General features: G+C 41.2%; 2 protein-coding genes and 7 long non-coding RNA genes across 13 annotated transcripts; 7 read left to right on the top strand and 2 right to left on the bottom strand.

The window, feature by feature from the left end:
• Positions 1-3,079: 3,079 nt before the first annotated feature.
• mdga2a (MAM domain containing glycosylphosphatidylinositol anchor 2a) lies at positions 3,080-229,968 on the bottom strand. 4 transcript variants are annotated; one of them, XM_023952708.2, is made up of 18 exons: positions 227,369-229,968; positions 151,772-151,911; positions 138,050-138,224; positions 100,063-100,259; positions 94,115-94,247; positions 93,765-94,034; positions 85,266-85,357; positions 84,409-84,646; positions 70,153-70,446; positions 47,138-47,410; positions 42,775-42,923; positions 34,832-35,009; positions 21,348-21,368; positions 18,610-18,765; positions 16,219-16,380; positions 7,971-8,101; positions 6,732-6,828; positions 3,080-5,700 (listed from the first exon to the last, which is right to left on the bottom strand). In XM_023952708.2, exons 1-18 carry the CDS (start codon positions 227,439-227,441, stop codon positions 5,612-5,614), a joined length of 2,868 nt encoding a protein of 955 aa, XP_023808476.1. In that variant the 5' UTR covers positions 227,442-229,968; the 3' UTR covers positions 3,080-5,611. The 4 variants fall into 4 exon arrangements, with proteins under 4 accessions (XP_023808476.1, XP_023808474.1, XP_023808475.1 ...); XM_023952706.2 differs by having other exon boundaries at positions 70,153-70,473; XM_023952707.2 differs by having other exon boundaries at positions 94,115-94,250.
• LOC110017752 (uncharacterized) lies at positions 5,586-11,519 on the top strand. Its single transcript, XR_002293251.2, has 5 exons — positions 5,586-5,725; positions 6,077-6,177; positions 6,673-6,850; positions 7,120-11,330; positions 11,392-11,519. It is a non-coding gene; the product is annotated as an uncharacterized LOC110017752 (long non-coding RNA).
• Positions 78,762-98,480, top strand: LOC144990078 (uncharacterized). 2 transcript variants are annotated; one of them, XR_013654013.1, is made up of 4 exons: positions 78,762-80,396; positions 81,761-81,879; positions 83,002-83,084; positions 97,340-98,480. It is a non-coding gene; the product is annotated as an uncharacterized LOC144990078 (long non-coding RNA). The 2 variants fall into 2 exon arrangements; XR_013654012.1 differs by lacking the exon at positions 97,340-98,480 and having other exon boundaries at positions 83,002-83,954.
• On the top strand, positions 93,494-95,715 carry LOC144990077 (uncharacterized). The gene is made up of 2 exons (XR_013654011.1): positions 93,494-93,603; positions 95,273-95,715. It is a non-coding gene; the product is annotated as an uncharacterized LOC144990077 (long non-coding RNA).
• Positions 122,717-124,747, top strand: LOC144990075 (uncharacterized). The gene is made up of 4 exons (XR_013654006.1): positions 122,717-122,803; positions 123,527-123,716; positions 123,796-123,925; positions 124,057-124,747. It is a non-coding gene; the product is annotated as an uncharacterized LOC144990075 (long non-coding RNA).
• On the top strand, positions 124,989-128,649 carry LOC144990079 (uncharacterized). Its single transcript, XR_013654014.1, has 2 exons — positions 124,989-125,775; positions 125,863-128,649. It is a non-coding gene; the product is annotated as an uncharacterized LOC144990079 (long non-coding RNA).
• Positions 172,798-176,133, top strand: lce (protease; the record flags this gene model as incomplete). The annotated part of the gene is given in 8 exon segments (NM_001104822.1): positions 172,798-172,902; positions 173,036-173,054; positions 173,144-173,215; positions 173,293-173,439; positions 173,529-173,646; positions 174,784-174,962; positions 175,780-175,861; positions 175,936-176,133. Coding segments are annotated over 8 exon segments (816 nt in total). The 5' UTR covers positions 172,798-172,830.
• Positions 223,210-228,136, top strand: LOC110017753 (uncharacterized). Its single transcript, XR_002293252.3, has 2 exons — positions 223,210-226,805; positions 226,892-228,136. It is a non-coding gene; the product is annotated as an uncharacterized LOC110017753 (long non-coding RNA).
• Positions 229,969-232,832: 2,864 nt separating the features above from the next.
• LOC144990076 (uncharacterized) lies at positions 232,833-236,360 on the bottom strand. Its single transcript, XR_013654010.1, has 3 exons — positions 236,156-236,360; positions 234,260-234,346; positions 232,833-233,132 (listed from the first exon to the last, which is right to left on the bottom strand). It is a non-coding gene; the product is annotated as an uncharacterized LOC144990076 (long non-coding RNA).
• Positions 236,361-288,358: the final 51,998 nt, after the last annotated feature.

Below are 288,358 nucleotides of genomic sequence, written 5' to 3' on the forward strand. Positions count from 1 at the left end.
ACTTCTTTTCCACTAATTTACAAAATAAAATTGCAGATCTGTAAAATTTATTTAGGTGGGAGATCTTGCACAATTGGTGGCTGACTGAATAGTTTTGCTCCACTAAATTGCAACTAAAGGGTAACATGACCACACCTTGTGTGAGTTTTACATTTTTTTTCAAGAGGATTTGATGGTAGTGAAACAGCAAACTCCAGCTGTGTTTCAGAACTTCGTGGGAGTATTTTGGGATGCCCTTTCTTTGACCACTAGACATTGCTGCAAAATCTTGTGTCAGTCATTCAAAACGCACGTACTTCAAGATAAATACTTTACCTCTACTGGAAGTAGTTTCCTGTCATTGATACATACTCTGACGTATAAATATTTCCTTCCCAACAACAGGATGTGTTTTCATGTGAAAATAAGAATAAAAAACAGGATGCTGCTCTCTGAATCAGTTAATGGCCTTGTCATCTGAACTTGTATGGGGTTGACCTGAACAGGTCCTGCAGGTTTTTGGGTTGTCCGGGCCCATGAAGGGTCAGGAGGGCAAGTGTGTTTTGCAGTTCTCATGAGGCTTTTGAGACCACCTTAAGGGAAGTCATGAAGATGGAACGTATCATTTTTGTGTGTGTGGTACGTTTATCGTCAAGTATTCAAAAGTCTAATATTAGATATACACACTCATGACATACAGATGATGCTGTCATACAATGCCCTTTACACAGCACTCCAATCGTTAGAAGGGTGCGCGCACCGGCTCCTTAATGACCATGCACAGAGGCCACACGCATGGGGTGTTCGCCCACACAAACTACACTCGGATTGTCAAATGTTCTGGCTGCCAAACAGCCAGGCTGGAAGCAAGGGATGGACAACGGGTGTGCAGGAGCGCACACCTATCACCTGAAGGAGCACTAACGGGCCCCTTGCCTAGCCTAGGGTTTGAAAAAAGGAAAAATCCATACGACACACCTGTTTTCCCCCTTATGTGTTTTAAAAGTGGTCACTACGACCAGTTGCTCGCAGTGTGCCAATAGAAAAAAATGTGTATGAACATTTTCGCTCTGTGGGCTCACCGAGCAGGCTATTTTGTTTGGGCCGCCTGCGTACCCTGTCCAGGTTTGCCTATTTTTCACCCACAGACAGTCTGTATCCACCCGTAAGGACAGTTATGACTAAGACATCAGATTTGATAACAAATTAGAGCTGAAATTGATTTGATTTTAACAGCTCAAGTCAATTCCAGAAGTCGACACTTTATTGACCAGACGATGCATTATCTAAAACATACTTTGGTCCTTTAAATAGGACAAGGCTCCTCAACTATTGTCCTCAAAATCTACCGCCCTGCTTGTAAAAAAGTATGATGGAAGAGCTGGAGGGTAAGGGCTGGCAAGTCCTAGTGTTGGATGTACTTGCAGTTGATAATCCAAATTCCCTTCCAGTATGTTTGATCCCTAAATGTTAGTTGGTTTGGGTAGTGCTACATTCCATGCTAGACCATAGTTTAGTCCAGTGTTTTTCAACCTTTTTTGAGCCAAGGCACACTTCACCCTTGACAAAAATCCTGTGGCACACCAGCATCCAAAAATCAATAAAAGGAGAAACTCTATAGTCTGTATTGATGTACAGTCCCTCCGCAATCTAACGTGTATTTTTGTGGTAATTGTGGCAGAAAAAGCTGGAAGTTGCAGCGTTTTTTTCTAAAAGTTGTAATAAAAGGTAAGTTAGTTTTCAGTAATAATTTTCAACTAAATTATTAAAAATTTTACCCTGGTAGTTGTTTTTTCCTCCAGTTTATTAACATGCGATTTTATGTAACCTCACAAAAAACCACTATATTCTTTTTAAATAGTGATATATTCTTTAAATATTTTTTAAAATGTTTGTGCAAAGGTAACTGAAATATTTCAACAATTATATGATCACAATATGTTTGATCAATTTTACACAAAAAAAAACTTTCTGTAGCTACACAAAAAGTGAACATGTTGAAGTTTTATTAGTTTTTCTTTTGTCTTAATCAAAAATGAAGTCTTTGAAAACTTTAACAAAAATGTTTTATTTCTTTTTAGATGATTACATTTTTTCAATTTAGTTTAATTGTGTCTGTTGGCCACTTCACCTTAATCCTGTTTTTTTAACATGTTGTTTTTACTTCTATATAGGCTTAACTTTTCATTTTTCAAAAGTGACTGAAGTGAATTTGTCCTTCAATTCAGACGTTATTAGAAAAGTGTTTCAGTTAGAAAGATGACTTGGACCAAACTCTGGGATGTTTTGCTGTTAATAAACACAAACCTTGAAGGAGAACTAAACTGTTGACCTCTGATTTCATCAAGAAGATGTAAAAACTGTTTAAATGTATGTTTGTTGTGGTTTCAAGATGTTTAACAGGTAAGACTCATAGTAACGCAGAGATGCTGTCACTTTAACCCAATGCATCATGGGAGATGTAGTGAAAAAGTGACGCCTGTGCCAGAGAGACTTGTGTCTCTGAGATTTATTATTTTGCTCACTTGTTCCAAGGTCTGACACCGGATTCTGCGTAAAGCTACACCGCTGAAGACGAGCTTTAGCTGTTATTTTTGTTGGGACTGAGAGACTTTACGAGCTAAATCTGAACAAGGAAGTGAAGACTTTAACCCCTTCTGATTGGTCAGACTGTTGACATGTGATTAAGCCTCCAAGAATGATTGGTGGAGACAGCTGAAGGGGTGGGACCTTTCCGAAAACAGAGCTAAAGCTGCGGCTAAATCGCGGTATTAAAATGTCTTTAATAGAATCAAAAAACACAAAGAAAAAAGTATTTTACGATCTTTCATATTCCTAACTACTCAGTGTTTTATCAGGGCCTGTTTGGATGAACACAGAGCTGGTTTCCTGGAGATGGTCAATGTTTTTAGATCAGTGAAAATGGGTAATTTCCCACGGCACACCTGACCATATCTCACGGCACCACGGTTGAAAAACACTGGTTTAGTAAACATCACCCATAGTGGCTTGAGTTAGTGGGTCTAAGCTGTTTTTGGCAACTTCACCATTGTGGAAACTTGGACCAACATTTTCTTTGACATCAGCTTTGGACAACAAAAAAGGCTAAAAACTGAACTTTTTAATTTAAGACAAACTGTAGATGATAACAGAAAATATAAGTTTCAAATTTAAGATGTTTTCTCCACAAAAGTTGCATCCTAGAAGGGATTAGAACCCATATTTTCACATTTATTGGAAAATGACCCAATAAAAATGGTTATAGTACCACCTAGTAAACTGGAGGAGGTAATTCAGAGACCCAAGTCTTTGAGCTGCGCCATGACCCAAATAAACATGCATAAAACAGTTGTAGCTTTTAAACAACTGATTTGCTTGTACCTGTTAGAAATCAACACTCTGTGGACACCGGAGCACCTTTTCTTAGCAGTATAATTATCAGTTAACTTAAATTTTGTCTAAACTTTAGTCAATTTGGTCAAAATTCGGTCCGAGAACCAGACAAAGGTGATCTCATTAACGTGCGCACGAAACCCCTTTCATCTTCAAAAGCACACAGGAAACAGATGATTTGGTAAAACATTACACCTAGTAAGACTTTAAGAGCAAGAACTTCTTTTACATTCAGCATGATATGAGAGTTGAAATCATAATAAACAGATAAAAAAATAGAACCAAAAGAGAAGCGGACATAAGATATGTGATGAGGATATCTTCATAGCACGCAGACCAAAACAGAACTGCAAGAATGCCCTGAAATGCTCATCAATCTGCTCTGGGTGTTTTTTTTTTTATATCTTTACATTTTCTGACCACACATATTGTACACAGTTTTATGTCCCCACATGAATACAACCCCCTCAGACTAATCCAGGCTTTAGGTGAAGAAGCTACAGTGCTGAGCCGCGCCCGTCAGGAGGACTTCCGACGTGGGCGGCGGCACTCCGACCCGGATTATCAGCGCTTCGACGTGAAGCCGGAAAGTCTGAATCTGTAGGAGCAGGTCGCACATGTGCAGAGAAATATATATTTAAAAAAAAAAGAATTTTGTATACGTCGAGACCTTAAATTGTATGTTGTGCTTCCTGGACTCCGAACATAAAACATTGATCATAAACCTTTTAACAGAGCGTCTTTAACATTTACAAGTTATACATTTACCAAACTGGTTTACTTCTTATGCTTCCATCGGCTTTGATATTTTAGCGATGCAGAGGGAGACGACGGAAAGAGAAAAAAAGTCATCTTTGAAAGAAAAAGAAAGACACAAGTCCTAAAACATTGTCAAAAACCAACAATGAACAGAATTATTCATATTCTTTTGATCTCTTTTGTTCTTTTGTACAATACATTTTTTTTTAAAAACCGCGCCGGTTAACGTCTCTAGATCCCACAGTCTTTACAGTTCGTGTAAAAGCAGAGAAACATTCTCGCTAGAGTAATAAAATATTAGGACTATTGTTATGAGCTTTTTTGTCAGAGTTGTTCCATATAAATGGGGGTTTTGGTGAGGGGCTCCACCCAGAAGAGGAGTTCCTCGACAGCGTTTGGAAACGCTTGCCTGCAGGCCAGAGATGACAGAAGAGGGCGTTTGTTCTGTGAAGTTTGCCTGTTAGTCCTCTTTAGTGAAAGCAAAAGAGCCCCCAGCCTCTAGTTTTCCTTTTTTCTGTTTTGTTAATGCTTCCCGACCTAGCTAAGGGTCCAGCAGCACCTCCTGCCCAACACTTCTTCCTCCTTCTGATAGATCGCTTTCCCATCAGCACTTGTGGGGAGGAAAAAATCAAATAAAATCAAATAAAAGGTAGAAAATAGCCCATTGGAGGAAACATGAAAAGCAATGTGTTGGATGTTGGTCCACAGCCCGGCTCACGGTTATCTTTGAAGGCACTTTGTTTCATGGCAGAAAGTAAAGTGGCTTCTGCTCCACAGGCAGAACGGTGACCCGATGTTTGAGTCAGGCTCCACTAATTTGCTAAGAAGACCTTCCTGTGCTCCTCTCCCCATCCTTTCCACTTTCTGCCACCATGCCGTCCCTGGCCACGTGGACTCGTGAGCACAGTGTTCAAAAATAGGCAGCTACAGGGGGCGGGGGGTAAGCAGAGGGAACTAAACGCTTCCGCAGTCCGTGTTTATCTACAGAACAGCACCAAGCAGACAAAGTAATGCCGAGATGAGAGGTGAGGCTGAGCTGAAGGGAAAAACAGGTGAGATCTGGTGAAACGAAATGAAAAAAGACGGACTGAGGAGGGGACCTTTATTCCTAAAATTTGACTGTGGTCCACCGCCATCCGTAGGACGTTTCCACAGCTTCACAGGTGATTCTTGTGCTTTACAAAATCCTCCAGAGGTCCAGGCTCCTTCTCAGCCCCTGGTCTTTGTGCTCCTTAACTCATCTCAAGTCCTGCACGGAGGGGCTTCGTTCTTCCAGAAGAGAAAAAAAAAAAGTCAATTATCTTGTTTATTACTTTTCTGTTGTCCTTTAGAAAGTCCCTCCATCTCGTCTCCGTGGTCTGCGATCCATCAGGGACCCTGCTGCTTTCAGGATGCATGAATCTTTGGTGATTGGATGCCGAGGGTGGAGCTCACAGACAGCGGGTCCGAACATTCGCCTCTGAGATTGCCAGGAGCCGCGTCACCTCTGACCCGGGAGGAGGCTCAGCGCCAGGGCGACCCACAGCAGCCATATATGGATGGAGGGGGACTGCGCCTTGGCACTGATGTCTGAAACAACAAAGGACACGAACACGTAAGAACATTTGGAAATAAGCAGAAAAATAACTTCTACTGCCCCTAGTGGAATGATGATGAAATACATTAACATGAACCAAGTTGTTTTTTTTAAGGAAAGTTCAGATTGTGCAAATGATAGGAGTCTCGGAAATGTGTGTATCAAACAGTGCATCTCTGTTATTTGCTTTGTAGATGTTATACATGAAGTAAAACATTGCAAAGTTTATATATATATATATAGATGTGATAAAATATATGTATAATAACATCTATATTATATTTATATGAATTTCACAGGCTAAATAGACACATGTTAAGATTTTCAACAATGCTGCTGTTCTGCCTTTTGTGTTCCTCTTTTTAAAAGAAAAGAGTGGTAATGGCAGCGTGGGCTGTGAAGTTGAGTGACTCTTTTTCTGCCAGAGGAACATCGTCAATGAGGAGTCACCTCTGATAAGGCCAGATGAGGTATTTCTTAATTTTCCTCTTAGCCAAAGTCATGTAAGATTCATCAAGTGAGATTGAGTTGCATAATTCATACTGCCCTGTCCTCAGCCGGCATGACCACTCCTTTTACTCCAAATGTATTCATGTTGTGGCTTTCAATCTTCAAAGTGCAGAAATGGAAAGGATTCGTCTCGCAGGTTCACTATCTGTGATTTTTTCTGGGTAATCTCCAAGCTCTGACATAAATAATTAAAATAGAAAACTCTGACTTGTTTTGTTTTTTTTTCCTGAGGAGAAGGCACACCTACGACTGGGAATGACCTTTCGGCACATTATTAGGAGCAGATGCCCACGTCAGAGACGTCTATTTGTTCCTAAAGCACTATTACCGTCCTGCGCTCAGCCAGCCGCATGCCTCCCGTTTATGCAATTACAGCCTAGTTGTCATGGCAACATCGGTTTTGGTAATGGGAGCTGCTAGCAGTTGTACATTTTTTTTTTGCTTTGGTTCACCAGAAGGAGAGGCTGAAAACAGGTGTCAAAGTGGAAAGAGGGAGCACTGGGGAAAAACTCACTGGGTGGAGGGTCTCGACACCCTCCTTCCTCAAGGGTGACGTCGTCTATGGCTATGTCTCCCTCGATTCCTGGACCACGGATCCCTTCCAGAATGACCTGCAAAGAGCAAAACAAGCCGGTAATTCATTTATGTAGTTGACCTTAAAGATGTAAAAGTTTTATTAAAAAAATTGGAACTGAAAAAAAATCAAAGAACATTAAAATGTTGTTTTTTAAGGAGAGCACAGGTGTTTATTGCTGACCCTTTAAACAACCACCTCAAGGGGTGTTGTTGAAAATGGAACATAGGATTGTTGTGGGTGTAGTAAGTGTTTCGTGAATACTAAATATGTTCTCTAAATTGATTCTTATTTTTATTTTTTCCCTGCTTGGACTAATGCGGGACAGCAAGTCGTCAAACTGGGTCACAGAGAGACGGATGTGGCGTCACTCAGATGCAGTGCCTACAGTAGATGGTGAACCTCTCCGTACTGGCAGACATAGAGTCCTGATTACCAATGTTTTAGTTGAGCACTTAATAAATCTGATCTCTAAAAATCATGCTAGTGTTCCGTGAATTGTAACTGAGACATACAATCAGTGCCTCCATGTAGCGATCAGGCTAAAATCTGTTGATGGAGCAATTTTTTACACAATTTTGGAAAAGCGTCTTGTAGTGAATTTGACGGGTGTCAAAAAAGAGGCGTCCAATGCAAATTTGATGCCCAAATGCGTTTGGTGTGAACGCACCATAATGCACGAAGCACGAGCCTCTTTGCACAAAACTTAGTTTTAGCAATTGACAAAATATTTAGAATAATCTTTTACAAGCTTGTTTTTCCTTTGCTTTTTGGATTTGGGGGCAAACAAGACAGATGCATTGGTGTTCACATTAAATTTCCGTCTGCACCAGAATGAGCTCTCTCTGAAAAAACTCAACTGAACTCTGATAACAACTCACTTTGGCAACAATGCTATTAGCAAAAGTCCCAATAGGATTTTTTCCTACAGCAAAATTAATTAAAACAGTGATTTTATTAAATATTATTACAATTATTAAAGCATAGTTTAATGCTAAAACACATTACAGCTAAATTCTATGTAAATTATTTTGGTGGTAACTAATTACAGCAATTCTGTAACGGAAACGCTGCCGCTCTTTTGTGACCAACATTCCCCTTTTGGATGTGCTGAGTCAGGGTGCAGACTCAAAGGAGGTGAACACCTCATAAACACAGACAGATGAGATGCCTCTTTACCTGGAAAGATGATGTTGGATGGATGCTCACTTTGGCCTGCCTCCACCGGTCGCCTTGGTTACCAGTCAGTGACCACACAGGAGCCTCGGAGGCCGTTAGTCCCTTCTGCTTGAGGAACGCATTCAGTGTTCCTGGAGGAAACCCAAGGAAGGTTTGAGATCACACACAAACCGATGTTTGCTGCTCCTCTGACGAGTCTATGTAAACAAATATTTTTGATTTCTTTGTTCAAATTTGTCGTTCACGTTTTTAAGTCTGTTTTAAGGCTCTACATACAAAAGTTCAACCAGTTGAACTTTGACCAATCAGGGACCCGGATTTGGTAGTAATTACTGGGTAGAGTCCTTTTCAAAACACGGAAGTACCAACTTGGAGACAATCGATCACGATGGAGAAATTAATATTTGCTGTTTGTATGGAATTTAATGACAACAAGTCTTTAATAAATCGGAATTAAGCTGTGAAAGAAAAAGCCTGGAGCACGATTCAAAAGATTTGCACCAAGCTTCAACATTTCGCACAAAGCCTCTTCTAACTGTGAGTACATATGCAAGCCTCGGGTAGTAACAGACCTGTGGAAACACAGCGTGCTAAATGCGTTTTCAAAAACACCTTCAGAGAGTTTCTGAAGAAACATGCCCCGTGTGTACGTGGCATAAGAATATATGTTTTGAGAAGTTTTCCAGTGAAGCATGTTTTTAGGGGGAAGACGGAAGAAAACACACACACAAGAACGTGCACACAGAAAGACCCCAGCTAGGAGTTGAGCAAGGCCCTACTCACTGTGAAGAGTGGTAACCACTACACCACCCTACCGTGCAGCCTGTAATTCATTCCACTTGGTCTTAGATTTTTCAGATTAGGAGATTGGCTGGGTACAGATGTGGTGGGGGCCCCACCTCACTGTGATCTGGAGGGATCCTGGGGGGAGGCCCTTTGTGGTCATGTGGACAGATGTGTACAGTATTGTGGGGAGACACATAGGTCTCTCTTACTTGTCTTCACGAAAATGAAGATGTACTTAGATCTATTTGTCTGCAAGTGGATGGGCAGAGCTTGTGACCCGCCCAACGCATTTACTACGTCACAAATAATCTCTTTTTTAAACTGCATTTTATTGTCCTGATTTACTACAATTTGATTAAAGAAATACTCAGTAATGTAATTTTAAAGTTATTTTTCTCATCCTCCATGATGAGAACCGGTTAAAAATGCCAAAAACAATTTTTATTAGAGTGGGTTTTTAATATATTTACATAAATGTGGATTTTAGCCTGCATCTCTTGTTAGGAATTAACAATATTTGAAATATATTTAGCTAACAGACAAAAAAGTGTTTGATTAGACCCCAGACCCAGATCCCAAGGTGATGTGGCAGATCAAAACTTACTTTTTGTAAAGCAAAGACGATAGAGAGACATTCGACTGAAGAGAATTTCAAAGGCTTACAGTGGCTGCCAGAGCTGCTGTGGATCAAACCAACAGAGCAAAGCCCTCCAAACTACACAGCTTCAGAACCTTTTAGAACGAGTGTTTCATTAGCACCTCTTCAGTCACTATCTTTATGGGAGCGGCGCTGACAGGAACCGTAGATAAGAAAATTCTTTATCAAAGCTCAGCCGGAACTCTTCGAGGGGCTCAGCAGGCGACGGTCAGAACTAATGAACGTTCGGAACATTGTTCTGTCTGTTAATCGGCCTTCATCTAAATTAAAACTGAAGAGGAATAAACTGCTTCTCTCTTCATCAGGCAGTTCTGCTCCCAGATGCCACTCCCTCTGAAAGACTTGAGGTGAGGTGAGAAGTCAGCTCCATTTGCCACATTTCATATTTAGATATTCAGCAGAGTCGAGCTGAGGCAAAGGTCGCACTCGCGAACCTAAACCAATCCATTTATTAATCTGAGGCTTCATGAGGCTTCATGAATTATTCCAGGGATCATGATAATCCGAATTAATAACGTGTAATGGCCAATTTAAATTTTGATTGAATGCTAAAATGTTCTTCTTTACATTTCTGCTGAATTTCAACGAGAGGAGCATCGCAGCTTAATCCGTCTTTTTTTTAAAAGAATTCATTCGAAGAACGCAGAAGCAACAGCTCCGATTGCTGCGGCTCCATAGTGACTGCCCCCGGACATGCCGCCGGGCGCGTTTGTGAAGCTGTGAGATGATGACACTGACTGAAACCTCATTGTTCCTTCTCCTTATTCTCTTCTGCCATCCAGACTGTTAGATATCTGTCCGCAGGAACGGCGAATCTCAGCTGCCGTAAAAAGTCACGAGGATTTCAAACGCTGCTCTAAGCTATCCATGTGAGGAGGAGACGGAAGCCCCGTTCAGATCCTCTCCTCAGCTTTGTGTGTTTTTTTATTACCATCTCCTTGAAGCGATGAGCTGCTACTCACAGCACGATCTACAGCCTCAGCTTTCCTGCTGAGCTAGCCTGCCTCCACCCTCCTTGAACTCCCTGTGAAAGTAGGTGGTTGTTTACAATTTGTGTGAAGACGGATGGCTCTTCAGAGTGTTTCACACAAAACCACCTAAAATGGCAGGAATCAGAAGCTGTTTCTGAGTCTTAAAAAAAGTTTTTGAATCTTTTTTTCTATTTTGGAATTAAAAAACATATGTACAGGAAGGGATTAGGAACAGCTAAGTTAGCGTATACACCAGCAAGACAAAACAAGTCCAATATGTCCGGATTTTCGAGCAAAAGCCGTTCGGAGTGTCTAAATGAGGCCAGAGACTCAACAAATAGAAGTCTAAAGCTGTGGTCACACTGAATATGGTTTTGGGTAAGGGCCGTCTTGTTTCAATGTTAGGTCCAAGGTAATGTCATCTGAGGTCTTGTGCACCCTTTTGAGCATCAGGCAGGGTGGTCTAGCGGTAGTGCATTTCGGGCAGCGTGACAACACGCAATGACAGAAATTCTGATCCCCATGCAGTGAATATTTAGGAACAATGCATAATGTTTCCAGAGTTCAGATGTTTCAATTTCAACAAAGGAAATGCGTCACCCAATCTGGAATTCCGCTTTGTCCCATGACGTGTTGACGTGATCAGTGCATCCAAAACAAACATGGAGGAGAATCTGATCGTTTTTCTGAACTCTGTGATATTTTTCACATTTGCATCTAGACAATTTTTTAAGTCTTTATTTTAAAAAATTTTTTTCTTCCCTCTTTGGACTAACGCAGGACAGCAAGTCGTCAAACTGGGTCACAGAGATGAAAGTACTGCTGAAAGCGCCGTTACTCAGACGCAGCTCCTGCAGTACATGATGAACCTCACCGTACTGCAGCTTTCTCAAATAGTGATGCGATGCCAGGGGAGATGCGCAGTAGTAGCGGTTTCAGACACAGGTAATACGGGCAATTGCTCGGGGAGAAACATTTTCTTCTCATTATCTTTTCTTTTTCCTAGGGGGGGCCTTGCAAAAAATAATTGAGAAGCACTGCTGTACTGAGAGAGTCTCTAAATGATGTCATGAAACCGGACATGGAGACATGATCACTGATGCTTTTGTAGAGCTATTCTTAATAATAAAACGCAATCTCTCAACATCATCTGTGTCTTCCATGCATTGACTGTATATGAGATATAAACACATGTCAAAGCTTCCAAGTAGTGATGAAACTTTGGACAGTAACTCCTCCCACATGAGTCAGAACCATCATGTTTATGAACACTTTTTTAGAAACGTGTCGAGCAGCAAATTTGATGCAGAATCGTGTTCGTTTGGAATATAGGATTAACATTTTTTGTCAGTAGAGTAAGGAGAACAGCTTTAACATATGTTCAGTCTTTAAATAGGACAAATATAGATCACAAAATATTCCTGCTGCTACTCAAAGATCCACCTATACTGGAGCCTCTGGGTGTACTTTGGTGGAGATAGTTCTATAAACAGACACTGGTTGGTTAACGTGCAGCGTCTCCAGTGACTTCCCCGCCCCCAAACTCTGGAGGAGGTTCATTTTTTGTTTTTCTTTGGGTTTGTTCTCTGGGTTCTGGAACAATGAGGCTTTAAAAGAAGAAAACTAGAGCTGGATTTAAAGTTTTGGGCTATGTCCCGATTCCCTTGCTACTCCCTAACCCCTAAAATGTATACAGTATCCTGGAGTTTTAAATGGTTTGGACACATGCTCACTAGTCTGACATCACCCATTTGCCCAAGTTAAACCTCATAAATATGAAAATTCATGATGACTATTTATAATTCCACTATTATGGAGAAAACTTGGAGGATTTCTAAAATACAAATTTAAAAACATTCTTTTCAAATGATGACTCATGAAGAGACGCAATGCATTGTGGTCTATATTTGGAGGGACTTGGGTTGTCTATTGATTTTATGTTGAACTTTTTCAATTACCGATACAAAGCCCATCAAGACGACTGTTGTTGTGAATTTGGGCTATACAAATACAATTTAATTGACTTCCATCCATCCATCCATCTTCCTCCGCTTATCCGGGACCGGGTCGCGGGGGCAGCAGACTGAGCAGAGATGCCCAGACTTCCCTCACCCCAGCCACTTCCTCCAGCTCCTCTGGGGGGACCCCGAGACGTTCCCAGGCCAGCCGAGAGACGTAGTCTCTCCAGCGTGTCCTGGGTCTTCCCCGGGGCCTCCGCCCAGTGGGACATGCCCGGAACACCTCTCCAGGGAGGCGTCCAGGAGGCATCCGAACTAGATGCCCGAGCCACCTCAACTGGCTCCTTTCGATGTGGAGGAGAAGCGGTTCTACTCCGAGCTCTCCGCGGGTGACCGAGCTTCTCACCCTATCTCTAAGGGAGCGCCCAGCCACCCTGCGGAGGAAGCTCATTTCAGCCGCTTGTATTCGGGACCTTGTTCTTTCGGTCATGACCCATAGCTCATGACCATAGGTGAGTACTGGAACGTAGATCGACCGGTAAATTGAGAGCTTTGCTTTTCAGCTCAGCTCTCTCTTCACCATGACGGACCGATAGAGCGACCGCATAACTACGGACGCTGCTCCGATCCGCCTGTCAATCTCACGCTCCGATCTTCCCTCACTCGTGAACAAGACCCCAAGGTATTTAAACTCCTCCACCTGGGGCAGGGACACTCCACCGACCGAGAGATGGCAAACTACCTTTCTCCGGTCAAGGACCATGGCCTCAGATTTAGCGGTGCTGACCCTCATCCCAGCCGCTTCACACTCGGCCGCAAACCGCCCCAATGCCCACTTGAGCTCCCGGTTCGATGAAGCCAACAGGACAACATCATCTGCAAAAAGCAGAGAGGAAATCCTGTGGTCCCCAAACCAGATCCCTTCCGGCCCCTGGCTGCGCCTAGAAATTCTGTCCATAAAAACTATGAACAGAACCGGTGATAGAGGGCAGCCCTGCCGGAGTCCAACGTGGACCGGGAACAGGTCTGACTTACTGCCGGGTATGCGGACCAAGCTCCTACTCCGGTCATACAGAGACCGGACAGCCCTCAGTAAGGCTCCCCGGACCCCATACTCCCAGAGCACCCCCCACAGGATGCCACGGGGGACGCGGTCGAACGCCTTCTCCAAATCCACAAAACACATATGGACTGGATGAGCGAACTCCCACAAACCCTCCAGCACCCTAGATAGGGTGTAGAGCTGGTCCACTGTTCCACGACCAGGACGGAAACCGCACTGTTGTTCCTGAATCCGAGGTTCGAATTGAATGAATTGACTTGAAATTGAATATATTTGCCAAACTAGTGAGCACACAAGTTTTTTTACAGAGACTTCTAGGAGATTTCCAGGTCACAGGATTTTGGAATTGTCAATTCAGATACCCCTAATTAGTGCACTAAGTAGTGAGCAGTAAAGAAATTTGGACACAACGTTGGACATTTTGCCAAACTTGTTCAGGGTGTGTCCAAACAGTGGCTGGGATAGGCTCCAGCAACCCTGCAACCTTGAGAGGGATTAAAGCCATCAAGAAGATGGATGGATGGATGAATGGTTGGATGGATGGAGGGATGGATGTGGCAACCCCGTGTGACATTCCAGCCATGAAGCGGTCCTCCCTTGAACATAGCAACAACAAAAAACCAACCAGCACTGGAGGGTGTAGATAACAGATTTTGCTGTGATAACTCCAAACCTCACCAGAGTTCTGCCAGATGCTGACTGTACACGGCTCATCTCATCAGGGAGACTACTTGCTGCTTTGGTGCCAAATGCTGTGATCTTTCTGTTTTTATTTTATTTTTTTATGTTGTGACCCCGCAAGAAAGCTCTGCTCACGACTCCAAAATGCCCAAACCCCAACAAAGAGCACGCTCTCAAACACCCAGCTGAAGGAGGACACCACAGAGAGCTGCTCTGCTTTCTTCACACGAGCCAGGAGGCAGTGATCAGCGCAAAAGTTTAAGATATGTGTGTATTTGAGAGGCTCTGTTGACAAAAAGCGATATGCTTTGCTTGAGAGTGTCAGCCGGGTAATTTTACAATCAAAGAATACATCTGCAGGCTGCAAACGGTGGAACTGTGGAAAATGACTGACATGTCTGCTGCTTTCAGGGGAAAAGTGCTGCTCTTTCTGCATTGTATTTCCTCGAGAATAACAAAAAAACCTCTTTAGTTGAACATGAATGACGTAAACACAAGTTTTGTGATTTCTCATTCTTGGAAAAGCACTCAAAAAAGTGGCAAAAAATTCATATTTTTTACTTTATTTCTTTTTTCAAGTCAGACTTCAAAGTAAAAGTTTGAGATTTCTCAGAAAAAAGTATTTTTCCCTAAAAACCTCTATTTTTTTCTTTAAAAAAAATCGAGCACTTATCCCTTTGAAAATTCAGGAATTCAGAGTCTTTAAAACCGGAAAAAGAAACACAGTCAAGAAAGGTTCTGAACGAAAAAAAAGACAGATAACTACAATAATGTTTTATTTCACTGCAGTATTTGAACGAGTTCTTAGATTGATGGCTTTATTACTCTAATAAAATTTAAAATCAGATTTAATGCATAGAATTCACGTTAGCTTTTTTATAACTCAATTATTGATCTCAAAGTGTTTATTTTGCAGAAATTTAAATTTATTTCCAAAACATTAGAACAGTCAAGCATGAGAAATAAAAATTATAACTTTACTTTTGGATTGAAAAAAAAAAAAAAGACTTAATTTTTGTTTTTGGAATTTCAAATGTTAGTTAGATGATTTATTTCTATTTCTTATATTTATTTTATAGAGATTTTAGACTTTTATTTCAAAAATCAAACAATAATCCAAACATTTTAATGTTATTTTTTGGATAGTGTTGACCTTTTTGTTTAATCTAGTCAAAAAAAAGTCAGACGTTAGATAATTAAGTTGAAATTCCAAACTTTAGAAATTGAATTTAAATAAGTCAGAGTTGTTAGATTATTTTCAAAATTCCCATTTCACTTTTGGAATTTTTTTTTTTGCAAAAATAGTTTAAGGTCAAATTTTTCTATAGTTTTTAAACATTTTTTTGCAGATCAAGATAAATAATTTTTATCAATGTCAGGCATCACATTTCACGTAAAACTGTTTTCATCAAAGTTTAGTTTTGCTCATTTCAAATGGGTCAAATTTCTGAACAACAGCAGGTGTTTCGTTAATGTACTGTTTATGAGAACTGGACTGATTAAACTGACCAATCAGATTTCTCAAAGTATGCCGTCCCACACTGAACGTTCCAAATGTTTGATTGACAGATTCTCCGGAGCCCACTTTCAAGAGGTAGGGGCGTGGACTTCCAACAAGCTTACTCCTGATTGGCGAGATTTGTTGCCGTAGAAATAACGACTCGGACCACTCATGCTTACTAACGACTTCTGGCTCAGACATGGGAGCGTTTGTATTAGTGGAGTTGGTTATTGTGTGCATATAATCATGAAATAATCGTGCATTTTGTGGTACAAGAACCAAATTTTACATGGATGTATGTTAGGTTCCCCTCTTTCAGAAAATCAAAGGAAAATCCAAAATGTAAAAATATAAATAAAATATACATATTATAGTATTCTGTAGATACTCCTCAAGTTTAAAGACTGCAACTGAAAGAGTTGGTCCTAAGGTGCAACCATACCAAATTTGGTGCTCGTACCAAAAAGTGCACCACAAAATACCAACCTAACCATCTCTGCTATATTTAAAAAAATGGCGAATGTTTTGATGTCAGTTCATTGGAGCCAGAAGTGTGGTCTCTCGGTCCAGGTCTCTCATACAGTCAATGATCAGGACAAGAATGTGCTGAGTGAGGGGGCCGAGTCTCACCTATGTGTTTTCCATACATGTGGTAGAAGAAGCTGAAGCAGTAGGCAGGCGGGTTGGTGATGCCGTAAGGGTTTTTGGGAGCTACATTAAAGAAAGGACTGATGAGGCGCGCCTGGTCCCCCTCTTTACGTGGCCGCGATGTCTCGATGTACATGTAGAAGCCTAAACCAAAACAACACAACATATGAGGACAGCTGAAAAATTAGCATGTTCAGATAAAACTAGACGACTGCCTCACTGTTTATCTAACATTTTTTAGGATCTGAAGTTACAAAATGGACTTTTTATGGGACTTGGAGAAAAGATTGAAAGCTCTCAGGTTAGATATGTTTTGTTTTGACACTTGAGACGAGAAATTCAGCTAAAAATGGAAGAAAAAAATGATGAATTTAGAGTTTGAGGCTACATTTCTTCTTGGGGTAAACACTAAGATAGGGTGATATAAATGAAAGCTTCCATATCAGAGACACAGATCGAGGATTTTTCTTCAGCTGCCCTTTCAGGAACAGCCAGAGGCAAATTAGATTGATAAGACGGGGGTGGGGGTGGGGGTATGTGTTTCAATTTCTGCTTTCCCGGCTCGAAAGCGATGCTGCTGCAGATGTAAAGACGGTCCTCTGGAGCCGAGGCAGGTTCTGTGATCTCCAGCAGCTGCCCCCCCCCCCCCCCCCCGTATCATTAGTCACATGACAAAGGCCCCTCCCTTATCAGATCGTTGTATGCGGGGAGGAACAGGCTGGTAATGACATGCGGGACGTTTTGCAACCATTAGGTGATTAAAATCGATGCATTATTTACCGTTTCAGAAGCTGCTGACGCCACGGACGCATTTATATTCCATGACTTCGAAGTCCCATCACAGAAATATAGAGATGGGCTTGATAGAGTCGCTCATAGCTTATGACATTTTTCTTTAAATAATGACAAAGACCACAAAATGTGACTGAATCCAGAAGTTTGAAAAAAGTCAATAAAAAAATATCTAAAGAGAACAGTTTTTTTGAAGGCGCACACAGACTCAAATCAGACAGAACTTTTCAAAATAAAGGTTTTTGATCACTACAAAGCTGTGACTACAAAATTCCTAAAACTTTGGCTTCAATAAAATCCCTTTCTTCATATTTTTTAACTGCATCAAAGTGCAGGTTTTTGAGTTTGGTTGATTTTTACTTCTCTTTTACTTAAAGTTCTTAACCGGCATCCCTAAGAATTTTAACTAAAGTTTATTTACACAGTACTTTAACGAGAAATAATCAAAAAATGCTACCACACGGGTCAAAACTACTTAAAAATCAGGAGAAGGCACAAAAAAATGTATATTAAACATAAAAACATAAAAGCCAGCAAATCTAAAAGGACTTCTGGTATTTTTTATGGAGTTTAGTTTGCAGTTTACCACTGTTGGCCTGGTAATGACATATAATTATTAAAGGGTGTTTTCACACTAGAACGGTTTTGGGACCTTTGTTTAAATCTGTGAGATTTGCTTCAAAGACCCACTCCAATGAAAATGGTGGTTTGTGTTGTTTTTAACATGTTATTGTAACTATTTTCTCATGTTGGAGTAAATTAAATAAGGAACATTTCTGATCAGGAGAAAATTGGAAAAAATGCTGTTTGAAAAAACACAGATGCTACAATCATCGGGCCTCAAGCTCCAGCTTCGCTCCATTCCCATTTATCCACTGGCAGACAAATAGATCCATGTACGTCTCTGTTTTCCTCGTCTGAGCTGACATCTGGGAGAAAACTGTATGGCTACGATATTGCTCGCCATTTTTGTTGCACCGTTAATGTTAGGTTGGGAGTTTTAGGGACTGTAAGCTAGTGGGAGAGTGTGTAAAACATGGATAATGGGAAATGGGGATGGGGGTTACTCTGTGCCAACAGATTCGCCCATTACTTAGAGGCAAGCGGATGCATTGGAATAGAGAGGAGCAGGGAGCTTGTGTGGTTTGTACGAAACATCTTTTTCAACCAGAATTGCTTAATCTGCTCCTGATTTACCACAATTTGAATAAAGAAAGAATCTTCTTTTTATTTATATGTCTTCCATCATCAGAAAAATGCTACAAGAACATATTAAAATCACCAAAAACATTTTTTTTCTGTGTGGGTCATTAAAAAATTTGGCACAAACATTGTGTCTGAAGTGAGTTGCGTTTTTTCACATTCTCACAATAATATAAATGTTCCATTTTGCTCGTGTTCACAGCTGGAATTCAGCTTTCATTACTTTCACATAGACTGAAAAAGAGATGCTAAAGTAAAGTGAAGCTTGTAAAAAAAGCCTTTTGTGATGCAAATCAGTAGAGCATGATGGGAAAGTAAACTGCTTATTCACTCAGAAGAGAGCCTGCTTTTTTCTGAGGCCGGTCCCGCTACACTCACCCTGCTTGGAGCCGGTGCGGTCGGCGCTGGGGCCGGTGTTGGGCGTGTACTTGGTGTCGCGCGTGGCGGCGCTGTGTTGCGTCCAGTCAAAGTCGTCGTTCTTGTCCTGGATGAACATGCAGATGGCCTCCTCCTCAAAGCTGCAGTGGAACTCCCCTGGAGAGGAGCAGAGGAGAAAGCTGGCTCGATCTTTCAGAGCATCCCCAAACAGCAGGAAAGGGTAAAAAAAAAGAAAAAAGCCAGGAAGCTGTTGTTCGTAGAAGCGTGTGTGTGTCTCAGGGGTTTACACAACTTACTATTTCCTATTTACATCACACAATCTGCTGTAAACAATTTTAAATGAATGTGACCTCCTGCTGACTGTACTAAAGGATGCTGCTAAGTTCTTTTTCTCCTGACGATGACACTTTCAGGTGAGTGCCTGTCATTGTGTGTGTTTTTTATTTTTCTGTGAATAAAAAACGGAACTTGTGTCTGAAAGCATTTAAGGTTTTGGAGGTGATCCGTGAGCCGATCGTGACTTTGAGCGCCTCCTCTTGATCTGGACCAGCTGATTGTCCTTGGATGCTGTAGAAAAGCATCGCTTGTAGTTCTTAGTGTAATCAGTGTGTAAAATTGACACCGCGTCCCTCCTCCTGCATCACCTCCACCCCCCCTGCTCTTCACATCGCAGCAAGTTTTTTATAAAATGCAGAGACAATCAGGAGGGAACGTCTAACAGAGAACGCCGCAGAAACGCCGAAGTGTTCAAGGAGGTTTGGCTTCGAAAACCTCAATTTAATAATCCATGAAACCAACAGATCTCCTCGTCGGACGCGCTCCTTCGCTCCCCGAGCTACATTCACATTGCAGAATGTGTGCTGATAAATATACACTGATTTATTAAAACATAGCTGGGAGCGGTTTGGCAGCGGCGACCTTGGGAAGAACGGCCTCTGCAGGTAATGGAGGTAACTCGCACTGAAGGTGGAGAGTGGGTGGATGGAGATGGAGAGGGAGCAGCAACTCTTACAGCCCTCCCCCACCCCTTTACGTTTCACAGTCACACCGGCGTTGGACATTAACGCCTCCATCCATTGTGAGCTAAACCAAATATTTGTGCCTTCTGCGCGATGAGCATTTGGAGGATTGATGAAGACGAGGAGGCGTGGAGATGCGATCCTCTCCCTGCAGGGATTTAGATAATGATGCTGGTGATTATGATGTTTGTTATGATGTTTGCAATGTTTACGCCGGCAAAAAACCCCAAAACAAGACAAACTAGAATTCAGGTGTCTGAGCAGATGTGTGCAGCAGATCTGCAGAACATAATTGATGATGGATTTTGTTGCTACAATGAAAACCCTCATGGATGAGGCGATGAAGACTTCACGAAGACTGAGGTGCATGCATGGGCAACACTTCCAGGTGGAATCATGTGAGCGTACACCAGAGATTGCATCACTAGAGACTCAGCCTTGTAGGAAATGTTGCAACCATTTGACAAACTTTAGAAACTGGACTAAATTGGAGACCTACTTTGATGAAAATGCTGGTTTTGGTGGGGGTTTTTTCTGATGATGTAGGACATATATAAAGAAAATTAAGCTTTAAAGTGCATGTCTGAGTATTTCCCTACCTCAATCATTGTGAATCAGGAGCAGACAAAAAAATGCGTTCGAAAAAAGAAATTATTTGTGACGTAGAAAATATGTTGGGCGGGTCCGAAATTTCCTGTTCTGCTCCATTCTGATAAATCCACTTACAGACAAATGGATCCACCTACATCTTTGTTTTCCTCGTCCGAGCTGGAATGTGGATCAAAACTGCACGGCTGCATGGCTCCAATATTGTTTTTTGTTGCACCGATAATGTTAGGTTGGGGTGTGAGTGGCTGTAAGCTAGTGGTAGAGGTTGTAAACTATTAGTTTTGGGCGACGGAAAGAGGGATCGGGGTTGATCTGTGTCAACAGTCCTGGCCACCAGTCACAGGGAAATTCTACTGCCGGTCTGCAAAAGCTATGCTCTAGAAATTGACTGTTTTTGTAAATTTAGTATAACAAAAAGACATAATCATAATAAAAAATACTTTTATATGTCCTCTATCATCAATGAAGTGCCACAAGAAGTTGTTAAAAAAAACAAAATCACTATTTTCATAATTGTGGGTCTTTAAGATACGAAAGTCTTATTTTAAAAAGACAGATGAGCAAAAATCAAACTTTTGCCTTATTCAGGACATTTTATTCTTGACATTAGCAGTAGAGGACATAGTCTAGATTTGATCTGTCTCGTCCCTCAAAAAGTTTGGGCTTGCCTTTTGCATTCAGGAGCTACTTCAAACCCCTTGGTAAACACAGACTATAGCTTATCTCAGCATGAGCAGACTTTTACCAGCATGTTTGATGGAGGACCTATGAATGGTGAGTTCATGTGTGTGAGAGTGAATTCGTATTTGCAGTGTAGGCAGTGTGGGCCTGGTCTGCGTGGACGTGTGAATGTACGGAGGAGCTCAATAAGCCTTGTGGAGCTTTTGGGTCTTTTCTCTGACTCAGGTCTCGTCAGCCATGAGCATCTCTGGTGTACAGACACACTATGGCTCGCCTCCTCCTGTCCCCGCTCTGTCCCACCTGCATTTTACCTCCAACTGTCACAACAAAACAAACACAGACTGCAGTGGCGGGGCAGAAGGCGTGTTTGGAACGGGGCGGAGCCTCTCTGCAGAGTCTCCGGCAGAATTTGATGTGCGTGCAACTTACTCAGGTGAGGGTTGATGGGAGCTGTGAAAGAGAAAGAGTAGAGACAGAGGTTAGTGGAGTAAAACCAAAGAAAGCAGCAGAAACCATGCACAGAGACCGTCCATCCCAATGTCCTTTCATTTTGCTGTCATTTAGCAGACAATAACGCCCAACAAAACATGGAAAACATGTACATTTGTGTCAGCCGAGCAACAATTACCAATGGCGGGAAGAAGAGGCGCAGTCCTCTTCAGCCTGTTACCTCACAACAGTTTTAGAAAAACCCTCCTGATCGCATTAACCAGCTCTGCCTATCATTACTGCCATTTAACCGCCACTGGTTATGTTCCCATTCAAAGCAAAAGCAAAAAGACGTTTTTGCTCATTTTCCAGATAACAGCTTTAGACTTCAAAAGACCTCGTTCGCATTCTTTGGGTTCATTTCCTGCCGTATTGACGGTTTCCAGAGGATGCGGCCAGCCCCTAAAGGTCAAGGGTATCGTGCAGAGTTACAAAGCGACAGTTAGCGCCGGCCCCTCGCTTTTGGCGGAGTAAATAGCATTTAACCTGCCAAGAAGATTCATGAGCGTTTTCATGATCGATTGCTGGCCAACTGAATGGATTAGATGCAACGAACCCACCTAACTGCATGATTTATGAAACCTTCCTGGTTGGTGGGGGGAGAGGGAATTTTAATGCAGTCAATTAAAGGCAGCAAGATCGTTCCCGTAAAGGAAAACAAGCCCTGATGCTGCTGATGGAATTGGTCTTTTAAAAAGCGGAAGCTCAGGAGTTATTCTTTGCCGTTGTGCTGACGAGGGGAAACGTAGGAGACACACCTTAGAAAGGAAGAAAAAAAGCCACAAGCGGCGTTGCAGGTGCAACCTGCTTCTGCCCTCGCATTCGCTTTCAGCTCACCCTGACTGGCTGAGAGGCCTTTCTGATGGTTTTATCTTTGGGTCGTCTGGGGGTTTATGTAGAAGAAGAACTGGCAAAAGTACATTTTTGTATTTTCTTGGCAACTGAGATGTCTCTGTTAACCACGCCCACATTCCTAATATGTTAATATTGTGTGTGTTTCATTCAACTTGAGCCAAGAGCTTATGTGTTCCACTTTTACAATATTCCTGTAATAAATGTGCGAGAAACAGGAAAACACCACTTGCGCTATAGCCCATGACACGTTGCTGCCCTCCTTTTACATCTAACTGGATGGCATGCAGCGGCAAAAAACCGCAGCGAAGCAGGAAATCATCCCGCCTTCTGCAGCCAAAATGCTTCAAATGATAACTTCCAGCCTGGAGCTTCAGAAAAGAAAACTTTTTCCTCCGCTGGTCTGTTTTCTGTCTCATTCTTCATTTTCTTTTTTCTCTTCTCTCTCCAGCAGCTCTCCTCATCCTTCCTCCTCTTCCCTTTTCTGCTCTCCTTCCTCCAAGCCTGCAATCATGAATGCACACTTTGTTGTTATATTTCTTACCTGCAGCTTCTCCCGGCTGACTCACCCAACCCTAATCCAGATGAATGTGTCTGCCTGAGCCATAGCTCCCCTCTCCCCGCCTCGAGGATGGGATCTGAGCCCTGCTCTGCTCCTGAGTGAACGCAGACATGCAGGGGCAGATGAATACACCTGCAGTATGGATGAAGAGATGGACTGACCCGCGGCCTCCATTCACCATCTCCCTCTGCTCAGTTTTCCAGGAGTTAATGATGCAGCAATTTGTAATAAACTCACCAAAATGTCCAGAAAAAAGATGACTGCCCGTCTGTTCAAACTAAATCCACTCAATCTGTTTTTGTTTCACCTGACCTTAAAGCAGTTTGCATTAAAAAGATAGAAAAACTTATCAAAAAGTGCTGGATTATTGTTGTTTTACTAAAAAAAGACTACTTTTACCTTGTAATCCCATCAACTCTGCTACTTCATTAAATTATCTACTAACCTGACTTAAAAAAGTTTAGTTTTTGACTTATTTTTGTTATTTTTTACTCACATTATGCAAATATTCGTGCAGATTGTTGTAAACTCATGAGATGAGCAGTATGAAAAGGATTTTGGGATAAAAAAAACTAAGGATTTTCACCTTAAGCCTCTTCCAGGGCGAATATCTTCTGATCAGGCTTGTGAAAAGCGGAACGCCTTTGTTCTGCTGAAGAAACCACACGGAAACATTTCCCCACAGCAATAAGCTCGAGTCTTTGCAACTCCCATTAAAGGGTGTAACTCTGAATTCAATCCAACGTTGGCTCACAGGTGTTGGTGTGTGGAGGCTGTTCAAGGTAAAAGCTCCGTCTTTATCCCGCCAGGAATCAATGCTCATTGACTTCACAGCGACGAGGCAGTGCCGTCTCACATGCAGCAAAAGCCTGACCCCGTTCTTTCACTGACCTCATGTGATCTATGGAAATCAGCCAACTGACAGGTAAAGCAGGTCCAGATCGGTGCCTTTCAACCCATCAGATGGAATAACGAGAGCATGCGAGAATGTAATTCCAAAAAGCTGCCTGTGTACGTGAGTGGAATAAGAAGAGCCAGAGCCTCCTCTTGTCCTTCAGTGAAGGGGTGCTGTGGAGATACAGTACGCTGCACGGAGCCTGCAGTCAGTCACACACAGATGGACACGCCACGCTTAGGCCAGGCAGCCAGTCTGCCTGTTTTTTTGCTCTTACATCAGCCGGAAAGAGACGGACTGATGCAAACTCAGAGGCTCCTAATGGACTCCACAGAACACACGGCAGGATTACTTCAAAGAAGCTGTGTCATGTTTTTTAGATGCCATAGAATTGTAATCATGTTTTTATTTAGAAAACATTATTTATACAATTATTTTAATTATGAAAATTATTTTTCTACATCAAAATATTAGGGCTACCATAAAAGAAGAAAAATAGACAAATAGATGAGAATAAAGTTGTAAAATAATGAGAAGAAAGTCAAAATTGTGCAAGAATTAAATTCTAAAGTTATAAGAAAAGTGGACATTTTTACAAAAATAATGAGAAAGAATTGTGAAATTTTATAAGAATAAAAAACTGAAATTTATTTCTGAAAAAGTTGTAGTTTTATGTGTTAAGTCAGGCTTTTAAAAAAAAGAATAAAAAAAGTTAGATGTAGCTTTTAAAATCCCATAATAATTTCTAAATTTCCTTTGGACATCCCCAACATGCGTGTTTTGAAATTTTTGTTTGTGGCCCAAAGGAAATATTTTGAAAATTTTACAAAAATACTCCTTAAATTATGAGAAAAATTCAAAATTTTACAACAATAAAGTTGTAAAAGTACGGTATTAGAAAAAAGCTGTAATTTTACAAAATTTAAAATCTTGTTTTGTGTTTTGTAGTTTTTTTTGTAAAATAAAAGGTTTCATTTAGCTTTTGAAATGTTTTAACAAAAGTAACTGAACAGAACCTGCTTGATTTATAATTTCGAATGATGTAGAGAAATTGCATGGACATCACACTGCTCCAGAATCTCGTTAAATATGCTTTAGAACTTTTTTTTCATTAAATTGCAACTTTATTTATAGTAAAAGCAAGACTTTTTTCCTGTAAAACTACAATTTCTGTAGGTTTTTTCTAAAAGTGGGTGTATGTTAATAAATAATCGTTTTTTTCCTCTAATTAATATGTCTTCTTGACTAGCAAGAAGGTTTTTTTATTGTTATTATTATTGTTTTGTTTTTTTTAAGGGGAAAATCAAACATGTTCTTCATACAAATAAACACGAGCTTTAGGCAGAAACTGTTTGACTTCAGTCTAATGCTAGGTTCATGTGTGTTCAAGCATCCACTTTCAATGAAAAGTCCAAGTAAACATTTATGCACGTTTCGGGCTTCCAAGTTCAAAACTCTCACGTTCAAGCATCACTACATATGTTTTTAAGTCCGTTTTCGGGTTCTATGCCACTAGGTATCGTCCTTTTCAAAACACACGTGCCTACAGTTTGAAAATCGATCTTGAAGGAAAAATGAATAATTGCGGTTTGTGCCCGACCGAAATTATGTGACACCAAGTCTTAAATATACTGTAGCTGTGAAAGAAAAAGCCTGGAGGAAGATACTCAAGATTTGCACTGCTTCAACATTTCTCACCAAGCCTCTTCACGCACTAGTGCACGCACTAGGATCAGGTAGCGACAGTCCAGTGTGAAACCCATAAAAGCGCGTTCAAATCCCACTTTTATTGAACATGCCACACATGCCCGGTGTGAACATAGCAAGCATCACTGCAGAACAGTAATATAAACTGAAGCCCATTGAGCTTTCAACACACAAAGAACTTAGTTAGCTCTGTTTGCCTCAAACGCAGACGAAGATTCAAGGCTTTTTCAGCAGTCCTCGTGAAAACACCACCTGATTTAAGAAAAATTAAGACTTCCATAAATTTCAACAAACAAAATCTTCATTTTTCTGTCCGGGAAAAACCAACTGCATCCAATGCCAGCAGGGATAAATTCACTGTGGGAACAGGTGACAACCCTTTCCCAAGCAGCACAGCAGACATGTTTTAGTTTCCCCGGGAGAATGCTGACATAATAAACTCTGCTGCATATTGCAACCCCCCCCCCCCCCCCCCACCCACCTGCCAAGGCCAGATTGGTTTATTGGTTTGAAAGTAGGAGCAAAACTAAGAACTTAACCTTTACATTTCAAATGTTACAGCAGGATAATGTAGGTGTTCTTTCAAGAACAAACTAGGCCACCAAAAAAAGTAATGAAAATGTCACCTGAGATGTATGTTCTTGTTAGTTCTCTGGGAGATTCTTCTCCACTAATGTCTAGCAGAAACGCACAGATGTGTGATTTGATAAAAGTGGCGCTGATGCAATAGGACAGAGAACGGCACTGAGGTGCAGTCTGGGAGTTCTGTTCACGTTAGCATGAAGAAACCGGGAGGCGGAGGTGCATGAATTAGCAGCAGAAAATGACCACTAATTACCACCATGATTCAGGGCGACAAAGAAATATTTGCAAATTGTCCCAACAAAAAAGATAAGAAAGGCCAGTAATGTCCATCATACACTACAAATATAGTGATTCTTTATCGAACTACTACAAGTACTAAAAATGCTACTTTTCTGACATTTTATGACAAAATTCCTTTGTTTATCGTGGGAGTTGCATTATAAAAATAACTTGTGGTAGGTGAAATCCACAAAGTAAGATTAATGTGTTTTTTTAAGGCTCTAAATCTCCACACTACACTCCTCGTACACTTTTCTTAGAGAATGAAAACAAAGATCTAAACAGGATTTATGTAAATGTCGCAAACTGAAGCATTCTGTACAGGAGAAAAGTAAAAGAGGAAATTGATTGACAAGGTCAACAGCCAATCAGAACGCAGAACACATCCGCTGTTGAAACAGGTGCAGAACAAGTGCATCTAAAAAAAAATCAAAAAAAAAAAAAAAAAACGGAAAAATTACATTGAAAAATGTTCACAAAACAGTGAGACCATAAAAAGTGAACCGGGGATATAGCGAGGGACCACTGTATGAGACAGCTAGATTTCCTCCCCCCCATATTTACTTAATCTTTATAATGTTTAGTTTGGGAATTTGTAAAATAGTAAACAAAATTTTGGCTTGTGTAACTGTACCCTTTCACTCAAACCGTTTTCTTATAAATTATACAAAATGTTGATTTATTTTTTACTTTATGAATCTCTTAAGCAGCTTTTATCCTTCTCAAACCCAAAATGTTTTATCTTCTTAATAAATCCAACACTTTAAATATTTCAAAATGCTAGTATAAAAATAAATAAAATCAATTACAGTTAATGAATAAAAGAAATTTGGGACTTTGATGGTAATCAGTCTTAAATTTGTCAAAGAATACCAAAAAAGTGGACTTGATTGCATTAGTTATTTTCATGCAGCACTTTACGCTGTTCCTAGCTAAAGAGGGCCCAATAATGGATGTTTAAACCACATTTTTGATCTGACTTTCACTTTTATCTAAAACCGCAGTCTGAAGGCCCGAACTTCACCTAAATAATAGAAATCTTTGTCATTCCTGCTATGATTTACCACCATCAATGTCACGGTTCCTCCGGCTGCTACTCCTCCCCTCCCTGCTCCTTCATTGGAACCAGCTGACCTGCATCATCTCATCACCTGGCAGACCTTCTTAAGGAGATCCATCCCAGCATACTACGCCAGTCCGTTATACTCACTCCGGTGATCACGCCTGGCCTCAAGTTAAGTTACTCTCGCTTTAGTAATCCTAGCTTGTACTTACCGTCTGTCTCACGTCTTCAGGTCTTCACTCCATTGGTCACGCTGGTTCCTCGCTCCACGCTGATTACATCATCCTCGACGTCCTCGCCTTGCCTCAAGCTGGTTACGCTGTCCTCAGCGTTCACGCCTCGCCTCAAGCTGATTACGCTGTCCTCAGCGTCCACGTCTCGCCTCAAGCCGGTCACGCCGCCCTCGGCGCTCCACCACGTCACGGACTGTGAACGCCGTCCTCGGCGCTCCACCTCGCCACAGCAGTTTCCTGCATCCACGACGTCCCCTGACTTCTATAATTAAAACATCCTGTTAAATACAACGCCTTCCTGAGTTTCTTCCGGGTTCCAGCATCTGGGTCTCCCTAGTAGTCCGATCATGACAGAACGGACTGGCCATTACCCAGACCCAGCTGACCCGGAGGGACTCCGCTTGGCCGTCACTCACCAAGGCATCGCTCTGGGACGGCAAGCTGAATCCCTCAACCAGATGGCCGCCGCCCAGCAGGATCTTTTCCGTCGCTTGGACGGTATTTCTCTGGCTCTGACGGATTTAACCTCCCGAGGACCTACTAACGCCTCAGCCAGCAACACGGGTTCCGCCACCGGAAGCCCGGGCCCCGCTACAGACAAAGCAGCTCACGAAAACATCCGGCTCCTTCCTGAGCCTTTCCTGGGTGACGTAGGAGCCTGCGGGGGATTCCTCCTGCAATGTCGTTTGATCTTCCAGCAGGCACCTCGGCACTATCATGCAGACCACAGCAAAATCACCCTTATAGTGAACTCTCTCCGGGGTAAAGCGCTTCAATGGGCTCAGGCTTACCTGACCGCTAATCCCATCTCTCAAGTTCCTTTCGAACGCTTTTTAGGCGAGTTCCGGCTGGTTTTCGACCAACCCCGCAAGGAGGAGGAGGCCACCCGCCGACTGCTAGCCCTCAAACAACGCCACAGATCCGTGAGTGACCATCTAATAGACTTTCGGATTCTAGCTGTGGAGGCGGGTTGGCCGGATATAGCCCTTAAAGGGGTGTTCTACCAATCCCTTAATGACTCGATCAAAGACCATTTATGTTCGCAACCCGAGGCTAGCTCTTTTGAAGAGCTCGTCACCGCGGCCTTGCGGTCCGACGTGCGTCTCCGTGAACGTCATGCTGAGCGCCCCCGTCAAGACAAGAGACTCCTTACCAGTGCTTCTCCTCCATTCCCTGCTGCTAACTATGTTCATGTTATGTCTCACGATTCTGTCGGACTCTCCACAGAGGAACCGATGCAGATTGGACATTCTAAACTCACCCCTGAGGAGCGGCAGAAACGAAGAGATGAGGGGGCGTGTTTCTATTGCGGCCAGACCGGTCACCTCGTTCATCAATGTAAGCTTCGTTTAAACTCCCGAACCCCCCGTTAGAAGGCAGGCCACGGGCGGGTCAATCTTCTCTCTCTACCGAGAGACCTTTTCTTTATTTACCTGTCAAGTTAAGTTTTTCTTCTAGTGTTTTTGAAGGTAGAGCCCTTATCGACTCTGGAGCTGAGCAGAGTTTCATTGATGACTGTCTTGTTTCTGAGCTTAACATTCCCACAGAACCTTTGGATATCCCTGTCAGGGCGGCCGGATTGGGTGGTCAGGTCCTCACTCACATAACCCACCGTACTAAGGCCGTTCGTCTCATCACGTCTGGTAATCATCACGAACTCATTCAGTTTTACATTACCAAGACCCCCCAGTCTCCCATCATTCTAGGGTTCCCCTGGCTTCGCGCTCACAACCCCCAGTTCGATTGGGTTAATCTCCACGTTACCAACTGGAGCACTACCTGCATGGCTAATTGTCTTCGTTCCGCCATACCCTCGGTTTCTCCTCGTTGTGATCCAGATCCTGAGGAGATCGATCTTTCTAGGGTTCCTCCGTGCTACCACGATCTTGGGGCTGTTTTCAGTAAGACCAGGGCTGGTTCCCTTCCTCCCCACAGGCCGTACGACTGTTCCATCGAACTAGTTAAAGGCGCTACGCTGCCTAAGAGGAGGCTATTTAATTTATCTGGCCCTGAGAAACTGTCAATGGAAAAATATATCCAGGAAGCCCTCTCGGCTGGTCATATTCGCCCCTCATCTTCTCCGGTCGGTGCGGGGTTCTTCTTCGTCCAGAAGAAGGACAGAACTTTGCGCCCATGCATTGATTACCGCGACCTCAATCAAATTACTGTTAAAAATAAATATTCCCTTCCGCTTATTGACTCTGCTCTACATTCTGTTCAGGACGCTCGAGTCTTTTCCAAGTTGGACCTCCGTAACGCTTATTATTTGGTTCGCATGAGGGAGGGGGACGAGTGGAAGACCGCCTTTAACACCCCACTCGGTCATTTCGAGTATTTGGTGATGCCTTTTGGGCTCACCAACGCTCCTGCTACCTTCCAGAATCTCGTTAACGATGTTCTTCGTGATTTTTTGAACCGCTTCGTCTTTGTTTACCTTGACGACATCCTTATTTATTCACGCGATCTGGATGAACACACCCACCATGTCCGCCAGGTTCTCTCACGGCTTTTAGAGAACCGACTATATGTTAAAGCCGAAAAGTGCGAGTTTCATGTACCCACCATTTCATTTCTGGGTTTCATCATTGACTCTGGTAACATTCGCCCCGATCCGGCCAAGATCGCGGCCGTCACCAGCTGGGAACCTCCCACTTCCCGTAAACAACTTCAGAGGTTCCTCGGCTTCGCAAATTTCTACCGTCGCTTCATAAGGAACTATAGCAGCATTGCCGCTCCGTTGACTCAACTCACCTCCGTTACTAAACCGTTTCTCTGGACCCCCGAAGCTCAATCCGCATTCACTAGACTTAAGCACCTCTTTACTTCCGCTCCCATTCTAACACAGCCTGATCCTCTCCGACAGTTCGTTGTCGAGGTCGACGCTTCCGATTCTGGTGTGGGAGCGATTCTTTCCCAACGGGAGGTTGGCTCGGGGAAACTGAAACCATGTGCGTTCTTCTCTAGGAAGCTTTCTACGGCGGAGAGAAATTATGACGTCGGTAACCGCGAACTCCTCGCCATTAAACTCGCTCTGGAGGAATGGCGTCACTGGCTCGAGGGGGCTGAACATCCGTTCATCGTTTGGACGGATCATAAAAATCTCGCCTACCTACGTACAGCTAAACGCCTTAATTCACGTCAGGCCCGTTGGTGCCTTTTTTTTGACAGGTTTGATTTCACTATCACCTACCGGCCGGGTAGCAGGAACATTAAACCAGACGCCCTCTCACGTTTATTTTGTTCAGGGGATGACCAGGACAGCTCTCCCATTATTCCCCCCACATGTATTGTGGGTAATTTGACATGGGACATTGAGAGCAGGGTCATCCAAGCTCAGGGAGAGGAACCTGACCATCCTCCGGCCCCCCCTGGAACTCTTTACGTCCCCTCCTCCCTCCGCTCGGATGTCCTGGTTTGGGGGCACACGTCGCGTATTGCTTGCCATGGCGGCATTCATAGAACCCTGAGGCTCGTGCAACGTAGATTTTTCTGGCCTTCCATGGCTCGGGACGTGAGGGAATTCGTTGCGGCTTGCGACGTCTGCGCCCGCTCTAAGTCTTCCAACTCGCCGCCTGCTGGTCTCCTCCAGCCTTTACCTGTTCCGCAGCGGCCCTGGTCCCATCTCGCCATGGACTTCATCACTGGGTTGCCGGCCTCTCAGGATAACACCGTCATTCTTACAGTTGTCGACCGTTTTTCCAAGGCTGCCCATTTCATTCCCCTTCCCAAGCTGCCCACGGCCACCGAGATGGCTGACGTCTTGGTTCGAGAGGTATTCAGGCATCACGGCATCCCCAGTGATATTGTCTCCGACCGCGGGCCCCAGTTCATATCCCAGGTCTGGCGGGCTTTCTGTTCTGCTCTGGGTGCCACGGTTAGCCTCACATCCGGTCATCATCCCCAGTCAAATGGGCAAGCGGAGCGTGCAAACCAGGAGCTCGAGGCCGCCCTCCGTTGTGTGGCCGCCCAAAACCCCTCCAACTGGTCTTCATTCCTGGCATGGATCGAGTACGCCCACAACAGCCATCCGTCTGCTGCTACCGGTATGTCCCCGTTTGAAGCGTCCCTCGGATACTCTCCACCCTTGTTCCCCTCCCAGGAGCTGGACTTGGCGGTCCCGTCGGTTCAGCATCACCTGCGACGCGCCCAGCGTATATGGACTCAGGCCAGGGCCGCTCTCCTGCGCACTAGAGAGAGGAACTGCAGGATCGCTAATCGCCACAGGGTGGAGAGCCCCGCCTACCAACCGGGACAGAGGGTTTGGCTGTCTTCACGGGACATACCGCTCCAGGCCACCTCCCGTAAACTGGCTCCACGCTACATTGGACCTTACCCCGTCGAGAGGGTCATAAACCCCTCCTGTGTGCGGCTGCGGCTCCCGGCGGCGCTTAAGGTGCACCCCACGTTTCATGTCTCGCAGCTTAAGCCTGTCCAGGAGAGTCCTTTGTGCCCGCCGTCCGCTTCCCCACCGCCCGCCCGGGTCATCGACGGCGCTCCTGCCTACACCGCCAGCAAGGTGTTGGACGTCCGCCGCCGGGGGCGCGGTTTCCAGTTTCTGGTGGACTGGGAGGGTTACGGTCCGGAGGAGCGCTCATGGATCTCCCGCTCCCTCATTCTGGACCGTACCCTCATTGACGATTTCTTTCGGGACCACCCTGATCGTCGTCCGGGACCGCCTGGGGGCGGTCGTTGAGGGGGGGGTACTGTCACGGTTCCTCCGGCTGCTACTCCTCCCCTCCCTGCTCCTTCATTGGAACCAGCTGACCTGCATCATCTCATCACCTGGCAGACCTTCTTAAGGAGATCCATCCCAGCATACTACGCCAGTCCGTTATACTCACTCCGGTGATCACGCCTGGCCTCAAGTTAAGTTACTCTCGCTTTAGTAATCCTAGCTTGTACTTACCGTCTGTCTCACGTCTTCAGGTCTTCACTCCATTGGTCACGCTGGTTCCTCGCTCCACGCTGATTACATCATCCTCGACGTCCTCGCCTTGCCTCAAGCTGGTTACGCTGTCCTCAGCGTTCACGCCTCGCCTCAAGCTGATTACGCTGTCCTCAGCGTCCACGTCTCGCCTCAAGCCGGTCACGCCGCCCTCGGCGCTCCACCACGTCACGGACTGTGAACGCCGTCCTCGGCGCTCCACCTCGCCACAGCAGTTTCCTGCATCCACGACGTCCCCTGACTTCTATAATTAAAACATCCTGTTAAATACAACGCCTTCCTGAGTTTCTTCCGGGTTCCAGCATCTGGGTCTCCCTAGTAGTCCGATCATGACAATCAACCTAATTTCTAGTCCTGTTTAACTGAGATGTGTGAATCCCGTGTCAAAGGAGTAAAAATAAAGGCTTCACTCATGGAACAAAGATGGCTTGTTAGCAAGATGAGTGCTCACTCCTCCCCAAAAGCACAACCAAGAAGATGGAGTCATGGAACCAACGTTCAGGAAAGTGTGGAGCATCTTTATTTGAAAACTATCTTTATTGTTGTTGTTCACCTTTCGGCACATCCTACTTGGGGTTGCCACGGCAAATCAGCTTTCACTGAATCGCACAGGTAGTTTGGCAGAGATGTTACTCCGGATGCCCTTCCTGACACAACCCTGTACTTTATCCGGGCTGGTGACGCTCCAGCCTGAAGCAGAAGTGGATAATCGCTCCACGTTATCCATTAATTTCTAAAAATAAACATCTTGTCAGACATTTTCCTTTACTTAAACTACGACACACATTCTTGGACTATGGAAGGAAACTGGAATGCCCAGAAGGGACACTGCCAGGAATCCAACCAGGGCCTATTCACAAGGGGCCCTACATCACCCTCACTTCACCCATCTTTGACCCCTATAGCACTGCAGTTTTTCTCTCCTCTTGGTAAATTTCAGTTGGTCCATAAATCAGCAGCTTGTTTGCTCACCAGAACCCCTTCCATTTATCACTTCACTCCGGTTCTCCAGCAGCTCTACTGCCTAAACACCAGTTCAAATTCAAAATTCTCTCCTAACTTTTAAAACCATTCACCAACTCGCTCCTCAATCAATATCTGAATCTCCTCTGCTCTACTTCCTCCTGTTCCCTTTGATTATCTTCCTTCAGTCACTCGGGGTCGGACTCTGGAAGTCACTTCCCTCTGAGCTCAGATATATAACTTTTCTGACTCTTTTCACGTCATTCAACATTCATCTGTTTAAACTTTACTTTCAATCCACCAACACAATAACAAAGTCTCATTTTAACCTCTGTCATATTGTTTTAAACTTGTATTTCATAAATCTATGTTATTTATTTTTGAATAAATAATGAAGTTGTAAGTTCTTATGATGTCTGTTTGTGCTCAGTGAGGAAATCTTTTTACAAAAAATGGTTTTGACTCTTAGAAACTTATATTGTAAAACCTAGCTTTTTTCTGAATAAACATTTAGAATCTGTTAGATTTCTTATTCTTTTGTCTTTAGTCAATCATTTGTGGATTTGAACCCTTGATATTGCAGTCAGGGTGGACACTAACCCCCAGGACCACTGAGATATGCTTCTCATCGCCCTTTAAAGATGGTTGTGGTCCTGTTGGAACTGTGTAATCTGGTTGAGCTTAACATCTGTCCAACCATTTGAACCAAGTCTGTGCTTGCGTGAAAGCGCCATAATCAAAACGATTTTTTAATTTAGAGAAACTTTTTTAGAGTTAGCTCTTGTGTTCTCATAAAATACGTTAAAAGTCAAAGCAGATGCATTCGAGACAATAAATTCAGGTTGTATTTATTCTCCAGGGGAGTTCTAGATCAAACGCTTCTGTCTAAAGAGCAGTTGATTGCAAAAATGTCAAGCGCTGTCTCCTTTATCCTGAGATGTAAATGACTTTAGTGAGTCATGTGACCCTTTAAACTCATTGTAACAGAGAAAGCACCGACAGCCGGCCTCGCCTGCAGTCCAGGATGCGACTGCTTTCATGGGAAAGGTCAGCGGAAAGGTCAAGACTGTTGATGTGCAATAATGTGGCTCCAAGAGTCGGAGTGTGCCGATTCCTGCTTGCACGGGATGACTCGGGGGGGGGGTTTGACAAGATCACGAGGGATTATGATGAATTCTGCTTTCGCTGGTTCATTCTCACACACATATTCAAGCGTCACCATCAATCCCATCATTCCTGGGATCACCACAGGTCAAACAGGGAACTCTCTGTCAAACAGTATGGGATAACAGAAGGGGGACTGGCCTCTGTGCATGGGAGGGCGGCGGCTCAGCACTTACGGCTGTAGGTGATGATCCGTATGGCTGAGTCGCCCTCTCCGAAGCGCGTGATGGGCGTGAGGCGGACTTCATACGATTCAGGTTTGATGAGCTCGGTCAGGTTGTGAGTCATCAACTCTCCTTTGTTGGGGGTTGCGTTCACTGGGATTTCAGTTTCCCACCAGCGCTGCTGCCCCATCTGGAGAAGAAAGACAAAAGCACTAGTTTATTAAATGGTTTCAATCCAAACCTGATGAAAGTACAGATTTGACAGACTATCAAATCCCTAATTTTTATAATCTTCCACACATGTTTTATACTGAATAATAATTTATTTGTGAACCTAAAACTTTATAAATAACACATTTTTAAAAACAGTTTTAAATGTCATAAACTCCTTTCTTTTGGCTTCTCTGATTCATTTTTTGGGGTTAATACGTTACTGCAATATTTTAGTGATAATAGAAATATGTAAAAATGATCATTTTGGACACCACTAATTTGAACTTGTTTAAATTTTGACACATCCATCCATCGTTCCATCCATCCATCCATCCATCCATCCATCCATCCATCCATCCATCCATCCATCCATCCATCCATCCATCCATCCATCAATTTTGGGGTCACTAGGTTGCTGGAGCCTATCCCAGACACTGTCTGTACATGGTGTACCCTTGATGGTTCGCCAGACCATCCCAAATTAGACGTCTTCCTTTAGTGAACATGTGGTGTCAGTAAACCTCTAAAGGTGGTATGCCAAGATGGCCAAGCAGTCTGTTTGAAAAAAGAAAGTCCTTTTTCATTTCTAAAAGATATTCTGACCAGGAAGCAGTGGATGCAGTTTACTTTTTCTGGATAGAAACCCATTTGTGAAAGTTTTGTTTGTATACTTTTTCTCAGTGACTTTAGTAAATGTTTAGATGGTTGCTTTTTACTTGATAAAATTATATTTTGAGAACAATTTTTGGCTTCTTTATCTTTGTCTGATTATTAAAAAAAATGTAAAAATCTGTCCTTTGAGTAGCATGTACTAGACTCACAATGACACGCTAAAACATGGAAGAACTGGGGGGTATTTGGGTCATTATTTAAAATCTTTGGTGGAAACGTGCACCATATATTTCAACAGTTCGCAACCAAACATCAGCCAAATGTAATCAAGCTCCAAAATGACAGCAATTTCAAAATGTTTGTCTCTTTAATTTTTGTCATTTTAAGTTTTAGTTTTAGAAATATCCTCTTCTGCCCTTTTTCTTTCGGAGAAACGAAAGCAACCAAATAATTGCCTTTCTGTGATTTGAGGTGTTGTTTTTTGATAATAAGCCTTTGATTATTATAAGAAATCCAACAAAGTAATGATGATTGTGGATGAAAAGTGTGAAATATAATTTGATTTATCATGGAAGAGGGAAAAAACAGACTGTAACAGCATTGATATTTTAGATTTTTTCTCTCCAATTTTTACGAGTTTTTGTGATTTTCTTTATCTCATCCTTTCTGTATTTGGGGGATCTTTCTGTGTTTGCTTCAATCTGGTTAAGTATATTGTTTCAGCAATGTAACTTTTATTTTTCAAACCCAATGTAAAGGAGTGTTCTGTGCAAGGCTAGAAAATAAATAAAAGCCCATATTTGCAGCTGCAGGTTATGCATTTTCTGAACACAAAAACTGTTTTATAACAAACATAAATCAATGGGCAGGTAATGAAGCAACTTTTCCTTGCCCAGAGCGCCAGCCATGCTGCGGCTCGACGATCCTCCGGGGTCTAATGACGCAAACTGTTTCTTTTTGGGCCCAGATGAGAAATGCAAATGACTTCTGGTGGCTCCAACAAAAATATTATCTGACAACCTGAATAAACAAACCACAGGCATACATTTACAGGCAGACAAAAGAAAACCCTTTCAGACGTGTAGCAGTTTTGATCAATAAGCAAGAGCATGTGGGTTGAAAAGAGTTTGTTCCATCTGTATTTGGAAGTTCTGTGGAGCGTTTTTACCATCGATAAATACATTTACCTATTCTGCACTTCTTTTTTTGCCACTGATTTCTATTTTTTGTTATTTACTGCTGCTTCTGGTAATCTTCTCGATCAGTCAAGTCTCACGTCTCCATGAATCACAGAGGCATACCTGAAGATCTTTCTTCATCAGGTAAAAAGCTTTTCCACTTTTTAATGCCAACAGTTCATGAATCTGGAGGAGGTTTCTACTCAAAAGAGTTTCTTTCAGTATGTAGCCATGTTTTTTCTTAGTCAAATCCTTTGTATATGCAACCATACTGGGTCAACAAAGCCGATACTAAAGTCTCGAGTTATTTAGTCTCAAGTGAAGTTGAGTCTTAAGTCTCTGCATGGTAGATTTAAATGTGACTCAAGTCCGTTTTTCCAGTCGGGGTCCTTAACTTTGCCTGCTGACAACTATTGTGTCACTCACTGGATCGGGTGAGGATGCTGCAGCACTTTGCATCTCACAATCCAAACTCCTACAGACAAAAACCCTGGGACGTCTTTTCCACCTGTTCTTAGATTCCCTTTGAGTTTCATATCCAGCGCCTTTCATCCGTGTGGTTTCATTTCATCTGACTGCAGCTCTGGTTCCAACTAAAAGTCTGATCGATCAGAGCAGCGGGAGCCGAAAGAAGAGCAGGCATCCTGCAACTGAAGGCATTGTGTTAGGTTGGAGCTGATCTGCTGCGGAATGCAGACAAAAAAAGGCTTTGATGGATCTGCTCATAAAGAAGCTTTTATGATCGCGATGGAGCATGGCGTCCCCCCCATCCTCAACCTTTTCTTTAAAAGTGTTGTGTGCCATACAAGTCACTTCCTGTCCAGCATGGTCATCTATATTTTATTTTTGGTAAACATGAATCCTTTCGGCTATTACATTTTGTAACTGAAAAAAATCTAATAGCACTTTTCTGCCATTCTTACAGGTGCAAAGCACTTCACAGTCCCAGTCCCATTCATCCATACACACACATTCACACACTGATGGCAGCTCGGCTGCCGAACACTGGTGCCAACTTATAAACATCAGGAGCAATGTGGGGTTTGGCGTCATGCCCAAGGACACTTCAACACACGGGCAGGCAAGGCGTGAACCGAGCCTGCAATTTCCTGATCAGAGGTCGACCAATCTAGCTCTGCTACATATTTAAATGAAGTGATAAAAAGTAAATAAAAGTCTGATATCTCATCTTTCAGGGCCTTTTCTGCAACATTTCCCATCTTTAAACATAGAAAAATTTAAATAAAAAGGAAGAAACTGAAAGAAAGCGGATTTGAATGATCAAATAGTGGATTGGGTTACAAACCTAGTCTGAGTCATCAGCAGTGACTCAGGAACATGGAGATTTATCAGGTACACACTCCAACGTGAAGTTTTATCAACACAAACAGGGGGCAACATGAGTTCAGAGCTAGACGGTAATTTTGAAATGAAAGCATCTGCATATTATGGGATGTGGAAGGGGTTGCTGGCAGCACCTTTAAATGTAAAGAGTGTTGAGTTTCAGACACGAGTCACCTCGTTCATTTATTAACTCTTTGTAGGACAAAAACAACAGCAGTACAACTGACACTGACACCTAATGGTGAAATTACAGTATTACAACAAAGAGTTTGTTCACTGAGAACAAACAATCCATTATCAAGACTGTTACACATTCATACACATGCATTGATAAGAGATGCACATGTGATCACTGGGTATATATTCAACTGAGCTCTTGGGGTCAAATGGCTTGCTTGAACCAGTGAAAGAGCGTCTGGACTCTGGTGCAGATTTAATTTGTTTTGCTAATCCTCTTTTTTTGTGATAATCTTTCTGTGTTGCAAGTTACATAAGTTATAAACTGACCATCCATTCAAACCAAGTCCACCAGAGTGTGAAAGCAGCCTTAAACCTGCTGGTCTTAGGAATTGAACTAGCGACTCCCCAGAAGGTCTATACCTCTTATGAGCCTCCAATGCTGAACGTGTAGAGAAGGAAGAACATGATGTCCTGTGTAAAGTCTCTAAATAAAACCAAAACACCAGTTCAAACCAAGACAATTTTTATTTTTGAAAGTTGAATCATGTCTGAGTCATCTGTTAGTTTGCGTCTCCACATGCAGTTGGAGAAGGCTTGGTATGAAATGTTGCTCCAGGCTTTTTCCAATATATGAAAGACTTGGTGTCATTTAATTCTGGTCAGGCACAGACCACAATTATCAATTTCTCCTTCATGATCAATTTTTAGATGGTTGGCACTTCCGTGAATTAAAAGGGACACCTTCCATTTATCACTACCAAACCAGAGTCCCTGATTGGACAAAGTTCAATCTGGTTTAACTTTCAGCGCGCGTTCAGTGGCCGTGTGTTTTAGAGCTTAGATCCCAAAAATTATTGTAGTAACCTGTGTAGAGACTCATAAATGTGAGAATTTTGAATGCAGAGGCACAAAACAGGCATTTATGTACGTTTGAATAGACTATGTTGGAAGTGGTCGCTTAAACGCGCGTGGCTAAGGGCGGTGTGAACGTATCTTAAAAAGTGCTGCACAAACATAGCAGTCTTGCTTTTGAAAGAGACCAGTTCTGACGGAATCAGGGGGGAGTTTCTGTCACTGAAGAAGACGTCAGGGTGACCAGGGCAGTGCAGACTGGTAACCATGTTCCCAGAGTGGTGCTATAAGCAGGGCTGAGCGGCAAAAAGAGGAGCAGCCGTCGTGTCTTCTTACCGCTGATTTGTTGTTTTGTGCTGGTTGGCTGGAGCCTTTAAAGCACAGCTTCATTCCAGCTTCCCTGCTTTCAGACGGCATTTCGCGAAGGCATCGAGCGGGAGCACAAAGCCCGCCAGCAGAGGCACCGGGTCTGCCAGTTTCCTGTGTTAAAGCCAGAGAGGAGGGAGGAGCTGCCCGGGGAAAAGTGTAAGGAGCTGCTCCTGGAACTATTAATAGATGAATCTCTTTGGCACTGCAGTCTTTCTCTGTCAGTCAACGCCGTCTCTGCATTCTTCATTTCCAAAAGAAGCCCCCCTCCTTAATGGCATTTGCTCTTTTTGTTCTCACGTCTCTGATTCTTACTCTCCTGACACTTCAGTCTCTCCTTCATGCAGCTTTTACTCATCTTAAGACGTGAATGAAAAATGTTATTGTCAATTCTTTTTTACATTATGCAAGATTTCGTATTTAGACTCACAACCATCGACTGTAAATGAGAACTGGACTGAGCGAGTGTGACATCAGCCATAGAAAATTACTTAATTACTTCTGGCTCCAATGAAATAAAATCAATTCAGTAACAATTTATTAATTTTGTTTTAATTTCTTCATTTCTTTTTAGAAATGGCAACATTGGAACCCAGAATTGTCAGTAAGCAGTGATTGGTCTTAGTCGGTCCGAGTCATCGTTTCTATAACCACTAGCTTCTTGGATCGAGCGGGTACCGGTACTTCGGATTTAGACATTAGGGGGGAGGAGTCACTCAGGCATCATGACTGATTAAGACTTATACAGTCATGATGCTTAAACATTTTCCACTGGGGTCAATGTGAGGTGGAGGCTTTGCCCAAGGGCACAAAAACTATAAGGTCTAGGCTTTTAACCCCTGTATGATGCATTCATTCACTGGCCATGGGGGAAAACATAAATACTGTCCACAACTGAGGAGAAGACACAGTGGGATTGGCTCTGAAAGCCTTACAAACCAACAGTCTCCAAGGAAAAAAAAAAGCAAAGAAATGAATTTAACAGCAAAGAAAACGTTTTCTTTCACAAAAAAAGAGAGACGGGATTAGAATGTCACCTTCTTTCTTAATTAAAGCTAATCCAAACTAGGCACAAAAAAAACAAAAGAATCCAAAGAGAAAATGTGTATTCCTAACAGGTTTAAAGAAAATTCTACAAGCAAACATGCTTTGTGAGTGACTTAAGAGCTTCAACACACCAGTCATCTTTGATTTATATTCACCCCCCCCCCCCCATGTTTGCATGTCTTCTTTTTCTTTGTTTCTGCTGCTTCTGTTAATCTTCTGGATCAGCAACGTCTTCCACAGACATCTGCGAAAGATTCATTTCTCTGAGGCACGGCATCCGTGCATCACTGAAACACACCTGAACGAGGAGGACGAAGATCTCTGCTCGTCTCAGGGTTTTAACGGAGATACTTCGTAAAGCTGGAAATGGTTTTTGTTCCGAAGGAGAGTCACGTTCATGTCAGATATGGATCTGTGTTTGTTGCGCATGCTCTCAAATGCTCTAAGCTTCCTGTTTGCTCAAGCTTTTCTGTATTTTGAATAAAATCCAAAGAGAAAACAAGAATTCCCAACAGACACACATGTTTTTCTTAAGTCTGTGGTCGACCACAGAAAAGTCACGTAAAAAGCTTTACCCTCTTTCTCCTGTATGGTGTTCTTGTTTTTTTTATTTTTTAATTATTACTCAAACGTTGAAGCTCTGAGCAGACATAGAAAATCAGCCGCACTATAAGGGGCCATTAAAAAACCTTAAAATAAAAAAAAGAAACCTTATAATCAGGAGTGCCTTATATATAGATTAATTCTGATTATGTTATTGATGTTAAAGTGATTTTGAGAGGTAAACGGCGCTCTGTCAAAATGTTTGTTTGGGTGTTTTTGTGAAAATGTTAAAGGGGCTAACGTGTATTTGTTTTAGACTGTGTTTTTTACATGAACTTATCTCTGAGTCTTTTGCTTCATTTAAAGCACCCTACTGTATAGTTCAGTGACATATGAGATAAGTTTATTGACAGTGCAGACAATAAGGTATTTCTTTATTCAAATCAATGTGAATCAAAAGCAGACAGAAAATGTCATGTGAAAAAAGTATAATATTTGATACGTAAAACATACAGGGGAGAAGGAAAGCATAAACAGAAAAAAAGGGGAAATTTGGTAGAGTACTCCACGTAAACGGTCCTGCCCATAACCCAGAGGCGAATTTCCAATGAACTCATGCCCCTCTGCAGAAACTATGTCCTAGAAATGATTGTGTTTTGTTTTTTTTAGCAAAAAATGGCGTTATGATAGTTTACAATAGATCAAAAGATGATCGGAGTGGGACTTTAAATTAAAATGTGAAGGATATTAACATCCAAAGTGGAATGGGTGGCAGCCGACGGGCGAAGCCTTAACCGTGTAATGAGACAACATACAAAGCTAAACACGAGATGACAAAACCCCAACAGGAACTGTTTTGAGTTTGTGAATTCCTCAGTCTGCAGTGGAATTTGGAGTCTTATTAGCCACATCCACATTTCTGTAGCTCAGAAACTCCTTTTTTCTCCAGACTTTGATCTGTAAATGCATCAAAGCAAAAACATTTCTCTTCATCTTTCTTCTTCTACATCCATCAAGAAAGCAGCACAAGCAAAACCAGCACATTTTTTTGTTGAAAAATGGTCAGTGTAAAACAGTTTATTTAGCGCCTGACTGCCTTCTTAGAGGTCCAAAGAGCTTTATAGTCACAGTCTCATTTACACATTCACACACTGATGGTGGCCCCGCTGCTGAACAATGGCACCAACCTATAACCACCAGTCTTCAGTGTCTTGGTAAATGGTAAATGGCATATACTTATATAGCGCCTTTCTTCCTACAAGGACAAAGCGCTTTACAGTCACGGACCCATTCACTCACTCACACACACATTCACACACTGGTGGCCGCTCCGCTGCCAAACACAGGCGCCCGCCAACCACCAGAGGCAAGGTGGGGTTCAGTGTCTTGCCCAAGAAAACTTTGACACATGGGTGGGAAGGACGGGAACTGAACCTGCAATCGTCCAATCAGAAGTCAACTGCCCTACCTCTGCATTACAGCCAAAAAGTTGGCTTTTTTAAATTTGGGAGTCAAAAATTAATTGCTTCCTTTTTAACCAGTCCCTAGTGGTCTTTTGAAGAACTGCAACACTTCTTGGAAAACGTTATTTTGGAGAGAAGGTGTTGGCTTGGATCCTACCTGTCTTATTCCCAGTCTGTAGGCGATGATGCGGTCCACGGCGCTGGGGTTCATCTGCGTCCACTGCAACTTGAAGCCGTAGACTCTGGGCCGGTTCTGCCACAGAGGACTGTAGGTGTCATAGTAGAACTCTGGAGGGTAGGCTTTACCTGGGGAAGGAACCATGACAACTATTTGTACCAAAATTGCTCCCTTCAAAACGTTTCAAACACTTTTTTAGAGCAATATGTGCTTTAGACTGAGTACTGGCAGGCGTTTAGCACAAATGCTATTTTAACTTTTAATAAAAATAATCTTTTCAGGTACAGTTTAGCTTGAAAATACCAAGAAATTGTCCCTCCAGGACATTGCAAAAAAAATTGCAATAAAATATACAATATATATTTTCAATCAGAACTTTCAACAAAGGGCTGCCCCCCCCGTCTATTCAAATAAGTGTGTGAACCCCACAAGAAAAGCCCCAAAATTAAACCATTACATAATAGTGGTATGCCTAAATATTTTCTACAAAGTAACCAAGACTTCTATTTAAAAAATATTTCACCTCAATGGGAAAAGTTTGCACACTGATGTTTTCTTATTTCTTGTGTTTAAATCAAAACAAGGACTGGAGTTTAGTTTAGTTGTAGTTTAATGTGGCTTTTAGACTTAATTCTGTATCTTTTATTTTGTTATAACAAATATTTAATCTTAAATTTTGTTTTCCATTGTAGATTTGGTGCTGCTGTTTACATTTTATTTTCATAAGGATTCCTTTCTAGTTGATTCGGCGTCAGCCGTCACAGGGAGGAGGGTACACTAAAATTGGGATGCCAGGGCACATCTGCTTTGACTGGAATCGGTTTGTGGAACTTGTTTAAAAACTCTCTTCAGCTCTAATGCGACGTACACAATAGACATGTGTGGCGCATTCAAGAACGTGCTGAACGTGGGTTCTTGAAAGCCTGAAGCAAGATTTCTTGAGATTTGCACCAAGCCTCTTCCAACTGTCGGTACATGCTCTAGTATCGTGTAGAGACAGACCAGTGTGAACGCCACATGCTAAAATTGTGATCAAGAATGCTCAATTAGTGAGTTTTTTAATGTGGCACTCACGTCCTGTGAGTAGCATCATGCCTACATGTAAGCTTGTCTGTTCACAGCCCAGCAGCAGCACTGCTCAAGCAGTCTGTCTTCAGTGACGCCTTTCCAACACGACGCTTCGCTCATGTCACTTGATGCTAATTACCCAGCATGCACTAGAGCCAGCTGTGTTAATGGCACTCTTGTTACGAAGGCCTGCTCAGGAGTTGGAGACAGACCCGTTGGTGGCGTCTACAACGGCAAAGCAGAGGACTTGGAGGTGCAGCAAGAAGCGCCGGTGAAAAAGGCAGGAAAGGTTAATTAAACAAACCCAGATTTCCACACAGACTCCACTCCAGGCGAGAGAAATGATGCATTCCAGCGCCGTGCAAGTGTGCAGGTTTTTAATAGAAAGTTATAGTCTAACCTTTCATATCAGCTGATAAGATATTTTAGAGGATGTCTTTGAGCAAACAGAAAAAGAGCCCTCTACTTTGATATTCCCTCCACTATAAAGACTAATAAGAAATGGAGGAATTTTTTTTAATTCAATGTTATGTGTGGTGAAGCACATTACCTAACCCCTTTATAACGTTTGAAATGGATAACTCTGGGTGGGAGACATCAAACACACAGCAAAGGAGGCTTAATTGATTTCTTTAAAATCCTGTTTATAAGAGCATAACCAATGCAATGATTCATAAGAGCTCAGTGGAAGCCTGGAGGCGATAGGATGACCTTATTTTTCTTTTTTTTTTATCCTTTCAGGGGTTTACAAATACGTTTTCATCTTCTTGGAAGCACTCTTCTCCTTCATTACTGCCTGGTGACAGAGAATCTGTAGCTTTAGGAGGCTTTTAAGACAACCATCGACAATCTTACAAAATAAGAGCACCTGTAGAGGCGACGCACGAGGTAATTACCAGGATCTGTTTATTGTGGCGGGAAACAGCTTGAGACTTAAGAGTCGTTCTGTCAGTTTAAGTACTTGCAGATTAATACAATTGTCACTAGTTTACATCATTTCTTTGGGGGGGGGGTTTAGTATATTGGCACAATGCCCAGCTAATAGGATCTTCAGACATTTAACCAATTTCTTGTTATATGTACAGAAAAGCACAAAACTGGTTGAAAGTTTATGTTTTTTTAATCTGTTGGTGGAACAAAATATTTTTTTTGTGCTTACACAATCGGGCCATTCAAGATCTATTCAACCCTTTACCATGGATCTTTAACTCCAGTGTTGACATTCTTATGATCATTACTCTTCAACGCAACTATCGTAACTCCAGTTGATTCTAAAGCACTAAAAATCAGCTTTGCGCCATTATGCAAGATGTTGCGACAACATATGAAATGCAGACATGTTGTATTTGAACACCAAACCAAGTTATTGGCAGGCAGGTCCTCAGCCCACTGATCCAAAGCAGCTACGATTGTTGGTGAATCTTTATGTAGTGAATAAAGACCACCTTTCGACGGAAGTTACTGTAAGTAATGTGAACATTAAAATATAAAAGTTTGCAGCCCCGGTTTTAAGGCCCACTCTGACTTACTCAAGTGCAGCAGTTCTCCAAGCAGTCCCAGTTCATGAGATCTCCCAGGTCAGATAGTAATTTTGCTGAGTTTGCGCAATCTCCTCCAATAGTCGAAATCAGTCAGACATAGACACGCTGATATCATCCCTATTGAGTTTCAGGAGAAGTTGGGAAAACTTAGAGACTAAGAGCTGTATCGAGGGAACACTGTACTGCAGATTTCACAGATAAGTGAAAAACCAAAGTGGATTTTCTGCACTAGAATTTCACTCCAGGCGGGGTTTTAGAGGAGCCTCCACGCCTTTGGGTGGATAAAGGAAGTGGTCGGGTGGTGGGCTGTGTGTTGGGAGGTATATTATAAAAGCAAAGAAAAGCAAGTGGAAGTGACAAAGAGCAATAACAGGCTGAACCCTGAGCCCAGATGGGGGAAAAAAATGATGCCAAAGGCACCTATCGGTCTCTGTCTCCTCCAACAGTTTCACCAAGAAAAAAAACTGATTTATGACACATACAGAGGGTTGTCCACTTCTGCCTCCACAACAGATAAGAGTTCTGAAAATGAGCAGGATGACGAATGAGCCAAGGAAAACAGGTTCTCAGAGGGGGAGAGGTAAAAAAAAGAAATCAAGTGGTGAAAAGCTGACATAAGAGAGTGCAGAGACGAGCGCAGGAGAGCGACCTGAGAGGCAAAGGATCAAAGAGACAAATTCTCCCCAATGCAACCCTGCAGCTTCTGCCTCTAATCAGATGTCTGAGAGATTGAAGCTGAGGACAAAGTTCTTGTGGGCACTTGAGGTGGCGTTTGGTGCTGTTATAAATGACAACCAGGTGATGACCATGTGGTGCAGTAGATTAGGGAGAAAAGAAAACCACAGTCCTAAAGGGTGAAAAAAAAATTGGGTTATACTTTTGCACCGACTTTTAGTGTTGAAGTTCGTATCCAAGTCAGACCAGGTAAAGAGTAATAAAAACCCAATGTTTGGAAAAAAAATGAAGTTGATGGAAAAAAAAATCTCAAGATGTTCATTTTTGATGTCAGGATCTATCCAGTATGGTATAAAGCACCTGTGAGTGAAAAGCATGTACCAGTGTATCCGAATGAAAGGAAAGAAAAAAGGGCCAGCTTGCTGATTACATGAAACAAAACCTCCTGTTTGACGGCACTCCTCCACACTCTTATGCTTTCCCCCACAGCCTTTAGAAATGCTTAAAAAGAGAGTACATGACTCACTGCACTTCTATGTTAAAGTCACGAACCGCTGCAGAAAATTCCCATACAGCATTAAGCAACATTCACATTGTTGCTTAACACAGCGTTTTGGGCTTCTGCATTCAAAACTCTTGTTCACATGTTGCTACAAAGGTTTTTAAGACCATTGTTGGACTCACTCGCTGAAAGTTAAACCAGTTGAACTTTGACCAATCAGGAACTCGGATTTGGTAGTGACGGATGAATGGTGTTGACTTTCATTCACAAAAGTGCCAAACCAAAATTGATCATGGAGGAGAAATTAATAATTGCAGTTTGTGCCTGGCTGGAATTAAATGAATTAAATGGAATGAAATTGGCATCTGATTTTTTAGCCTCCATTTTAAGGGAAAAGTTAATGGTAAATTGTGTTGCACGTTAATATGGGTTCTACCTGAAATATAATGTAAAAAGGAATTGTTTGAATCTGTAGATATTTAAAAAAAGATACAAATTCAAGCGAAGTAGACTAGCATTTCCATGAATTTTACGACACAGAAAAGACTCTACACACCTGTGACCTGGAAGGTGCATTTTCCTGCTCCAGCCTCATTGATTATGTTACAGGTGTACTCGCCCCAGCCCTCTTTGTTCAGGCTCCGAATAGTGTACTCCGTCTCATCTTTTTGGGCATCGAAGGCTCCAGCATGCAGTAGCCGGTTCGAGAGAAGCCATTCGAAGCGCAGCACTCGGGATGGGTGAGCTCGCAGGACCCTGCAGGTCATCACAACCGGCCGGCCCAGGCCCTGACGCATCTCCATGAAAACTGGTTCCACCGTCGGAGGGTCTGAGAGGGAGAAAGACAGATTCTAAATCTCAAAGATGTCACTAAAATTAAGTATCACAAGATCTATTTTACATGGGGTCACACTACAACTATTTTTAAAACTGCTCTTTCCATTTTTATCAAGCGGTGATGTAACATTTGCAATGTATGCTGATGATTCAACTGTATACACGTGTCGAAAAGCAAAAAGGTTTAAGAAAAATGTGATGCAAGGAAGGAAGAAATAAACAACCATCTTGCTAGATTACTCTACACTGACTGTCTTGCAGTTCTACAAAGTAGTTTCTTAGGACCACTACAATTCCAATTTCTGTACATAATGTATCAGAAAATAGAATCATACAGATGATACACAAATGATGCACATATAAGCAAATAAATCTAGACATTGTCTGTTCAACTGGAAAACAAACAAACAAACAAACAAAAACAAAGTGCATTTGAACATAGAACAACCTTAAAGGCCTTTGTCTGAAAGTTTTTGCTGTAACACACCACCCTTCTTTATAACCCTTGGGCTATCCTATGGGGTCCAGATGACCCCACCCTTATATTGACGTGTTCTCCCTACCATTACAAAAGTGGATAAAGGAGAAGAGGATTTCATGTAATCCATGGACACCAGTGAAAATCCCAAATCATTGAAGAAAAAAGGTTCAGCGCACTGTCTAATGGGGTCTAGATGACCCCACTTCCAATTTGTGTATTAAATAATACACAAAGTTGTTAATAAGGTTTATTATTCAGGTAAATGTAAGCTAAAATATCATCTAAAATGGTCAGGTCATGATGCAAAGATAAACATTTCTGAACATTATTTCATTGCTTGTTTAGATACTGAGAAGAGTTTAATTTGGCCCCTTACGAAAAAATGTAAAACAAAACATTTCATTATCCTAATAAGAATATGTTATTTGACATTCTTTTGGAGGGGAAGAGCCATGAGCACATCTATACATCACTCTGACAACTTTTTGTGACATGTTATTAAACTACTTTCAACAGTTGGTTGAGAGACAAAAACAGAAAGTTGGCGTTTCTGCATTCCTAACCCCGCATAAAAAGAGCTTTTAATTTTTAGACATGACAACATTGACCTGCAGATAAAAAATAAGATTAAACAAATGCATATTTTTCCAAGTCAAAGATCTCAAGTCAAGTTTCAAATTCTTGTGGTCGGGTCAGCCAGAAATCCTTGAGTATGATTCTCAAATTACGTCCTGAGTCAAGTCAAATCTCAAATTCTTAAGGTTGAGTCTCAGTTGCTTAGGTTCAAGTCTCAAGTCAAAGCTCAAGTCCTTGAGTTTGAGTCTCAACATTTTACATATCATTGTACATTGTACGTCAAGTCTTTAATTGAGTCTCAAGTCAACGCTTAAGACATTGAAGTCAAGTCTCAAGTCCATGAGGTCAAGTCTCAAGTCATTGAGGTCCAGTCTGAAGAGTCTGCATATGAGATTCAAGTGCAACATAAGTACGTCTACACAACGGCCAGCTGAGTAAGTTCTTACTGGAAAAAATGTTAGACAAAAAGGTAACGTCTAAAAATATACTAATGAGAATATTTTTTATAGTGGCATCAGAAGAGAAAGTGTTGAGCAGCCTGCTCAAGCCTCTTAAGGACCACAGAAAAAGAAAATAAAGGTTTGCTGAGAGTCTTCACCCATTTCAAAGGATAGAAACGCAGGTCACAGCAGTTCAATGAAGCAAGAGGATTGCATAAAGGTGAAGATTAAAGTCATTTTAAGCAAACCCTGAAGTCTCAGTGCGGCACAGGGAGCACATTTTGGACATAAATGAAAAATAGAAATGTTCAGCCTTTAAAGGATCAGTTTAGCAGAACAGCCAAAGCGTTGTTCGGGACAAAAAATCAGTAACACTTTACACAAAAGCGACGGCGGGATGATGGAGTGAGCCTTTCTAAATGGAAATGAAAACTCCTAAGTGTCTGACAGCCGTCACCTCTCTGCAATGCTCAGAGGTGAGTCGTTCCACCAATTTAATGGGGGTGGAAACTAACTTCTGCTCTTGAAAAGTAAAAAAGAAAAAGTATTGCATTCATATTTTAGCATGTCTAATGTATCTTGGATTGAACCGACTGGGAATGTAGATTTCTGTGCTGTTACAATACCCCCCCCGTTTCGCCCCAGCATCCCTCGTGATGATGGGCTCATGCACGCTTGTTCAGGGAACAACAGCAAACATGGAGCAGAGGAAGCAAAACCGACACCAAGCCCCTTAATTATGGGAAATTTGCATAATTCCAAATCGAGAAAAAGGAGAGTTGGATGCTTGTGCAGGGATGATGGGAGGGCTGGGTTATTATTTGCAAAATGTAATCTGTTACAGATCACTGATTACCTGATTGAAATTCTAATCTGTGACATAATCTACATTATTCTCTCTAAATACTAGAAGGTAATTACTGAGATTTCACTGGATATCCATCTTAAAGAGAAATGTGTTGCATGAAAGCAGTTCATTTGGCAGGGGTAAAAATGTCGTTATCTCCGAATCTAAATGCACCGGTTTTAAAACCATGGTTAGACAGTATTTCCTTAAATATACTTATTTATAGATTTATCTATTCCCCGACTTAATTGTTTGTTTTAGTTTTAAAAGCTCATTCCTGTTCGCTTTTGTTGGCAATAAAATACTTTTGAATTATATTTCAGCGGTTTAACTGTGCCGACATCTCAGGTATTTTAGGACACTGCTAGCTTACCAAAGCTAAGAATGAGGGTGCTTTGTCCCCCTATGTGTAGACAATTGTCCCCCTGTACTGAAGTAGGTTAAATAAAGAAATCAAATCAAATCTATGTGATGGCAAATTTTGCATCAATAAAGGAAAGGATTGCATCTAATTTGAGTATCTCTTTCAGGTCTAATTGTTACTCTTGGTTTTAGGAGTTTCCCAAAAATACTGGCCAAATTTGAGATTCTCTCACCTGTGGAGAGATCCAGGCAGGTTGGAACTATCTAAGATTAGGCATGAAAAAAATAAACAAAATAGCAGAGTACACAAATATTGCATTTTTCATTCATTTCCAGTCTGCTTCCTAATTGGCTGACCAAAGCTACATTTTTATTAATTAGCCTTCTAATACCGGACAACATGTAAATAACACACACTCTTAAACAAATTGCATATCTTTGACTGTTCACTCAATCGTTTTAGTTTAGTTTAGTTTACTTTCTCACAATGTGTCACAAACAACAAATCACCTAACAATACAAACGTGGAAAAAATGGACACCCCTGAAGCAGATTCGTCTTATCAGGGATCCAACATTTTAGCCAAACATAAAAGAATGAAAATGATTGGTGGAAAAGAAAAATATAATAATATAACAAAAAAAATTGAAATAAAAGTATTTGATGGTAATACTAGTGCAAGGTGGTAGTATATAAGTCAATAAACTCAAACAATATAAAGATGCGTATCCATGTATGCATCACAAACAGGGAGAAATAACAGACAGTGATACGTGGTTTCGGCCGCGACAAAATAAAAAACATAAGTTGGCAATAATTGCAATTTCAGTTTCTTTTTAAATATGTATATTGTAGCAGACTGTTTAACATTATTGTCTAGATGATTCCAAATTTGTGGACCTCTAGCGCAGACAGAAAAGCTGATACAATGTAGCTTCCTATTTTTCCCTTTTAGCATATGCTTTCCCCTGGTGTCATGGTGATGAGAGGGGGAAAAAAGTGGCATGAGGTCACACAAACGACTGTTTAATTTGTTAACAACTCTGTACACTGTGCATGTATTATGATATGTGTTGAGTTCCGGTATCTCAAGGAGGCTGCATCTGTGGAAGAGAGGATCTGTTAGAGGATTTGACATGAACCGGGTCATTGCTCTTTTGGCTTTCTTTTGTGTAGTCTGAAGTTTTGCAGTGTAGGTTATTCCATATAATATTATCTATAAAATGTAAGCAGTGCGTCTGATGGGAGCATGTGTCGACTCTTATAACATAAACCAACAAAAAAAGGAATCAGCTCATGCTGACCCAGAGAAATACGGCTATCGGTACAACGCTTTTCTCCACAACAGAATCAGTGGAATCATGCTCTGAATGCGTGGAACCAAATTTCTTGCGTCAGTTGATTTTTGGATCTGCCATGATCAATGCTGAAATTTACGCACACTGTCATAGATGATCCCCCACCTCATCTGAAGAGTCACTCCCCAATTTAAAAGCATGGCTTTGATTGCAAATCGTAACCCACGCCGACATTTCTTTCAAAAGCTGTCCTCCATGACATAGGATGTTCACAAAAAAAACTGCATCCACTGCTGCCACGTAAAACTATCCTCACGGACATGTCTTACAGGTCTTTAGTGTTTTTGACATATCAAAGAACGTGTGATGGAAACAGCACAGTACACATTTCATACAAAGAATGCTGGGAAAACCAATTATGTGTAGTGTACTGCCCCATGTGGTGCCCTTTAATTACCACAGTCTGAGATTATCCAACAGAAATTTCCAACAGACGAAACGTAGAAATTGGAATCAAAATTAAAATCTTTGCAAAAGCTGTGAGAAAGAAAAACTACTGTGATTTCCAATCCAAGATCCTGTCTCAGTTTAACAAGATTTCAGCATAAAACAGAAATACTTTGTCTTCATGTAAGCTTTTATTTTTTTTTACTAATGAATTAACTCTGGCCCAGAGGCTTCTGGCAGGACCGAATGGACAAGGCCACAAAGATAACTGAGCTAGTAACATGTTACTGAATCACTGACACACAGAACAGTCAAGTCTCTAAAGTGACTTAACGTCTTTGCCTTCAGCACTAATTATCACACAACATGCAACACGCCAGAGTTCCTTGAGGAGCCACTACAGTTAATCAAATTCCAGTGGGTTGGATGAATTCTGGCTGTTATCTGAGAAAAAAGAAAACCAGAACAGCAGGGGGTTCAGGAAAAAAGAAACGTGTCTTTGAAGAGGTTTCCCAGTAAAGGTAAAACGCAGAGAGTGCTTCTGATACCTATTATAGTTTCTTCCTCTGTGTCTTATGTCTAAAAGCTCAATTCACTTCATGTACGCGGATGACAGTGTACACAGAAGCATGAAACACGTAATTTTCAGGCTTCATGAAAACATTGGTTCATGAAAACACTGGTTTTGAAGCAGTTAAAAGGCCCGTTTCCATGGTAGGAGATTTGAAAATCGACAAATCCTGGCCAACTAATCTGACAGCTACTGGTACACAACCAGGTTTGGTGCAACTGAGATGGAAAACAAAGATATGGTTCAATTTAGAGATGCTTACAAGTCTTGCTTTGAAAGTCCAAGTCCAAAGTCTTTGCTGACAAATTTGGGCCAGGTCTCAAGTCTTAAGCTCTAAATTCAATTCCAGTCTCAAGTCTTAAACCTCACAGTTGAGAAAAATACTTTATTATTATGAACTGAGTTTAAACTACTTGTCAGGACAAAATCAGGAAGTTGGTGCTTCTGCATTCCTAGTTCTAAAGCTTCATAAAGAGAGCTGTAGTTTTTAGACCTGACAGCCAAAACCTGCAGATAAAAAACAGGAATAAACAAATGAAAATGGTACTAAATGATACCATTGGTCAAGTCAATCCTAAAGTCTAAAGTCTTTGAGGTCAAGTCTATACTCAAGTCTTAAAGACCCACTTAAATGAAACTTAGGGTTTTACCATGATCTTGCGTCATTTTTCTGATGATGGAGGACATATATAAAGAAAATGAAACTTAAAATTTTGTTTCTAAGTATTTCTTTATACAAATTGTGAATCAGGAGCAGACGAAAAAAAAAAAGCAGTTTAAAAAAGCATGTAGTGGTGACATAGAAGCTACAATAGGCTGGTCACAAGCTCCCTGCTCCGTTCCCACTTACAGACACATTTATCCATGTATGTTTTCATTTTCCTCGTCTAAACTGGCATCTGGCTCAAAGCTACACGGCTGGTTAGCTCCAATATTGTTGGCCATTTTTGTTGCACCAGTAATGTTAAGTTGGGGTTGGAAGGAGCTGTAAGCTAACATAAAAGAGTGTAAACAGATGGATGATAGGAAATGGAGAAAGCCTTACTCCACACCAACAGTCTCGCCCTCAACTCAAAGGCAAATTTCGAGTCAAGTCCCAAGCATGTGAGACCTAAAAATAATTCAATTCAGATTATCAAGTCTAAGTCTCCATCTCTGAATATATACCAATGATTGAGTCTCCATTTTTTAATTTCAAGTACCATTTTAAAGGAATGGAGACGTGGTATGAATAGAAGGTAACTTGTGAGCCTCTTTGCTGACATGTTGACCTAATCTCATCACAGAAGCAATTGAGCTATTTCAACAAGACTGTAAAACTGTTTTACATCAAATTGGAGCAAAGCTGCACTGTGGTGTAGTGGTTGGCACTCATGCTACACAGTAATGGACTGTCAGCCCTACCAGGGTGTTCCCCACCTTAGCTCAACAGTGACTGGGATAGGCTCCAGCAACCCTGTCAGCTCGAAACTGAGTTTAAACTACTTGTCAGGACAAAATCAGGTAGTTGGTGCTTCTGCATTCCTAGTTTTAAAGCTAGAACTTTGGAGGATTTGGAGGATGGATGAATTCTAAATTGGAGTCAATTTAGACTGTCTTCTTTGTGTAACAAATATCCCAGTGTTTATGCAATGAACTGACCTCGCCTCGGACAATTATTAAAATGTTTTTCCAAAACATAAAAATGTTTCGAATGTAAAATGAGATTGTCAAAATAAAGTTGTTAAATTGAGTTTTCCTTCATATTTGATCAAATCTCAGTGAAGACCTTTTTTCAAAACAATTAAAATGGGAAAAATGGGGATTTAGAGCATGTTTATGTAACAGAAACATGCTTTAAACATGGGTTCATGCTTCGCCTCTCTCCTTTGCCTCCGGAGTGAACCAGCTGCCCAGTGAGCAGAAACGAGCAGAAAAGATCCGGCGTGATGTTTCCTGAACAGAGCTGGTTGGACTGAGAGCTGCAGCCTCGGGCTCAGGGACAAGCTCTGCCTCGGGCGAAAACCTCGATCCATCTTCAGCCACTGGTGGATAGCTTGACACTTAAAAAAAACAAATTTAGGCAGTACGGTGACTGTTGTCCCATGGTTAATGGACTGACATTTACAGTAAAGAGGCCAAATTCATCTGCGGACGCACTCCAGGAACTCAGACTCTAAAATCAACTGCAGCAACGTTCACCTCTGAGTTGCAGCTGAAGAACATCCATGCCAAACTGTGCAGACTGTAAAAGTGAAGTGTGTCTGCTGTCCTCCTTCATGATTAGAGGAGTGTCAAACACGGCTTTGTTTGATCCTCCTTGTTTGTCTTTCATCCTTCTTGCTCAGAACCTTTTTCCTTCAGGGATCGCTGCGCAGCGGCGATGGAAGGAGGACTGAATACAAATATTTGATTTCAAGTAAAAATCTTCTTTTCCGAATCCACGGCCAAAGCCTCACAGGGGTTTATCCAGCGATTGGGTACTCTAAACAATGAAAAATAAGCTTGTTCGGTTCGGAGCGCCGCCTGCCTGACCCGTGTGACCTCTGCTGTGTTATTCATCTAAAGTCCTATTTAAAGGTTTGCATTTGTGAAATGAGTCAAACCAACAGTGATCACACAAACAAAATCTGACTGCAAAGAGTAAACAAAGTGCGCGGAGCAGAAAGAGCTTTGATCGTCTGTAATCAGAGCGGGTTTGGTACCATGGGGCAGTTTGACCTCAAAGTATTTACATAAACGTATCAAAATGAACGCATGGAATAAAAGACATCCTCCCATTTTAGGAAAACCTTGTCCTCCTTTCTGACTGCTTTATATTTTAAAACGTGTTACATATTTGTCAATTAAAACTCATTGTTGCATTGTTAGCAAATCATAATAGTAATAATAATAGTGATAATGTTAGCATTATCACATATAACAGCACGAGTACTTATCAAAAATACAATTTTCACTTATAAAACACTAAAATGAAATGAACACATTTCTTGCTGTCATCTCACGTCACATGTTCCTGATGGAAATATTAGAACTCAGCGTTTTAAGCCTCTGACATTTAGTTTGGTGTGCGTTCAACTGCTGAGAATGAAAGCGATGTCCTTCAGAAAGAACATTGTCGCAGCTTATGACTCAGATAAGAGTCTTGAGAAACATTTCAAAGGAATTGGAAACCAGCTATTCGGCTATCATGAAAACTGGAGAGGTGGAGGACATTCAGAGGCAACTGGCAATATGCCCGGGTCTGGCTCCCAGAGCAAAAGTACATCTCAGAAGCAGTTTGCAGATGTTAAAACGATCGTGTGAGAGTATGTGTCGTTTAACTTTGGCAACTTTTGCTCTTTAGTGAAAACATTAAAACAAAATTACAGTTTAAGACAACTGAGAAAGAACTCATAGAACATTGCTCTTTCCAAAAATTTCAATATACTATACATGGATACCAGAGCATAAGACATGTTTTGGGGATGCAGATCACTATCATAAATCCAACAAAAAAGCCTGGAAATCTTTTTAATGGTATACTTATGTAGGGCTTACCTTCTGAAAAGGCCCAAAGTGCTTTAGAGCAATACCCACACACACATTCACACACTGATGGCGGCTCCACTACCAAACACTGCCACTACCATCAGGAGCAATGTCGGGTTCAGTGTTTCCTAACTTTGACACATGGTTAGTAACAGTAACAGAACCTGAGATCTTCTAGTCAGAGGTCAACAGCTCTACCTCTGCACCACGGCCCCCCTTAACCCTTGTGCTATCCTAGGCACTTTAACATTGGGAGTTGGGTCATCTAGACCCACTAGACAGTGCGCTGAAACTTTTTTCTTCAATGATTTCTGATCTTCACTGGTGTCCATGGATTACATGAAATCTTTCCACCTTTGTCATGGTAAGGAGAACACGTCAATGTAAGGGTGGGGTCATCTAAGATAGCACAAGGGTTAATAAGAAATGAAAATGCAAAAGAATAAAAAAAAATAGAAATGGACTGTTCCTCAAAAGACCAAGAAAACCACAGAGGACAAACAGAAATTCAGGCTTGAAGTTTACTCTGCCCACCTCTATATAGTATCAAAATAGGGATTTGGGCGAAGCAAAGCTAAATTTAAGCCCAAATAAAATAAAAACAGCAAATAAAAAAATACCTACCCTCCCAGTTGTCATGAATATAAAATAAAGAAATATAAATCAAATTGAGATTTAACAGCAGGATACATATCTGTTTAGTTGGGTGTAAAATAATAATAAAAGTAATACAAAAATTCTCTTTTAACCATGGAAATCAATGGGAATTTTCCCATTTGTGCAACCGACCTCCACTAGTCGTTGAAGGAACTGCAACCATTTGTACTTCTGATTTGATTGTGAGACTTTGAATGCAATTTAGCGGTTTGCAAGAAACTAAAAATTAGGAAGTCCAGGAAGCCCATTGAAAGACTGCAGGTTGTTGCACATGCAAGAAGCTGGTGGTGAAAATGTTCCTCAAACACATGTCAAAGACTGGCAGATGGCTGCAAGAAGCACTGCACTCCAACTGAACAAGGTTCAGTGAAGCGTGTTCCAGATTTTAAGTTAGAATTACATTTTTTGTTGACATTCTTTAGTTGATGAACCCTGGGTTTTGGTCCTGCATGATAAGCTGCAGAATACCCAAATTAGACATGTCCGACTAACCAAAGCCAAGAATCACCAGATCCAGAACAGATGGAGAAACAGAGGGATGGTGGATCACAAAGACCAGGGTTGGGTACCCATTGCAATGGCCGAATTACTACAGCAAAACATTTTTATTTTGTCTGTTTTATTTACCTATGACAACTCACCTACATTAGTAGGATGTAAAAAAAAAACCCACAGACACCACTACATGGTTGGCTGCGTTAGCATATTTAAATTAACACCCAACCTTCTTTAGAACACGTAAATAAACAGACTGATACCTCTAAAACAATTGTTTTATTATCGTACAATAAAGTTTTATGACAGTTATGTAAAAGGAACAATAAAATAAATAAGATCCCTGTGTTTGACAACCTATTGTCATTGGATCAAAGCAAACAGCTCTCAGTTGGATGTGTGTGGCTGTGGTTTGGTTCGTCCCTTTGACTGGTGTGGCTTTTTATGTGACGCCTCTTTCCCAGGCTTTAACATTTGGACTGTGTGTGGGAGGATTAAAGAAGATCTGCGCGTTTGAATGGAAGCGGAAGCTTTTTAAAACATCTACAGCACAACATCGCTCAGCATTTTGATGTATGAAAAACAACCTGCATCGAGATGTCGAGCAGACGTCCAGGGAACATGAAATGATGACTGTGATTCATGTGTTTTATATATGCGGCCTTTGAGCTGAATAATGGATGGGAAGATTCCTCCGCATCAGCGCTCCTCCATCCCCTGTGCTGCTGTCAATGCAGTCCAGACGTAAAGCAATTACCATCTGCAGAACCCTGACGTTACGGAAACCTCAGTTTGAGGTTGCAGGTTTGACTGCAGTGAAGATGGGTTTCTTTGTCTCTCTAGACTCGTCACTTATCTTTGTTAATTCTTTGATTAATGCCCAAGTCGGCTGAAAATGCTTGAACACAACTAATTCAATTATATAGCAGATGCTTCTTCTAAGGATAATGGCAGCGACCCGTCTGGTGCTGCTGGTAACCTATGGAGTTGCATCACAGTTGTGAACAGCTTTTCCTCATCACATTCCATAAATAACCTATAACAGACGAAATCCGCAAAGTAACCAGCTCTATTTTTGACAATTATTATAAATGCTTTTATCCACTTTTCTCAGACAGATATTAACATTTTTTTCTCTTTTATCTCTTGTTGAAACTCTTGACGCTAAAAACTTTGTAGAAAAAAAAGTCCACTATCATAGAATGAAAACAAAGATCTGATTCCAGTTGAAGATTTATGTAGAATTGGCAAACTAAATACATTCTGTACAGGAGTCACGCAACAGAGGAAATTGATTGACAATGGTCTATAGCAGGGCTGCTCATTCCTGGTCCGCGAGATCTACCATCCTGCCTTGTTGTCCAGCTCTCCCTGCAGTGCTTGCTGCTGATAACCTAGACCAGGTGTGTTCAGTCAATCCGAATGTGGAGACATCTGATTGAGCTAATCAGCAGCTAGCAGGACTTGGAGGCCTGGAAAACAGTCAGGGTGGTAGATCTCGAGGACCAGGAATGAGCAGGCCTGGTCTACAGCCAATAAGGATGCAGAGCACAATGCAATCAACGAAACATCAAGATCGCGAAATGTGAACTGAGTTGTAGCTATTGACTGTATATAAGAACTGGACTAAGTGCGTGTGAAGTCACACAGAAAAATTACTTCTGTCAATTCAGTCTCCATTTTCAGAAATATGAATGTTGCCTTGTTGGATCCTAAAATCACCAGTGAGCGGTCATTGGTCAGAGTCAGTCTGAGTCAACATTTCTATGGCAACCACTCTCGCCAATCAGAAGTGAATTTGTTGGAAGGCCACGTCCTCATTACTTGAAAGTGGACTTGGGAGAATCTGTTAAGACTTTTATTGATGCATCTGATTGGTAAGTTTATAACTTGAATAACTTACTTTACAAAATATATGATTAGGAAAAACATGTTTAAAAAAGGAACAGCCTACAATGTTCTGGGCATAAACCACTCTTGATTGAAATTAGATTTAAAAAAAAGTAACTTAGGAAAAAACAGATCCACAACTCCCCTTGCCATGGACCAAAACTTGTCCCTTGGTTCACAAAGGAAAAAGGATATAACTTCCATTATTTCTTTTTTATTTATTATCCGATTCTAAAGGGAGTTTTATTTTGTAAAAGTAATAGACTCTCCAACACACCGGCTATGACTTATTTGTGAGTCTTGTCAAATCGTTCGTCTCAGTCATGTGTTTTAAAGACGTTTGTTACCTTCCTACAATAGCTGCACCAAGTTAAAAAGAATCTTTGGAAAGTTTCTTTCTGCAGAAAAAAGTCACTGAGGAAACAGAAGGAGAAAAAAAATCGGCATTTAACAGACAAAATCAGGAGTCTATACTAGAAATATGGATTTGTTGTGAAAGGTGTTTCCCACCTAAAGAGAAACCAGATGCTAAAAGAAAAGGGATTTCCACTTTGTATGGGCTGATCTGTGAAAATATTGTCTGACATTAAACAGGCTCAAAAAAGGGTTGGAGACTGCTGCCTTTGGAGCTAAGGTGCCTTGGTGAAGTGTTTTAGAAAGAAGGCCTTAGACCTCCTGAAGAGTCACAATCCGAATTACGTGCAAGGCACAAGGTACTTGTAAAACAGCATTTGCTGTACTGTATATCACTACAAACTTGCAATCGCTAATGTATTCTTCTGATTCAAGTTGTTTATTAGGACAACGCACATTTTGTGTCAGATTTAGGTTTCAAATATTTATCAAGTGGAATTCTATCTATCCTTTCAACACATTTTTGGAGGGGTGGTCCGTTTTTGTAAAAATGTCTTCCGGCAAGAACCCCTCACTGCTCCAGGTGGCTATCAACTTGCAACATCAGTGTGTGTGTAAATGTGTAAAGCGAGTGTGATCTGTAATGTCTGCTGGTTCTTTCAAGAAGGTAGAAAGCTGCCCAAAATATTTCATCCCCCTGGCAAATGTTGACACAAACTTACTTTTATTTAACCAGCAAGTTTCTCCATGGTTGGGAAGCACTCAGGCATTTCCCAGAAGATAATAAAATGATGCATAAGAGGCATTGTGGGAGAAAAAAAAACATATTTTATTTACATTTAGCCTAAAAGTAACGTGTCCAAAATTTGCCTGAATAATGGATGATTTATTTTGATAGGTTGGAACACACTGAAGTCAGTCTATTCTTGCCTGAATACAAATTTTTATCAAGACCTGCACATGGCAGGACTGTGATTGACCTGAAAAATACAATGAGGCAAGAATAAGTGTTGGGTATTGACTTTTCAATTTTGACTACAAAGGCACAAAAATTTGTAGTCTGGTCAGATTTATCAGAAGGTTGTGTGTATTTTGTCATTAAAGATGTCCTTTCGCTGGAAGTAGAAGGTTCTGTATTCAGTCACAACTGATGGTTTAAAGCCTTAGTCATTCGCTCCGGTACGGGGGGTTGACCTGTTCAGCTACCTCAGTGGACATCATGAAAATGGAAGGTACGATTTTCGGGTATGTGGTAAGTATTTTGAAAGGTTGATGTAAGCTTCACACACTTATGAGGTATGGGTGATGCTGTCTAGCGGTGCCTTATCTTTTTGAGCTCAGTATCTGGGGCTCTAGAAGGGCCATACTAGACGCGTTAAACAATATTTTTTCATTTCATTTTTTTCACATTTTCCATTTTGGTGTTGACAGGTCCTTCCAAGACACCGAACACACCAAAGCAGAAAAACTGGCCCCAACGTGGTCCAGTAAATACCCAGAGGTGCTGTCACTGCATTTTTATACATAATTTTGTATTCATTGGGTGGAGGCAGTGCTCTGAGTCACTTGGAGACATTGGGTGCTCATCTACTGTTTTTGTTTATGGGTCTAAAAAAGGCACAATTACAATCTGGGAACTAAAAGAACATTAAGCTTTTCTAAAAGAAGGAATTTCACATTTTTTGTCAGTAAATATCTACTTTTATTTTTATTTTTCTAATCTGGCTGTGCATTATTTTTCTTCCCTTAAATATTTTGCTATTGTATTGTGGTCTCTGTCATGGTTTCTTCTCTAAAGGACCTTTTGGGCTTGTTTATTTGCTAAAAACAAACACTAAACATATGATAATCAAATTGTTATTCAAGCACAGGGATAATTTATGAGCTCAAAAACTGGTACTAATGATAATCAATGTGGTTTCTTGGGTGCGAGGAGGCCTGCTGATCTGCTAACAGTTTCCCTGACAGTTTCCACTGACCATGCCATTAATTATCCAGGCTTCGGTGGGAAGGCTCGTAACCTTTTCAGTTGTGAGTGTGATCAATTCAACATGGTTCTACTATAAAAACTTCATTAACATTTCATCCCCACATTGTGTATGAGCTGTGCTGTAATGCGGGTGAAATAATTGTTGGCATTAGTTTGGCGTTGAGGTAATGTCAAATGCGGCTGGAGCAGAGACGGTTTTCAGAACGGTCTTTTTTGATGGGCGCCGTCACCCACGCAGTTGACTTGTTATTTGGATGACAGGAAGCCGGGTGATTGCATCAAGAAGATGTTGGAAGGTCTGAAAGGTGAAGTCAGAACTTCTTACCAGATTGGCAAAGAGTCGTACTTGATTTCTCCCGTCTTTGCATTTCTAGGACAGGAGACCTTGCTCTGTCGCTTCCTTACCCCATTTCCCTTTTTGTGCCTTCCTTCCCCTCTCACAAGCCTAAAGATGGTGCCAAGTCACTTTGACTAAGAACATTACAGTTTCACAGCTTGGGATTTGGCTTTTGCAATTCTATTAGAATGACGAATCTAAAGGCAGACGCCTTGCATTCCCTCCTCTACCTCTCCCTCCTGGCATCACCGCTGCCAGCCAACAGATGCAGGTTTTTACATATCAAAGCTGTTGACTTGCCAGGGTAATTTCTTCACGCTTCTAATGCTCTTTGCTTCAGAGGACGCCACCTCGCTCCCCTTGATCAAGTTACTAAACGCGGCTTTGCACATGGCTCACCACCAAAGGCGGCGTCTCATGCTGGGACCTGGAAATCCAGGCGAGAAAAGCATCTCAGGGGGATTGGCTTGTGCTAACACACCACAAGACAGGCCAAGAAAGTGAGGCTGCTTCAGGGTAATACCGGCAGGCTTTTGGAGGAAACAACAAAAGGAGGCCAGCTCATGTCAATAAAGTGAATTCTCTAGCTGGGAAGAACAGAGCTCTCTAATGTCCAGCAAACACTGATTCCAAACGGTGCTGACATGTTACAGTTGGTTTCAATTATATGAAACTGTAAGAAATATGGAGAAAAAAAAAGAAACAAATGAGGACAAAGCAGCTAATCAGACATTTTTTACTAGCTTAAAATGAAACCCAAATTAACATTTCAAAGCAAAAAAATGGTAAATAAAACCATTTTTTCTGTCACACTATGGTACTGAAAACACGTTTAGTGAATGTGTGTGGTTTTATGTAAACAAAGTCCCTTACACAGAGCAAATCAGCTGCAACCTATGCTGAGTCAAGCTACAGCCAAGTAGCTCTTTGCTAATTGCTAATCATACTATACACTTTAGCCTGAATAGAACAAAAAAAAAACTCAGGGTGTTTTCAGACTGAAAAAGCCCATTAGTCCGGACCAAGTTTGCTTAATTTGGTCCAGATCGAGTCCTGAACCTTACATTGGGTCTGCCTCTAAGTGGACTAGTATATATTCCAAAGCAAAGCTTGTGAACAAAACCATGTGACTAAAGATCTCTTCAGTCATTGACCACAAATTACAGGGGTGGGGCAAAGCAATGAGAGAAAGGATAATGGAAGTCCTGCGCTTTGCAATTATTATAATTATTTTTTTTTTATTAAACTCGTCCTGTCCACACACACACATACTCAAGTGTTACAATCATACCTGTTGACTACAAAAATCTTCACATACAATTAAGTCAACATTTACTTACACAACTACAGTTCACACACACATGTGCATACAAACCAACACAAAAAGAGAGCCAGTGCCCAGTCGTCCCCACACCAAGACCCCTGCCAAGCGGCAGCGGTAGCCAAGACCCCCTGACACCGGTATGGTATGCAGATTGAAGGGAATCCGCCCCCCGGGTAGTCCAGGCAGGCACCCGGACCAGGGTGAGCAGGACCGCCCCACGGCCCTCCAACGCCAAGGAGCAGGGAGGCGCAGGAGCACGGAGAGCACAGCACCCCCAACCCAAGCCGCCCGCTGACTCTCCTCTATCTTAGCTAAGGGGGATGAACTGTGACCATCTTCAGGGACAAGGAACGTGACGCATGGCCCTGGTGACCTTTCTTCAGGAACAGCCAAATGAAGAGGAGCGTCCCGACAACCCTCCACAGGAACAGTTTTGTTGGACATGAAATAGCATGATTTGAATATAACTGTAGGGAAACCCATCTTCCACTTCAGCAAAAATGTTCTCGGTCCTATAGGTGGTCAGGTCATCCGGTAACAAATTGATGGTGTAGGACCCAAAATGCAGGAGACCAGACTTGGTGGGAGACACTATAAGACCAAATAAATAAACTTAAACATGACAAAAATCCAAGGAGAAACAAAAGGTAACGAAACAGATGATAAACTACAAAATAACCCTTAAAGAGGCTGAGGATAATAACCAGAAATAAAAACAGCTGTGGATCAAAAAATGACCAAAAACACCCACTTTAAAACCAAATCAAAAAACGAAACCGTCGAATCCTCGTAAGCCATCACGTCCAAAAAACAGTCTCAACTGGTTTCAAACTCTGGCTGTAAAGTCGGCCATTGACAGAAAAAAACAAGACAAGCCGAAGCGTAACATTGCTGGATGATTGATTTATCAAACCCAAAGCCTCTTAGAACTGTGCTCACTGTTGTTTCTGGAAGTGGGGAGAGATAAAAGTGCAAGAGTGCAAGGCAAATGCTTCATTAAAATAATACTTCAAGATAAGAAGTAATTGCGCTCCTAGAATGGATTGTATTGAGTGGAAGAGACAGTTATTGTGTGTAAGGGGGGAGGAACATTGTACTGTTAGTCTATCTTTTTTTATTTTTGCTGCTTTAGCCTCTTATCCTGAGGCTCTTCTTTTTTTTATTTGAGCATCACAAACACACTATATTGTATTATTTTGAAATTATTTGACCTAAAGATATAACTTAGACGTATGCATATCTCTGCAATGTAATGGACATTTAAAAAATGCTTCTTTGGAACTTAAAATCTTTCTTTTACCTAATCTAAATATTTCCTTCTCTTAATTCATCTAAATATGATTTATTTTTCTCTTTGAAAGACTAAACATACTTACTGAGATAAAAAAAACTTTCCCCCTCTTACAAAGTAAGAAAACAGTTAAAGTAATAAAGACAACTGTAATGACTACACAACTGTATTGGATATTTCTTACATTTTTAAAGGAACTGCAGAAAAGTAAATGTGATTTTTGTGCGAAAAATTTGTTTTGTTGCTGCCAGTTTGAGTCACATGACTTGCAAGTCTTAAAGGCAGAAAAATGGAGCGTTCTTTGTAAAAGTCTCAACAGCATTGCGAAGGTTGCTCCTCCACTCTGCATAAAAACCAGACGTAGGCGCACGTCCGGACCTGTAAACAACCTATATTAGTATGGAGGCATGCAGGTCAGAGCCATCAATCTTTTCCCATTTCTCTCCATATTCATGGAATTTCTTCACTTTCTTGAAGGCTGGCAGTGTTTTTCAAATTGGCTGATGCCTGTTGTGTGTCCTGACGTCAGTTAAGGATTATTTGTTCTGCCTATCTCCCATTGTTTCTCAATGATTATGAAGACCATGTTGTTTTGCCAGTTATTGACAAAAAAATGAATCTCTTAAAAACACTTTACTGAGGTGAATTTTAGGACTAAACACAATAAAGTTTGCGGAAAAAATGCACTTGGGACTTTCCTCTTGAATAACATGGAGATCCATCACTAAAGGTGCTTTACCATGAGTGGGTATTCAACATTTCCAAATGGTGGACAGTAGAAGATCTGTGCATCTTCTTGTTGATGGTGCCCCCTACCATGTTTTGTGTCAAACCAAGTGTTTTGATTCCCTTCTGAGAGGCTAATTGACACTTAATTAATGTTGAAGCCTATAAACTCCCCAAGCACTGTGAACAGTTGTGGGTGGGGACGTTCGGTATCTGAAGGGACCATTCGCCTCTTTAGCACCAAAAAGCTTTTCAGGCTGAAATACTAACAGAGAAAACAAACCTTATTTCAGTCAGACAACTCATGCAGTAAAAAACATTTATTTTCACATTCTTTAAGTTGGCATTCACATTCTTTTCATTTGGCATAAGGCTCCATACAATTCCATGAGACAAGATTTCCATAAAACATTTGGGTAATAACTACCCCCAACACCAAAGATCATCAAGGAAGAAGAAAATGTAAATGTATAATCAATGTGTAATAAGATTAGGTGTGTTTCGGCGGCATTCCATATTCAGATTTACAAGTATGACTGCTATGTGTGACCCGGCACCTTTGACAGAAACATTCAGAAGAACAGGAACAAGGACTGAACTACCCAGAACAAGAAAACAAGATGAACGGATGACCGTGGGGCAGGGGTGGGCAATTCCAGGCCTCGAGGGCCGGTGTGTCTGCATGATTTCCAGATAGTCTTGCCCTACTCATGGCTGATTACCTGGTTCAGGTGTGTCCAGCCAATTAGAACATGCCAGAGCAGGGTATGCTGGAAAACATGCAGGAATGCGGCCCTCAGTGCCCACCTCTGCCGTGGGGAATAATGCACATAGCAAAATCCAGGTGGCCCAACAGCGACAAAATCTTATTTATACAACAAAAGATTGAATAAACGATGTGCTGCACAAACGCGAGGGATGACATAGTGGCAGAGAGGCATGCATCAATAAACCAGAGATCCACAGCAGAAAATAAATCCAGATGGGCGGAGGACCATTTGTCTTACTTAGATAAAGCGGAAACCTAGATTCGAAAACGAGTCGCGACCACGGAGGTCGCAAAAGACCGGTGACAAGGCACCGACTGTTCTCACTGACTCGAAAACAGAAAAATGGGGCCCTGGAAATAGCCCATCACATAGCCCCCACAAACCAGCCAGAAACCCCCAAACCAACCAGAGAGAGAGAACAACAAAATATCTGTTAGGTTGCGAAGACGAGGTCACGTACAAAGCTGACACATTCACAAGGGTGGCTGATATTAGTTCCCCGAAGGCTAGGGCTCTCTGGGGAACACAGAGCGGGGTGGCTGTCCACACACCAGCTGGCCCCAACGGAGGAAGGGTGGAGCAGAACCAGACGCTGAGCATGCGGTGGTGACGACACGAGGATCGCTGTTTCTGGACCAGCGAATCAAAATGAGAAACGGAGCCATAGATGCAGCATAAAGAGACCAGTGACAAGTAAAATGTCCAAAGATGAGAGAAAGGTCTGACGAAGGACCAATCCAAACACTGGTTAAACTATCGAATGTACACAGCAGCTTAAAAAGAAAAGAAACAGAGTCCGAAAAAGAACGGGGGGAAGACACATGACACTGAAAAAAAAGCAAGAAGGAGAACATCGAGCAAGGAGAACCGCGACGAACGCAGCGCTTGCGGTAAAGAAAGTGAATGAACAACTGCACACCTGGACTTAAATAGGACACTGAACAGGTGAGTTGATTAACTGATCCGCCCTAGGGGAGTAACCGAGTTAAACACTGCTAGAGTCTGCCTGAAAGGTCGCTCATTTCCTGGACTATGGAGATTTTAAAAGCAATTCAGACACCATTACCACTAATTTTTATTTTTGAAACGGGGAATATGATGTTCTTATTTTTAAATGGAGCATTTATACATCCATTTATATTAGTGATCACAATGTTTGGACATGTTTTGGACCAAACTGAAATGAATCAGTTTTTGAGTTAAGTTGACTATAAAGCTCATTTATTGAGTTATAATTGGTCCCTGCTGTGATTGTGCAGAGACAAACTTTGGTCAGAGTGCCCCCTTACTGCTCTCCAAATGGATTTAGGGTCACTGTGACCCAGTACCATGGAAAATCTCTGAGAACAAGTGAACAAATTTACTGAAAGGATTTTAGGATTATTTCTTTTTAAAAACAAGCTATGAATTTGTTTATTACGAGTAGTTTGTTCAGCAGATCCACTGAGAACAAGTCCTTATTGGAGGGAGTCTAAATCCCTGTTTGCCTTTCGTGTCGGCAAAGCCTGGAAACTTTGATCCGAGCTGCCATCGCTACACGATCATCATCAAATTAACCAAAATTCAACAAGGTCCTCATCAAATAAAGTCAAAACTTCATTAATTCCGTCAGCGGATCTGTGGGGCAGCAGCTGAGCCGAAACACCGATGTCAAAGCAAAGAACACTTTACTGCTCTTGAGAACACGGAGGGTGAATTATGTGCAAATCCTCATAGATGAAAACAGGACCAAAGTGCTTTTGTTCCTCTTCAATCACAGCTTTTATATTGGCTATGTCAAGTTGATCTTCAATCAAAACAGACAGCCTCTTCAAATTGCAACATTTTGGGGATTGTTTTGTGTGTGTTTATGATGATAAAAACAAAAGCTGTCAGACAAAGGGGAGCACTTGGAGTGAATACTTTACAGTTCTGAAGACTGACCTGCTGCAGCACGTTCTCTTCAATCAGGAAAGTAAAGTTGAAAAGAAGGAGCTCATGGATTAGCTGCTGTAAGTAGGCCACAAGGAAACAATGCAAGCTCTAGTTCCTATAATCACTTGCCAGAGAATGGTAAGCACTCTACATGAATCACTTTCAGTTCTTCCCAACCTAACTTTCCTGCAGACTTTGACACTGAAAAACACTCCAGAGCTTTCAAATGTGTCTTTCAAATGTGCACCAGTGAGTGACCACAAGTGTAGACTAAATGGAACAAACTGATAACCGATTATCTTCTAAGTTAGCTTTTGATAGAAAACACTGAAATGGAGCCACGATATAATCAGGCCTTAAAAATAAAGGTCATAGGCAATCCACGGCATATGAGAGATGGACAAAGCTTGTGGTCACATGAGCATGGTTGGATTTTGCTGGTTTTCAGCTATTTTATCAAATATGTGGTGACATTTTTACCAGATAAGACGTCAACGACAAACTTGAACCTAAAAAAATAGAGACATTTACAAAAAACGACATAACTACGGACCACAAAGGCCAATTCCTGACAGCAATTTAAACAAAGGAAATGAAGAACAAGTTAAACCTGACAAGTTACAACCACTGAAAATAACACCAGAAATATGGGTTTTGTAGCCACAAATTACTTGTTGCCCCTGTCTATTACATAATACATTTTACAGGTAAATTTTGTGGTGACAAGCACTGATAATTTTACTCACCTTTGCATTTGAAGGAGTCTCATTATTTTTAGATTAAAACTCCTAATTTAAGAAAAAAAAACAGTCCTTAGAGACATGCAGCTGAGGTTTCCGGTGTCTGCTCTCCTCAAAGCCTATATCATGCCCCCTACAAAGGCCGGTTCTGTTTAAACTTTCTTTACAATTGATGGAGCCGCTCCTCCATATTCTCACACTTCCATGTTTAGTTTGAGGGAGCAGAACAAAAATGCCTTGACACTGTCAGTTTTTAATTTATTGTATGTAAGATAGGGGTTAAAAAAAGGTGTAGCAATTTGTTTTTTTTTAAAGCATGTATGAGATAAAGGGAATGTTTACAATCCTGAAAGATTTGACTTTTCTGCTCTGATGTTTTCCTTGCATTCATGGGATGGGGCTTTGATATGGCCTTGCATCTGAATTGGCGCTTTATAAATAAACTGAGATGAAACTGGAATTTGAAAAAAAGGAATTTTTATGTTTAGCATTACCAGCCCTGAGATAAATGTTCTATATTGTCTTTAAACATTTAAATTTAGAACAGAGTGCTGTCTCCTTAACTTTTTACGAGTTGTTCCATAAACTGTGAGGGCTACGAGACACTGCCTGTAGTTGCGTTATGTAGCATCTGTAAAGCTGCTTTGGCTTTTCTAAGTCCCTCTTAGTATGTTGGGGCAGCACAGAAGCTTTGACCAGTATGCACATATTTTTGCTTGAAAATAAAGCGGATTCCCTCTGGATCAGTGTCTTTAGCTGTTCTTTCTCCCTCACTCTTCCCGTTTGTTCGATCCTGTTTATGTAAACCTATGAAGTTTCGGTGCAGCAGTGCAACAGCGTAGACCCCATGTCTATCTTGTTGCTGCTGCCTCACAGTCTTTTTAGAGAGTGACTTATTTAACCATTTCGTTCCATAAAGAGAGAGACATCAAATGTTGTGTTTTACTTTGCTGTGTTTGGTACCATCCATCCATCCAACTTCAGAACTTGCTGAATCCCTTTTGGGGTCATGGGGTTGCTGGAGTCAATCTAGCTAGTGCTGGGGAAATGTAGGACATACCCTGAACAAGTTGTCCGTCTGCCCCATCCAAGGTTTCCCATTTTTGCCTGCAGGCAGCCCGTATCCACCCATAAGTGCAGTCGTGACTAAAACATTTCCTATGTATCATGTAGAAACCCCACACAAGTTTTGGTAAATGTGAATGGCACAGAGCCAGAAGACAAGGTTCATATTTTTGTTTTTACACAGTGAGAGATTCACCACATAGGTGAGCCTCCAGTGTGAAAATACAGAAAGAGGCCTTCATTTTGATGGGTGAATCTTTTTGGTGCAATTGAACAGAAACGTTTGGACAGATCGTCACAATAAACATTCATTAAAAGCAGTAAATGCATCTAGACAAACTTGCTTTAAGAAAGCTTTCAGAGCTCAGAGCTTTGTTGAGGTTGGTCTCATCTGCGTCTTCGCACACTGTAGAGAAAGTTGTCCCCCCTGTATGAGAGATGAAGAGCTGAGGACCATAGGAGGGGGCACACATTGGTGCCTTCAAGAGGATGTTGGAAAAGTGTAAAATGGAATATATTTCTCTGGAGGTTTGAAGTCATACAGATTTATTTTGATGCACAGAAAATAAACGCAAGATATGAAAAGTAGGGCAACGTGCCTCTAAGTACGCGTGTTACAGTTTAAAAAGCGTATGCTGGCATACTCACACTGCACGATCAGCTCCACCATGGCCTCCCGAGGCTTCACGTTGAAGCCATTGTACTGGCTGGTCTGGCAGCGGTACGAGCCTGTCATATCCCTGGACACATTCACGATCCGCAGCACGCCGTCCAAGCTCTCCATCTGCATGCTGCCGTCCGGCATGGGCGCCTCCTTGTCCGCTCGGGACCACAGGATGATGGGCTTGGGCTTCCCTGAAACAAGGCACTCCAGCTCCACAGTGTCACCCTCGCGGGCCACCAGGGGGGACTTGCCCCGGGGGACCGTCAAGTTTGGGGGAACTAAGAAAGAGAAAAACAGAGGAGGGACTGATATGGGGCTCTAGAAAGTCAGCAGGCGTGGTAAAGACATGTGGTAGATTTGGGAAGAGTCAGAGGGTTGCATATGAGAGGTGAGTGGATGAGCTTTCTAGTAGCAATGAGAATGAAGCAGACTGTCAATAACATACCCATGGTTGAAGGAGCCATGCAGATCGTAGCAGCAGTCATGGCTAACAGCTGGAAGGACATGTAAAACGTTTGTGAAAGCTGGTGAAACGCTTCAGAACAACCAACAGAGGCGAATGATGCAGAGAACCCGCCTGAACCCTGACAGATGAAGCTTCTAAACCAGGTTCAGGTTTGGAATTCAAAGGGACATTTGCACCTGTCAGCACCTTTTGTACAACAGTAAAGTTTGGTGCAATTAGACTTTACAAGCAAGGGAGCAATCGACTTTGTTCTCACGGGTGCAGAAAATGAATCCAAACCACACAGTCGGCAAACAAAAGGCAAAAACTGAGAAAACTGTACCCTCATTAGCCCTTTAAGGCTGGAGCTGTGATCAGTGAGGGCAAAATAACATATGCTCATTTAATTTCCATAAACTCTATATATACACGTTATTCACACCAGGCATATGACCTGCGTTCATGAAAATGTTGAGTGCACATTTAGCCCATTGTGTTCTGCTGATGCTTGATATTAGTATTAATAGAGTGAAGCAGAGGAAGCTTCCTAGTCCAGTTTTTTGTAAGTCAAAGTCAAGTCCCAAGTCTTTGGTTGTCAATTAAAATCAAGTTTTAGCTCTAAAGTCTCAGTTGTAAAGAGTTTTATTGTCATTCTGATTCTTTGAAACAACCAACGGAACCCCAATAAAATGCATTGGGAGACTTTGAGCTACAAAGGAGTGAAACACACAACAGAAGCATCATAGAAAGACAACAACAAACGTGAAACCTGTAAAAGTCATTTACAGGTCCCAAACGGGGCATATCAGCTTGGGTCTCAAGTCTCTGCCTGTCAGACTGAAGTCCAAATCTCCATCTTTGGGATGACCCACTGATTTCTGTTAGGCCAGTTTAGAGCAAAGCCTTTCCCAAAATGTGCAAAAAAGGTGGGACGTACACCACATGACACACCTGACAGCAGGTAGTTACACATTGTAAACCCATACTAGATTCCAGTCGCATGCTAATCAAGATCGAGTCCTTGTTTGAGCACACAGCTAAGTTCATGGATAATTGCAGATGATTAATAAATTATGACCCTAGGTCATGCTGGTTCTGGAGGTTTAAGTTTATGCCTGTGATCAGTGAAACATTTGAGGTTCATCAAGACTGACAAACCCAGCAAAATAAAACAAATAAATGAAACACCAGGTTTAAAAATATACCTGGCGTTTTATATTATAATTTTACTCGATTTGTAGTTTTATTGACAGATGATCAGTGAATCCTCTAGAAAAGTTCTAGTGCTCCAACAACTGCCAGTGGTGGCTATCTTAATGGTCAGGGTTTGGTGACCAGATCAGGAAGAATCAGACGAATCCATTCAACTTAAAAGAAGCCATCTAAAAAAAAAAAAAGAAGTAAAAAGTGGTTGACATCAAACTTCTTTTATCCATTTAAATCTTTATATAGTCTGATTCTTAGTCCAAAGAAAGCTTTCATGTGAGCATTTTCACTCAAAGTTGTACCCTCAAATGGTGTGGGGTGTAGACCGATAGCTTTGCGTCATACGACTAAGGCAACTGTCAACAACGACAATAGATGGCAAGAATTGTTTGTATTTCCAGTGCCGACCAGACCTTGCTGTTTGCTGCAGCTAACTTTTGGTGATACACTTTGACTGAAAGACAACAGTTGAATGTTTGGAAACGTTGGAGCTGATTTGGCGTTTTTCTATTGTTGTAATGACCTTCCGCCGATCAACGCGTTTCATCGTGTGATGACTCATCGGTGCGTTCCATTTTTTTTACGAACCTACAACCAACGGGTGTCCAGAAATGACTTAAGGTTGCCATTTTATAATGGAAATGCTCAAAATAACAGACGATAACGGACCGTACTGTGCCGCTCAGTGGAAACAAGTCTTTTTTGTCCCACGTTAGTTAATACACAGTACCATACATTAATTTATACATACAAAACTGTTACTTTAAGTATTTGAAGTTTGAAATAAGGGATAGTTTGATGTTTTTAAATAGTTCCTGCTTTTTTTTCTGTTCAGTTTGGAACGCAGAGAACCTCACAGGTTGGATCCGTCAGTGTGGTTTCTCATGGAGCCCGCCTGCCAAATAAATTTGTTTAATTAGTAAACCTGGCAGATTGCTGCAGCTCCTGGAGAGATCTGTATGTGTTTGTGGCTTTTTGTGCGAGTCCAAACCATTAGCACACTCCGAGAGTGTCTCGCACTAAAAAAAAAAAAAAGCGATCTGAGCCAGAAGTTGGGACTGATAATCTGTTCAGCAATGATGAAACCCAGTTGAGCTTCCTTGAATGGCTGCCACTCTGTCCCAACAATGCTGCGGCTAGAATGGAATCAGGCCGCAGTGAAGTTTTACGGTGATGAAACCATGCTGCAATCTCAAGAAAAAAACACACACAAACAGACAGTCCAGCCATCTGCTGGAGCTGTTTTTGTTTCAGAGAGAATTCTGCAGTCGCTCCCAATCACCAACTGTCTTTTGTCCAAGAAGAGCTCAGTTCAGCCATTGTTTATTGAGACAGAAAAAAAGGCTTAAAGTGAAGCAGAATTGTTCAAAAGTAGGTCTAAACCATTTAATTTAGACTCCTAAAATCAGCCCAAAGGTTCAGAGTGACGCTTAAAGTTTTCTGTCCAGAGTACAAGAGGCAAACACCAATCTCTCCATTTAAAGGTCAAATGCATCAGGAAACACGCAGAAGTTGATCTGGACAGCACAAAGGAAAATTTGCCTTATCCTGTCACTGAGGCTTGTGTCAAAAATGACCAACCAAGCAAAGACAAACACTGTCAAAGCTGGGGATTCAGCATTTTCTTCAACATTTATCCATTAACCCTTTAACATTGGAGATGCTGCTGGTAACACTAAAATGAATCAGCTGCAAGCTGAAAAGCGCAAGGCTGCTTTTCAGCTTCAGAACCCGCTGGATTTATGCTAATTGGGTCAAACAGTTGAAGAGTTACGGTAGCCGAAAGAATGTAAAAGGGTTAATTTAGTTAACCAAGAGACAAATGACGAGTAAAAATAGTTTGGTTAAAAAACTTTTTTTTTTCATCAACAGTTTTGAGCTCTTTAACTTAAACTTTATATCTTCTGACAATCAGTCAACCAAACTGCTAACCGCAGTTGGGTCTTCAGCTCTCAGGTTTTATTTTTTTAAACACTTTATGTCCACAGCTGATTAATTCTGCTCAGTTAAAGATCATTTGTTCAATGTTTTGGACAAAACATCCAAACTCTGCTTTGTCTAATGCAAAGGGTCATTTGCAAGTGAAATCCTGATGCGGTTAAGCAAACAATTTAGCAAAACAAAAATTGCAAGTGAAACAGGATAAAAGATGTAAGAGTCGTGTTTTAAGAAACAAAAAAGAAAGCAGAAAAGCTCAAGCTTTATCAAGTGTGTAAATCATGATAAAATCCAGGTGATTAATCTGATTTAGGGAAGTAAAGGCACTTAAAAATATATCAGATTGTTTTAGGTTCACCTCCCCCTAAATGCTACTATATTAATAGAGCCACAAGCCACTCTGGCTTAAAAGATGCATTAGACAAACCAAAGCAGTCATTTTATTTGACTAAATTACCAAACTACCCAAAATGCCTTGATGGATCAAGAAGCAGCTGATTGGTCAGAGGATTTGGTGGGAACATTTTCTAGTGAACAATGTTGTTCTTCATGTCCTCTTCATTTATCTACAGCCTTTGCAGAGTTGAACACAACAGATAAGTCACATTTTATTGACAATAACTCAACATTGTTCAGCTGTAACAAATAAAACAGGATATGTCAATGCCTGACTACAGTACCCATAATGCTCCAACAATCCATAAAGCAGTGTGGGTTTGTAGTTCACTAAAGTTGTACTAAAACATTTAGACAGATAAACTACTTCAAGGTCAGTAAGAACAACGAAAACTCACATTTTTGACTGTTGATTTTTGAGGAAATGTAAGGACTAAGTATGCCTAATGGTTAACATTTCACATGTATTTGTTTGTAGGATAAGCCCCTTGAGATGTGTTCTCATTTTCAAGGGGGTCCTGAACATATAACAAATGATATGAAGTTTTCAGGCAGTTTGGTTCACTAAAGGTCAGTGGAAAACCAAAATGAAAATCCAACCAAACCAAGTTTATTATACTATAGTAGTGTGACAACACCTATAGTTAGGCTGTTTTATTCCATGTGTGAACGTGGTTTGAGGAGTCTAGGAATGAATGGCTGGTTTGGTGGACTTTAGCAAATATCAACGTAACCCTTGACCCAGAGGTGCCCAAACTATTGGCAAAGAGGGCCAGAATTGGTGAGGTAAAAATGTACAAAGCTAGCCATTCAGCCTGCACTTTTTGAACTTTATAACAACATTAAACGCAAAAGAACTATGTAGTCAACATTGTGTCGCAATAGGATACTTTATTTCTTCACATAGATCTAAATTATGTTCATATTTAAAGACCAGAAATAAAATATAGAAAATAGTTGCAAGGAATTTTTTTTTTAAATCATAAAATCAGGGTTAACCCTTGTGCTACCTTAGATGACCCCACCCTTACATTGACGTGTTCTCCCTACCATGACAAATGGCGTATGCTAAATGGTAAATGACGTATACTTGTATAGCGCCTTTCTTCCTACAAGGACAAAGCGCTTTACAGTCACAGACCCATTCACCCAGTCACTCACACATTCACACACACATTCACACACTGGTGGCGGCTCCGCTGCCAAACACAGGCGCCCGCCTACCACCAGAGGCAAGGTGGGGTTCAGTGTCTTGCCCAAGGACACTTCGACTCATGGGTGTGCAAGGCGGGAATCGAACCTGCAATCTTATGATCATGGGTCGACCGCCCTACCGCTGCACCACGGCCGCCCCGACAAAGGTGGATAAAGGTGGAAAGATTTCATGTAATCTATGGACACCAATGAAGATCACAAATCATTGAAGAAAAAAGATTCAGCGTACTGTCTAGTGGGTCTAGATGACCCAACTCCCAACGTTCAAGTGCGGTGGATAGCACAACGGTTAATAAACAATGTAACATATTATTTACTATTAAGTGCTAACTGTAAACTTCTAAATTTAAATGTGTGAACAGGAAAATAACAAAATAGTTTAGATTGATCACAGACAAAAAAACCTGTTCCTCTCATTCTGAGGTCAAGTAGCCACAGGTTTACGAAAGCTAAAAACGTAATTTAGATATAAAAACAAAACATTCACACACACAGTTGTAAGAAAGTGCTGGGGCCACATATTATTAATTTCATGACAGAGCCAGTGGGTTTTTGGAATGTGCCACATTTGGCCCACAGGCCGGACTTTGGACACGTCCACCTTAATCTTATATACATATCATATATCATATAACTAATACACACTCTTTGACGTACTACAACTCTGACCATTTACGAGATGAACGTGAATCCACTTATTCTGACTGCAACATTTGTTCAGAAGCGTTGCACTTTTCTCCCAAAACTGCGACAAATTTCTTCTTTATTAGGAGTTCTTTGGCTGCAACTTATTCTCCGAAAATAGCAACTCCAGGGATCAAAGGAAAGGTAACCTTTTCTTCTGTTATTTGTTGGTAAAGAATAAACTAACCAATTACTTTTGGAAATGGGTTGCATAAGTGTTTAGTCCAAAACCACTGAGCCCACCCAAACACTTGACGCACTTCTTCTTGTTGCTGCTACCAGGTGTCAGCTGTTGGCCCATTTCCTTCAAGCTGCTGTGGTCGTCTCCTCCGAGCGGCATCTGAGAGAGGTGTGCTCATCCAGCTGTCATCATTACACCCCTCCGCTGGCCTTATTAGCCGCTCACAGTCCTCTCCCTGCTGCCTTCGGCTGCACAGATAGCGGTTATCAGCTGTCCCTGTCTGTCACCTTGCAAAGATGGAGAAGCACACGGCGTGCAGACTCTTCCTCACTCCCCTTCGTTCTCCTCCCCGCTGTGCTGTCTTCTAAAGCGACCACCCTGCCTCTGCATGCGATGATGGCTGCTCTGCTGTGAATGCGAGTCGCACTCGAGTCTCTGCGTGATGAGCATGTGAGCTTTCCGTTTCGGCCTCTAGGAGGCAGCATGCTGTTACGCAGCCTCACTGGCTCTGAGGAAGCTCTGCTGTGTCGCCCATGTTCAAATAAGGCTCGTCTGTGACTGTGTGAACTTTGAAAACCCAGATGGAGGCAGGTCCTCGTAGTCTGCTCAGCGGGAACGGTTCTCTGCGTCTAGAGGCTGCAAGCTGGAGCCTTCAGCGGGGAAACATCTGCTAATGAGCATCTTCTTACAGCCAGAGAGTTGTGCGCACGGGCGTCTTTGAGAGTCAACATTTCCACTGCTGCCTCCTCTCTCTCTGACATCACTCCCCGTCGCCATGGCAACTTCCTCGGGCACCTGCAGGCCCTGCAAGGCCGGGAACGTGTGAGAGCGCGCCTTTCAGATAACTGAAAGCTAACGAGATGGTCAGAGGGCAGCAGGACTTTCTGTTCTAGTGAGGCCACGCGTCAGGGGACAGGGGCTCTCCAGAGGGTGGCACGTTTGCAACACAGCGTGTGTGTGTGTGTGCACGCACATGTGTCCGGCGAATGGGGACGCTGCATCTGCACTCAGAATAAATGAAGTGTAAGCAACATCCACAGCTGTGTTAAAATTGGCTCAGTGCTGACAGCAGCTACACACTTGTCTGTGCTACAGTGTATGTGAGTGTGTGTCCTCCCCACACGAGTTTGTGTACCTTGTCTTGATACCCGTATGAATTTGTACAGCTCAGATTGCAGAACAGCCGGCTCTCCTCTCCTGGGGTGCAGCCTGATTTGTTGCCGCTACAACATCCAAGGCTCTGGTGTTGCGTGGCGCCCCCTCAGATGGAGCTACTCCCCCTATGGCGTCTAGCACCCAACATCCACCCCCTTCTTTTCCCAGCTGCAGTTATTTCCCTAATTCTGTAAAGTGCAACAGCAGGGGGAGCAGCTGAGTCCGTGGGCAGAAATTTTCGGGTTGCATTGTCTTATTAACATGATTTATGAAGCGAGGCAGCAGCAGTGCTGCTGCACTTCCACCAACGCTGTCAACCTTGAATCAGCACAGGTGTTCGGGTGACACGCACGATTCCAGTTGCGTCAACCGCTCCCATGTTAGGGATGTTTCAGGACAGCCGCCCAGCTGTTCTGCTCCTTCATTCCCACCCACAGCCTGATGTTAAAGCCTCTTCTGGCTCACCGCAAAGCTCAGAGACGCTCATCACTTCACACCTTGAGCCGTTTCATTTTGAAAGCAGATGCATGCTGAAGAATGTGCTCCGTCCCCACGGGGGCACTCGGTAGCATCTCAGGAAAACGGGCCAAAAAAGATGCCGGGTGGAGTGAAGAGTGATCCACATCCAAAACGATGGTTGGGCACCCCTGACATACTTAACCCTTAAACTATCATTAAGTGTTGCATAAAGGCACAAAGCTGCTTTTCTCTGTTGGAATGATGATGTCTAAACCGTCAAAGAGTTATGGTAGTCTGCAGTCCGTGTGTGTGTTATTAGCTGTTACTAGTGACAGTCCCAATTCGATCATCTTTTCTAAAAGTGTTTCAAATGGGTTTTTAACTATGATTATGCTGTTTTAGCCCCCCCCCCCCCCCCCCAAAAAAAAAAAAATGTAGGACATAGTTTATGAGCAGCAGTAGTTCATTAGACATTTGCCTCTGAGTTGTGGGTTCTCATTAACCCTTTTGCTCTCTCCCACTAGCTCACAGCCCCTCACAACCCTAACTTAACATTAATGGTGCCACAAAAATGGAGACCAGTATCGGAGCTATTTGTCTGCAAGGGGATGCATTGGAATGGAGTGGAGCAGGGAGCTCGTGGCCTGCTGATTGTCGATTTTGCAAATACTCACAAGTGCATTTTTAATCGTAATTTCCTTATACATGTCCATCATGGGCAAAATAGTACTAGAAAACAAAACAGATCTTTAATTGAAGTGGGTCTTAAGGTTTAGATCCCTGGAAAATAATGAAATTTAAAGTCTGTACTTTTCGTTCAGTTCCGCTCTTGTATTCTGCATCTTAACAGATGTTCCATTGTTTTCATGTTTGTCTCTTTTCTGTCCTCTAAGACCTCAACCAGCAGGTGATCGCCCTCACTGAGACCCGTTGGAGCTTTCTTTCTACTCTTTTTTTTCGGAAGGAACTTTTTTCTCCACTGTCGCCCACTGCTTGCTCAGAGATAAGTGCATCTGTCAGTCAGGGTCTTTTAACTGGGTTCTAAGTAACTCTAGAATTTGTTTGTGACACACTACATGTTGACAGTGTTAGCATATCAGCAATACTTGTAACTCCCAACCTTGTTGGCAACACATAGGCTAACCTTGTTAGGAACAAGTAAAAAAAACGCAATTTGACACTGCTACAGGTTAGCTGCATTAGAAGTATTGCTTGAAGTACCTTGCTTTTATTGGAGCAACTTGCTTCAATGAAAATACTAATAATCTAAAAAATCATGTAATTTCCTTCGGGTATTATTCTTGAGAAATATGGTTTTACATTTCTGAGTAAACCCTACACAATGTGGGCCCCAAATGGGTTTGTCCACAGTTTCCATTGTGGCCCCACCGGTGTTAGCCCACGTTGGCTTAAGTGGACACTGAGTGTCCCCAGCTCGATGGAAAGTGACTAAAAGAGCCCCATTTGGGGCCCCTTTTTAAACCATATGTGGCCCACTTGGCTTTCTAGTTATTACTTTGACTATTATTGACGGAGCATCAGCAGAGATGGGAAGCAATTTGGTTTAGCAACCATTTCAGATGGGAAAAATATTTGTAGATTAGCAAAGCAGATAAAAAAAAACATACGTTGTAACATCTTTCTTTTTTAAGGTAGATCTAGAGAAAACTGGTGTGAAACTTCAACCTGCACTAAAAGCTGCCAGTCAGTTTCTGTGCAGTTTAACCGTTTTACCCTGGAGGTCATTCAGGATGGTGAACAGGTCTGTTCTCTCTAAGGTCACTGAGAGGAGCACAAAAGAGCGGCCAGTGCTGCCGGTCACGCTGTCCGTCAAAAGTCACATGTCGTATCGTCACCGGGGTGACGGCAGCTCGCAGCGGATGATCGTCAAAGTTACGGCCGTCGGGGTAGCCGTCGGCTTCAGATCTCCTTCAGAGCAGAAGTGCGTTCTATCAAAGACGCTGGTCTTTCAATCATTAGAGCGGCTAATTGATTGGCTCCAGTAATGAAGTGGAACTGCAGAAAACACCGGGAAGAGCCAAGTATTGATGTTTGGAGCCGGAGGCGAATGGAAGCTTTCACGGAGGAAGCCGCTACATCTGAAAACAGAACAGACTTATCTCGCTGCAGACGTTTACAGGATTAATATGATTCACGCTGCACTCCTAAACCCATTATGATAAGTGCAAGAAGAGGCAAGCGGCTTATCGGCAAAGAGTGCACTAAAAGCTGACAAACATTCAGCTGTTATGATTCCAAATTTACACTTTATGGATATCAATTAGCTCCAACTGTCCAGATTTGATCCACTCATTGAAAATGGATGCAGTTTCTCTATCTGTTGATGTTCAGATGTGTTTTTTTGGTTATTATTATCTCCTTCCCAGTCCTGTAACATCTTCAAGCTTTGTCAAAAAGGAGAAGCACAGTGATGACATGGAAGTCCCTGAGGTTGATATAAGCTCCGGTTTGGAAAGCATTGTTCAGCGTTGCATCCTCCCATGTTTACCAGCTGCCTCGCCGGCATCCTGCTCGACCAGACCTGCCTGGTAATCTGCTCTAATCTCCTTCATTAAAACCTTTAATTGCGGTTTTAGCTTTCCGCCTTCAGGACAGCAGGCAGGAAAAACAAAAACCAGGCGGATTCAGTTCATGAGAGGCGACAGGCTTACAGCACTAGGTGCTGAGGAACCTCATGTAGAGTAGATTTTTTACACAAGAAGAAACATTTTTGCCCCCTGTCAAGCTTCATGGGTATTCTTTTTTTTAATTCCATTTTTGAACTATTTAACAAAAAATCCAACAATTGACAGCAAAAACTACGGTGGCCCTAAAGTGCAAAATCACATCAATAAATGCAAAAACACATTAAAGATCACAAGGCCAATCAAAAAAGCAAAAGAAATAATAAAAAAACAACGTTACATTTTACAAAACAAAATTCAAGAAACCAACATAGAGAGAAAAAACAATTCAGAAAAACAAAAGTACTTCAACAAAAGTAAATCAATCAAAAACGTTAGAGATAAGGGGAAGTCATTGATTGGATGATGACATTTGATGATGATGTTTTGCCTGAACTGTGGTAAAGACTCCATTGAGCAATCACCAAACTTTTGGAGTGGGTGTGGCCAAAAGTTTAAAAAAATATTGGCAGATAATTGTCGAGTAACAATTTATTTTAACAACAATTCAATTCATATCACATGTGTTTCATCATTTTATTAAACCAGCAGTGAAGAACAGATCTCTATCAAACTTGGTGTCATCCTCTCCCATCCTCTCTGTTCACTTTCTGTCACTAGCTGCACTTTCCTCTGCGGAAGGTTTACGTACCAACAAACTCAGGAAATCTTTTGTTCCATAAGCCATTGGGCTGTTTAACTGCTCCTTCAAGAGAAGGCGAGGGAGTGTAAATTGATTATTTATCAGTCTTTTATTTATTTATTTACTGCAGTGTGTGAGAGGAGCCGGAACACCAAAATAAACTCCCTTTTGGAAGACTATTCTTGCAATGCATTCTGCAATCTGTCAATGTCAATTTCTGTTCTGCAATTCGTAGATCTGAACACCTGTTTTTGTAAACTGACAGTAGGAAGTTTCGATGTACACCTTTGTCTGCTGCAGAACCTGAGTTCAGTGAACGGGCTCCCGGATCATCAGCAGCTGCAGCACGCTCCACATTTGATCTGCGACATCAATCTGACTGACAGGAGTGCTGCAGCAAACGCTTGCCTCGCATCCACGCCAAAGCGCTTTAGACTGCGTTGGCACAGTTCCCCAGTACCTGCCCTGTAAAGCTGCGAGCTGAAGAAGCGAGCTTCCGATCAAACCTTGCATTGCTTTTAGCTACGACACACTGCAGCATGCTGTTATGATCCTCCTCATTAATACTTTTTTTTTTCTCCTTTAGATGTTAAAGGATCCGCGCTGAAGCGCTGGCAAGGCTCTCCAGAAGGAGAGACTCCTTAAAAGATAATGATGAAACAATCTTGGCTGATCACTGTTTTGGAGCGGAGGAATTATCAAAAAGTAATTACACATCCGGGTTTGCCTCCCTGCTTTCATGTTCTTGCAGTGAGTGGCAGCAGGTCGAAAGAAAAAAAAAATACAAGAACAACAGCCGGAGTGTGTCTGTGTGTGTGGATGAAGCACGGTGTTGCACAACGTTACCACCCCCCCTCCACACACACACACACAATACAAACCACAAGTCACTTATCAGTTTCAAGCAGGCACCAGTCAACTAAAAGCAGCAGCAGATATGGAGAACGCCTGCAGAACTTTGGGAATCCTTCATTCTGGAACACAAGGATCAGTTTGGATCACAGAGCTTCATGCAGGGGAAATGCAGCTCAAACTCATACCACGGAATGTAAACCAAGAAAACAGTCTGTCTTCAGACAGGTTTTTTCTCTAACCTACTTCATTATTATGTCCTGGTAGATGTTCTTCATGTTGTTCATCTGGAGTCTGATGCTGCATTCACACCGGGCTTGGAAAACACACGTTCAATTGGCCACTTCCAATGAAAAGTGCATGGAAGCACGCTTGTATGCCCGTCTTGGGCTTCCGGGTTCAAAAGTATTGCTTTCACGCATTGCTATGCCTCTTTTCAGTCTGCTTTCAGGCTCTACATCCAAAATTTCAACCGGTTGAACTTTGATCAAGGTTGTAATGGCGTCCTGGTCAAAAAAAAGGAAGTGCCAACCTTTTGAAAATTGATCATGAAGGAGAAATTAATGATTGCGGTCTGTGCTCGTGTCCTGTTTTTTTTAAATCGGAATAGAGCTGTGAAAGAAAAAGCCCGGAGCAAGAGTCGTAAGATTTGCATAGCTTCAACATTTCACACAAAGCGTCTTCCAACTGTCAGTACATGTGCTAGTATCAGATAGCGACAGACCTGTGTGCATGCCATATTCTGAAAGGGCGTACAAAAGCCGACATTTGGAGTGTTCCTGAATGTGCTACACATGCCCGGTGTGTTTGTAGTTTAAGGTTTTCTTCAGCTTCGGCTTTCTAATCAAAATAGGCAGAGTAATGCTGAAATCCAGCCAAAGGAGAACACAATGCTCGACAAAACCTTCAATCTGTGATCAGGAAGCTGTCTCTTTGTGATTTAACACCATGCTTCTCCCTCCTCTCTCTGTCCAGCGTTTCCTTCAGGTCAGCACCAGAAGCCATGACTGAAACTACGGAGATGAAGGTGAAGACGGCGAGGTGGTCTGATGCGAAGTGTGAGTGCTGGTCACATTGTGGGAAAATATTAGTTGGAGCAGAGGTGGAGGTGGCTGCTTTGATGGAGCGATGGTGGATGGTTTTGGCCTATACCAATGAACATTTGGTCTTCTCTCATTTTTTTGGCCTAACGAAGCTTGTCTAAATCATATCAGGAGGAAAAGAGCACGTAATAAACTCAAAAACAACTCAGTGACAGATTGATAAACTCAAATTACAGACAAAAAAAAAAAACTTGACGACATGGTTGTGAGGGACTTTTTGTTTTTTCCCTTAGACTTTTTGTAAGGATCAAGTAGGCCTGCGCTGACTGAAATCTTCGGGGGGGGGAAAAAAAATCATTTTTTTAAGTTCTTTATTTTTCACAATATAAGAAGCACTTAAAAGTCCTATTTTCTTTCCAAAAATGGGCGCCTCATAATTCGGAGCACCTTATAAGTTGATTCCTTTTGGTTGTGCTTGCTGATGTTGAAGAGATTTTGAGAGTTACACGGCTCTCTCTCAAAATGTTCTGTTGCAAACAAGGTTGGCGGTTATTGCAATACGCTAATGTAGCTAACGTGTAGTGGTCTATGACTTTTTCTTTTTTGGACTAAATAGGAGATGAACTACACTTGCTTACGGAAATTGGCAGTAATTTCCTGCTCAGGTATTCATAACAATAAAGAACTAAATTTAGTTAAAAGGAAGTCTAACTGCAGCTGGAATTGGCTGCTATGGAAGGTCTGATATGTGATGTTTCAAAATAGTTTAACCCTTTGACACCACAGATGTCACTGGTGACACCTAAATCACATGCCTTTTGATATACCATAACTATGTATAGTTAGATAGCAGAAGTGCTTCACTACTATAAAGTGTTGCTTATCGGCGCAAAGCGGCTTTTTTCTCCGCTTCAGAATCTGCAGGAAATATGGTATTTGCGTAAACTGTTGAAGAATTACAGTAGTCCAAAGAACATCAACACTGGAGGTAGCGCCCTGGTGCTTGGATGCAGTAACACGGTTTTACCACGTGGGAGAGTACCGTAAAAAACTGAGGAAAAAGCGGGTGTCATGGCTGAACAATAGCCACACTTGAACCCTTGCAAGATGTCAAATAAACAGAACCATAAAATTGCAATTTGTGTTGACGTTGGTCCTTTGTTCAAGTTTCTTGAGCAATATTGTGAAATTGCTAAATCTATCCTAATAGCTGCTAAGCTCTTAACACTTTGCAGTTACATTTCCGGACTTCTGCGGTAATAGCAGTAATGCGGCTGTGATGCAGGGTGGGGGTGGGGGGTGTTAATGGCTATATGACGTAGGGGGTTGTGAGGCTCACCTGTTGTGGAGGAGATGTTGACGTCAATGCTAAAATCGGGAATGCCGCCCCCCTTCAGCGCCGCCACGCACGTGTACGTGCCGAAGTCTGTGAACTTGAGGTCGATGATGTCCAGGTTGGTGGTTCCGGGAGAAATATCGGGGTCCGTCTGGGTGATAACCATTCGCTCGGAGCTCCGCAGGGCGCGGCCGTTCTTCAACCAGCTGAATGTCAGCTCCTCGGGTGGCGTCGCCTCCACCTGGAACACACAGCTCGTTCTTTATCTGGACCTTTGAAGGTGACTGTGTTCCAAAAGAGTTACATTTGTGACAAATCTTTTAAGGAAAAACATGTTGTATTTCAAGCCCTTTGGTTGTTTCTGTTGCGGTCCTCTGCTCCTTCATTTGCAAATTCTGTTCTATTTTAGCCCAAAGTGATATTAATAGATGTATGTGATGGATCCTACCATCGCATAATAACGTTTTATTTATGTGGGGAGTTGTATGTGTGTTGAATTCTTTCGACTCTTTAACCCTTTACACAATTAATGTAGTTCTGGAGTGGAGAAAAGCAGCTTTGTGCTGAAATGTGATATTTTATGTTTTTAATGTGCTGCATATCACATCAAAGCTTTTCTCTATATCAGAACCAGTGAATTCCTGTTGGCTGCGTAAACAGTCAAAGATTTACAGCATGTCAAAGAGCATGCATTATTTAGGTGTCACTGGCAACATCTCCAGTATAAAAGGTTTAAACGCTGAAATGAATCTGTACAATGTGTCCATCCGATGTGGGGGGAGTTTGGGGTTTGAAAAGATTTGCCACAAATGGAGCTCTACATGTGTCTGCTGCCGGCCGGCGGCGTCACGTCTTCCCACCTGGCACGATATCTTGACCTCACGGCCAATCTGAATGTTGTCGTCGTTGTGGTAGGGATCAGGAGTGATCCAAAACCGACCTCTATTTAGAGCTGCAGAGAGAGAAAAAAAGAAAATATTTGTTAAAGACAAAATCGGCCCAAAAGACTGAGTGCTCTGAGATTTATTTAAATAACTGAATCATTTTTTTAAGTGTTTTCGACTCCACACTGAGTTTGTACCTCAGCTTTAGTTCTTTGTTCTGTCATACTAAAAGTACTTTAGGAGTCTTATCTGCACGGCGTTTGCTGTAGAATTTGCATTCCAAACAGCAAATCTAAGCAGGATGACATCAATTCTTGTCAAATTATGCCATTTTTGAGGATGATGGGTAAATTAAAATAAAAATAAACCCTTACACTAATGGTAAATCTCTTCAAAAGAATAAAGCAAACTTTGTTGAAGATTGAAGAATTGCGGAGAGCAGTGCTAAACCAAAAAAAAAAAAACAATTTGAAATAAAAAATTTGTACACACTTTTCTTTCAAACAGAGATTCCGGCCTTAAAAAATTTCATTATGATGCATGCTGCACCGGCTCCAACAAACACATCTGAGTTCAATTCATCTCTGCAGCAGAAAGAGCTGACGGAAATCCTTTCATCCGGCAATTCCCCGCTGACACCGACACATTCGGTTCGGTGAAGGGAGAGCGAAAAACAAAAACCCTGCGTGTCAGATTTAAACACAGGGAATTGAATGTGCAAAAGGCTGTGCGATGCCTGCCAAGCTGCACGCGGGGAGGTGACGCGCGCCTTTGACACCATCTCACTGCTTACGTTTGAAGAAAAATCCTATTTTTAACGCCAGACATCAAAAATTTCCAGACCTGTCCCAAACACCTTTGTGTGTTCACAAATGACTCTGTCTCCCATAAGCCCTTGCACTTGGCGTTGGGATTGTGTGGTGACATCTACAGTTAAATTCCATTTAGCAGTGACATTTGTTATGTTAGGAAGCATCGCATGAAAGTGACTTTTATGGATGCAAAATATAATCTTTTATTAACAAGTCCTTCTTTTCCTGTTGTACCAACAAAAATATGAAAACATCAGACAGATTACCCTTAAAGGAAAATATTAAGAAAAACTCTCCGATTGTCATTTTTACGAAAAAAAACAAAACAAAAAAGAAAGCTGCAAGTGATGTTTTCCACCCCTGCTCTTAAGACCCCCTCCTTACTGGCTGGGCAATTGCTGCATGCCCCTTACTCCACCCTTTCTACCCTTGCCACCCTGGTCAATGTTGTGACTGATAAATTCATAACCAATCACTTTTTTCAAACTAGATTTTCTGTTGATTTATTTCTATAGCAACCATTTTATTATTTGGTCACCTGGAGGTGACAAACATAGCTAGGTCATTTTTAGAAGTATTGGCAAAAGTAAACTTTTGGGTTTCCTTGGCAACGGAGGTTGCTGACATTCCTAATATAAACGTATTGTATGTCAGATTGTTTTGTTTAGCTTGAGCCAACGTTTCATGTTTTTAATTTTCATAGTATTCCGGGGGAACTCCACTTCCGCAAGCTTGCCACGTCAACGCCGTTGAAAATCTACAAACTTTATTTCCAACATATATAGCATCCGTACAGGGGGTTGACCCATACAGGTGCAGTGTATTTTAGGGTTGTCCTGGCCCGCGGAGGGTCAAAGACAAAAACGGCTGCCTTTTATGGACACCTTAAGGGACGTCAATAATGCAAGGTATCATTTTTTTGCGTGTGGTAATTGTATCAAAGTATTTAAGGATAACTTGCTCACACTTATGACGCATGAGTGATGCTGTTGGCTGATGGTTCCCTTACACCACACTAGTCATTAGTAAGCTGTGACCACGAGCTACCGAGTTACCGGCAAAGTTGATGAGAGGTCAGAAAGACTTATTTCTCAGTGACAACCCAAGAGAAATTTGTGGCTACTTTTTATCTCAACCCACAGACACAGACTTGCCAGCACACTTCCTAACATCAGCGAGAGTCAGCGTGCTGTCACAGGTGTCAAAGAGTAAACATTACGATTAGGTGCTAACCTCTTTTACGTTCCTGCAGCTCAAGTGCCGTCTCTCAGTTGAAGAGCGGCTGACACAATGAGGCCTGTAACGTTCATAAATCCCGCTCTGCTTCCCCGTCAGCACTGGCTGCAGCTCTCTGTTTGCGAACACATCTCTGCCAGAGACATGAGGATTTCTGTCTGTGCCGTACATTTTCTGATCTCCTGACAACGGGGACAGTGCTGGAAGTCGCATATCGATGTTCAACTCTCACTCTGCGAATGCTAAAAGGTATTTATCGGTTTCCTGAAAGGCGTCTACTCACACAATGCTATATGTACCTCATGACAGACAGATATCTGTTGAACTCGTCAATTAATCTAAAAAAAGATAAAGCTGTAATTCAAAAAACAAATCAGTTCAGTTTTGAACTTTTTAAAGTTTTGTTGTGAAGTTGGACCTGGGGAAAAAAAAACAAAGGTGGCACCACCTAAATTCAGTATAAGCCCCCTGCAAAGTAGGAACATCTTGGTTGTCAGTGACAAAATGTAAGAAATGGTTTGTAATAAAACAAAGACACTGTTTTTTTTATCTGCACCACAGGTGGATCTTTGTAGGTTTGGCAGACCTGGTCGAGTTAATTGATAAATGAGAAAATACAATCTGTGCTGGGCCCCCCTAGCATGGTGGGGGGGGTTATTCCTCTGGCTGGGCTGGAGCTTGCACTCTCTCTTCTCCTATGTCTCCCTGCTGTCTGGCGTTGGCGGCCCCTTTGGCGGTCCTGCTGGCCCTGGTCTGGATGCCAGACATGATTGGATGGATGGATTTGTAGATGGGCAGATGAATGGTTGGAGAAATATGGATGAATTTATGAATGGATAGATGGATTTGTACCCCAGTTCGATCTGGATGAAGTCCATCTGATACACTATTCAAACCTGTAGTTGAAGAGTTGGATAGGCTAATTCTTCTATCAAAGTTCAATTCAAATAAATTTTATTTATATAGCCCAAAATCACAACAACAGTCTTCTCAATGGGCTTCGTATCGGTAATTGTAAACAAAACCATAAGGATCATGAATACTTAGAATTCAATAGGAAAATTCTAAACTTAACTAACTAAACAGACTTAACTAAACTGGGCATCCCTGCCCTTAGACCCTCCTTTGCGAGTTCTGGTACATCGCCTGTCCATCCTAGGGAGGATCTCTCTTTCATGTGGGCATCCCTGAGGTTTTTTCTTTTTCCCCAGGAATCAATTCTTTTTCATGAATCATTTCTTACCAAGAAGGAGGGTCTGAGGGCAGCGATGCCTTGTTTAGCTTAGTCTGTTAAGTTTATTTTAGCAATCACTTATTTTATGTTATAACTAATTTTATGTATTGTACAATTAGTGAAGCCCGTTGAGACAACTTTGTTGTAATATTGGCCTATATAAATACAACTGCATTGAATTGAATTTATGGATCAAAAGATTTATGGATTTATGTATGATAGGTTGATTGATGACTTGATAAATGAATGAAAAAATGCTAATTAATTTGTGAATGGATGGATGGCTGGATGGGGATATTGATGAATGGATTGATAGATGGTTGGAAGGATTGATTTATAGATGGTCAGATGGATTTATGGATATGTAGATGGATGGGATATGGTTGGATCTCTTTGGAGAACCTTTTTGGTCAAAGAAGCAGACATGTCCATCTGAGCATTCCTGCAGATCAACCCCTGTCAGTAAACAATCCATAGGAAATCTGAAGCGTTCAACTTTCCCACATTGGTTATAGATGGACTCCGATATTTGGACTTCAACCCCATTTCACAGACATACTTTCCAGGAGTTCAGAGGCATTCATAAGCTTGATGCTCCGATGGCGTTTTGTCCCGTTCCTCTAGATCTCCCTAAATGTTGCTGAGAATTAAAGAAACTACCAACCTGTGCTTTGTTAGAGTTACAAAACTCTGAGAACAAACAACAAACCCACTCTGCTGTATTCCTGAGTACAAATGCCTGGTTGTACTGGAAGAGAGCTGACCGGAGCAGAGCACGGCTACGGTCATTATTTCCACGTCTGCCCGGGAGCCCATCTCATTTTTCACCTGGAGCTGTCTGCGTATCTCTAAGCAGGTGTCAGACAGCTCTTTCCATGCATCCTCGTGCAGAAGATCAGCTTGTGAAGCAGCGGTTGTCTGTTGGAGGCAGACAGATGTCTCAAAATTTACTGTTCTCCTCTTGTCATGTTCAAGGTCACGTAGACAGGACCAAAAAAACCCACAGAGCTTTCAGTCCCATTCTGCTGCCCCCCCCCCGTTCTTCATCTTTGTCCTTTCCTCACATTAGCCTCCAGACTTTCTGTGAACATCAGCACCTTTGCTGAATCTCCACCACCCATACATGATTGTTGTTTTGTGGGACGGACACAAAGAAGTGGCAACGGCTTTCAACTTTCAGGCGGTTCAGATGACGAGAGGGGCACAGAAAAACGTAAAAACACCTCCCAGTTGCCCCGGCGCACAATTCTATCGGGCAAAAGAGACGGACGCCGCTTTACTGCTGGACGTTTATAAAAACGAATTCGATATTCATGAATGCTAATTTATGCCGCTTCTGGGCCGGAATTTATTCAAGAGCTAATTTGATAAACGCCATTCACGTGTCGTTTTTTTTTTGGTGTGCTGACACAAAGGTGTTCAGAAAAAAACTTTTATTTTCCCAACAAAGTGTTTTAATACAAAACTGCTAAACACATCTGCTGGTTTGACAGAAAGCCTCTCATGGGCGGAACAAAAGGCGGCAGGCGTTGTTTGGTGAAGATAAGCGGCGCTCGCCTAAGCAGGTTTGGCTTCCATTGATTTGAGGCTCTTATATCAGCGTACCTGGATCTGTTAGGAACTCCTGAGGGTTTTGTGTTACAAAAAAATCGGATGCTTTGCATCGTGATTTCACAGCAGGAGAGTGGTTCCCTTCTGTCTTGATCCCACTGAGAGACAATGCACCACTTTGCAGGGGAATGAAGAGAAGAAATGGGAACACAGAAGTGCCAGGTTGCACTTCTCAACACATAGTCTCACATCACCAAGTCTTTATGCTTTTTACCAACAAGTAATTCACAAAGGGGAGTAATGTTCAGGGGAAGACCTGATCTATATTGGTACAATGTTGAAGGGATCCTGTCTTTTGGGAGATGTGGAAACCGTAAGGGGTCTGTTGGCAACAAAAGATTTCTGGTGGTTTAGTCTAAAGCGGATGTGCAGCTTTACTGAGCAGCGAGAAGTCATGAAAAGGTGACTGAAGCAGAAAGACGAGTGGCTGAATAAACAACGGCGAGGTCACAGGATGACCCTGCAGAAAGCAGCAAGACGGAATAACTAAACAGCCGTGATCGTTTTTCCATTGACCTTTGACATCCTCCGCTCTCCTATCAGCATCATGAGCCATTTTCATCTCAACTATTGACTGTATATGAGAACTCAGCTGAATGACTCCTCCCCCACGTGCTTTAAACAAGTATTTGCTGGTTCCAAGAAGTCAAAATTCTATAGACTTCTATAGCGAAATAAAGAACCATCCCCATTCTTGTTCTGCTTCCATTTTTTTAACATGTTCTTGATAAACTAGGGTTGGGCGATGTCCCTTAAATTGGCAGTTGACGATGTTTAAAGTAAAACATCGGGATGGACGATGATATCGTCGTGGGGGGGGGGGGGGGGGGGGGGGGCTATTTTTAATTTTTCATTATTATATAATTATTATTTGTTATTTTACTTGATTACTTATTTATTATTTATCTTATTTCCCAACTAATGACTCATCCCCGATGAAAAAATAATGTCCAGTATAAACTGAGGGAAGTGACTTTAACAAAAAAAAAAAAAAAAATAGAAAAGAAGTAGTCCGCTCTTGCACTTGATTAGTCAAGTGGACCGGTGGACCGAAGGACCGTGTCTCTGAGCAGAGCAGCCGGACTTACAGCTTTGTGTGGAGGGGAAGGGAAGATGCTTTTTTAAGTGTGCGCTATGTGTGGGAGACTTCGGTCTCAGTTTGTTTACAGCGGAACTAATTTCCTCTTCCGGTATTTGAAACACTACTGCGCATGCCTAAATGATTTGTTCCGACCGAAAGTGTGACCCATGTGAACATTTGTTTTAATCGGAAAACGTATTTCTGGGCCCATGTACACGGTTGAATTCTAATCCGACCATTGATCCGATCAAGATATTTTGTACATGTAAACGCGGCTCATGGTGTCGACTCGCAGCGTGGCGGGGGCGTGGCATCACGATGGTGTCTCTCCATCGTGATGTAAGTCAACCATCATGATGATATCGTCCATCGGCACAACCCTATGATAAACCTCATTTTTTCATGACATTTGTTCTGCAGTGCAAGTTTTTCAAGTTGTAAACTGACCAATCCGATGCCTCAATAAAAGTATGTGGTTTCACGCTGACCAGTTGATTGACAGACTCTCGCAAGCCGAGGTTCAAGTGGTAGGCATGCGGACTTTCATAAGGGGTAGAGTTTGGAGTGTCAAAGTTCTTCAAGCCTCGAAAATGTATAAAAAACCATGTTATCATCATATTCGTCCATCTATCCATATATCTATCTTCTCCTTTAATCTGTTTGATAAGTCTGTTAAGACTTTGGTTGGATGATCTTCCTAACACAACCCTTTCTATTTACCAGGCTCCGGAGGGGCACATGCAGGACACTGGTTGGTGCCCTGTTGAGGCTGCATTTATCTTTTTATTTTATGTCAGTCTATTTGTCCGTCCATCCTTCTGTGTTTTTGTCTTTTATTTTATTTATCCAAAGTATTTAAGTTTTTTTTGTCAGTTTTTCTTATAATAATTTTTATTTCTTTACTCAATTGTGCATTTTTGTGGGCCAACCCCCCCCGTCCATGCCTACATGTGTTTATAACTAACAGTTATTTTTTTCATCCATTTCATTAATACATTTACAGTTCATAAGAATAATAGAAATTAATTACAGAAACTCCTGCTATTATGGGTGATAGTTGCAGTCAACAGGTTTTTATTTTTTTAAACTGTTGTTTAGTTCATCCCAAAGTTGCACTTTTATCAGGTTGTTTTCATTTGCTTTTATCTCCTCACTGACATCCACGCGCCTAGAGGAACTCATTGGATACAAATCAGATTTACTTTACTTCTTCAGTTTTCAAAATAAAAGTCTGTGTTTTTCTTCTTCAAGTGAAACCACACAATTGCAGCCTGAACAATGAAAGCGTCTGAGCTGCCTGACAGCAGATCACAGCGCCTCATGGAAGCAACATTTCTCTCCAGGCTGGGGAGTCTCACAAACATCAGAGAGTTTTCGTTGCAGTGCTGGTTATTGATCGGACGGCGGTGACGCTTCTCTGCACCTCCTTAGACAGGGGAGTGATGGAGATGTTGGCACGTCAACATCCAGTCTCCAAACGCAACCTGAGGAGACGCAGAATGCATCCGGAGTTTTTCCTTTAGTGGGTTCCAGACAGTCATCACTCTCAGAAGTTATCCGGACATTTGAACCCTAACCCAACTAACACTGTTAGAGGTGTAGTTGAAAACAATGCTTTAAAATATCTTTCCACTTAAACCACAGGTGAAACGAAAACCTTTCTTCCCTTTAGGGGTTATGCTTGCAAAAGAACAGGCAAAACGCAGCTTCTTCATTATCAAGTTCATGTCTTCTCATTGGTATTTTTAATGGAAATGCTTTAATTAGAAGCAGATTTTAGTCTCAACTGAAGCACATTTTTATGTTTAAGTTGACTAAGGAGTTCATTCCTTTGGTTTGAAGTTCATTTTACTGGAAAACTCCAACTGTTCCAAACAAATTTTATTTTGAAAAAAGTTATGTTCACATATAAAGAAAGAACAAAAGAATAATAAAATGAATTACTAAACAGTTTTTTTTAAAAACTTTTTGTCATATTTGCTAATATCATTACATAAATGATTATGAAAATAAAATACTATGTAAATACATAAATAAATAAAGAAAATTGTTGTAGCCAACTAGTATTTATGGTTTTAAATACAGGTGACATCTTTTAAACACATTTTTTTGTCTCTCTCATAAACAGTCTTGCGTCAAATGTTTGAGGCATTCTCCTGAGCCTGTTTTCCAGCGGTGGGAGAGTGGCCTTCCAACAAGCTCACTCAGATTGATGACAGTGGTTGCCATAGAAACAATAACTCAGACCAACTGCTTAGTCGCAAGATCTGGGTCCAACATGGCGGCATCCATATCATGAAAACACGGCAACTAAACTGAATTTATTTAATTGGGCCAGAAGTAAGTCGTATGGATGGTATGACACTCGTCCAATTCTCATGTTTAATTATCTTTTTTTCCCTGGAAGGTTTTATGCAAATAATATGCAAATTATGTGGTGGTCATCATCATGTAGCAACTTTTAGATCAGCCAATGCTGTTGCCCGCGCGCCTCTCCTCACCTCTCACCACGATGGTGGTCGATTTTTTGGCCGGGTTTCCCACGTTGTTGCTGGCCACGCAGCTGTAGATGCCAGCCTCGTCAGAGGTGATGGAGGGCAGCGTGAGCGTGCCACCGTTCACCACGCTTCTCTGGGGCAGGCTGTCGTTGGTGCTCACCCAGGTGAGGATGGGTGGCGGCTCACCTCCCGTGTTGATGCACACCAAGGAGACCGTTTGACCCGGATTCACCACGATGGGGTCTTCCACCAGCAGCTTAATGGACGGCGAGGCTACAAAGGACGAAAGGCACCATGTATGGTTTTTCATTTTGCGGTAGCAACGTTTTTTGAAGGACTGAGCATCCTTGTACCTGTTTTGTTGGTGAGCTTGAAGACGACACTGCGGTCGGGGATCCCGCACACGTTCCTGACAGAAGCGATGCAGCTGTAGTTGGCATAGTCTTGAGGACGCAGGTTCTTCAGCTTCAGGATCTTCGTTTCCCCCTGCAGCTCAGAGCAAAACAACACTGATATGCAAATGTGTGCAGGAACACCACTTGAACCCACGTACTGTATGCCCGACACAAAACGGGTTTCAATTGCTGATGAGCTAAAAACCTCAAACCTGCAGAATCTGCAGACTGCAAAGTAGATGCTGAACTCTGAAAATAAAGATACTTAACAAAGGTGGAGATCTTTTCCTAAAAAACAGCAAATGAACCTGTAACATTCAAGTTTCTACATCTGCTAGCATGCTTAAAAACATTGATGTTATCCAAGCTGATACCTTCATTTACTGAAAATATTTTTTTTTTTTTAGATTTAAAAGACATCATGTTGTAACAAGTGAAATAAAATGGAACTCAGGTTTTAATAGCTCTACTAAACTTAAAGCATAAAATCTAAATGAATAAAAGCACATTTTACATTGTAAGGAATGAGAGACACTAAAGCCTTTTGTATTAATGTTTTAAGGTTGTTTCATTTTGAAAAGGCTTTTCATGGTTGAAGAATCACAGCAGATGTCAAGACTTTCAGGTTGAGAATTTATAGTTTTTAAAGGAAACTCCACCTCCAAAGCTGTAAGAAAGAAGTTAGATTGAAATCTGTTATTGAATAAAAAATATCTGTTTCAAGGACAACATTCTTTAACGGCTGTAGATCAAAGTTCATGTGTAGCTCTATCTTTCTAAGTCCAATGAACTGAAAATCTCCCCAAAGGTTTTAAAAATGTAAAAAGGCAAAGAAAAAGATTTTTTTTTCTTCTAAAATCTAATATTTGTGGAACCAAATTCAATAAAGCCGGAATATAATGGCTTTTTAAACACACAAAGGAAGCAGATGAGGTTGTTGGAGCAGGAAACAAATGAAAACAATTGTGTCAGCAGACTGGTGGAGGGAGGAGTTAATGCATGGGAGAAGGCGACCTGTGGCATTTCCCCCGCTGAGCTGCGGGGGCATGCACGTGCTCTGCGGGGAAGATCTCCACAGAAATGGTCGTCTAATTGAGAGTTTGTGTTTGATTCCAGCTGGGCCCGTCAGCTACAGGGGCCTCACCCAGAAAGGTTGCTGGGAGGATGCGACCCTTTGATCTGTCTGACTCCTGCGAGCGCGTGCAGAGCAGACAGGCGGATCCAAGCGCCAGTCCTCAGACACGTGCGGGCCTGAAGCGCACGCCAGCCTTTGATGTCTTTAAAGGCTCTCACATCCACAAGGCTCAGAGATAACTTGATTGTGTTAAGTGCAGACCCCACATCCCACCTTATTTCTCTTTTCCTGCCACTTGCTCTCTTTGAAGCGGAAATCTGGCAGGAATTCGGGGCACGAACAGGAAGGAAAATCTGAGGGAGCGACTGCAGCTTAGGCAAAAACCTGAAAATGTACTTGTTTTCGAATGGAAACTAAATGTTTTTGAATAAATCAATCTGCAATATTGGTCCATTCCTCTGGATCCAAAGCTGCTTTCACACTGTACCGTTTGGTCAGGTTGTTTTTCTTGTTATTTTTTTTTTGGTTGGCCATTTCCCCCCCCAAAAGTTTTGCCGACCACCGTGGGTCCTGGATATAAATGCTGCTGTTACTGGACTGCATGGGTCTTTCGTTTTGGGCGCTGGGGCTCTTTCTTATGTGTGCCGCTTTATTTATGCCCCTGGGCAACTGGCAGCCGGTGGCAGTTGATATGGGCAGCTGCCGTCCGAAGACATTTACACTTCGTCCAATCAGAGTGGCTTTCACCGCCCAGCTGTCACCCGATTTCATAATTACGACATCCCTGCCTGACTCCGGGACAACGGACTGCTGCTGTCTACATTCATTACCACAACGATTTTTAAAAAATCAGGCGGTGGCGTGAAACCCTGTAGATTCTGCCAATGCCTCCCCCTCATGTGGTGGCAGTCGATGTTTTACTTTTTTTCCAGACTAAAATGTTTAAAAAATAAATAACAAAAGTCCTCAAATATTAAAATTGAGATAAGAATACACTGAGGTGACAGCATCCAATTGGAGCACCTGCTGATAAGGGAGAGGCGGGAGATCCAAAGAGATCCAATCAGATCACAGAGTCTTGAGCTGCTATACTAGGTTACCTGGGAAAATGCTGGAAACGCTTTTTTATATTTTTTTATTTGCTATTTATGAGCTATTTATGAGAAAAAAACAGCTTGAGGTTTGTTTGGAAGGTTCTGGATATTTTGTTTTTTGACCCACAGCAGTCCTGGACTGCAAGAACCAGATTGGTTTTAGTAATTCTTGTTTTTTACTAAACGTTTGAGCAAAAATGTTGCTTCTGCCAAATCCTCAAAAACGCACCTAAAAACTGGTGAAAATGAATAAACATTATAAATCTATCCTAGGATTAGAAAAAACCTAATCTTAATTTCTAAGTTTGGGATTGGTGCTCTTACTTTAAGACCCAATTAAAGCATTCATGAGAAGGGGGAAGGGGGGAGGCTGCAGAAGAAAACCAGAAAAAGTATTTAACTTGCTGAATTTCATATTAACTTAAAGCCTTCATTTTATCCAAAGATGGAAGTCTACCTAAAAGAATTATTTGATACAGGAATCTTTCATAAAACCATCTAAAAACTACAATTTTCATGTAAAAGATTTAACAGTTCTTTTTCCAAACACAAAGAAAATCTGTTTCTATTTTCAAAAAAGCTGAGATCCCACATGAACTGTGAAACCAGGTTAGAAGAACCTGCTGCTACTCAGCTGTACATCTTTATTGTCCCTTTGTGAGAGCATGAGATGGGGGTTCAAAAACAAAGGATCTTGTTGTTAAAAGGCCAAATAAAAAAGAACCATTTCAAGGAATTTGTCGCACCACAGTGTCTATTGTTCTTAGGTTTGTAACAAATATCCATGATGATTCGTTTGCTGCTAATTATAGAGCATGGAAACACAAAGGGACCGAAGAAAAACACACAGTGGTTTTCAGGTCCTGCTAAAAAGCCTCTCAGAGACTGGAGTTCATTTATTTATAAGCTCATATCTTTTTATTTTTAGAATGTATTTGTTTAATACACCTGTTATCACCTTTGAGCCATGCAATTCTGGGTTTTATTTGTGCTTGTTTGTCTTTTTCTTTGCAGGAGCTGCCACATCCCAGAGCTGTGTGGATCCACTAGAGAAGTTTTCAAGACATAAACTGCTGGCAGAGGCGCAAGGGTGTAGTTAATGCATCCATACCTTGTTTCCTGCTACATGCGTAAACATTTCACACTTCTGTGCTGTTTATGGAACTGTTGATAGTAGTACGTTTTTGTAAGTCAACATCTCCTCTTTTATTCTGTTGTTCTCGGTTGTTTCGTCCTTCATTTCCCTTCATTTTTTAGTTTGTTACAGAACAGACAGAGGTGTGGGGCGTAACAGCACCTATTTCGATATTTACACACATATTTATGATATTTAAAGGTAAAAAACAACCCAAACTTTACTTTTCAACTTATACAGACACTTACTGGCCACTTTTTAGACACACCTGTCCAAGTGCTCGTTATTACAAATTTCTAATCAGCCAATCAGATGGCAGCACATGGTCAAGGCCATATGCTGCAGTTCAAACTGAGCATCAGCACGGGGAAGAAAGAGTGATTGAAGTGATTCTGCATGTGGCATGGTTGTTGGTGCCAGACAGGCTGGTCTGAGTATTTCGGAAACTACTGATCTACTGGGATTTTCACCACTCCTGTCAGCTAAGAACAGAAAACTGAGGCTACAATTCACACAGGCTCACCAAAACTAAACAATTAAAGACTGGAAAAAATGTTCTCTGGTCTAATGAGTCTATTTCTGCTGCGACGTTCAGATGGTAGGCTCAGAATTTTGCGTCAACAACATGAAAGCATGGATCCATCCTGCCTTGTGTCAACAGTTCAGGCTGGTGGTGATGATATCATGGTGTGGGGGATATTTTCTAAGCACAATTTGGGTCCCTTAGAACCAATCAAGCATTGTTAAAACACAGCCTACCAAGTATTGTTGCTGACCATGCCCAACCCTTTATGACAGGGGATGACGGGGGACTCAGATAGCCTCCACAGTCACCAGATCTTAACCCAATAGATCCCCTTTGGGATGTGGTGGAACAGGAGATCAGCATCATGGATGTGCAGCCGACAAATCTTCAGCAAATGCGTGATGCTGTAATGTCAATATGGACCAAACTGTCTGAGGACTGTTTCCAGTACCTTGTTGAATCTATGCCACGAGGATTAAGTATGGTGGCCGAGAGGTGCAAGACACGTTTACAACAACAACATACCCAGTACAAATGAACAAATACTGAAACACAACAGCAAATCACGAAACACAACAGCGAATAAAAGAACACATTTTTCCGTCACTTCCGGTATTAAGGGTTTTCCCTTTCCGTTAGCAGCTGCTCGCTTTCATTAATTTTTTCTGCTTCTTCTCCTGTCATGTTTTTCAATTGTCCACCAGCTACTTAATGGAGAGGGAATACCCTTAAAACCCGAAATAAGGCAAAAACGTTATCGTGCTAAACATTGTTGTAATTTTTATTGAAGTAATGCAAATAAAAAAGCTTTCTGACTGTTTCATGTTTTTAAAATGTCCACACAATGAAAACAGGAATACATAACTTTAAAGAATCATAAAAGATTAGTTTTGTATTACGTCTCTTTCTTTTGGAAGCCGGATCTCCGCTTTTATTGTTGTGTTTCTGGATTTGGTAATTTGCACCTGGATTTGTCGTTGTGTTTTAGAACTCTGTAATTTGTTCTGCGATTCGCTGTTGTGTTTCATTAATTTGCGGTTGTGTTTCAGGACTTGGTAATTTGTTCTCTGATTTGCTGTTGTGCTTTAGTATTTGTTCATTTGTACTGGGATTTGTTCTTGTTGTATCTTAAATGTAAAAGTGTCTTACACCTATCAGCTACCGTAATTAGGCCAGTTCTGAAGACAAAAGGGGCCAACGAGGAACCAACAAGATGTACCTGATAAAGTGGCAGGTGAATGTGCATATAAATATATATGTTTGAATACACCTTCCCATCCGTTTGAATGAGAAGTTGTGTCCAGACTTTTGGTCTGTACTGTATATGAAAGGTTCCTTGTAGGAGAACTGACTCCCTTTAAAATACCTGGAAAAAGAAAATGACTAAGCTACTAGGAAGTCAGTCTTTGTTCATTCTTGTTTGAAGCACTAATTAAAATACTTAACAGTCAAGTTTGGGTGACTCATAATTCCCTCAGTGGTAAAGTTATTCTTTTCAAAATACAGATAGGTTTTTAAAAGGTTTATGCTTTGAAGTTCTGCATTTGGTTTGGACCCTAATAAAGAACAATATGTGTATGTGCCAAACATGCATCCATTAATCTTCTGAACCCATTTTGTCCCTTTCAGGGTCACGGGGCTGCTCATGGGCGAAGGTAGGGTACACCCTGGACAGGTCGCTAGTCTGTTGCAGGGTCAAAAATAAAAAGACCAAATAAAGTACTAACAATAACAAAGTCAAACATTTGCTGGTTTTAGATCCTTACAGAATGAAAAGAAATATTAAGGTTTTCAAATGTTTATTATTCTATAAAAAATATGGAAATAGGAAGCTTGCTCTTTTGTTCCAAACATAAACAAGACAGATCTGACGGGTATTGGTATTTCTCCAAAAGCATCTACAATGGTGTTCATAAACGCTCATTGGTTTAAGAACTCTCACATATTATAGATAGAATTAATAATCAGCATTTATGTGCAGAACATATTTTGTGTAAGCGTTGATGGGCTAAAGATGGACAAAAGGAAATGCTTACGCTGTCTTCTGAGCCCCACGGCGTGCCTGCTGTGTCTTACCTGTGTGAAAAACGGCTCGTAGATTTCCACTCCTTTATCCGAGCCTTGGGTCAGGACCTCGCGTCCGCGGTGCCAGCTGTAGCGGACGGGCGGGTTGGAGTTCGCCACGCATCGCAGGAATACAGTCCTTTCGTAGTAGAACTGCTCCTTGGCCTCTCCGATGCTCTGATGTACCGTCACCACTGGGTCGTCGAGATCTGTGGGGAGATCACGGGGAGAGACTGTCAGAGACGACTTTCCCTCCAACAACATATCGACCGCTCGGTATCGATTAATGACAGTGTCCCCGTTCTGTAGATTAATCTTGATTTACAGGTGGATATCAATTTTTTGTTCATGTGAGTAAACACAAACACAATTTCTGAAAATCTGCAGAGGCTGATTGGGGTTAAAGGTTATTTGGAAAGACTGGTGTTATCGTCTTAGGAGAGCCAGCTATCACCAGGATCAAAAGTGGGAGAGCCACTTCTTGAGGTGCTAAAGTCAATAGGATGCAGCTCAAGGGCACTACAACTCCCCAGACGACTGGAACTGCAGTCCGAGCTGCACTCCAGTGAGAGCATCCAACAAGACAGTCTGCACCCAAAAGCACGTTTGATGTCCGTCCCATCACGGATCCAGTTTGCCGGGCCTCCACTGTAATTTCTGCCCATCCATCCGTCCCCAGAAGATCTGAGGGATGTCTCATCTGAGAGGAGACACTTGGTCATTTGAAAGAGGCGCTTGTGCTTGATTAAACGGATTCAAAGTTAATCATCTTACTCGGCTATCGCATTAAGCCCCAGCAAATGGTGTTCATCATAGCCATGGTGTCTTTTAGCATGCTAATGCGCGCCTCGTAGATTATGTCCAGTCGCACGCTTGGAGAACACAGCACTTGCTGTTTCCCTTTCATCTCCATCACAGATGCAATCAGTTTTTATCAGGAGCAGAGAGGCAATTTAAGGGGGGGTAGAAAAACTAATGCAATTTATCCTGCACGCTAAAACTCTGGCCGATAACAGCTGACCTTTTGCATATGAGGAGGAAGGTGATTGAGTGGATGAATGAGTGATTTTGTGTATCAGTTAGGGAGAAGCAAGGTGGGTAATTGAGGTGTTGGAGACCACAAGAGGAGCTAACACTGAATGGATTTCCTAATCTCTATATGAAACCTGGGAATTTTAAAAGCTAAAACATTAATGTCATGTTTTGTTTTTAAGTTCCTTTCTAAGAACATTCTGATCCCATTATATCAGGAAGTCTCAGATTATAAGAAGCACGTCAGTACCCTCGAAGTTTAAGGTGCAATTTCTTAGTGAAATTCCTAAGTGTGTCTGTTCTGCTAATAACTATTTGTACTCAGAAAGAAATCAGACGGGTTGTTGCAGCAACGAAACAGCCAACATTATTGTAGCTTGAAATGGACGTTTATCCTGAGTCCTTTTCATAACAGAAAACAATTAAAATAAAAGTTTGATTATTTTTTAAATAGAACTAAAAAGAAAAAAAAAAGATTTTTCATCCTCTTTTGTAAGTCTTCTTTAAAAAGCAAACTTGAAAATTTTTTTTTTTTACAAATTCTTCTAGATATATATTAAAATAAGTAAAAACAAATAAATAAATTGAAATAAAAAAATAGTGCATTTTTTATTGCTGGAAATAAGACGTGTTTTCTTTAAATTGCAGCACCGTACAAACAGTAATAAGTGCTTCTGTCATTTGTAAAACCCACTCAGACCTTTCTTACAACAATCCATCCAAACACTAACGATGAGCGATGAGAGTTAGTTACCTAGGTTGAGGGTGGTTCCCATAGTTATGAGCATTTGCAGTCCAGACAAATTGAGTAAATATATTTTGTTTTGAATTCTTGCATTTTCCTGACAAAGTGTACTGAAAAAATAACTTTTTTGAAAATCAGATAAATTGGGTTATTTTCATTTTTTTATTTTATCTTTTTAAGAAATTTTGAAATATCAAAAAGTATACAGATTATTCTGGTTTTACTATGATCAAAAATGCACAGGGACATCATTGATTTCCAAAAGGTAATTACACCAGGTAGCAGTAAATGTAGTTTAGTTTTTCTGCAGGGGAATTTTTGACCTCTCAGACCCCAAATTTGCGATGCTGCCATGAAAAATGACAAGAAGATTGAAGGTAATGCTTTATATAAATATATATAATTATATTTGCAACGGATGCAGTTTATTTTTGTGGTTTACTTTGATCAATGGCAGAGGTTAGACTTTTACAATCAAAACTCAGGGTCAGGAAGTGTTTTAACAACCCAGGAGAGCGATGAAACAAAAATAAAAAATCATATATATCTGTGTGTTTTGTATTTGGTGCTTATGAAAAACAACAGAGAATAGAATAGATCAGTCAGTATGGAGATACCAGTAAGTAGAGCTGCACCATGTGGTTGAAAAGTTGAATCCACAATGTTTAGAAACATCATTTAAACTTTATTTTTTTTTGGAACAAAGTGCAAACTAAACCTGTCTAGTTGTGTCTTCTTTATAAATAAAATATTGCAACAGTATTTTTATTCCAAATTGGACAAACTCTTTATGCCGGAATCTATTTCTCACATGAAAAATATTCTTCTATGTTTTTTTGTTTAAGGTTATGCTAATTTAAGTGAAATCCGGATTTCAATGGTACTTTAGCAACATTTGGTGTAAAGAGGTATATAAATATAAAACATTCATCTATTTAAGTTGTGGACATGGATGTGACTTTAGTAATGAAGTGTTAAATCCTTCCAGTTTGGTCGTTTTTGTCTTGAGTCTCTGTAGTTTTCGAATCTGTCTGGAATGTGGAACCCCTGGCCAATTTACAGTTGGACCGCAGAACCATATTACTGTATTTTGAGCACAAGCAACCCAACAGAAACTATCGTGACGTCAATGATTGGCAAAGAGAGAAAATGAGACAATTGGAATGTAAACAAACAACTTCCGAATGTGATGACAAAGCAGTCTGCAAACTACTACTTCAAATCTTCTTTCTCTTTCGGCTTTTCCCATCAGGGGTCGCCACAGCGAATCATCCTTTTCCACCTCACTCTATCATGGACATCTTCTACCCTAACGTTAGCCAACTTCATGTCCTCTGTTAAGACATCCATGTATCTCCTCTTTGGCCGTCCTCTTGCCCTCCGGCCAGGCAGCTCCATCTCCAACATCCTTCTACCAATATATCCACTATCCCTCCTCTGAACATGTCCAAACCATCTCAGTCTGGCTTCTCTGACTTTGTCGCTAACACAGACAACATGAGCCGTCCCTCTGATGTACTCGTTCCTTATCCTGTCTAACCTGGTCACTCCTAAGGAGAACCTCAACATCTTCATCTCCGCTACCTCCATCTCAGCCTCTTGTCTCTGTCTCACTGCTACCGTCTCTAACCCATAGAGCAGAGCTGGTCTCACCACTGTCTTGTACACCTTTCCTTTGAGTCTTGCTGGCACTCTTCTGTCACACAACACTCCTGACACTTTCCTCCAACCGCTCCAACCTGCCTGCACTCGCCTCTTCACCTCTTTTCCACAATCCCCATCACACTGAACTGTTGACCCCAAGTACTTAAACTCCTGCACCTTCTTCACCTCAGCCCCCTGTAACCTAACGCTTCTACCTTGATCCCTCTCGTTCAGACACATGTATTCTGTCTTACTACGACTGACCTTCATGCCTCTTCTTTCCAGAGCAAACCTCCACCTCTCTAGCTGTTCCTCCACCTGCTCTCTACTCTCACTGCAAATTACAATGTCATCCGCAAACATCATTGTCCAGGGAGATTCCTGTCTTACCTCGTCTGTCAGCCTGTCCATCAGCATAGCAAACAAAAAAGGACTCAAAGCTGATCCTTGGTGTAGTCCCACCTCCACCTTGAACTCCTCTGTCTGACCTACAGCACATCTCACCACCGTCATACTTCTCTCATACATGTCCTGAACTACTCTGACATACTTCTCTGCCACTCCAGACGACCTCATACAGTACCACAGCTCCTCCCTCGGCACCCTGTCATACGCCTTCTCTAAATCTACGGACACACAATGCAGCTCCTTCTGACCTTCTCTGTACTTTTCCATCAACATTCTCAAAGCAAAAATGGCCTCAGTGGTGCTCTTACGGGGCATGAAACCATACTGCTGCTCACAAATCTCCACCTTCTTCCTAAGCCTGGCTTCCACTACTCTTTCCCACAGCTTCATTGTGTGGCTCATCAACTTTATTCCTCTATAGTTGCTGCAGTTCTGCGTGTCACCCTTGTTCTTAAAGATCGGAACCAGAACGCTTCTCCTCCATTCCTCAGGCATCTTCTCACTCTCTAGAATCCTATTGAACAACTTCGTTAGAAATTCCACTGCTGTCTCTCCTAAGCACTTCCATACCTCCACAGGAACGTCATCAGGACCAACGGCCTTTCCGCTCTTCATCCTTTTCAGAGCCTTCCTAACCTCATCCTTTCCAATCTCTGCTACTTCCTGCTCCACAACAACCACATCTTCCTCCCTTCTTTCCCTGTCATTTTCCTCGTTCATCAGCTCCTCAAAATACTCCTTCCATCTTTTCTGTACACTCTCCTGGGTTGTTAGCACCTTTCCATCTCTGTCCTTAATCACCCTTATCTGTTGCACGTCCTTCCCATCTCTGTCTCTCTGTCTGGCTAGCCTGTACAAGTCCTTCTCTCCTTCCTTTGTGTCTAACCTGTCATATAGCTCATCGTAAGCTTTCTGTTTGGCCTTTGCCACCTCTCTCTTCACTTTACGCTGCGCTTCCTTGTACTCCTGTCTACCTTCCTCAGTCCTTTCTACATCCCACTTCCTTTTAGCCAACCTCTTCCTCTGGACGCATTCCTGTACTTCCTCATTCCACCACCAAGTCTCTTTACCGTCTTTCCTCTTTCCAGATGACACACCTAGCACCTTCCTACCTGTTTCCCTGATAATCTCTGCTGTAGTTTCCCAGTCATCTGGAAGCTCATCCTGACCACCCAGACCCTGTCTCAACTTCTGCCTAAATTCCTCACAAGTTTCTTCATTCTGTAGCTTCCACCACTTGGTCTTCTTTTCTGTTTTCCCTCTCTTCTTCTTCCTGACCTCCAGAGTCATCTTACACACCACCATGCGGTGCTGTCTGGCTACACTCTCTCCTACCACCACTTTGCAGTCATTAACCTCTCTCAAATGACCTCGTCTGCATAGGAAGTAGTCCACCTGGGTACTCCTACCTCCACTTCTGTATGTCACTCTATGTTCCTCTCTCTTCTGGAAGTAAGTGTTGACTACAGCCATTTCCATCCTCTTCGCAAAGTCCACCACCATCTGTCCCTCCAGATTCCTTTCCTTCACACCAAACCTGCCCATCACCTCCTCATCACCTCTATTGCCCTCACCAACATGCCCATTAAAGTCTGCTCCAATAACAACTCTCTCTCCTCTGGGGAGACTCTGTATGACCTCATCCAACTCACTCCAGAATCTCTCCTTCACTTCTAACTCACAGCCAACCTGTGGCGCATACCCACTGACTACATTCACCATCACCCCTTCGATTTCTAACTTTAAGCTCATCATCCTGTCTGAGACTCTTTTCACCTCTAGAACACTGTTTACAAACTCCCCCTTCAGAATCACTCCTACCCCGTTTCTCTTCCTATCAACACCATGATAGAACAGTTTGTATCCTCCTCCAATACTACGTGCCTTGCTGCCCTTCCACCTTGTCTCCTGCACACACAGTACATCTACCTTCCTTCTCTCCATCATGTCTGCCAGCTCTCTGCCTTTCCCTGTCATTGTGCCAACGTTAAGAGTCCCTATTCTCAAACCTATGTTCCTGCCTTTTCCCTTCTCTCTCTGGCCACGGGCCCTTCTGCCTCCCCTCTTTCTTCGACCAACAGTAGTCAAATTTCCACCGACACCCTGTAGGTTAACAGCATCGGTGGCGGTCGTTGTTAACCCGGGCCTCGACCGATCCGGTATGTCTAAAGTGTTGTGGATGATTCGCATGGTACTACTTCAAATGAAATGAGTAAATCAACAAATGAGTCCCACTTCTGAACAGAACACCATAGGGATACCACAGCACACTGGGTGAGGTTTGTATTGTGGTTCCATCCAATCAGAAGCACCCTAGCCTAAATGTGGGACAGCCTTGACTTCAACTTGCTCTTATTGCACATGATCAAAACAGAGTAGCAGACAGGATCAGATCAAAAGCTTTTTATGCCAAATAAAAAATAAAAAATAAGACAAACCGACCAAAACCAGCAATTTTCATAGTGTGAAAATGTGTTGATTCTATATACAAGAGTCTGTTCTGATTGGTTAACCGTGGACCGCAAAGCACGGCGTCTCGGCTGAGAATGCTGATTCCTCTTTTTCATTAAAGACGTGTTCTCCCCTGCAGCCCCTTAATCAAAATCTAGCAGTGGTCAATACTTCATCTAGGATCTATTACAGTGTCTCAGGTAAGAGCAATTACCTTTGGGAGGGGGACAAAGGCGGGGGGGAGGGACTACACTGCAGATGAGACAGAGCAACTGCAGAGCTATCTTAAAGGAGGCATTTGCTTTGAGAAGAACATATACATCACTGAGGGGAGTTTGAATCACTCGGCTTTAGTTTCATCTATTTCCTGCTTTAAACAGCTAATTTACCGTCTGTGGTAGAATGGAGGGAATCGCTGACAGGCCTTTCTACCACAATTACACATGTCTTCGGAGGCCTGACCAGAGAGGACCTGTGTGTTTTTCTGCAAGTGTAATTTTTATACGGCGTCATTTGAGCTATTAATAGGTCTGAAATGTGAGCAGAGCAGAAGTGGGTGCTAGGAGGCAGGAGATAAATATGGAAATGCGCACTCTGGATTAAAATTTTATGAATTTCAAACCAAATTCCACCTCCACCATCAGTCTTTCTCCTGTAAGCATATTGTACGTGTGTGCATGTGTGTGTGTGTATATGTCGCTCTTGTGTAATTAGCTTCTTAAGTCACGCTTGACTGATTGTGAGGCTTTAAATCCCAGAGCCCAGAGGAAAACTTTGCTGTGCCGGCTGCCTCTGCCAGTGCTGTTAGGGTTTGTAATTGCAGGTTCGTAGTGCCGCAGACCGGTAAATCTCCGTGTTGGGCTAAACGCCATAGTGAAGCGGCCACGCCGGTCCCTCCCAGCACATCAACGCATCTCTCATCCCCACAGTCCTCCGATAGCAGAACATGGGGGGGGGGTGACACAGTCATGTGAACACTAGCGGCAACCCATTCGTGCAAGACAGCTCTGTTCCTGTTTATCACCAATATCTTCACGGCTCGACGTGGCGATACTCTCACCTGACCAGTAGATATCAACCTTTGAAGGCCCTCTAAAACATTCAACGGGTGGTTTCAAGAAAGTAAAGATAAAGACCGAAGAATGAGCTTCATTAACACATCAAACCTGTACTCTGTGCTTCCTTGTTCCAAAACAGTCTTTTTAAAGGACAGACAGATGTGTGTAAACATGGATTTCTCCACATGCGTGCACTCCGCTCCAGATCCTCATTCGGTGTCACTGTGTCTACTTTGGCTTTAATGTCTTTACCCCGATTTGGACCTGATTTGTTAAATTAAGTAGTGAGGAGAATACCTATAAACCATTGGCCATGATGGGTTTCTTGATCGTCTTGTCTGCATGTAATCAATTTGAGCCGATGGGGAATGACTCACTGCTTCCGTCTTGTCTCCTCTTGCCTCCTGCAGAAGAGGGTGCTCTGTATTTACAAGCCACTGACTGAAGACCATCACAGTGCCTCAGTGTACCGTCTTCTAAAATCATTTGCAGAGACATTGCCATGGTAACTTGTTTTTTCAGAGCAGGAGGGAGGGGAGTGATGCAAAGTGAGGCAGGTCATTATGTTACAGTGTTAGCCATTAGTGGTCATGTCCCTGAATTCTGAAAGAAAAACCACTTATAGACATTTCTATAGTTGGCGCTATGCAGGCACATACATACTTTTGTGAGGATGGCGTCAAAGAAGCACAGAAAGGTTTAATGTCTGCAAACTGCAAAGGTAAAGATAGCAAACAGAATGAGGGGATGTTGTGTTAAGATTGTTGGGTTTCCACATTCCGCAGTCTATTGGGAAAACCAACAGACCCGAAATCTGTACTGAAACCCATCAGGTTTGACATTATGACCATTGATGCAATGGAGGTCGATTCAACTTCTTAAGTCTTAGTTGATTGGATATATTAGACAGTGCGTAAGTGCCGTGCCCCCAGAGTTTACAGGTTAGCATTGCCATATTTTCTGCACTATATCGAACACTTAATGAATGGTCCGTTTTCAAAATTATGTCATAGATAAGGCAGGCTGAACTATGAGATGCATTGAGCAAGACAAAAGACTCAACAGCTATATCTTCCAAAATGTAAAAAATAACAGAGTGCTGCCACAAAAATAGACATTGCTGTAAATATGCTAACTCCCAACCTTATTAGGAACACACAAAAAAATACTTAGTCTGAAACTCTACATGTTGGCCGAGTTACTGTATTTTCAATACTTATAACCCAACACTAATAGTAAAATGTAAAAAAAACAAGAACAGAATGATACAGCTAAAACAAACATTACCGTGACTAAGCCAACTCCCAACCTTGATAGTTACCTTAAAAAAAAGAAACACAGTCAGACACTGCTGCACGTTAGCCATGTTAACAGATTCACAATGACATGCAACCAAACATTTCGCCAGAGCGCCGTCTATCTCTCAAATTCACATCAACATCAATAACACCCACCAGAATGAATCTGTATATATAAGGCACTCTGAATAAGGTGCACTGTTGTTTTTTTTAGGAAGAAAATAAGGATTTTAAGTGTGCCTTATATTACAAAAAAAAGTACCATGAAAAGACAAATGGAAAGCTTTGATTGGTCAATTCTAGTTTGGCTTTATTGGACGCTCAACAACTAATGATGTTGAAGGAATACGCTTTTTGGTCATTTTCTGTGATATGGGAGTTCATTACATCATATTTTGCCAAAATGGTACCAAATTAGCCCAATTAAAACTATTTGTGACCACAGGATCCTGCCTCCAAGGCCTCTGATTCTCAACTGGAAAAAGGCGGTTTGCCTTGTCAGGGTAGGTAGAGAGCTTCGGCCCCAAGAAATGAAAAATCAATGATTTTTTTTTTTTTATTGCTTGGGTGAGTAATTCCCTCAATCAATGCTTTTACAAATGTGTTTTCAAAATGTGCTCTACCATTTGGATAAGCAGGCAGTTAAAGGGTAAAGTATGTTGTGGCCTTGTGAAAGAAAGATGGAGCATGAGGTTGACAGACAGAGAGGTGCAGTAAAACATTTGCTGTTCCAATCAGTAGTGTAGAGGGTGTTGAACTGAAAGACATTGTTCTCAGTTTACTAGTCAATCTATGACAAACACCCATGGTCATAAACTTTTGGTCGTGACCAAAAGGAGAAGATCCCAGAAGTTAAATGGAATGAGTTTCCTCTGCAGTTTGGCTGGGTTCTCCCTTGTACAGAGTGAGTAGAGAAGAGACACTGCTCCACCACAGCGGGAGAAGCCAGCTGACATGGGTCTAGTATCTTTTTTGGATATATTTTCCTGGAAGTTCCAGGCTCCAGGCATATCACACTAGGAGGAGTATCTGGGGAAGATCTAGGACTTGCTGGAGGGGACATTTCTTCTTTGCTGGCCTGGGTGGTCCTAGAAATTCCCTCTGTAAAACTGTGGAAAGTCTGTGGAGATGGAGATCTGTGCTTCTTTGCTTAGATTGGTGCCATCATGACCGGGCCCAGAGAAGTGGTAAAAGATGGATGGATGGATGGATGGATGATCACAGGGTTCATCAACCTCCTCTTATCTTTGAATTGAAAAGACTCAATATAAAAAATCACAGACAATCATGGATTGGGAAGGCTTATTGATACAAAAGGGGACTGAAGTCTGGCCAATCAATCCAAAAATTATTCTGCAGTAGTTTACATTCTAAAGACATTAAACCAAAAGGATTTTATTTTGTACAAGACTCAAAACAAGCCAGGTTTCCGCGTTCTCTGACTTTGTTGTCTCTATTCCACCGCTAAAGTGCCAAAAACAACAATCTGTAATTTGAATAGTCATTTTGTTCTGATCAGATGTGTATATTGTACTGTATGTTGTTTACAATGGAACTCATGGCACCCAGAGGAATTATGGGACAAATTCTGGCCAATGGAGGTAGTGTGGAGCTTGAGGCGTATTTCTGCCTGGAAACTGTCGGCTCAGTCTTCCAACCTGACTAACATAAACTTGCTACTTTGAGACATACAACAACCCAAAGACAACAGCAAAAACCCATACTGGTTTAGGAATGGTTAGAGATAGATCTACACTGTTCAAAATGTCAATCTAGACCCTGCAACGGACTGACGAACTGTCCAGGGCGTACTTGCCTTCACTCAAGAGTAGCAGGTCTTGTTAACTGATGTCAAAGCAGTTCTGAGAGGTACATGATGCTCTGTTTTTTTGCAAGTTGCAAACAAGTTCGGGGGTTTTTGTGAATATGCTAACATGACTAATATGTAGCTGAGTCCAACTGTGTTTTTTTTCCATCTGACTAACAAGGTTGAGAGCAAGCGCACAGTAATAATTTTTCAGCGGCAGGTATTGTAAATATGCTACTGTGGCTAACATGTACCGCAGAGGTGGGCACTGACGGCCGCATTCCTGTATGTCTTCCAACATACCCTGCTCTGGCATGTTCTGATTGGCTGGACACACCTGAACCAGGTTGTCAGGGATCGAGCAGCCATAGAGGACAACAGAAGTTTATCAAAAAAAAATGAAAGTTTTAATTTTTCTCAAAAAATGTAAAAGGTTGAACAAACTGGGCTCAACAGAAACATAATCACCTCAGGCAACAAACCTCACTTTAACTTAAGCAACTGAACAGACCAAGTAACAGAAACAAACTGACCTAACCAAAGATACAACAGGGGAACATATATAGTGGCTGATCAGACCACTTGAGAAACATGGGGGGAAAACTAACATGACTACACAATCATTTAACAAAGACTATAAAGACAAGACTAAACACAAAACTTGGTCTCTTAGTGGAAAAGACAAAAACATCAAAAGTAAAACAAAATGAATAATGACCAACAGAAGCAAAGCAAATAAACAATAAATAAGTCAATTGGTTTCTTCTCTTGGAGGCTTCTGTAGATGGCACCTGTCCAATTGTCTGACTGTAGTATGTAACCCTTGTGCTATCCTAGGCATTTTAACATTGGGAGTTGGGTCATCTAGACCCACTAGACAATGCGCTGAACCTTTTTTCTTCAATGATTTGTGATCTTCACTGGTGTCCTTGGATTATATGAAATCTTTCCACCTTTATCCACCTTTGTCATGGTAGGGAGAACACGTCAATGTAAGGATGGGGTCATCTATAGCACAAGGGTTGAAGGCTGTGAAGACTTGAGCTCCTCTTTTTTTCAGTCCTCACAGCACAGCTCCAGTAACAGAATCTCAGCCACACCCATAGGGACCAGTTGCACTCTCAGCAATGTCAACTTAAAAACAGGTGAGATTAATTAAACAAACCCAAAATTAGTTAACTAAACATATGTACTTGTATTTGTTACAAATAAACACTGAAAACAGAATAAATGTGTGTTTTAACTCAAAAAAAATGTGTGCATTTATTTAAGAATAAAGAATCTGAAATAATACAATTAAAAAGAAAGTGTGCAATGCTGGGAGGAGGTTACCGCCATTTTGTTTGTTGGTGTGGCAGGGTATGCTGCCATCACACAGCCATGAGTAGGGCAAGACTATCTGGAAATCATGCATACACACCGGCCCTCGAGGCCTGGAATTGCCCACCCCTGATGTACCGTGTTACAAACACGTTCTGTGAATGCAATTAATACCATCTGACTGACTGAGACTTATTTCTGACTCTTTTGTTTCGGCTAATGCGTCTTACAGTTCAGTGCATCTTATACACGACAAAAGTTCAAAAACAGACTATTCATTGGTGGTGTGGTCTACGATCCGGTGTGCCCTATTCTGCGAAAAATACGATAATGTAAATGAGAAAAAAGAAGATGACATGACTCAACATGCGCATTTGTTTTGTGCAGGTCTATAGGTAATAACCTGTGTCAGTAACATCTGCGTGAGAGAGAGCTCTCTGATGGAGTGTGAGCAGCGAACGTGTCGTTTACTCTCCGCACAGTTTGCCTTTTCTTCAATTCACCTCCTCCTGCACAGAGTTCGCTTTGAGACGGTAGCCTGTGCAGCGCAGATATGTGGGGGAAATGAGTATGATCCTCTGAGCCGTGAGGCATGCGATAAGAGCACCGGCAGCCTTTCGCACCGCTCTCCGGCTCCCTGACACCAAAATGCCGCAACGACAAATCCTCTCACTCTGTCACTCTGCAGACTGGAGGAGTAATTGCACACAGTGGACAATGTCTCTGATTATGTAGAACAATGGTATCATTGGCAATAAAGCTTTGAGAATCCTTTTACACCGCTTGAACACTTTTTTTACCATCTTGAACTTAGTCTGAAATGTTCCAGGCATTTTATGAATTATTACAGCAGCTAAAACCTTGATGTTCTGAAAATGTCTTCAGAAAACTGAGAGCAGATTTTTCTGAATGTAAAGCTTCTAAATGTTTTTTTGTTTCTTTTTAGAATTAATTAACTTGGCTGGCAGCGTTATCCATCCAAATTAGAAAGATAAATAATTCATGAAGACTTTGATATCTGTTGGTCTGAAGTGTGGAGTCATGGTCGTATCAGTGGATGGAGGTCAAAACTCCTGACTTAATGAACTCAGAGAGGTCACGCCTCCGTGGTCAGGGCTTTGCTGACAGCCTCTGTCTGTTCTTCTTCTGTCACCATTAACCCAGCTTGGCCGGTTGCTTTCAAGCTCCAGTAGGACAACAACGCCACGCTACTGTTTGGCATGTGCCTCTGCTCTTTAGTGACGAGTGCTGAATTATTCACAGGGCACTTCCAGAATGCAGCATTTACCTGTAGTTAAATTCCACTGGGTAGGAAAGCGCGCTGGCTTCTTCTGTCTTTAATGCGACTGGCCCTGAGCCTAATGGAAGGTTCCTCCTTCCTAACTTTATCCAGATCTAACAATGCTTTTACATTAACTATGAAGAAGTAATGACTTTCCCAATAAGACCACAGTCTGCGGGTGTAGTTAGTTGTAATTACTGCCGGTGAAAGGAGATGTGGGAAAACTGAGTTAACTGGGCCGTTCTAAACGTGTAGATCTGGGAGGATTGTGTCCCTACATTTAGTGATCTCTTATGGATTTAAGTCATGTTTTTTTTTGGTTCCCGTGATGTTTTCAGGTTTTTAGGTTTGCCCTCACAGCTCCCCCTGGTTTCACATGGTGTTCACACTGGACTGTCGCCAACCAATACTACTAGCGCATGTACCGGTACTCACAATTGGAACAGACTTGGTGCGAAATGTTAAAGTGGTGCAAATCAACGATTTAAAGCTACCAGATGTAGTTACCACTCTGATCAATTTCACAATGAATAAAACTCTCTCCAAAATATACAAACTTTTATGTAATTTAGATAATAATATTTCACTTCCGACAACAAAATGGGATGCGGATTTGAGCATCAGCACAGATGAAAGCTTTTGGTCAGAACTTTGTCTAAACACCTTTAAACTGACAAAAAGTCCAAATCTGCAGCTAATCCATTTCAAAACTCTTCACAGAATTTACTACACTGGACAGAGGATGTTCAAGATGGGTCTCAGTAACTCAGACATTTGTCAGCACTGTGACAGTAATCTACCCGACAATTACATGCATGCACTGTGGTTCTGCACGCCTGTCCAGGCTCTCTGGCAGCAGGTATGTGCCGATCTATCAGTCTGGCTTAAGGTTTCAATCACAGCTTCACCGTCACTTTGTGTGCTTGGTGACATGAGTGCCATCGATGTAGAAGGAGGATTAGGCTCTATCATTTTCATAACTCTTTGCATTGCTAAAAAAACTATTTTAATAAATTGGAAAAGCAAGAAAAATATAAATATAAGTCAACACAGAAATCTGCTGCTTGATCATATCAGCTTGGAAAAAATGTCAGCCCAAGGTTCAAGTAACTTTGAAAGAACTCAGTCTCTCTGGTCTCCCATAGCTAACTCCGTGACTTAGGGGGTGGGGGGGGCCTGGTCGACGCTGCTCCTTGCCCTTCTGCCGTGGGCTGGGGTGGGGGTCGGGGCCTCCGGTGCCTGGCGGGGGGTGGTGGGGGCTCCGTTGGTCGGGGGGTCGGGTCCGGCGCCTGGGTTGGGCGGGCTGGGGCGCTGCGTGGTCCTCTGGGCTTGGGTGTGGGGGTGCGTGGTGGGGGGGTGGGGTGGTGGTCTGGCTTGGCTTGGGGGGGTGGTCCCTTTGCCTGTGCTGGGGGGGGTTGGCGGGGGGCGCTGCTCGGGGGGGGGCCCAGCGGCGCTGGATGGGCTTCCCACCTACACCTGGGGCTGGGATCGGCCCTTCCCTGGCTCTGGGGCGGGACGGGACAACCCTCTTGGGGCCCCCGGTCGCTCTGGGTGTCATCCGCTTTGGCTGCGGGGTCTGGGGGGTGGTGGGGTGGGGGGTCTTGTCGGCCCTGCCTTGTGGGGGGGCATTCTGGGGGAGGGGGGGGGGGGGCACTATTGGTACGGGGCAGGGGGGGTTGACGGGTCGGGGTCTCCGCTGAGGCCATCGGCGGTTTCCCCGGCCGGTCGGCTGCCTCGGTCCCGTCGAGGCCTGACCAGAGCTCTTCCAGGGCCGGCGTTTGGGGGTGGGGGCCTGGGCTTGCTCCTGGGGGGGGCCGACGCTTTCTGGCTCCTCTCCCTCTGTGTGGGGGGGGGTGGTGCTGGGCCTGGGGTGTCGGCGCCTCCGGGGGTGGGGCCCCTGGGCTGGGTGGGCCTGGCCCCCTTGCTGGGGGGGGGGGGGGGGGGGGGGAGCAGCTGTCTAACCACCGGGGGACAGTCTACCAGCTGTCCCCAACTTACCCCCTTCCTCATATAACCTCATAATAGGGTGAGGGGGTGGGGGGCTTAGCCTGCGATGAGCCTTGGGGGGGGGGTTTACTAGGCAGTGGCCCCCCTCCCATGGTTGCCGTATGGAGTGGGCCCCCCCTCTTTCGGTTTTATTTGCACCTTAGACATGTAGGGCCCTTGGTAGGGGGGGTGCTTGGACATCACTGCCAGCAAGCAGCGGATGTCCTCCTGGCACCCTACCCGCCAATTTTAACCACACCTTAGACATTTAGGGTCCCTTGGTGGGGAGGGTGAGGGGACGTCACTGTGAGTAATCAGGAGATGTCCCCTCAGTGCCCTACCCGCCAATTTTAACTGCACCCCCCTTAGCACACACACCCCTCCCCCCTCAATATATACATTCCAACATAAACACACACACATGCACACACACACCCTCTCAAACACACATACACGCACACACATTTTGCAAGGAAGGTGGGACCTAGGACCATCTGTCCCCTGCCTCTTCCCTGGTGGGGGGTACGGGCCCCTTTGCAACGGCGGCCGTGTCCCCGGGGTGCCGGCTTCCTGGGCCCGGCGGTGCTCTCTCCGCGCGGCGGGGGGGTTCACATTACATCTGAGCCGGGAGTGTTCGTGTCCCTGGGGGTAGGGTTCTGGTCCTTGCTCCTGGGCGCTGGGCCCCGCCATATTTCCAACTGTGGCCGAGCCTGGTCGGGCCATATTTACAACACCCCTTGTGGGCCCTCTTTTTTTCCCCGGGGTTCCCCCCCTCTTGGGCGGGGGCGGCGGGCCCCTGCCCCGCTCCTCCCTGGACCAGCCGCGGGCCGGGCGGATGGCTGCCTGGAGCGCGGAGCGGGTCTCCCTTGGGGGGTCCTGGCTCGTACCTGGGGTTGGGGCGGGGGGATGCCCGGAACTCCTGGGTGGTGGTGGGGTGCTCGTCTGGGGCTGTGGGCGTCCGTCTCCGGTGGGGCCCTGCGTTGGGTTCTCCCGGCGCGGCGGGGGGGCTGCTCTCCTGGTTGGGCTGGGGCGGCGCTCTCTCTCCCTCCGTGCTTCCCTGCTCTCTGGCTCTGGGGGCCTTGCGGCGGTCCTGCTGGCCCTGGCCTGGGTGGCGGGCTTGGTCGCCCGGGCGGCGGTTGTTCCCTGCCGGTTCCCGTTTGGCGTTGGGGGGATTCCGGCTGCCGCTGCTGCTGCGGTGGGGGTCTTGGGGTGGGGATGGCTGGGCACTCTCCCTCCTTCTTTCCACGTTCCACCATCCATTTTAGAAGAACATAAACACTCACCTGAGCACAGGTGTTAGCTCACCTTTGCACTTACAGTTTGCATGACTGAATGACTGAAATATTTCACACTAGTTGGTTTTAAGGCATAAGTATGCGTGTGAACACTATCTGTTTTGTATATATGTCGACAGGTGGACATTTTTTGCAGCTAGCAGGTGTGTTTATAACATTTGAGTGTGTGTGTGGACAGGCTCCGCCCTTATTGTACTACATTTGAACGTTACCATAATGATTAACAACCAGTAAACTTGTTGCTTTATGCTGCTTCATGGTCTTATCCCCCTTCCCCTCCTATTATCACCCCCTACCCCCCCTCTCTCTATCGTCCCTCTCTCTTCTTCCCCTCTTTCCTTTTCCGTCCGGTCCAACACCAAAGATTTTCAGACATGATTGAAATTAATAAAGTTTGGCCTCAATTACAAAAGGGGTTTATCCAGACATACCTTTGGTTTGTCTGAAGATTAATAACCCCTCTTGTTAAAGTAAAATCTGTCCAACACAAGAGGCCCTCAGCTCTCATCTGTCTGCCCAGCTGTTGGACAAGACAAGTTTAAAAAAAAAAAAAAAAAAAAAAAAAAAAAAAAAAGTGGTGCAAATCTCACAAATCTTGCTCCAGGCATATATAGAATTCCAGCTGTGCACAAAGCCTAATTATTCATTTTTCTTTATAATCACTGTGACCATGTCCTCTTGTTCCGGACCGGTCCATGAACAAGTGGACATTGTAAGTTGTTTAAAAATAAATTACACTTCAGCAGCCCTAATGAAGAAACTGCAGCATCTTCCTCTTGGTTATGGTAATGAAAAAAAGCATGATCCTTTTTTTTCTGTTTGTTTGCCTCTTTGAGGTGGAGGATTAATGAATCTCTTCCTCCCTCCTCTTCATCCTTCGCCTCAGAAAGCACCGCCTGCCTCTGCCCATCTCCTCTCTAATTCATCTCCCCAGAAAACAAGCGGGTCACAGATCAGTGATCTCAGCTAGGCACCTAGGAAAACCATTCAGGTTGGAGGAAAAGAAAAGGTGACATGAAAGCTTTAACCTAAAGACCTTCTCCATGATGTGGTCAGATAACAAGCTCCTAAAGATTCAGAACAATTCACTGATGATCAATACTCAACATGTCAAATCCATCAATATTTGTGATGTATTTAAAATCTGTAATTATCTTAAAAGTTCAAATCGATGCATTTTACAGGATAAGCTGGAATAACTTATTGAAAAAAATACCAAGGAAAAAATAAATGGAGTCCAATTTCTTTTTTTGTTTTTCTTAACATTAACAAACTGTGTTGGAAAGAACCAAGAGACCAAATGGTGCCAGAGGCTATATAGCTGTGGACAATAGTCAATTTCAGGCTCTCTTTTTCAATATTAGTTCCATTAGCAATGCAATACCAACTGTGTGAAAGTATATAATAAAAAAAGAGGCAACAATGGTTGCCAAGTATAGTCTCATCCAATCACAGGATGAATGAAGTGGGTGCGTCTACAGTTCTTTATCCTCAATAGCTTAGAAGGTCATGGTAAACATGGGATTGGGTTTTTGTGAGCCCATTCTGTTAAGAATGGACCAGTATTAGATGAGCACTAGGGGGAGGGGGTTATTGTGGGGGAGAGGTAGAGTGGTTGACCTCCGACTGGACGCTTGCAAATTCGGTTTGGATTCTATCTTACTTGCCCTTGTGTCGAAGTGTCCTTGGGCAAGACACTGAATGCATTATTTCTCCTTTTGGCTACAGCTTTGTGTGAATGTGTGTGTGCACGGGTGAATGGGACTGTGACTGTAAAGCAGCTAAGGTCTTAATCAAGGTAGAATAGTGCTATGTAAGTTTACACTATTGACCATTTATTCTAAATGAGCCAGCAAGTGAAGATATTTTGTCCATAGGTTCGCTCCAAGCGTAGATGATTGGTCGATACTCGATGTTCCTGAAAAAAACCCACCCATGCTCATGGAGAACATGTAAACTCCATAAATTATTTAAGGGGCGACTTACTGTTAGGTCACTGTGCTAACCTTCTAGAACTAAAAGTAATACAAAGCTAAAATGTTCCATCATTAATGTACACCAGAGGTCTCCACCTTGCTTCTTGGGGTCTACCATGCTCCTCATCTTCAAGCTATTCCTCTCAAACACATCACTGATAATCTGGATCAACTGATTCAAGATTTTGATTGAACAAACACGCCTGCTCTGAAACTCTGTGCCAAAATGGTACCAGTACAGACGTAAATGATAGTAGCGGAACTGTTTAAAAATATGGAATTCTGTGTTTCATTTTGCTACTTAATTATTGACATTTCAATCACTTGCAAATGTGGGCAGACTCGTACAAGAATGGCTTAAGATGGGTGGAGCTGCAGTCAAAATACAGAAGTTAAGTGAGCAAACGTTTGACCATACTTCACATCAAAAGATTCTAATTTAGCGACCTGAGGGTTAAGAGTTAGATGTACAATGCTCAGAGAAAAGATCGTCATTGTGGCAATGAGTCATGAAATGTGTGTCTACTGCCAGCGTGTGTAATAACATAGATGCTGTGCTGCAGTGCAGAATGTCAGGAATGTATAAAATAAAGGATCTTAGGTACATGTAAGCACTCTCCTTCACCCTGTGATGCAGCTTCATCACACTTAGATGTGGAAAAATGAGTGTTTTTCTGTTTTTTTTTTTTTAACAGGTTACCAAAACCTTACATTTGTAGATTGAAAAACACTGGTTCATGCACTGTTTAGGAAATGGAACCATTTCCAAAGCACTGGCACAGAATAAAATCAAAATTGTACCCATTCCTAATTAGCATTATGTAGGACGTGGATGGGGGAACAAGTTCAATTCCAAGGACCAAGGTTAAGAACCACCGATATACATCATCATGTCTAATCTGAATTTGTTTATCTGTTTGTTTTTAAACTACATGACCTGGAAATATTTCTGTTCCTGCATCAGGCATGAAGTTCTGTGTTTACCAGTATAATCTGGAGTCAAATGTCAGGCCATCTGTCTCACAGCTAACACGGCTAAAAGTGGGTCGTGTGATATTACAATGATCCTTCAACCGCAGCAAATATACAACCGGAGCTACAAACACAAACGAAAATCAAGGAATGAAAGGACAGTTAAAAGCTCAAACTTTAAAATGATAAATGACATATAATTACATAGCACTTTACTACCTTTATTAGAAGACCCAAAGCCCATTCCATGAACAGTCCCATTCTCCCATTCACACACTGATGGTGACTCCTCTGCCAAAAAATGATGACAATTTATAACAACCAAGAACAATATTGGGTTCGGTGTCTTGCCCGAGGACGCGTGGGCAAGCAGCTCTGCATTTTTCTTATGATGGAGGACTAATACGAAAAAATTTAAGCCTAAACCTCCATTGCTGAGTATTTTCTTTATTCAAATTGTGCTGAATCAGGAGCAGATTAAAAAATTCCATTTGACAAACGAATAGGTTTCTGACGTAAGAGCAGACTGTTGTACATTGGCATAACCGGAGACTTTTTGAATAATGCCCAGCAACATACTCTTTCAGTCAAAAGTCTCTTGCTATTTTAAAGGTCACGTCCCCATTTGAGTTTTATTATGATCCTAAATGATGATAATATTAAATATAGAATTCTGTAAATCTCAACACCCATATAGCTTTCTTGGCAAATAAATCTAACCTCAGAAGTAAAAAAAAAGTAAAATCACAAGTTAATTCATGGTTGTTTCTGACGTAGACGTGAACTATTATGCATTGGCAAAACCAGGGTCTTTTTAACTAAAACCTCCAAGTAGGTCATTGGCAAACTGTGCTGGTTTCAGCTACCATGACTTTTAAAAAATGTTGCTCTTTGAGAGAGTTTCGTTGACTGTTTAGCATGTTTTTTATGGTTATCTGTATAATTGTTCATAATGTTGCACTAATCTACTAGATTCCTCCGATGTTTCACCCTGCTAAATATGCATCCATGTGTTCCGGTAGTAAAGAAACAACTGTTGAGTCTATTATTATCCATCATGTTAATATGATTTGCCATTCAAGATGAAATGTCCATTCCTTGTCCTATATTTTCTAAAATAAATTTCTCTTAAAGTGAGACTTATTGTTTTTTCTTCTTTATTATTCATTTTTTGGCTGCTGTGACAAAATGTAAAAAAAACTAACACTACAATTTTAGTTTGGGCCTCAGTCTTTTCTGCGGTTGCGTGGTCTGCTTTTGCCCTGGATAAACACACAGACCATGCAGCTTGTGAACTGGACACCTCACATGATAAGAAGTGTTGGCCATACTGACCAACCGGCTCAGGCAAAGCTAGCAGATCTTCAAAACAAACAGCATCAGCTGCAGTTCTGAGCTCCTTCCTGAACTCCATAGAGGTCGGACAAACAAAACCAGACGCGCGTCCAAGTGTCCCTGTCCTCGGCTGCACTGCTCAGGAAATCTCCTCCCGGATGAGCCAAGATGTTTGTGTGCGAGTCAGGACCTCGCCGTTGAAGCTTGCATGCTCAGCCGTGCACTCGAACCTGACGGGCAGCCTTGACGTTTGTTTCCCCCGCGACACGCACGAGCAAACAAAAAAACAAAGACGCACGCGCATGCAGATGTTGCAAATCCAGACAGGCACTTCAACTGCCAAAAAGGAAATGAAAAGAAAAAGCATGGAGGCCGAAACAGGAGAACATGCGCTAAAAAATTCACACACTCGCAATGGCCTCATTAAAATTCTCGCTGTGGAGTAAAGGCTCTCTGCACTGATAACACAAAAAAAAGCAAGCTATTGTCTTTTTTAATCCCTCTGAAAGACGGCAGAAAGAAAGATAACGGAAAAGTGAGCTGAGCGAAACCATATCTGCCACCCGGTGGGTTGGTTTGAATAGTGCAGTGCACAAGGCCTGGTGTTGATTCGCACAAAATCAGCACAAGTTTCATTTTTTATTTCATTGACTTTGGTCAGTCAAGTTCCTTAATGCAGTAGTCACAACTGCGTTTATGGGTGAAAGTTCTGGCTCTCTGGTGAAAAATAGTCAAGTCAAAGCACGGAGGTGGTCCGCAAGAAATATAAGGATCATAGACCACTCAGTGAGCCCATTGTGCAAAATTGTTCATGCACACTTTTTCCTACAAAAATGCTGCGAGCAACAGGTTGTAGCAACACTTAATCAACACGTAAGGCTGAAGTCGATTTTTTCTACATTTTTTTCAATCCCCCTGAAACCTGCACACTGCGCAAGGGGTCTGCAGACCTTAATAATGACTAGTGAGGACATTGTGCAATATCTTCACCTGCATGTCATAAGTGTGTGCAACTTCAATTTGCCTTACAAATATTTCATAATACACTCACGACAATGGTACGTTCCATTTTCATGACGTTTCTTGACACAAAGCAATCCAGACATTTTTAAATGAAAGTGTGGGAAACCACAGCCCAAAGAGGACCACAGAACACATTTCAAAGGGTTTTTGTTACACTGATAATAATAACTAAAATAGATATTATGTCTTTAAAAGAGCTTTCAAAGAGTCCAGGGTCTGTGACGTTCTGAGATGAATAGGATGTCACCATGCTTACTCCATTTTTTTCAAAGCCATTTTTTCTTAAAAATAAAATTATGTGTATTTTATCACAAACCAAGTGGACCACAAAACCCCTTTCTAATATTTTTCTGCATCCTTTTAAGATGCAGCCGCTCATCTGTACAGTACAGCCCTCCATGGGCCCAGACGACCCAAAAACGTGCAACACCCATGCTTGTCAACCCCTGTACGGGTGCATGTGATGAAGGTTTAACCCTTTCAACACCGGCTCCAGTGTTTACGTTCTTTTACCTACCATCTATGAGGTGCCGTGTAGGACATAATTCAGAATTAGCATTCACAAACACATATGAAATCTCTCACACACACTAGTGAAATCTCTCACATACACATGTGAAATCTCTCACACACACTAGTGAAATCTCTCACATACACATGTGAAATCTCTCACATACACATGTGAAAATGCTCTCACATACACATGTGAAAATGCTCTTACACACACTACTGAAAATGCTCTCACATACACATGTGAAAATGCTCTCACATACACATGTGAAAATGCTCTCACATACACATGTGAAAATCCTCTCACATACACTATCGAAAACGCTCTCACATACACATGTGAAAATGCTCTTACACACACTACTGAAAATGCTCTCACATACACTAGTGAAAATCCTCTCACATACACATGTGAAAATCCTCTCACATACACATGTGAAAATGCTCTCACATACATATGTGAAAATGCTCTCACATACACTACTGAAATTTTCGACAGAAACGGAAGGCATTTCAGTAGAAACGGAAGTTGGCTGATTATCGCAAGATAATCATTCGTCTGAATCATTCGAAAATGGCAGCCGGTTGCGCAAGGAAAACCACCGAAACGTGTAAGTATATTAAAAAATATCCAGTATCTGTTGTAAAATATATTTGTAAATACTTAAGATGATGTGTTTAATATGTTATATTCCTCAATCAACAACCTAGATTGTTTTGTAGCTCATCAATTTCAGTAATGCTAAAGCTAACGCTAACGCGAATTAGCGTCGAAGGCTGAAAACAAACGCTAGATATTACATCAAAAAGCAATGACTTCTAACCGTAGTCACAAGTTATTAACACATGTTTTAAATGTGTTCATATATGTAGGGACAGACGAGGATGAGGAAAATCCGATCCATTTGCGGATGGAGAAAGATAGCCTGTTTGTTTTCAAGCTAGCTCGTGCCAGATGGGTAGAGACATATGATCAGATTTGACTTCATTTTAATAAACGGTTAATCGTTGTCGTACTGGGTTAAAGGTTTATGTTAAAGACCCAGAAGAGAGAGGAGGAAAGGGCTAGAAGGGAGGAACAGCGACAGGAGAGTTTGTTAAGTTTACTTGAGTTGAAATTATTGTTCTAAAATGTAATGCAGCCATTGTTTTTCCAATTTGTTTAATAAATGTATGAACAAAAATGAATAATTTACATGTATTATTTAAATCTGAGCTATTTTTAACAATCTTAAAAGGATTTTCATATAAATATCAGATGTACATATTTAGAATTTCGTTTTATATGTTAACATTTATTTTTATACATGTTAACAATAATCCTGGTCTTCTAGAGTCATGTGTGTCACAGTTGGAGCTGAAAGGAAAGCAAAGATTTGTCCTTGCAGACGGACGTGACTCTGCTCGTCCTGCATGTTCCTGGTGTTGTCCTGCTGTGGCTCAACATCTGTGGCTAAGCAGTCGCCTTTGCTGATGCACAGAATGTGCAGAATTGAACTGCAGGCAATGATTTTCATTGCAAAGGTTGGTTTTACTTCCAGTGCCCTCAGAAATATTGCTCTCCTCCTCATCTTTATCATGCCAAATGCTCTCTTCACAACAGAGCGTGTTCTGGAGTGGTTCTGGTTGTAACTGCCTCAATGGCATTCCTCATGGGTTCCCTGTAGGGTGTCAGCAGCATGATGGGATGTGCAATGCAGGGATACCCACCATCACCCAAAAGGATCCTTCAGGTGGGTTTGTTTGATTTACATAAATTGGGCTTTTACGTAGAACCCGTGAATCATGGATTGATCCTGGATTCCCAACAAAAATATCTATAAATTTGGCATTAGAGTCACATACAGCATGCATTTTCTTTTAGGGCCTTTATTCTTATGTGGCAGCCATCAATGCTCCTTGTGACCCTTTGGAAGGAGAAAGACCAAGCGAGCTGCTAAAATCCAGAGGCGACTTATGGTAGTTCATTCCCACTGGGAAGCTGGGTGACCCTGCTCATCAGCTGGAGGATGCGGTCTGCCGTCCTGTGGACAACATCGCTCACGGTGGACCGTGTCATGTCAAAGACTCTGGCTACCACACTGTAAGATGTGCCACACGCCAGCCAGAAAAGAAACACCAGGACGTCAGTCTCCTGTGACCCCCCAGAGTGTGAGGAACCCGAAGCTGATGCTTCAGGACCATCGACCCAGATGCTCGATGGTCCTGCGGGTCAACCGAAAATCCAGTCTTGTGTCGGACTGACCGTCAGCGTAAAGGGCCAGGACAGACACCTTTGTGTTGGTAAAGCAGTAGAGACGTGGAAGACCCTGGAAAATGCAACATTAATTATTTCATTGAGGAAATTAAATCACATTTTTTTAATGTTTCTATTTATTTTGATGTCTTACATTTTAGATTATGAAGTATTTATTAATTCTGGAAAATCTCGTGGTTTTTATTTGGCTGGGTTTTTGGATTTTCATTTAAACTTTTAAAAATGAAAGTTTTTGTTTTGTTTTTGTTTAAAACAAGTGATATGGTTTGACTCTGAATAAAAAATTCTAAACTTTGAACTCACAAGTGTTTCATGTAATTGGACTACACAACTCACTTGAAAAAGAATGTTAAACTCTTACCCAGCAGACTGTGTAACCTTGAGCATGATTAGTAACAAAGTTTAAGTTAAAGTTTAAGTTTAACTAAAAAAAAAGCTTTAAGTTTAACTCACAAGTTATTCTGTCTGGTCAGGGCATCCAGAGGAAATCTTCTGAGATGTCTGCTTGTCCTTGCCGTCCTGTGATGCTGCATGTGACGAAGTAGCGTCACAGGTTGCAGGACAGAGCCTGAACATGAGCCTTAGTTTGTTTGTTTGTTTTTTTTTTCTCCCAGCCCAGTAACAGTTTATAGTTTTGTGGGACAAATCATTCACATTTCATGTTTTGTTTAATTCTAAGGGTGCACACTTGGTTTTAAACAGAATATCACTCACCATCAAAGTTTTCCGACACCAAACAGCCAAACCAGAGCAATGGACACATCAGCATTTATATCCACAGGAAACAGGAAGTGACTTCACATGTCAGAATTGTTTTTTTTTGCATTGTTCCCCTTCTTGTCTAATTAATATTGTTTCAAAACTATTTTTGTATTTCAACTGTTGTTGCTTTTTCTGTTACATATCTGTGAGTTTGGAATGCTGTTGATGAATCTTCTAATAAGTTGTTTTAAGGAATTGTTTGGATAATTGGCCTGTGGGAGGGGCTAAGCCTTTATAAGGGGTGAACTTTTCTCAGTTGGGAAGAGCAGTCTTGGTTGCAGTGGTGGCAACAAGCTCTCCCAGAGTCAGCTGAATTCTTTGTATGATTATTTTTGTTTTGGGGATCAATAAAATCCCATTTTTTGAAATTTTGAGTCTGCTGGCTTGGCCATCTTATTTCCGAGTTATTTATTTTCTGCTGCTGAGAAGAACCCCGTCACATATGGTGTCAGAAGTGGGATAAGATGGCCAGCCGTGGAGGTAAACGCTCTGCAAAGCGGAGGAGTGGACTTCGTTCTCAGGAAAAACTGGAGGAAGGAGATCCTCAAGCCACTTCAGACCAGGGTGAGACCTCTGAATCAGTGCCGCCTAATTCATCTTCTTCATCGTCGGAGGGAGAGGGGCGCCCAAAGCCCAAATCTGTCTCATCAGGCGCTGCAGATGGGGAGCTGATGAACCTGCTTAGAGACATTCTGAAAGCGCAGCAGCAAAGAGAGGAGGGGGTTCTGGAGGAACTGCGACACCTGAGGATGTCCCTTCAGCCTCAACCAGATGCTCCATCAACATCGCAACAAGTGGGGGGTGTCACTCCAAGTCCAGTGAGTACTAGCAGTGTAAGAAGATTGCTACCAACCCCAGCCACACAGCGATCCCGGAGGTCAGTTCAGGACTCACCTCAGTCTTCAGACAATGAATACAGGGGATCAGACAGACGATTTCACACTGATCCCAAAATACTGCCTTTTCAAGCAGGTGAAGATATTGAGAACTATTTACTGCGCTTTGAGCGCATTGCAAAAACTTGGAGGTGGCCAGAGGTTGAGTGGGCCTGCAGACTCATCCCACTGCTGTCAGGAAAGGCATTGGAGGCCTACACAGCTATGGATGAGGAAAAAGCAGACTCATATACTGACCTCAAAGCTGCTTTGTTGGAAAAATTTGACATTTCACCTGAAACCCACAGGCACCAGTTCCGAGCGGTTTCCCTGCCAGCAGGTGAAACGCCTACAGAGACATACCACCGTCTCAAAGGACTTGATCGTCGATGGATACGACCGGAGCAGCATTCAAAGGAGGAAATTGGTGAGAAAATCATCCTGGAGCAGCTTCTGCGAGTGTTCCCTCCTGATGTCCGGACCTGGGTGAAGGAGCATGAGCCAACGGATGGGCTGACGGCTGCCAAGCTTGCTCTTCAGTACCTGAATGCACGAAAAGGATCTCTGCCTCCTCGAGGGACCAGCAGTGCACCTCGTTCAGGACAACCAGCATCACTTGTTCGTTTGACAAGGGGAGGAAGCCAGCCGGAACGGCCAGGTACCACAGTCAGTAGCCGAGACCAGCAGGACTCTGGTAAGACTTTTACTTGCTATTACTGTCAGCAGCCGGGCCACAAGGCTTCAGTGTGTCCCCTACGCAAGACTAAGGTAACTGGTTCCTGCTACGCTCCACGTGATGAAGATGAACATTTAAAAAAAGAACTGCAACAGAAAACTCACAAAACTGTGGCGGTGAATGGACAGAAAGTGACTGCTTTATTAGACACTGGTAGTTTCACATCTCTTGTAAAGAAAAGTGTTGTTCCTATCAGTAGTGTGGACTTTAATAACAAAACGGACATTCTGTGTGTTCATGGTGACAAACATACATATCCAAATGCAGAGCTAACAGTTGTTATTGATGATCAACCCTATTTAATAACTGTTGGAGTAGTTGATCATTTACCAGTTGACATTCTTTTGGGTAGAGATTTTCCTATGTTAATGGGTTTGCTACAAAGTGAAGAGTATATTCATGAAACTGATGTTTCAGCTCCAGTAATTACACGATCTAAAGCGAAAATGGGGGTTCAACCACTGCCAGACTTGGACAGTAGTCTGTGTCTGAATGCTACCCAGAAGTTCAAAAAAACAAAAAGTCAACGTCGTTTTGAGAAGCATTCCAATATCACAGGTTCAGATACTGATGACTTGTTGATTAACAAAATATGGGAAGTGCCAGCCAACATTGGTGAGTTGCAAAAAAATGATGAGACACTGAAAAATCTGTTTTCGAAGGTTACAGATGAGACAAATGCATTTCAAAGGGGAAAAGAGTACTTTATTGTTGACAATAATATGCTCTATGTTCTCTGTGATGGGAAAAGACGAATTGTAATTCCGAAAAACTGCAGACCACTGATAATGCATTTGGCACACACCATTCCTTGGGCTGGACACCTTGGTCGACACAAAACCTACATGCGTGTTAGTTCTAGATTCTATTGGCCTAGTATGTACTCTGATGTACAACAGTTCTGTGCTACCTGTCCCATCTGTCAAAAAACTGCTATCTCTCGTAAGTCTGACAGGGCTCTCCTGCAACCACTCCCCATTATACCAACTCCATTCCGAAGGTTGGCGATGGACATCGTTGGACCACTGGTGAAGAGCAGCCAAGGACACCAATACATCCTGGTCGTCTGCGATTATGCAACACGCTTCCCTGAGGCTTTTCCCCTACGCAATATCACCACATCATCTGTAATGCAATGTTTGGTCCAATTGTTCTCTAGAACAGGGATTCCTGATTCAATTTCAATTTTTCAATTTTTTATTTGTATAGCCCAAAATCACAACAACAGTCGTCTCGATGGGCTTCGAAGTAAAACATGAAATCAAAAGGATCACGAATACAAAGAGTTCAATAGAAAAATACTAAAATGAACTAACAAACTGACTAAGCTATACTGGCATCCCTGCCCTTAGACCCCCCTTCGCGGTAAGGAAAAACTCCCAAAAAAACCGGATTCCGGAAAAAACGAAGAAACCTCAGGGGTGCCCACATGAAGGAGGGATCCTCCCCCAGGACGGACAGGCGATTTACCAGAAATCTTAGAGAAGAATTAACTTATCTAAATCTACAACTACATATATAAAAGTCCAGCAGACGAGCTTCATCCAGCCGTGGTTGTGGGGACAGTCAAAGGCGCGAGTCGAGCCGGAGACAGGAACCACAGCCAGGTGTAGGAGCAGGAGCAGAGACGAGGTAAACGGTCAGGTACAGAGCAGAGACGAGCCAGAGATGAGCCAGAGGCAGGATCCACAGCCAGGTGTAGGAGCAGGAGCAAAGGCGAGGTAAACGGTCAGGAACTGGAGCACGGATGAGCCAACTGGAGTCTGGAAGCACTCCCACTCCCCAGGAGGGGAGAGGAAAAGAGGGACAATACATGAATCGCACTGTACCAAACAGAGGCATGGAGAACTAAAAGAATCAAGAATAGAGGAGAGGAAGCGTAGAAGTAAAAACAGGAAAGAGGACAGAACCCCAGTGCACCATAGTTACCCCAGCTTCAACTTCTAGCAGCCTTTTAAAAGAAATAGTTATTAAGTTTAATTTAAACAAACTAACATTAAGTTAAATAATCTCTGAATACTAGCCAGTCTGACAATAAGCCTGTCCAAAGAGGAATGTTTTCAGTCTAGCTTTGAATGTAGAAACTGTAGAAATCCTAACTGAACAAGGGACAAATTTCACATCGAGGTTAATGCAGCTCTTCCACAAACAGCTGGGCATCACCTCAATCAAAACCACACCATACCATCCACAAACTGACGGTCTTGTTGAAAGATTTAATCAGACATTGAAAAGAATGCTACAAAAATTTGTTGATGATACTGGCAGAGACTGGCATCGTTGGTTACCTTTCCTTCTTTTTGCATATCGGGAGGTTCCACAAGCTTCTACCGGATTCTCACCTTTCGAGCTGCTGTATGGGTGGGACGTCCAAGGACCACTCGACTTGCTTCAAAAGTCTTGGGAGGACTCTGCTATCAAAACCAAGGAAGAAGGAAGGAGTGTCGTGCAGTACATACTGGAGATGAGGGAGCGACTGCAAAACTACAGAGACGAAGCTGAGCTGCATTTGCAGAAAGCTCAGAAAATGCAGAAAACCTGGTATGACCAACATGCACGCCATCGTGAGTACCAACCAGGTCAGAAAGTTCTTCTTCTGTTACCCTCCTCTACCAGTAAAATACTAACCAAATGGCAAGGACCATACATGGTGACCAGAAAAATAAGTCCAGTCACATATGAAATAGAACATCCTGAAAGGAAGAAGAAAAAGCAAATTTATCATGTGAACCTTCTTAAAGAATGGAAAGAGCAAGTCACTCAGCCAGTGAAAGCTACACTTGTAGTAGGACAACCAGAGAAGGAGGCTGTAAATGAGGAAGTGCTGAAAGAAACTTTGACACTGGGATTAGAACATCTTACTCGTGAGCAAATCACACAACTCTCCCAGGTTTTCCAGGAGGTGTCTTCCCTGTTCAGCAACAACCCAGGAAGAACAACGCTCGCAGAGCACACTATCAGGCTGAAGGAGGCAAAACCTGTTCGCCAGCAGCCTTACAGAGTTCCTCAGCAGCTGATTGGAAAACTTCATGAAGAGGTGGACGCCATGTTATCTTCAGGGGTGATTGAACCATCTAACTCAGAGTGGTGCAGCCCAGTGGTAATCGTTACAAAGAAAGATGGCTCATTGAGGATCTGCATTGACTTCCGCAAACTCAATTCTGTTTCAGAGTTTGACGCTTACCCTATGCCAAGGATTGATGATTTGTTGGAGAATATCGGGTCTGCTGCATACATTACGACACTGGACATGTGCAAGGGATACTGGCAGGTACCATTAGCAGCATCCAGTAGACCTTACACTGCTTTTCAAACACCCTCAGGTCTCTTCCAGTTCACGGTGGATGGAGCACCTGCAACATTCCAAAGACTCATGAATAAGGTACTCCAGGGGTGTGAGGAGTTCAGTGCAGCATACCTGGATGATGTTGTGATCTTCAGTAGTACCTGGGAGGAACATCTCCAACACCTGAAGAGGGTCCTGGGGAAACTCAAAGACTCAGGGCTGTCCCTCAACATCTCTAAATGTGAGTGGGCAAAGCAAGAAACCCAGTACCTGGGATACCAGCTTGGAAAAGGTGAGGTGCGACCACAGTTGGATAAGGTGGAAGCTGTCCGAAATTGCCCTCGGCCTAAAACCAAGAAGGAGATCCGGTATTTTCTTGGGCTAGCTGGTTGGTACCGTCGGTTTGTGCCAGATTTTGCTACAATTGCAGCACCACTGACTGCATTAACAGCTAAAGGCCAGAAAAATCCACTTTGTTGGACTGAGGAATGTGAGAGAGCCTTCAATGCATTAAAAGCCTGTTTATGCTCTACTCCAGTCCTCAGAAGCCCAGACTTCAACAAGCGATTCCTGGTTCAGGTGGATGCCTCTGCAGTGGGTCTTGGAGCTGTCTTGGTACAAGGGGATCCAGGTCAAGAACATCCTGTCCTGTACCTAAGTCGGAAACTGCTTCCAAGGGAAACAAGGTATTCTGTAGTGGAGAAAGAAGCCCTTGCTATCAGGTGGGCATTGGAACGTCTGCGGTATTACCTTGTAGGAAGAGAGTTTGACCTAGAGACTGATCACAGAGCCCTGACATGGATCAACTCTATGAAGGACCGCAACAGTCGAATCACCCGTTGGTACCTGTCCCTGCAACCATTTAGGTTCAATGTTCGTCATCGATCCGGCAAGATGAACCTGGTGGCTGATTATCTTTCCAGGTTGCCATACAGCGCCAACCTTGGAGAGGAGGGGGATGATGTGACGAAGTAGCGTCACAGGTTGCAGGACAGAGCCTGAACATGAGCCTTAGTTTGTTTGTTTGTTTTTTTTTTCTCCCAGCCCAGTAACAGTTTATAGTTTTGTGGGACAAATCATTCACATTTCATGTTTTGTTTAATTCTAAGGGTGCACACTTGGTTTTAAACAGAATATCACTCACCATCAAAGTTTTCCGACACCAAACAGCCAAACCAGAGCAATGGACACATCAGCATTTATATCCACAGGAAACAGGAAGTGACTTCACATGTCAGAATTGTTTTTTTTTGCATTGTTCCCCTTCTTGTCTAATTAATATTGTTTCAAAACTATTTTTGTATTTCAACTGTTGTTGCTTTTTCTGTTACATATCTGTGAGTTTGGAATGCTGTTGATGAATCTTCTAATAAGTTGTTTTAAGGAATTGTTTGGATAATTGGCCTGTGGGAGGGGCTAAGCCTTTATAAGGGGTGAACTTTTCTCAGTTGGGAAGAGCAGTCTTGGTTGCAGTGGTGGCAACAAGCTCTCCCAGAGTCAGCTGAATTCTTTGTATGATTATTTTTGTTTTGGGGATCAATAAAATCCCATTTTTTGAAATTTTGAGTCTGCTGGCTTGGCCATCTTATTTCCGAGTTATTTATTTTCTGCTGCTGAGAAGAACCCCGTCACACTGCATATCTGCTCGTTTTCAGTTTGATCTCACGAAAAACGGTTGAATTATTGCCAGGAACACGGACAGATTCATTTTCAAAGCCATTTTCAGTAAGGTGTAAGAAAACTACAGAAAAAAAAGCCTCCTTGCAAGAGCCCGTTAATCGTTCAGCGGCACAAAAACAAAATAAATATTGGCATGAAAAAATAACTTGGGGGTTTATTTATGAACAAATACATTAAATCAACACCAAAGTGTTTGTAATTTAATTATTTATAAATCAGTCACGTTTTCCATGATCAGAACACAGCAGATTCATAAATAGTCTTTGTAAAATGTTCATATTTATTATGTTTTTACTCTGACAAATAAGTGTCATTCTCCGCGTTAAATAGGAGTAGTTCACCTCCAGACCAGGTGGTGGCGGTAATGCGCCACTTTGTTTCCGTGTCAAGCGCGTTATGAACAACACCCAAAAGAAAAAAGTACTGAGCACGGGTGTCTGAATTGCTTTTAAATTCAGAGAACTATATATAGTTCTGCACTATATAGGGTTTTAGTAGTTAGGGATCAGGGCAGGAATTCGGACACAGGTTCATTTCCACTGAAATGCCTTCAGTCGACCAACTTCGTTTCTAACAATAAAGTAAAAAAAAAAACGTTTCTACTGAAATGCCCTCCGTTTCTATTGAAATTTTCACATGTGTATGTGAGAGCATTTTGGATAGTGTGTGTGAGAGCATTTTCACATGTGTATGTGAGAGCATTTTCAGTAGTGTGTGTGAGAGCATTTTCAGTAGTGTGTGTGAGAGCATTTCACATGTGTATGTGAGAGGATTTTCACATGTGTATGTGAGAGCATTTTGGATAGTGTGTGTGAGAGCATTTTCACATGTGTATGTGAGAGGATTTTCACATGTGTATGTGAGAGCATTTTGGATAGTGTGTGTGAGAGCATTTTCACATGTGTATGTGAGAGCATTTTCAGTAGTGTGTGTAAGAGCATTTTCACATGTGTATGTGAGAGCATTTTCACATGTGTATGTGAGAGATTTCACATGTGTATGTGAGAGATTTCACATGTGTATGTGAATGAATACATTTTCAGCTGTATGTATACAAGCATTTCACTAGTGTGTGTGAGAGATTTCACATGTGTTTATGAATGCTAATTCTGAATAATGTCCTACACGGCACCTCATAACCATCACTCTTCAACCGTTTACACACTTAACGGTTTATGCTGATATGCCACACTTCACAGTAGTGAAGTGCTTACACTATCAACTAAATCGACAGATTCTGTGATGAAGAAGGGCGGCTTTCCACATCAGAACCAGCTGATTCACTGTGGTTGCGTGAATGTCATAGAGTGTCATAGAGTGTGTGGTATGTAGGTGCCGGCGGTGACATGTCCGGTGTTACAGGGTTAAAAAAGAAGGACCCAGTAAACAAACATGGATTCCTTAGGCTCTTAAATCATCAGTTTGGTTTGCGTCAATCCCTTCCTTGAAAAGCTTCTCCTCTGGTCAACATGTGCTGAGTTGGCGGTCTTTTTGAACTGCAGTGAGTGGACCCTGCAGAACACTTAAGACCTTCTCAATCATTTGTTCAAAGAATTATTAAAAGTTAAAATTACATGAGAAAACTAAAAAAGAATTCTCCGCTGGGAAAAAAAACAAAAAGAGCTTCTAAAGCTTAAAATCGATTAGAGTGAGAGTCAGACAGGACTCCTTTATTAACTTTGCTGAAGACTTTCCCCGCAGACCCGACGGTGGATGAGCACAACTGAAGTGTCAGCAGTTTGAAAATGCCTTAAAAGGACTTTTGGGTTTTGTAAAGGACTTGACTTAAATTTTCAATTCCTGACATAAGCTAAATGTGGCGGAACAGGTACGTTTTTTAATGATCCTTTTATTTAACTTTGAAAAAACTTTGCACTTTTTATGCACACAGATGGAATATTATAATCCATCTTCATAAGAGCGGTTGCCAGCTCAGCTTGAAGACGAAATGTTTTAAAGCCATTTTAATTCTTTAGTAATATCTTTGCTTCAAAATCATTTTTGTTAAAAATAAATACTCACTTGGTACCAAGTCCTTTAGATCCTTCTGCAACTTCTCATACCAATCAATATGGGGGTGGGGGTGTGTTGGCCCATGTTTAGAATAGCTCTTCTCTTGGGATTCAACCACACTGTGCTATCTTAGATGGCCCCACCCTTACATTGACGTGTTCTCCCTACCATGACAAAGGTGGATAAAGGTGGAAAGATTTCATGTAATCCATGGACACCAGTGAAGATCACAAATCATTGAAGAAAAAAGGTTCAGAGCACTGTCTAGTGGGTCTAGATGACCCAACTCCCAATGTTAAAGTGCCTAAGATAGCAGAAGGGTTATTACCTTGTTTTTATTATACACAAAACTATTCATGCACTTGTACAAATACAGGTAAAATGGAAGCCTACTAAGCAGTTTTTTCAGCAAGCTCTTGCTGAAGTAAACCATACCCTGATGAAACAAACTCTGTGTTAAATCCAGCTTCATCCAAATTTTTTTTATGAAAGTGTCCTCCATGAAGTACTCCAAGTGTTCATCATAAAACCTCCATAACTGAACTTTTGTATGGGAAAAATAAACTGCATCCACTGTTGTCTGCAAATATATATCAGAAAAAGAAGGACTCTTTTGTCTTGAGTTCAAAAGAAGGAGAAAATGACATAAAATCAAGCATGTTTCTGAACTTACATTACCCGTTTTGGGATCACAGGGTTGCTGGAGCCTATCCCAGCAAGTGGTGGACAATGGCGGGGTATACCCTGGACAGGATGCCATTTGTTGCATGGTCACACAACCACACACACACCTAGGCACAATTTGCTGTCACCAATTAACCTACTAAGCATGTTTTTGGATCATGGGAGGAAACCATAGTGCCTGCAGAAAACCCATCCATGAAACAGTTTCAATCTCAATATTTTCATTTTAATTTAGTGGGTCTTTAACACATAATTGCCTTTTAACACATTGTAAATTGAATTTTATCATGAATTTTAGAACCAAAAATCAAATGATTTTCATATTTTTGCAGTAAATATCAAGCCTACTTCAAAGGAGTTACTTCTTAGCAGAACTGACACACACACACAAATTATGCTATGTGAAAAAAAATCATCCTTTAACAAATCAGGACATTTTAGACCTTTATGAGTCATACTGGAAATACATCAAATGGATTTTTGTCTGAAACCTTTTTTGCTTTATATTTAAACAATATAAGATCAGAACTTAAAACAAAAATCCCTCTTTTTTGGTGATGATAAAACACAATTTTAGCTATAATGAAGACGAACAAAAAGGGAACAAGAAAATTAAAGCCACGGCTGAAAGGCTGCTACATGACTTTTACTTTGCCCCTGCCACCCTGGTCAGAGCTGCATGTGACAAATTCATTAAAAAAGACAAAACAACAACAAAAACAACACATTTTCAAAATGGCAGCTTTGTGTTTGTCTTATTCCCATAGCTGCCATTTTATTTTTTGGTCACCCTAGGGGTACGGACAGGTTTTATGTATATTTTAGAAGAATCTGCAAAGGTACATTTTTTGATTTCCTTGGCAACAGACATTTTTTTGTGAACCACGCCTACTTTCCTAATGTGTTTATATTACTTCTCATAGTGTTTTATTCATTCCGATCCAACAAGTTATATATTAAATTATCACAATATTCTTTGGAAAACTTTACGAGCAATGGAGGAACGCAACTTTTGTAAGCTCGCTTCTAATTCCAACATTTTTTCCCAAGTAGCTTCCTAATGATGCTCAAAAAGGCTCAAATGCACAGCAATTAGGAAGAATTGCGTAAACAATGTGGTCCATGCAGTCCATGACTGCTGTGGGGCTTCACAAGTGTATAAACTAGCTCTTCCCTTCACCTGCTGGGCTAATTTACAGAAACAAAAAAAGAACACAAAGCAAATTCATGCACAATAAAGATAAAAAGAGAAGGAAAACAGAATTCCAAATGTTTTTGGAACCAGGTCCTAAGCAGGTTTTGAAATGAAAGTTTAAAGCCGTGAACATAGCAGAAGCTGCAGAGGTCCATCAATTCAAGTCGCCCTCAGGGGACGGAAGCAACATTGCTCTGCAGGAATAATGTGCTTTCTCAGGTTGTGCAACAGAACACAAGGTTTGTGAAGCACGTACATGCACACATATTATGTTTGGAGACCAAGGACATGGGGGGGAGGGATTTTAAACGCAGCGCTTATTAACTTCCAACATATAGTAGTTTCCTTTCAGACCCATTTGCATGTACAGACCCAAACAAATTAACACTCTGAATTGAAGCTTTTATGTCCGCATGTGATACTACAGTCGTTATTTATCCAAATGATTGGAGCATTGCAGTATAAAAGCAATATTCTCCACATCTGAAATGTCTAAATTACACAGCTGTGCATTATTTTGCAAAGCGTTTTCATATTAAATGTAATGGAATGACAATAAAATCTGCTCATAGAGCACATAAAGAGCACTGGCATTCACCGTCAGACCATTCATTTACCAGAATATTAAAAGCCAGATGAGGGAGCTTTGGCATTACTGTGCAAGTTCAGCCTGCAATTCATCGTCTGGCTTACTTCCGTGTTAAGGGCAATTTTCTAGTGTGATGTTACATCCAATGGGGTCAGGGCTTGCATTAGGAGCCAGAGGGGAGCTGGTGTCTGGAACTTTATATGAAAGCTTTGTGTGTTTGTCGCCAACATATAGCACACAGATCAGTCTGGTATCAACTCCAATGGTGTTGGGAGTCCTATTTAGTCCAGAAAGATGATCTCTAAAGGATTTTGCCATTTGAGGCACATTTTAATAAAATCCCCAAATCAGGTAATGAAGTACAAACTCAACAGCAAATTTTTCTTCATGCCAATCTAACATTCTCGGCTTTTCCTCCTGCGCGGTAAATCCATGTTTAATCTTCTTCTACTGTCATGTTCACAATACATCCTTCCATTTTCTAAACCCTGGTCATGAGGTTGCTGGAGCCTCTCCCAGTCACTGTTGATATTTCGCCAATGCATTGCAGGACCACACAGAGCTACATCACACACACTCACATCCACACATGGGAACAATACAGAATCACATCTGTTTTGCATATTTTTGGACTGCTGGAGGTTGCCGGAGCGTCCAGGGCCAGTCGGGATTCTAACCCAGTGAGAGTGCTAACCACTACACCACCATAAAGCCCTATGTTCACTATGAAGATCAAGTAATTCTAGTGATGTTTGCATAGAAATTTTCAAACGGAGTAGATGGATAGGTGGGTGGTTGAGTCAGACGGGGAGCTAACGAGTTGGTGGGTGGCTGGACAGACAGATTTATGGATGATAACAGCCGTGGTGCAAAAGTAGAGCGATCGACCTCTGATCAAGTAACTGCGGGTTCTGTTCCCACGCTGCCCGCCCATGCACCAGTGTCCTTGGACACTGAATCCTAAATTTCACCTGGTTGTAACAGGTTGGCACCTCGTATGGAAGTAAAGTCGGCATCGGTGTGTGAATGCCTCTGCAGGGGTGAATGGGCCTCTGACTGTAAAGCGCTTTATTAAAAGGTACGGCAGTATACAAAACAGTATAAAACAGCTGTAATTTAGTTCTAAAAAGGTGACAACAAAACGACTAGAATTTCATTGGGCTTTCCTGATAGCATGACATGTGAGTACATAAAAAAGAAACAACATATAAATAACATGTTGCACTTTGGCATGTTGGCCGCTTTTAATTTGGTCATGCTCCTTAAATGATGACAATAAAGCATTTGATTCCATGTGAGGTTAAACTACACCCATAATGCACTGTTTTTGGTTTAAATTTTATTTCTGATATAAGATATCCAGTCAGGATTGCACAGCGTGTGCAATCACAACGGCAAAAAGGTCAGCAGGACGTTTCTGAGAGGAGGTCACCACTCTCACGTCTCTACCGTTGAGCCAAAGAATGCCAAATCAATAAAGCAATATGAATAAATTGCTGTTTTCTTTGACAAATGTCAAACTGTTTGTGGTTCAGGAGTAGACCAGATAGGCTGCAGCTTCAACAGAAAGGCAGATCAGTTTCAGGCAAAAAAAAGGGATATTTTTGTGTCTGTGATCTTATTTGTTGTCCATTTATTTGTGTTGATAGTTAAATGGCTCTTAACTGATAAAACAGGAGAAATCTCCTCATTTAAGGTTTATGAATGATATAAATTAAAAGAAAGGAAGCAGTTCAAACAAAACTGGACTATAGAAAGGTTGATGTGTGGATCTACTTACAGTAGACGTCCACCCGGATGGACTTGATGGCAGGAGAACCGAGGCCGTTCTCCGCCTTGCAATAGTAGCGCCCCCCTTGGGTCCTCTGGATTTTTTGGATGTGTAGTGTCTCATTAAACACGCTGGAGTCCTGGAAGCGGTCCGACACACTGCCTGCTGTTTTTGTCCACCGGATCTGTGGAGGGAGGAAAGGAGCCATCACTTAACCAAGCAAAGCCCATTGATAGAACAACAGTGCAACCCTAAGCTAACGCCTGTTTGGGTTTGCATTGCAGTGGTCTGAGGCAATACTGTGACAATACTGAGATGTTCTTAGGTCAGATATAACTTCTCCAGCATGTCCTTGGTCTCCTGCAAGGCCTACCATAGGTTTTTCGTAATGCTTTAAAACAGGCCCCCTCGGCCTGTCAGGAACTGGTGAAAGCCAAAATGAAGGAGACCAGGCTCGGTGGTAGAAACTTAAACCTTTCATAAATGAACTCGAACATGACAAAACCTTGGGAGGAAGACATAAAGGGATAAAACTCAGCGGAAAAAAATGAAAATCAGACATTTACATCTGTTGAGGACAATTATAAAAAAAAAGGAAAAAATACGTAGATGTATAACTCGACCCTTGTGGGACTGTGAGAGGGGGACAACTCAGAAACTCAACAACATCACCAAAACCAAGGAATATTACTTAAAAAACCTCAAGTGCACAATCCTCATAGTACCCCTCCCCAAACAAGGGCAGATTCCAGATGCCCTAACAGAGTTCAACACTATAGGGGGCAACAGAACAAAAACAAATCTAGAAAACAGTTTGAGTTCCTGCAGCCAAATGGAGATGAGGGGTATCATGGTCAACCCGGCTCCAGAAATAGGCAGAATGAGGATCAGTTTGGACAACTTTTCTCAGGGACAAGAAACATGAAGGCGAGCAGTCCCTCCTTAAGACAAAGGTCATGGGGGAGGACTGGTGGCTATTTACAGAAATAGGACACATGAAGGTGACCCCCCTCAGGGACAGGACACATGCAGAGGAGCGGCCCTGACAACCCTCCTCCGGGTGCAGGAACACGATGTCGCCTGGCGATCCCTGCTCAGAACAGGCAAAAGCATGGGTGATGTTGGGTGGCCTGAAAACAGCTGGAGGAAAACCTTCATCTGACATGTTGTTGGATGAAGTGGACTGCAGTGGCACCCACAGATGTCTAAACCACCTCAACTGGATTCCTGGAGCTCTACTCCAAATTTCTTCCATTTGATCTTGATTAGAATCTCTTCCATCCCAGTGCTGGAATTCCATCTCTGCCACCTGCTTCCATGATCTTTCCCATCTCCTCACGACCTGCAGCTCCTGGCTGAAGTTACAGACTAACTGATAAACAGAGTACCGTCTTTCAACTTAACTCCCTTGACATAACAATACAAAGTTTGGATTTGTGCATGAAAACAACAAAGAAAGCAGATTTTTACATTTTGTCTTTGTTTTTGTTCTATACTTAAATATTCTATGAAGTTTCACACTTTTCTTTTAAGTCACATCTCTTCCTTACGCCGTTTCCTGCCTCACATCAAAAACAGCGGTCCAACGTGTTGAAGGTTGAGCGTAACTTCTTGGTATTCGAAGGCAAAATTGTCAGCAGCCTTGTCTCAGCATGAGAACCTTAAACGAACTGATCAGGCCCCGTTAGCCCGTAGCATAAGGTGTGATGAAAGGTGAAGCGGTGTTACCCTCCAACGCCAAGCTGTAATTGACTCTCCATCATCTCCTTTTCCTGTCTTCATTAAAGCATACAGCATGAGCAGCTTCTGTGATCACTCCAGCCTCAGGGCTCTGCAACCAGAACCAGCAAGCATACAGATTGGTGCTGTTTATGGACAAGCTCCACCTGTCAAGTCTTCCTCTTTCCAGGCGGAGAAGATGCACTTCAGGATGCTACGGTGATAGCATCATATCATGTGCTGATCCTTTTGTGTTTTGAAGCGACAGCATCAGGAGAAGCAAGGTATCATTACACAGAGAGATTGGGGGGGGGGGCTCTGCTGTTCTGACTGACAGGTTTAAAGATTTAAGTATTTTTTCTAATCAGATGGTAAAGAGGAAATTAAGGGGCGGAATAATCTAAAGTATACGATTCAAGATAGGAATAACGATTACAAATCCACCAATATTTTTTATTGAATCTTCCGCCTCTGTAGAATATGTAAAGAAAATCTCAAACTGTCTGCTGTCTGTGTAGATTTAACATTTTACCCATTTCCCCTTAACCTTTCCCTTAAATACCAAATCAACAACTTCAGCCTTGTCAACAACTCCTCCCCTAGTCATTACTGGGGCAGCTCTAGTGCCGAAATAGAGAAGTCGACGTCTGATTGGAAGATCGCGGGTTTGGTTTCCACCTTGTCCACCCTTGTGTGGAAGTTTCCTTGGGCAAGACACTGAACCCCTCATTGCTCCTGGTGGTGACAGGTTGGTGCCAGTGTTCGACAGTGGAGCTCCCACCAGTGTGGCGCTGTGGGCCTTCTAAGGTGCTGTATAAATATACACCATTTACATGTTGTTGTTTTTTTTGCATCTGTTACAAATAATGAATGGATTCCAAAGTTTTAAGGCTTTTAGTCTGTGTCTAACAGGACCGTCAGAGTTTATCTGTTCGTACTGCACCTGCACCGGCTATCAGGGTCTCATGGCGTGCTCTGAGTGAGTTTAACTTAAAGGGATCATTTTGTCCACATCCACATTCAAGGCTGAAATTCAGACTATTTTGGGTATAATTGTTGAACATAGTTAATAATTAGGACCTACAATTAAAAAATGATTTCACTTTATATCTGCCAGCATCCTAACAACTTTAGCTCTAGTTTATAGAGTTTGCAATGTAAAAAATTAGCACAACAACTAGCATGAATTTTATTAAAAATAAAGTTAAACTCTTGTCCTAAATATTTCAGTTACTGCATTAGATTACAGATTACAGATTAGATTACAGAAATAAAGCAGATTTAGCCACCATTTACTCACTGTCCTTAACAGTGAAAAACAGTTAGGATGGCAACAATATTGGCTAAAAACATTGGCAATCAAGCTGGACACAGATGCCACCTCTTTACCCACTACAGTCCATTTGGAATATGTATTCACAATTCATTAAACAGCGAATATGCCTCACATTTTTGTTTTGTTTGCAACATTGCGCCAGTCCTGCAGCACATGCTATAACAATCAGTCCAGTTTAATTGAGCTTAGAGGCAGAAACTGTGTATTTCATTGGCTGATATGACGTAAAGCCTCTGCTTTCATTGGCTGATTTTATTGTAAAATAAAACATAAGGATGCATCCAAACATTTTTGAGATTTTTTGCAATAAATACTTTTTTCAAGATATTGTTTAGGACAGTGTTTTTCAACCAGTGTGCCGCGGCACACTAGTGTGCCGTGGGAGATGGTCAAGTGTGCCGTGGAAAATTGCCCTCATTAACTGATCTAAAAACATTTCCCATCTCCAGGATTTCAGCTCTGTGTTCATCCAAACAGGCCCTGATAAAACACTGAGGAGTTAGGAATATAAAAGATCGTAAAATACTTTTTCTTTGCGTTTATTTTATTTTATTAAAGACATTTTGATAAGAATGACCGTACCGCGATTCAGCTGCAGCTCCGGCTGTATTTGGGAAAAGTCCCGTCCCTTTGACTGTCTCCACCAATCATTCTTGAGGGGCTTAATCACATGTCATCAGTCTGACCAATCAGAAGTGGTTAAAGTCTTCACTTCCTTGTCCCGATTTAGCTCGTAAAGTCGCTCAGTTCTAACAAAAATACCAGCTAAAGCTCGTCTTTTGCGCTGTAGCTTTCCACAGAATCCGGTATCAGACCGTGGAACAAGTGAACAAAACAATGAAGCTCCGAAAACCGATCTCCGGCCGTTTTATGCACTACATCTCCCATGTTGCATTGGGTTTTGAGAGTGACAGGGCACAAGGAGATCTGTCGTTAGACGTCTTGAAACCAACGAACACACATCAAACTATTTTTAAATCGTCTAACTTAACTTTTATTGAATCTTTTAGAAAAAAACAGCTGCAGTTTACAGCTTTTTCTGCAACAATTATCTCAAAAATGCATGTGAGATTGTGGAGGGGCTGTAGATCAATACAGACTATGAGTTTATCCTTCTTTTTTTTAATTTTTGGATGCTGGTGTGCCGCGGGATTTTTTTTAAGGTTAAAGTGTGCCGTGGCTCAGAAAAGGTTGAAAAACACTGGTTTAGGACAACATTAGGATCAACATGGGCCTGCTTTGTAGCACTTTAATTAGAAGGTATATTGGAAGTTGCTAACAACTTGAAACTTGTTTACATTGTAATTTTGTTGTTTGGTGGGCATTTTCTACATGCCACTTAGAGTTACAGCCAAGAACTTGATCTTAGGAGAATTCTTGCCCTTAGTGAAGGCTCATGCAAAAAAGTAGTCCCTGGAAAAGTCCGAGCTCAGCTTCCCTTCAATGCTAAAGCAGTTGGACCTCCAGGGTTGTCTTGCAGCAGCTAAGGACACCACCAGTTTAGCTTCCAGAATACTAAATGTTAGTTTCTGAAACGTGTCACTTTTCCCATTCAATGGCACCAAGTGACCTCAGCAAAACAGAGTGTTCCCGCTGCTTTTTCTTCCTCCCCTGCAGTCGTTTCCTTTTATGTGAAGGTTTCTCAGCTTTAGGAAAACAGTGAACACAGTCAGGTTTTCCAACAGCCCTATTCTGAGGCAGAGAGCCTTTGTTTGTTCACAGAGCAGGAGAGCACATGATTGTGAGCTTTCAGCTTTCCTGCACCCTGAGGCGGTTTTCATACCTCCACTTGTTTGACTTTGTACATCTAAGAACATTGGCGCACAGAGGGAGTCCTGGAGAACACCTGGTGAGAACACTTTGACCTCCTTCACTCTCCTTTGTGCAATGCAAATAATTCCTGACCTGAGAGGTGTTAACAGATTTAATTCCCTCTCTTGACTTTGACAGCTCTGTTGGCCGTTTTTTTGGGACTGACTCGTGCAGGAGCTCTTCAGACAGCAGCAAGCATCCACTAAAACACTTAGTTCCCCATTTTTGTCTTCGTTTGGCAAAACAAAGGACAGTACGTCACACGTCCTAAATGCAGGATCAGCAACAGAACCTAAAGGCTCGTTTACATCCATCTATAAACTCGAGCGCGACGGACTCCGCGCACACTGAGATGCTGTGGCAAGCTCTAATTATGCACACTTGACGTCTGTTGTTGTGTAGGGATCATATGCCGGAGCACACTTCTTCCGGGAATCTGCTGTGATGCCTGCTGTGGTGTTTCCCGCTCTCTAATTGCTTCCATCTTTTCGTTTGGGCGCCAATGGTGGTGTGTGGTAATTGCTGCTGAGAATAAACAATCCAAAGATCAGGGAAAACAACAAAAATTCAGAATTCTTTGGGCATATTTTTGTTTTACTTATTAAACAAAACAGTCATCGCAACAGTGGTTATTATGACAAGCAGCATCAAAACATGCAAAGAAAACCTGGAAAAATTGTTTATTGTCCAATGTAGTCAAAGTGTTAAAATCCTCTCTAAGGAAAATTGTTTTTTTGGTGTTTGCACATCTTCTTGTGGCATTTTTCTAATGATGGAGGAAAAATATAAAGAAAGTTAAGTGGAAAATTGCATTTTTATTGCATTTTTGAGTGTTTCTTTATTGAGAACAAAGTAAATTATGTCAGATGAAAAAAAAAATGTTTGAAAAAGATCATATGTGTGATGTCGAAAATATGCTGGGTGGGCCACAAGCTTTCTGCTCCGCTCAATTCTGATGCATCCACTTGCATACAAACGGGTACCTAGATATCTTTGTTTTCCTGGTCCGAGCCAGCATCTACATGAAACTGCAAGGCTGAATAGCTCCAAAATTGCTCAGCATTTAGGTTGAGGGGCTGTAGGCTAGCAAGAGAGCCTGTAAACAGATGGATAATAGGAAGTGGGGGTGGGCTTACTCTGCGCCCACAGTTCCACCCACAACTCAGAGTTGAATTTCTTATAAGCTACACTGCTGCTCTGCACAAACTATGTCCTAGTTAGATTTTTGCTAAAACTGGCATAATCAGAATTAAAAGGCCACTGGGAACCCACTCAAAAGGACTGGAGTGGCACCATAAGTACTGAGGGATTATTTGACGTTAAAACCTCATGGCACCCTAAAAATAGAAAGTAAAAAGACCCCAAAAGGGCACCATCTGCTGGAGACAGCTGCAGCGTGGGACAGCTATCACAGGAGCATCCAGATCATATCACGGATTCTGAACGGGTCTTCAGAAAACAGCAAGTCCGCGACCCTGAGCTTAGCTGTTTGCTTTGTCTGACCTGTGGAGCTGAGAGTTGAATCTGCCAGACTGATAACTGAACCGCACCACAAAAAAAAAGGGTGTTTGCAGTGTGGTGTCGCTGGCACCAGGAGCCCCGCTTCTCAAATATTGTAGTGTGGACATAATGGATGGAGGCCAGGGCAGAGGAGACGAGCAGATGGCTTCATCCTCGGGGCTTCTTTGATGTCTGTTCTGAGCTTCAAAGACAATGAATAAATGTGGAGAGCAGAAATAATGAAAGCCTGCACACAAGAAGCTGTATATATTTGGTTTATTAATACGCAGAGGAACCAGACCAAAAAAGAAAACATGAATCTTCATGTTGTTAGAGAGAGGGACTGAACCTTTTGTGAACTTTCCCCAGAATTACTGATAAACGACTTACCGTACTTTTTAGCCTTGATTGCAATTGTAAGGTCAAAATAAAGGTCATTAGATAAAAATAATACAATTCCAGTAGCCTTCACCAGTAGCTATCACATAATTTTTTAAGGTTATTTTAAAGTAATTATCAGGAAATTAATAAAACTGGTTGGATAAAAATGTATATTTTTGTTAAAGGTTTGAAATGCTTTGGGCTATTGTTTTATTTGGCTACATTTATTAATATTTAGGAAGGACTGAATTAGCATGAATTAGCTGTTTTTTTTTTAAATAAATGCCTTTTGCAAATATGAAATGCACCCTTCCTCCTTCAGTTCCGGGGTTGCCATCCAACAAATCCGTAGAAGACATTTTATGGTACCACAGTGGTAGCCGGATGAGGAAATGGGGTGGCTCCTTGCTGGAATACTTCTGTCTCCCTCTGACATCACCAGTCATATGGAGTTAGTCTATGAATACAACTCAGGTTCACTCCAAACATTACAACAGCTGTCAGGGCTCTCACAGGCAGCAAATACCTATCGGGAGCTTAAAGAAAGAAGCAAAGGCAACAGCAATAGCAGAGAAAACTCAGCAAATTGTTTATCTTTGCTGGTCATCTCAACAATTGATAAATTAACAAACTGAAATTGTGAAGTTCATTGTGACGTATTTGTTAATGAAATGCTCTTGTGTCATAGTGGTGATGCTATCGTTCACCCCACACTCCAGTTATTCATAAATCATGAGTCACAACTGCCCTTTTGGCTTAATTAACATGCATCTGTCTTACCTATTTCACCCCTAATTTACCGTTGCGTGTTCCATGAGTGTCTTCTTCAACCTGTTGCTTATAGCATGTCTGTAGAGGAAAACGTGCATAAACATATTTGCCCCGCAAGATCACCGAGCCATCTACAACCTTGCTATTTTGTCCAGGCCACTGGCGTGCCCTGTACGGTTTGCCCATTTTTTGCCCGGAGACAGCTGTAGAGACAGTTGTGACTAATGCTTAATTTCCCAAAGTCCCTCAAAAGATGTCTGAGGATCAAAATGAGACTGCATGAAAACAAGAGTGTTATGGATGAGGAAATCCATCTCTATCCTGCAACTGCATTTCTTCTGATCAAGCAGACTTTAGTTGAATGAAGGCTATCTCAGATGAAAACCAGTACCAGTACAAGGATGTTAAAGGAAGCACAGTTTCTGCTTACCTGTCTCATAAACATCGTAAGTTAATGAAGAGGTGAAACTCTACAAGTGTTAACAGCAAATTTCTGCCACTCAAATGAAACAGGGCCTAATGCAAAAGTTGGGAGACTGTTCATCAGTTGCTGTGCATTACATGTAGCGTGTGGAGAACTGCTTGACGACATGGTGCGTCCTGGATTGCATAACATTACTGAGCATCATGCATCTCCAGTCGAAACGAGGACACTGCAGTACACGAAGGAGAGAACTCTCGAAAGAAAATGGGGCTCAGTTAACAATATGATGCTAAAAGAAGCGATTTGTTTGAATAATAACAAAAATAAAAGCAGTCACAAAGTTTTCCTTGCCTTCCCAATCCTGTAATATGATATGATCTTCTTGTCTTCTCGAGCACCCTCTCCACAAAAAGATCCAAGAAAACAAGCAAACATACATCAAAGAAAGTCATTCCATCATAAAAGCAAGTGCAGAAAAAACACAGCATAAGTCAACAGCTGGGAATCTATAAAAATATCTATTTTTTCTGTGACTGGTCCTTGGTAGAAGAACCAAACAAGCCCTTTTGATCCTGGCTCCTCTGTTATGATCTCAAAAAGTCTGATTCTGAATATGACTACAATTTAAAAGCACGCTCGATTATTTCATCCAGAATAAGGTCATATTACGAATGAGTCATAACCAGGATGAGACATGGTCAGAATATTTTAGTTTGTAGACACCCAGTGTGGAATAGCAATAGTATTGGAAAATGTTATGAGTGAACTTTTAAAATTATTTTAATGCTGAGTTTTAAACAGAGTCAATTATCAATATTGTACCTAGTATTTAGTTCAATTTGGATGTGAACTGCGGGCCTCGGAGAACAGAGGAGCAAAATGCTGCATGCAAAACTCCAATAACGTCAAACACTTGGTTATCATGAAGAACCACATAGAAACATTTAAAATAAGAGCCAAATTATTGCAAATTTCCATTTTGCAATTACAGCCTGGAACAGCCTGCCTGAGGACGGGGGCATCATCCACTGTTGAGGTTTTAAGTAAAAAACTTAAAACTTTTTTTTTTGCAAAGCCTTGACACAGTTTTCACTTGTCCACATGTTTCCATTTGATTTTAGAAATTTTATTAAAACAATTAATTCAATTTATTTTGATTGTACTTGTGGGATGTGTTTTTTTTTTTTTTTAATGTTTTTATCTTTTTACTATGCCTGCTATTTTAACTACTATTTTACAGTATATCTTACTATTGTGTGTTTTGTTATGGAAAGCACTTTGAGATGCATTGTAGCAGGAATGGTGCTATACAAACAAAGTGAATTTTGAATTTACAGTTGTCAAATTAGATTTAGACTCTTTCATTTCTTAGTAGACACAAGTTTTTTTTTTTTTTAGTAGAGGCTGTGTTGCACAATAATTTCCAATTGGGGGCATTTTGGGCTAATTCCACCCTTACATCTTGAACTGTCAATACATTATAAATTGCCTTGTTTCAAGTGTTTCGAGAATTTTGATCATAACAGCTGTAATTTGTTGCTCATAGTTACAGTTTGATCAGCCGACAGTTTGACTTAAACTTCTGGGTTTCTGCTATATTTTACATAACATTCTGTTGAAATGTCCTTGGGCAAGACACTGAACTCCACGTTGCTCCTGGTGATTATAGGTTGCTGCCAGTGTTCAGCAGTGGAACCGCCTTCAGTATGTAAACGTGTGTGTGCATGGGTGAATATTGTGACTATAAAGCGCTTTGGGCCTTATAAGAAGGTAGTAAGACGTAAGATAAGTACCATATTTTCAGCATTATAAGCTCCGGATTATAAGTCGCAGACGCAAAAAAAATGCATACTTAAGAAGACAAATCGTAATGGTTAATTGTGTATACTAATATAGCGCCTTACTACCTTCTTAGAAAGCTATAAGCCTTGGACTCCATTTAACTTTGAATCCCCTTTAAAGGAAAAAAACACTAATGAGTATCTTTACAATTTCATATATTGGAAATAAATTCAGGCAGGAAGGGATGTTAAATGTATTGTGCCGATGATATGATCCTTTACTGTTGCTCCTCTTCAGTTACAGACGTAATTCAGTTCTTGGAGCCTTTTCAGTTCAGTCTTGTTTACACTCACTAAAATCGACATTAAGCACCAAGAAAAACTGAAGTTTTCACATAAATACAAAGTACAGGAGGAAATTTAGATAGCGCAACTTGTTCAACGTAAATCCATTGGATGGAGTTTCAAGCTATAAGCCCTGGGGAGTTTTGTTTGTTTGTCTTTTTCAGGCACATATAGCAAATTTGATCTGTGAATTGAGGGTGCTTCTATTACTGAACTAAATCCTGCTTTTCCCTCAGAGCTCGTAAACCCCTGGTCTCTGCAACCTTTTTATCTTTGTTGGATTATGTTTTGTATTTGAATGCCTCAATTAAATTCTGTCAGTCTCTCTATAAAAATGGGTCTACTGTGGATTTAGCTCAACATCTCAGGTTTCTGAATGTACTTTGATCAGGTTAGTCATTTCATGTATTTTCCAGATTGGGTTGAACAGACATCCGTGTTTCTTATCAGTCAGGATTATTCATTTAAATAAAAATGGTTGAACAAAAATATAAGCACACAGATCAATGATGGTGGAAGAGAGAAGGGTCTACATCCAAAGTCTACCAAAGCATTATGGGAAACGCCACCCTCTGCCCCTGTAGGTGTGTAGATCAGCCTCAGCTGAGGTCAGTGTGGGGGTGCAGATGGACAAATCTGAGCTTTCAGATATTCCTTTGTGGGTTTGGGAGTGATAAGCATAGACGTTCCATTACGTTTAGAGAATTCACACATACCATGTGTCCTAAGAAAGAGCGACAGTGTACAGGCTCAATAACAAACAAACAAGAGTGACAATCATGAAAGCAATCAGTCAGATAACACCTATGCTGCCCCCCCCCCCCCCCCCCCCCCAGCAGACCACAGATAAGAACAGAGTGCTGGCCACAACAGACTGGTAGAAAATTTCAAGCATCTTGCGGCACACATTGAATGACTTAAGATTCCTCATGAAATAGTCTACTCGGGCCTTCTTTTTATACAGCTGTGCTGTTGGTCTTCCAGCTCAGCCTGTTGTCAGTGGTTACTCCCTCCTACTTGCACTCCTCTACCTCTGCCACATCTCTGCCCAAGATGCAGAGAAGTTGTTTGTTACTTTCTGAAGTCAATCACCATTTCTTTGGTCTTTTCCAAATTGAGGAGTAAGGGATTTACTCCAGCCCACCTCACAAATTCATTCCCTGTATTCCTCCTCCAGCCCATCATTTATACAGCTGACAATCGCAGAGTAGTCAGAGAACTTCTTGAGATGACATGACTCTGAATTGTACTGGAAGTCACTGGTGTATGATGTGAACAGGAAAAGAGAGACCACAGTGCCCTGTGGGGCTCCCTTACACACCACTCATCACCACATCAGACAGGACACTGCCCAACCGGACAAACTGTAGCCTATTCGACAAGTGATCAGTGATGCAGGAGACCAAGGACCCGTCGATACCCATCAGCTGCAGCTTCTAATCCAGTAACTAGTACTGGATGGTGTTGAACGCACTTGAGAAATCAAAGAATTTGACTCTCACATTGTCTCTCTCGTCCACATCCAGGTGGGAATGAGCACGCTGGAGCAAATAAATGACAGCATCCTCCACCCCCATGCGCAGCTGGTAGGCAAACATAAGCTGGTCGAGAGATGGTTTCACCAGAGGTCTCAGGTTGGCCAACAAAATCCTCTCCAGCACCTATGTGATGTGAAGGCAACAGGATGGTAATCACTTGACCCAGAGGGAAAAGTGTTCTTGGGGACAGGAACCAGACAAGCGGTTTTCTAGGCGACCGACACCCTTTTCAGACTGAGGCTCATATATAAAGACACTAGAAAACTGTGGATAACTGGGCGGTGCAGGACTTCAGTATCCTGGGGCTGATGCCATCCGGGGCGAGGAGCCTTTCGTTGGTCAATTCTTTCCAACTGTCTCCTCACTTGACAGGTCTTCACAGTCAATGAGGGGGGCGGGGTAGGAGCAAGGTGGGGGATAGTTACATTTTGGGTCCAGTGGGCACAAGGAAGATGAGAAGACGAGCCACTCCCCCAACCTGAAGGCCCTCTTTTTCTTGTTCAGCAGGGCCTTTAGGTCACTGGTAATCCACTGCTTGTTGTTGGAGTAACAGTAGACGGTCCTCGAGGGCATAATGGTGTCTTCACAGAATTTCATGTATTCAGTGACACAATCAGTCATGCTGATTATGTCCTCACCGTGGGGCAGACAGAGAGCATCCCAGTCTGTGCACTCAAAGCAGTCCTGCAGGGTCTCCTCAACCTCTTGAGTCCATCCTCACCTTTTCTTTTGGACAGAGGCATTTTCCTTACCATAGGAACTTACTTAGGAGATGGCAGAACAAGGTTCTGGTCTGACCTCCCAAGAGGGGGAAGGGATGTTGTGCTTTATGCTCTCTGTCCATTAGCATACAGCAGATCAAGGGTTTTGTTTTCACAGGTGGGGCAGTCTATATACTGTGTATATTCAAAAAGAGTCCCGGCCAAGTCAACGCGGCTAAAGTCCCCAGTGATTATTATAAATGCATTTGTTTGATGTTCTTGTAGTCGGGAAATTGTCTTGCTGATGACGTCTGCATTAGCTGATGGGGGACTGTAAACAGTAACCACGATGGCGGATGTAAACTCCCGGGGCAGATACATCAGTCCGACCACCTAGAGTTCAACGTTTGGGCTACAGAGGCGCTCTTTGACACAAACATGTCCTGGATTGCACCATCGCATGTTCAGGTACATTATTATTCCCCCTCCTTTCTTCTTACCAGAGGCAGTGAAGTCTCTGTCCGCCCACACGGTCACACGGCCGTGTAAAGCCAAACTTTAGGCCAAAGTATGTGGATCAAGCCGCGTCTCTATGAAACACAGTAAACTGCTCTCACGGGTTTCTCACTGCTTGTTGATCGTTGCTGCCAGCTCATCCGTCTGATAAGCCAGAGAGTGTACATTCCCTGTGATAATCACAGGAACAGCAGGCTTATTTTTCCACTTCTTTGCCTTGACCCAGGCTCCGGCCCGGCGTCCCAGTCCAGTTCTCTTATACAGTAAATGCTTGTCGTATTTGTTACCTACTCATTCTGTGGTGCTGAGAAAAACCTCTGGTTGTCCTTTAACTTGCAATAGTGCTAAAGGGCATAGCTTCATAGCAAAATTATCTGAAAAACCTGTTAATCAGAGTTGTTTGTATGGCAATAATTTGCAGCACAAAAACTTTAATGTTAAATCTTCATTTTGACTAAATTTTTTTTGTCAACATGACTAATAATGTCAGCAAATCTTTGCCTTGTTTATGAGATGTTCTTCAGATATAGCGTTGAAAGAGAATAGTAAACATACAAACAAACAGAAAAACCCAATTTCTGTCTTATTAAACTCTGGAAGAGTATATTTATTCAGATGAGACGAGTAGAAACGAGAGCGAGAACTGCTTTCATCACACCTCCCATGAGCCTCGGCGTGACCCAGTCTTTGTGCTGTGGCCTGTTTCTCTCTCATTATGCTCTGTTTTGGCAGATGTTTCCTTTCTTTTGTGGCTGAATCCTTATTAGATCTTGATCATTAACATTCAGGTGCACAGTGCAAACTTAAACCGTCAATAATTAAAGGCTGGTTTGGTGTAGATCTGACCCAACAGGAGAAACCGTAGATGAGGGGGACATCGAGCAGCGGGCTGGGTAGACTCTCTCACCTGTGGTCGAGGGTGGCCCGTCACCAAACAGGTGAGCTCCAGGGTCTCTCCTTCCCTGATGGTGTACACTCTCTCTGTGTGCCTCTCTTCCTCCACGTTACAGGCGTTTCCTGAGTGGATGATGCGCACAGTTGGAGGCGCTGTGGAAGACAAAGCAGTGTTAGCAGCTATAGAGACGCAAAGAAGTATTTTAGAAACGGTTTCGATCTCAAGTTTGCTCAAAAATGGATTTCTCTGCAAACAGTAATTTTGCTACAGCTCAGTAATGGTGAGGCGTTCACACACAAACCAAATAAAAAGCAATCAAGATCCATTTCTACACTATTCCTTCAGGGATAACTTTGAAAAAAAAAAAAGAAATAAGACTTTGTTTTGTAATCAATATCAATATGTTCAAGTATTTTTTCATAAAGACCTAATTTAGCTCGTGATGTCAATAAAACCCATACTCTTTTTTTTTTTTTTGGTTTATTAAAAAGTTTGAAAAGAAAAAAGGTAATAAATAGCATGAACTTTCTAAATAATGCACTTTCCACTTTTTTACTAATATAAGTTCACATAAAATTGAAGCCAGTTTGTTGATACCATTGAATTATACTTAATCCGACTGTCTTCTCTTTAGTCAAACATAGATGAAGCAGATTTTTCACAAACAAGATTAGAGAAATTTATGCAAGATCGATGAAGCATGTTGGTAATAATGGTTTTTAGGAATGCATTTTTGAGTTTTAATTTTCCTTTTACTAAACTACACTGACAAACGCTTACGAGGGTTTTCTTTTGAAAATATTTCAGTGAAAGACGGCTGCTATGCTGTCAACACCCACTACAACAAAAATGGTATATTTGGTGTTTTTAACATGTTTTTGTGGCATTTTTCTAATAAGGGAGGGCATATAAAGGAAATTTAGCTCAAAATTGCATTTCTTAGTATTTACTTATTTATACCATTTTCAAAAAGATTGTATTTGTAATGTAGAAAAAACATGATGAGTGGGCCACATGTTCCTCTACTCCACTCAGTAATGGTGCATCAACTTGCAGACAAATAGATCAATGTACGTCGTTGTCCAAGCTGGCATCTGGCTCAAAACTGTATGGCTGGATAGCTCCAATATTGGTCGAAACTTTTGTTGCACCGATAATGTTACCTTTGGGGTGCAAGGAACTGTAAGCTAAAGCTAACAGGACAACAAGAAATCAGAGAGCTCTCAACAATGGGCGGGGGAAGTGGAGGCAGGGTTGCTCCACGCCAACGACCTCACCTACATGTCAGAAGCAAAATGAGCTCCGCAGAAACTTTAACTTGGAGAACTTTTTTTTTTTTATTTCGGCTAAAAATGACATAATTATAACTACAAGATCAAAATTGATAAAAAGATGATCAGAGTTGGTCTTTAAAAGTTGTGGATTTTTTGGGGGTTATTTTCTTAAAATTAACCTTCAATTTTGTGTCAATGTCAACATTTGATGTTTCTCATCTTTCATATCTATAAAGCTACGTTCACATAAGACATTTGACGCCTGTTTACTCCATGGTGCTCACACTAGACATGTAGGGAGGGACGGCTTTAGCTCTTTCTACTTTTTATCAGCACGTCACCACCTACACTTGGAGGAGGCTTGGTGCAAAATAGAAATAGTTCGGTTTATTGCCAGTGTCCTTGCAATGGCAGACATGAATTACCATCATATGAGGAGAGAGACCTTGGTTTATACTTTTTGGAAAACAAATGTGGAAATTATCAGACTGCTCGTCGACGAGTCTGGGTTTACCAAATGAACCAGCTAAGCTCTAAGTTTGGTGAGTTTACCTTTTTTCTGACTGGTCAAAGTTCGACTTGGTCTAACTGGCACCGTGCATTCAAATGCCACACGTTTTGTACGTAGAGCCTGAAAATGAGTGTAAAAACTTGCGAAGCCACTTGTGAATACAAGAGTTTTGAAACATACCTTTATTTGTATTTACATAGACTTTACATAAGTGGCCGCTTGAATGGGAATGGCGAGGGCGATGTGTATGTAGCTTGGTTGACCACTGATAACATCTGTCAGATATTTAATAAAGAAAAGGGAGTTTTAGCTTGGTGTGTAAACCCCCAACCTGGAAGAAAAGCCGTCATGCTACAGAGCTCAGCTCCTGGTGTTTGTCTCATCAGCTCATAACCTGGATGCTCGGTCATGCTTCTCTCCCACAGACAGATGCCAACATAGGAGCTGATCGTCATGCCCCACTGAGCCATTCAAGCTCCTCAGTTTTATATATTTGTTTTCCATTTTCCATTTTGGAGTTGGAGACTCGGGGCCCCGAGCCCAGCTAAGCCCCAATGCCATTTATCCTGATGAGCCAGCATGTCTGCAGTCCTGGAGGAGAGCAACACCCACCCGTAATTAAGGATCCTTATCTGCATCACAGCTACACACAAACATGCACTTATTCTTGGTGCAGACAACACCGAGCTTATAGCCACAAAGGCATACAACACTCTCTTGAGCACACATAATGAGAACACTTTGGTTTTAATAGTGGCGCATTTTCTTTTCCCTGGCTCTTTCATATCACTTGGCCCAAAGCAGGAACCAAAACTGCATTAATTACTATGTAATCCTCTGTTTGTTTAGCTTTCAGTTCTGTTAATAATCCCATTTCATACTGGAAGTAGAAGGAGGGACAGAGAAATGGTCAAGGTGGAGTGTTGATGGATGGACAATCATAAACTAAGACGTACTTTAGATTCTTCCTCATTGCTCCTCTAGCACCGCCACATGTCCAGTACTAGCAGTCGTAGGCCTTGTCCAAGTTGGGGACTGATTGGTAAGACAACTACAACCATACCTACTTCTAGCGTTTTTATTGGCTTATTTAATCATTTTCATCATTCATTCAACATTTTCATCATTTTCATTGGCTCCAACTTTCATTGGCTTGGCCATGCCAGTTGGGATTTGTACATACATAGACTGGGATTTAACCACAAATAATAGAAATAACACACACACAGATTTTCAGTTGAGTCCTGGCCAGCTAAAACCCTTTAGATTAAGAAAACATCTTTATTGAAAATCAGACTTTAAAAAAAAAAATTACATAAATAGAACAAACCATAAACTTCACAGCTGGTGTTAAAACAGTAAACTGCATCCTCTGCTGAGAGTGGTATCTGGGAAGAACAAACTACTTCTTCATGTGCTACAATCTAAAAAAGAAAAAAACACTTTGGGGATTGTCACATTTTTTTTCTTTTGTTTCTAAACACCAGAGCAGACACATTATTACTTTTCTGAGCTAATACTTGGACAAGCAACCTAACTGAATACTGTAACACATACTGTAATGCAAAACAATATGATTTGTGTAAAATTGACGTGGAGTTTAAGTTCCTTTCAATTATATAATTATCTTCTTGAAAAAAACATAAAACAAAATTACACTTTAAAATGATGCCTTGGGATTATAAAAACAATTAATTGTATCTATGCTGCATGGTAAAATCTGGAAAGACGAAACTACTTTGTCAAATGCTACGGCTTTGAAACACACCTTAGGGGCTTTTGGTGACAGTTTTTTATATTTTAAACAATTGAAGAGAGTTTTTCCGACTGAAGACTTGGACAAAAAAACCTCACAGCATAGTATAGAACGCTTTGTCACATGCATGTTTTTATATTTTTTATTTATTTATTTATTTTTACAGCTGAAATAATCTCAAAAACCATAAAGATAATGGGGGTAAAAAGCCCCAAATTGTTTGACATAATCCAGCAATTTATCTTAGTTTGCAAGTTGCTATGAATAACAAATGATGCATAACTGTAGAAGTGATGTAAAATCGGTGTGGATTTGAGGAGTAATTATGTTGATCGTGCATTATGTAATCTGTAAAAATAAACAAAAATCTATTTAATTTGTTTTTAAAATAAAATAAAATAAAAAGTCCCTCCACTGTTGCTCAAAAGAATTGTGAGGAAAACAAATAAAAATATACTTATCATTTCTTTTTTTAACTCTAAAAACCATAGCAGGAACCTTATTTGATTTTCCAGAGAATACTCGCACAGCCAGCCTTACTGCGTTGTATAGCACTGCAGTTCAATTTAACTCAAACAACAAGAATATATTAGGTGGACAGAAATTTTGACATAATCTACCTAATTAGTTTACTTTTTTAGTTGTTATAAATAATGAATGATGCAATACTGTAAAAATAGTTTTAACATTGTCCTGGATTTCAGGAGTTAACATTCATATTTTGTTATATTATTACTTGTTTGTATCAATAAATAATACAAGGATTTAAGAAAATAAACTGCATCCACTGCCAAATGGTAAAAGTATGACATTCGAAGAACCACAAAGAACATACTTATTATGCTTGATGGTGTACCTTTGTAGTAAACACCAGAGCAAAACACTATTTTTTCCAAACCTAACCCATTTGAACATTAACTTTACTTCAAAGTATACCACCACTTTGTGACATGCACAAATTCTCACAGTTTAACTTAATTTAACAATAGAAATTTAGTTAAAATGACATAATTTCTAACATTATCGGTCAAAGTTATTCTCTTTGTTAGCGGTGATAAAAAAAAGAGGCAACACTGTTGTAAATTTCAGTTTGTCTTTCATGATCTCTTCACTTGTGAGCATGTTAACGGGTGGAAAATGTTGGGTAAACAGGAACTTTTAGGTTAAGGTCTGGAATTGCACACATCAGCATGTCAGCCTGCAGCATAAATGAAACTCACTTCCCCCTCCACTGACCATCTGCAGGCAAACACAGCCAAATCTCATTCACAGCTTCCTGACAGAAGATAAAAAAGAAAATCAAGGAGCTGGAGGCCAGAAGCAGGAGTCTCAGATGAGCCTGCTTTTATTTGACTTTTTTTTATATATTTCATCATCTCCTTCACTGAAACCACTGTCTTATTGAAAAATGAGTGCTTGACACACACAAAAAAACAGCCCAGACTGTAGTGATAAATGCCTAGAACATGCGTGTGCGTGCTGGTTTGTATGTGAGTGTGCCATTCCTGAGAAGCTGCCTTCCCTGGCTCAGCTGCAGGAAATGGACACACTATCAACCACCAGCAGAGCAGATTAAGCTGGATTTGGCTAAAAGCAGCAGAGCTGGAGAACTGGTATGGCAAAGGAGTTCCTTGATAATAACCATGAATTTGACCAAAAAATGAAATAAATAAATGGAAATGAATGGCAACAGTTAGTGGTTTGGGTTCTTGCCGTTGGTTTTATGCCTCAAGATGAACCCCAGAGGACCACTAGCAATATCCCACTAGGTCTCTGGCTCCATAATCACCATCTTTGCTAACAGGAAAAGAGAGGAGCAAAACATTAAAGGATGCAGATTTAAAAAAAAAGGCAGTTGGAAATTCAGTTGCTCTCAGTTATAAAAGGACTGAGTCGGTCGAAGCCACATTACACAGCGTGACAGCCAAAAAAAGGATGCTAGCAGCAATTATTTAAAAGTAAAACCAACTAAGATGGAATATAAGCTTTTTCTGGGATCCAGTGTTTTGTAAGCTTTTAATCATTAACTGTGTGTGAGAAATGGACTGGGTGATCCCTCCCCCTGGCATTCCAAACAGGAAGTACTCGATGGCTGCAAGAAGCCAAAATCCCATAGACTTGTATAAAGAATTAAACAGCTGTTACTCAGTAATTCTATTTGTTAGACTAGTTATTTCTGCTCTGCAACCTTTTTTTATTATGTTCTTGATAATCCGATTTTCTTGTATAATATTTTTTCTGTTGCGCAAGTTATTCAAATTATAAACTGGCCAATCAGATGCTTTCTATAAGAGTATGCGGTCTCATGTTTGACTTGTTCTCTTGAGCCCGCTTTTAAGTGGTAGAGGTGTGGACTTCCAACAAGCTCATCCTGATTGGTAAGGGTGGTTGCCAGAGAAACATTGAAATTTGGGGTTTGAATCCAGCATGTCGGCATAAAACTACATGTCAAATTACTGTTGGGTTGAAGTTGAGGCTGTAAGCTAGTGGGATCGAGTGTAAAGAAAGGGATCAGGGGAAGTCAGGACAGGCTTACCCCCATCCTGCCAACAACTCAGAGGCAAATTTTGTAATTAACTTCTGCATCTCTTTAGAAATGATGTCCTAGAAATTGACTCTTTTTTTTTTTTTTGGCAAAAAAAAAATCATAAAAAAAAAAAATGCAATTGGAGCGCTTTTAGAATAGATCAAAAGATGATTGGTGTTGGTAAGCAGCTGAAAGTTGCATTTAATCACTAACTTTGTCCACCAACTCAAGAACGTGACTTTTACATTTGCAAAAAGTGACAGAAATGTGCCCGACAAATGCTTTTCAATGTATTATTCCTTCAACCATGAGTTTTCTAAAGATGCTGGAAACTCTCCCTGCTGTCTTTGGATAATAACCATCCCAAAATCACACCTTTACACTTTCTTTCATCTCTGCCTGTGGAGATAATGCCTGGATCACAAAGTAATTTCTTTTCATGCTTTGTCTGTACAACTCGTGAGCAACTTTTCCTAAACTAAAACGCCTTTGGAACAGCACGATGTTTTAAAGAATAAACCCTAACAGAGCCACAAAGATTCAGAGAACAAAGACATCAAAGGAGCAGCTGAAAAACAAAGAAGAGAAAAAAAGTGTGTACCCATAGGTGTGTTTGAACTGGGTTTTAAGAGTCTGTCACTTTTTTTTTTTTTAATGGGATTGTGGACTCACAACAAGGTGATGTTAACGTCTAGAACCCCTAAAGTCTGTCCTGCTGTTAGCTTTGATGTTTGAGGCTCACATCATGAGTCATGGAATCAGAAATTGTTCAGATCATCGCTAAGCAGACGACACGGGTGTTTCTAGTGCATTAGGCAGATGTAATTGGCAAATGGAAGAAAAAAAAAAGCCTCATTTCCAGTTACATCCTCCTTGATTCCTCAGTGGGGACATTCGTCTACAAGGACAAGAGAAATCCACCTTTTGGGGCAATGTGTTGAATCGACATAGATGAGAAGGTCTTGTTAACAATTTGACTCTCACCTTTAGCAACAGTCAAGCTTACCCCTAAAGAGAAATTGGGAATTCCAAAAATAATCTATTGAGCAGCCTTTTGGACTCTTATGCTACGCTGACACCAACTGCGTCGAATTTGTGTCCAATCGCCTTTATTTTGACGCACGTCAAATTTGACGCTGGACGCTTGTCCAGACATGTTTTCATAAATGTTTATAGCCTAATTGCCTCTTTGAAGCATTGAATACATATCTCATTTACAAGGAGGACACGGATGTCTTTGAGAGATCAGGTTCATTTTTTTAAGGGCTCTACATAAGCATCAGTGATCCATTTCTGGGTTCATGACATCATCTAGAGACTCTACCAATACAGCAAAGTTCCCCATGTACTGCAGGAGCTGCGTCTGAATGACGGCCGCTTCCGTCTCTCTGTGACAAATTGCTGTCCCACATTAGTCTGACCAAGGAAAACAAATAGATTAAGAATAAAATTAGAGGATCTTTTCTTTAATGTCTCAATTTAAATAAAAATAATATCGTCAAGTTCAGGAGGAGAATGATCAGATTCTCCTCCGTGTTGGCTTTGGACCACACACTGATCACATCATTAACTCGTCACATACCAAATCTGAGTTTCTGATTGGTTGACATGACTTGTCTTCTTCAGCAAAGTTCAGATATTTGAACTCTGAAAACATTACGCTGCATTGCATGAAAAGCACTGCTGCCAGACGACCACGCCCGACTCTCAAAACGTCCTGCAGGACCTTGTCTGTGCATTGACTTAACATTTGCTGTGAACGCAGCTATAGAGGAAGTCAGAGTAAAATAAAATAACCTAGATGGTAAAAAGGAAAGGCCAAGTTAAAGTAAAAACGTGGTCCTTGTTGCTTCAAGGCGTATAATCATTGTTCATGCACACTGTGTTTAGGCTTCTTAATAATAGACTGGATAACAAGTTGAAGAATTTTGCAATCCATTCAAGGACTTAAAGGAGAGTTATTAAACCCTTGTGCTCAATCCAACAACCTTCTGGTAACTCAGATGACCAGAACACCACTTTGCTACCGTAGAACAAAAATAATCCCCAGTTAATGAAGTGTAAAACCAGAAACGGAATTCAGAATGGGGTCTTGTGCTTTCTTTGAATTCAGATTTCTTTTTCAGCAGCCCTCTTGGTTTTGGGGCGTAGGAAAAGGCAAACAGCTAAGTGTTGACACAAGCCTTCACTGGGAGAGGTCTCTCTTGCCTTCTGGCAAATATTTACTTCAAAGTTCATTCTTGTGCCTTTTAGCAGTTAAACCCTGCAGTTCAATCAACCATCTATCACGCTGCTTACTGTTGGATAGTTACTGTTCGTCATTTTCAGAGTGCAATTTTTCTTCTCTCCATGGAAAACAATGGTTTGTTGTCACAAAAGCAGAGACTCAGCCAATCTTTAGCAGACAAAAAATATCAGAGTGGAAAAGAACTCATTTCTATAAACCAGAGGTGTCTAAACTTTTTACAAAGACAAGATTTGATGAGGTAGCTTAAATGTTACCATTAATTTGGTGTATTTATACTTGGTATTAAATGAATTTCATAGTGAAGGCAACGATCAAAATAAACTCCAAAGAAACCAACCCGTAGTTTTAATCCATTTGAATTGTAAATTATGGCAAAAATATTTGACAAAGTTTAAATTCAAAACAAATAACGTAAATATCAAACCCTCAAAGTTAAACACCTGTGGAATTTTAAAAACCTCCACACCAAAGGATGTGACACCAAAAGCTGCTTGTTTAACAATATCAGCGTCTGAGATATGCAAAAGGAAGCCATACAGCGATAAAGAAAATGTTTGTGCTTCTGAAATGAAAATCTAATTTTAAGTTTGGACTCGGGTGGAATGAGCGCCAATTGGAACGGGTGAGCTGGGGATGTACACCTTTTGTTGATCACTAACACTTTGATAACAATAATGCTATGACAAGATGACATCATGCCGCTTTGCTACGACAGAAACAGAAGGTTTTGTACTTTGAATAACATTTGAAAGAAAAGTGATTTATTTTAAAGCAAAAACGTACAATAACAAAAAAAATTTGCTTTAAAAACATCAGTCATGTCAAATTCAATATAAGTTTGATTGCATCTGGGATCTCCTGCAATATCAGAGAATGTGAGGCAATACCAAAGCAGTCTTCCCTGCTGTGTCATTGAGAAGCTCATCCGTGAAGTCATTCTTCTCTGGATGGCCTTCAAATAGTTTTCCCTGCAGCTTCATACATATTATTACACCAGGAGTTGTCTGTGTGTATTGATTAGACTTTGTGATGTGCTGGCGTGTTCTCCTCAGCCTCTGCTGCTGTTGTAAACGAGTTTCTGCATCGACCCTTCTGCTCCCAATCATCACGCTTAATCCATCAAGCGCAATGTATCGAGTCTTGACAAAGACAAGCATTTAAGGGTGCGTGGAGATGGTGACATCACAGAAAATGCATGTTTGTTCATGTTTATTGGACAGCTTCTTTACTTGTAATCAAAGGGAACTGACTGACTAGGACAGATGAAGGTATTTAGCAGAAATGGTTGCCTGTTTATTCAATTGAAATGAAGTCAGTAGCTTTTGGGCATTTTTACACAGGGACGCCATTCAGAGGGGTTTACAGAAACACACACACAAATAAAAAGGACCGCCTTAACAGAGTGTACAGAGAAAAAGTCTGGAAAGCTTTAAGCCTCAGACAATGTAGCTTTCTTTTGTTCAGCAGCCGAGTCTGCGCTGTCCATGGTGCTGAAACATCAGCTACTGAAAGTGGAGCGCAGGAAGAGCCGGCGCAATCACTGCTGCTGCTGCTGCCCACACGCAGCCAGGAGGAGTTACATAAGCAGTTGTTTTATTCAGAGTTTCAGCACACAGTCAGACCATCCTCTCCGCTGCTGACTTCAGCTGTATGTAAAATCAGCACTTCAGATGAACTTCAGCTGCAGACAGCTGGACAGTCTGCAGCTGTGTTCTGCATCTTCATGTTTCCATAATTGAAGGTTTTGGTGACTAGTTTTGAAGTATTAATGTTTCAATTTTAATTGATATCACTGTTAAACATCTGGTTTTGTGAAAATATATGAAGGACAACAGCTATGGATGGTAAACAGGAAGAATTCTGAAGCTAATTACAATATATTTTTTAATATAAATCAGATTTATTTGCATCATTTCGCAGGGGTGTGACTTATAGTGCACAACATATGATGTGTGAATATTAGTGCATAACTTCCTATTTATAGTAAATCCAACATAAAACTGAAAAAACCCTCAAGATATCAAATTTGGAACCAGAAATGTTGGATTTAGTTGGAAAATCCATGTGTGTACTCTAACTGAGGCTCAAATACACCTAAAGACAAATCAATGCTATAAAATCTGAACCAATTTGTTATCAAGTCAAATTAGCTAAACACATTACATATGGTTGGGGAAAGTATGAACTTCAGAAGTGGCCAACTGAAATTACTGAGGCTAAATTATAAGTAAGTTCAATATTAGTTGGAGAAAATAATAGTGAACTGGGACTAAAAATGCCATAATAGCTGTTTATAAATGCTATTATTAACAATAGCAAACTTGCTGTGGAAATTATTTTTTTACCAGACATCTATAAAAGTATATATATATTATACAAAATACTCTTTAATCATAAAAATGTGCAAATAATTTATAAAAGAGCAGGGAAACCAAACAAAACTTACTGTGGGCTAACAAGGTACATAGGCAAACAAGGCAGAAGACGGTCAGGGAAATGACAGTATGGACCAGCACAGAGGAAGGCAGAGACATGTCTTATATACAGACAGGACTGACAAGACAAAGGTGAAAAAAAGATCAGGGGAAATTGGAACCAGGGAAGTAAAACTTAAAAGCATGACATATGGGAAACTTTCAAAATAAAACTGGAAGCAGAACTCAAATGATGACAGGAAAAAATGGAAGCAAAACTAAGGCAAAAAACCCAAACCATGTCAAAGTCATTCTTTTTCATTATTTCATTTTTAACAGTAAATAATATATTTAATATAATCAGTTAAATCATATTAATCAAATTTGCACGTTTGCTTACTTTACATCTCGAAATATCTTTAAAAAAACTAAATTTAGGCCCAAAATATGGTCAAACTGTTAAGCGGGTTTTAATTTTCAAACTTGTCTTTTATTTTATAAAGGAATATTTTTTCAAAGATAAAAGATTAGAACAAACATTCTGACTGAACAAAATCCTAGGATTAACAGAAAAACTTAATTAGATAACAAAAATAATATTTTTCTCTGTGTATAAAAATAAAAGCCCTCAGACATCTGAATACATAATCTTGGAACACTTTTTACCATTTCGGTATCATAAGATAAATTTTTTTTATTAAGAAAATTCACCTCCCACAGCAGCATATTCATAATTTTTAAGACAAGAAAGAGTAGGTATTAAAATTAAAATTATTTTTTTTCTAAATAGATAGAACTGCCCAAACAACAAGCCCCCAGAAATAAGACAAAAATTGTTAAAATTTGAGCAATTTGCTTTAATTCCTTATAAAAAATAAAATCTGTCTGTGGGGTAAGAAAAAATGGTCTTACCAAGAATTTTTATTTGAAGTAAAACCTTTAACCCACGTAGACATGTTTTCTTAAACTTATATATTTTTCTCTATTGAAAATTTTAAAGATTTTATTTCTTTTTTCAGTTCTTAAGATTCAGTTTCAACAAGACTTATATTTGGGGTTTATTTTTAACATTTCAACATTTTTTGTAATTCTGGAAGAAAGTTGTCCCATTTTTCTATTAATTGTAATGTATCTTTGAGTTTTTATCCTCATTTTTTTACTTCTTTCATGTAGAAGCTGCATGTTAATCATTTTCTGCTTTACCCTTTTTTTTATTTCATAAAAATCATATTTGAAGACTTTACATAAAAGCTGGTTTGTCTTAGAAAGAAAAATGGGCTGAAGGTTTAAGAAATCATAAGGTCAACAATCCAAATCCAGGTTTAGGACATTTTTGCAAAATAGTGTCTAACTAAATGGGAAAACAGCTTTTTTCCTCTCAAACAGTCAAACATAATGCATCGCAGCTCTGCCCCAATCAAAAATGATTGTCTTTTTCTACGTCAATCTATTCTCTCCCTTTTCTGTGCCATATTGGCAAACTGAGGCGACGGTGGCGGTTTGATGTCCCTAAACAGCACTAATCAGACATCTGTAGGGAAGGATAAAGCACAGATTGGCTGTCGTTGCACAGCAGTTATCCACTGATAGGCCAAAACTCTCGCGCGGTCGGCTGATGAGCGCCAACACCTTTTTTGCACAGTCGAATGGTGCGGATGGGTGGCGGCTCGCCGAAGACCTGGCAACCACTCGGAGACTAGGTGCTCCCCGCCAAACAAACTGCCTGATAATTGGCTGCAGCCTCTGTGGACGGACCAATTGTCCGAGAGCTTAGACGGGCCCATAGCGCAGCCTGTTGGCTGTCTCTCCTTGAAAGTGCTTTCACACTGAGCTGTTAGATCCACAGCAAACAATACTTTTTAAGCCATAAGTCGGATTTACACGAGTCTATCTGCGGTGCGTCTCTGTTGTGTGGCATGTCCGTCTCACAAACATCAGTTAACTAACATTTTTTTATCTGCGTCTCTGCCCTCCCGGCTCCCAAAGGAGTGGTTTGTCCTGCCACCCCTGTGTCAAGTAGTTCATCCAAAACTTTAGCAATCAGGCCCATGCCCCCTCCCTTCTCAATGAGTTCTTGTAAAATACATGTTTTTGGGGTCAAAAATGATGTTATGTTTTTGCACTTTCAAAATTAAACTTTGGTCGTCCATGGCAAAGATGGACGCCGGTGTTATCCGCGTTGATGACGTATTATCACGTGGGCTTGTCACCTTAAATATAAGATAACATTTTATATATATTTTTTAAAAAAATACAACGGAAGATCCTGACCTGTTTTAATTTCTCTGACCAAATGCCGCAAAATTGATGTGTCAACAGACTGGAAATTGAAGTCCTCTGTAAAGCTTCCGCAGACTGCATCGCATGCCTTAGTCACAACCGTCCTTACAAGTGGATACGTCTGCAGGAAAAATGAGCACGCAGGTGGCCTGCACAAAATTTAAAGTTTGTAGAGCGCTCGGCAAGCCCATAGGGCAAAAATGTTAAAGAACTTTTTCCTACGGGCAAACTGTGGGTGACACGTCATTGAGAACACCACACGTGAGGGTAGGTAAGGGTGAAGTAGGTGAGATGCAGGCAGGTCAAACTTTTTATTTTTTCAACCTCCCCAAATTCGGCGCACTGTGACTGTGATCACTTTTTAGTGATGTTCAAGTAATAAGTGCATGCTCTCTACAGCAGCTTGACAGTTACAATTTACTAACATCTACAGTGCGGTGAACTGCAAGACACACCTGCACTTCCTTTAAGATGCAGCCCCTCCTCTCAACGATCCTCCACAGGTTTGGGCAACCCAAAAACGTGCAGCCCCTGCATGGGTCAACCCCTCTGCAGATGACGAAACTTTGTCTGGATCCCCACAATCAGTCTTACAGATTGGCCATGGGCCATGGATTTTTTAAAACCACCCCTGACCTTTTACAACATTAGCTATACAGTCACACATGTAACATTAACATGAGTTTGCAACCTTTCTTTCACTAACATTTACACGTGTAAACCAGCAGATGGTGGTAACAGAGCAAAATTATCTGAGCATATGGCAAAACAGGAAAGCACAGATCCATGTCTTTCCCTTCAAAACTCGAGATTAAGTCAACACTCCAATTTTAACATTCTAATAGGCTAATGGGAAATAGAAAATACAACAAATAACTTGATGCATGATAACTGTTAGATGAAGTTTCATTGTATGTAGAGTAAATTCTTTCCTTCCATGTTCCAGTAATTTCATTTGTGTAGGGACACAATGAGAAAAGTAAATCGCAGACGGCAGCGCTGTTGTCTGCAAAGGCGCAGCGCCACACAAAGCTGATGCGATTATGCAAAACAACTGCAAACGACAAGTATGGGACGGCAGAAGGCATTTATGGTGTCAACACAGCACACGTATACCACAGAGAGGAGGAAGAAAGGAAACAAAAATGTGCTAAAGTCATGCAAAACAAGACAGTATACACTGTTTTATGTTAAAGATCCGCTCCAATGAAAATTGTGTTTTTGTTGTAGCATTTTTTTGATGATGAAGGAAATAAAGAAAATCAAGCTTAAAATTGCAACTAATGGTCCTGCCCACTACTAAAAGGCACATTTCTTATGAACTCCTGCCGCTCTGCAGAAACTATGTCCCAGAAAATGAAAGTTTTTTTTAATTTGGTTCAAAACTGCTTAATCACGATTAAAAGACCACTGGGAAGTCTTTTAGAATAGATCAAAAGATGATCGAAGTGGGTCTTTGAGTCCTAACACCTCAAGTCCAAATCATTTTAAAGTCTACAACTGTGGGCTTTGACATGCATAACAGTTTACTGAACGAAATTGACAGTAGCCCAGAGAGTTCAGTGCACTGCAAATTACACAAATAGCAAATGGTTAAATAAAAAGACTCTTGAGCTTTCTCACATGTTCTTCCTTACATACTTTTTGGAGTGCAACATTCAAAACGGCCTCATAAAGAGCTCCATGTGTCACCAATCACACCATTATCCTCTGAATGGACTCTGCAAACTGGCTGAGACCTGATCAATTGCATAATTACAGTAATGCCTTCGGAGGCTTCTGTACGCCTGTAATTCACACCACTTTCGATACTATTCAGCGACTTTTTCCCTGCTTGCAATGGAATATTGTAATGTTCGCTCTCTGCACTGATGCGGGTCAGAGTGGAAATGAATTAGAAAGCAAAGAAATAGCAGATATCACTGGCTTCTGCCCACCACTGTCGGACAACGAGGTTTCACAGTGCAGACAAAAATGAAATAAAAAAACAACAACAACACATCACTTCATTTTGGTGCTCAGCAAGAAAGAGCAAAAATTCCATTTGTTCTCCGTCATGCTCCATCACAGATCCCACTCCTGAAAGTGGTGAACTACACATCAGAAGACATCCATCATGTGAGGACGTATATATACTGGTAATTATATGTTGGCAGAGCCAAGAAATAACTAAATGATTGTGTTGACCTGAGGCCCTGACTCAGACCAAAGCTGGTTTTTAGATAGTGTAAACACAGCAAAGCAGAAGCTGTTGACATTGGAGAGGTACTATTTCTCAGTAATGGAACCTGAAACTGAGACTCTCACAAACATCTTACTGCCCAGAAGACAATTTCCTAAATGTACACAGTCCCGCTGACTCGCTTTAACACTGAACAACTATTTGGAGACATTAAATACTAGTAACGCACACACAAAAAAAGGTTAAAGATAATGCTGTTGCAATCAATAAAGATAAATGTATCGGACTCATCATTATTGTTTGATACCAACAGCAGTCTACACGTCAAGGCACGTTTGAAACTCTTAATGTCAAAGTTCTTTTTCTAAAAATTGTCGACTTGACCAATCAGCAGCTGCATGCACTTCATCTCCCAAGATGCATTGGGTTAAAGTGACAACGTCTCAGCGCACAATGAATCTTTGTTGTTAAACGTCTTGAAATCACAACGAGCAAGCATCACACAGTTTTTAAATCTTTTAACTAAACTTTTATTACATCTTTTAGAAAAAAAAGCTGCAACTTCCAGGTTTTTCTGCCACAATTATCACAAAAATGTATGTGAGATTGTGGAGGGACTATAGATCAATACAGACTACGAGTTTTTCCTTCTTTTTTTTTGGATGCTGGTGTGCCGCGGGATTTTTGTCAAGGTTAAAGTGTGCCGTGGCTCAACAAAGGTTGAAAAACACTGAAACTAACTATTCCAACAAGCTTGTTGCCCATTTTCCAAGGAAGGCCAATTTTGGTGACGCAACGATGGCGACAACCACAAAGCGGCAAAGCTTAACCATCTCTTTGAACAATCACCAGATGGGGCAAAAAAAAAAAGCTGATTTCTGTGACTCATTCTTTGATTTTTAGGGTTTTTCTCGTGGAGCAGTTATTTGTGGCTTTGTAGTCATATTAAATTGTCACAGGTTGCGTTGCAGGACTAATTTCATTAAGCTGCACACTCCAGTGGCAAGCAAAGTGGATTTGTGATGCTGCAAAGCTCGAGATGAAACTTAAATTACATTATTTATCCTGCAGAACGGAGGGAAAAAACAAATCAAAAGAGAAGCACAGAAGTTTTCAAGGATCTCCTTGAAGATACAAAGATGGACTGACAGCAGATCAACAAAACAAGACAGAACAGGAGATAACACAGGTGGAAATCGACCACGAATAACAAAGACATGAAGCAAACCGGATCTGCAACCCCAAGGACAAAATATTCTGAAGAAAACTGGAACTGAAAATGTAAACTCTTGACAACATTGTGCTTTTATGAAGAGGTAAAAGGTGATGCTAGACTTGGTCATGTACTGCCCTTCAGCTCTTTATATATGAATGTTTTTTTGAATTTGTTTTCCTCCAGTTGCAAAGGAATAAAAACTATATTTTTTCTATTTCAAATGTAGTTCTGAAGCAGCATTAGAAATGAAGTTCTAGTGAACGGAGAGGCCATACATCACTGAGCATTACTGTGCTGAGCTGCGACTCTAAACACAAATTAGATTACATGTGCACTAGTGCAGATCAACCGAGTAGGACAGGCACAGCTTTAAGTGCAGCACATACACAAAGACCAACACACGGTTTATATGTTCTCTGTGCTTCAGAACAAACAATTTAAAATGGGCTAATGTTTGCAGTTTTGTCAGAGAGTCAAGACATCTGGCAGATATTAATAACACTCGCTGGGACTTTTGCTTGCAGTACCTCAAATGACCGCTGGAGACTGGTTTCATGCAGGCCTAATTTTTCCTACTGAAAAAAAATTCAACTTCTCACCAAGTATAAATATATATATATTATTTTAAACTTACCAATTTTCTACTCTGCAAGTCACTCCATAATTTAAGTCACAACAGCCAAAACGTTTATAATAAAGAGAAAAAAAAACACATCAGTCGGACTTTTGGGGGAACCTAATTTAAAAAGTATGGAACCAAGAACAGACATCTTATCTTGAAAGTCAATTGATTTGAATGGAATTAAGAAAATGTAGGCGGATATGTTCTCCCTAAGACATTAATGCTACGTCGTACTTACAAAAAGCTTAGACAACTAATTAAATAAGTTGGTATGTTAGCGCAACACATTAACACTTATTCGAAAGACTATAGCATAAAAACATGCTAACAAGTCAACTAAAACTCTCAATATGACTCTTAATCACTAAATCTGTTGAATTAGGGGCGGCCGTGGTGCAGCGGTAGGGCGGTTGACCCATGATCGTAAGGTTGCAGGTCGAATTCCCGCCTTGCACGCCCATGAGTCAAAGTGGGCAAGACACTGAACCCCGCCTTGCCACTGGTGGTAGGCGGGCGCCTGTGTTTGGCAGTGGAGCGGCCACCAGTGTGTGAATGTGTGTGTGACTGGGTGAATGGGTCTGTGACTGTAAAAGCGCTTTGTCGTTGTAGGAAGAAAGGCACTATACAAGTATACGCCATTTACCATTTGAATTATTCCTCAGTGGTGTCGCTTCTCAACTCCAATGACCAGAACGGGGCAGTACTTCTTTTGCATATCTTTCATCTGACTTAGCCTTTCTGCTACATACTCCAAGTACCTAATTACAATTAGGTTCTTGGAGATGATTTTGTTTTGGGGCATTTTTCCTCCGTCTCTATACGTTAAAAGTGATGTTGAAATTTGACGTGGCTTATCAATGGTATAAGAGTAGCGGATACAGATGTGTAGGCCTACAGTCCTCTGTGTAGGGCAACAACTCCTCTCAGTTGGAAAATAGTGAACAGTTCTCCGTCACTGATCCCTTCCACATTAGGATTATTCATCTTTAATCTCTTTAGCTGTGACCCTGCCTGGCAACAATGGACAGCTAAAATGTAATTGGTTAAATGCTCCAAAATGAAAATATGTCTGTCTGGAAGCAGCACAACCATCATGAACATAATAAAAGGAAATGGACAGGCCATTTGGAATGATTTAATGTGTACGCATGGACAAAATATAATTGCACGAGTCAGATATTTTTTTAGACCTTTAGAGAAGGCCCTGACGACCCACCACTGGCACACTTAAACTCTGCACTGAGTGAAGCTCAGTGCGAAGTATTGTTTGTGCCATTCATTACCGAGTGTTTTATTTTGACCTGATCTTGTGTCTACTGACCCTGTGTCTGAATCCGTTTGCTTGCCGCCTGCTCAGCCTCTCGTCTGGATCCTGACTACCCCATCTCTCCTTTGATGCTCTCATGCCTGTTATTGACTCCTGCTTGCCTGACCCTGATTTAGCTTTGTAGAATTTTAGCTGAGCTAATAAACCTGCTGCAATTGGAACCAGTTGTCCGCCTGTTTTGTGACAGCTGTGTGATGCTTTGAGACCTCCTGTGGTGCAAACTCTGAAGCCAGTTCCTTCCAACAACCACATTGCCATTGCCATCCGTCTGACTCATTTGGTTTGAAAAAACTGTTTCCCTTACAGTTTTGCCAATGTCCCTAAAGTTCCCCTTTTTTTGAATGTCCAAAAAATGGCAAAATTGTAGGTGTTATGAAAGCCACCGTACAGGTACTCATGGTCTACACGAGCGGTTTTGGTAGCTGCACGTTTACTGAAGACTTTGGGTGCCAAAATACATTTAAAGCAAAGGAAAGAAGATCTGCAAAGTACTGAGTACTGATAGGAAAACTTGTAGCCACACTGCATTCTGTCTCAAAACTGTTAAAAAGTCTGCAATAACTAACAGTTTCCCCAAAATTCTGCACATTTTAGAGGAAGACAAATAATTCATTCATTGTGTTTATTGCATTTTGTTAACCTGCTCTTTTATTAAAATATTAAAGATTTTAACACTGTTCGTACTCCAAGAATCTCAAAAAGGATGTTTCCCCTAGATATTTTTTTAAGCTCTATTTTTTTTTAAAATAGAGCATTAAATAATTACATTTACTGATGTCTATCTCTGCAGATTTGTCTTCATGGAATGGAGGAATACTTACTTTGACTTTACTCGTTTATTTCTGTAAGTTACTCATAAATCTTTGTTTCCCTGGTTGTACAAACCATCGGCTTATTTTTATATTTTTGACAGCAGTGTGAGTGTTGTTGCTTTTGTTTGCTTTTATTTGATGTTATTAGAGCTCAGATTTGTGCACAATTAGGACATGATTGCATTGGCAGGTGGGCGGATTCACATGTAACTGGATGCCTTTGTCTTGGCTTTAATTAAACAAAATGTTGATTGGTGGTTGTTACATTTTCTGAACTGCATGAACCTCAAATGACCTTATTTTCTGTTAACAGTGTATTACAATCCAACTTTGCTTCGGCAAGAAGACACCTGTCAGAAGTTAGAACTCTGTCTCCCCCTCTGGTCCTCAGTGGGAACCATCTTCAAAGTTCTGAGTGCACCTCAACAGTTTCTGGATGCCACACACCTGACTCTTATATAAATTCTCTCACACTTTACTTAAGCACTCCACTGATCCTCACTCAGTGCAAAGTATTGTTTGTCTCACTCTGCCTGCATTACAGAGAGTTATATCCAGACCTGATCTTCTGATTTCCTGACCCTGTTTTGTCTTTGACACCGTTTGCCTCCCCTGAATCTCGCCTGGATACTGACTGTTCTAGTATCCTCTCTGATGCTCCCAGGCTCGTTATTGACCCCCGCCTACCTGACCCTGATTTAGCTTTGTGGACTTTTAGCTGAGCTAATAAACCTTCTGCAATTAGAACCAGCCGTCTGTCTGTTTTGTGACAACATCCAGATCATCTTGATTCTTGTATAGCCCTACCACTAAACTTCTTGTTTTAAGGACTAAGGGATTGGTTTTATCTTGTTAGTTTAGTTGGAAAATTTATCTTATAGACACATATAAGCCATGTGTTAGAGTCAATTTCCCCATGTTGGAGTCAAAAGTGGCCTATTTTCTTTGAGCTATAGGCTGCACACGTAAAATCTACAATAAATACTAAAATAGTGACAGACAAATTCCAACTAATGCTTCCACACAAACTGGATCAAAGGTGCTAAATCCTCGGACATTATGAGAACGCTTAACCTCTGTCCAAAATTAATTGACTGTTTTAGCCTCAAACCTGCTGATGAAAGCTGAATAAAATACAATAAAAGCCCGGAGAACATTGGTGCCACGGCACTGCAGGAGAAAGCACAACACTACTGGTGGCTCTTAAACCTATGATGAAGTAACCGTATTTTCTGCACTATATGGCACACTGAATTATAAGCACATTTAGCTAGACAAAAGAGTCAGAGAAATTAAGTTGTTTTTTTCCTCTAAAATTATTCATATTCTTTATCAAATGTAAATTGACTTATGCTTGTTTGAGCTGTGAAGTTTTCATGAATCAAAATCATTAAACATTTTAGGCTACAACCCAATCAACTGCTTTTTTAGAATGTATGCTGAGTTCTCCGTCACTGATCCCCTCCACATTAGGATTATTCCTCTTTAATCTCTTGATTAAACATGAAGATCAACTGCCTCCACCTGTCAGCCGCTAGTTTACTGACTCCAGGCAGGTGTGAGCTCTAAACGCTGTATTTGTTGGCGATAAGAGACGAGCTTGAGTCTCATGATCTGACTCCCTGCTGGTTAGCAGAGATCCCTGAAACATGATGCTCAGAGGCAGTCCACAGATTCCGTAATCCTGCCAGAATGAGATTATCACCATGTGGAAACAGAAAACATGGGTGGGAAAGGCACTCCCTTCTGAGACGACACCTGCTAGAAGCCCTTTGGTAATCTGTGTGCAAAGACACACCTCAATCAGCTAAATATAAGCTCTCCTCCTCGATGGTCTCTCAGTTCGCTGGCTAGACGGAGTGGTGAAGCGTCAGAAGCATCAGCATTTAAAAAAAAAAAAAAATGGACCTGCTGGCCAAAGCATCTGTGCTGCTGTTGCTGCTCCTGAGCCTCAGCAACGCTCAAACTGACAATGTAAGATATTTGAATTTGAGCTTTTAACGCCATGTAATGATTGAAATGCCAGCATTTCATTAAAGTAGTTATGTGAAAGTAAAGCAAACTAATTGGTTTCGGAATATTTTTTCCTATGTTGCTTTTTTTCTAGATGGAGGAAGCAGAAAACGGTAAGTGACGGAATCCTCCAGCGTTTGTAAGCCTACCCAAAGCTCCATGCTGTTTGCCTTCAAATCAGCAGAACTTGTGCTCTTTTTAGGTTCATCAAAGGAGGAAATAGACGAGTCTGAACTGGAGGACGTGTCCTCCATCATCTTCAGAATGAACAACAGTAAGACTCAAATCCTTACTTTAAAAGACTTGGGGAGGTAACAGGGCGTGTTCTAAACTGCGTGTGAATTGTGACAGACTCTATGGAGGAACTGTTGGAAGGAGATCTTGTTCTTCCCAAAACCAGGAATGCCATGAAGTGCTTTGGCGCTCCAGATAGCTGCCGCTGGCCAAAGTCTTCCAATGGCATCGTGAAGGTTCCTTATGTGGTTAGCGACAACTATGGTGGGCCGATTTTCTATTGTTTATTATTTATAAAAAACATTACTAATGGAAGTTTTAAATCCTCTGAACTTCGTTCTCCAACACCTCAGAAAGTGACGAGAAGGAAACCATTCGGAACGCCATGAAGGAGTTTGCAGAAAAAACCTGCATTCACTTTGTTCCTCGCAACAATGAGAGGGCCTACCTGAGCCTTGAACCCAGATTTGGGTAAGTCAAGTAAAGCAAAATAGAGGGTGGGTCTATATGAGTTCACTTCTTCCCACTCCTTTCGAAGCAATTGACTAAACTTCTTTTAACAAACTTTTTTATTTAATGGCTTTAATAGTGGGTCTTGTCTCAAAAAGAGAGCTGGTGTAGTCTTTGGCAGGTGGTAGGTGAAATCTGAACCCAAAAAAACAAAACAAAAGATGGCAGTAGGTCTGGCTCCCTACAGTTATTTTGGTGACGTAGGCATACGGCTTCTATCCAGAGGTCCAAAGAGGTTGCCATTGCTAAATGGAGTGATTTAGCAGGAGTTCACAGTAGTTTGTGTTTTTCAGCAGGAAAAAAACTAAAGGGGAGGAGACGGCTGAATAGATGTAAAGTTAAATGTTGACATTACTGAGGAAAGCAGGCAAAAAGAGCAGTTTGATTACGAAAACAGGTATAACATTTTTGACCACACTTCCCAGAATGCCACAAAGAGCCATGAAGCAGGTAATTGCTTATAAAAGTTGATAGGAGGGTTTACAGGGAACTGTATTTTTTTCACAGGGAACTGTATTTTTTTCATAATCCGCAATTATCAGTTCAAATTATCAGACTTCATTGACAATACCTCAACATTTTTTTAACACAACAAATAGAAAACAATTCTCTCACTTCTTCAGTTTGTTGTGTTGAATTTCAGAACATTTTACTCTGCCAGGCTCCTGACTACAGTACCCACAATGCTCAAGCAAGACATCCACAGATGTAACTTCATAGTTTACCAGTTGTACTAAAACATTTGGACAGATATTTGATCTCTGCGTACCACTAAAAATCAATTCCAGGCCAATATGGACAACCAGAATTCATACATAAGATGCACTGTCAATTTTGAGAAATGATAGTAAGTGTGCCTTAATGTTCTGAAAAACGCATCTCTTGAAAAGTACCAATACTGAGATTTGTATGACAAAAACATTTGGGCATTTCTTTCTTAATTTTTAACAGTGACATGTTTGGTGAAGGTTGATAGATTCTTTACAAGTCTCCCTGATCACATCGATCAGACATAAAAAGTACATGAACACAGTTGACATTTCAGAAGACTACAGAGAAAAACTTCTAGTTTGGCTTACATTGTGTTTGCTTTCTTAGCTGCAAGTCTATGATGGGCTATGTTGGTGACAAACAAGTGGTGGTGCTGCAGCGGTTTGGCTGCATAAAGCACGCCGTCATCCAGCATGAGCTCCTGCATGCTCTGGGTTTCTACCACGAGCACACTCGGAGCGACCGCGACCAGCATGTAAAAATCAACTGGGAAAACATCATTAAAGGTAAGAAACTCATAGAACATATAAAGAAAGATTGTTCCATAACCATGTTTATTCCTTTTTTTAATCAATTCTGTCAACAGGAACTAAACTAGGAAATAAACTCCTCTACCATGTAGTCTCACATTGCCAATGTAAACGAACTCCTTTTCCCTGATGCTAGCAAAGCACAAGGTATAATCCTGGGACACACTTAATTTTCATTTACCATGTTACCAGTTACCATGGCAGCAGGATGTGCATAGGATCGAACTAAGAAATCCACCAGTCACATGACACTTGGATTGACACCTTAAACACTTTTTTTCAATTTACATGAAAGCTGTTAAGTAAACAGTGCAATGAAATTAACCTTTAAAAAGCTTTAGCTCCAGTGTTGACATCCCTTGCACTACTATAACTCTTCCACAATGTTACAATTAACATAATTCCAGCCGATTCTGAAAAAGGAATCTTTGCGCTCATTAGCAACGCTTTAAAGTAGTGAAGTGTTTAAACAATCAATGTAAATGAGCTGATTCTGATTTACCTAAATGCAAAGGGGCAAATTAGCTGAAGAAGCCCTATGTGTGAGAACTGCGTCAGCGGATTTATGTTGATTGCGTAAACGGTTGAAAAGTTAGGATTAAGAGTTGTTTAGTTGTCGTCTCGGTCATCTCTGGTGTTAGAAGGTTCAGCTCTTTAAACTGGATGAGTCAGGCTTGTATAGAACATTGGTGCTAATGGTTCTGTTTGACAAAAAGCACTTTTTATACTGATGCTTTGCTAAAAACAGAATGGAATAGTTTAATTACTCTTTACTCTTTTTTTTTACTTTCAGATTTCACACACAACTTTGATAAGAATGATACCGACAATCTGGGCACCCCGTATGACTATGGCTCCATCATGCACTATGGAAGGTAAGGTTGACCAAAAAGTGCTACATTATTTAAATATGATAAGAAATCTTAATCACATTTTTGTTTATCTGTAGAACTGCCTTTGGAAAAGACAGAAAGGAGACCATAACCCCCATCCCTAACCCCAAAGCTGCCATTGGCCAAACAGAGAGGATGTCGGACATCGATATACTTCGAGTCAATAAGCTTTACAAATGTTGAGATGACATGAGCTGAAAATGATATTTGATGCTTCATGTGGGTGTAACGACATTAAAGTGAATCGGTAAAGGCTTTCACAGTTTCTGCTGGTTACTGCCTGTGAGATTAAATTAGAATTTAGCTTTTTCTTTAAAATATTGAGAGTCAGATTTTTTATGCATTTAGAATTTGCTCAGTCCGTATTTTCAGTTTAAGAAAAAAAAGCTTTAATGAGGGAATTTAAAACAATTTTTTTAAGCAAGTGTAGAAAAAAAAACAATTAGAGGTTTCAATTATCCGTAGAAAGGGATACGGTTTTCAGGGAACGTCATTTGGAATTTAAAGAAAAAACTATTCTCAATATTTTTAATCAATGTGCTCAATGCTCCAATGTAAAACCATTTTTTAACAAAAAAAGTTCCAAGATCCTTTATGTCCTTGTTATGTTGAGAAAATACATTTGCTCCGAAAAGGAGCAAATGCAAGTCATGTCTTTAGACAACACAAACCGCTACAAAGCCTTCAATGACGAGAGTGACCCCCTTGGATAAACAGCTACATGTTAAATTAAGACACATGAAAGAGGATGAAGTGAAAAAGTTAAAACAAAAGAATTTTTGAAAAAAATTTGTTCAAAAAAGTGTCCACATAGAAACAAAAAAACAGACTTAATTAGCGAAAGAAGCTCTATGTATAAGAAAAGTTACGTTTTAAGTCCTTAATTCTTGTTTTTTCCCCCCATTTTGATATCTCTTTCATGAAAACCGCACTATTTTTAACGTGGTGCGGCACGATGTCACGGTAACATGACAAGGCGTCGCACCACCGCTGCGGTCAAGATTCGGCGATATAAAGCAATATATATATAAATATATGCTGATCGTCCTGATGGGTTAAATAAAGCATCAGTTCAGAGAGAAAGTTCACCTCTTACCGGTTGTTTTTGTCCAGATGATGAAGCTGAAGTTTGTTTTAGAGAAGCCAGTGAAGTGATATAGAACATTTATGCCATGTGACCGGAACTACTTTTTTAGGTGTGGTATATCACTATGGTATATCACTATTTAATGCACACCTAGCAGCCAATCAGAATCGAGTATTCACCCGAACCATGGATTAATAATTGTTAAAACACTTAAGCTAAATGCTAAACTAATATCAGAGAGTGTTTTTTTTAAATATTTTTTAAATATTATCTTGCTGGAGAAGGCAGGGGCCATCCTGGACAGGTCGCCAGTCTGTCCCAGGGCCACAAATCACACACCCATGCACACTCACATTCACACCTGGGCACAATTTAGTGTGACCAATTAACCTATAGTATGACTTTAATAAACTATGACTTGCACTGCTTGATGGGTTGTTGAAGCTTTAAGGATACTGCAGACAGGAAACTGGGTAATGTGGTACGTGCAAGAGGTGCAACGATTCACTTTCCCCACAATTTGTTTCAAACCTTAATTTTAGGGTCACAGTTTTGTTTTGGCTTGACATATGATTTGTGTATCACAAAATAACCAAAAACTTAAAATTTACAAAAAATATTTTAACTTACCAACAAGCAAGTATCAATGAAGACCACCCTTTCAGTTGGCTTGTACCAAGTCAAGTGTAATGTAACTGACAATAAATAATAAATCCTTCCTAAATTTAGCACAACACCTTTGACACTTTAAACATAAACATACTGGTATGCAGTAGAGATGCAACAATCCAGTTTCCCCTTGCTTTGGTTTATCGATTGAGAGTTTTGGCGTCTCCAGTACATACTATGCTTCACCATAATGAACTGAGAAACTGAGAGCATCCTTTTGTATTTTACTTCCTTTCAACACCTTTGGCCAATCGTCAGCCTTATGGGCCTTCTAGACATTCTGGGTATAGTAGTCTTTTCCCGATATGACCGTTTTTTTCGCTTAATGTGGCCTTTACCTGACCTCTCTATTATCACCACGATGGTCGAATTAACGCTTGTACTTAATATGATCAACAGAATGTAACAAAAAAAAAGACAAAGCTTGTTAGAAACCCAAGATAATGAATGTCTTAAGAAAAAACATAAAAGCTGTATTTCTTTTAATACCAGCTTAAGTCTGACTGTACTCCAATCTAAGGCGATTCCACTAGGTTTGGGTTCCTGCTGTGGCTTTGAGTTTTTGTCTGTGGTTCCAATCGAGTCTAGTTGGTTTACTGCCACAGACAGGAGCGTAAACAGCAGCCTTCAAGTAAGCACCCAATCAAAACCAGTCCTCATTTATGCACACTAAATGTTTGTGAGGGTTTGTCTTTGCATCACCCGACCCAATGGAACCAATTAATAGGCTCTGATGCACTCATGCAGGTTGACTTGGACTCTGTGGGAGCCGGAGGAGCTGCGTACAGCCTGCAGATGTTTGAGTACGCAAAAGCACCGTGACAGGTCCTGGGCTTGCAATCAGGGCTCTCTCAGATCTCATAAATATTTCATACCTTGGCTTTTTACCGCTAAAATCATAGATGACAGTCGTTTGAATAAAGAGGCTGTTTCAGATGACAGTTGTAAAGGAATCCTGATGACATGTACGGAAAAGTGTAAGTCAGGGAGATGTTTAAGGAAGCTTCTGTAGATACGTAAATCAGACAGAGGTATTAGACGACAATCAGCGGCGCTTTGAGTCAAGCCAAGCTGCGTCTTTGTTTGCGAGTGCTGAGTTATTGCAGCTGTCGCAGATGATGTGGTCCCATTAGAGACAGATTCTGAGGTGAGGCGAAGCCAGACAGAGAGCTGCTGTGAGGACAAGATGATAACAAGGTACTCAGTGGAGATTTGAGCAATGGTGTTTGCCCATCACTCTGCATCTCTGCGCGAGGAGACTGGGCCAGGAGGAGGAGATGGAGGGGTTAAGATAAAGATGGAGAAGCAAAGGCGCAGAGAATGGAAAAGGTAAAAAAAAAAAAGGATGGGAAAGATAAGACGAGACAAATGGGAAAGGGGAACAATGAGACCAGGGAACAGGAGGGAGTGACTTGGAAGAGTGATCACTGAAGGTTACAGAGGAACTCACAAATTAAAGGAGCGAGTGGAGGAAGTGGGCAAGCCGGTTCCCCAGAGACGGCAGCAATGTCTGAAAGCTGGTGCCCCGAAAGATTGGCAGGTTAGTTCACAAAGAGCTGCTGATGGCTCATTCTGTGGATGGCTTCACCTCTTTGCTGAGCTGTGCGTGAACACGGAGACAAAGCTCCACTTTCTGGGCAGCACATGAAAGCAGCAGACGACTGCGTCAGTCAAGTTTGGTTGTACAACTAGAGCACTAGCAGAGCTAAAAAAAAAAAAAAAAAAATGTATACAGCGGGGCGGGAGGGGGGCAGAAGGCTTTGGAAGTGTGGCAAAGGAGAACAGCAGAGAAGAAGGCCGTGACAAACGAAATAATCAAAATACATATTTCATTCATCTTCTTAACCGTTTATTCCCTTTCGGGGTCACGGGGTTGCCGGAGCCTATCCCGGCCACTTGGGCGTAGGCAAGGGATGCCCTGGACTGGTCGCCAGTCTGTCACAGGGTGGAATATCCTCAATCACACATCCATTCACTCTCACACTCACACCTATGGACAATTTAGAGTTGCCAATCAACCTATGTAGCATGTTTTTGGACGGTGGGAGGAAGCCGGAGATCCCGGAGAAAACCCACGCATGCACGGGGAGAACATGCAAACTCCACACAGAAAGGTCCCTCATTGATGTTGTGTTTTTCATGTCCCCCAGCCGGGACTTGAACCGGGGGCCTTCTTGCTGTGAGGCAAGAGCGCTAACCACTGCGCCACCGTGCAGCCCAAATACATATTTTATTTCAACATTTATTTTGTTATTATTATTAATATAAACTAATATTTTTTATATAAAACGTAAAATAATATTCCGGTAGCTTACCGGAAAACTCTGTCAGTCAATAAAATGTTTATGTATTTCAACACTTTCCACCTCTTTCTGGCTCTTTCTTTAGCTTTTAAAAAGGCAGCAAAGCCTCTTCACTTAAATCAATTTGACTTCATCTGTGACAATAACTGGTGGTTTCCAACCTTTTTCAGGCCATTGACCAGGTAAAATTGAAACAATATTTTCACAGACTGGCCTGTACAAAGGTGGAGTCTACTTTTTTACTTATATCTCTTAACTTTTAGGGGAAATGTTAGGAAAAAAATCCATTTATCACATGATTCTACAGGAAAACTGATTTAGAATGATTGTCCAAAACTGTTACACTAAATACAATGTAGATTTATTATAGAATCTTCCTTATTTTCCTTCACATTTCCTTTGACCTTACACTTAACTGTCAAAGGCGGAGCTAAAAACAAGATGCCAACTTTAGCCTATTCTGTCTTTTAATGTGTAGCAGATAAATACAACAAAATCAAATGATAATACTGTTATAAATACAGGTTGCATTTACCAATAATTAAAAACAAAAGGCAAATCCAAATTGTTGGCAACTTTATTAGCGATATCCTCACGACAGCAGAGAAATTATGCAAATTATGGAGAGCAGGTTTGGTGTGTGAGAAAAACTCACAATTAGTCCATATTTTTGTAAAGACTTCTGGTTTTGTTTGTTAAATACAGATTAACTTTCCAAAGACGTTTTTTTACGTTAACTTTGCTGGCTTGGAGGTTTTGAAATTTAGTGGTTGGAGCAGCTGCTTTAAAACAGCAACAAATGCATTTGGGACGGCGAGAAGAACAACTTAACATCCTTCTATGAAAATGAATCATAGACGGATGTGGAGGATAGTTTTTAAAAAATAAACTTCCTTGAGATTCGTATGTATTATTCTTCTCTGCGGCCCGATGCCAATAACCTGTGGACTGGTACTGGTTGATGACTATGTGTTAAGGCCACAGTAATTACTCATTTGGTGCATTTTTCTTGTCGGTCTGCCTTCTAACAAAATCCCAGTTGTAAATACGTCAAATACAAAATCCATTGCCTGTACAACATCATATGGAGATCCAATGTGCACTAATGGCCGAGGTGTTAAAATCACAACTCAAATGTATAACATATCGAATCTCGCCAATAACTGAGAACAAGTAAATTAATTTCCATCTTTGTTCTTGTTTGTTATTTCATTGATCAAAAACTTGAAAATATTGACTTTCAAAAAAAAAGTTTTTTGTCATTTTTCTTTCTGTGTGACTTGCCAAGTTTGGATGATTAAAATCGGTTGTGTTCAAGAAGACACTTGAGCTCTGTGAAAAACACTCATCGCAATGCTAAGGTGAATAGTCAGACCTTGCTGCTAATTTCAGTCTTTCTGTCTTTAGAAAAAGAGTACGTTGATAAATGTATCTATTCTACCCAAAGTAGAATAGATACTAAGAATAGAGCTAAGGTAATTGCTTTTCCTAATAGTTATAATGGACACTGATGGGTACAAACAGTATTTTCCTTTACAGCACAGAAAATTATAGAAGTTTGATCATTTGTTTTATTTTTCTTCCAACTCATTTCCAGCTTTGATTTATTTTAGTATTAAAAATAAATAAAGACAAGTGTTTTTTGGCTTCTATCAACCATCAACTTATCCCACTTGGTGTTATTAGTGGTTAGAAATGGGCCAAAATGACGTTTTCCTGTTTTCCTTCCTCTGCAGTTGTAAACTGAATCCTTAGTGTGGAGTAGTTGTCTTTAGTTTTATCTGCTATAAACTGATCACAAGTTGGATTTTTGAGTTTTTTTAGAGGTAAAGAAATCTGTGTGGTGAGTTGGTAACAGAGAGAATTCCAATTGATTGTTTTCACAACTTTAACACCATCATGTGAAGCACCAGGTTCACAAAAAGAGCTGGTGAGAGAATTGCAACGCTACAAATCTGGTTCATGTACCCACGTTACACGAATAATTTAAAGGCCTCATTAACAACTCCAATTCCAACTAGTCCTGAAAATAACAGTTTGTGAGGGAAATGTTTTACTTTGTGAGAAATACACATGCAGTCACCAGACTCGCATGAGTCTGCACTTCAATGGGATATGAGTTGTTTTATTTAAAATTCACTGTGGTAATGTACAGAAACTAAATTAGAAAGAACGTTTCTCTGCCCAAATATTTATGGTCCTGACTGTATCTCATGATGTTTTTGCATCACTTTCTTTCGGCATTTTTAAATGGCAAGCATAAAGAAATGTTTCCTTCTTCCAAATATATGACACCAGAATATCACACCACTGACCAAATGCCAAAATTTCTCTTCTCAAGTGTGGTGAAGAAAAAAAAACAAAAAAAAAACAAACCTGACCTGAGATAATTTAGAGACTCTCCCGGCACGGAGAGGTTCCCCATCCACTGCAAGAGCTGCATCTGAATGAAAAACTAGCTGGTTTGGATCCTGAGGCCTGGAGACCAACATCCCTGTCAAAACGAAGCAAACATTTGCCTATTTATCGTGATGGTTCCGTTCTAAAAGGAACGGGCGTTGGACAAAATTCACAAAGTAGGATTATAGATGGTTTAAGAGTGAAAAACTGCTCACTCCACACTGTACAGACTTTTCTCAGACAGGCCTGAACATTTTTAACCGTTTTCTCACATTTAAAGTCTCAAAGATCAAAACTTCATCGAAAATAAGTCAAGAATCAGAGAATGATAAAGAACTGATCAAGACCAAGGTTCATGTAGATTTGGCAAGCTGAACACATTCTGTACAGAATAAGATTGGTTTATTTGAGAAGATCTACAGGTAATCACGACACAGAACACAGTGCGATGTGATTCAAAAATAAAAATCTGTACGTTTTCACTATAAAAATCTGCAAAACAGCAGAAATCATGAAAGGTGAAACCTGATATAAAATACCAAAATGTCAGCAAGACACACAGGAAACGAACAAAACATTCCGACAAAAAAAACACCGTGAGGGCTCCTTACAACACAAATCACTAATGGCTGACACCAAAACACCCAAGTCTGTGCCACTATGTGAAGCTGCAAACAGGTGTTGCTGATTTCTACATCTCTAGGTAGATTCAGGCTGTTTACTGTCAATATTGGGTAAACATGTAACGGGGCATGATGGTGACCCACACAAAATATCAAAGTTCTAGATTGCTTGTTGAGCCCATAAAGCTCTATAAGAGTGTATGATGCTTAAAAACAATTCACAATACACTTACAGCATGCATGACAATGGTGCATTCCACTATCATGACGTACCTTGCCTCAAGTGAACTGGAAAACACACCTGCACCCCTCTTGAGGCATTGGTCCGCTCTACGATCCTCCATGGACCCGAACAACCCAAAAACCAGCAGCACCCAAAATGGGTTCAAGTGACTAAGGCATTACCTTCATGTATGATGTAAAGCATAAAAGGCAGTAATTCTGCCTCAGTCAAATGTTCCCAGTAAACTTATTGAGTTTATGTTGATTAAAGTGTGACTCGGCAGAAGTTTGTGTTATGTCATGCTTATATGTACAAATGACTAGTTCTGAATAGATAATAGTAAAAATCCTCCATTATATAGTTTAGATAAAGTCTGGAGGTACATTTTTTAACACCATTCATTATCAAAAAAGCATCATCAGCTGCAAATAGTTGCTTTTTTTTAAATTCTCTTTTCTCTGCAGTCATTTTCTGGTATTGAACATCCGGCTGACGTGCACAGCCGACCTGAGCTTCATTAGGCTTTAATTAAACAAATCACTGGTGCACCATTCCACAGCCTCAAAATGTGCAAACATGGCGCCGCTCCCTATAGGTCAAACATTTACTTTTGAAACGTATTGAACGCTCCCGGAGTTCGGGCGCTGGTAAACAAAACTAATGAGTGGAAAACATGTTGTGCTTTTATTTTATTAAATGTTTTCTTTATTCTTTGTTTACAGCCTAACGTTCCTGGGAGGACTTGCTGTCCCATCAGAGAGTTAAAAAAAATATATATCCAGTATACTTTTAGATGTGGATGTTGTGCAATTAAAAGTGTAATGAAGGCAGGCGCTTGCTTTTAGGATCTTTGAAGGCGTGCGACAAACAAGCAAGACATCCTCACTTCAGCAGGCAAAGGTCGAATCCTCTGGCGGCTCTGGAAAAATGTTATTTCTGTCAGATTAGCTGCTTGGCGAGTTTGTCAGCTTGGCTTGCTGATAATTATTTTTTTTTATTTTTTTTGCCCTTGTGTGCTCCCTTCATTTCTATCAAACTGTTGAAAAATGGAATTTCTTCTCGTTGAGTGAATAGGTGACAGAGAATCAGCTCACAAGAGGGTGTGACATCCTGGCACTTCTTTGGACATCAAATCCTGATTTTCCATCAACTGAGTATCTTTATTTGTGTTTTGATTGGTAAAAATAATTTGTTCCTCACACAATCTTAGAAAAGCTGCACTGATGTTCCCAACATTATTTCAAATTTATCCATTTAATATGAATTCATTGTAAAAAAAAATTCTAATCAGAAATCAAAAAATTATTAATTTGATTTGGTCATTAAAAAAAGAGCTTTCGCATAATTTTTTGTGTGTTTTATTTTGAAGAAAAATAAATAAAACGAATAGATAGATACAATTCTTCCTAATTACTTTAAATAAGCCTTTTCCCAATAGGAAATGGGATTGCTTTAAAAGAATTTTGTAAATTTAAAAGAAAAATACAACTAAATATTAATTCGGTAAATTTGCAACTTGAATTAAAAGTTTAATTTCTGAATCACTGAACAACTAATGATGAATAACATTTACAGCAAATACAAATTTGAAAATAAAATGTTCAAATCACACAAGATAAACTTTATCAGCATAACATTTAAAGAAAACAGATTAAATAGAATATTAATGGAATGGAATATTTAATTTGATATTTTTCTAAAATAATTTTTTAGTCTACTTTGTTGACTATTGGTTTATTAAAATAAACAACAATAAAACATGTTTGTGCCAAACTCTGAACTGTACTTTCATTCATTCATTTTCTTCCCTTTCGGGGTCACGGGGCCTATCCCGGCCACTTATGGGCGAAGGCAGGGGGCATCCTGGACAGGCCGCCAGTCTGTCGCAGGGTCAAACATATCACACATTCACACCTATGGACAATTTAGAGGGACCAATTAACCTATGAAGCATGTTTTTGGATGGTGGGAGGAAGCCAGAGTCCCCGGAAAGAACCCACGCATGTACGGGGAGAACGAGCAAACTCCACACAGAAAGGTCCCCCATTGATGTTCCGGTTCAGGTCCCCCATCCAGGACTTGAACCGGGGGCCATTTTGCTGTGAGGCAATAGCGCTAACCACTGCACCACCGTGCCGCCAACTGTACTTGTTCAATATTTTTCAAAATAATATTGATTTATTGGGAGACAATCCCCTTTTTATTCCATCTTGTAAATATTTGGCGTGTTGAATAACTTAGATAGACTCATCTCTGCAGACATGTAAAAACCTGCAATGACAGGCAGATAGAAAGTATAGCTGAGATCCTTGAAGCACAGAAACAAGAATGCTGCCTGTCTTATTGCATCAGAAAATTGATAATAAAAAAGATGCAACATGATATGAGGATTAAAGGCTTAGGCCTAATCCTTTTGATTTATCTTGTGCACTCAGATTATGGCAGAATTACCACTTAAACATCACAAGTTATTTGGAAACAAACCTGAAGAACTGATGTAAAGGTGCTGCACAGGAAGAATGAAGGGAGTCAGATTTTAGGGTTAAACGCAAATAATTGAGTTTGGATGGTAAACAAAAATATCAGGATGACTTAACCAGAGTATTGATCTTATGTGACCCCACCCATTTTACCTCGTCTGCTTTTCAACCTTATTTTTTTTATTGATTTCCTTAATGATTACAGTAAAAAACACAAAAATTAGCCTAAACTCACAATTAAAAATCAAATGAGTTATCAATCTAGTTACCTACCCAAAAAATGACATCATCTCAAGTAATCAGATGTTTGAAGACTGCAATCATGACCATTGACTGTAACAATACCTGGACTGAGTGACCCCTCCCCCTCATGTTTCAAATAGGAAGAACCCATCAGTTCCAAGTGGTGCAAGTCATTCAAGTTATAAACTGACCAATCAGAAGCCTCAATAAAAGTGTGTGTTTTCATGTTAAATGTTCAAAACCTATGATTAACAGATTCTCCTGGGTCCAGTTTCAGGTGGTAGGGATGTGTTCTCACAAGCTCACTCCTAATTGGCGAGATTTGTTGCAATAGATGATGACTCAGACCAATCATTGCTTATTGACGATGTCTGCCTTCATCATGGCATATTGTGAAAAAATGTCGGCTGAATTGACTTAATTTAGTTGAAACCGGAAGAATTGTATTTTCTCTGGGTCACTCAGTCCAGTTCTCATATTTTCTTACAGTTCATGGTGTGAAGAAATCTCCTGCTCTGGTCATCCTGTGACCAAACAGCCCTCAGTGAGACTTCCCAGACCCCATACTCACAGAGTTCCATCCACAGGATCAAATTGTAAAATAGGCCAGTGAAGATGTTGCTCTCCACTTCTATGCAGACGATGTTGTTGTTTTTGCTTGAGACACCTTTTATCTGTTAAGTCCTCACTTTGTTTTTTTAAACTTGTCCATAAAAGTGCTTTAAAATAATTACAACATTACTGGGGGGATATTGTTTATTTGCATACTTCCCGGAAAATTTAAACAAAAGTTCCGCATTTGTATTCCTGCAGATTTTTCTTTGTCGACTTTTGCCTTTAAAAAGCGCCTGACAGCGAAGTCTCTGCATTATTATAATGTCACAGTGGAGCACACATTTCGGAAGGGCGACGCTAAAGCATCACACCTCTGGTCATGCTGGTTACTGGTGCCAAGGCATGAAGTAATGATAAATAATGGAGTGGCCCAAAGTGAAATGCCACAATGCAGCCTAAAGTGTGGCAGCAAAGTGTGATTTAATGTGCTAATTGTCCTTTCACATGGTCCTTCAGCCTTCACACAGAGGCACACGACATTTTATGTTATTGTTGTGGTGCCGTAACCATGGTAACCAGGGCTGAACAAGGCCATTGTCAAAAGCTGACAGCTTTCTTGGTTTTTATGAGGGAGGAAATGCTGAGCGTGATGAATCCAGTGAAGGAATAAAACCTGAAAGGAAGTAGACGTTCTGTTCTGCAGAGAGGTAAAAAACTGGAGCTTTATGTTTCAAGCAGAGTAGGAGTGCAGCAGTGATTTCACTCTGATCTCACCACACTGTTTTAAAGCCATCCCAGGAAAACCATGCATCACGCAGAGGCAACATCCAGAGTCCAAAGCTGTGATTGATCGCCTCACACCCCACTTTAATTTGAAGTCAATGGCGTCTATAGATTCATGTCAAAGCCAAGCGTTGTGTAATTTCTCCTCACCGGCCAGGATCTTGGCTTCTCAAACTCAAGAGAACTTCAGCTGGATTCATTGGGGAAGAGAGCGGACATGCAATCACTCACAGCTGTTTTTTTTTTCTTCCAGGGAGGGGTAACAGAAATGTGAAGGCTTCACAGGTGATTGGTGTGGAAGATGTACTACAGCTTGAACAAGAGGACAAGGCAAACACGACTGAAGGAAAATCAATATTGTTGACTGGATTGTGGAGTGCATTGTTTTATTATGCAGTTTACAGTTCTAGATCGCCTTCTGCAGAAGCTGAGCAGGAGATTAATCAACTGTTCTCCTCTAAGATCCTAGGAGATGTGATTTGTGTGTTTCTTACATTCCCTCATCAGGCTCTCAGTGTGGACCAATCCTCCACACTCAGAGTTTAAAGAAGGCCCCAATGTTTTAAAAGTTGCAGTTACTCAAATGACCACTAGAGGCCGGTTCAAAATCTACCATTGATTTCAATGTTAAGCTACATTCACATCGTCCTCGGCAACGCACGTTTAAGCTAACACTTTCAATAAAAAGTTGTTGAAAATTAGGATATACGTTTTTTGCTTCGGGGTTCAAACCCCTGGCGTTCGTGTGTAGCTTTGCACATTTTTAAGGCTGTTTTTGGGCTCTATATGCTCTATATGCTCTCTATGCACTGAAAGTCAAAACAGGCCTAACTTTGACCAATCAGGAACTTGGAATTGGTAGTGACGTATGGATGTCGTCCCTTTAAATTTCTCAGAAGTTCCAACCGTTTAAAAAGTGATTGTGGAGGGGAAATTATTAATAGTAGTTTGTGTTCAAATATGTGACATATCAGAATAGAGCTGTGAAATAAAAAGCCTTGAGCAAGATTTCAGAGATCAGGACCGCTTAAACATTTTGTACCAACCCTCTTTTAACTGTAGGTAGTGGAGATCCGCAAGGATTAAGTAGTGACAGTCCAGTGTGAACATTGTGGGTTAATGTATGTCCGAAATGCAGATTCTTGAACGCAGCATCGGTATGTTCGAATTCAGATGAAGAATTAACATTTGTAAAGCCAGGTGTCAAAAAGGTTTTCAATTTGTCCATGATTGAGTGGTTTTTTTTCATGGCTGAGTCAGCACAACTCTCAGTAACTTTGTCCCACCCAAACGCCCATATTTTGAAAGTTAATGAGGTGATTGGAGCAAGTATATGTCAACATGTCAAACCCACTTATGACTCAATTTAGATATTTAATATCTAAGACGACATAATGACTTAGTTATCCATCTACTGAACTAATGACGATGATTTTGACTCATCTTCATGTTTATAGTCTTCTTGGTAATTTGAGGAGCTCAGCAACTCAGAAAACCTCTTAGCTTTGATGTGCCTGACGAAGAAGAAAAATGGAGTAAAAAATATGTAATTTCAAAATAAAAGAATATTTATAGAAAGAAGAAAACTTTAAACATCATGCAGTTTGGAGAAGTATCAATTGCATAGCAATTGTATAATGTCTCAATTATGTCCTGGCATTGGATGTTTAAGAATATTTCTTTTCTTTAGCGATCTCTTTGTAAAAACCCATTACTATTATTTTTTAAATATAAAAGATTGCACACTGTTCCATCATGTGGTATGAAAGTATTTTAGGCATGGAAGCACTTTCTTCATTTTCTGTTCACAAATAATTTTTCAGAAAAGCTAAAAAAAAAGGTTGAAAAGCTACAAATTACAAAAATAAGGTTACACTGTAGAAATTGTCGGAATATAACTGCATTGTAAACAGCCCAAAATACTAAACAATGTGCTATGGTCTTCAGATCATCCAAAAAACATCAGGATGGAGACAAAGTTTCCTTAAATATCATTTTAAAACGAGAAACCAAACATTAACAAGCTAATTTCAGCATCTGCTCAAGGAAAAACTATGAAAGTTTCCAACACAATGTGCTATATAGTATTATAATAGACTTTAATGTATGATGTCATTAAGAATAAATGCTTAAATACTGTGATCGCAAATGACTGGTACAGAGTAACACAAAAATATAAACTGAACAAAAATCTAAGTGTGTTCCTGTAAGAACCTGTGACCTTTCCTCCTGCACTCATTAAACATGAGGGCTTTTTCTGGAGGCTGAGGCAGCGGCCCACAAGTCTACAGGGAGCAGGTTGCCCAAAGCAGCAAGGAGAAGGATCTACACTTTAGGTTAAAGGTCAATTCAGCATGTACACACACAGGCAAACACCAGGGACATACACCAGACCACAAACCAACACACATGGAGCTCTGTTGCACACATTAAAATAAGCAGGACAGTTATGCAGCTGTATCCTCTGAAGATAAAACTATCCTCTTAATCCCTCTAATATTTGATTATTTGTGGGTTATCGGTTTGGATTTAGTGTTCTAACTCGGTTAGATATTTTTTCTAGTTTTCTTTTTAGTCAAACTGTAAGAAAATCTCATTGTTCTCCTTAAATAAACTTAAAAAAAGATGGAAATAGAGTAAATAATTGGTTGTATTACTTCCAACTTGTTTTCTATGTAGACTGAACAGGTCCATGGAAACATGTTCAGAGAATAAAACAACTTTAAATGGAGCAGGAGAGTCTGAAAGGTGGCTTTTGAATAAAGGTTTATATATGTGATTGAATATTTTTTTCTAGTGGATGCTTATTCCACTGAGGAACAGAAGACCCCATGAACCTGGGCAGGTGGAGTGGAAAAAGCGGTGGAGAAGGGTGAAGGGTGAAGGAGGAGTTGTAAGAGGTTTGTGATTTAGAAGGGTTCACATGTGTGCCTCACTGTTCAGTTGCAATTTAATGCCTGTGGTTTGATATGGACTAAACGGTGCAGTGTGAAAGTGCACTAATGCTTTATGCCATGTTCACACCAGCGCCTACTTTCAATGAGAAATGTTCTTGCGTCACTACACACGTTAAGTCCATGTTTGGGCTCTATAACATCTGCGAGTTTGAAGTCTTTCAGCTCAAATCTTAAGTCTCTGTGTGCGGAACTCCAGTCTGAATCTGAATCCAAGTATCCATTTCTTCTTTGGCTAACTCTCTCCTTTGGTGCACCAAGCCAATGGATTCATTTACACACAAAAACAGCAGGTGGCAATAGATGAATAGATAGATCTTTATTTGTCATTGTCACACATCCAATGTGATTTGCAATATGTTTTCCTTTAAATGGCTTACCATTCATCAATCAGTGAGGATGTATAACCAGGATGCAACCCTTGAATATGTTCCTGCATTTCATCATTACTTCTTTCAATTTAGCTACTATTGCAGCTGTATAGTGTAAATCTGTTTTAATATCTGCGACTATCACAAGGTCTCAAATGAAATTATAAAAAGTATACTGACAAACAAATACTTCTAAATGAGTTTTATTTTACAGACCAAAATAAAATATTAAACTTTTTCTATTCAGTCTTTTTCATGTATACTTTTGAATTTCTGCATTCAAAGAGCATACTTTCATTAGTGGGAGGACATATTTTATTGTCTGCAACAAACACAGTATCATTACGAGTAGCCTCCAGCAAACTGCACAACATGGGAGGAGAAAGTGTATTTTTTGTTCATTTCATGCTCACTAAACCCTGATTCTCTGAAACTGTATAATGCGCGCACACACACACACACACACACACACCTACACAGACCTGTACTTATACAACTGCTCTGTCTGCAACGTTTGTGTTTTCAGATGCACCTCATTTCACACTGCGACCGAGATAAACACATCTAGCCGGACCATCCATCCAGAAAACACAACGACGGCATCAGTGTCTGGGCACGGGGTGTTCAGGTTCAAAGAGAAGCCTGCTTCTTCTATATAGTTATGCATGGAATGTTCTGAAGAGGCTGAAAATCTAAAGCCAGCAGCAAAGAGAGGAACTGGTTCTAAGATGGATCACTTCAGAAGCCTGTTTTGAAAACGTGTTTCTGATTTGGGAGCTTAGGCAGCATGAAATACTAAAAATAGCTTGTATTTCCACACAGATGGTACAATTTCACTTGATTGCATAAAGAGAGTCTGAATACAATTTTATCCTATTTTAATGAGCCTTTTTAAAGAAAATGACTGTCTTAACTGTATCTTACATTTCTTTTCTGGCAGTGAAACCTCAGACAAACATAAAAAAATGATCACATTCTCCAAGCTATGGACACACCTTCAAGTCACTTCATGCAAAAAAAAAAAAAAATCATGGTTGCCAAACTTTGCTTTTCAAGATCTACAACAGTTTTTCCCCCAACTTTCTATGATATCCGTTGGTTGTCTGACTCTAATACGTTCAAACAGTCAGAATGCAATAAACTGTCAGTGCCACAAACTGGAACGATCTTCTAACCATTGATGTTGTAGCACATCTGAAGGAGCTTTAGACTGAAAAAAAGTCGTGCTGAGGTCCTGAACAACAGTCAGAGCAGCTAATTTTTTGGCAAAAAGAGTGAAGTGAATCATATTAAGATTTTCAAATAGATCAAATAAATCCCCTAAAGAGGAAAAAAGCTCACGGCTAGTTGGCTGTTGTAGCGTTCACTCTGTAAAATTCATAGAACTGTCTCCTGTGCTCTGAGAAAAACTAGAATGATGACTTTTTAGAACAACATGTGTTTACCTGTGTGGTCAACATTTGTAGACCATGTTTTCTCATAACCTTGAATCCAACCTGAAAAAAAAAATTCAAAATCCCCAAAATGATCCCTAGGGAACGCTGTCAGAAAATGAAAACATGTTTAAGTAATTTTTTGCTTTTCAGTAAGGGGGTTTATTTTATTTATATTTTTTTTTTTGGTTAACCGTTTTTGGAGTCAGTTGTGGACAAAAGACAAGCCTGTGCCCCTCACTTGAGCAATTCCGTAATTAGCGCCATATGTAGCCTATAGAGCAGGGGTGTCAAAAATGCGGTGCGCGGCCTGCCAGATGGTTCAATCCGGATACGGATGTTTAAAAAAAGAAGCATGTTTCTAGTCCATTCCTGTGGCGAGTTATGATTTTTTAACCCTTGTGCTATCCTATGACCCCACCCTTACATTGACGTGTTCTCCCTACCATGACAAAGGTGGATAAAGGTGGAAAGATTTCATGTAATCCATGGACACCAGTGAAGATCACAAATTATTAAAGAAAAAAGGTTCAGCGCACTGTCTGGTGGGGTAACTGACCCAACTCCCAATGTTAACGTGCCTAGGATAGCACAAGGGCTAAAGAAATAACCTAAATGCAAAATTCCGCCACTAGGGGGAGCAAAGGAAAAGCAAAACAGGATATCTCTACATGTGCCAAAAGGGAAACCTCCCAGCTCTGTGTCTGAGTACGATGTAGTTTGGTTCCTTGTAAGCCTCACCTCTGTTACATTGCTATAAGAATGATCAGTAGTGACACCCTAACGACCAAGACGTTGTCAAAAAGTAAAAAAGGAAATGGAAAGAGTTTTATTTGTTCACGGAGCTGAATGCAAAACCTGCATGCTAGGTATGTCAACAGGTGGCAGTGCTAAAAAAATATAACATTCAGCACCACTATGAGACTCACCATAAAGAAAATTTCACCATTTGGAGTTAAGAAAAGAGAAGACCTACCAACTATTAGCTGGACTGACAAAATAACCGTCTGCATTTACTGCAGCCATGATGTCAGTGATGGAGCAGTGAAAGACACTTTATTGCAGACAAGTTGGACCAAACATCCAAATCATTTTCGGAAGGTGATCTTATCGAAAAATGCTGAAGGCTGCAAAAGTGTTGTACACCAAAAAGCAGGCAACCTTTGCCAACATGAGTCTGTCAAGAATTACGATTACAGATACATCTCTGAGGAGACTTGGACGCCAAATCCAAAGGAATCCAGTCATTTATTACATTTTCAGTCGCTGATGAAGAAAGCACCGACATCACAGATATATTTACCGGTGTGTATTTATTAGAGGTGTTAAAGAGACCGTCATGGTGGAGTTTCTTGAGTTGATGGACACAACAACAGTTGATAACATAGTCAGCTCTCTAATTACTGTGCTGGACAATGTTAGACTAAACAGGTCATGTGACGTTAGTCTGGTCAATGTCCATCAAAGGTCAGGAAGAAGACAGGTGTTGCCACAAAATTCAGGCAGCAAACCAGGAAAAGACTCTTGGACATTTCATTGTGTTTTGCACACTTGAATGACAGTAAATGTGTTTCTGCACAGGATTTGAATCCTGATATTGATGGACGGGTGAAGTTTCAGGAGAGAAAGGGAGATTAACTCCAAATTCAAATGTTCACAAATGTTTCCAAGAGTAATTTAGTCTAATTTTTCATTGTATTGCACATTTACATTGTAGGCAGGTATTTCTTTTTGGTTTCCTTAGCCCCTCTTGAGTTTATTATTGGGATTGCGTTAGTGTCAGATGTAAAATATTCAGTCTGTATAAAATTAAATAAACCAGTGAAATAAAGTTTATTTGAGATCCATTGGCATCTGTAAATGAATGAATAATAGTAAGTGATACGGCTACCCAAATATGAAACAAAGCTGTTTTTTGCTTTCATGTTACTGGTCCGGCCCACTTGGGATCAGATGGGTTTAATGTGGCCCCCGAACCAAAATGAGTTTGACACCCCCGGTTAGAGAGCAATCTATTCCAAGAGCTGTTGTTTCTATCTTAACACCATCACTGGGTGGACTCAGAGAAACACCTTAACTTTCAGAAGTTGAAATGACTTGGTCATTATGGCCACACCCCATTAGGCTTCATTGTTGCCCTTCAGAATAGAATGGGCTATGCCAGACATAATGGATCTAGTTAATATGATGTTGATATAAAACGTCATTGTGTTGGTCACATCTCTTTTTGTAAATTGTAAGAGTTTTAGGTTTAATAAATGTGAGACGTTGGATTGCGACTGTTTTCTCCGGACTCTCCTCCCACAGTGCAAAAACATCCTTCATAGGGTAATTGGTGTCCTAAGGTGTGCATGTCTGTGTGAATTAGTGACTTTGCAATTGACTGGCGACTTGTCCAGGGTGTACCCTGCCTTCTCCAAACTGCAGCTGGGAATAAGCTCCAGCAACCCTATCTTCATATTATAGGAAATAAAGTCTGACATGAAAGGGTCAAAATGTTGTTAGCAGTGTAATTTGGTGTTTTTGCACCCCATATTAAGAGTCTTTGTTCAGAAATTTGAATCACCTGTTAATCACCAGTATGTGGGGTAGGGATATCTGGAAAACAAGAAGGATGGAAGATCTCCAGGACCAGAATCGGGCTACTACAGAGTACAGTCTATACAGACTGCAGTCGTGGATGTAGAGTCGGTTTTTGCAGGAGAAACTTCAGACAGACGAGATGATGATGCACTCACCAAGAGTCATCATAGCAGCCAATCAAGTAGTTAAAAAAAGACTCAGCAACAATAAAGAGATCTTTAAATTGACTTAATAAACCAACTTAGAGAAATTAGAAAATTTGCTTCTCAGTGAGACGCCTCATTAAACTGACAACAAAAAATTACACTCCGTCTCTTCTGCTGCAGTCGACAGTCACATTCTGTGACAAGCAGAGGTACAAAAAAGTAGTAAGATACGGTGCCAGAGGGAATAGTTGAGTTAGGGAAAAACCTTGAAGCTGGGACTCATGGGAAGTTGCTGTTAAAGTATGAATGTTGGTTCTGCTTTTTCATTTCTGGGGTCTTTGATTTGTTATCTCACACTTGTATTTGCTTGATGTTTCTTCTGTATTGGTTGTATCTGTGAGGTTTTGTGTGCAATTCAGTTGAATGTTTGGCCTCCTGTTCTGTCATACTCTTAGCTGAACATTTATTTCAACCCGTTTCTGTTCTATCCATCCATTTGCCTTCTTTATCTTATGCATGTTTGGGTCACGGGGATGTTTTGCAGATCACAGACACACCCTGGACAGTTCGCTAGTCCATCGCAACCACTGTTTTTTGTTGTAAAACTCAACTCAGATCAGCAGGCAGATGAATAGAAATAGAACTAATTTATGATATTGAGGGAGATGCAAAGACAAGAGTCTATTGAAGATTTCTTCCTATTCTTTGATTTAGATGTACTTTTTCAGGTAGTAAATTAAAAGTCTGTTTTATCTAAACAAAACACAGGTATGATATGAAGACAGTGCTTTTTTTAACAGTCAGTAGCTAATAAAAGCAGATATTCCTGAAACATGATAATCCTCCATGCTCACTTGGATTACCTACATGACAAATGAGGAGTAATAAGACATTTTTTTTTCCCTAGGTGTTCCCCTCCTCCTGACTGATGTTAGAGCCTACATACAGCTGTAAAAATGATCATTCTGTGGGTGTAAGGGCCTGGGATCAGCAGAAGAAAAAAACGTGAGAAGAGCATAATAAAGATGATCCAGGAGCTCCCGTGAGGAAACCATAGAGGTGACAGAAGAGATTGCAGTCTGCTACTGTCTTCTTGTCACACTCTGACAGGCCAATTATCCCACAGAGCAAGCCCAACCTGGCTATCTTCAGCTGATTAGAGGAACTAAAGAACAGCATGCTGTAGTGTCAAACAGCTGTCAGAAGCTATATGCTGTACGCAGATCTTTGCGGCTTGCACTGCTCGAGACAAAAGTTCAAATCCAAATGCCACCAACAAATTACCAGATGAGATTGCCGTGGCTCAGGCAGCTAGGAGGATGTGTTCAAACTTCTTGCACGCTGCGCAAACCCAACGGATTGGGTGCGGCGAAGGCAGCCAGCCACCAAGTCAAAACAATCTAAACTAATGTGTTTTTTTTTCTTGAGCTATCTAATAAACTCAGTCATTTTTTCCTCTTCTCTGCCTTCGTTCCACATATCCTCAAGAAAGCGCAATGATTCATGCAAGTGGCGGCTTTCGGCGTGTACTGAGCGAAAGGCACCTTGGGGAATTTTATGACCCATGACGAAGCGTCCAGGATCATTTTGGATGTATGTATGTGTCACTGAATTTTAATAATGGCCTTTTGTCTCACGAAAGTGCCAGCACACCTTCACAGGAGATAATTTAATCTTCCCCATGCTAGGCCGCCTCGACACTACTCGGTAATACTTTTCCTCCGAATGGCAGTCTGAGGAGCCATTGCTTACATTGTGCCGCTTGGCTTTCAGAAGATAAAGTGAAGAAACAGGAAATGTGGCCGTAAGTAAAGTAAGGCTTGGGGTGGAAATAAGCCCCGGAGTGTGAATACTACTGAGGTAGATAAACACCGAGGTGATGGAGAAACCTCTTTTCTTCTCTGTGTGTCTGTAAATTGAACGGTCACACAATGTTTCCACAGGGAAGTTCTTTACCTCTTCCAGGTCTCACGTGGAGCCCCTTAATTGTCCCTCGTTACAGATTTGCAATCGCTATCCCGATTCATGTGCACAAAGCCCAGAAAGAGCAATAAGAAAGAGGCACAGTGCTCTAAGTGAGCTGCGTGCACCCTTTTAGTCTTTTTAAAAGCTCACACCCTGCAGTGAAGTCAAAAATGAGCGGAGCTTTGTTGGATCTCGGTCTTGTTTATATGGGACAGCATGAAAAGCCATTCAAAGCAGCAGCTGAGTGACTTAGCGTCCTGCCAGGTTGATCTCCAGCACGGTTCTCAATACCACCTCTCTAGAACTGCAGGAGAAACAAAACCTGACTGGCGTGCGCAAAAGCCTTAGCATTGCAAAGCACATTTTTTTGAAAGGACAGAAACAGGCCCAGATACATGCCACTATAAGTGTAAAGACATTATTAAAGAAAAGGGGTCCGTCTAGGTCCAAAACGTTAAAAACTGTTTCAAGAGATAGCAAGAACTTGTGGATAATTCAGGTTTTTATATTAACTCTTAGTTGTCTCTTCACTCATGGGTGCATGAGCTACTCACATGACCTCTTTATGACCTAACAGTGATGCTGAACTGCCGTTAGTGTAATTTTCATTTAAAATTTAACGTTAAACTTTAAAAAGGTCTTCCCCCTCAAACGTTTTGGTTTAACCCTTTAACACCTGAGATGCTGCCAGCAACACCTAAATACCACATGTTCGTGGACACACCTTTACTCCTTGAGTGTTACGCAGTCAGCGTGAATCAGCTGCTTAGTTACGTACATGGTTGATAAGTTACAGTAGTCGAAAAAATGTCAACACTGGAGCTAAAGCTCACAAAACTACTGTATATGACTAGGGGTGTAACAGTTATTCAACTTAATCAACAAATCCATTTTTATTCCTACAATCCGACCGGAGTGATCGTTCTGATGCAAGTTGTTCATCAAATCAAATCGACCTATACCATTTTAAAATAGTTTCAAAAATAAAAAAAATAAAAAGTTATTTCAAGATCAGAAAATATCATTTCGATCAAGGCATGGTAGGTTCATTCTACTATAACACAAAAATGACCAAATACTATCATACCAACACACCGGATTGCATCAAAAAATGATCAAGCCACCATTACAGACCAATGTGTGAAAAAAATAGGTGTAAATAGTTTAGGTGAGGTTCACTGGTTTTTTAGAAATATATTTTTCCCATATTTTGGACCTTGTCTTTGCTTTCTTTTTGGTGTCCTACATTTTTTTTCATCTGCACACTTGTGATATTTGTTATAAAGCATAAAAACTGAGCGTTTTGTACAGTTTTAGGTTTATTGGGGAATATTATTAAGTATTATAATATAAAAAATCTGTGAAAAAAAAGTTGGGAATGTACTACAACTATAGATATACAACATTCTAACAAAAATCTATTTTATCGGGTAAATTATTTGAGTAAATTATAAAGCTCAAAAATGGACTTTTAAGGGTTGAAAGCAAAGCTTTAATAAGATGCAGCAACATCATTCATTTATTAAAATTGACAATATCATAGTTACTTTAATACCATGTACTTCATTTTTTTATGAAAGGACAAAGATCTGCTGCTCAAGTTTGTGAATTATCAGGTCAACTTCTATAATTATTATAATTATTAACTAAAAAAAAAAAAATAAAAGCCTAGATACGGTCCTGAATTTAAACAGACTCTACTTGTCCAAAAAAAATAAAAAAGTCAAATGTAATTCAACTGTGCCTGTGTGAAAAGACCCCCTAAATAAAACCTTAGTAGGAGATTGTATCCTTTAAGCTCTATAGTATTTTTGCATCATAAACATCAGCAGAAACCTAGACCAGTTGTTTCCAGTTTGAAATGTTTTTAACTTTGTTGTCAATTAACAGCAGTTAGCCTCTTCACAGGCAGTTGGCACAAATAGTATCTGAAAGACTTTAAGTACTGTAAACAGGTTTGCAGTAAAATATTCACTCCACATTAGTAAAACAGGCCGCTTTTAACCACCATGTCGCTGATGATGCAAATGCATCAAGGGATTTATCCAAAAGAGGAAACCTGTTAAAAGTTCATCAGCTTCACATTCCTGCAGTCGAAAACCTGAATCAGCGGGAATCAAATGCCAACTTGGATTGAAATGCAGCAAAAACACAAAGCCTGATCTCTTGAGCACGAGGAGCGCACTTTGATTCTAATATAGTCTGATGGCAAACCTTTTGCTGTATGTGGTTTGCTGCAGCTCATTTAAGCTTTTGTTATTAAAAAAACATTACAGTAAAGACTTCCGGTTCAAGCATATTCCTTAATTTTAATTAGATGGGACAAAATTAGATGCTTTTATTTATTTTAAACTAATAATATGATACAAAAAAATTTGTTTAAAATAATATTTTATTTCACTTGCCTATAGGCGGTCTGTTAAGCCCACACTTGCATCACTTATCAGCAAACATGTCCCAAATTTCACTCAGTATGTGTTTGTAAAGCTGATTGACCCATAGTAACCATGGGGTTTTTGGCATGTCTGAAGCTGGTGAATGTGTCTGACAAATTTTATAATGCTACACAACAGAAAAATCTTAAAATTTCCCCCAGCTATTTACAGGTGCATTGTATTACAGTGCACATTAAGCAAAACTAAACAGTCAGAAAATATGGATTACTACACTACCCAGAATGCGTAGATACTGTCATGGTACCTCCGGGAGTCCTCTCCGCCCCTTCCCTTCTCTGCTCTTCCTTTCACAGATTGAACCCAGCTGTTGGCACTTCCCTCATCAAACCTCCTGTATTTAAGATGGCCTTTCTCCAGCATTCATTGCCAGTTTGTTGCCCCACTACGGTGCAGTCCCTGGTCACTTGTGTAGTCTTGTTTGTCAAGTTAATCTCTCGTTTTGATAACTCAAGTAACCAAGCTGTCATTCCTGTCTACACAAACTTCATCTGCCACAAGTGCCGACCTGGGTTCATTCTCAACCTCACAGTTAAGTCCACCTCGCCGTCCAGACCTCCAGCCACGCCGTTTCTCCATGCCACACCACGCAACCGCTGTTGGATCACTAGTAGCAAGCTCCACCTCACCTGCCCGGTCAAAACGGTGTCCACAACACGCAAAGGAGATCCCTTACCTTCTGGTCCACTCCTCGTCTCCGCCCTCTCTGGTGACAGCATCCACGGAACTCCTCGTCAACACTCAAGAATAAAACTCTTTCTAAGCCAAGTCCTAGTGCGTGATCTTTCCGGGGTTCTAGCACTTGGGTCTGTTCTCGTCACAGCTGATCATGACACTCTTGATTTTTAAGAAAATTAAGGAATACAAGTGCACTTTATGATCTCAACAATTTGGCAAAGATTTTTGACATTTGATAAATGTAACAAAAGATTTCATTCATATTTGTCACAATTATGAAAAATTGTAAAGACAACTTCTGAGATGCTTTGTTTTGGAATTTCTCTCTGAATAGTTAACATTCATACTTTAAGGAAATCTTTAGAAGGCAAAAAAAAAAGAAAAAATTCATTACAGTTACTCAGAGGCCATAGCTTGACCGCTAATTGTACTTCCAAGATAAATAGGGTCAGACTTCAACACCCCTTGAAGAAAAACAAAAGTGCTTTAAATGTTTCCACCTTTTGTGTGGAAACGGGTCAAGTTGACCCAAATATTCTACAGAGGAAACAGTTGTGTTGAAGTAACTCAGTCTGTCAACTGGGCTGATCTTTAGACAATAAAAGACTTTTCTTGGTGTTTATTTTGCAGTATCATCATAGTTTACTGTAACCTCTGCTACAGCAACCCGCCTCATGACAATGCTTAACAAGCTCCTTAATGATGCAATAGATGACTCACGGCCTTGCTGCCTTTTATTTCCCCGGCACGAACATGTATGTTTTAGCGAGGAGGATGAAACATTCAGAGGAAGGCTGACATATGAGAGTGCGATTGTTCCCATTTGCATGGATGGAAGGTTTGGAGTGCCCCGTTATTCATTTATGCCTCCGTCAGCGAAGTGAATGTGTTGCGTGCTGCCGTCTTTAAGGTTGCATTCAGCCGCCACACTCACGGCGCCCCCACCCCCATCAAAAAACGCGGAGTAGGTGAGAGGAAGAAAAGCCATAGTTGTCATCACAGTTTAGATCAGTGTCCTGCCTGGAGCCAGAGCTGCCTTTACACCCCTGCCCTCCACCCAAACCTCCAGCAGAGCGTTACGCAACCTCATAAACAAGGTCACCGGAATATTCAGAGAGCAATGAAGAAGGACGGATGGGAGGGAAAGGAAATATCTCTCCTTCTCTTGCTGACTCAACTAGAGGTCAGACCACTGAAATCCACTGCCTGTGGAGCCTGATGCACACGAATTAAGCACAAATGAAATAGAATCTGCCATTTTTAATCATATTGTATCTGTTATCAAAGTGACATTAACACAATTCACTCAGCAATTCGATATCAGTTATTAACTGAAGGTCATATATTATAGCGTGACACGTTGTCTTTGATAAAACCAATCTGATGTCAGTCTCTTAGCTCCAAGCTTTTCGTTTTTTTTTGGCGGGAAATGACATCACCTAACTCTAGCATTTCTAAATACAGGGCCAAGACAAACAAAGGAGCAAAACTTAACTTTCTTTTTGAGGCTGATTTCAAAACAGAAATGAGCCAGGACAATTTACAAAATAACCATTAGGAATGCAACTATGAAAGTCTCCATTTACAGTAATGTAAAAGAGTTGAAATTCACAAACTTTTCGTACATCTGGCAGATTGGAAGATTGCAGGTTTGCTTCTGGTGGTTATATGTTGGTGCCAGTGTGTGAGAGGAGCGGTTACTGTAAAGCGCTTTGGGCCTTCAGGGAAGGTAGTATAGAGCTATAGAAGCATACTTCATTTATCATACCATCTGTAGGCAGATTTACCATACATGAAAACTGTACCAGAACATTTTTTTTCAAGTTTTTTTTTCAAGTTTTTTTCAGTCTTTTTCAAGTTTTTGAACCTCATTATATTTTATAAATTATTAGATGGCAAAATTGCCTTTAAATAGTAGTTTTCCATTTGAGTGACATGTGACACCCAAATCATAGGTCTAATTGCCCTTTGGGATTTCCAACAACTTCCGTCCTCTATTTTTGGAAAGCTATTTGTTCATTTAAAATTGGATCAAACAAGTCTGATTGTTGGATCACACCCAGACACTACTTCAAAATCAGCTGCAATTTAAATGACCCAGGCCCTAGTTTAACAGTTTAACACCGGAACTCCAGTGTTGACATTGTTTCAACAACTGTAACTCTTCAACCATGGACACAAATATAATTTCAGTGGCTTCTTCAACACTTTATATGAGTGCTCAAGTAATTAATGTAAATCATTTGGTTCTGTTGTGCAGAAAAGCGGCTATACATCATCATGCAACATTGTAAAGCTGCTTTTCTCTGTGTCAGAATCAGCTGATTCACGTTGAACAGTAAATGGCTTAACCACATGTTTAGAGCAGATACAGAACTAAATAAAAATGATCAAACTAGTGCAGTATATCTATTTTTTTTTTGTGAAGTTGAAAAACTAAAGTAAATGGGAACTTCTCGGACAGCCCTCTTGGGGTTTATTGGTAAACGGTTCCGGTTCATTTTGCCTTGGAAACAGCATCAGTCCAGGAGCTGGATGGAAACTGCTCGGAGGAGATGTGAAAAAAAAACATTGGTCTAAGCAAAGGAGGAGAAAAGTCTGATGGGTTTGAAAATCTTAGAGTGAATACACATGGGGCGGCCCTGGTGCCTCGTCTGATCTGAAGATAGCAGCCTTGGTTCCTGCTTTGCCTGCCTATGTGCCGAAGTATCATTGGGCAAGACCCTGAACCCCACCTCGCTCCTAGTAGTTACAGGTTGGCGTCAGTATTCGGCAGTAGAGCCGCCATCAATGTATGAATTTGTGTGAATGTCCTCAAATAAATATGCTTATAAATGCCCTATTATATTCTTATAAATAACATTTCTTTAAGTCAATACGGTAAAATCCGAATAACATTATGATAAAAAAATTCATTTTAGGGGAGCTCTCGGTTTCAAAAACCCTGAAGGTGGTTGAATGTTTTCAGAATCTCTGACATGGAAGCCCTTAATGATTCAGAGACTCTGCCTCTCTGCCTCTTCTTCACTGCAGGCGGTCCATACAGGCTAAGTAAAAACACTCCAACTCACGATACTTCAGTGAAGTCCTAATAAAAGGAAATATAATTTCTGGAAAGATTACCAACGTAGGAACATAACCTGGAACACGAAGTGCCATGAAAGTTGTTTTTGTCAGCAACCATAATTTTGGAACTGTGTTAAAACTATAAACTATAATTACCATAAGACATGACCAACCATAAAAATACCAGCCATAAACTATAATTATTAGCTTTTTGTGTTTTTCTTGAATAATAAAAATACGAAGATGTTCTACATTTAGCACAAACATTGGTGTAAGGATCCAATTTACATTTTTAATTTTATCCTTCCACCAGCTTAAAATGACTTGCCCTTTGTTATTTTTTTTAGTGAAGAACATTCTGAGCAGCCAATGTCAGGAACTCGAGGACTGTAGTCAAGTTAGCAGGCCACAAGGGGCAGTACAGCAAAGAGCAGCTGTAGAAATGTTCAGTGCCATTTCACAGCCGTTATCCATCACGCAGCAAAAGAAGTGAATTTTCTGTGTATGTAACATACATTGAAAGCATGTTGTAGGACTGCTTGTGGTTCCCAGAATTTCTAAAAGTACAGTTGAAGTTAGAGCCTTTAGCTACCAAGCCCCTGTCTTATGGAATAAGCTCCCAGTTCATGTAAGAGAGGCCGAAAAAGTTTCTACATTAAACGTTTGGCTTAAAACATTCTTCTTTTGACAGGCTTATTGCACTTTGAGCATCTGGAAAAGCGCAGATAAATCCAATCCATTAGTATTAGTATTTATTTATCATTTAGTTCTCCATGCCTCTGTTTTGTGCAGTGCGATTCATGTGTTCCTCTTTCCCACTCCCTGCCGAGGGAGTGGGCTTGATTCAAGATTCTGGTTGGCTCGTCTGTGCTTGACCATGGACCTCGCCTCCGGCTCGTCTGTGCTCCTGTACTTGGTTGTGTACCTCACTTCTGGCTCATCTCACAACCCCAGCCGTCCCCCAGTTGCATCTGGATGAAGACCATCTGCTACACTATTCAAACATGCAGTTGTAGAGTTTGATAAGCTAACTTTCTCTAAGAGTTCTGGTACATCCCCGTCTGTCCTGGGAGAGGATCCCTCCTTCATGTGGACATACTTGAGGTTTCTTCTTTTTTGCCCCCTGGAATCTGTTTTTTTTTTTTAGGAGTTTTTCCTTACTGAGAAGGAGAGTCTAAGGGAAGGGATGCCCAATTTAGCTTAGTTTGTTTAGTTTAGCAATCGGCTTTTGTGTTTATTACTGATTTTGCGTTTTGTTCAATTAGTGAAGCCTGTTGAGACAATTGGCTGTGTTGTAATATTGGGCTATACAATTAAAACTGAACTGAATTGAATTAAGGACATATCAACACATGGGCAGGCAAGGCGGTTTTTGCTTCCGATCGGAATCTGACAACTCTACCTCATTTTCAAACTATTGGTTGACAAATCTCCACCTGTCAGTGTGTGATTAGGAATAGTAAGCTTTACACGCTGTGGCCTGTTTAAGGCTCCACACAATGAGGTGCGATGTTGCGGGTGTTGCATGTGTGTCTTGGTCTGTAATTTGAAGAGCGAGAAGCCGATGGCCGGCATCAAACAAGGGCAGTTAACGTTGTTACACAGCAGCGAACAACAGAGGCGGTCCAGTCAAATGCTTCAGAGCCAGCGGTCCACTCGCTCTCGTTTTCTGGTCATTCGTTTAACAGTGTTATGACTTGAAGGAGGTGTTGTAGTGCTGTCGCTGTCAGAGGGAAGACGACAGAGTTTTAATTGAGTTAATTACATGATGTATTTGACAAAGTGTTCCTGCTCCAATTACTCATCCAACAGCGAGAACGGGAAATTTCAAGAGCCTGCCGAGCTGCGTCACTTCACTTCCACGGCCTCCTGTCATCTTCTCATTTTCATACCAAGGAGTAAATCTGCAGTAATTTCCAACCACATTATGGAAGTCTAAAAATAGCTGGTAGGCCATACTCCAGCTCAAAAGTAAATCAACTCCGCTTGTGAACATTCTTCAATCTTTCCTCCATCACTGCCTCAGAAGCGTCAACAGTTGCTGTCTCAGAAAAACCGAAGCGAGCAGAATGCGCAGCCTTTGTTCTATGTTCTTGTATGCAGTAGCAGGATCATGTCATTCCATGTTAATGGGCTCTCCTCTGATGCTCCACCAGAGCTGAAAGGCGGAGGCTGTGATGGAGAGAACAGGGACCCATTTGATGCCAGTTGAAAGAATGAGCCTTCCTTTGGGTTGTGTTTTCCACTGAGGCATGCTGGGATTGAACGAGCGCTCGCCCAGGGCTAAAGGGGATTTTGGTGGGTGTCACATATCCAATTACCTTGGTAACATCACAGAAATCCACGGGGAACACACACACACAAAAACAAGAGATACAAATTCACCCACGCACACATCAACATGTAAGACGCCCACTCCAGGAGGCTCTCACCACAGAGGGGATGAAGCCTGATTTCTCTCTCTTCTGCCTCTGCTGCTTCATTTGCCACAGAACTCATGAATATTATCAGCGGGTGTTGATATGTGGCTCATGAAATAAATATGGATAGCAATGTGGAAACACTAAATATGTTCCAGCTCTTTTGAAAGTGTTTTGAATCCATTCACAAGCGCCGTTACCGGATTTGCACGGCTCCATCAGAGAATCCAAAGTGACCTGGGAACTCTCCAGACTACTGGGTTTCCCTGATACTGTATTCTCTGCGTCTATCACTGCATTAATACTGAAAGACACGTTGACCCTTTTACTGGTTTCTCTGTATGTTTTTTTTTCAAGAAATCCTCTTAAATAAATTTAAATGCTTGATTGTATAAAGCATTAAGCAGTCTTATGGTATAAAGCCCTGGTTTTATTGGTCCAAAGCTCCCAAAAGTAATTGCCCCCTTCATTTTATGGCTGATTTATGCTCCTCTTGCAGCAAAAAACACCATCAAACATGTACAATACCTAGTAGAGAGATGCACGAAGCTGTAGAGCAGACATGTCCAAAGTCCGGCTGTGGGCATTCAAATTTCTACCGTCCCGCATAAAAACAATACATTAAATGTGCCCTCCAGCACTATTAGGGCCAACTAAGGGAACAGATGTATTTGTTTCAGTGACCAGATTCCATTCCAGGATTGGACCAGGAAACACCAAGACTTTGAGTTACTGTAGGAAGAGTTTGGCTGGGGATTTGCACCAGAGGTCAGTGATGAACTGCAAAGGAGACCTCCAGTTCCCCTGTCATTTACCACACCCCCTTCATAATTAGGGGTAGCCAGCAGGCTTAATTGAGCGGCCATGCAGGACAGTGAGTTTTAAAGGAGTGTTTATTTTTGGTCTGATTTAGTGGGACTAATTGCTGACACTACCTCTAAGTAGCCGTCTGTAGATTTTCCAGTCCAAGTCTGATATAAGGCAAGGACTGAAAGTGTATAAAGCTATAAAGGGGAATACAAATCATTTTGTATAGAGATTTACAGTGTTTAACATACACAGTGCTGCATCAGCAATGAAAACTCAGAACCCAGAGAGACGGAACTCAGTAAAAAGCCTCAAAAGGATGGATTTCATTAATTTATCCAACATAGATGTAAGCCGAAGGCAGAGTGACCACTGGGAAATCATACCTCCTCAATTATTTTTACAGAATCAGTTGTGCTGCACATTTTTAAATAAACTGATTAGTGATTTCTTTGGATGAATTGATAAAATGTCTTCCTACTTGTAATTCCAGCTGGCTCCTTGGGAAGTCTGCATTACTTTTAATTGATATAGTAAATTCAGAACAAATCAGACAAGAAATTCAAATTAAACACCAAGAAAAATCCCTGCTTATGTTACATTTCCTTATTTATATCAGAGAAATGTAAGGATAAAGATATCGTTTACCTTGCCATGTTTTAACAACTGAACTGCAGTTTTGAGCAACAACAAGCATTGATGTAGTAAAGACGTGTTTGCTGAAGATTTGTTCAAAAAACTTGAAAATTAGCTAGCATTGAAACTCCTAAATCAGCTTAAAAATAATTAATACAACTCCCATTAGAAGGTTTTTTTTACTATACCTAATTGGTATTTAATGTTTACTAAACTAGTGAAAACATTTTAAAGACAAACTGTTGCAAAATTATGCTCCTTTAAAATCTAAACTACCCAAAAAAAGGCTAAATAAAAGGTGCTACCCACAAGTTAACTAAAAAAAATAGATAGTATTAAAATATAAATTGCAGAAATAGTCAAAGATTGCCTATAAAATGGCTAATTTATCAAGAAGCGAAAATAAAATAGCAAGACTGAACACTTTTACAATAAGTGCCAAACGCTTGTTGATTATGGTGGAGGAAAGCCTCAGTTAAATAAAAAAAACAATGAAACATATGAATATCAAATTTACATTTTAACCAAAGTGTGAAAAAATAAAAAAAAGTTAGATACGGCTAAATAACAATTGTTATTACTTTCTGAAACACAATGACAACAGCTATTAAAGCTTAACAGCACAAAACCATTTCTATGACAAGTTTTACACTCTTCGGACAAACAACAACAACAAAAAAACTAAAGCAGATATCAGTTGATAATATATTGACATAAAAGCTAAAAGAAATCATTTAACAAAGGGAAAGAGGTAGGTCCGTTTACCAAAAATCACAAAACTTTTGTGAATGCTAATGTCAGACCTAAATGCTAATTTTACATTATAAACATGAATTTAATTTAATTTTGTTTAAGAAACCCATTTAAAGAATTGTTCATTATATAAAGAACAAAAAGGAAGAAAGTATTTGGATTAGACCTAATTTTATTGGATATTTTAGCAGTTTGTTGTGGTAAAGCAGAACAGTTAATTATTTAAAAAGCGTTTGATGGTAATTAGCTTTGTTTAAAAAAGTTATTTTTTCAATTTTAGTCTGTGATACAAAAATATGGATGTAGAGCTAATTTTGCAGTGCGGCGTTCCCTCACAGATGTCTCAGCACTCTGCAAGCAACCATAAATCAACTATTGACCTGCCGTTCCACAAGATCAACCTCACCTTCGCTACGGCTCGATCACGGCTCCAGATCTTTCATTACTACCCAAAGACAAACATGATTTTGCGTCTTGATAAAATTTCATGGATGAGGGATCACAGCAGTAGGGCTCATTAGCACATTACTTATAATTAAAATTTCCTAACACTCAGAAAAGATTCGGTGCAACATCTGGTTCCTACTGAAAGCAGGGGGAATTGTATGCATAGAGTGAACAGCATGGAGGGAAAAATGGAGAGAAGGGGTTGATGCAAAAATAAAAGCTGAGAATACATTTTAGAGACTTCCTTCCAAGCAATGATGTGTTTTTGCAGAGAAAAACGTTTACTTTAGAGAAACTTGCGTTATTTGAAGTGTGTGATTGTAATTATTTGATTATCCCATCAGATAACAGCTGGCCTCCATGAAACAAAGTGGGACGCTTAGGGATAAATTCAGCTGTTTCATGAATATATGATAGTGGCGTAGCTGAGGCAGAAGCAAGGCACGCCTCATGCTGACCCGACACGCAGACTTGATCTGGAGCCAGAATTGAACAGCTGAGTTTCTGAGGGGCAGATCTTGAAGTTTCTATCTGGATGCATCAGACGACCACCACAGTGTCAACAAGAAAACTATTTTTTTTTTTTTTTAGTTCATTTGACATTTTTATGGCCTATTTTAGCCTTGTTAAACAGAAATCATAAAAGCACCATAGAGGGCTTGTCTTTCCGTAGTTTCCCATTTTTCACTCTGTATCTAAAACCCTTCAACCGGATCTGTTTAGAATTTAGAAATATAACTAAGACAATATGACCCTTTCTTTAAATGATCTGAGCGGAACTGGATTACAATAATTAAGAACAGGAGTCCCCAACCCCTAGGCTGTGGACCGGTACCGGTCCGTGGATCACTTGATATCAAACTAGAGAGACAAATAAAATATTTATAATAGGTTATTTCTGTTTTATTTATAATCTGATTCTGAAGAAAGTTTTACTTTGAAAAACAACATCACATCCTTCCTAAGATTCACTATTGTCACATAGTGAGTCATTCTCCTTCATCTGATAATTGATTTGCAACTTTCTTAAACTGGCTGCTCCAAACACTATTTTGAAACCTTCAAGCTGGTAAATGTAACGTCTAACACCAAAACTTAAGCTCTAATATTGACATTCTTTGAATTGCCAAAATTCTTCCAATATTTACACACTTAATCTAATTGAAGTGGATTCTAAAGGGGAGAAAAGTAGCTTTCCATTGATGTGCAACACTGTACAAAAGTAAAGTGTTTACGCAATCGATGTAAATGGCGTTAATAACATCACAGACCCAGTTTTTCGTCCAAATCTGTTTGAAATGATGTCAATAGTGTAAATGGTTGAAAAGTTATTTTTCTGCCACCTGTGACAGTGAAGTGCTCACGCAGTCCTCAAAATAAGAGAAAAGAGGCTTTGCGTTGTTATGAAACACTGCACATTAGTAATGTGTTGCATATCGGTGGAAAGCAGATATGAAAATCCGCTTTTCTCCGCGTCAAAGTCAGCTGATTTTTTGCTGATCATGTAAACGGTCGAAGATTTGACTTCTCCGGTATTAAAGGGTTAAACCTCTGCTCCAGAATATTTGGAATAAACTGAATTGTTGGCCGGTTATGAACCAACTTATAAATACCTTGAATATTGACAAGGAGATAGAATTATAAAAGGGAGAATTAACAGCATTGCATGATGGGTATGAATGCTCAGAATGAGTAAGGACAGTAATAAAAGGGCATCATGAGAACATTATTTTCTTGAAAACAGTTTGAAAGAGCCCACCCATTCAAAAGGGTATTGAGGATAGCTGAACAAATGAAAATGAGTCGTTTGCATTTGTAAAAGCTTAAGCTATAGCAATTTCTTTCTTTATCTTCCTATAATCTGTCAGAATCAGTCGGCAGACACGTGTAGCTGCCAGAGAACTCAGAGATCCACATTTAATGCACTTCCAGACTCCAGAGAAGTCGTGTTGTGCGGGAAAGGCTGCCCGCTTCACCACAGGAAGCCATTATCTGACAGAACTCGACTCGAGGTCGTCTCTGCGGGTGAAACAACCAGGGACGCGACGTGTCGAAACGGGAGACGAAGGAGCGCGACGTTAAAGAGAGGACTTTTTATAATGTGCATTTCAATGAGACTCTCAGAGACTACTCAAGGGTGCAGAGGAAGCTAAATAATAGAACCCGGACTCAATGGCGAGCACACGGAATGAGGTGCCGGAATAACGACTGAATCACAGTTTGCAGACGTGAGCTCCAACCAGTCCTACACAGACGGGGCGATGTTGGTCACCATCACTTTATAATGGGTGGGTCGTTTCTTATGTAACAACTCAAAAATCAGGTCTAACGATTCACAGATCAAACCACAATTCCTACTATTTAACTATTAGATAATATTTGAGTGATTGATATATGCATGTCTTTTTACTGAACGTTTGAACAGTAAAATATGCACTAATTTAAAACAGGGGATTGGATTCAATAAAACAAACAAAAACAGACATGAGAAAAAAAGCTGTTTGTCATTTGAAGCAATGTTAAACAAGAATGTTTTTTCTGTCAACTACTTAGTTTAAACTGAGCAGTAAACAAAACCTATACTATGATCAGGGTCAACACTCAATTATGATTATGCAGGGTGTCCATTAAAAATGATAATGGACACCTAAAAATAGAAGTTCTGGTCACATGGCTCGACTGTTGCATGTAATATTGCGCTGGTCTAAACGCCAGGACGCTAGGCGGACATGCAATATTTGACAGATTCCTCCTTAAATCTTTGTGGGCTCAGGCCCCTCCTCTCCCAAGCGGAGCGGCCCTTGAACAGGCAGTAATCTCATCTGCTCCTCTGCACAGCGGTGGGCTGCTGCAGGGATCCTCTGCCTCTGCAATCACTTCACATTGGCTTCAAAAACGACTCGCTGGCATGCGATCCCTTCAGCGAGGAGGACGGACGAGCACGCGGGAAAAAGCCAGGGGACGCGCATTGCCAGGCTCGGATACAGTCGCTATGACAACAGACATCACTTCACAGGAGCAGCACTTAGGATGCCTGTGTGGGCTGAAGTGACGGAGCTGAGGGCCGGCGTTAGCCTCACCCGTGCGCCACCGTGTAGCCGTGCACCCCAATTCTGCTTCACCGAACTGTCGAAGGAGATCTACCTGTTGGGCCGCCCGAGTGATTTGTTTTCCACGCGTGTAAAAGTGAGGCCTGCCACTTCGCCTTAGCTAAGACAATCGAACGGAGGCACGGGGAACGTTGGAAGACAGGGGGGGGCATTCATATTCAATGAGAGCCTTTCATCGTCGCGTTTCTTTGAAGCGGGCTTACATGTATAATTCTCTATGATCTGAAGGGATGCCAACTTGTAGGAACTGTAACTGGTGGAACACGAGCCCGTCACATTCACGCATCTCCCTCCACTGCCAAATCTGTCGTTCATTACAAACTATTCTGCAGCGCTCCAGATTAGCAGATGCATTAATCTAAAAATGATGTCTAAAAGCTGGGATTATGTAACACTGGCATTGTATTGCATTACATAAAGAAACGATTGGGTTTTTGTGATATTTCTTTGCCAGAAATTATTCAACTGGAAGGTGCTGGCGTTGTCTCAGCTGCTATGAAGAATCACACACATTTTCTTTCTTTTATGTAATAAAAATAAGCTTTAAGGATTTTGCTGCTGTATTCATCTCTAGCCTCATCCAGCTGTGGTGCAGATGTGAAAAGTGTAAAATAAATAAATAAAGAAGTGCACGTGGAGAGTGGTAACCCGCAGAAGTGCAGTAAGCAGGATTTGTGCGCGGCTGTAATGAGATGTTAACGATTCCTTGGCTGCCTCTGCAGAAAAGAAAAAAAGAAAAAAAAAAGAAAAACGTTGACGCTTCGTGCAGAAAATGTTCAAACTGGAGAAGTGAGCAATGCTCTGGCTTATAGCTGCATGCTGTGCTCCTTTCACCAGCATCTAGAATAGCTGTGAAACTAGAAGAAACAGGTTTTTCTTTCCAACCATCATCTGAGATCAAACATGTCACTGTGCTTCGTTTTTCCTTGCATCCACTGTTATTAAATGCAGTCTTAACCGTTTGGCTTGAAACTAATGGACGGGATTAGAACCATATATTTGGATTTTTTTTCTTCCTTGCTCCGGAGTCATGTGACCAATTACCGTAGACTGTCGGACAAAGCCTATGGTGGACTCATACATTGGTCTGTAATGGGCTCATTTAGAGCCAGTTTTTCCAGCTGTGTGGGGAAGATGCCACGCTTTTCATCTTGGCTGGATGGGCCGCCACTGAAACCCCAACTTCACCAAATTGGGAAATGAGGCAGAACAAAGACGACAGTCTGACAGCTGCAGGGTTCAAAAAGTCACCTGTCAATCATTTAAACCACAATTTCCTTCTATCCAATTTCTATACCTGCTATTTTCTAGCTTGGGGTCACAAGGTCACAGAAGTCCACCCAGCTAATGAAGAGCAAAGGAACTAGTGTCTAAAGATACCAATACATGGACAGGGAGAACATGCAAACTCCACGGAGAAAGGTTTCAGCTGGGATTCAAACCATGGTCTTCTCACTATGAGGCGAGAGTGCTAACCACTACCCACCATGCAGTCCTTGAGCACAAATTTAGAATCATTTCAAAATAACTGCCCTAACCCAGTTGTCCTAGATTTCAAACCAAACCCCAAAGGTTGTAAACCCTTTCACACGACTACTGTAACTCTTTAACCTTCAACCAATTTAGGTGATTCCCACAGCCGATATGCAACAATTTGATGGTGACGCGCTTTTCTTTTGACCTCAGAATCAGCGGATTCCAGTTGATTGCGTTAACGGTTGAGGAGTTACGGTATGTCAACTGAGCTTCGTAATGTTTTACGTTTAATTTTGCAAGTATTCATCACTCATGGAGGGTAAACCCACGTCTTTTTAATCAGTTCCTACATTTGTAGCATAGTCCCTCTCACCATATGCTGTTTGCAGCAGCCAATGTTTCGGCAACGGACGCAAAACCTTTCGATAAAATTATTTGTAACTACATAACAGCAAAACATATAAAAATAAAACATTTCTGTGACAATTTATCTATCCCAAAAGTTTAGATTTTTACTAATGTATTTGCAGCAATGTTCTATGAATTTGAGAGTCGGCAAACTATTACCAAACCAGCAAATTAATAATATTAATTCTCCACTTGATGAGAAAATTCATTAATAAGTAATAGCTGAGATCAATACTTTCATCTAACATGATATAAATCTTATTTTTAAGCTGGCATTGAACAGCAAAGCAGTAATAATTATTCTCAGAGTTTTGTTTAAAAGAAATCTAACCTTTAAAGAGTAAAATAAATAATGTAGGCCAAATTTTGATGTCAGTTTACATTTTAAGTGAAATTGTCTGTAGTTGCTGCAAAGCAGCAGTTTCCTAAACTGAACACTCACAGTCAACGCGACCTCATCGGGGACAAAGCTTTACAGATCAGTTTTCAAAGCCCCTCATCACTCCTGGTCAATATTTCAACAGTTACTAACCGAGATGGAATATTAACCACCCGCATCCATCTAAACCGCCTGTGTCGAGTCCCTTCGCTTATGTTGCAGTTTTGTCATCAAACTTGCAACAGAGACGGCAACGAAGACGCGAGACGCTTCATCTGCATGCTTGCATGTACACCCCCCCGTGTGCTGTGTTGTCACAGCCGGGTTGCAGCGGAACATGGCGCGCTGCAGTATCTAAGGGAGTTGCATCTTTGTGGTGTGACAGCACTAATGCACCACTTCTGTTGACCCTTCTGGCTTTTCTTTTCTTTTTATTTTAAACCAATGCACTGTGGCTTGATGACAGAGATTTAAACTCGCTGAAGATGAGGGAGTCTGTGTAGTTTCCACTTATCCAAGTACGTCTTAAGGCCCTGTCAACAGCCAATATGTACATTTTACGCATATTTCAGAGATGAAAATTGGTTATACGTGAATGTACGTGGAAAAAGATTTTTTCAAGTAACAAATTCAAGTATTTATTGGTTATCTTCAGAAAACATTCATTTGTGATTTCAGTAAAACAGTAATGTGAATCACACACCATGTAACATGTAGTACTCATTGATCATCAGGATACAACTTTATATTAATCCAGATATCATTGCTACACATTGCAGATCAAGTTCTCACGTACCAAAATCGAGTGCCTTTTTAATATGTTGTAAAAGAATCATTACATCTTTTCAGTAAAAATTAATGATTCAAACTTTAGGTAACCAATATGTTATAATCAATTATCATTAGAACACAATATTGAGTTTAACCAGTAATTATTGCTTCATATTGCAGATCAAGTAAAGAAAATTGATAGCTTATTGGTTGTAATTAAAACATTTTTGCACATTACGAAATGTAATACTCAATGGTTGTACATAAAAGAGCTTTTGATTATTTCACCACAATTCACACATGTATTTGGAATTATTCAAACATCTGTTGATCCTCTTATCTTCATATTGTAAAATTAGAGGTTTTTTTTTGAATATGTTTTCTCAAATATGTGAAAATCTTGACCAGTTCTAAAAAGATTTCAGGTAAAGACTGGTCAGCCGAAACCCCCCCTGGACATCATGACCTGGCCTTTAGCAACTACACACTGTTGAAAGAAATCAGAGAATAACAAAGACAGACGATCTGAGATAAAATAAGTCTACCTGTCAAATCTTCAGACTTTCATAGCAGATTCAGTGTTCATAGCATTCTCAGAGCGTCCTTAAGCCATGCCGACCTCAGGGAGCAGATAGAACCTCATTTCAGCGTACTACATAAGGAAAATCTGATATATATACCTTCCAGGATAAAAATATAATCTGGATTCAAGACTGTGGATTTGTATTTGAATCAGTGGTTTGTGACCCAACGCTCACAATTGACTTTATTAGGAACATCTTACTACCACCCGGTACTAGTAGGGTAAAAGAGAAAATCCAGTCATTTCACAAAATAGTGTCCTTCAGAATCTGATGATAAATAAAGAGGTTTTTATAGTGACCAACAGACCAGCACTGGTCTATGGCCTTGGGGATGGAGACCACTGCGCTAAATAATGTTGATGTGGTTCTTTATTGTGAAACTTTAGTTTGAAAAAAAACAAAGTATATCTATTAAACTGATTTTTCTTTAAACATTTAACAGATTCTGACAATTTCTGAACAATTCAGAGATCCAAAGCATAAAAAACGAATGACATTTCTGTTCCGAGTGTTCTGCATTAGGCAGTAGATTTTCGTGCAAGTATTCATGCAGCGTTTACAAAGGTGGAATTCAATTCAATTTTTCAATTCAATTTTATTTGTATAGCCCAAAATCACAACAACAGTCGTCTCGATGGGCTTCGAAGTAAAACATGAAATCAAAAGGATCACGAATACAAAGAGTTCAATAGAAAAATACTAAAATGAACTAACAAACTGACTAAGCTATACTGGCATCCCTGCCCTTAGACCCCCCTTCGCGGTAAGGAAAAACTCCCAAAAAAACCGGATTCCGGAAAAAACGAAGAAACCTCAGGGGTGCCCACATGAAGGAGGGATCCTCCCCCAGGACGGACAGGCGATTTACCAGAACTCTTAGAGAAGAATTAACTTATCTAAATCTACAACTACATATATAAAAGTCCAGCAGACGAGCTTCATCCAGCCGTGGTTGTGGGGACAGTCAAAGGCGCGAGTCGAGCCGGAGACAGGAACCACAGCCAGGTGTAGGAGCAGGAGCAGAGACGAGGTACTCGGTCAGGCACAGAGCAGAGACGAGCCAGAGATGAGCCAGAGGCAGGATCCACAGCCAGGTGTAGGAGCAGGAGCAAAGGCGAGGTAAACGGTCAGGAACAGGAGCACGGATGAGCCAACTGGAGTCTGGAAGCACTCCCACTCCCCAGGAGGGGAGAGGAAAAGAGGGACAATACATGAATCGCACTGCACCAAACAGAGGCATGGAGAACTAAATGATAAATTATGATCAAGAATAGAGGAGAGGAAGGGTAGAAGTAAAAAAGGAAAGAGGACAGAACCCCAGTGCACCATAGTTACCCCAGCTTCAACTTCTAATACTTTCTTCTTAAAAGGTAAACTATACAGCTGCTGGTTCTGTGTATGGAGATGATGTGAGCTCCACCTCCTTACAACAGACTTATTAAAAAAAAAAAGTCAACACCTGACAAATTAACCAATCAGAACAGACCAGAATGAATGAAGGCTGGGTATCCTTATCAAAATAATTTACACTTTGATTAAATATTTGTGTACATTTCCATTTAAAACAGATTTTTAAAATGTTATAATTTAAATAGTGAAATAAACTGAATAATTGCTTAATTTTATCAATACAATTATGATTTTTTACATTTAAAGCAAACAAAAAACAACACTATAACCACTTTTGTATGGTTTGGAATAAATTGAAGATTTAAAGTTAATTGAGTTTTTTAACCCTCATCAGGGATCACCCAAAAACAAGAAAAAAAAAGATTAAGTTCAATTTGAGTATAATCCCAGCTTAGTTAACCTCAGCAAATATAAGAAATACAGCATTACTCAGCATTATTTTACCAAACTAGACTCGATCACTAACAGGATGATGTGTAGGCAGTGTGCGATCTCTTTATTGTGTACAGAGGGGAAGGGGAAGCTCACAGTGTAACTGAGTTTAATACTTCAAGCAGCAAGCCGGGTCACAGTAAGCTCCTTTGGTCTACAGTGAGGATTTGGCCTTTACCGATCCAGAGGTAAACTGTCCTGAACTTGTCTAAATCCCCACAGTGGGGGGGATGGGGTGGGGTTGGGGGCTGCAGCCGCTTTGGACATCTGCAAGATAGCTGGAGCCACATTTCCAAACACACATCCCAGAGAAACATCTCACTACGGCAAAAATATGCACCTTTTTTACTGTATTCTCCGCACTATAGGGCGCATCGCAGTATGAGACGCACCAAACCAAGAGGTGCATTAAGTGAGACAAAAGAGTCAGAGATAAAATCTGTCGGTCAGTAAGACTTTATCAACTGCATTCACAATAATTCTACAACAGTTGATTTGGCAGAGAGTTTTGCACCAGATGTCCTTCCTGGCAACTCTATTATTATCCGGGCTGGGGACCGGCACAGGGAGACCCAGTCTTTTTAATCCATAACCGTCATGGTTATGGATCAATCCATATATTAGACGCTCTGAATTTTTGGAAAAAAATTAAGGTTTATAATAGTCCTTATAAATACGGTATATTTTCTGCAGATCAAAAAGGTGGAATTGATTTTTTTCTCTCCATCTGGTCGCTGATATTCTGGTAAACCTTTGCGCTACAGGTCAACCTCAAATGCACGCTTCTGTGAAACCCTGCCAACGCAATAGAATTTTTTTTATTTAAGGCAGAAAAACCAAGCAGAATGAGGTCAAATGTGAATTTGGCATCAGGTCAGAGTGAGTCCTGCTGGAGACGCCACAGAACATGAGCCTTTGGCTCAGGCAGACGCAGTTAATGGACATGTATGGTGTAGAGCTGGCAGTCGCTGCATGCACATGAATGCCAGGTAAACCCCCCCCCCCCCCCCCCTTTTACTTTAACATTTTCTGTATCAGGGATCATTCTTTCCTGTCTCCATGACCATTATTAACAGTTAGGTTCCTCTTAAGAGTTTATGTAAAGATTCAGCACTAGTGATGACTTCAACTCATATGTCTTATTGGAGCAATGTTTACTTTTGTCAAAAAAATAATAAAAAAATAAAATAAAACACAAGGTCCAGAATAAACACAAGAATCTAGACTTAGGTTCCAAGACTTCACAAATCCATTCATCCATTTTCATCCATCCCTTTTGCGAGCTAATCCAGGTGTAGTTTTGTTGAACAAGTCGCATTTCTGCTGCAGGGCCACAGACACTCACACTCACGTCTAGAGACAATTTAAAGTCACCATGATTTTGAACTGTGGGAGGAAATGGCAGAGAATACACACACAGCCAGGATTCAAACCAGAGCCTTCTCACAGTGAGGCGATAACCACTGCACTAATGTGCAGCCTGACTTCACGAATGAAGATTTCCATCTTTATTCCATTACAAAGCCCTTCAGGTAATGGAGAAAGCTATTGGTCAGAACATATGTTAAATCCAGCAATACTTCTACCCAGATGCATGTTCCCCATATGTTTTTGAACAATATGGGATGGATTTAGGGAGGTATAGTTTGACAAGATGCAAGGCTGGTACCAATGCTGCACCATGAAGGGTAGAGGGGTGGGGCACTTTGTTGCAATTGACTTTACGAATGGCACTTTAAGGATTCTGCAGACTTGCAGCAGCTCTTAGCTGATTGATATGGTTCACTACCACAAAAAGATCAGTCTAAAGGCTTTTGCTTTATTTCTACATATGACAATGGGAGTAATTGCGACAAGGAGGTTTTAATGGAGTTTCCATCACTAGGTGTGGGGGCTGTCCATTTGTCTGTTGATTGGATCTCTTGCCTGCTCATGTTGACGAGGTGGCAAGACAACAACCTCTTCCTCAACATGAACAAAACGAGGGGTGAAGATGGTGGATGGGAAAGGAGACCTCATCAAGCACTGTCTGGGAGCTGGAGAGGGTCAGCAGCTTTAAATACCTAAATTGGCATGTTGTCCAGGATCCTCAGCAGTATAACCAGTTACATGACCCAAGACAGGGGTTAAGACCGCCAAAAAGAACACCAGGAATGCACTTCCCTCTTTGAAGAGCATTTATCACTGCAGAGTAAATGGAAGCACTGGCTCCATACTTGAAGACCCCACCCACCCACCCACCCACAACACGTACTGTCCACACTTCTGCCCTCAGGCTGGAGGTACAGAAGTGTGAAATGCAATACAACAATGCACATCAGCTGCTTTTGAGTCTCACTCGAATGATATTTTGATCCATTTTCAAAATGTTCCTAGTTGTCTTTTTAAAATGAGAGCCATTTTTAGCCAAAATAATCAAACCTGTGACGTTTTCTTGGACACAGTTTCTGCAGAGTGGTTCTTATTCACCTTTAAGTTGTGGGAAAGACTGTTGGCATGAAGTAAGCATATTTTTCCCCCATCATCTCTTTGTTTACACTCTGTCCCACTAGCTTACAGCCCCTCACAACCCAAACCTTACAAACAGCTAAAATGGGGAGCAATATTGGAGCTATCCGGGCTTTCAATTTTGAGCCAGATTCCAGCTCGGACAAGGAAAACAAAGACAAACGTGGATCTATTTGTCTGCAAGAGGATGCATCTGAATGGAGAAGAGCAGGGAGCTTGTGGCTTGCTATAGTATTCTATGTCACAATACAAGTTTTTTCAAACTGAATTTTTTCATCTGCTCCTGATTCACAAAGGTCTGAAAAAAGAAATTGAACAGCCACCTGTCAGTAACACACCTTCATTAGTCCTGGATGCTAATCTTACTGTTTTGGTAAACATTTGATCTTGCTTTTGCTAAATTGGGTCATTTTACATTGGAACAAAAATACAGACCGACTTCGTGAACTGACCTGGCTCCACAGCTGGCTGCTGGCTGTGACGGCGAGCCGTTGACACACACTCTCCTTGATTTATATTTTGGCTCAGCAGGAGAGACTAAAGCACAAATGTGTAGGCGATGCTTTTGAATGAACTAAAACACAAGGAGCAACTGTGGATCAGATGCTTGCATGGTTTGTGTTATCTGAGAGGCTAGTGTTGGCTCTGTATTAGGTATTATATCACTAATTACGGATCACAAATGTGCTCATTCTGAATATTTAGGGTAAATTCGTTAGAAACGTTGGCTATTTTTGATAAAAGTAGACTTTCATATGTCTGTGAAACTGTCCACACCATGAATTGTCTCATCCTGGCGACTCCAACTTTTACTGGAAAGCAAGAATATTAGAAAATGTTAACCTAACTGCTGTTCTTTTGTTTTTAGGACTATTGAAGAATAACTTCACCATTTATTGTAAAACAGGAGGAGAAACTATAAAGTCTCTGCTCAGTGTACTCGGTGAGTCCCGGAGGACACATCCAGAGAAAGCTGATATCCAAAATGATTAAGTTGGTGATATCTGCACACCCTCGCCTTGAGGTACCGAGTAATCCCTGAGGTACACAGCAACACACCGCATGTTTGTCTCCTGCTCAGCTGCATGTCCTCGTTTGCCTCCATATGAAGCAAACCCCCTGCAGACATCTACCTGCCTCTCCCCCAGGGAAACACAAGAGAAAGACAGGCGGCCAAACAGGAAGTGTGAGTGGGAGAAGAGGCAGAGTCATCCACGTTCTCATTACGGTGGGAAATCTAAGGGTCCTGATCCAAAGGAATGATGAAGGACTCTGTGGAGGAGGCTTCTGAGAACCAACAAAGACAGCTTTAGTTTCACTGGCAGAATGCATTTGCATAGCTTAGAAGCCAAAGCGTCTGAACTGGGCTCATGAAAAGAAGCCCCGGCAATTGCTCGGACTTCAATGCAAACGAGAAGGAGCTGGAGACAGAAGGGGGAACGCAGCGGGAGTGGGATGGATGGGGAGAAAAGCAGGATGAACTTTCTCTTGAATCGCAGAAGACAAACAAGATCAAGGACATCTGTACGTCCCACACAAGGTGCCTGACGAACTGTGATGCTGAAGGGTGCTGAACTTCTAGATACAGTAACAAGCGCAGAAATACATTTCTGAACCATCAAGGGTTTATGATCGTCAACATTTTCACATTGTGCATAAAAAAACGCAATGCACATTGAGTATGATAAAAGAGCAACCAGCTTGAATAGATATTTAAAATACATTCTGAATAAATACAAAAATTGGTTAAATGACTTGAGTTTCATTTTTTTAGCGGCTACAGCAGATTTCTGTGCCACAGTAGTGTGGGGTTTCTTTGTCACTACGCCATGATCTGACCATTTCATCAATGCGGATGACGTACTGTCATGCTGAGGGGATAATGACCAGCGGAAATCCCCCACCGATCTCCTCTTTGCTCAGTTTAAGAATCAGGCAAGAGAAAAAAAAAAGGCAGCAGGCTGTCTGGTGAAACTTATTACCAATCACAATCAAGGGCCACATCTACCGCATAAAAGATGTGTGTCTGTAAGGTAGAGGCGCTCGACCCTGGTCCTTAAAAACCATCACCTTGCTCCTTTTTCGAGGTCCCTGCTTACCTGGATGTCTTAAAAAAATTCTGTTTTGACAATTAAATTTACATTACACCTTTGGGTCACAGGTGGTTTATGAAGAGAGTGGGGTTAAATCGAGTATACAGGAATCCATAAGGTGCACACACCTTTCCAGCAAACTAAAATTACCTTCCTATATGGATTACCAACTCCGTTTACTTAGGTCAAGTGTTTTCAATCAACCAGTTTGGGTGGGTCTGTGTGAATTGTAGCATCAGTTTCCTGTTCTTAGCTGACAGGAGTGGCACCCAGTGTGCTCTTCTGCTGCTATAGCCCATCTGCTTCTAGTTTGGATGTGCTGTGCATTCAGAGTGTTCATTTAAGTTACTGTTGCGTTGTTTGACAGATTCTCCCAACCCCGTTATTAAGTGGATCGGGGATGGCCTTTCAACAAGCTCACTCCTGATTGGCGATAGTGGTCATTGTAGAAAAGTCAACTCAGGCCGACTTGGACCAATCAGCGCTTACTGATGAGGTTTGGCTCAAACATGGCGACGTCTGTATTACGAAAAAATGGTGACAGAAATGACCTAATTTCATTTTAACCAGAGGCAAGTCATTTTCTATTGGTGATTTCATACTCGCCCGGTCATTCAATGGTTGTATCCATTGAATGAATGGAAAGCTCCTGCAGGGTGGTAGATCTTAAGGACCATGTAGGCAACCCTACAGTAAGGACATCCTGTAAAAATGTTGGGAGTGCTGCATCTCGTCAATGCCAAGTGCCCCTTTTTTCTCTCCTCATGATTCAGACATCAGACTGCTGGATGTGTGAAAATCGTCCAAGTCCTCCGGGAGGTGACACACAAGCATCTTTCACCACTGTCCATCCCAAAGGGTCTACGTTTGAGTGTTCCCTTTTCATCTGGACTCCCTACCTGAAGATGCACACATCACAGAGTAAGGGGAACGACAAGAAAAGGATTGGTCATAAAACTGCAGTGGTGCGGGCCTTTCAGCGGCTACATTACACCTGACTCACAGCAGAGATGAGCGGCGCCCAACAGCGAAGTCAGAAGCGCTGTGACGATGGCGAAAGATGTGCTCTGGGGATTTTTCAAGCTGCACAATAACCATGCAAACACAGACAGTTAAATGCTCAAACAGCTCCATCTGCTGCCCCCCCAATCCCCTGGCCCTCCCTCCCCTCCTGTCCCTTCTGCTACAAACCCACTTGTCCACACACACACACCACTCAGGCAACACCGAGCATCATGGGATATGGCTCCTTCTAATCAGCTTGCATCTTCCTCTGCACACAGGCTGTGGCTCGGAGCGGCGGCTCTAATCTGACGTTCCTGGGATTGGTTCTGATGCTCTGCTTGGAATGTGCGCAGCTTAAAATGGATTTTATGGATGTCAGAATGGAGAAATGTCGCAAAGTGTTTGACACGAGACGTACCGACTCACTTGAATGCAGACGTAACCCCACAAAGCAGGGCTGGTTTTAGCCTGCATAGCAGGTTCCTGTTTCAATCCTCGTTTCGTGGAATCATGGAATCCACACGGCAAACTAACAAACAGCTGAAGTTAGACATGACAGGAAATGTAATCCAGTCAATGAACTGAGGTGAGCTGACACATATGTGAATAAATGGGTAAAAACAGCTAATAAAATAAAGAAACTTTTGTTTAGTTCTAATTTGTTTGCAAACACTAGGATTTAGATGGACTTGAACCAAGTTTTACCTTCTTTATGATGAACCTGAATTTCACTTAGGTGAAACGGGCCAACAACACCGCTGAACTTTTAAAGGTGTATCTGTTCAAATCTTTATCTGAAGACCAAAGAACACATATGGAGGTTGAGGTTCTGGATTAAAAAAAAGGCGAACCATCCTGAAAGAAATTATGGTTTTTAATCACAAGAGAGATTGCACTTTAGTCAGACTACATGTCTTTGAGTTAAAAAAAATAAAAAAATAAAAAGGAGGAATTACTGATTTTGATATAAAAAAAAATTCTCATTTGTCAGGCAGAAGTGAAAGCAGGGTTTGTCTCAGATTTCCACCATTAAGTGACATTAAAATAAAAGCAAACTTGACATACTTTGCTTCCTGTTTTCTGCACAATGCCTCCTCTCTTGAGGATTTCTTTTTTCCACCAAAAGTTTTTTTTTTAATTTACTTTGGGAATTATTTTAGAGATTTGTGAATTTTACTGTTAAAACATATTTTTATCAAATAAAAACCAACCTTTTGGAGTCTACATTTTGTCGTGGGGCTCTCACCCCAGTTTCCCCTTTAAAACCGGAGATGTCGCCCGCGACACCTAAATAACACACGCTCTTTGACAAACTCCTTGACAGTTTACGCGATTAAACCTAAATCTGATCCTGTGGTGGAGAAAAGTAGATTTCCTATCGGCTTTGCACCGAATCTACGTTATTGCATGAATGGTTAAAAAGAATTACAGTAGTCAAAGGTATGTAAACACTGAGGCTAAATTTCTGCTGTTAAAAGGATAAATCCGGGGTAATCAGACCTTATTTTCCGACATACTGTTGTTTGTCATTTATTAACCGAGCCCCCATCTGCTCCTAATTACCTGGATCAGGTGTGCTTTATTGCTAAGATGCTTCAATATCAGGTTAGTTGGTTAGTATGCAAGACCCTGGCCTTCAGAAAGGGGACAAAGAACCTTGAAAAAGGGAAACAACCATTTTCGTTTCCTTTGTTTGGACTGATTCAGGAAAAACCGTTAATGTCCACGTTTCATTCGCTCTTGTTCTGAACAACAATAGTGTATCTTTGATTGCATTTTCTGAAGACCATAGAGGCGGACTCACTTTAGGGATGGACAAAATTATGTCAAGTCTAGTTTAACCATTAACCCTTTAACACCGTAGCTTTAGCTAAAATGTTTAGATTCTTTGGACTGCTGTAACAACAATCGTTTACCCCATTAACATAACTCCAGTGTATTCTGAAGCAGAGAAATGGAGCTTCGTGCTGATATGCAAAACCTCACGTTAGTAAAAACCCAAGGCTGGACACTTTTTATTAGTTGCATATCAGCGCAAAAGCTGCTTTTCTCCGTGTCAGACTCGATTGGAATCTTTTTGATTGCGCAGATGGTTTACGAGTTACAATAATTCAAAGAGGATGTGCTCTTTAGGATTCGACAATGTTAAAGGGTCAAAAAGGGTGTAAATCACAGAACCCATAGAACAGAACAGAAGTAGAAAACTATTTTGAAGTGCTCCGAAATTGCTACAAGTCTGGTGAAATCATTACTTTCCACCTTAATCAAGTCAAACTGATTTAATCACTTCCTATCTGCACTTGCACCAAAAATAATGTTCTACCTTAAAGGAAACCTCTTTACATGATTTGTGGAATTGTTGGGGCACTAGTTGCATTGCAGGTTTCACTAAAGGCATTGGAGTCTTATGGGGGTCACATCCACCTGTTGAGCTTCATTTTGCTCATAGGAGGCTTTAGGACATTTACACAGCTACTCACCAGAACCATGGATTATGCACATCGAACCATGGATTATGCACATCTATATCCACGCAGTTTAATGGGAAATCCATACAATGTTTTGTAAAAATAATCCCATTCCGCTAAGCTCATGTCCTCCAAATGACACAACTGCATGTCTAAACCCACTTTGCATGCTTGCATATTTTTTACAAATAATCTGTAACTGATAAGATCGTCTACGACGCTTCCGTCTGATTGCTTTCAGTAATTCAGGTTTGTAGAAAAATACTTTGAGTTTGGTTTAATTAACTAAACTGTGGTAGAGCGCGGTTTTGTTGACCCATCTACAGCAATGTGCGCCAGAGGACAGGTGTCCAAATATCAGTTAGTATCTTTTTGTCTGTTTACTATCCAAAACTAAAGAGAAAGAAGGAATTTTGGGTGTTTGTATTTGTAGGATGACAAAAGCTCATTATGTATCATTTGATTGGAAGTTCTGCTTTTGCTTTGAGATGTTTTCAACCCTAAAACCCTCGAAATAATTATGCACAATTAACATCAAACCTTCTGTACGATCGGTGATCAATAACTATTCACAACCCTGCAAGCTTGCCACCAGGTGGATCGCCATCATCCATGATTGAGTTTAGTAATTAGTTTGTAGAAAATACATGAGAAATCGGTTTGAGTTACCAAACCACAGTAGAGCCCAGTCCTGGTGACACACCTACTGTGATCTTCGCCAGAGTGTAGACACCCAATACATCAGTTAGCACTTTGTCTGTTTACCCTCTATTTCCAGTAAGACGAAAGGAGTTGTGAGGGGTTAAGTCCGCAGGGAGAAACAAAACTTATCAAGTGCCATTTGGTTTGAAGTTCTGCTTTTACGTCAAGCCACTTCTAACCTTAAAAATGCTGATCAATCCCGATTCCCAACCCTGCAAGCTTGCCATCAGGCACTTCTTTTAACCCGAGCTTAGATCAGAGCCATCAGCTATTATGCTTATTATTTGAATCCACATTGGATCTGCTGAGTTTAGGTTCTGATCGTCAGATACTTCTGGTGCTGGTAACCAGAAGACCAGGACGATCTGGAAAACAAGACGTCTAGGAAAATTAGGGAAACCTAATTATGTGTTCACACAGAACGCGATTTGCACGGCAGAGGCAGCCAGTTTCAATGTAAATCAATGGTACAGATGCAATCTGAGGTTCTGCGGCGCGAATTGGCAAAAATAAATAAATAAATAAATAAAAACTCTGGGGAGGCTGCCAACTAGCATAAACCAATTAGGGACTAAACTTTGGGCACGTTACGTTTTTAGTGGCAGCCAGTGACAGCGGGTAGAAAACGCATCCAATATAGTGAATCGATCCATAGCTCTCTTGAACTTCCATTCATTTTTCTTAACCTGCTGTATCCCCTTAACGCGGGACAGCAAGCCTTCAAACTCTGTAAGAGAGCGACAGAACAATCCCGTAAGTGGCCGTCGTTCAGTCACAGCATAGATGGAAGCTCACTGAACGGGGAGAATCTTGATCCCAAACATGGAGACGTGATTACGGATGTTTTTGTAGAGCTCGTCAAAATAAACCCCATTTCTCAACATCATCCAAGTTTTCCATGCATTGTAAATGAGAAACACAGACACCGCTCCATTTAGCTATCAGGTTCAAACATTAGCTGGTAGCGCGGCAAATTGCAGCAAATTGGTAGAATTGGTTGCGCGGCAAAAGAGAGGCGGGCAACGTGAAAAGGTTGCTTAAATCATGTTTGGTGTGAACACAGCATAAAGGAATTGAGGCGTCAAACATACTTAGACTGATCAACAAGACCCAACCTTGAAACCAGATTCTGAATGTCTTTTAAGATGTAGAGTTAGCAAATGGATCTAAAAGAAGAAAACCAATCATTTTTGTGAGAAACTGCTTTGTTAATATTAAATCTGCTATGAAATTCTCCAGCAACAGGTATTAGCAGAGAAACACACCAACTCTAGGCCCTTTCCAGTACAGGTAACAGAACAGATGATCATCATTGGTCAGACGCAACATCACGGCACATCATGTCGCAACCATTCTTGCCGCACATGCTCCGTAGAGACAAGAATCTCCTTGGTGCACTTCTAGATGGAACAAGGCCCCATCTTCCAGCTCTCTGGAGTTGTACGCATATCATGGAGGAGGCTGGTTGCACGATCTGTGCACAGGAATTCAAGAAGCAGCAGGTGAAAACAGAACAGAAACCCAGCTTAGAAACCAATTTTAAAAACTGTCTTTAAATGACTTTCTGGTTCTATTTCCACCATTTCAGGTGACGGATGCTTTGCCTTCCCTCGTGGAGACTGAAGGAAGAGGAGGGTCTGCACAGATTCTGCATCCCTGTCCTTAGGATGACATTCACCAAAATCTGATCCAGGAGTTGAGCAGAAACGGTGGAGGCAGGAGTGTGGAGGCTTCAAGACAAATCTACCAGTAATAATCCATGAATGTGCGCGGCTAAATTTAGCACTCAGCCCGCTCTCCCAGCGTGCGCGGGGATGGATTGGATGAGAAAAGGGGCTGAGCGGGATTGGCTGCGCGCACTCTGCTGTCTAACCTGAGGGCGAAACTGGGAGCCCCGGTCTCCGGGCTGGTGCGCAGCCTTCGCACCTTGATGGATAAAAATAAATAAATAAATAAAACAGATGAGACGTTTAAGCGCGCAGAGGTTTTTGTTTGGGGGGGAAAGTGGCGTTTTACAAGGTCATGCCAGCACGAGTACAGGAATACTGTACGCTCGCGCACTCACCGTACACTCCCTGGCAGCGGATGCTGTCCACGAGCAGCGCCAGCAGCCCCAAAACGGCGAAAATTAGATCCATCCTGTTAATCTTTACATATCCAGCTCTTACGCACAGGAAGTCCTTTCCGGGGCGGTGCGCCTCTCCAGCATCGATGGATTCAGTCCATCTGTTCGCTGTGAAGACAGGGCGCTTTACATACAACAGGAGGTGAGGATTTTTCTTTTAAAATGTATTCTTCCTTTTTTTGGTGGAGAATTCGCTGGCGGCACGCAGGCGCTGCGGGGGGACGCGCTCAGGCAAGCCGGCTGCAGAGGCCGGCCTTCACCGCGGAGCTCCCCGCTGCTCCCGGTCTCGCCGAGTTCACACCAGAGCCCCGAGGCTCCGAGCTGAGGGGCGACACGTCAACTCCGTTCCTCCGATCTGCATCACCGCCTTTTCTTTTTAACTGTCCTCCACCTCTGGAGCCGATCAGCGGCGCTCACAGTCACATCACGACCGCAGCATCCCGCCGCGGCGCGCCGCTCATCTGTCCCGGAGACGAGGGGGAGGGAGGGAGGGGTCCCGGTCCGGCTCGACGCCTCTTCTGCCGCGTTCGTTAGGCAGAAATGATAAAAATGAAAGTAAAAAAAAAATTAAAAACAAAAAAATCTGCCTGGATGTGTCAGCCGCGAAGGCGCGGGAGCATCAGTCACGTTGCGCAATCCGATCCACGGAGACCGAAGCGGCACCGCAGCCGGTCTGCGGCTACGTCAGGAGGTGCGTCGCTTCCAGCGCTCATCTGTATGGAAGGCTTCGCGCAGCGTCAGGAAGGCAGGAGAGGTGCAGCTGCTCAACGCGGGGAGGGCGGGGGGGATATAGGAGGAGGCTGGAAGGGAGGGGGGCGGGGGTCCATTGGAATTCAGGAGGTCTGGCTTTGACAGACCTTTACTATCACCACCAAACGCGCAGCCTCCACCTGTCTCCTCCTGTTCGCGCGTCCCTCCTTCATCAGAGGCGGATAAACGCGGCGCGTCATGTTCCATTCCGTGGCTACATGACAGTTCAGAGGCAGGAGCTCACTGGCTCCTGTCACGCGCATACAGGTGTTTCAGAGCCCAAATGGGACCATGAAGCGCCTCCGGGGTCCTTCAGGCAGCCCCCCCCCCCTAAAAAAAAGAAGTTAACTATATGTAAATATAGTTTCTCTACTGGCATCACCTGAGATCATCCAAGGGTAAAAGCAGCAACGTGTCCTTAATTCCTATGATAAAGAAAAGCTTTAAAATGGACCAAATGTTTGTAAAGTTGCTTACATCACAAGAGTAGAATCTCTGAAATGTGAAATGACCTTAAAAAAGTAATGAAGAGGATTGGCATGCTGCAACTTGGCTGGAAAATCTTTGCAACAGTTGGTTGCTAGGCAGAATACAGAGTACTAAATCAATCAGAGTCCCTGCAGCTCTAAGTTCCTACAACTTCCATGCACAGAAACCCACTAATCACACAAAAGATCAATTTTTGTACAAAAAAAAAGTACAAAAATAGGGGAATCATGAACTCTCACTATTCACAAAAACATTTTTTTTGGTCATCCAAATCCAAGCTTTTAAATATTTAATCAATTATTAAAAAATTCTACATTTTATGCACTAGCAATTCTCAGTTTTCGTTAGTTTTTTTAATTGTATTGACACTCAAAGTGTTATTTTTACTTTTTGCCCGATAATTTTGGAACATTTTATTTATAAAATGTGACAAATACAGGTGATTAGGGCTACGTTCACACTGCAGGCTGAAACGACCCAATTCCGATTTTCCCCCTATGCGACCTGTATCTGATCTTTTCATGACAGTCTGAACGACACAGATCTGATCTTTTCAAATGTGACCCAGGCCACTTGGGTATGTGGTCCTGAATCAGATCCGATCTTTTGAAATGCGACCGCCGTCTGAACGGCCAGGCCACATTTATCCGACCCGTATGTCATCGATACGCTTAAAACGTCATAATTCTGCATTGAAGTAGGCGGGAACGAGAACATAAACATCAACCATGGCGAACAATGCTGCTGAGACCAGTCAGTGGAAGGGAAGCGAGGTCACCGAATTGATTAACGTTTGGGGTGACAGCTCTATTCAGGCCAAACTCGAGGGCTCTTATCGCAGCCAGGGTTTTTTGAAAATATTTCCAGCGAAATGGCCAAGCGTGGGTACAGACAATCCTGGCTCCTCACATCAGTATCCCACCACTCCTGGCTGCGACTCCGCACCCACACGTTTCTCTTTACCGACCCGGCTAACACTGCTCCACAAAACGCCATGGCCAAACACCTTGCTATCCTCCTTTTTAATTTTCTTCTTAAAATGAGAAGATTGTCATTGTGGTGGCTCCTTTGTGGAAATAAATTTAATACTGCAAAAAGAGCTCCGCTGTCGACAACCCTGTTGTTGACATCCATTGTTAACGTTTGCTACTTCCGCAAACAACGAGCGATGTCGTTCACCGTTGAGTACTCTTCTGCGCATGCGGGTCAATCCTGGGTCATTTCACGGTCACACAGGAGATCAAAAAAAATTCGCATTTAATTGGAATTTGTGAACAGCCTTGCTAAAAAAAAAAAAAAAAAAAAAAGGGAATTTTTTCAAAAAATTGGAATTGAGCATTAAGCCCTGCAGTGGGAACTTAGCCTTAGACTGGATTGCTGATTTGGGCCAGGCAGGATAAACCACATGGATTCTGGCCGGTGTGTGTAGAAAACTGTATTAACCTAAACCACTGGAGGCAGCAATAAACCAAAACACTTGCAGTTGGCTGAAAGTGTCAAGTTGAAGGAAAAAGTGAACAAATTTGCCAAAAATGTAACATGCTGAAAGTTTACATTGAAAAATACATTTGTTAAAAAGAAAAGATAATTTAATTAGTGTTTTTTATTAAAATGGTTTAAAGTGGCTCTAGCATTTTTAGTACGGCGTTATGAACCATTTATTGCACACTAGTTACAAAAACACTTAAGCCTCACACACCGGAGATATCGGTGACGCCCATATAACCCGCTTTTTGACCCATAATGTCTGGTACATACTTCAGAGTGAGTTGTAATCGGTCTGGTTACTTGGCCATCGGAAAGGAATCATCCAAAACCATGAGAATGGTGCCACAAGCTGATGCAGTTTGAATTTTACGACTGTTGCATGCTTATCGCTCCATTTAACCTATACTTTTTTGGAACAGTTAGAATATGCGATGGTAGAACAAACACGATCCATTATTGCGAAAGGGACACCATACGATTGATGCAATGGTTGATCGCGATGAATAAAGCTATTATAAGTCTTTGACCATTTATACAATTAATGTGAATTAGCTGATGACCGACATGCAACACATCGCCAACGGAAAATGTTGCAACAATTTACGTTAGTAAATTTTCTTTGCAACAGAATCAGCTGATTTGTTGCTTGCGCATAAACTTCACTACTATCAAGATTTGCATCTCAGCTCAAAGTGGCTTTTTTTCCACTTCTGAATCCGCTGGAATTACATTAACTGTGTAAACGGTTAAAGAGTTACAGTATTCAAAATAATAAAAACACTCAAGCCAAAGCGTTGGTGTTAAAGATTGATGACGACTTTCCTTTATCATTTATTTTCGAAAAATTGCAAAGACGGAAAATCTATTGTGCAAAAACAACAAAACACCAATTATTTTAGAAAAAACTCTCAAAATAAAACAAAAAGGCTTTATGTTGTCATTTAACTTGCAGAGCTGCTCCATAGTGCAGACCTACTTCCTTTTTGGGTTTCTAATCCTCAAATCCAATCAAATTCCAAATTTATTGATTGCGATAATCATATTTAATTGAACTCGATGTTAACTTTCCCTTTTTCCCTTAAACTTTACGTAGTAAGTGAGCTGGTGTATCCAGTTGGTTTTACAGTGCTACCTCCACCAGCACCAAATGCTGACTGCTTCTTGTTATTCCTTCTAGCTAGCCTCATTCCCAAACACCATATGATGCGATATTTTGAGGAATCCACTCAATTCTATCTGCATTCCATCGCAAAAGTAGTAAATGTGTTGTCCTCGGTCGTTTGGGCTTTTTTTGGAGACCCACAGAGTAAAGGCCGACTTGAAAAGAAATCGCAAATCCTCCTTTGCTGCCACATCAAAAGGATTCCTGCTTAAAACGCAGAGGTTGTCCTTAAAGGGCCTCATTCTCATCAGCTGTGGGAGTTTCTGCCATTGATTCAATGGGTGCTCTGGCACCACAAGCAGGAGCCTGTTGGGCAAATGTGCTGCATCTGTAAAAAGTGAGGGGTTGCACCCAACTTAGTGTCATTTTCATCAGTCATACTAGTGTTTAAAGAAGATGATATGAATTTAATTTCTAATTAAATTCAGAGTTTGAACTGGACTGCCTCACAACAGACTGGATGATAAACCTCACATGCCTGATTTGTGCAATGATTGATGTCATGGTCTTCTACACTCAACTGAATTTTAATTTAATCTTAAAGGGGATTTTCACTCCTGACAATCATAAGATAAAAGACATCTCGCTTTCTCTGCCAAACTTTACTCAGTGTGTAGAAGCTCAGTGAACTGCACACAGTTTGATCCACTTTCGTTTCATTTGGCAAATTTGAACGCTTATCTGGAATCTGGTGTGGCCCAAACATGTTTTCCCCAAAAACAAGGGGGCAACTTGTATATAAACTCTTGTGTGGTTTGGCTGAAGTATGATTCAGCAGATTAAAAAAAAAAAAAAAAACGAAAAAAAAACGAGTATTATAATGAATAACAATGATTGTTACTTTATTTATCCCACAATGGGGAAATTGTTCTCTGCATTTGAACCATCCCTTGGGGAGCTGCAGGCCCCTCACTGGATAATTTTATTTGCTCGCTCATGTACATTGTCCTCCAGGAATTGAACCCTGGTTTCCTGCGTGGTAGTCTTTCACCCTACCAAGCGAGCTACCCAGCCGTCATATATTTACATCTCAAAACGGAAGTGTCTAGGACAGATGACGACAACAAAAGACATGAGTTTTTTGTATTATGAATTGAGTTTTTTGAAAAGATAAAGTCTTAGTCACATGTACCCAAAAAGGGTTGGTGCTGTAGGTTTTTGGGTTGTCCAGGCCCTCGGGGGGGAGGGGTCGTAAAAGGAAGGGGCGGGTTAAAATGCATCTTAAGGGGAGCATAGGTGGGTCCTGCATTTCCTTTGAAGCTTGCTGAAAATGAAATGTACAATTGTCAAGCATGCTGCAAGGGTATCGTTAAGTATTCATAAGGCTGGGCACTAACTAACCCCGCACAAATGTGGATCCAGAATTTTTATTTGCATGAATCTCCGCCATGACCCATCATGCCCACATTAGGCCTTGATTTAACTAACCCCATTATGGATACAGGTAGAGTGTCAGGGGGAGGGGGGGGGTTAATAGTTTAACTGCCAGATAAATAAGTTGACAGACTACCAACATTTGCTGCAAAATTTTGCCTCTTTAATAGAAAAAGCTATACATTTTTAGTCATTTACAGCAGTTGACAGGAAGTCAGTTTAAAATTTTGATCACATGGTTACACATGGTTATGCACAACTGTTTGAGAGCGTTTGGCTGCTTATCTTCCATCTGCTTGCTGCTAATCATTTGGTGCACCACTGTACCTTTGCATCGGCAGTGTAGAGCATAGTGAGCGACAGCCAAGGATGTTCGAGTTTTCATTTTACATCTGTCTGCTTTGGATAACTCTGCTGTGGGCTGTCTGTCTTCTTTTTTTTCTGGTGGAAGAAGATGCTCAAGATATCAAATGCTGTCGTGAAACTGTGGTCTGACGCGGTTTTTGAGGAGGCCCATCGTGAGCAAAGTGACTCTGTATCATAAGGGAGTTCATAAATATAAAATGCTCCTGCTGGTGGCTGCGTGACATTTTGCTATATTTAGCCTCTCACGGTGCACAGGGAGGTGTTGGATACAGTAGAAAACACGATGAGGTAACATTTTTGGAGGGTCTCTGCAGACTTTGCATTTATCTTCAGAAAAGCCAGAGAGGCTCTATTGTCAGTTAAAAAAGCAGGCAAGGCCTGTGAAGACAGAAGTCTGATAGTATCTAGGCACAAAGGGAAAAAGGTCAAATTGTGTTTCATAAAATATTTCTTAATTAACTTGATTTTTTTAAACAATTTTTACTTATTGCTATGGATGATTACTTAGTTTGCATCGTGCATCGTATATGGTTTAGAGCTCAAACGAAAGTACACATTGTTTCTGAAAATTATAATCATCTACCCCACACCACTGAACCTGCTTAAAAATAGCTTTATTCTTGAGAAAAATTAGAAATATTATATTGTAATATCATAGCCACCCCACAGAGAGCGGTATAGAGCAGGGTTGGTTTTTCACACTATTCATAAGTGAATTCTACCCCACTGGTGCTGTGTAGAAGGAAAGGAAAGTGCTTTCTCATAAAATCCATTTTAAGTTAGCAGCAGTGGATGCAGTTTGTTTTTTTCCTGTTTTGTTCATTGTTAAAGTTCAGCTTGCTGGTGCTGTTTTATGGAAGCAGTTCTGATAAATAAATGAAACTCAACATAATGCTCTAGCAAGGCCGGCAGCTCTGCGTTTGTAACAAACATTGTTAGCATTACTTTGTAATGACGTTACAGAAAAAATATTTCGATTTGTTTTACTACTAAAGACCAATCACCTGCCTCCTGCCCTTCTAGGCATTCTGGGCAATAATACTACACAATTGATTGCTTAATGTTTTAAAAAATATGGCAACTTCCCTTTAATGTGCATTCTCCATGATTTTCATTCCTGGAGGTGCAGAAAACCCCCCACTTAGTTTTCCTTTGTGTTCACAACCCCATAATCATGATTTCTGAAGATTAAAAGTTTTCACCTTAATTCATCCAGCAAAAAGAGGGAGGTTTGTGCAACTAGGAGACTTGTTCCGTCCACCTTGCAGGGTATTCTAGTTCGTTGATATCTAAAAAAGAAAAAATGGCATTGATTACTCCATGTGCAAACTTTCTTAGTGTTAACACTTAAAAAAAAAAAAAAAAAGTGAGATCTGATGACGGTATAGTGCCACTGTGGAAAAAAGTTCAGTGGCAGTAGGCCCACTCCAAGCTCCCAAATGATCTAGAACATATTGAATTAGAATAAAAATGAAAACGTGAAAAATGTGAAATGTTTGGGTTTCTTTGTCATGCTTTTAAAACAGAGTCAGCGTGGCAGGTGCAGCTGGAGGAAAAGTGAGAGTCTGCACAGGAACAAAACAAATGAATTCACAAAAGGTAAAACCTCGTTGAAATATTCAATAGAATAATTAAATGCAAGGCAATATGGATTCTCCAGTTCCTGAAAAGACAGTTTAATAAAAAACGGTTTCAACACATCATTGAAATTACAATTTAGTAAGCAATAGTTCTTGTCCAAATTATTCATTAACTCCTGGACTTTAGTTGCCATAGTAACGCAACATGTTTCCAGCCTCCGACTTTTCACATGGCTTAATCAATAAAAATTATTTAGTTGGAATTATTTTCTTCAGTGCATTCCCACTTTCTTTAAAGCCCAAAGTGCTTTACAATCACAGCCCCGTTTCTCATTTGTTCATACACCAACTGAATGGGCGGCAGTTTCGCTCAGGCGACAGAGCAGGTTGTCTAACAACTGAAGTGTCGGCGGATCAAACCCTGCTCCCCCCAAGCGCGGCAAGTCTGCAGCTCACTGCTCCCCCCAGGGGATGGGTCAAAATGTGGAGAAGAATTTCCCCATTGTGGGATAAATAAAAGATCAATTATTATATTATTTAACAGTCATCCATCTAATGGATATTAAAGAAAAAATTAAAAAAACAAAACTGGAACAGAAAAGGCACGCAGGCATAAACAGCCACTTTCGATCCACTTTTTATGTAAAATCATTGTAATCCAATGATTTAAAAATCAATACCACTACGCCCTTTCATCTTTTTTTCCTTTGATCTTTCCCCTTTTAGGATTGAAGGGGTGGAGCCTATTGTAGTGGATCATCTGGATTTTTAGCAACATAGAAAGCAAATCAGTGAGATGTTTGCTTTTTATACAAACACTGACTTCAATTACACATTACCTCTAAATTACAGACCTGGGAATTTTTGTACGAAACTAAGTTGACATATAAAACAACGTTCACAACAATCCAACTTGGGCATTGGGTGCATCCAGTTTTAATGTTAAGACAATGTACAGACACGATCAGAGGCCCCGTGGCGTGATTTAAGCATCATCCATGGCCCACTTGCCTGGGAGCACATCAAGAGTTGTCCCTTCCTTGGACTAATGTGCGAAAGCAAATTGACAAACTGGGTCACAGAGAGGAAAATACCTTTGAAACCGCTGTCATTCAGACACAGTGAATCTCACTGTACTGGGAGAGTCGCTGAATGATCTCATGAACTCAGACACCCTACCCTCACCTCACTGTTTATCATATTCATAATTTCCAAATGATCCTTTTGTGAAAAAAAAATTGTATTTCTGTGTTAATGTAGAAATCCATCCGTTTTGTGAACCCATTTGATCCCTTCAAGGGGTCACAGGGCTGCCAGGTGCTGAATGTAATTATGGAATGAATTCAAATTCATTAGTACTTTTGTTTGTCCTCTAAAACTAAAACAAACTTTTTTTTTTAAATGTATCATTTTAAGATGTACTTATTGGCATTCATTTGCCATTATCTTTAAAACATCTTAACATCTTTTGATTACACACAAAAAAATAAATAAATACATAAAATAAAAAAAACGTACCATGTGGCTGAGATGAGGTGTTTCAAACAATCCATACAATCAAATCTTCTTTTATTTTATTTTTTTGGAACAATTGTTTTATGTGCATTGTTCACCCATTCGTTTCATTTAGTCATCGCTACAGGAAACCAGAACTAAGAAATTCAGGGAATAAAGAACAGAAAACCTGAGAATTCAAGACAAGCAGACACTGAGAACTGGAGAGTTCCTTAAATACTGTTTTGCTAATCAGCAAAGGGCAGGCAGCTGTAACTGTTCAACAGAATCCACAGGTGAATGGGTGGAGTCACAATCCATGTGTGTCAACCCCGACACAGGTGCAGTCCAGTGTAACTAAGGCTTTAAATGTTAAAATGTCTACTGGGAAAACCTTTACAAAAAGATCAAAAGAGGATTGGAGTGGGTCTTTGAAAGTTGGGCTCAGACTATAAGAAAATCCTACAAAGTCTCAAAGGTACCTTAAGGCACATTTAGAAAGTCCCACCCCTCAGATCACATTACGATTTCAGCGTTTTCCCGACAACCACCCCTACTTTCCAGCGGCCTTTCAGCTGTGCGAGTGCAGGATTTCCCGCTGAGAGCTGCGTTGGGGTCTGACGGACTAACGGGCAGCACTGACGGGTCATGACACACGTTCCTGTATGAATCTTCACTCAGGCCCTTCAGCCAAGCAGGGCTGGCAGCATTACCACATGAGAATGAGGTTACACGCAAAGGCATGGAGGTTTCCCTGCAGCCTGAATGAGATGCTGTCAGAATCGACTGACTAAATTCCTGAGTAGGCGCTCTGGTTGTTTTTTTGTTTTTTTTATGCCAAGATTAAAATCCCCCAAAACGACTGTATTAATCTGTGATGTTGTTAAAGGAAGATTTGGTGTCTCCTTTAATTCAGCCGTGCAGTTTCCATTCAGCTGAGCACCAGAGAGCTTCCTAACAGCCTATTGATCAGCGGCGCTCCCGAGTGATTCCAGCCGACTCATCAGATTGATTCTGCCTTGGCCGTTTTGGTGACACAGCAAAGAGTTAACATGGCAAGCTAATTAAGCCATATGAACTCCCTCTCTAATTAAAAGCAATGACTGCTGGGAGATTTGTTTCAATGAAAGATCCCGTGCAGCTTTTTAAATTTGAGAAAGAAGGGGCTTCTGGGTGTGTGAAGTCAAAAGGCAGTCAGCTTGATGACTGACAGTACATTTTTCCTGAGTCACTGGGGACATTTGAAGGAAAATAGGGTAAAAGACTATGAATAAACTGTGTTTGGAAGAAAAAAAAACCTTGAGGTTTGATTTACCAAAAAAACATTTAGCACAAAGTTATGATTGTGCAAAATGGCACAATCATGATTAAAAGATCACCACACTTTTACAATGGATCAAAAGATAATGGAAGTTTGATTTTAAGCCCTAAAATCTAACAATTTTGTATTAAGTGGTTTTGCAGCTGGGGCTACTTAGTTGGCATTTGTTATATTTTATTTTTAATATTTTATTTTTAAAGAAATTTTGACAAAATTTCCAAAAAAGGTCAGTTATTTTTTTGTCATAAAAAACTAAAACTAGCTTCTCTTTCTAGTTAGTTTTTAAGATTTTACTGCATATGTGTAACTATGTTCACATATATTCAGTCCTTCCAGAATTTCGCAGTGTTGCAATCACACTAATTCCTGCAGTTCTTCTCGGCTCTGCAACTTTGTCCAATTTTGTCCGAAATCTTTTCATTTTGAACAAGAACACCAATCAAATTCAGAGGCTTTAACATAAATGTATCATCAGTCTAACCAATCAAATGTGTTGAACGTCTTCACTTCCTTGTGTCCGCATTGCTAGTAAAGTCTTCCAAACAAAAATCACAGCAAAATGCTTAACAGTTGGCATGGGTACTGACGTATGAGTAAGTGACGTGTACAATGCTCCAAAATTAGACTGTCATCGTGGCGATGAGCGGGAAAATTCATGTTTACTCCAGTGGTGCAGTTCAGGCTGTCAGAAAGAATGAAATAAAGCATCTTAGTTACATTCAAACACTCTTCTTCACCCTGTCGAACTGTTCTGTCATACTTAAATGTTTATGGAAATAATCTGTTTTTTTTTCTATTTGAAGTACACGTTTGTGAATTTTGGGGCTCATCCCAGCTTACCTGTTTTTACTACTAGTAAAAATAAAAATTGGGAACCAATTTGAGCATGAAATAGAGATAAAAGAATTTGTACATAGCTATATTTAAAGTAACTTTTTAAAAATAGAATATTTATTAATAAAATCAACAATAGTTAGTCACAAAAGAAAACTACAACTACATTAGATTTCTTTCTGTTGCCAAAAAAAGGGTGTGACCTTTAAGAGGTTTAGTCTAAATCACCTTAAAAACAAAATACAGCCTTTGCTAACTAAAATATCTCCTACAGCAAATTCACTTGAATTTTGTAACATATTGAAGGAATATAGCAGTTTAGTTTTAATGACTTAAACCCAGAAAACCTATGGTCCAATTTAAGCATATACAGTATATATACATATAAACATCTATATTTAGAGCTTCTTGCTGCCGACGCACCACCGTCACTATTTCTTTGATACTTTTTATTTTGCTAACAAAAAAAAGTCACCCTCAGAGATTTTGTCAGCCTTTATCAACAAGCCCGCCCACTTTGAGGCTCGATCTCAAGCCTGTTCCTTGAGACTGCACAACCTGGCCACAGAGGGGCCAAGGAGTTGTATGAAATTTTCCATTGGAGGGATTCATGTGCTTCCCCTTGAAGAGCAGTTAGCTAGAAAGCTGCAAACTGTATAATTTAGTTTTAGAAAGAGAAACACAAAAAACAGGTTCATATTTAAACAGCCATACAAGGGCCCCATCTGCTGACATGAATATTCATGTCACAGAAAAGCTATAATTCAGACTGACATTCCTGCAACCAAAAGGATCCAAGGACAGAAAAAAAAATGAAAGAAATGATGCAAACCGTGTTAAACGAGAAGTCTACATGATAAACAGAAGATGTAGATGTTTAAAGATTTAAAACTAGCATATTGTTCTTAAAGGGTTGTATGAAATTTACACAATTTGATCTGCGAAAGTGTAAACTGGTAAAAAAAATATGACTGCCAGCAGTATTTCTTAAAAATTTGATCTTCCAAATAACTTTATTGAATAAATCTTTAAAATACTTTGGAGTAGGAAAATCTACCAAATAACAGTTTTACAGACTATTGTCAGAATCACAGTATAATGCTTAGAAGAGCCAAGAGGCAGGTGATTGGTCAGAGGAGTAGATGGGAAATCTTCTTAGCGAACTGTTCTTTTATCTGCAAAGGAGTTGCAGAGAGTGCAACATGGCAGATAGATCAATCTTTATTGACAATAACTCTCAACATTGTTCAGTTGTGACAAAGAAAAATCCAAGACAATCCTCTCACTGTTTCTTTTCATTATGCTGAACCACAGTATGTATCACTCGACCAAGCTCCTGACTACAGTAACCATAATGCACCAACATTACATCAAGCAGTGCAACTTCTTAGTTTACCAACATCATACTAAAATATTAGGATAGCTTTTTAAGTGCTATGTGCCACTTAAAGGTAACCCTTGTGCTATCCTAGGCACTTTAACATTGGGAGTGGGGTCATCTAGACCCACTAGACAGTGCGCTAAACCTATATTCTTCAATGATTTGTGTTCTTCGCTGGTGTCCATGGATTATATGAAATCCTCTTCACCTTTATCCACCTGTGTCATGCTAGGGATAACACGTCAATGTAAGGATGGGGTCATCTGGACCCCATAGGATAGCACAAGGGGTTAACACGAATTAATACACACAGCAAAGCAAATAAGTATTCGAACATCATGTGGTTTTTCAAGTTCTCCCACTTAGAAATCATGGAGGGGTCTGACATTTTCATCTTAGGTGCATGTCCACTATAAGAGACATGATCTAAAAAAAATCTAAAAAATCACAAAGCATTATTTTTTTAATAATTTATTTGTATGTCACTGCTACAAATAAATTATTTAAAAACTGGTCTATCTGCTAGAATTCTGACCTTCAAAGACCTGTTATTCCGACTTTAAATAGTCCACCTCCACTCAACCTTTTATTCTAATTTAGAAGCACCTGTTTGAGGTCATTAGCTGCATAAAGACACTTGTCCACCCCATACAATCAGTAAGATGATCAACTACTAACATGGCCAAGACCAAAGAGCTATCCAAAGACACCAGGGACAAAATTGTAGACCTCTACATAGCTGAAAAGGGCCACAGGGAAATTGCCAAGCATCTTGGTGGAAAAAGACCCACTCTTGGAGCAATTGTTTGAAAATGGAAAAGGGTAAACATGACTGTCAATCTCCCTCGGACTGAGGCTCCATGCAAGATCTCACCCCGTGGGGTCTCAGAAAGGTGAGGACTCAGCACAGAACTACACAGGAGCAGCTGGTCAATATCCTGGAAAGAGCTGGGACGATTTCCAATTTCCAAGGTTACTATTGGTAATACACTAAGTTTGTCATGGTTTAAAATTATACATGGCACTGAAGATTCTACTGCTTAAACCAGCACATGTCCAGGCCTGGCTTAGGTTTCCCTCATTTAGAGGGAAGGAAGATGGGTTGTGGTTGGGTCTTCCAAAACAGCAATGACCCAAAGCACACAGCCAGGATAACCAAGGAGTGGCTCCATAAGAAGCATATCAAGGTTCAGGAGTGGACTAGCCAGTCTCCAGACCTCAACCCAATAGAAAATCTTTAGGAAACTCTGTGTTTCTCAGGAACACCCCAGAAACCTGACTGATGTAGAGCAGATCTGTGAGGATGAGTGGGCCGAAAACCCTCCTGCAGTGTGTGTAAATCTGGTGAAAAACTAAAGGAAATCTTTGACCCATGGAATCACAAACAAAGGCTACTGTACCAAATGTTAACATTGATTCTCTTAGGTGTCCGAATACTTGGTTACAGCCCAAGCATTGAAACAAATCATTTAAAAATTCATCCAATGTTATTTCTAATTTCTTTTTAGATTATGGATCTCAAAGAGGACATACACTTAAATAAAATTGTCAGCCCCCTCCATGGTTTCTAACTGTTTAAATACTTATTTGCCTCACTCTAAGTACCTGGGTGTTAAACAGTGCAGGTGAAGTTTTTCGGATTCCTAGTATTACTTGCGGGATAATCAAATGTAAATTAAATATAAACAAGTAAACAAGAATTAATGTCAAATCCATTCACATTTTAGTTTCCTAAAGTTCAGCTCACTTTTGTTTTTCCACATCAAAATAATACAAACAGAACATTATTAGAACATTCCAACATATTCTATGGTCAAATTTTTTTTCTAAAGTCAAAGTGTTTCCTCACATTTTAATGTAATGATGGTTGATTATTTTTTGCTCACATCACATGTGTTGTCTGCTGTGATGCACTTGGTCATTTTTTATGTTATTTTAAAACAACCCAACAAGCCTCAATCCAAATAGTATTTTACAATATCTATATAATTGATTTATGATTTATTTCATTTTGAAATTATTTTATAATGGTATAGGTCAATTTGAGTACCAACTTGCCTCAGACAGATCGATCTGGTTGGATTGTAATAAAATTTGATAAATGAATTAAGTCTACTAATCGTTAGAGAGCTAGTGTTTATCCTGCAAATGTGAAACAGTTGGGTAGTAAACATAGGTCCTAGTTTGTCTATACTTAGTTATGCATTAGAAAAGGCTTCCAGTTTAGCATGTGAGGCTGTTTGGCTCTCTCTGTAAAAAAGGAACAGAGTGAGGAACATCCCATCTTCACATCCAACCTTCTTCTGGCTGCTTTCGGCTCACAGACATGGACGGACGCATATTTCCCCAAAACCGAATCACCAAATTCAAAAGCTCTGACTCTCTTCTCCGTCTCCCTTTTAGCAATCACAGTCTGTACCTGTGACACAGACTGAGAACGAGAACACAATGAATTGTGGGTATGTTTGGGTAAACGCCAGTCCATCCACATAGACAGGATTCGCCAGAGAAGCAGAAGAAAATTGAGCCACGATCACTCCCAGGGCTGAGATTCAAGAAAACTCATGAAGTATTTATGAACAATGAATATTACATATGGCTCTCAAAACTGTTGTAGCTTTATACTCTGCAGATATTTGATTTACATAGCTGGATATTCACTTCTGTTGAAGCCAAAGTCTAATTACTTTTCTGTATGAGGAAGTGGAGCAGAAAAAATGACGTTCAGCTGACAGCGGTAAAGGAAAACAGAAACACGCTGCGTGGATCCTGAATGTTTCCGATGAAAAAACTATTTTCTGGAGTACAACAGAATTTCTCCTTTGTTTGAACGTGAAAAATAGATTTCTTTTTACCATAAGGCCAGTAACATTTATGTTTCTATCATCCCTGGCCAAAATAAAATGGAGTCTCTGTTCATGTGTCCCCTATTTCCCCTCCTGACATTGCTTTCTGATGTGACCACTTTAAAAAGTAATCAAGTGGTCACACAAAGGCTAAAACAGGCGAAGACACTTCATTCGGTGTTCTGTGCCATGGCTCAGATGTGGAGCAGTAATGGCTCCACCATCTGCTCACCCACTCATCCTTTCAAAGGGCCTTCTTTTCAAACCGGACGGAAATGAAACCGGAGTTCACAGCGTTCTTTCTGCACCAAATCCTCAATGGAATTTGTCTTTTGTGTTTTCGTAGGTTTTGAGGTTGACTGCTCAATGATTTCATTTTTTTCTCAGGTTGCAGAGGTCAAGTAAATGTTTGTGGGTGTGATTCCCTGATGATCAAGCTACACGCAGAATATTACAGTTTTGTTGGTCCCTCACTCCATCCTGGTTCACCTTTTGTATTTTCACACATTCCTTTCAGGGCAATTTTGCATGCATCTTTTTAGTTATAGTCTTTAAAGCACAACGTTTGAAAAATTCTGATTGGCTGCTGACTCTGTCAATCACACTCCTCCTTGCCATGTCCCCTGTACAGAATGCGTTCAATTTCCAAATCTACATAAATCTCGATTGCGATCAGAGCTTTGTTTTTATTCTATAATAGAAAAGAGAAAAGTGTCAAAATGTTCATGTTTGTCTCAAAAAGTGCATAAAATGTAATAAGGAGTTTTTCTGCCTTAAAACATCTATAACATTGGTAAGAAATAAAGTCGACTACTTCATAGATTTTGTCTACATGGGGTTATTTTAGAAAGTCACCCCTGCGATACACGAGGGACGACTGTAAGTCTGTATTTATTTCTAGCTGATAACACAGCCTCAGCTAAAAAAATATTTTCAAAAGCTTCATATTTTTAACTTTTTAGTAGAGCTAGAAGCCAGTACTGATCAACCTTAATATCAGAGAATGGAAATAATGCAAGATTTCTTTTTAGCACTATTGCTACATTAACTTGCAGTCAGAGCTCAGTAGAACCACATGTTCCTGTTTCTCTCAGCTCTGATGATTTTCTTCATTTTTCGATAGTAAAATCTCAAATATTAGACATAAGTTAAATCAAGTTATTCCTACTATCAGCCCAGAACAGGCTGAAGTGGTAGAAGTGGAGGCATCCATAGAATCCTCTGTAATATTAGACTGCTTCACTGCTGTGGATCAAGCGGAAATAACATCAATTATTACGTCCTCCAAATCTTCAACTTGTCTGTTAGACCCAATTCCCACTAGACTTTTTAAAGAAACCTTTCCCCGAATTAATAATTCCATACAAACGATAATAAATACCTCTCTGGAAACGGGTTACGTGCCACAGTCTTTTAAATATGCAGTTGTTAAACCCCTTCTGAAAAAGCCCAGTTTGGATCCTAGCATCTTGGCCAACTATAGACCGATATCAAACCTGCCCTTTATTTCTAAAATCCTAGAAAGAGTTGTAGTTAGGCAGTTTCACTGCCACCTACAGGACAACAGCCACTTTGAAGACTTTCAGTCAGGGTTTAGACCTCACCACAGCATGAAAAATGCACTAGTTAGAGTCTCTAATGACTTGTTATTGGCCCCAGAAAAGGAACTAATTTCTATTCTGGTTTTTCTGGTTAGACCTCAGTGCAGCCTTTGACACTATCGACCACAGTATTTTACTCCAAAGGTTAGAGCATGACATAGGGATCAGAGGATCTGCCCTCCAGTGGTTTAATTCCTATTTATCCAATAGGTACCAGTTCGTTAATGTAAATGGACATTCCTCTGCACTCCAGTTAACTATGGAGTCCCACAGGGCTCAGTTTTAGGACCCATCCTGTTTATGCTTTATATGCTACCCCTAGGAAACATAATCAGGAAACACAGCATTAATTTTCATTGTAATGCAGACGATACGCAGTTGTATTTATCCATTGAACCTGACCAGAATGACAATATAGAGAAACTGAATGCCTGCATCAGAGACATCATGACCTGGATGACAATTAATTACCTCCTCCTGAACCCAGAAAAAACTGAGGTCATTATACTAGGTCCTTAAAACTTCAGAGATGCTCTGTCTGCTCAGATCTCCTTGGATGGCGTAAGTATAGCCCCCAATTCCATAGTTAGAAACTTTGGGGTTTTATTTGACCAGGATTTATAATTCAAGGCTCACATAGCTCAGGCGTGTAGAACTGCCCTTTTTCACCTGCGGAATATTGCTATGATCATAAATATACTTTCTAAGAGTGATGCTGAAAAACTCATCCATGCGTTTGTTACGTCTAGGCTGGATTACTGTAACTCCTTGTTAGCAGCCTGTCCTAAGAGTTCCTTAAGAAGTCTCCAGCTTGTTCAGAACGCAGCTGCTAGATTGTTAGCTGGAACCAGCAGAAGAGATCACATCACTCCTGTGTTGGTTTCACTTCACTGGCTCCCAGTTGATTCTAGAATCAAGTTCAAAATCCTCCTGTTAACCTATAAGGCCTTACATGGTATGCCCCCATCCTATATCAAAGACCTCATAGTGCCTTACCATACAAATAAAACACTTTGCTCCCAAAACGCAGGACTGCTTGTGGTTCCTAGAGTTAGTAAAAGTACAGTTGGAGGTAGAGCGTTTAGCCACCAAGCCCCTATTTTATGGAATAAACTCCCAGCTCATGTAAGAGAGGCCGATTCAGTTTCTACATAGACTGAAAACATTCCTCTTTGGACAGGCTTATTGTCAGACTAGATAGGATTCTGAGACTACTTAACTTAATGTTAATGTGTTGAAATTAAACTTAATAACGATAAAAATTAGTTGTTAGTAGGCTGCCAGAAGTTTGAAGCTGGGGTAGCTATGGTGCACCGGGGTTCTGTCCTCTTTTGTCATCTGCTTCTACCTTCCTTCTCTTCTCTATTTTTGATTATTATTCATCATTTAGTTCATCATTTAGTTCTCCATGCCTCTGTTTGGTGCAGTGTGATTCACGTACTGTCCCTCTTTTCCCACTCCCCTCCTGGGGAGTGTGAGTGCTTCCAGATTCCAGTTGGCTCATCCATGCACCTGTACATGACCATGTACCTCATCTCTGCTCCTGCTCCTGTACCTGGCTGTGAATCCTGCCTCTGGCTCGTCTCTGGCTCGTCTCTGCTCTGTACCTGACCGAGTACCTCGTCTCTGCTCCTGCTCCTACACCTGGCTGTGGTTCCTGTCTCAGGCGCAACTCGCGCCCCCAACTCCGTCTGGATGAAGCTCGTCTGCCAGACTTTATATATGTAGTTGTAGAGTTAGATAAGTTAATTCTTCTCTATGAGTTCTGGTAATCGCCTGTCCATCCTCGGGGAGGATCTTCATGTGGGTACCCCTGATGTTTCTTCTTTTTTTCCGGAATCCGTTTTTTTTGGGGAGTTTTTCCTTACCGCGAAGGGGGGTCCATGGGCAGGGATGTCCAGTTTAGTTTAGTCTGTTTAGTTAGTTCAATTTAGTATTTTCATTTTGAATTCTCTGTATTCATGATCCTTTTGATTTTATGTTTACGTTTTTCAATTACCCATACGAAGCCCATCGAGATGACTGTTTTTGTGAATTTGGGCTATACAAATAAAATTGAAATTGAAATGAAATATTAGAACCTTTTATCATACTGCGAGGAAGGTAGTTAAAGGTGGTGCTTTTTGAACCATTGAAACTGTCTCAGTAAGAAGTGCTGCCCAAGTTTGAATAAGTAGAGCTTGTAATTTGCCAAATAGGTTAAGGCTCAGCATGTAGGGTATGTGCGCTGACATAATGGGTACATCCATGGAGAGCACGGCCCAACAGAACAGTGAAACATGAGGTTGCCTAATTAAAGCCTGACACAGGTTCGATAGCTGCCCTCAGTACTGCTGACTGAACACTTCTGGACGTGCAGGTGCCAATGAACGTAAAACAAGAAGGGCTGCTTTATAAGTAGATAATCATATCAGTTTTCCACTCCTCATCTGATTCAATTCTACTCAGGCTCATTAAAACAAGCAGTACTATACATGAGAAATTTATAACAAACAAGTTTTCCATCCTGCATTTACAGCCTGGTGTCTTGCTTTCATAAATAAATCCATAAACATTGCAAAGTTGCAGGTAAATGGAGCCGGGGATGACTACATTTGTAATCAGGAATGAATTAAATCTACTGTGTAGATATTATTCAGTGGTTTAGAAAAAAACCCATGAAGCATTTCATTTGAGTTTCCTCTTTTTGTTTTCAATCATACCTCAAAATTCCCTCTAATGAGACATTGTTTGGACATAAAACCTACACATCCAGTGCTACAGTTTAGGTCAAACTCGATGCAACCATCAGTTTCACATGGGGTTCCTTGTCATCACTTATATGAAAAGGCAGGAGCAAATTAAAATACTACACAACTTTTTACACAGAAAACCTTGAACAGATCATACTACAAATAGAGGAATATATGATATTTCAAGAGAGGCAATATAGCTGAACAATAGACCAAAATATATGTGAATGGGACTATTTTACTCCTAAATATGATCTTTTTCAAATTGTCTTTTCTTTCTCTGCTTCTGAATCATAACGATTTGAATAAAGAAAGACTCAGAAATGCAATTTTAAGCTTAATTTTTTTCTTATATATGTCCTTCATCATGTGAAAAATGCCGCAAGAACATGTTTAAAACAATTTTTTATCAGAGTAGGTCTTTAAATAGCTGAGGACAAGCAAAAAGTTTATGTTTTTAATTTATTCTTTAATTCATTACTTTACTAGTAATATCATTCTTTGCATCCAAAACAGTGTTATGGCAAAGTCTTGCCATTAAAACAAATATTTTTACCGCTCATTTTACTCAATCCTGCTTAAAGATCTGTTATTTAAAATACAAAAAACTTGGGTTTGACAAGAACATAGTGATGAAAGTAGACTGAGGATGGTGCCACTGTCACATGGTCTCATGTTCAGCTCGTGTCTGTCGGTGGCAGATGTCCCCTGTCACTGTCACATTGAAGAGTGTCAGAGAGGGCGATCCTCTGACATTTCTCCTTAGCGGATCTTCCAGCCTGTCCTTCAGCAGCTGACCCGCCGTTTCTGGAGACCGTCTAACTTCAGGCGGGATGAAGAGGCAGAAGGAGAAAGTTCACCCGTGAGTACAAGCAATGTCAGGGAGTTTTATTTTGACATCCTCTTTGTTGCCCCTCCTTCGTGCCACTGTTGTTGATGCATCTGTAGGTTTGATTCAAAACCTATTTAATACTCTCGCGTTCACGCATGGCTACGTGAGTTTCGGACTCTACATACAAAACATTGAGAGTGCATTAAAAGTTAAACCAGGTTGAACTTTTACCAATTGGGAACTCAGATTTGGTAGACATAAGGATAGTGTCCCTTTTCACTCACGGAGGCGCCAACTGATTGAAAATTGATCATGGAGGATAAATTAATGCATGCTTTTCTAACTTCATCAAGGCCCTAACTGTTTTACGGCACAAGTTGCAAGGTGGGAACCAAACCTGCAAACTTCCAATCAGAGGTTGACCACTGGGCTACTGTGCCGAAGTGCTACTTAATTTTCCCAATCCAACCCCAAACTGCTGAAGGTCAAGCAGGGATGCATTGGGACCCATTTTATGAGTCTTTTGTAGGACTTAACCATGAATTTGAACCTGGGACTTCCTAAACACCTGGACAGACATTCTACCACTTGGTCCCTGAATACTGATTTGGTGAAAATAGCTCCATTCTTCAAATTTCCAAAAAATTTGAAGATCACAGAAACGCGCATTCTCTTCACTCTGAAGCTACTTTCACATCATCCTCGGCAATGTATATTCAAACGGTTATGTTTAAAGATAAGTCTATATAAACACGTGTAAATGCGTGTTTTGGGCTTCTGCGTTCCAGACTCTCATGTTTACATGTAGCTAATAACATTTTAAGAATATTTTTGGGCTCTATTTACAAAACGTGCGGTCAATGAACACGCGTTAAAAGTTAAACCAGGTTAAACTTTGACCAATCAGGGAATCTGATTTGATAGTGACATATAAATAACATCCCTTTTAATTCAAGGAAGTGCCAACTGTTTAAAAAATTATCATGGAAGAGAAAATAATAATTGTGGTTTGTGCCTGGCTGGAATTATATGAAACCAAGTCTTTCATATATCGGACTAGATCTGTGAATGGAAAAATCTGGAGAGTGATTTATGAGATTTAAATCTGTTTTGACATTTCGCACCAAACCTCTTCCACCTTTGAATACATGCGCTAGTATTTGGTAGCGACAGTCCAGTGTGAACACCATCATGCAGTCACCTCCCTTGTGTGAACATAGCATTATTGTAAAGGTCATTAAAGAAGAATCGTTTGCTGTGAAATCCAGGCAACTTTTTGTTTGCTTTGCCTTCAGCATTTTGACGGAAGCTTCTCCCACTCACACGACCTCAACCATTCATATATGTGCCCTCCCACAATCACTGGAAAGTTTGAAAAAAGAGACATTATCAGCAATGTGGGCACAAGGAAGTACAATTTATTTATAATAGAATATAAATATGGCATTGAAACATCTCAGGACATTTGGCATTATCTTAGCAGCATAAGCAGATATGAAGGCATTTGTATTAATGTTTATATAAATATATGTTGTTGAACCCTGTAGAACCCATGGAGTCAAAGTTGGTTGTTTTTTTTTAACCCCTTGAAACCTATTAATGCAAATATGCATCACATAACTTTAGCTCCAGAATTACTTTAAATTAGTGTCTACTTGAAAGCAAAAACATTTGTGTCTTTTTTCTCATATCTAGAAATAAATTCTGGGGTTAAATTCTTTTATTTTTAAAGTTTAAAGTTTTATTTATTTTTGCTTATTCTTACATTTTTAGTTAATTGCTGCTTCTCAAACAAACAAACAAACAAAAAACAAAATTATCAAATTACGTCTTGAAGCCTATATGAAAATTGTTCTTGGGTTTTCCTAATATGGCACCTTTTGCAGTTAATACAATTATTTTGGATTAGTGGCCTTTATTCATATTAATTTAACATTAGGAATGTTACTTGAAAGTTTTAGTTAATTATTTCAGTCTTCTTCAGCTGCCGGCATTCACACGTGCATTTTGCAGGAAATGCAACTGTCCTTGTTAGTCCTGTTTTTATTTTTATTTTTTGGACTAGTCCGCTGTCTGCTGTCTGTCTGCCGCAATGTCTGTCAGTCTCCGCTCTCATTAACAGAGTGGTGTGTAGTGAGGCTCAGCCAATATTACATGGACCATCTATTTGCCAGATGTTATTGCTTACACGGTGGAGATTTCATAAGGTGCTGTGACAATTTCATTAACTTGCGGGGTAGTAGTGGTGGTGGAGGAATCAGGCTCTTCCTTTTTTACTTGTTTGTGATGGAAATGGAAAGTAAAAGGGGGGGGGGGGGGGATTGGCAACTTACATTAACAAGATAGAAAAGGCATACATAACTGAAGGATTACAGAGCACAATAGACATGGCAGAACCCTTTTCCCTTATTTTAATGAGATATGCTCAGCTCGCGCTACCTGCAGCCTTGGGCCGCAGCTAAATGGAAGTGAACCATTGATGCCATGTTGAATTGTTAACAGACAAAGAGGCTTGATCTGGGAGCCGCGTCGTTGATTCCCTGGCTTCTCTGGTGTGGATTTAAATGTTCACATGGAGAGGGATAGTTTTATGTGTTCCATTTTAGTAACATGTTGTGCGTCAAGGGGTTAGCTTCAAGTAGAACTTGGAAAGGGGATGGATTTTAGATCTGTGGCGGCTCAACTTAATGGAATGCGCGGGCTCACAAGCAACACATTTCTGTGTCGGAGTTGATTCTTTTTGGTAGAGATGAACACATTACCCTTCAGTACAAATAAAGTTCATAGTGTCTATACTATTAACTGACTTCTTGGTTATTTTGCTATCAGACAGGGGTTGTGTTTTTCATATACCTGACATGTTTCGTCATGATGGTAGTGTGTGACGTACATATAAAAACAGTTGATTGTGACTGAGGCGGAGTCACCTGTCAAACTTTGACAGTCAACTCCGCCCCTTGATGTCTGTTTTCTTCTGGAGGATGTTGCTCCAGGTATGAGAGAGCTGGAAGGCGCCCTCATCCCGGTTCATGGAAGTGTGGGATCGCTTTCGGATCTCCAGCGCCTCCAAATTCCCTCCAAAGGCCGAAGTCTTCCACACTGAAGACAACAGACACCGGTCTATTGTCTTTAGTGTGGAGGACTTTGGCCTTTTCCCAGTCTATGGTATGGTTTTCTTGCTTATAGTAGTCCGTTATAGCTGATTTGATCTTTTCTTGAGATGCCTGTTGTCTTTGTTTCCTTTTCACATTCATTATCCTTCATTTTGCAGTTCGTCCCTACAGTGCCTAGCAAGAGTGTTCACCCCTTTGACTTTTTAAAAACCTTAAGTGGAATGCTTTGTTAATTAAAATTGTATATGGTCGATCAAAACACAATAGTCTCAGTTGCTGAAGTACAATGATAAAAGTATACAAGCAAAACTTTGTAATTAAAAAAGACAGCAAAAAGGTAGCATGTGCGTGTGTATTCACCCCCTCTGTCACGAAGGCCATACAAAACTTTGGTTCAACCACTTACTTTAAAGAGAAATATACGTGTCAAATGGTCTTTACAGTTTTTGTAAAGCCCCAGAGGCTGCAGCACCTAGCAGTGTGGCTTATAGCCCCTCCTTGAGTTGATCTTGTTCCTTTATATTTGTGGCGCCCACTTTCCCTCTCCCCTTCTTGTTTCATTGTCCAATGGAAGCAATTTGTGTCATGTAACATTGAATGTATAACCATGAACATCTGACAGGAGTTTTACTTTGACCTCTACAACTACTACTTTACCTCAAGATCATGCCGGGCTCAAAAGCAGACTGCAAAATGATTTGCTACCATAGAGCTAAGTGTACACAGGGTTGTTTCACATTGATTGATATCCACCGCACACTGAAGTGTCTCAACACTGCTGATAAAGTCTCACTTGAGCGAGCACAGCCTCAATCTGCAAGGTGTCAGAATTCAATTCTCCTCACCATCATTATCGTTGTATCTGTTGATAATGTATAAGAATAGGATTATCTCCTCTTCTGCATGTGACTTCACTATGGATAATTTTGATGTATCAAATATAAATCAGAGGCCTATGATGAGATACATTATTTATTAATAACAAGGCAAAATCAGTGCAATCATTCTCTATTTTACTGTGGAAAAAAACGTTTTTTTCCATGACCAGCTCTTAAACAAAGAGCAATCGACAGCACTTTTGCTTCCTCCTTTAGGATGGTTTTGAGCCAGGTCAGTTTCAGCAGGTAATTATTGGATGGTGTGTTACACCAGTAAATCAGTCTCTATTCATGTCAAACTGGAGTAGCCCAACTACACAAGTCAAATGAACATTCACTTCCATTGTTGTTCCAATATCCATTCTGTGGTTAGATTTCTCACCTGAAATAATCATGGGTGATTTGATTTTCTTTATTCCATAATGTTTATATAGAAAGCTATTTAATAATATTTTTATGTAAGATCTACTCTTTGTTCATTTAAAAAAAAGTGATCGGTAATCATTGACAAAAGAAAAAGTTATCAACTCTAGACTGACTATTTGGATGTGCTTAGATTGGAAGCCTGTTTATAACAGGTGCCCATCCCTGTAATAATTCATACAGCCAATCAAATGGACATGTTGGCGTTAAGAGTCACATCATCGTTAGAATGTAGTTATGAAAGGTTGGTTGCATGTCTGGGAAAATTTCAGGGTACTGTACTGGACCTTCATTTTTAGAGATCAATTAGACTTGGTCAGAGTTTTGCATCTAGTCGACTTTCCTCAGGATCATTGTTGAGAAAGCCAACATACTGACATATTGTAGGAGCAGACATATTTCTTTGATCAGACAGTATCGTTATCTCAGAGGTCAGTGCCAACAGATGCGAACACATACGAGATTCTCCACAGTCTGCGATGTTGTCTTGTCTGAAACATTTTCCATAGAACAAACAGAGCAGCAGGTATTCAGGGCAAAAGTTTAAAAAGCTCTTTTTATTACTTTTAATGTGTCAATATCAAATCACAGACCCTGTAAATTGATGCAACGCCAGAAAAGCCAATGACCTTGTCAGGAGCCGGAGCCAGGGCGGGTTTGGTGGGTGTTTTCTCACTTCCGGTTTTGGGCTTTTATTTTGTTACTTCCTTTCAGGGCTCACTGTTTCACTAGGTAACTTCACCAGTCATCACCGGCACCTGTCTGCTCACCTGTTTGTCATTCCCATTTGTGTATTTAAACCCTGGTCTGTTTGTTTCTTGTCACTGGGTCGTTTTGTAAGTTCGCTTCAGTCATTTCAAGTACTATTGTGATTAAACCTTGTTTGCTTTTGAAGCTCTTTTCGCTGTCCTGCATTTGTGTCCCGACTCAACCTTGACATTACGACCCAGTCACCATGGACACAGCAGACGCGGAGAGCGCACGAGCCCAGAGCAGTGACCGGGATTGGATCATCAGTCAGCAGGAGGAGCAGCTGAACTGCCTTCGACGAGGGATGTTGGAGATGTCGGGGCGCCAGGAGCAGCAGCTGAGCTTAATCGGCAACCGCCTTGATGCCTTGGCTAGACAGATCCAGCAGCCGCTTCCATCTCATCCATCCCCTCCTGTGCCCGCCCCGGTGGTTCCGGTCCAGACGTCTTCCAGTTCGGGGATTCGACTGGCACGTCCTGAGAGATTTTCTGGCGACTCCGGGGACTGTCGAGCGTTCGTCACCCAGTGTGAACTTCACTTCGAGTTACAGGCTGCTAACTTTCCCACGGACCGCTCCAAAGTGGCGTTCATCATCTCTCACCTCTCCGACAGAGCCGGAGCGTGGGCCACTGCGGAGTGGCAACGTGGGGGGGAGACCTGCTCATCACTCCCTGCCTTTCTAGAGGCATTTTCCCTGGTTTTTCAACATACGAAACCCGGCAGGGAGGCGGCGCGGGCGCTGATGCGGCTGACTCAGGGGGACCGCCGGGTGGCAGAGTATGCCATCGAGTTCCGGACTCTCGCTGCTGAGAGCGGGTGGAACCCCGCAGCGCTCACAGACGCGTTTTTGGAGGGATTATCGGAGGAGTTAAAGGACCATTTGGCTCCTTTGGAGTTGCCCTCTTCTCTGGAGCCGCTCATTGCTTTGGCCATTCGTATTGACAATCGGCTGCAGGACCGTCGGCGAGGTCACCGCGAGGCGGGTACCTCGTACAGGGTGTCCCCAGTTGACCATGGTCGTATTACCACTCACTCATCTTCTGTCACCTCCACAGCCGTTCCGGCAGCACCATCGGAGGAGCCCATGCAGCTAGGGCGTGGTCGGTTATCTCCCACTGAACGCAGACGGCGGATGGCGGCGGGTGAGTGTCTTTACTGTGGTCGGCGGGGTCATTTCTGTAAGGATTGCCCAAAAGCCTCTGCTCGTCCTTAAGAGTGGGCACATTGACGAGCGGGGGTCAAGCGCCCACTAGTGTTACATCCACTTCCTGTATTTTGAAGGGGCAAATTTTTTCTGAGGGTAAGGGGTTTTCCATTCAGGCGTTATTAGATTCTGGGTCCGAACGGAACCTTATGGATGCAGAGCTGGCCAGACAGATCGGTCTCAGGACCAGGTCCCTTTCCCATCCATTGAAGGTCATTTCCCTTAATGGTGAGTCAGTTGCTACTGTTAACCAAATTACTGAGCCCGTTCACCTCATTTTGTCTGGAAATCATCACGAGCACACAGAATTCTACCTTTTCGAGTCCTCCCATAATCCTGTAGTGTTAGGTTTTTCTTGGCTCCTTCTCCATAATCCCCATATAGATTGGCCTACTAACCGTATTGTGAGTTGGAGTGATGACTGTCATGGAGTCTGTCTGTGTTCAGCTCGGTATCCAGGGGCTGACTCCGCCGACCCGGTAGGGCAGCCGCCCTCACCTGACCTCTCCAGTGTTCCGCCTGAATACCGCGATCTGAGAGAGGTATTTTCTAAGTCGCGAGCTCTTTCCTTACCCCCACACAGGCCTTACGACTGCGCTATTGAACTGTTGCCTGGAGCCGCCCTTCCCAGGAGTCATCTCTACAGTCTATCTAAACCTGAGAGAGGGGCAATGGACCGGTACATCACTGACTCTCTCCGGGCGGGCCTCATAAGACCCTCCTCATCGCCTGTTGGAGCAGGTTTCTTTTTCGTGGGCAAGAAGGACGGGACGCTGCGTCCTTGTATTGATTTTCGGGGGCTGAACGCCATAACGATTAAAGACAGGTATCCCCTGCCTCTTATGAACTCCGCGTTCGAGTCTCTGCAGATGGCGCGGGTGTTCACCAAGTTGGACCTGCGAAATGCATACCATTTGGTGCGCATAAGGAAAGGCGATGAGTGGAAGACCGCTTTCACCACTCCCCTGGGACATTATGAATACCTAGTAATGCCTTTTGGACTTTCTAATGCTCCGGCGGTATTCCAGAGACTCATAAATGACGTGCTCCGAGATTACATACATCATTTTGTGTTTGTTTACCTTGACGACATTCTTGTTTTCTCCAGGAACCTCAACGAACATAGGCGGCATGTTCGCCTGGTCCTCCAGCGGCTCCTGGAGAACAACTTGTTTGTCAAGGCTGAAAAATGTGAGTTCCACTCCCCCAGCGTGTCATTTTTGGGCTTTGTGATTGCTGAGGGGGAGGTTCGTCCGGAACCCGCCAAGATTAGTGCTGTGGTCAACTGGCCTACTCCAGAGTCCCGTAAGCAGTTACAGAGGTTCCTGGGGTTCGCCAATTACTTACGTCGCTTCATCCGTCATTATAGTTCGGTTGCGGCTCCACTTACTGGCTTGACCTCTACCTCATCCCCGTTTCGCTGGACTGAAGCCGCTGAGGCCGCTTTTTGTAAACTTAAACACCTGTTCACTACGGCGCCGGTGCTCGTTCAGCCGGATCCCTCCGTCCAATTTATTGTGGAGGTCGACGCCTCAGACGTGGGGGTTGGTGCGGTGTTGTCCCAGTTACATAAGGAGGACAACAAACTGCACCCCTGTGCTTTTTTTTCCCGCAGGCTTACTCCTGCGGAGATGGGGTATGACGTCGGGGATAAAGAACTTTTGGCCATTAAACTGGCGCTGGAGGAGTGGAGGCATTGGTTAGAGGGGGCGGGTCAGCCTTTTGTGGTCTGGACGGATCATAAAAACTTGTCTTATATCCGGACCGCAAAACGGCTGAACCCAAGACAGGCACGGTGGTCACTTTTCTTTGCTCGTTTTGATTTTGTGGTGTCCTATCGCCCTGGCTCCAAGAACGTGAAACCTGATGCCCTTTCCCGACAGTCGGAGCCCTTAGTTGAGGTTCAGACCCCTCAGACGATAATACCCACCGCTTGTGTTCTGGGTGCTCTCTCCTGGCGGTTAGAGAAGGACATTAAGGACGCCCAGAACCACGAGCCAGACCCTGGGGGGGGTCCTCCTAACAGACTTTATGTCCCAAGGGCCATGAGGAGCCAGGCCCTCCAGTGGGCCCATGCTACACGGTTCACCTGTCATCCCGGAGTGCACAGGACTATCACCTTCTTGCGTCGCAGTTTCTGGTGGCCCGGTTTGGCTAGGGATGCCAAGGAATTTGTTTCGGCCTGTATGATCTGCGCCCAAAATAAGGTCAGCACTCAACCACCACCTGGGTTGTTACATCCCTTACCTGTCCCGAGTCGTCCTTGGTCACATGTAGCGTTGGATTTCGTCACGGGACTGCCTCCGTCCGCTGGCAAGACGGTGGTTATGACTGTGGTGGATCGTTTCTCTAAGGCAGCCCACTTCGTGCCTCTGAGGAAACTGCCGTCTGCCTCTGAAACAGCCAGGCTCATTGTCGTACATGTGTTCAGACTACATGGAATACCAGTGGACATTGTTTCTGACCGTGGGCCACAGTTTGTGTCACAGGTTTGGAAGGCTTTCTGTGCGGCCTTTGGTCCTTCGGCCAGTCTCTCCTCAGGCTTCCATCCCCAGACTAACGGGCAGGCGGAGAGGACTAACCAGGACCTTGAGGTGGCCCTCCGGTGCGTCTGCTCCCGTCACCAGTCGTCATGGAGCACCCTCCTGCCCTGGGTGGAGTATGCCCATAATGCCTTGACGTCATCAGCTTCGGGTATGTCCCCGTTTGAGGGTTCCCTGGGCTACCAACCACCATTATTCCCTGAGCAGGAGAGGGAGGTGGCCGTGCCTTCGGTGCAACACCTTTACCGACGCTGTCGACGCATCTGGAGGGAGGCTCGTGCAGCACACCTACGCTCGTCTGCAGCAAACAAGAGACTGGCTGATCGGCACCGGCTACCGGCACCCACCTACACGCCGGGTCAGTCGGTTCTCCTGTCCACCTCCAACATCAAGCTGCGGACGGAGTCAAGGAAACTCGCGCCCAAGTTCATCGGGCCATTTGTGGTGGAGAAGGTCATCAACCCTGTGGCAGTCCGCTTACGTCTGCCACGAACCATGCGAGTGCATCCTGTGTTTCATGTTTCCCAGGTCAAGCCTTACATCACGAGTCCTCTCCAGCCCGCGCCCGCCCAACCACCACCACCCCGCATCATCGACGGTTTGCCCGCTTGGACGATCAAGCGCATTATGGATGTCAGACGTCGAGGTCGGGGCCTTCAATACCTGGTGGATTGGAAGGGTTATGGACCTGAGGAGAGGTCCTGGGAGCCTACGTCAAGGATCTTGGATAAGGGCATGCTTAAGGACTTCCACAAGCGGCACCCTGACAAGCCTGGTGGTGCACCCAGAGGCGCCCCTTGAGGGAAGGGTATTGTCAGGAGCCGGAGCCAGGGCGGGTTTGGTGGGTGTTTTCTCACTTCCGGTTTTGGGCTTTTATTTTGTTACTTCCTTTCAGGGCTCACTGTTTCACTAGGTAACTTCACCAGTCATCACCGGCACCTGTCTGCTCACCTGTTTGTCATTCCCATTTGTGTATTTAAACCCTGGTCTGTTTGTTTCTTGTCACTGGGTCGTTTTGTAAGTTCGCTTCAGTCATTTCAAGTACTATTGTGATTAAACCTTGTTTGCTTTTGAAGCTCTTTTCGCTGTCCTGCATTTGTGTCCCGACTCAACCTTGACAGACCTTTCACCACTGTGGTGTAGAGGTAGCGCTGTTGACCTCTGATTGGAAGATCGCAGGTTTGGTTTCTGCCCGCCTATGTGCCTAAGTGTCTTTGGGCAAGACACTCAACCCCAAATTGGTCCTGGTGGTTTCTAAGTTGATGCAACTGTTAGGCAGCAGAGCTGACACGATAATGAACTCCAGGTTCATTATGAAATGTATAAGGGGGAGTTGTACGCTTACAACCAGATCTTATGCAGAACAAGGGAAAGGTACTTCTCTGAAATCATTGGAAGTTGCAGCAGCAACTCTCGTGTCCTGTTCACAACAGTAAACAGATTAACTAACCCTCCAACCCAGTACCAATAGAACTGGTTTGCACACCCAAATGTAATGAGTTTGCTGTATTTTTTAATGACAAGGTTCAGGGCATTAAAAAAGCCATCAACTCCACAACACATATAACTATCGAACGGCCACCTACTCACTCTAAGCTGACTCACTTTGTACCTGTCACTGACCAAACTGTCCAAGAGACCATCACCCGTCTGAGCTCGTCTACATGCTGCCTTGATGTGTTACCCACTAGATTTCTAAAGTCTGTCCTGAACAGTGTGTTGCCATCAATTACTCAAATAGTTAACATGTCTCTTCAATCTGGAATATTCCCAGAGGCCTTAAAAACTGCAGTCATTAAACCTCTCCTGAAGAAAAGCGGTCTTGATCCCACTGTACTGAATAATTACAGACCTATCTCTAATCTGCCATTTTTAGGAAAAGTCCTTGAAAAAGTTGTCTACCAACAGCTCACTGACTTTCTCTTATTAAACAATTCATTTGATGTTTTCCAGTCAGGTTTTAGACCCCATCATAGCACAGAAACTGCTCTTATCAAGGTAACCAACGACATCCGCCTGAACACTGATGATGGCAAAGTCACTGTCTTAATCCTGCTAGACTTGAGCGCTGCCTTTGATACTGTTGATCATGGGATCCTTTTGCACAGACTCCAAGACTGGGTTGGCATCTCTGGATCTGCCCTAAGTTGGCTCAAGTCTTATCTGGAAGACAGGAAATACTTTGTTGAAATTGGGAGTTGTGTCTCAGACTACATGGCCTTGACTTGTGGTGTGCCTCAGGGATCGATCCTGGGACCCCTTCTGTTCAACCTCTACATGCTGCCACTAGGGCAGTTAATATGCAGTAATAACATATCCTAACACAACTATGCAGATGATACTCAGATCTATGTGTCACTGACAACAGGTGAATATGGGCCGGTGGATTCACTCAGCCACTGCCTCCAACAGATCAGTGCGTGGATGCAGAACAACTTTCTCCAGCTAAACTCAAACAAGACCGAAGTTATTATTTTTGGCCCACAGAAACAAAGAGAAAGTGTCAGCAGCTACCTTCATTCTCTGTCTCTTAAACCCTCAAATCAAGTCAGAAATCTAGGGGTAATCATGGACTCTGACATGAACTTCAACAGCCATATCAAGTCAGTAACATCAGCGGCATTTTATCATCTGAAAAACATTGCCAAAATCAAAAACATAGTGTCAAAGCCAGACCTGGAGATACTTATTCATGCATTTGTCTCCAGTAGGTTAGACTACTGTAACGGCCTGCTCACCGGCCTCTCCAAACGAGCTGTAAAACAGCTTCAGTACATCCAGAATGCTGCTGCTCGAGTCCTGACCAGAACCAGGAAGTATGATCACATTAGTCCTGTGCTCAGGTCTCTGCACTGGCTCCCTGTACCTCAAAGAATAGACTTCAAAGCAGCTCTGCTTGTGTACAAGTCTCTCCATGGCCGAGCACCAAAGTACATCTCTGACATGTTAGTGCCATATGAACCATCTCGTACTCTGAGGACCTCAGGGACCGGCCTCCTGTTGATTCCCAGAGTCAGAAATAAACAAGGGGAATCAGCGTTTCAATATTCTGCAGCTAAAATCTGGAACAGCCTCCCTGAAGTCGTAAGACAGGCCTCTTCTGTGTTCATGTTCAAATCTAGACTTAAAACATTTCTGTTTAGCCGCGTATATGACTGAAAGGTCCTATCTGCACTTTTCTTTCCTTTCCTTCCTTTATTTTTAAATCAATTTTCAATTTTTTTTTCTTTTCTTTTAATGTAAATTTTACGTTGATTATTTCTATGATGTATTGTGATTTTAATGCATTTTTCTGTTTTGTGAAGCACCTTGAATTACTTTGTGTACGAATTGTGCTATACAAATAAACTTGCCTTGCCTTGCCTTGCCTTGCCTTGCCTTGCCTTGCCTTGCCTTGTGTGAATTTGTGTGTGCATGGGTGAGGGACTGTGAGGCAGTAAAATGCTGTATGATTATACAACATTTTGGATTGGATTGGAAATGATTTATTTCAAGCAAGAGTAATGCACAAACAGAGTTTTATATCCATACAAGACGTACCAAACATAGGATAATTGGTCATAAAATCATAGAATACTTTAAAGGGAGTGGAAGGAAGCAAACTTAGAAGCGGACACAGTTTAACTCCAGGCGCCAAGAGCCGGTTTTTCAGAAATTCTGCCTTATTTGCTGCTGGTTACCTTGATCAGGTGTGTTTGGCCAATAAGAAGCTTCAATGTAGGTTTGTTGGAAACCGTGTTGGACATCAGCCCTCAAAGCCTGGGGTCCGACACCCCTGATTAAGGCCAAGGCACTTCTGATTTTTGTATCATCATCATCTTTAGTAAAGATGTAAAGACAGAAGAAAAACCATCTGAAAGTGATAACTAGCTGCACTGATTTGGTCACACTCCTCCCATCTACACAGTAAATAAAAGTGTTTAAGCTATAAAATTTTCTGACAATCTAATGTGGCATATATTTTAAAAAAACTTTAAGGAACCAAAGTCCACCCAATTTGGATTTTGCAAAAAGCAAAGCTTTGTGCAAATCCTGACTCATCCACCAGAAAATTGTCAGCCCTAACTTTAGGCATTTTTGATCAGAAAATATTCCAGCTGAAAGCATTCAACCTTTGTGAAAATCGACTTTTTCCACATCCCTATCATCAATTGCAGCACCTTCTAAAGGACTGGCATCTGTAAAGCAAAAGGTCTGCCAAACTGAGGAGCTGTCAGCAAATGAGCCCAACATAGATGAGCTTTTACTTTGTCAAAAGTACATTATAGATTGTGTGACAAAACTAATCCCTGTACTTTAAAGATCAGTAAAAGGGTGCGAAAACTGAAAAGAAATTCTTATAAAAGGCGTAGTACCTTACTGTTCCCAGTAAGTGCATTAGCAATATGTTAGGATGTTTTTTAGACTGGGATTTTAGTTTCTTAGGGCCAAACCGTCCTTCTTACCTACCAGTTTTACTTAGGTAATTTGTGTGGCTCTATTAAACCCACAATAAGACAAACAATGTGAAATTTTGTTCATAGTAAAGGACAAATCAAAGTAAATAATATTTCCAGTCGTCACTGAAAACAACTCATCCCTGACAAAAGATATATTCACAGCTTAGTTTATCAGATGTTCCAATGGTTTTGGAATATTTTACTAAACGGATTCTTTTAGGAGAAAATAAGCAAAATATAGTTCTAGCAATCCCGGACAAGCCCCCATATATTTATCCACCAACTTCTGTTAAAAGAAAGAAGAAAAACACTCACAAAGAATTAAAGAAAGCTATTTTGTTTAAACAAAACCAAAACTACAACTTTGAAAACAAAAAGAAATGACATTGTAATAAAACAAACAAAAACCCTTCAATTCAATTCAATTCAATTTTATTTGTATAGCCCAAAATCACAACAACAGTCGTCTCGATGGGCTTCGAAGTAAAACATGAAATCAAAAGGATCACGAATACAAAGAGTTCAATAGAAAAATACTAAAATGAACTAACAAACTGACTAAGCTATACTGGCATCCCTGCCCTTAGACCCCCCTTCGCGGTAAGGAAAAACTCCCAAAAAAACCGGATTCCGGAAAAAACGAAGAAACCTCAGGGGTGCCCACATGAAGGAGGGATCCTCCCCCAGGACGGACAGGCGATTTACCAGAAATCTTAGAGAAGAATTAACTTATCTAAATCTACAACTACATATATAAAAGTCCAGCAGACGAGCTTCATCCAGCCGTGGTTGTGGGGACAGTCAAAGGCGCGAGTCGAGCCGGAGACAGGAACCACAGCCAGGTGTAGGAGCAGGAGCAGAGACGAGGTAAACGGTCAGGTACAGAGCAGAGACGAGCCAGAGATGAGCCAGAGGCAGGATCCACAGCCAGGTGTAGGAGCAGGAGCAAAGGCGAGGTAAACGGTCAGGAACTGGAGCACGGATGAGCCAACTGGAGTCTGGAAGCACTCCCACTCCCCAGGAGGGGAGAGGAAAAGAGGGACAATACATGAATCGCACTGCACCAAACAGAGGCATGGAGAACTAAATGATAAATTATGATCAAGAATAGAGGAGAGGAAGGGTAGAAGTAAAAAAGGAAAGAGGACAGAACCCCAGTGCACCATAGTTACCCCAGCTTCAACTTCTAGCAGCCTTTTAAAAAGAAATAGTTATTATTAAGTTTAATTTAAACAAACTAACATTAAGTTAAATAATCTCTGAATACTAGCCAGTCTGACAATAAGCCTGTCCAAAGAGGAATGTTTTCAGTCTAGCTTTGAATGTAGAAACTGAGTCGGCCTCTCTTACATGAGCTGGTAGTTTATTCCATAAGACAGGGGCTTGGTGGCTAAACGCTCTACCTCCAACCGTACTTTTACTAATTCTAGGAACCACAAGCAGTCCTGCATTTTGCGAGCGAAGTGTTCTGATTGGTTGGTAAGGGACTATGAGGTCCTTAATATAGGACGGGGCCATTCCATGTAAGGCCTTATAGGTTAACAGGAGGATCTTGAACTTAATTCTAGAATCAACTGGGAGCCAATGGAGCGAAACTAACACAGGAGTGATGTGATCTCTTCTGCTGGTTCCAGCTAACAATCTAGCAGCTGCGTTCTGAACAAGCTGGAGACTTCTTAAGGAACTCTTAGGACACGCTGCTAACAAGGAGTTACAGTAATCCAGCCTCGACGTAACAAATGCATGGATGAGTTTTTCAGCATCACTCTTAGAAAGTATATTTCTGATCTTAGCAATATTCCGCAGGTGAAAAAAGGCAGTTCTACATGCCTGAGATATGTGAGCCTTAAATGATAAATCCTGGTCAAGTAAAACCCCAAGGTTTCTAACTGTGGAATTGGGGGCTATACTTATGCCATCCAGGGAGACTATCTGAGCAGACAGAGCATCTCTGAGGTTTTTAGGACCAAGTATAATGACCTCAGTTTTTTCTGGGTTCAAGAGGAGGTAATTAATTGTCATCCAGGTCTTGATGTCACTGATGCAGGCGTTCAGTTTCTCTATCTGGTCATTCTGGTCAGGCTTCATGGATAAATACAACTGCGTATCGTCGGCATAACAATGAAAATTAATGCTGTGTTTCCTGATTATGTTTCCTAGGGGTAACATATAAAGCGTAAACAGGATCGGTCCCAAGACTGAGCCCTGTGGGACTCCATAGTTGACTCGAGTGCACTGAGAGGAATGGCCATTTACATTAACGAACTGATACCTATCAGACAGATAGGATTTAAACCACTGGAGAGCAGATCCTCTGATCCCTATGTCCTGCTCTAATCTATGGAGTAAAATACCGTGGTCGATAGTGTCAAAGGCAGCACTGAGGTCCAACAGGACCAGAATAGAAAGTAGTCCCTTTTCTGAGGCCAATAACAAGTCATTAGAGACTCTAACTAGTGCAGTTTCCGTACTGTGGTGAGGTCTAAACCCCGACTGAAAGTCTTCAAAGTGGCTGTTGTCCTGTAGGTGGCAGTAAAGCTGCTTAACTACAACTCTTTCTAGGATTTTAGAAATAAAGGGCAGGTTTGATATCGGTCTATAGTTGGCCAAGATGCTAGGATCCAAACTGGGCTTTTTCAGAAGAGGTTTAACAACTGCATATTTAAAAGACTGTGGCACGTAACCCGTTTCCAGAGAGGTATTTATCATTGTTAATATGGTATCATTAATTAGGGGAAAAGTTTCTTTAAAAAGTCTAGTGGGAATTGGGTCTAACAGACACGTTGAGGATTTGGAGGACGTAATAATTGATGTTATTTCCGCTTGATCCACAGCAGTGAAGCAGTCTAATGTTACAGAGGTTTCTATGGATGCCTCCATTTCTACCGCTTCAGCCTGTTCTGGGCTGATAGTAGGAATAACTTGATTTAACTTATGTCTAATATTTGAGATTTTACTATCGAAAAATGTAAGAAAATCATCAGAGCTGAGAGAAACAGGAACATGTGGTTCTACTGAGCTCTGACTGCGAGTTAATTTAGCTATAGTGCTAAAAAGAAATCTTGGATTGTTTCCATTCTCTGATATTAAGGTTGAATAGTACTGGCTTCTAGCTCTACGCAGAGCTTTTTTATAATTTAATAGGCTATGTTTCCAGATATCCAGAGACTGCTCTGAACCGGAGCGGCGCCATTCCCTTTCCAACTTACGGGTTTCTCGTTTAAGAGAACGAGTTTCAGCGTTAAACCACGGTGCTACTCGGTTTTGTCTGACGAACTTAGGTTTCAAGGGGGCAACAACATCGAGTGTACTCCTGAGGGCTTGTAAGGCATCATTAACAAAGTGGTCATTTATACTAGGACTGATACTATGGGAGCTGGTCTCAGAGTATTTTCTCAGAATATCACTAAGTACTGGCTGAACTGTGTGTTTAAACTCAGACACAGAACGGTCAGTTAAGGTTCTTCTAAGTTGTTTCTTATTCACTGGGGCAGAAGGATGTTCCAGTGTAAACTGGAAGGTAATCAGAAAGTGATCAGAAATGATGGGGTTAAGAGGAAGGACACTCAGCTGGCTGATCTCTATACCATGGGTTAGAACAAGGTCCAGGGTGTGCTTATGACAGTGAGTGGGTTCATTCACACTTTGGGTGAAACCAACATCATCTAATAAAGCTGCAAAAGCCTTTCCTAGGCAGTCACTGGGGTCATCAACATGAATATTAAAATCCCCTAATATTATAATTTGATCAGAATCTAAGACAATAGTCGATAGGAAGTCGGAAAACTCAGTTAAAAATTCTGAATATGGGCCGGGGGGGCGATAAATAATTATGAGTAAAACAGGTTTTCGAGTTTTCCTGTTTGGGTGACTTAAAGACAATATGATGCTTTCAAATGAATTATAAGCATTTTTAACTTTAGGGCTGAGAAGTAAGCTAGACTGTGATATTACTGCCAAACCACCTCCTTTCCCTGAAATCCTGGATTTCTGATAGTTAGCATAAGTGGGGGGGGTTGCTTCATTCAATCTAACATAGTCATCCTGATGGAGCCAAGTTTCTGTTAAGGCTAAAAGACTAAGATTGTTATCAGTAATTAACTCGTTGACTAAGAGGGACTTGGAGGAAATGGATCGAATGTTTAATAAACCGCATTTAATGACATAATTCTGCTTGTGAGAACTGCTGTCTGTCACTTTTAAGTTTCTATGACGCGCTCCTTTCATTTGTCTTTCAGCACATAAGCTAAAGCTCGGACCTGCTTGACTTTCCCTGCATGGGTTTTGCACCGGCACAAACCCTAAGGGAGGCTCAGAGGAGCGTTTTACACTGCTGCTCTGCGCCCGGGTCTCGTCTCTGGATTGTCAGGTTAACAGACTAAGCCTAGCAGAAATGTTTCTAGAAAGAAGAGCGGCACCGTCCCGAGTGGGATGGACGCCGTCTCTCCGCATGAGACCGGGCTTCCCCCAAAACGCGCTCCAGTTATCCACAAAACCAACGCCGTTTTTTGGGCACCATCTAGAAAGCCAGCGGTTAAATGATGAAAAGCGGCTGTACATTTCATCACTGACTAAGTTCGGCAGGGGACCAGAGAAAATTACAGTGTCGGACATCGTCTTAGCCAGTTTACACACCGAAGTTACGTTTAACTTAACCACCTCTGACTGTCTCCGTCGGGCATCATTACCGCCTGCGTGAATCACGACTCGACGGAACCTGGACTTACTCTGAGCTAACATCCTAAGGTTCCCCTTGATGTCACCAACTCTGGCCCCCGGATAACACCTGACTGTAGCCGCTGGGAGCTCCACGTTTCTAACTTCAGAAGAGCCTATAACCAGAGTTGAGTGTTCAGCGGGTGTGTCGCTGAGGGGGGAGAACCTATTACTAACGTGGAGTCTCGGGTGCTCTAAGTTTTTGCGTTTAGCACTATGTTTCCTCCCAACCGGTACAAACCCCTGACTGTCTCCCGGCTGTTGGGAGGGCGCTGGGGTGCTAGCTAAGTTAGCCCTGGTAGCGCGGCCCGCGCTACGAGTAACGACCTGGCTAGCCGGCTTAGCTTCCACTGTGCGGAGCCGCGCTTCTAACTGCTCCAGCCTGGCCTCCAAGTCTAACACAAGACTACACTTAACACACCTACCCCTATCTTCACTAAAGGAGGCAGGATCATCACTAAACATATGGCACATGGGGCAGGAGAGAGGAGGAGAGGCGGAAGGAGTGGTGGTGGCCATACTAGGTTCTAAGCTAAGGCTAGCGGTGTTTAAGTAAAGAGAAGTGGTTTATTTAGCAAAATGAGAAAAGTGAACAAAAAGCGGTTTAACAGTGGTGAATTAGCTAATAAAAGGTACTAGATGTGAATATTAACCCAGATAACCCTTAGAGTAAGCAATAGTAGTAAGGCTAATGCCAAACAAGAGGACAGCAGTCACACAACTAGCACTGGGAATAGCTCACCCGGAAATGACGTCACAGGAAGTAGACACTTCCAACCAGCTGGAGAGAAAAGGAGCAAGTGGGCCAACTTTATTTAACTCTTTTACACCAAAAATGTCACAGATGACACAAAAATAACACAGGCTGTTTGCTCTACCATCACTCTGACCGTTTCCACTATCACTGTAAATCAGCTGATTCTAACAAAGAGAAAAGCGGCTTTCCACTAATATAGAACACTATACGTTAGTAAAGTGTTGTGTATGGGGGTTGACCGTACAGGTGCTGCTGGTTTTCGGGTTGTCCAGGCCTGTAGAGGGTTGTAGACAGGTGCGGCTACATCTTAAAAGGACTGTGCAACCACCTTAAGGGACATCATGAAAATGAAATGTGCGACTGGAATGCATGTGGTAATGGTATTGTGAAGTATTCGTAAGGATAATGAAAGTTTCATGTTCTCATAATGTACAAGTGACACATTTTAAAGACACGGATTGACGCTAATCTGTTTATTTTGTATAACCACAAAATATAAATAAATATAATCTATCATCTATCAAGTGTATATTTCGTTTATGGAGAACTTTGCCATCTCAATGAGATGGAACAGATGGACACCAACAGTGTGGATGGAAAACGGTTTGGCTTATGGAAATATGCATTTTTACAGCTAAAAATCAGGCAACAAAAAAAAAACAAATACAAATCTGAGCAGAAGGTGGAGAGCAGTTCAGATGCAGAGAAGAAAAAGTCAGCACCTCCTTTGTTCCTGTCCTCCCATCTATCCATTTTTTTCGTAGTCACTCTCTAAATCTGTTCTGCTCCAGTAGACTTTTCTTTTTAATCCTATCTGATTAGGACCTGAGTTGCCCCCCTCCCTTCCGCCAACTCCTCACTACCGCATTGAGAAACGTATGCTAATGCAGATCGTCTGCAAGAATGGGAAAAATAGACTCCGCTTCCTCTCAGAGCAATGAGGAGCAGTGCACCAAAAAGAAACAAGAGGAATGAGTCTCTTTCTGATCAGCGATGAATGACGCATTACTGACCACAAGCGTTGGCTGTGCTTTTAGACTCTGTTTTTTCTCTTTATCTGTTTCAGCATTTATGTATGCATGCATTCACTTCTGTGAGCACACATCAGGTGAGTGTGTCATAAGTACAAGATGAAACCAACACTAAAGCCATAACAAACATTTTTTTCGCACACATTGCATGGGTTGAGCTGCGAATTTGGCAACTGTGAAGAAAAACAATTTCATTAGAAATGGGTGAATAGGAAAAAAATTCAGTTGGAAGCAGGGTTGACCAAAACACAATAAACAAAAATGTACCATTTGTCTCGATTGAGCTTATTTGAAACTAGTTTCCTAGCTACGTGTTGAAAATGGGCAAACTGGTGGAAAGGAAACATCTGGATTTATTGGAACATGCCCACTCAGGGTGTTTGGATATGCTTGGATGGTTACACATAAACCATGACTCAATTTTAGTGCAGTTTTGATCTTAAATATGAATTAACGCTTTAACACAGAAGATTTCACCAGTGACACAGAAAAAGCACACGCTTTGACCGTTACTCTTCAACTGTTTATGAGATCAACGTAAATCAGCCGATTCTGACTTGGAGAATGGCGGCTTTTAATATTGGCTTTAAATCCTTATGCAACACAGCTTTTCTCCATGACAGAATCCACTGGAATTACGTTATTTGCCTACGCCAACACTGGAGTTAAAGCTCTGTTGAAAAGGTTAACAAGCACAGAGGTCAAAAGCAATTCCGGCTACCCCAAAACTGGACAAATGCAGGTTTAAATTCATGGTCAGGTCTTACCAAAGGCTTCAGGCAAGAAAACTCAATGCCTTTCTGCTTGACCATCTGCATTTAGTGATGATGATGATCATGTTGTATTATTTCTTTGTGCCATCATCAACTATAATGTGAACTCTAATACAAAGAAATGCAAAAACATTTCCAATATATATCTGAAGTGCTATTTGATTCACAAAAAGCAGGATATTGCTTTTTTAAATGTATTTTGGCATTAACTCAAAAAAGTGCTTTCCTAGCAATGACAAGGAAGATTGGCAAAAGTTGAAAATAGTTTTAAAACTATGTTTGTTTGAAATAAAAAGTACTGCATTTGTGGTATGTCACACCTACAGTAACAGGATTGGATGCGTCAAAACAAAATACCATCAATATTTCGTCTCAACCATTAACATAAAAATAAATAAGCATATTTTGGTTTTTAAGTTTTGTGCCATTATGAGACTGGCCCCTTTGTGCTTCATGTAAGTTCATTCTGTGATGATGCTTTTATTGCATACAAAATTAAATAATTTTACTTTTTCGTTAGTTAATTTTAGTAATATACATTTTCCACAACTGGACAGCGTCATTATTCTAATTTTTCACCCCCAGTAAATAGAGTGGTGATCAGTTGTAGAATTCATTTTAAAATTTGTTCAAATTTTATTTTGACATGTGTCAGATCAGAATGGAAATCTGGGTTTAATCTGACTTTGCTTGGTTATTTTTCAATAAACTGAATTTACAACTTCATAAATGTCAGCTGCTGCGACGCCAAATACATGAAAAACCAGCTGTGCAATCGTAAATGTCTGCAGCTTAGAGATCCGCTGCATGCTGTTCCCGCGCACGCTCCCATTCCAGCTACAGACAGTCATTTCACCCCACCTGCCATTTTACCGGACACAGTTTAAAAAATACAGATTCATTACTACAACCTTTTCATGTCTCAATGGCAAACACTTTTTTTTTCCAACGTTGCAAATGAATTTAAACAACCCATTCATGAATTCAGACATGGAAAAGTGACAGTATTTATCCCTTGTGCTATCTATCCTATGACCCAATCCTTACTTTGACGTGTTCTCCATACCATGCCAAAGGTGAATAAAGGTGGAAAGATTTCATGTAATCCATGGACACCAGTGAAAATCACAAATCATTGAAGAAAAAAAGGTTCAGCGCACTGTCTAGTGGGGTCCAGATCAGTGTTTTTTAACCTTTTTTGAGCCACGGCACACTTAAACCTTGATAAAAGTCCCGCGGCACACCAGCACCCAAAAAAAAAAAAGAAAATAACAAAAAACAGGAGAAGCTCATAGTCTGTATGATCTACAGCCCCTCCACAATCTCACACGCGTTTTTGTGATAATTGTGGCAGAAAAAGCTGGACGTTGCAGCTGTTTTTCTAAAAGAAAGTAAAGTAAAGTAAAGTAAAGTAAAGTTAAAAGATTTAATAACTGTTTGATGTGTGTTCGTTGTGGTTTCAAGACATCAAAGGACGACTCATTGTGCGTTGAAACCTGTCACTTTAACCCAATGCATCATGGGAGATGTAGTGTGAAAACGGCCAGAGATCGTTTCTCTGAGCTTCATTGTTTTGTTCACTTTTTCCACGATCTGACACCGGATTCTGTGGAAAGCTACACCGCTAAAGAAATACGAGAAATTGCGAGCTAAATTGCAACAAGGAAGTGAAGACTTTAACCACTTCTGATTGGTCAGACTGATGACATGTGACTAAGCCTGCAAGGATGATTGGTGGAGAAAGTTAAAGGGGCGGGACTTTTCCTAAAACAGCTGACGCTACGGCTATATCGCGGTACCGTCATTCTTAACAAAATGTCTCTAATAGAATCAAATAAACACACAGAAACGTAATTTACGATCTTTCATATTCCTAACTACTCAGTGTTTTTTCAGGGCTTGTTTGGATGAACACAGAGCTGATATCCTGGAGATGGTCAATGTTTTTAGATCACTTCATGAGGGCAAATTCCCACAGCACACTTGACCATCTCCCACTGCACATTAGTGTGCCGCGGCACACTGGTTGAAAAACACTGAACTAGATGACCCAACTCCCAATGTTAAAGTGCCAAGGATAGCTAGCACAAGGGTTAAAGCTATAGGTGGGCGGGGTCACAGTAACAGCGCTGCATGATTGGACCCTTATGACGCCAAAGGGGAAAACAAATCATTGTGAGAAGAGATGATCCCTTAAACCAATTTTTATTTTTTAAATCCGATATGTACAAACATACGACAGATCAAATGTGTATTGTTGTCACACCCCGCGTTCCCTAGGTTGCCGATATCTGGTCTATAATAATGTTCTAAAAGCATACATACAATAGTAATTTCATTCCATTTGTATAATTAAAGTTTGCTTTCATTCTTTGGTTGAGTCACTGTTGCTTGTAAATTTGTGTAGTATGAATAAGAAAACAAGCGGGTGCTGTTGTTTATGACTGTATGCATGAAGTCAGCTTTAAACACAACGACTGAGGAGCAGCGTGGGGTTCTACATGATGTTCCTGCTCAGCTGGAGCAATTCACCACATCTGAGACTGGTTCTGCCTGCCCTCGACTTCATCATCCCTCACAGCTCAGATCCCTGTATGTGCCCTATCTGAGTTCAGAGACAACCCTTAATCATTAATTTACCATCCCACTTTTCCTCCCCAACTAGAAAAGAGGAGCACATCAGTTATAGATGTGTTGTACATGTGTTTTTGATGGATTAGTAGGAGATTTGTTCTTAGCATTACTAATTTTTGTAAGGAGATAAAAGGGGGGGAAAATGAAAACACAATTTTGTGGAATTTGGAACAAAAACTCCCACTGAAAAGTTTATTTTGACGATCCATTAACCAGCAGTATACAGCTGTTGTATCTGGATAGACTGAAATTGTAGAAGTTTAGGTTTATACAAGGTTGGAAATATATGTTTTTTAGGTGGAAACATCACCAAGCAGGAGCTCAGCATACAGATGAGCTTGCTGCAAAAGCTATAGACTGTTTATTGGAGTTTTGATGCCCCCAGACTTTGACCTTGTTAACTTTTTATCTGCCTACTTGTTTGGGTCATCTCTGCAAAAAAAAAAAAACATCCAAAAATCGGTGTTCTGAAAAATCTGTCATTTCAGCCGGGATTGGATTTAGCAAATAGAAAGGAGACTCTGTTTGGAAACATTTTGCCCTAATCGATCTGTTTTTCTGAAACTGTGTGTGTTTAGAAGCTTTTATTTTTTCCTTACTAAAGAAATAACTGCACAAACTTGCTATTGTTCATCCAAAGTTAAAATTTCAGACTGGATTAAGAAAATTGCGTGGCACCCAGACCTGCTTACAAACACCAATGTTCCAATGTTATGTTTCTATCCCTGTTCTTCAACCACCTAAGATAACAGGTCACCAATCAACCCACCTGTCCAATAAACCCTGCTGCACTTGGATCCAGCCGTCTGCCAGCCGTATGTGTCCAGGGGGGGGGGGGGGGGGGGGGGGGGCACAGATATGGGAACAGGTTTGAGAAAGGGGGGTACATGTAAATATGTAAATTACTCAAACATTGCTCAAACATTAGTGGTTCTAATGACCAAAGGGAATTTAAAAGAAGCCACGCCAAACTCTCGTCATCCCTTTACATTTATATAGAATTTCTAATTAATAATAATAAATTTCTAAATAATAAATAGGGCATTTAGCATTTACATGATGTGACATACTGCAAACTATTTACAGTTACTCTGGCTAAAAAAACAACTGTTTTAAAAAAGCAAACAATGTGAAATAAAAAATATTATCAAATTTTTTGTTATAGTTATGAAATTGAAAAACATATTTCCTAAAGATAGTATGACCATATCAATTTATTCAGATAGAACCTTATTTTGTCCATCAGAAACATCAGTTTCTCACACTTCTTCCATTCTCACACACACCTTAATCTGGAGAAGTCAGTGTGGACCCTGATGGCTGCCGCTCAGTCCTTCCCTCCCTGTTTTCCTCTTCTTTACTTTGCCTCTTAATAAAGACTTCTGCAATCTTTAGTCCCCTTTTCATTTTTCTTCTCATTTCTCTCCTTGTTACTACTTGTTGATCCAGAAGAAATAAAGCAAAATTTTCTGTCACAAAGCAACATTTTTGCTTAACAGTGTAACTTTAGCAATGTGAGGAAATGTATATCCCTGTCCTCTGAGGCTCTCGTCATTCAGGTTTTGGACCAGTTTCTGATTAAATTAATATTATTCTCCCCAAGCTGTAGTAACCCAATAAATCCGGTGTGATGAAATAGGTAAATACCTGAAATCTAAAAAGATAGGAGAATTAATAACCAGGATAGGGACTCTATAAAGTGTAGTCGTGTATATCTAAAAATATACTTTAATTGAAGGAGACATATTGTGGCTACAATACTGAAGTCCTATTGATAAAATTTTGATTTCTGCCGTCAACTCGACTTACTCAAGGGCCAGACGGATGCAGGTGGAAGAGGCAAATACGTGAATGGTGCGGTCAAGAACACTCGGACATATGAGTTTAGCTATTAAGACATTGTTTAGCATGTAATAAGAAACCATGTTTCAGTGTTTCAGCTTGGTGGGACACCCAGGAGAAACATCTGAACAGCGGGGGACCCCGTGCTCCTCCTGGGGTATCCACCCACAAGAGCAGTTGTGACTAAGGCTTAATGCTGATAGTTGTCTTCAGACTAAAACTGTATCTCCAATGAACAGCTATGGAAGTCTTTGCGCCTTTAATTCAACGTTGCTCTTCAAAGCCATCTAAATGAATTCTGACTCTGAATGTGGAGCCCCAGGGGGGTTGTGATGACCCCAACCTTGTCCAGGCTTTGAACAGAGGTGCTTTCAGAAGGTCAGCCACCTTAGAAACAGACACACCAACAGAGAACTTCATTTCCTGCTGCATCAGCTCTTTGAAGCACTGTTGGAACATCGGTATTAAGGAACTCAGCAATAAGGTCTCATTTTGATTGAGTGTGGATTTAGTGACCAGTACATTTAATGCAGTGACAGCAGCAATATAATGAGTCCTGAAGACTGCTGATATGTCTTTATGTTCCCCCTCACAGGAAATCACCAAAACTCTGGTCGCTCATTATGCATGTGGCTGGATATGAAATTCTTGATGTCGGGAGTGCTGGGAAAGTTACTGAAACGCATCTACACACACAAACACACGTCCCTGCGGCACCAAACTCCATCATATACCTTGCATCAGTGCTCCAACTGTACTCCAAACCTGCATAGTGCTTGAACAAACACTGCAGCAAGCCAATTAAAGCTCCTGTGGCGTGGGCGAGGTGGAATGGCAGCATGGGATGGACAGATGGGGGCATAACGATCCATTTAGGTAATCTTTTCCATCTTATTCCCCCCCTTCCTACGTCTTCTGCACATCCTATCCAGCAGAAGCGCTTCCAATGCACTCCCCCTACCCCTGTGGTGCTCTTGGGAGCAGCTAATTGCACCTTCTGCACTCCCCTGTGATAGGATACCGATTGTTGCAGGTACTCTCTTAAAGCAATCAATAAGCGTTGTTGCTCAACAGCCATGCGCACAGCGGCCAGTACACTTTCTGGTCAGAACTTTGCTCTATTACATCTAAAGGCAAAGTACTTTTTTTCCCCTCCAAGCTGCAGCTAATTTGTGGCGATACGCTGTTACTGGGATGAATGGCTTTCTAATTGAGCCCTTGGCAAACTGAGATGATCATCTTTTTTGTTCTCGTGAGAAGTAAGTCGAGGCTTTGTCACCTTTTTCACTGATATGAAAGGGTTCGTCTCACGTCGTGCATTGCTGTCAGATGTCATCATCGTTCCGACTCCCAGCGCTGCGGATTTTTCTGCGCAAGCCGAGCAGGCAGAGAGGAATAATGACACAAGGTGGCAAATCCTGTCAGTCATCTGCACCCGGGGCTCATTCTGAAAAGGGAGAGTGACATTTAGAAAGGTTTGCATTGCAATTTCATTAAAGAGGGGGGGGGGGGGGGGGGCATCTATTTAGGTGTCTGTTGCAAAATCACCCACTTGAATTTTCAAAAATGATGAGACGTCTTTCTTTTGGAAAAGTTGTTGACATTTCTTATTGTAAAATCCAAAAGGGGGAAGGGTGAAGCCTGAGGTGATGCTAGCCTTTTGTGGTTGGTGGATTTGGAGGTATGAATTTACTTAGTGGTTGACACCTTTTTGATGCCATCCATCTATGTTCAGAACCCACTGAATCCCCATTGGGGTCACGGGCTGCTGGAGCCTATCCCAGCTCCTGGTGCAGGGACATACACTCACATGCACACCTTTGGACAACTTTAGAGAACCCATGAAACATGTGTTTCAGAATCGAAATCAGAACACTTTATTTATTGCATTTTGACCGGAGGAAAACTGCACACGCACATGTACAACATCAAAAGACCACATAAAGGTTCCAACCAGATTTGAACCAGGGTCCTCTCACTGTAAAGCGCCCGATCAATGTACCTCCATGCAGCCACTGTGGATGTGATATAAATTCAACTGCATTCAGCTTAATAATGAATTCCCTCTCTCCCACTAGCTTACAGCCCCTCACACACCCAATCTAATATTAGTGGTGCAACAAAAATGGCAAGCAATATTGGAGCAATTTAGTCATACAGTTTAGAGTCAGATGCCAGCTTGGACAGGGAAAACAAAGACATGAAAGGATCTATTTGTCTACAAGTGGATGCATCCGAATGGAGCAGAGAAGGGAGGTTGTGGCCCACCCAACTAATACACAAAAATAATGGTTTTCAAACATTTTTTGTCTGCATCTGATTGACAGCGATTTGAATGAAAAAACAAACAAGTGCAATTTTGAGTTTCATTTTCCTAAAATATGAAAAAAAGAAAAAAAAAGACCCATGAACATGTTAAGACAACAAAAACCAATGTTCGTTTTTCATAATAGGACAAAAACAAGATTAAAAATAGAAGGTATGTTTCAGACATACCTCAGTTGAACAAAGCACTCTTCAGTTGTTGGATTCACTACTTATGACGCTCCACTTCACAAGCACTTAGTTCAGTGAGCCACACAAAAAAGAAGAGACATTAAACAAGGCAATGGCTTTAATTAAAGCCATTGCAAACATTCTAGATCATCATAATGATCATTCAGATCATCACAAAGAGGCAAAAGTCTCTTAATTGTAGCGGTATAATGGCTGAAATACGTGACAAACAGTTTACGTTGAAAGGTTTTTGCTGGAATTTCAGTACTGAGCAAGCAAAGGGTGACAGTTGGGATAAAATCTCTTGCAGAACTGGACTCACTAAGGCTCTTGGGCTCTGAAAAGAAAGAGACAAACAAACACTAAAAAATAACTAAAACAACTTTTATGTGACAAAACACATCGTTAGAAATTAGAAACTGCAGCAGTCTAACTTGGGTAGAAACATGCTATGAAAAACAAAATTCAAAGTAAATAAAGTCTGGATGTTTTTCAAACCTTCCCAGTAAGGGGAACAGCAGGGGAAGAGCCCTTCCTGTTTGAGACAATTTGAAACAAAACGACTCGAGCCAGGTCAGTTCACCAAGAAACCACTAGGTGGCTGGTTAACCATCTATTTTCAATAAGGTAAAAACACTCAACTTTAAATCAGAAATATACTTAATTTTTACAGTTTGTTTTTCTTTTAGGCTTCTGTCTTCAGGGCTCATCACAACATGAGATGGGGACTGAGTTACCCCCTCCCTCCTGGCATTCCAAACAGGAAGAACCCACTGGCTCTAAGAAGACTTCTATAGAGAAATAAACAGCTATTACTTAGTCATTCTATTATGATGTGCTCTACTACCTTTCTTTAACTTGTAGTTAACAAAATAGCTCTAAGTTTTTCCTGATTTTTTTTTTGGTAGTTCAAGTTGTTATTTACAGACCAATCAGATGCTTGAATAAAAGTACTGGTATGTGATCTGTGAACATTTAAAAATGTTTGATTGACATTTGGCTCCAAAATAGCGGTGTCCACATAAGAAAAGGATGGCGTCTGTCATGCTAACTAAGTCCAGTTCTTGAAAACAGTCAATACAAAAACACGATCCACACATGTGGTTTGGCTTTATAGTTTTATCTGAGATGTCCTTCCTGACCCAACAACAATTTTAGTAAGTATTTTTTTGTGTCTCGTTTGTTTACATTTTAAATGTTAATGGAAAAATACAGCTCACAAGAAACTCTGTCTAGATGGAACTTTCAGCATTTTGCAAAGAGATATGAGGGCTTGCTTATGGTTTCCAGTGTTCAGGTGCATCAGATCCCATTGAAATAAAAACCCAGATACGTTTTTCAGTTTTTAATCAGTCACTGTTCTACAGCTGGGAATTCAACCATCGTCTGCTAATGAAAGACCCGCAAATTGTTAACATTCAATATGATTCTCGAATGTAAATTAAAATGATGGCATCAATAAAATTCCCTCCCACTATAATCTCACCTCAGAGAGGGTAAATGCATCTTTGGAGCCGTACTATGTTTGTTGTAAAGTCAGTTTAGTTGGAGACAGAGTACTTGTGAAACCACACTATAGTGGTTATTTTGTGAAATCACCCCTGGTGATTCACATTTTTTAAGCAGCGTCAAACTGTCCAATTGGACTTTAGAAAACAAACAAAAAATGACTTTGGTTTTATTCTCATTATCCAGGCTTTTATTTGGGGGAAATTCTTGCCTTTGTGCGAGAAAAGTGCAGAAAATACCACATCAGTTTTTTTTTTTTTTTAATAAACATATTTACTGCTTAAAAAAAAGTTAGGACTGGCAGTTTTCCCTATTAAAGAAATCTGCAACACTTTTTGACAAAAATAAAGGAAAAAAATGATTAAAATTGAGCCTTGTTTTTCCACTGTGCTCTGTTCTCTGTAGAATCGCGACCTTGACTGGGAGTATCTGTGCTTAATTATGCTTCAAGTTTCTCATCCTTTTTGTATTTAATCAACTTCCATATTAATATTTCAAAATCATTTTTTTCTGAGTATTATACAGCTCTTTTCATGTCTGCTAATGAGGGAGGCGTACATCCACCAAGCATCATAATATACACTTATTATTTCCTTCTAGCTCTTTCAGCTGTGCTTCTGGGGCCACATTTTCACTATTTTCATATGTATTTGTTAGCAAGATCATTATTTAGTTTCTTTTGCATACATTTTATTCATATGTTTTGCTGTGTTTTGCTTGGCAACAAACTCAGGGGTACTATTGCATTGTGTGGCTTCATGAAACGCACATATTCCCCAATGGAGGCCATTTGGTAAACAGTGCAAGAGAATTAATGCTCTTGAGCAACAGAATTGTAAAACATGAAGTAAAATAGACTTCTGAACACCATCTTCTCAAAGCACAGCTGAACAGAGGTGATCTGTCTCATCCATAAATAAGACAAGTTCGCTTCTCAGGGGTCCTCCAAACCTCAGAACCCTTTTACTGATTGGAAAAATTAAGTATTTGTTTTAAGTTAGCCCCTATCTTTCATTCCTGGATTTGTATGAAGCCCAAAGGTACCGCATTTTGCATGTCTATATGTTTTAGGTACCTCTTATGTGTTGAAAGAGGTAAACCTTCTAGTTTTTGAGGGTGCAGTCAGATTTCAAGATTCAGAAAACTGTTTGACAAGTTTGAAACTTATGCAAAAGATTAAAAAGCGGCTTGTAGCGACATCTTATTCACGTCAGCTCACTTTGAACGTTAATTCAGGCCTGCTGTAAATCCCCACTACTGTTTTTTTTCTCTTGTTAATTAGATAATGCTTCACTTTGGCTGGCATCACACACTTGATGAACGCAGTCCTGGGAGATTACTCCTCCAGAGCAGCTGACAGGCAGGATTACCTAGACAAATTAATGGCTCTATAATTTGATTTTCCCAGGATTGCGATGTCTAAGCGACTCCTGCAGAGAGGAACAGTCTGAATCGGCCCTGCCGCGCTGTGACATTGGCTAATCACATCTGCATACTAAGGAGGTCGCAGGGCTCCATAGAAACAAAAGACCTAACTGGAAATAGCAGTCGTTTTCGTCAGGAGTGGAAGTGCAGGACGCAGCAGGTTTTCCAGGTTTGAATGAGCAAAGGCGAACAATATCAATGGAGAAGGTGAAAGGTAAATTCGGCTGAACCCATCAAAGTGTCTGGCGTGATTGAGATCAACTTAGCAAAACTTGTATGGAAGTTTCTTTGAGCTGACTCCATTAAAAAGTAGAACTTTATCCTAAATGATGTGTTCAATCTCCCTTTCAGCACTGTCTTCAGAAATCCACAGTAACTTTATTTGTGAGCACTTTAAGTCAGCTGAATGGAAACAAAGTGCTTTATAGAACACTCAGAAGAAAAAACACGATAGCCAGCTCAATTAAAATCAAATTGAAGATAAATGAACTTACATTTCAAAAGTAAAAGCAATCAAACAAACATCAGGAGGCTAAGAAAAAAGCATTAAACTACATACTACAAGTCAACTAGATGAATAGGGTTTGAGGAGATGACCCAATTTTAGGAAGAGGAGAACGCTGATGGATATGGAGGAGCAGATTTTCCTGGTTTTGTTGCTGTAGTTAAAGGGACTTCTACTGTAGATAAGTACTCAGATGTGAGTTGAAAACTAATGAAATTATTTCAAAAGGGAATCAGCAGCCAATGTTAAAGACATACGTTTTGAGCTATTTTAAAAATGTTCACAGGGGTCTCTTAATCATCCAGTTTTTAGCCAAAATTATGGTAAAAAAGAAATGTTGGACTTAGTTTCCGCAGAGTGACAGGAGTTCATTAGAAATTCGCCTCTGAGCGGTGGGCAGGACCATTGGTGCAGAGCAACCACGCCCCACTTCCCATCCCAATTTCTCAGATCTAAGTGTATTTTCCACATCACAAATATGATTTCTTTCAAAAAACATTATCATCTGCTCCTGATTCACAATTATTTTTATGAAGAAATCAAATCAAATCAAAATTTATTTCTTTTTCCGGTAGGAACTTCCTTTGCCGGTGGAATTCAGAGCAGACACAAACAATCGTAAAACCAATACAACACATATACATGCAATCAATAAAATACATACAGTATATACTCTGACCTGCTAAAGCAACAAAATGAAAAAATAAATAAAAAAGGAAGCTGCTCCTGACTAAGCTGTTAAACAGTTGATTTCATATATCTAAAAATGAAATGAAAATGAAAAATGAAATGTTGTGATGAAATGTTGTGAATAAATGTGCAGAAATGAAATTTTGAGCCTAATTTTCTTCACACATGTCCTTTATCATGAGAAAAATGCCACAAGAACATGTAAAAAACAACAAAACACAACTTTCATTGGAGTGGGTCTTTTTAGGAATTTGAAGTTGAAAAAATGTGTTTTAACTCACAAGCTGACAGTCCAAGCTCAATTGTTTAGAGGGGGAAAAGTTTCAATATCCATTTGATTTGAAAAAATATGTTAATGTATAAAATATATTTTCTTTTGGAATGGTACATAAATCTTAAAAACACCTGCAAAAAAACATGGTCTTGAGATATTTTATATCCAAGGAGGAGGAAATAAAAAAAAAAAGAAGGGGGGTAAAAGTTGAGCCTTGAGGGGCTCTTTATGTGAAGAAAACAGAAAAGGATGTTTACTCCCTGCAGATCTTTCTTCCTGTCAATCGTTAGACACTATAAAGCCTAAAAGATACTGGACAATAATTATTCTTCTTATTACTATTTTAATTGTATTTAATTAATTATTAAATATTTATCTGCTGTTTTTAAAAGAGCTAAGGTGCAAGGTAATTTCTCTTTTGTGTGATCGGAAAAGCTTTCTTGCACTTGCCAAAAAGGTATGCAGGTGAAACAACTCAAATGTTGACTCTATGATGCTTACTCACTGCTCCAAGTGAAAAATGTACATTTTGTGCACCCAAATAATGTTTTTATTTAAGTCAGTAGCTAAAATGAAATAATTTAAAATATTCAAGTAAGCTAAACTGACACCACTGTAAGCTTAAAATCTGAGAAACAGTTTTACTAACCAGGTTATTTTGTCAAGAATTAAATAAAAAAAATGTTAAAAAATTATACTTATTGCAAAGTTATTGCAAAGAAAAATGCCTTTCGTGCAAACAGAAAAAGAGTCCTGTTGCCTAAAAACCTGTGTTCTTTAATGCTGGTAAACTGTGTTAATGCAAGCTGTAAAAGCCACTCTACTGTCGCACAAGTCTCCATGCAATGTCATTAAAGGGACTCATCAGGGAACCCTTGGTCCTAATGAGATTCTCGCGTTTTAGTAAGTAACCTGCAGTAAACCGGTTGTGCACTTGAGGCGGCCGCTTCCTGTCCACTCCCAGCGGGGGAATTTGCCCTAAATGAAAGTTTAGCCATTTGCCTGCAGATAATTTGGTTTCTCTGAGCACCATTTCGTTGTGTGTGTGTTCCGCATGGCTGATCGTTCAAGCCAGGTTGACGCTGAGTGACAGCCAATCAGGCCGGCAGCTCCGCTTGTCCAGGATGTGGTGCTGACGGAGCAGCATCCATCAGCTCAGGCCGGTTTTGCTTGTGCAGGAAGCAGCAAAAATGTTAGTTAGTCGCAAAGTTTTATATAACAGAAATAGACTTTTGTGGCAGCAGTAATGGTCAGTCTTAATGAAGTGCAGGGAAAAGCTTTAATTACCATGGCAACAGACATCATTTGGAAAGAAGTTGGATCTCTGTTTATGCTGCTGTAAAGGTTGTTATGCAGCAGCATTTCCCCGGCTTGGTGCGGGCGCCAGAGGAGCTCTCCAAAATTCACGCCGCACCTTATTGTTTCTGCGGTTCATCTGTATTCATGGCTGATGAAATGCAAATAACCTCTTTTACTTTTGCTGCTCGTGCATCCAGTCACACAAGGGTAAAAAAAAATTAACTTGATGGTTTTGTCCAAACAAACAAATACAGCTGAATGCTTTCATGATCACTACATAATCCTGTAGGTTGGATTAAAACTCTAAAATAGACATGGATTTTCTAGTTCTTTTTTCCAAATTAAATTTTTGAGTCAATCTTTTCTCCAGAGACTGGATTCCACCAAGGATCCGCCCCCACCCCCCCATGGCTCCTTGGTGAAGAGAGACGTATGGATGTTTCCCCTCTGCTGTGGTCCACAACACTTACGTCTGCCTGCTTGTCCTTTGTGGACTTTGAGGCTACAAATTTGGTCAAGGCAAAATTAAAACGGAAATGTGCAATGTCACATTTACAATCATCTCAGACCAGTTTCTTGAACATGACAATGAGTTCACTGGATTTAAATGGCCTCCATAGTCACCAGATCTCAACCCAAAAGAGAAACTTTAGGATGTAGTGGAAGGGGAGATTGGCATCATGGATGTGCAACAACTGTGTGATACTGTCATGTCACTATGGACCAAACTCTCTGAGTGTAACTCAGGTGGCCGGCCTCATCACCCACTTTATTAGGTAGACCTTGCTAGTACCAGGTTGGACCTCCTGTTGCCTTCAGAACTGCCTTAATCCTTCGTGGCAAAGATTGTGGTGCTGGAAACATTCTTAAGAGAGTTACTCCCCATCTGTGAGACAAACATGATTCCACAATGTTCATGGATGGAGCAGCACCAGGATCAGAGGTTTCTGTAGATCCTCCTTAAACACTCGTGTCCACTTGTATGCTGGTTTCTGGACAAATCCTCTTCAGGTCAAGATTAAAGAACAGCTTTGTTGACACTTTGCACAGTTGATGCATTCACAGTGTCTTAGCATGAGAAGCACCACTGGAGAAAATTTCTGCTTTAACTTCACACTTTGTCCCTCAATAAGGAAAAAAAAAAAGGAAAAGACGCTTCAAATACACTGTATATTCAAAAGAGGAGAATAAAAAAAGAACATCATTTTCTTGCTGTGCTTCCAGGGAAATTGGTCTGTCCGAAATGCTTCGCTGCTTCAAAGCCTGGTGATGAATATCTTTTCAGTATGTGAGAGGAAAGTGAATTTCCATCATCAGGCTGTGCAGAGGGCGTAGGAAACAGAAAAAGAGGAGCGATTCATAGGGCTGGCTGAATGAAGCTCTTCCTCACCTCGCTCCTCTGTTCAATCAACCTCCATTAGTAAATTAGGTCTTATCTTCTGAGGCCGGATTCATAAATTATCACACAACAAGATGTTGGAGCCTGACTTGAATCTGTGGTTCTGACGGCAGGAAAACGGGCTAATTGCTTCTGAAGGATCATCATTCTGCAGGCAATAATCTGTAGAACACAGTGTAAGCATTTCTAAATGTGTGTGATTAAACTCACACACATTTCTTAATGTGTGTGAGTTTAATCACATCAAACATGTTTGAATATCAGAAAGCGGGAACACAATCATACAAAAATGCTGGTTTTAATTTATATTTCTCTTTCAGTCAGAAAGGTTTTTTTACCGATACATAAATCTCCAGAACCCAATGAATCCCTTTTGGGGTCACAGGGTTGCTAGAGCCTACCCAACAACTGTTGGGTAAAGAAGAAGTCCGCCCTAAAAGGTCCCAGGTGGAACTTGAACCCGTACCTTCCCACTGTGAGGGGAGAGTGCTAACCACTACACTTCCATTGACCTAAATAAAGTATTTTTTCCCTTCAAACCAGGTTGTGTTGGCTTTAGCAACAACAATTCCACACCCCAGGGGTGTGTCCTCAGCCCTCTTCTGTACTCCCTATTCACCCATGACTGTACCACCAGGCACAACTCCAACCTCATTTTAAAGTTTAGGTTTCATCACCAACGAAGATGAGAGCACCTAATAACCCTTGTGCTATCTTAGATGACCCCACCCTTACATTGACGTGTTCTCCCTACCATGACAAAGGTGGATAAAGGTGGAAAGATTTCATGTAATCCATGGACACCAGTGAAGATCACAAATCATTGAAGAAAAAAGGTTCAGAGCACTGTCTAGTGGGTCTAGATGACCCAACTCCCAATGGTAAAGTGCCTAGAATAGCACAAGGGTTAAGAGAAGAGATGACATCATTGACCGGATGGTGTCAGGAAAATTATCTCTCTCTTGATGTCAGCCAAACTAAGGAAAGGATTGTGGACTTTAGGAGATAGCGTACAAACAAACATTTCTCTATCTACATCAACAATGTTTAGGTGTTGCTGGTTAGCGGCTCCAAATTCCTCGGTGTACAAATCACTTAGGATTTGTCCTACACACACATACTGTTGTAAAGAAAGCCCCATGGTTCTACCCTTGGCGTGAACACCGACATCCTCAGGAATTTCTATAGGAGCACCCTTGAGAATCTTCTGACAGGCTATGATATGGTGTGGTATGGAAACGGCACAACTCAGAACCAAAAAGCACTACAAAAGGTAAAGGGAGCGGCAGCAGACATCATTTGCCCCAAATCAGGGTGCTTTGTCTTAGGAGTCTTCTCAAGGCTTGTAGCATCACGAAGGACCATAGTCATCCAAATGTAGGACTTTTCCATCTGCTACCTTCTGGCAGACAGATACTACCCCCAAGTTGTCAGACAATTGAACTCCTGATAGTATCTTTAATGATAAAGGCTGAATATGTACAATAACATGCCCCCAACTCAACCTTTTTGTATAAATCCAAGTGCACCTTGTACCTATCCCCTGTATTCTATTATTTCATATATTTTTAACATGACATCCTACATGTACCTCTAGGTTATTATTGGTGACTCTTTTCATTCCAATCATTTCATGGCTTTGTTGACCTTGTGTTGTTTCTGCATATGACAAAGAAACCTTCGGTTTACAGCATGAACCGGAATGTTATGTTAGGTTCACACCGAACACAATTAGCCTCTTCTGATTTTCTGCCTTTGTTCTGACCATCTGTAATGCGTTGCTGCTAGTGAGTAGTCCAACACTCTATGCTCAATATTGCATCTTTGCATTGAAAATTGAAAATGAACGCTAATAATGCGCAAATTGTGTTCATGTGATTGTAGCATTCTAATTCAAAACATCTTAGATGCATTCCGGTCAGGACTAAGTGGCTAGCAGGTGCTTTGCTAAACACATTGGCCGATCACATTCTTTTTTGTGTAACTTTTTCCAAAAATTGTCATTTCTAGTCACAGCTCACTTATTCAAATGAATCATGATGGTATGCATTATTCTCATTGTAAACATCTAATTCATTACACTCATTCCACCTAATAATTCTTTTGTGACACCATCACATTATATAACCTGCATGTATTGCTCATTTGCATTATCCATTGTGCTTAATTTCTCTGTATACTGTTTACATATTTAATTATTTTATTGTTGACAATACCTTCTTTATTAAACCACTGCATTTATTTGCTCTAATTGTATTTACCCTCCTCTGTATACTGTCATATATTCTCATTTATGCATATTGTTACATATTGTGATGCTTCTATGACAAATTATTTGTACCTCTGGTTGGATGCTAACTGTAATTTGTTGCCTCATATCCACATGTGGAATCTCAATGAAGTTGGTTTTAATTTAAACTAGAACCAACACTAATTATGGCTAAACTTCTGACTTGTCAGTTCTCAGACTGGACCTAATCCTCAGGGATCATCAGTATGTAAAACTGAGACAAGCCTTTGTCTCTCTGTCATGCAGGCCTTCTTTTCTCTGATGGTGGAGTCATGGTGAGTGCAGGTCATACTTATTTGGGTGGAGTTGTGTGGTCTTTGTGACCTATTCTTTGTAGCCCTATTCTTTGATGATTTTTAGGACGGTTCACCGCTGTTCCCTGTCCGCTCTGAGTTTTTTGAAATTTTTAATACCTTTTCCAGGATCATTCATCTAAAATATCTTTTTAACCAGTTAACACCAGAGTTGTCACCGGCAACAACTAAAAAACATATCATTTGACATGCTAAAACTCCATGATTGTTTACGCTAAGCCTGCTCATTTCTGGTCCTCGAGATCTACCACCCTGCCTGTTTTCCAGCTCTCCCTGCACTGCTTCCTGCTGATTACCTGTACCAGGTGTGTTCATTCAATCAGAATATTGAGACATCTGACTGAGCTAACCTGCAGCAAGCCGCGCTTACAGATTTGGAAAAAAGGGCAGAGCGGTAGACTTCGAGGACCTGGAATAAGCAGCCCATATTTACACAATAAATGTGAATCAGGTGATTTTGACAAGGAGAAACGCGGCTTTTCATATTGATTTAGTGCCGATATGCAAGACTTTATTTTTGTTTATCCAACTCCTCTTTGGCACTGACTACTGTCCCATCCTCCATAAAAGCAACCAGCATCATCCGATTCCCAAAGAACAGCAGTGGAGGAACTCCTTCTAGTTCCTGGGAACTGTCATGAGGACCTTACGTGGGCTGCCAACACATCAGCACTGGTCAGAAAGGAGCAGCAGCGGCTTCACTTCCTTCAGGGATGGAGAAACCACCTGGAGGTCAAGCTGCTGGTACCCATCCACCCAACCATTTTAGAACCAGTGCTGATGTACTGTGCTGGTGTTTGGTTTGCTGCTAGCTTATGGGGACAAATAGGCCCTGAAGAGGGTGACCAGGATTGCTGAAAAGATCATCCGTTGTCCTCTTCCACCCCTGGAGGACATGCCCTGCTCACACTGACTGTACTCAACGTTGCCATCACTTATTCAATTTATACCATCATGGAGGATACAAAGTCAGGACCAACAGACTCAAAAACAGTTTTTGCCCACAGACCATCAGGCTCCTAAACGAAGCATACCACCATGACGTTTATGTACTTGTACAAATACATATTTACACATACTATTAATTTGCAATGTTTATATTTTTAAAATGGTCTATTTATAATGCACCTTAACACAATGATCGCCTTTAATTATGTCATGCTGCTGTATGATGACAATAAAGCATAAGAGAATAAGCTGGTTTAGTTCACTTCGTCAGTTAACAAAGACATGATAGACGTTTACTTCAGTGAAGACAGTCAGTAGTGTCACAGATTTGTCTCTATGATCGGTATCTGTCAGCGTGTTTTCAACAGGCTGATGGGTGTCTGCCTCCACGTAAAGATGAGAGAAGAGAAAGACAATTGCCGTCACAAGCTTCAGGTAATAACCTGAATCAATAGCAAATATGCGGAGTCGAGGAACCGGGGGGAACAGGGAGATGGAGAACAGATGCCATGGCAACGGTTCCATGTTGTTGCTTTGGAATAATGACGAGCTCATCGTGGCAATCAGGGGCGACCGTGTCACATGCGTGCTGCCACATTAAAGGGAAATTGTGTTTTTTTTCCATCACGTGTCAGAGGACATTGTGGCTACGTGAGGCATGCAATAAAAAAGGCGGTGGGTCACCGCAAACAGGATGTTGACGACATTTACTCACCAAAAGCAGGATGGAGTTTCGTCGTTCTGTGGTTGCTCAGTCGTCAAGATTCTTCAGATAATAATAGTGAGGCTTTATTGACACTGCAGAGATGAAGAAGCCATGAGCAGAGATTCAGTTTCTGAGAAGACCAATGTAATATAGTCAGATTAAAATGAAATTTAGGTTCAGTTGATCTTCAGAAATTACCCGTGTGCTGCTGCCAGAGAAGAAATAAGATGAAAAACAAATACAAATAGTAAAAATCAATACCATATTTGGTATCTTTAGTTGGAAAAAAGGCTCAGTTCCAGAATTGGAGGACATTTGGGCTTCAAAATTCCTGAAAAACGCAAATGACAAAAGTTAACTGACTTAAATGAACCAAAAGTCCAAACTTATCATTTATCACAATTATTTATTTTCAAAGCCAAAAAGCCTCCAATAGAGGGATAAAAGATTCGCCATGTAACTTTGGAGCTTCAGGCTGGAGACCCCTGACCTTAACCCACTGTCTTTAGTCAAACAAAACCAGAAGTCATCCAGTTTCTGTCAAGGCAGGAATGGAAATCCTACAAGGTGATGGACGTCAAGAATTTCATCGGGCTCCACCATTCAAAGGACAGATCCCTGAGATGCAACAATGAAGAAGGCATTTGTGATGCACAAACATTTCATGGCTGTTGATGCAGCAGATATAATGATAAAAGACAATGGGAGGATTGAAGAACAAGTGATCAATTTACGTAAAAATGCAAACTTTACATCTGCTGGAGGCAAGAAAAACTAGAAGAACACGGAACAAAGGAGCAAAGGGGCGAATTCCGGATGGGAAAACCACTGTTAAATCGCATCACCGCAGTCTGGTAATGTGTGGAAGCTGCTGCCTCCGCAGATAGGAGCAAGTGCTTTGGCAGATGAATAATTTAACTGGCAAGTGGGACGCAGGTCCACCAGATACAGGGGGCATATGGACAGGCCATTTCAAAGGGCCACATGAGACAGAACACTGCAAAAATTAATCAACACATCTTTAATATTTATTCAGCTCTGAAACAGAGCCAGTTGGAGCTGATTCCTGCTTGGAAAAGACCGTACCTTGGACCTCTCTTTGGCCTCTGAATTATATCTTGGCCTCATTAGGTTGTTTGAAATGAGCATCATGTTTTACAAGAGGGTTGTTAGCTTGCAAATGAATGCAAAACCCAACGGTGGGAGACAAACTGCTATTAATCCAGTCAGGACAGAGTTAACGTGAGCGTTCTCCTAGAACCTAGAGTCTGTACTAATAGGGAACCCTGGCCAAGAGGGATTAGATGAAGAAGTGCTCAGAGGGAAGACCTCATCAAAAATGCCACAGCACCAGGCAGCTCATTACTGCTGGAGCAGAGCAGTTTCATTCCAGCGGTTCTCCTACCATAGTGGAACAAGGCGACACAAACAGGACGCAAACAATAACGCAGAAAGTCTCCCAACAGCCCTAACACAATTGCATGGTTCTTTTGGTGGGGGCATGAGCTGGAATCCACCATCAGTGCTGCAAACCTTATTTCATACACTTTACACTGACAGAGGCAGCTGCTGAAGAGTGTGAGGAAAGACCGCTTTGAAAAAGACGTTCAAAGAGAATTTACAAAGATCTAAAACAACATAATCACTCTTTGGCGTGACCTGAAACTGGTCTCAGTCAGGTGGTTGGTGATGATTTCCCATCAGCCTTTTGCAGCTGAGCTT

Source organism: Oryzias latipes, chromosome 24 (genome assembly GCF_053564925.1).
Source record: "Oryzias latipes strain Hd-rR chromosome 24, Olatipes_Hd-rR_3.1".
NCBI classification, from domain to species: Eukaryota; Metazoa; Chordata; class Actinopteri; order Beloniformes; family Adrianichthyidae; genus Oryzias; species Oryzias latipes.

Coding starts and splice junctions, on each gene's coding strand:
- mdga2a (XM_023952705.2), bottom strand. CDS start 227,441: ATGGATCTAATTTTCGCCGTTTTGGGGCTGCTGGCGCTGCTCGTGGAC. Junction 85,358..93,764: donor GACCACCATCGTGGTGAGAG/GTGAGGAGAGGC, acceptor CTCTCTCTGCAG/CTCTAAATAGAGGTCGGTTT. Junction 21,369..34,831: donor ACGGATCATCACCTACAGCC/GTAAGTGCTGAG, acceptor TCTCTTTCACAG/CTCCCATCAACCCTCACCTG.